Source organism: Armigeres subalbatus, chromosome 1 (genome assembly GCF_024139115.2).
Source record: "Armigeres subalbatus isolate Guangzhou_Male chromosome 1, GZ_Asu_2, whole genome shotgun sequence".
NCBI classification, from domain to species: domain Eukaryota; kingdom Metazoa; phylum Arthropoda; class Insecta; order Diptera; family Culicidae; genus Armigeres; species Armigeres subalbatus.
Window position 1 is genome coordinate 118,936,609 of NC_085139.1, and position 288,358 is coordinate 119,224,966.

At 40.2% G+C, this 288,358-nt stretch overlaps 6 protein-coding genes and 1 non-coding gene across 22 annotated transcripts in view; 5 read left to right on the plus strand and 2 right to left on the minus strand.

Annotated features, from left to right (window-relative positions):
- Window positions 1-1,939: 1,939 nt before the first annotated feature.
- On the plus strand, window positions 1,940-59,363 carry LOC134205047 (adenylosuccinate synthetase). 2 transcript variants are annotated; one of them, XM_062679927.1, is made up of 9 exons: window positions 1,940-2,658; window positions 26,546-26,648; window positions 41,589-41,868; window positions 42,724-42,798; window positions 43,216-43,346; window positions 43,536-43,690; window positions 43,750-43,934; window positions 57,532-57,806; window positions 58,880-59,363. In XM_062679927.1, the coding sequence occupies exons 1-8, from the start codon at window positions 2,461-2,463 to the stop codon at window positions 57,773-57,775; spliced, it is 1,371 nt and encodes a 456-aa protein (XP_062535911.1). In that variant the 5' UTR covers window positions 1,940-2,460; the 3' UTR covers window positions 57,776-57,806; window positions 58,880-59,363. The 2 variants fall into 2 exon arrangements, with proteins under 2 accessions (XP_062535911.1, XP_062535910.1); XM_062679926.1 differs by having other exon boundaries at window positions 57,532-59,363.
- LOC134205048 (homeobox protein MSX-1) lies at window positions 58,196-75,196 on the minus strand. Its single transcript, XM_062679928.1, has 2 exons — window positions 74,782-75,196; window positions 58,196-60,180 (listed from the first exon to the last, which is right to left on the minus strand). Exons 1-2 carry the CDS (start codon window positions 75,083-75,085, stop codon window positions 59,789-59,791), a joined length of 696 nt encoding a protein of 231 aa, XP_062535912.1. The 5' UTR covers window positions 75,086-75,196; the 3' UTR covers window positions 58,196-59,788.
- An 18,156-nt stretch (window positions 75,197-93,352) lies between these two features.
- On the plus strand, window positions 93,353-135,320 carry LOC134205051 (1,5-anhydro-D-fructose reductase). The gene is made up of 7 exons (XM_062679935.1): window positions 93,353-93,611; window positions 117,346-117,526; window positions 117,598-117,779; window positions 134,287-134,403; window positions 134,526-134,641; window positions 134,768-135,019; window positions 135,084-135,320. Exons 1-7 carry the CDS (start codon window positions 93,540-93,542, stop codon window positions 135,112-135,114), a joined length of 951 nt encoding a protein of 316 aa, XP_062535919.1. The 5' UTR covers window positions 93,353-93,539; the 3' UTR covers window positions 135,115-135,320.
- Window positions 135,321-144,899: 9,579 nt separating this feature from the next.
- Window positions 144,900-171,252, minus strand: LOC134205049 (transmembrane protein 245). 7 transcript variants are annotated; one of them, XM_062679930.1, is made up of 10 exons: window positions 170,514-171,252; window positions 168,991-169,894; window positions 168,678-168,929; window positions 168,348-168,526; window positions 167,884-168,284; window positions 167,656-167,817; window positions 167,479-167,526; window positions 145,899-145,935; window positions 145,114-145,341; window positions 144,900-145,026 (listed from the first exon to the last, which is right to left on the minus strand). In XM_062679930.1, the coding sequence occupies exons 1-9, from the start codon at window positions 171,036-171,038 to the stop codon at window positions 145,156-145,158; spliced, it is 2,694 nt and encodes an 897-aa protein (XP_062535914.1). In that variant the 5' UTR covers window positions 171,039-171,252; the 3' UTR covers window positions 144,900-145,026; window positions 145,114-145,155. The 7 variants fall into 7 exon arrangements, 6 of the variants coding, with proteins under 6 accessions (XP_062535914.1, XP_062535913.1, XP_062535915.1 ...); XR_009978047.1 differs by lacking the exon at window positions 145,899-145,935; XM_062679929.1 differs by having other exon boundaries at window positions 144,900-145,341.
- On the plus strand, window positions 170,137-170,208 carry Trnad-guc (transfer RNA aspartic acid (anticodon GUC)). The gene has a single exon. It is a non-coding gene; the product is annotated as a tRNA-Asp (tRNA).
- Window positions 171,253-182,503: 11,251 nt separating the features above from the next.
- Window positions 182,504-272,660, plus strand: LOC134205054 (serine/threonine-protein phosphatase 4 regulatory subunit 3). Of its 9 annotated transcripts, none has more exons than XM_062679941.1 (11): window positions 182,505-183,184; window positions 222,957-222,994; window positions 223,069-223,706; window positions 242,984-243,171; window positions 243,231-244,172; window positions 244,502-244,694; window positions 250,656-250,932; window positions 251,051-251,317; window positions 251,382-251,524; window positions 253,396-254,330; window positions 270,357-272,660. In XM_062679941.1, the coding sequence occupies exons 3-11, from the start codon at window positions 223,595-223,597 to the stop codon at window positions 270,444-270,446; spliced, it is 3,147 nt and encodes a 1,048-aa protein (XP_062535925.1). In that variant the 5' UTR covers window positions 182,505-183,184; window positions 222,957-222,994; window positions 223,069-223,594; the 3' UTR covers window positions 270,447-272,660. The 9 variants fall into 9 exon arrangements, with proteins under 9 accessions (XP_062535930.1, XP_062535925.1, XP_062535926.1 ...); XM_062679942.1 differs by having other exon boundaries at window positions 223,118-223,706; XM_062679943.1 differs by having other exon boundaries at window positions 223,121-223,706.
- A 5,540-nt stretch (window positions 272,661-278,200) lies between these two features.
- The window catches only part of LOC134205052 (cilia- and flagella-associated protein 36), a 17,998-nt gene continuing 7,840 nt past the window's right edge, over window positions 278,201-288,358 (plus strand). Inside the window, exons 1-3 of the mRNA XM_062679936.1 lie at window positions 278,201-278,522; window positions 278,608-279,073; window positions 279,418-279,571. Of these exons, the coding sequence (XP_062535920.1) occupies window positions 278,420-278,522; window positions 278,608-279,073; window positions 279,418-279,571 (723 nt within the window). The 5' untranslated portion in view covers window positions 278,201-278,419. The remainder of the gene's footprint in view (window positions 278,523-278,607; window positions 279,074-279,417; window positions 279,572-288,358) is intronic.

Genomic DNA, 288,358 nt, shown 5'->3' on the forward strand with positions numbered 1-288,358 from the left:
GCGTGGGAGGAAACCGGCAGCAGAAGAGCTGGTATGTGGATAGTGGCTGCTCGAGCCACATGACCAGCAACCTGGAATTTTTCAGCGAGATGGACGAAACCGTAAAGCTGGATGTGACCTTGGCGAATGGGTCCACCGTGCAATCCGCCGGAATAGAGAAAGGTCTGTTGAAGTGCATCGATGGTAACGGAAAAGTAAATGAAGTGATCGTGAAAGATGTGCTGTATGTTCCGGAACTGGACAGTGGGCTAATTTCGGTCCGGAAGCTAGCACAAAACGGACTAAATGTGAACTTTGTGAAGTCCAGATGCGAAATTGTAAGCAAGAAGAAAGTGGAAGCTGTTGCCCAACTTTGTGGTGGATTGTATGCTGTGAGAGCCGCAGGAAGCTCCAGAAATTCAGGAAGCGAGCGTTCTGTTGAGGAGGAGCGCAGAGAAGAAGAAAACTTTTACGACTGTGTGGACGAAAATCAATACCGATGCTAAGTGCCGGATGAATCAAGAAGACAACGAAGCGGTAAAGAAGACGAAGCAGGAGGAGATGGTGTAGGAGAAGTGCTGAAACGACTGTGTGCCCAAATAAAACTCTGTATTGACTTTGTGTATGTAAAACTATGTGGACTTTGTGTTAACTGTAAGTGATGATAAACCTCGAGGAGGAGTGTTGAATGTTGGGCCAGTCTAATTTATGTTTGCGATGTTTGTCATCCCTCACCAGCCCTGTGAATATGTTGTTGTCTATTGTATGTTGAATGTAAATAGAAGTAAATAAACGACCACCGCGGAGAGCGAATCGCTTGTGTTTTCTCGTCCACTTTACGCTTCCGAAATACCCCGCCGGGAGTTGTGTCGGTTCCGCTGTTTACCCGGATAAAACAGTACCATAGGCTCAATAGTGTAAACAATTGGATTACCATATGCTCTACGGTATACAATAGGATATATTGTGTTTTGATGGTTGCACATATTGTATCAACACCGTGGATATAATACGTCAACATAGTTCTCTAATGTAACAGTACTTGCAATTGTTTTTGGATCATTTCAGTACATAAGTTTTAATTATTGATAACCGATGAAAACTTTATTCAAAATGCTAAACAATATTTACGACATTGCGTAAAAAATGCATTATTTTCCTCAAAATTTCATTATTGAACGTTAAAGCCGTCATAATTAAGAAATCCAATATCGTATTGTTTTACTATAAAAATACAATTAAATCTAATGTAACTCGAACGGTTTTCTTCGGATATTTCAACAATATAATTACGATACACTCTATTGTTTGACAAAAAAAAGTGTATGAAAAAATCTCAGATTTTGTATAGTTACGATACTTAACAACCCGTACGTTCTAATGCGAAAACTTCATTTACAATTAATTGAATGGTTCATAACAATACATTCTAATGTATTTCTATTATTTCATCTACAGTATAATCCTCGGTATAATCTAAGGTCAATTTATAGAGCTTGCTGACGATTGATCACCTTTCTCTTGTACGCGCACAGAATGGATAGGATTTGTTTTCATCGGGAAACGCTTCGGAAGCGTTTCCCGATGAAAACAAATCCTATCCCCTCCATGCGTGTGCAAGAGCAAGATGATTAACGTCAGCAAGCCTTATTGTTTTTGATAGTAATGTTGCAATAAACTGTATTGTTTTTCTATAATATTTTTTATTCGGGTACCGTGGGAAGCCTCAGTGATAACTTCCCACAAATATATCCTTTACGTATACTTTGTATACGAGAAATGCAAAAAGATATTTAAGCTCGACAATAATATTTTGTGAACGACCGCAGAATTTAAATTTAATGTTTGGATATACTTTTAAATTGTTGTGTAAACTCCGACAGTTCGTAACTGTTTATTAATATAATTACCTGTATTTTAAAGATTTTGCTTACAACGAGATTATTTCCGCGTGTCTCTCTCACCACCGCGTTTTGACTCTTGTTTGCGCGTGTGATTTGCCGCCCCTTTTCGCGAAAAATTTCGATCCTCCCAGAACTCGCGGCTCGTGAAACAAGTAAACTGTCAGTCTATTTTACTCGCTTTTTGCGGTGTGGTGTGACTCGCGGTGTCGTGATTGCTGGTGGTGATCCGGACGAATTCCGGTCGTGCTTTCCCCTGTGCTTCGTTCTGGTGTAGTGATTTCCTGAAATTATTGTTCCCTTTCCGAACAATCTGGTGCAAAAATCGGGCTACATTTTCGTCGTCGTTTGCCATTTCGTAGTATCATTCAAACGTTTCGTAATAATTTCACGGTGGCTCAAATTATTACGTTTGTCTCATTCGCGTGACCTCTTCGTCGTGTGTGTGAAAGAACTGAAAAATTCGATTTATCGCTCGGTTTTGTAATCTCCGACTGACAAAAAAGGTGTTTCGAGTTAGTTCCATATCCGGTTTTATTTGCACATATCCCGCCTACTTGGTTTAAGCTAGAGGGTAACGATGTCCGAGGTGATGATGAACGGTAGCAACAACAATCATAGCACCTTGGCAAAAAATCACAAGGAAATGCACCAGCGTTGCCTGAATCCGTATCGCTCAAAGGTGACAGTGGTGCTCGGAGCCCAGTGGGGTGACGAGGGCAAGGGCAAAGTGGTGGACATGCTGGCCACCGAAGCGGACGTCGTCTGTCGTTGTCAGGTGAGTTTGTATAAGTCATGTGTTGTCTTCTAGGTGCTTCTATAACTCAGTCGCAACCGCAAGGGCCGCAGTAATAAAACTTTGTTTACTTATGATGCATGCATCAATAAAAAAACAGATTAATCTACCTGGCATTCATTATGCCTTTCTCGCGTGTTATGTGCATTGGCGTAGCCAGAAAATTGGGGTTGGGGGGGGGGGGGTGTTTTTGAACCTTTTTTTTCCGAAAAAAAAATTTCTCCTAAAAATTTTGTCGGGGGGGGGGGGGGGTATGTCCAAAACCACCCCGTGGCTACGCCACTGGTTATGTGAGATTATGGAAAGGCACTTGAGAAAGGACTAAATGATGATGGTCCCGCCAGATACTCCTACAAAGGTTTGAGCTAGACGATTTAACTTTAATTGAATTTAATTAAACAACAATTTAATCAGATTTGGAAAAACAACAAAAACGATCTGATTACCATCACAGATATAAATTTCATAACTTTCCATTACTACCCAGCAAAAATATGAAATGAAAAAAAAACTTGTTTATTTCATCTACAGATTCTCATAAGTATCAGTAGTGATGCTTCGAGTTCAGATTTAAAAAGTCCCACCAAGAATCGCGTATCATGTTATTACACGTTTCATGTTAACCAATCGAAAGCATCAATAATAATCTTATAAACTATGTCATGGTCAACAAAATCAAAACTTGTGTTACCGCTCCGTCGATATCAGAAATTTTGGTATCAACCGCGGAAACAGAACTACTACTAGAAAGCCCATTACTAATCCGCAGAATCATTAACAGCTGAAAAAGCGCAAGTCTGTACATTTACTTTACAAATTTAAAAATCATTCATATCTGCTTTACGCGCGCAAGACTTACTGTTGTAGAATACACCAGGTCCAATTACAATTACGTCAATAAATATAAAATCCATCATCATCATCATCGAGGTGAACAAGATAGTTTATTAGTGCCTCAGTAATTGAAAAATACGGTTCTATACTATTCCCCAGAAAACCGTTCCCCAGAAAACCATACCCCAGAATTCCATTCCCCAGAATGTACCATTCCCCAGAAAACCAATCTCCAGAATGTACCATTCCCCAGAAAACCAATCCCCAGAATGTACCGTTCCCCAGAAAACCGGATGTATAGATGAACATGGTTTCTTTTTCTTATTCTCTTATTAAACCTCATTGCAAGACCATACAATTATACACAAATGGAGCATACAATTGTACATAAAACCATTTGTTGAGGGAACAAATAGGGACCCACGTATTCGCCCGGAATAAGACAAATCATTCGATGATTCCTTCTTTAAAAAAAAGCGCATTTTCCCGGAATAAGACAAATGAGTCAATTTTTTGTGTGCTACGCATGCGTCATTTTCTTTTCACGGCATTTCCACCGAATAAGGCAACCAAGTATTCTTTTTTCCTTTTTTGAAGCACGCGAAAAATGAAAAATGAGTAAATGATTCCTTTTTGAAAAGCACGAATTTTCTCGAAATAAGGTTAACGAATAGATGATGCCTTCTTTCAAAATACGCATTTTCTGGGAAAAAAGCAAATGAGTGGCACAAATCACACGTTTGCCCGGAATATTGCAAAGTGAAAGATGCCTTCTTTTGAAGCATAAATATATCCACTAGGGTGGTTCAAAAAATCGATTTTGCTCCACAGTGCTCATCTGATTCTTTACCATCTTCTGAGTGTGCTCTGAAAATTTGAGCTCATTTGGATTAAAACTGATTTAGCACAAGCCGTTTCAAGTTTGCATGCAAATTAGTATTGGGAAATTTATTTTATCATTATACTGTTAATGACGTTCCCCCATTAAGCGCAGGTTAAAAGAAAACCTACATAGCTAAAGGGAATACTTAACAGCTTTCACCCAACGAAAATCGCATGTTTATTAATCACCCCAATAATTAGTAATCGATTTTAAGACAGGTTGCGAATCTTTAGTCATGATCGTTAAACTTCTTTGAGGGCATCACTGAAATGTGCAGTGCAACATAGTAGCCTGAATTTGTGTGTGCTATCTTTCGCGCCACGAGCAGCAATGTTGCCTGTTGATGAGTTATGCAATTAGCTCCAGAAAACTACGGTATATATTAAATTCGATTACTAATTATTGGGGCGATTAATCAACATGCGATTTCCGTTGGGTGAAAGCTGTTGAGTATTTCTTTTAGCTGTGTAGGTTTTCTTTTAACCTGCGCTTAATGGGGGGAACGTCATTAACAGTATAATGAAAAAATAAATGTCTCCATACTAATTTGTATGCAAACTTGAAACGGCTTGTGCTAAATCATTTTTAATCCAAATGAGCTCAAATTTTCAGAGGACATTCAGAACATGGCAAAGAATCAGATGAGCACTGTGGAGCAAAATCGATTTTTTGAACCACCCTAATATCCACACTAATAAAAATCCACATTTTTATTGGCAGAAATTTTAATTAATTTTCAAATACTGTCGTTATATGCATAACTGTCCATGTACATAGGGATCCCAGCAAACATGGGACAAATATGCGTATGATGGCAGCATAGTAGAGTCCATAATATAATAATATAAAGTTGCTTCAAGCTAAAAATGCATTCTGAAGAGAACTTGAGCCGAAAGTGTGTCTCGGTATTCTTGTAGTTTTGAACTTTGAACACTGTTCAGTGTACACTAGGTTGACACGCAAAACGAAACGATCATGGTAACTAAGGTTTCCTAGATTTAAAAAAATACAAAAATGTATAGCATGCTGTCGCTTGAATTTGTTTTCCTAGGATACGAGTTGCTTAGTTTGGTTGCCTGTTGGATACGAGTTGCTGCGTTGTGTGTTTCATTTCAGATTATATATTTGTTTCTTGGAAGTTCGCTTATGACAATTAGAAGCGACCATTCATGTCATTCGAAAACGGCGTGAATATAATAAGGTCCATTTTTCCAATGACTGATTTGGGCTTTTAGAAACAAAAGGTATGGAAAAAATTCTGGGATATGGTGCATTCTGGGGAATGGTTTTCGGGGGAATGGTTCATTCTGGGAAATGGTTTTCTGGGGAATGGTATATTCTGGGGAGTGGTTTTCTGGGGAACGGATTTCTGGGGAATGGTTTTCTGGGGCATGGTTTTCTGGGAAATGTTATAGAATCAGAAATACTATTGTCCAAACAAAATATCCGTAGGTCAAACTTCGTCAAGATATAATGATTTTAAGTCAACTAAGTAGCCGCTTAAAAGGCAGCTTTTACGTGTGAAACACAAAGTCTCTTGAATTGAAATCATTGATTCCTTTAAAAAACAAAAAAATAATTAATTTATTAATTAATTAAACAGGGAAATAGCACATTAAGGAGATAGGTTTCATTAGTTTCACTGATTTGCATTTTCTGCATTTATTTATAACTTACATAGGTACTGTAGTACCGAAGACTAGAGAAATCTGCATAGACAATTACTCGGCACTCTTAGGTATCGCAATGTACATTTATTGACACTTTCATAGCGAATCTGATTCATACTGATAACTCGGATAACTCTTGTCTCCTCCTAATTCATGGCTTACTCGATATTATTCCTTGTGTCTCCTTATCGGGTCCCAATGTTCGTGATTCAGCTGATATGTAGGTATTAGCAAATTCGAAGCTGCTGAAGGGTAATACACCGGTGGTACTTCTCCCAGCTCCCAATGAATGAATCTCATGCTCTGACCTTTGAATTATACTAATCTGTAATTGAAGTTTGTTTCTTATATTAGCCTTCCTGTAGGTAGTTGTCCTCTTCATGTAGGTAGTTGATTTAGTTTTGATTCTCTTTGACTGTTGATTCTACTGCTGTGACTTTTTTCTTCCAATTGTTGACCTTCAATTTCTTCAATCCCAGTCCATTTGCACGGCTTCACGGCAATGTTCAGAATTTGGTCCCGAGAATCTTTCCGAACACTACAACACGTAGGACTTTTCCTGTCGGAGAATGTGGAGAGGAATAAGACAAGTACGCAGATCACACTTCAATCGCTTCAGGATTGTACAATGAATCTGCTCTACTTATCCATTTGCCTGAGACCAATAGGGCGTAGTTTTCTTATTGTCAATACCAAATTCCCGGCAAACGCTTAGGAAGGCTACGCTTGTAAATTGGTGCACATTATCCAATCTCAACGCTGCTTCAACAAACATTAGTCAAACTTCTTTGGCTGAGACTATTTCTGATTTGAAACATTCTTACCCTTCATTTAGCCTATGGTTCACCTTCCTTAGTCGATTTAGCTATGTGGCTGGCCTACATTGCCCCCACTCGCATATCAGTCCCATACCGTTTTTTTCGCAAACTGAGATAATTTATTTATTTATTTATTACCAGACTAAGGAGTGGCCTGTGCTGCACATAAAACTCTTCTCCATTCAGCTCGGTCCATGGCTGCACTTCGCCAACCACGCAGTCTGCGGAGGGTCCGCAAATCGTCCTCCACCTGATCGATCCACCTTGCCCGCTGTGCACCTCGTCTTTTTGTTCCCGTCGGATCGTTGTCGAGAACTATTTTCATCGGATTACTGCCCGACATTCTGGCTACGTGCCCGTCCCACCGCAATCTTTCGATTTTCGCACCATCGTTGCCTTAATCAACCGTATCAGTTTATCCGGAAATCCGTTTTCGTGCATTAGCTGCCATAGCTAGTCCCGATCGATTGTATCATATGCGGCTTTGAAGTCGTGAATAGATTATGTGTGGGCACGTTGTATTCGCGGTATTTCTGCAATGTCTGTCGTACGGCGAACACCTGGTCTGTGGTAGAACGTTCGCCCATGAATCCCGTACTGGTATTGCCCCACGAACTCTCTTGCAATTGGTGTAGGAGGCGTTCAGCAATGTGATTGCGCGGTAGTTGCTTTGCGACACATTCCATTCCCTCCTTCGGCAGAACATCATCCTCCCAAACATGGTAACATGGTAATTACCCAGTGCAGCGCTCTTAGCCAGAACCTCCCCACCGTGTTTAAACAGCTTTCCTGGTAGTTGGTCAACTCTAGGGGCTTTGTTGTTTTTCAGCCGGCTGATCTCCTTCTGGATTTCCTGGAGATTCGGAGCCGGAAGTCGTATATCCTGCGCGCGTGCTCTTAGGTTCATTACCATACTGCCACCGTTGTCTGCCACATCGCCATTCAGGTGCTCTTCGTAGTGCTGCCGCCACCTTTGGATCACCTCACGCTCGTTCGTAAGAAGGTTCCCGTTTATGTCCTTACACATATCGGGCTGTGGCACGTGGCCCTTACTTGAACGGTTTAACTTCTTATAGAACTTTCGTGCGTTATTAGCGCGGTACAGTTGCTCCGTCTCTTCATGGTCTCGATCTTCCTGCTGGCGCGTTTTCCTCCGAAAAATCGAGTTTTGTCTGTTCCGCGCCTGTTTGTATCGTGCCTCGTTCGCCCTCGTGCGGTGTTGCAGCAATCTCGCCCATGCTGCATTCTTCTGCTTAACTAACTGCTCATATTCGCCGTCATATCAGTCGTTTCTCTGATCCGGGGCCACCGAGCCTGCAGCGGCTGCGGCGCTTCCAATGGCGGATTGAATATCTCTTCTGCCATCTGTAAGAGACGCTGCGCCTAGCTGCTCTTCCGTTGGGCTAGTCTATCGTCTTGTAGCTGCTCAATGTTTAGCCGCGGCGGACGACTACGACGCGTGTTGTACACCGTCGAGAGTTTTGAGCGCAGACATACTGCAACGAGGTAGTGGTCGGATTCAATTTTCGCACTGCGGTAAGTGCGTACGTTCGTGAACTCGGACAAGAATTTACCGTCGATTAGAACGTGGTCGATTTGGTTTTCCGTTTCTCGATTAGGTGATTTCCATGTGGCCTTGTGGATATTCTTGCGGGGGAAGAAAGTGCTTCGGACTACCATTCCGCGGGAGGCTGCAAAGTTTATGCATCGTTGGCCGTTGTCGTTCGATACGGTATGCAGACTATCCGGTCCGATGACCGGTCTATAAATTTCCTCCCTTCCTACCGGAGCGTTCAAGTCGCCGATGAAGATTTTGACGTCCCGCAGTGGGCGGGTCTCCCTTCGTGTAGACAGTGCACGTTGATGACGCTATAGGTGATCACGCGTTGGCGCATCTTGCCCAGCACTATGAAGCCGGTTCCCAGCTCGTTGGTGGTGCCACAGCTTTGGTAGAAGGTAGCCGCTCGATGCCCGCTTTTCCACACTTTCTGTTTGTTCAGCATATTTCCTGCAGCGCTACGACGTTGATGTACCGGGGATGTAGTTCATCATAGATTATCCTGTCGCAACCTGCGAAGCCTAGCGACTTGCAGTTCCACGTTCCAAGCTTCCAATCGTGATCCTTTATTCGTTGCCTAAGTCGTTGCCGATTGTATCGAGTCGTATTATCTACTATGTCGTTCGTAATGGTTGTTTTTAAAGGCGGCTTATTGGGTCTGCGCAAACCTCCTGTCTCGTCGGAGGGCCGTCGTGTCAGGGCTGTTTAGTGTCCCACCTAACACCAGGACTCGGGCTTGTGCGCTTTGAGCGGCACACGGTCGCTTTCGCGGAGCCTACTTGCGGATACATGCAGCTTTTTATAGAGATTTAACAGAGCCCACTGTCAAACCCCACCACATCGGAGGCAGGCACCACAACTAGCAGATGGCCTGGGGAGGGATCGTTAAGCCCTTGGACATAGTCCCTGCTGCCCGCAGATTAAACAGTTATAAACCACTTTTTCGTTGTTCTTTTACTTCTTCTTTGCAAATAGAAGCCGTTGGTGTAAAAAACTCAAAATAGACAAAAATGGTTTATGTACCACTTTCGCTGGCAACGGTTCATATCTCAAAATCGTCTTTAAAGTGTCAGAGTGGAGCATCATGGTCTTTTTTTCAAATCAATGGTTTTTCGAGACCATTCGGGGTCCCAAACAACTGTACATAATTTGGGCCCGATTGGTTACTTTGTATAGGATTTAGTATGCCAAAACGTACATTTTTCCATTTTTACTCCTAGAGGTTTCAGTTCATCGTAAACCAAGTGGCACATTGCGTTAAAGTATAACCCAAAGATTGCCGAATAACTTTGCTTAAGAAGGTATGTTGTTGGAACGTTCGTAAAAAAAAGTTATAACGTTTCGAAGTTGAACAATATGCAAAAAGTCGTTGATTCTGCCAGAACTGCCAAACTACGTGGAACAATAATTTAACTGAGTGTTATCTTAAAATTATCGATATTATAGGGCTGGGGATCTAATTGTAGTTATTCGGAATCATTTATCAATGTAAAAATCCGGACAAGAAGGTAGACGGGTTTTGCTCTCTAACAACCATATGCTGCCCTGTAGTGCTGGCAAAAACATTGATTTCTTGCATACGGTTTGAAAAATTCACCTTTGAAGCATTATAACATTTTTTGTATACGTGCCAGCAACGTACCTTCTTCAGCAAAGTCTTTCGGCATCCTACAGACTATATGCAAACGCAATGAGTGACGTGATTGGCGATAAATTGAAGCCGATAGGAGCAAACATGCAAAAAGGTACGTTTTCCCATAGTAATTTTCATATGAATTTCAAACGCGTGCGGTAAGCGGGCATGCTACCAATCGAGCCCATCTTTTGCATAGTTGATTGAGGTCCTAAAACGATTCAGAGAAACCTTGATCTCACCAGTGTTGGGAAAAACTCAAAATCTCAAAACTCACGAACGATTCAAATCAAACGTGAGTTAGAACGCACCCAACTCAGCACCTAAAAAATCATGGCTGAGTTGAATCATCCATTTTATTCATAGTAGGTTTTCTTTTGTTCTCCTTCGTAAATTAACGTTCAACACATAAAACAATGGATACTCTTGCGTCTGTGAACAATAAATTGAACCCAAATTGTTTTTAAACACTTTTTGGAGCGAAATGATTTTTTGGGAAATGAGTGAAATGATCCGTTTTAGCATGAAAAACTCAGACGTGATGCATTCCTTTAAAATCGCAAAATCGCGCGGGAGCGCTCAATAAATGATTTTACCAACACTGGATCTCACTTGATTGGATGAAGTTTGCGTTTTTTCATGCTGCGCCCCACTCTAATATAATGCTGGGTGCTGCGGATAGAGCCGATTTTCTGCTCTCAAGAGAGTAGAGGGATATTTTGAAATCAATCCCATAAGCAAAATTATTTTGCAGTTCCTTGGCTGTCAAACATTTCCCGCTCTTCGATATTCTCTTTCCATGCTTCATGAGGGCGCACAAATGCGCGAGACTCTGCATGACTTTACGATGGTTTACATACATTCCTGCTCCAATCAGCTGTTGAATCTCGTGAAATTTTGTAACGAGTGCTTTTTAACTGCATTCTTACTAATTTTCCATTCGAAATATAATATAAACATATTTGTTACAAATAATATAAAACTCAAACTAAATTTGTTTTTATTTTTTTTCCCGAATAATAACAATACTTCTCAATATAGGATCTGAAACGAACATAACCACAATCATCAATGTTTGGCTCCGGCACAATAGAAAAGTTTGGCTTCAGTTTGACAACCAAATCGATTCTATTCGCACCACCCAGATATAATGTAGCCTTTAATTTACACCTTGGTGTACGAGAAAGGCAAAAAGTGAAGCATATGAAATATGATCCCTTCCTCAAAAGAACGCATTTACACGGAATGAGGCGAAAAGTATATGATTCCTTTGTTAAAAGTACGCATTTGCTAGGAATAAGTCAAATCGTATCTGACTCATTGTCTAAAAGTACGTACGATCGGAAAAAGCCAAATGAGCAGATAATTCATTTCTGTTAATCACACAATTTCCCCTTATAACGCAAAAGATTAAATAACTCAATCTTCAAACGCACGCATTTACTTGGAATAATTCTAATTAGTAGATCATTCCTCCATTTGAAGCACGCATTGACCCGTGGAATGGCAAAAGTGTAAATGAAAAAAATACGCATTTGTCAGAAATAAGGCAAATGAACAAACATAATTTCTTCGTTAAAATCATGAAGCTGCCCGAAATTTGGCGAAAGAATAAATTACTCATGGATTGCTACAATTCAGTTCGTCGACCTTTTTGTGGGTGGGACACACGACACCTTCCATCCTTTCCTGCGGCATAATCGTCTTCTTCCAAATCTTGGCAGCGTGTTTTAGTAACTCTCCTGATTAAAATTTTAATTTGGTTTATAACTTTAGAATTGTTTTATTTTCAGATTGTCCTTTTATCTTGTAATCAACATTTCAGATACGATTTCTTTTTTCATACGTAAAGAAGTCGTATCGTATTAACAACTAAATGTTTAGCACAGGTTGAATGATAGACCACGCGACTCCTGCGATTGCGGTTTATTTCATTCATTGCAACGATAAATTGCCGACAAAGAAAACAAAGCGCAGTCACGTGGTACACAGTACACACCGTCATCCCCATAATAAACTTTGATTGTCAATCAAATTGAAGGCGTGCTGTTCACAATTTGTCAATCATACACCTTTTGTTGGTATTAGAAATCAAATAGCGCCGATTGATACGATGTGAATACTATTCTGATTTTAGCTGCACAGTAATGCACAGACGAGCTACTTCTCGACAAAACAATTAAAGCTGTCGTCGGGAGTAAGGCACGTGGCGTCAGCTGATCTCTCGATTTATTTTTTCCTCATGCACTGTGAGAACAGGAGCTCAAATAATTGATGGTAACTACGTTGTACGTTCTTCAAATGTATGCGACTCATTTAGGCAATTTGTGCCTACTTTTCTGAATATTCGCTCAAAATTGACGAATCGCCATCAACCTTCAATTTTAAACAGCAACAGGCGCCAACATTTTGAACCACAAAACAAAACAGTCGTTTATGTCAATCGCTCAAAATTTGATTGTTTTGCGCGTTTTTTCAAGAACGGCACACAAACATCACATCACACCAATTAACACAATCTCACCAGGTTTTGCGTCACCAAGCAAACAGTCACTTAGTCGACATGTCGGGGTGCAGACAGCGATGTCGTCGCCCAAAACGACCGCGTGATTCTGTTATCATGGGCAAATTCCTTGCTGCATCAAGAGAGATTCCTCACCGATGGTTTTACATTCGTCATGATACAGGGGTTTCCACATGATTCTGTGATTTTCCTTTCAAATGAACCTTGATTTATCATCCAATATGTTGTGTTGACAACTGAATTTTTAAGATTATATATAATTTTAATAAAGGAACTGTTCCGTTTTCCATCTCACTGAACATATATTCATCTCATCGCAAAACAAAGAAACCTAATACTATAACGCATGAAAAAAAACTTTATATTTTTTTTGTAAGACTTGTCGAAAAATATTTTCATTTATTTAGCTTGCAGATAACACTGAATCAACAATTTGACGCCACAATTTATTTATTTATCATCAGACTAAGGCCGGAGTGGCCTGTGCTGCACATAAAAGACTTCTCCATTCAGCTCGGTTCAAGGCTGCACTTCGCCAACCACGCAGTCTGCGGAGGGTCCGCAAGTCGTCCTCCACCTGATCGATCCACCTTGCCCGCTGTGCACCTCGCCTTCTTGTTCCCGTCGGATCGTTGTCGAGAACCATTTTCACCGGATTACTGTCCGACATTCTGGCTACGTGCCCGGCCCACCGCAGTCTTCCGATTTTTGCGGTGTGAACGATGGATGGTTCTCCCAACAGCTGATGCAACTCGTGGTTCATTCGCCTCCTCCACGTACCGTCCGCCATCTGCACCCCACCATAGATGGTACGCAACACTTTCCTTTCGAAAACTCCCAGTGCGCGTTGGTCCTCCACGAGCATCGTCCAGGTCTCGTGTCCGTAGAGAACTACCGGTTTTATAAGCGTTTTGTAGATAGTCAGTTTAGTACGGCGGCGAACTCTATTCGATCGGAGCGTCTTGCGGAGTCCAAAGTACGTACGATTTCCAGCCACTATGCGTCTCCGAATTTCTCTGCTGGTATCGTTATCGGCGGTCACCAGTGAGCCCAAGTACACGAATTCTTCAACCACCTCGATTTCGTCACCACCGATAGAAACTCGTGGTGGGTGGCTCACATTGACCTCTCTTGAGCCTCTTCCTATCATGTACTTCGTTTTCGACGTGTTGATGACTAGTCCAATCCGTTTAGCTTCGCTTTTCAGTCTGATGTAGGCTTCCTCCATCCTCTCAAAGTTACGTGCCATGATATCAATGTCGTCGGCGAAGCCAAATAACTGGACGGACTTCGTGAAAATCGTACCACTCGTGTCAATCCCTGCTCTTCGTATTACTCCTCCAAAGCGATGTTGAATAGCAGACACGAAAGACCATCACCTTGCCGTAACCCTCTACGGGTTTCGAAGGGACTCGAGAATGCCCCTGAAACTCGAACTACGCACATCACCCGATCCATCGTCGCCTTGATCAACCGTATCAGTTTATCCGGAAATCCGTTTTCGTGCATTAGCTGCCATAGCTGGTCCCGATCGATTGTATCATATGCGGCTTTGAAGTCGATAAATAGATGATGTGTGGGCACGTTGTATTCGCGGCATTTCTGCAATACCTGACGTATGGCGAACACCTGGTCTGTGGTAGAGCGTTCACCCATAAATCCCGCCTGGTACTGCCCCACGAACTCTCTTGCAATTGGTGTTAGTCGACGGCATAAAATTTGGGAGAGTACCTTGTAGGCGGCGTTCAGCAAAGTGATTGCGCGGTAGTTGCTACAATCCAGCTTATCGCCCTTTTTGTAGATGGGACACACGACACCTTCCATCCACTCCTGCGGCAGAACCTCATCCTCCCAAACCTTGGTAATCACCCAGTGCAGCGCTCTAGCCAGTGCATCACCACCGTGTTTAAACAGCTCTCCTGGTAGTTGGTCAACTCCTTTTGTTGTTTTTCAGCCGGCCGATCTCCTCCTGGATTTCCTGGAGATTCGGAGCCGGAAGTCGCATGTCCTGCGCGCGTGCTCCTAGGTTCATTACCATACCGCCACCGTTGTCTGCCATATCGCCATTCAGGTGCTCTTCGTAGTGCTGCCGCCACCTTTGGATCACCTCACGCTCGTTCGTAAGAAGGTTCCCGTTTATGTCCTTACACATATCGGGCTGTGGCACGTGGCCCTTACGTGAACGGTTCAACTTCTCATAAAACTTTCGTGCGTTATTAGCGCGGTACAGTTCCTCCGTCTCTTCACGGTCTCGATCTTCCTGCTGGCGCTTTTTCCTCCGGAAAATCGAGTTTTGTCTGTTCCGCGCCCGTTTATATCGTGCCTCGTTCGCCCTCGTGCGGTGTTGCAGCAATCTCGCCCATGCTGCATTCTTCTCCTCAACTAACTGCTCACATTCGCCGTCATACCAGTCGTTTCTCTGATCCGGAGCCACCGTGCCTAGTGCAGCGGTTGCGGTGCTTCCAATGGCGGATCGAATATCTCTCCAGCCATCTTCAAGAGATGCTGCGCCTAGCTGCTCTTCCGTTGGGAGTGCCACTTCCAGCTGCTGCGCGTAGTCTTGGGCTAGTCTACCGTCTTGTAGCCGCCCAATGTTTAGCCGCGGCGGACGACTCCGACGCGTGTTGATCACCGTCGAGAGTTTTGAGCGCAGACATACTGCGACGAGGTAGTGGTCGGATTCAATATTCGCACTGCGGTAAGTGCGTACGTTCGTGATGTCGGAGAAAAATTTACCGTCGATTAGAACGTGGTCGATTTGGTTTTTCGATTCTTGATTGGGTGATTTCCATGTGGCATTGTGGATATTCTTGCAGGGAAGAAAGTGCTTCGGACTACCATTCCGCGGGAGGCTGCAAAGTTTATGCATCGTTGGCCGTTGTCGTTCGATACGGTATGCAGACTATCCGGTCCGATGACCGGTCTATACATTTCCTCCCTTCCTACCTGAGCGTTCATGTCACCGATAACGATTTTGACGTCCCGCAGTGGGCATCCATCGTATGTCTGCTCCAGCTGCGCATAGAACGCTTCTTTCTCGTCGTCGGATCTCCCTTCGTGTGGGCAGTGCACGTTGATGATGCTATAGTTGAAGAAACGGCCTTTTATCCTCAGCTTGCACATCCTTGCGTTGATTGACTGCCACCCAATCACGCGTTGGCGCATCTTTCCCAGCACTATGAAGCCGGTTCCCAGCTCGTTGGTGGTGCCACAGCTTTGGTAGAAGGTAGCCGCTCGATGCCCGCTTTTCCACACTTTCTGTCCTGTCCAGCAGATTTCCTGCAGCGCTACGACATCGAAGTTGCGGGGATGTAATTCATCGTAGATTATCCTGTCGCAACCTGCGAAGCCTAGCGACTTGCAGTTCCATGTTCCAAGCTTCCAATCGTGATCCTTTATTCGTCGCCTAGGTCGTTGCCGATTGTATCGAGTCGTATTATCTTCTATGTTGTTCGTAATGGTTGTTTTTAAAGGCGGCTTATTGGGCCTGCGCAAACCTCCTGTCTCGTCGGAGGGCCGTCGTGTCAGGGCTGTTTAGCTTCCCACCTAACACCAGGACTTGGGCTTGTGCGCTTTGAGCGGCACACGGTCGCTTTGGCGGAGCCTACTTGCGGATTCATGCAGCTTTTTATAGAGGTTTAACAGAGCCCACTGTCAAACCCCACCACATCCTAGGCAGGCGCCACAACTCGCAGATGGCCTGGGGAGGGATCGTCAAACCCTTGGACATAGTCCCTGCTGCCCCCGTCGCCACAATACATCTCTCTATCCGCGGATGCGCCCCACGCTCGCCAAATCGTTCTGTATACATATGACGTTACTTCATAAAATTGCAAAATACCTGATTTTCCCAAACATTTTATCGATTTCCAACTACCATTCTTCCATGAGTTCATGGTGAAGATTGTGAAAATCTCAAAACATAGAGTAGCAGCCCGCATAATCATGGACCATACGTAGACAGCATCTCTTATAATTGAAGAGAATAAGTGTGATTGTAGCGATGGTCTCACTAATAGTAGTTAACTATAAATGGACAGCCTCATATACTATTTCAACAGTAGCTCATATGGTCCATATGAGTAATAGGCGGTTAAGTATAATTAACATTTCAATCCGGTCGTTTTTTCGAACAAAATTTTCGATGTACCATACATCTGTTGGTAGATGTACAATTGAAGAACTATATAATTACACATCGACAGCATGTTATGTATTAACAGTTAGTGTTGATGTAGGGCTGGTATGGTGAATCCAGCTTAAAATTGTATGCTAACAATGAAGTGAATAGTGATAATATATCTTATGACGCATATGTAATTTTGATTGCATGGTATGTCGTTTTTCATTATGCGGGTAGGTTTAACAACACAGATAGAAACGCCGGTATCGCCACTCAGTGACGAGTACCGTAAACATGGTGCACGGAAGGTTGTTGTCTACACTTTTTACGACTGCTGCACCCTAGAAGTAAATGTCATCGAAGTAAACAGTCAGTCCCTCATTCCCAACGATTAATCGACTCAATAATGGACAAGAATCGAGAGTAATCTATAAGATATCTATAAGATGTCGCAAATTAGTCGATTATTTCGATTAATGGATGATTCGTTGAGATAATTGTTCAAACATCATCTTTGCAGGGTTTCTGTTCGGCATTCTTGCAGCATGCCCTGCCCATCGTATCCTTCCGGCTTTAGCAAACTTCTGGATACAGGGTTCGCTGTTAAGCTGGGCGAGCTCGTGGTTCATCCTTCGCCACCACACACCGTCTTCTTGCACATCGCAAAAGATGGTCCTAAGCACCGTCTCTCGAATACTCCGAGTGCCTGCAATTCCTCCTAGCATGATCTAAATTTCATGTCCGTAGAGGACTACCGGTTTTATGAGCGTTTTGAACATGACACATTTGGTGCGGGTGTGAATCATTTTTGACCGCAGTTTCTTCAGGAGCCCGTAGGAGTCCCGACTTCCATGACGCGCCTTCGTATTTCACGACTATTATCAGCCGTTAACAAGGATCCAAGATAGACGAATTCATCGACCGGGCCCTGTCGCGCTCGGTTCCGTCCACTCGCATATACTTTGTCCAACTTTTGTTGCTTCACGTTTCAGACGGGTGTACAGTTCTGCTACCTTTGCAAATGTTCGGTTGACAATGTCCATGTTATTCGCGAAACAAATAAATTGACTGGTTCAATTGAAAATCGTACCCCGGTTATTACACCCGGCTCTCCGCATGACACCTTCTAGCGCAATGTTGAACAACAGGCACGAAAGTCCATTACTTTATCTTATTCCCCGGCGTGATCCGTCCAAAATTTTCCCACGGTTTTGCACACCATCCACCAACAGAGAAACAGACGTCTCACTCTTCACATGTGCAATCGTTCATATTTGTAACGATGGATTCAATTTTTTGTAGGTGGTTAATCAGCCACCGATAGCGCTTTCATCGGTTTTGTTTGTGTTTGACGTTTGCTCGCCACCTGGTTTCCGCTTGTCCACCTACAGTGCATTTAGCATTGGGCGAGAATGTATCTGTAACGATGATTTTGATTGCACTTTGTTCGAAGTGAGACGTCTGTTACTCTGGTAAGCTTCTCAGGAAACCTGGGACCTGGTATTCACGGCATTTTTGAAAGATTTGCCGCACAATAAAGATCTGATCCCTTGTCGAGCGGCCGTTAACGAAGCCGGCTTGACAACTTCCCACGACCTCGTTCACTATTGGTAACAGACGACGGAAGATGATCTGGGATATCACTTTGTAGGTGGCATTAAGGATGGTGATCGCTCGAAAGTTCTCACACTCCAGCTTGTCGTCTCTCTAGTAAATGGGACATATGCCCCCTCCTTCCACTCCTCCGGTAGCTGTTATGTTTCTTAAATTCTGACACTCAGTTTGTGCAGGCAAGTGGACAGCTTTTCCGAGCCCATCTTGATGAGCTCAGCTCATAAAACCATCCTTACCAGCTGCTTTATTGGTGTTTAGCTGTTGGATGGCATCTTTGACTTTCCTCAAGGTAGGCGCTGGTTGTGGTTGGCTTCCATCGTCCGCTGAACTGACGTTGTCATCTCCTCCTTGACTTTCACTGCCTGTACTTTCAGCGCCATTTAGGCGTTCCTCGTAGTGCTGCTTCCACCTTTCGATCACCACACGTTCCTTCGTCAAGATGCTTCCATCCTCGGCTCGCGGCACGAAGCCTTTGCAGGATGCGTTGAGCTTCTGATGAAACTCGCGTGTTTCTTGAGAACGGCACAACTGTTTCATCTTCTCGCATTCCGCTTCTTTCAGGCGGCGTTTCTTCCCCTGAAAAAGGCGGGTCCGATGTCTCCGCTTCCGTCTATAACCTTCCACGTTCTGCCGGGTCCCTTGCTGCAGTGCGACCGCCCGCGCTGCGTCTTTCTTTTCCAGAATCTGTCTGCACTCTTCGTCAAACCAATCGTTCCGTGGGCTTCGTAGCCGTGCGGTTACGAAATCAATCGTCTAGACGCATATGCTGTGGAGTGTAAGTTCGATTCCCGCCCCGGTAAGGAGAAAACTTTCCGTAAAACGAAAAGTTCCCCACTGGTCCACTGGAAGACAGTGATTCTGTCTTTAAATAAGTATGGAGAAGGTGGCAAAAGCTGGAAGGTAACGATGAACAGCAACCCTGCAAAGATGGTGTTTGCTTCCGATCTGGCCGAGTTAGATGGACGAACCAGGTTCAAAATGACTTGGCGAGGTTGGTGCGCAACCGAGGATGGAGAGATGTGGCCTCGAACCGTTTATTGTTGCGTCAAATTGTTAGTTCAATGTTAACTGTTTAAATGTAAGCTAAACAATTGAAATGAAAAGTCATAAAATTAGAATAAATTCTGCTAATTGGTAAAGATTGCGAAGGAAACTATTGAAAAACAAATACATCGTTACCGCCAAAATGTTTTTTTTTCTTTTCAAAAGAGGATTTCTAACGGAAGGGCCAATAATTAATATAGTAGGAGATCCCCCAGTGCTGGACACATAAACCACAACGAAAAAATCTCTAATTATGCGGATTATTGAATTATTGATTAGGGAACATTGATCACTTGGGTATTATTATTATTTATTCAGACTAAGGCCGAAGGCCTTAAGGTATATAAGAGTCTTCTCCATTCGGCTCGGTCCATGGCTACACGTTGCCAACCACGCAGTCTACGGAGGGTCCGCAAGTCATCTTCCACCTGATCGATCCACCTTGCCCGCTGCGCACCTCGCCTTCTTGTGCCCGTCGGATCGTTGTCGAGAACCATTTTCACCGGGTTACTGTCCGACATTCTGGCTACGTGCCCGGCCCACCGCAGTCGTCCGATTTTCGCGGTATGAACGATGGATGGTTCTCCCAGTAGCTCATACAACTCGTTGCGCGCGTTGGTTCTCTACGAGCATAGTCCCGGTCTCGTGTCCTTAGAGGACTACCGGTCTAATGAGCGTTTTGTAGATAGTCAGTTTGCTACGGCGGCGAACTCTATTCGATCGGAGCGTCTTGCGGAGTCCAAAGTACGTACGATTTCCAGCCACTATGCGTCTCCGAATTTCTTTGCTGGTATCATTTTCGGCAGTCACCAGTGAGCCTAAGTACACAAATTCTTCTACCACCTCAATTTCGTCACTACCGATGCAAACTCGCTCACATTGTATTCCCTTGAACCTCTTCCTATCATGCACTTCGTCGTCGATGTGTTGATGACTAGTCCGATCCGCTTGGTTTCCCTCTTCAGTCTGATGTAGGCTTCCTCCATCTTCTCAAAGTTACATGCCATGATATCTATGTCGTCGACGAAGCCAAATAGCTGGACGGACTTATTGAACATTGTACCACTCGTGTTAACCCCTACTCTTTGTATCACCCCTTCCAAAGCGATATTGAATAGCAGACACGAAAGACCATCACCTTGCCGTAATCCTCTGCGGGTTTCGAAGGGACTCGAGAATGCCCCTGAAACTCGAACTATGCACATCACCCGATCCATTGTCGCTTTGATCAACCGTATCAGTTTATCCGGAAATCCGTGTTCGTGCATTACCTGTCATAGCTGGTCCCGATCGATTGTATCATATGCGGCTTTGAAATCGATGAATAGATGATGTGTGGGCACGTTGTATTTGCGGCATTTCTGCAGTACTTGGCGAATGGCGATCACCGGGGTAACATTGATCAGTTTCACCATTTTCAAGAAATGAATAAAGTACTATTTCCTGTTATCACAATTACTAATTGTGAGCAGTGTTGAGAAAAACTCAAAATCTCAAAACTCATTAACGATTCAAATCATTCATGAGTTGAAACGCACTCAACTCAGCACCTAAAAATCATGGTTGAATCATTCATTTGAATCATCGTGGGTTTTATTTTGTTCTCCTTCGTAAAATAACAGTAAATTAACGTTCAACACATAGAACAATGCATACTCTTCCCGAGTGATGTTGTGAAATCGCCGAATATGATTACTTAATTTTATATCTTTTTGGTCGTTTTAACGGGTAAAATAATGTATGGCAGAAAAATCTGACTGTGACATCAAATCGAAAACTATTTCTGCTATAGATGAGAGCAAATCGAAAACTAAATTTTATATTGGTTCCGATAACAAAATAAGTGCACAGTTCGATGTCAGATCATACAATTTAGAAATCTACAGCAAAATGAGATCAAAATATATAATCAATCATGATGATTCATATTTGAAAACAAATTATGATTTCAATTTGATGTCAAAATCAAAATGTGTTTTCTATAGGCTCTTATTATGTTTTCAGACTTTGCACGGGTTGCGTGTGTAAACAATGAATTTCCCCCAAATTGATTATTGTCTATCCGGTATAAATTTATACCGCTTTTTATACCGAAGTTGGAATTTTCTCCAGATATAGGCAACTTTCCCAACTTCGGAAGTAGTGCGCTGGATTCGCCTAAAGATGCGCTAAACAACGCATCAACTAGTTTGGCAGATAAAACTTCGGAAGAAAGTTCGGTTCGGAAGTCCCGACTTCCGAATTCTAACTTGGTGCTACGCCGACAATATAAATACTTTTTCGAGCGAAATGATTTTTTTTTGGGAAATGAGTGAAATGATCCTTTTTAGCATGAAAAACTCAGATGTGATGCATTATTTCAAATTCGCAAACGAGTTAGTTCGCGCGGGAGCGCTCAATGATTGAGTTTTATGAATGATTTTACCAACACTGATTGTGAGTTAGGTATCTTAATATTGACTAAATTTGCTGCTGAATGATATAACCTTTGGATGAATTTGCATTTATTTTTCGCCAAAATTTGAACAATAAAATCAACATTAATTTTTGAGCCCACAGCAAGCTGCCAAAAAAGCACTCAAAACAAGTATAATAACAAAAAAAATTAAGCTCGTACCTATAGTTATGTGATAAGCAATCTTATTTTATTTGTTGATCCATAGTTTTTGCTTCGAAAGTTTGGTATATATTGTTGAAAAACCATCGCTTCAACGTAAGAGATTCCATCTATAACTGCCTACCTTAAGGCGTTTGCACACGCTTTCCCTATAGATAAATGATTGATCAAAGTTACCCTAAATTGAAAAATCAAAAAAACTCGATAAAAAAACATTTTTAAAACAAGTTCAAAATTATCAAATAATCAAGAACAACAGCCTTACACGTTCTACATGTGGCAGTACTCGTTTTAAAAATAATAAAAAAGCTATGATTTCACTTACGGGTAAAATATGTACAAACATAGCTTAAAGGCGCAAGGCTATTTTTTAGAAATCGCCGAAAACATTTTTAACGTAAATTCACACCGAACGTATTTTCGGTTTGTTGTCTTAAAAAAACATTGCGAATTTAAGGGTTAAAAAATGATCAATGTTCCCCCGGATTACGGTACTTCAATAAAAATAAGAATAGTAATATTTTTCACTTGCTTCAAGCTGTAGATATTAAATTGTGTTAGTAAAGCTTGCTTGACTCTCCAGCTAAATATCTTACACTCTTCTCCATATTCCAATTCTCCTTGTCCAATATCATCTTCAATTTCTGTTTCTGCTTATTTCTGTGGCTTTCTGATACCTTTGCAAGAAGAAACAACTGAATTGAAGTAAATTTAATAAAACCAGGTGTAGAGAATGGCTTACCCGTAATGCTGGGTAGACACCTTTACGTGGTGTGTTACGGGGTAAGATCTACCACGGTTACATTGCCAGCTACAGGCAAATCCTGACCCAACGAATACCTTCCTCATTATCCAACTCCGTGGTACTTATGAGGGTGTCGCTAAGTCGGTGGCCTCTCGTTAAGTAAGTACTACATCAACACTCAGTGGCGTCGCGTAACCTCACTTTTTACCTGTGCACTGACCCAAAAAATGAAAATTTTGATATTTTGACAGCTCAAATGGAAAATAAAATTATCAGAGTCGTTTTAAATAATCAACATCTAGTTATTCTATGCATTTCCGCAGACCAATTCCTTGAATTTAAGTCCAGTGCACAGGTAAATTGGGGCCCTCCTTAGACGTGCGGTAAGACGCGCCGCTACAAAGCAAGACCATGCTGAGGGTGGCTGGGTTCGATTCCCGGTGCCAGTCTAGGCAATTTTCGGATTGGAAATTGTCTTGACTTCCCTGGGCATAAAAGTATCATCGTACTAGCCTAATGATATACGAATGCAAAAATGGTAACCTGGCTAAGAAACCTCGCAGTTAAAAACTGTGGAAGTGCTTAATGAACACTAAGCTGCGAGGCGGCTCTGTCCCAGTGCGGGGAGGTAATGCCAAGAAGAAGAGAAGAAAAAGAAGAAGAAGCACAGGTAAATTGAGGTTAGGGAAACGCCACTGTCAACACTTCCTTCCTCTCCCTAGTTACGGTGAAGATGGGCGTGGCCAGGAGTAGTAATCCTCATGCTTTTGTTATTTTTGTTTAAGACTGGAATCAAGGACCACTCCCCTTCTTGATTTCTGATAGCATTCGAGGTAAGGATCTCAAAAGTAAAACATGAGTATCACTAGTGTCCAATCTACGAATTACACCGTAACAATGCTAATGCTAATGCAAATGCTAAAACAGTTGTAGAGGATGGCTATTCGGTCACAAGAAAAATCTCACTGGCTTATATTGACCATCTCCACAAATACAAGTCAAGTACTAGACACTGAAGACGGCCTTACTGTTGAGGTCGAAATACGTATCTGTCAAGATACAATTATGTGGTGGAATTCAATGGGATTGTACAAACTCGTCTTATGACAAGTGAAGACATTCCACTAAAAAGCTCAAAATTATTTTCTTAATAATAAAAAGCCATTACCGCTTTGGAATACTGATCCTAATATCCTTTCACCATGTTGTGTAAATATACCTTATGAATATAATGGAGGGATGACTACAGAATTTTAGAAATACTGATAAGAAATGAGTATGTATTGAATGATAACGTTCTTCAATAACGTAAGCGCCACTGGGTGAGCAGTAATCTCGTTAAATGTATAACGTCACTTTTCGCAAAGCCTTGGTTTATTTTAATATGATTCAACATGATCGTTACAACTTTATACATGTATTGAGCCACAGACGAACAGATATTACACTTGATAAAAATTATCGAATGTTATGATGCATATTATCGTCGAAAATCATTGTTGCTTAATATTTGAGTAACACCAGACACATGACAATAATAGTGAGCAAACGTCAATAAAACTCGCAAAAAAACGATACGAGTGCCGCCGTTGGCCGCTTGACCACCTAACGGATGAACGTTAGAAAGAAATTTCGTAGTTCAACTTCTGTTTGTCAGTGATTGAAAAGTTGTCGAACTTCAGACAAAATCACACGAAGCACGTCTCGGTTGCATGGCTGACGTAGTTCAACCGCCGTGCTATCAACATCGAGCCTCCCGCTTGGACAGATAAGACTACTTCCTGATTAGACTGTTGGTGTGGTATATAGAAATGTCTACCACATTCAAACAGATACCTAATATGGTTGCCCGTTTGAACATTTGCGTAGTCATTCAGCGATGTAATAAATTTTAATAATCATACTGATTAATTGTTTTCTTTTGTAATGCCCCAATTCATTCTTAGACAGGATATTCAATTAACGAAAAGTTGATACTTTATACTTTTATTATATTGTTTTATTTGATTTCTTGATTCTTTCTAATTTGCTTGATATCTGAGGTCTTGCCAAATCTTCATAATCTTTACAAATATGAAAGGGTGAATACATTGCAAATGTATATATACAATGTACATATGAATTTATTCTATTAATTTGTAAAACTTTTCATTATTTTCCTGGTTTTCTCAGTTTTGGGTATTCCAAATGGGATAATTTTGCATGGTCTTAAAAGCCTTTACCTTCTTTGCAAATGCCAACGGCGCCGCCCAATGATAGCCTTCCAGTACATCTTTGGTGTAAAAAAAGACAAAAAGAAGAGTTTTTCTGTTTCCCAGAAAATGTCAATAATTTTTGCCGCGAAATTAGGCTATTATAATAATAAAATGCAATTTTTAACCCTTTCTTTTCCAAGACTTTTTCCAAAGATTTCAATCAATAAGAATAAGAATCATTTTCGCTAGGCAGTGTTGAAATTTCATTATTTGTAGTAAATTGCCTATATTTCGGCTGTTAGCCATCCGGCGCGAACATGCACAACATATGGATGATCGAGTTCCGCATCCACGAACGCACTATACGTAATTCTACGTTAAATTCGCGGCCGTGGCTCTGATACAACCTTCAAGTTTTTGTTTTCTCAATGTTAGGTTGAGTTTTTCTCTTGTTTCCCAAATAAATTTACAGATCGTTCTAGAATGAACCTTATAAATCAGAATGTTGACTCGACGTTACTCGTTGCTTGTATTAATAATAAGTTACCTTAACCGACATCTGTTTGCTTTCGTATTCGTTAGCGTCTTTCACCCAGCTCGCGGATAAGAATAGAGCGATTTATTGGATATTTTGTTTCCACCCGAATTCTACAGTGACGAACAAATAATTGAAACCTGTTGATGATCTTTTCCCCAGTCTGTGAATCATGTTATGCTGAATGTGAAAATAAGACAAAAATAATGATTTTTGTTTACAGAATGTATATTTTTTGTCATGTCTCGTATTTGATAAGGGAGTGTAAAAAAAGAACATAAGCGTGTTCAAGTTCAATTTAAAACTTATTAATTTTCGCCTATCGACGATTTCGTTCAGCACCTTCAAATCATTCTGCATGTTCACCGAGCACGGTATGGTTGCGTCAAAGCATTGTAATTTGTCAGAAAATGGGCCTGGCGGTAGCCGTCGTGTCTACGTGAGCGCATTAGAAGATGGCACTGTTCCAAAAATATTCTCACAAAAAGTGTGGGTGGTCTTTCAGATGAGAACTACGTGTTTGAAACGATGATTGTTTGCATGCAGATTTAATTCTAGTTTCATGTAATCCCATTGGTAAGCTTTTTACTTTGCAACACTATTCGGTGTAAATCAAATACTAATTTTTTTTAACCTTTTCGTCGGATTAAGGAAAATCCGGAACAAATATGATTTCTACTTACCGGTTCAAAAATCCAAGCAAAATCGAACCCTGTTACATAGCTAATAATCGTGGCTTACAATTTTTACATATTGAACATTTCTCTAACTTTTTCCTTTTAAGAAAATCAGTGAAATCAAAGTTCTGAGCGGTTCTCCATTCGACTTTGGATGGATGAGTATTATGGGATTTTTTTTCCTAAAGCAATTTAATTGGAAACTCGTTATTATTGGCTAGAAGTTACTGTATAGTGCTCAAACTGAATAATAGAACTGTATTACTACGGTTATCAATCATCTATGATGATCAGTTATATATAAAACGGGACAGTTTCGATACTTTTCTTTTATCTAAAATTTTTATTGATTTGATTACAATGTTTTTTAACGATTTGTTTTTTCATTCATTCTTCCAGGGAGGAAACAATGCAGGACATACTGTCGTGGTCAATGGAAAGGATTTCGACTTCCACCTGCTACCCAGTGGCATCATTAACGAAAAATGCACATCAATTATTGGTGAGTCGTAGTATCAGTAAAATAGATTCAACTTATTCTTTAGCGTATCGACCAAATAGTTGCTGGATGAAAGAGTTGCGAAGCGAACTTTTGTCGTTTCACCAAATCAAGGCTGAATCTATTCGAATTAGCACGTCAAGGTCAAAGCCAACAAAGCTTCGGTATCTCCCAATGCTGCCCCATTGCTTCCATCGAGTATATTTTGTGCGCGCTGTATTTATTAAATATGGCTCTAAACATTATTGATCAAATTTTCCAAGTTTTGAAAGCAATAATCAAATTGCCTTCGGAAATACAAAAAGGGAAAAACATATACATGAATACCAGTGTTGCTTTGCTTTCGCCGTCACTATCCGTAAAGTTTGTTTGGTTATTGCACCTATTACATTATCTTCGTTCTATTTTGTAGCTTGTTTCTAAAAAGCAAAAGCTGGCAAAAAACAATAACAATCAGCTGTGGCCTTCAAAAGTTGTGCGCGGTCGTGACGATAAATAATTTTCACATCCATACAGATAAACGACGAAAAATGTGATAACGAACAAACAATGCTAGTTCAGGTTTTTTCCTCATCATTTGCGTTTGTAAGAAGCATTAGTTTTTTCAAAGTTATTATTTTTTTTATAGCTACCTAATAATAAAAAAATGCTTTTTATCTCATGCAATTATGAATCCGTATGTTTTGGTGTCATACTTTCTCCAACGAATACTACATTTTGTGGAAGTATGGTGCCTAAAGATGCAGGGTCATTAGGCCGAAGGCCATTAGGCCGAATGAGAACTGGGGAGTGAGAAGTGAGTAGTGCGCAATGAGGAAGAAGTAGAAAGGAAGAAGGAAAAGGAGAAAGAAGTAAGAAGGAAGAAGGAAGAAGGAAGAAGCATGAAGCAAGAAGGAAGAAGGAAGAAGGAAGAAGCAAGAAGGAAGAAGGAAGAAGGAAAAAGAAAGAAGGAGGAAGAAAGAAGGAAGAAGAGAGAAGGAAGAAGAGAGAATGCCTAATGTCCGTTCGGCCTAATGTCCATTCGGCCTAATGACCTTCGGCCAAATGGCCTTCGGCCTAATGGCCTGACACCGTGCCTAAATGAAAATGGTAAAATCGGTAATTCTTTTGAATGAGCAAACAAATGTGATAAATTGCATATCCGCAGACGGCAAATTCTACATTTCTGTTCTGGTTGGTCTATGATCGATTACTGACTTGTCATATCAGAAAAAGGGGTAACGGTGGTATTTTGACCATCTGAAGTTTTCTGGACTTTTGGCTATATTTTCTTCAATAAAAGAGACTAAATAGACACATGATTCCTATTAAAGAAAGTTAAGTAGAAAAATACGCAAAATATAGCCAAAAGTCCAAATTATATTCAGATATCCCAAATAGTGTGCAACTAGTGTGTGGAAATGGAATATACTAATAATAAGGCATTTTTCTTGTAGCCAGAATGTCGGATAATAAACCAGTGAAAATGCTTCTCATTAGTGAACCGAAGATCAATACTATTTATAGTCACTTCCCTATATCAGCGGTTCTCTACCGTTTTGTTAGGTGGTCTGGTACCCCTTTGGTATTTTAACTGGGAATGCAGACTGTAGTTTAAAAACGTTTCATTTTTTTTAAATTCTGTTTTGGGAAACTATAGGTCTTCACAAAACAAAAACATTTATTTTTCAATCTTCTAAATACGCGTAAATGTATCTGGAAGTGCAGTCTTTTAGAATGTATATAACATAATTCCAATAATTTTATTGGTCAAGTGCTCGGTCGGTTTATGTATGCAACAAAGCCACGTGTTTGTTCAGGTGGTTTTTCAGGAGCACGAGTTGAGAGAACTATAACTAGAATGGGAGGATTGAACACGCACCGAATCTGTACAATGGTAGATCATTTGCTTACCGATACTGAACAATCGACTTAAATTTCAACATTGTACGAAAACTATCACATCACATAATCACCTCAAGGTATGGCATGTCCGTAGTCGGTTATATAATTTTTCAATGTTCAATTTTACGCTGGTGTTTGAAGAAACTCAAATTTCGGTCTTCAACGTATACCGAACATCTGAGGCTTATTTTTGCAACTTCCAGAACTAGGGTAACGATGGTATTTTGGACATCTGAATATATTTTGGACATTTAGCTATATTTTGTTTATTTTGTTACATAAATATCAATATGGTTCGAAATGTGATAATGAACGAGGCAAAACAGAAACATGATTCGTATTTATTTAAAGAAAGCTAAGTAAAAAAATATAACCAAAAGTCCAAAAAATATTCAGATGTCCAAACTTCATCATTTACCCTATTGGTTAAATTTTCTATTAAAAAAATCTCTAAATTTAAAATTTGCCAAATTATAGGGGAACTGTTCCGTTTTCCATTTTACTAAACATATTATTTTATTTCATGCGAAACAAAGAAATGCTGCAACAATTTCGTCGCTTCTTTTCGCTAACATGCGTGCTGAAAAATCACAAAAATGAGGTACAAATCAAAACTTTTTCATTGCTTTGCTATCGTGGGATGAAGGAGCTATGAGATGAAGTCCAGGAGCAGTAACCATATTCAATTTACTGTTGCTGTATTTTAAATGTTTACTTCAACGTAAAAAATGTTCGTCATCGTGTTTACCATCACATTAAAAACTTAACGATAGATCTTTTGAGCAACATTGAAACTTATGTACTAATGCTTAATCTTTAGAATTGTTTTAGAATATTTTTCCTATAGATAATGAAAATGACATATTTAGCTGGTTCTGTTTTTCACTAGCAGCTTGTTTTTTTTAAATTTATTTGCATGAAAAAATCCAGAAAACGTAGGTTTCTATTGATTGTTTAGCTTCTGAAAAGCAAAAACGACAGTTAAAACTTTAAAACAGAGAGAAAAAATCTAAGGATTTACGCCTTTACTCCTACATGAGTTCGATTTATTCATCACCGACATCACCCATGGTCAGTTAGCTTTACAAGCAATAATCAGCTACGGCACCCCGCATGCGACAAGGCACCCAGTCAGCAGCTTTCTGTTCACGACTATAAATCTAAATTACGTTTAATTGCACGTTAAATTAAATAAGCATGCTTCAGCAGTGGCAACACAAATGAAGCCAAGTGCCAAACAGTTTTGTAAACTCGGTCTCGATCAACGGAATGAAGCATTATGGTCGGAACAGTAGCGTGATGGTTAGTTATGGGGTTATGGCTGTAGAGTATGGTTTCCATTATTGCATTGCTACAGGCTGAAAGGTAATAAGACACATTGATCGGGAAGGCCCACTAGAGCACCAATTTTTCAAACTCAATTTTTGACATTTTCTATATACTTTTTAATACCTATATCACCAATTTTGGGAATAACAATGGATTGACGAAAAGTTAGTTTTTGAAATGCCAAAAAATGTCTTTGATAATAATGAAGAGTTGAAGTACAGTTACGGTAAGATGCGCGGATACAAAACAACACCATGCTGTAATATTGGAAGGCTCAATTTTCCATCTGGTTTAAGAAATTTTCTCGACTTTCCAATACAAGTATCATCGTGTTAGCCTCATGATATACGAATGCAAAAATGGTAACTTGACTTAGAAACCACGTAGTTAAGAACTGCGGAAGTGCTTAATAACAACAATTTTCTGCAACCATGGAAACAAGTTTTTTTTAGTTTGTACAAATCAGATATTGGAAAGATTATAACTGATTATCTGAATTTTTATCAAAATCTGCATATTACCATCATTTGGAGCTGATTTAAAAAAATATGGTGTTCCACAAAGTTTTCATAAATTTAATACTGAAGAGATTAATTACAATAGATTGTAAATCGGATGAAAATGGTCAAAGTTATGATCATTTTTATGATGGTCAAAAAATCACCTTACCGACATTTGCCCGACCTCTAAACTTCAATATTTTGAAGTGTCTAAGGGTCTTTCCTTTCCCTTTCCCACTCAGCGTATTTCCTTTCCCTTCTATGGTAGAGCATGAGCATGAGCATGAGCATGATTGACCGCCCACGGTTGCTACTCCGTTATTGCAAGGCCAGCTGTAATTACACAGAGAACCAACAGATGATGTTTGGGACTAATATCATCCTCAATGTGTAAAAACTGGTGACCCAATATAAAGCAATACCAGCGCCGGCCGTGTCCGAATGCAGGTCAATTAAGGAATGGGTAGGAAAATGTTGACGTGATACTCGCTTTGACGGAAGCCGACGAGTCATCTGCACTTCCACGAGATATCACTGGGATGTTGGAAAATATGGGATAGGGCATGTAGCAGGGTTCGTCTTGGTTCGTCTTGGTAAACGGCATGCTGTGTATAACGTGTAGTTTGACTATCGCGCACTAATTAGTTCAATTACTGACCGCACTAAGTAGAACAAAAATTCCGTGATCTCGAAACCGTTCGAACACGTCCGATCGCGCACTTAATTATTTGAATAACTTACCGCACAAAGCAGAACAAAAATCTGTGGCCTCGAGACCGTTCTACTTTTCAAGTGAACACTATTTTAAAAACTCTTTTACCTTCATGGTATCGCGACAAAGAAAAACTAATACAATGCAGGCTCGGTGGCTTCTGCATAATAAGGATCGCGCTTATACGATCGAACCAACGCACACTCAAGAACTGTATCAACTTTCATTTATTACGTAGATTGTCCCGCAATTAAGAGAAAATTTCACACAATGTAAGCTTAGAAACTTGCATACCGAGAAACGCGTAATTTGAACCGAACCGACGCGCACTTTAACACGATCTTTCAAGCACTGGCGAAACTATGAACGCCACTTGTTTCGACAAATTATACAAAAGTCGGATGAAAGATTCGCTGATTTTATCCTACGTTAACGCACTCACGCGAAACGGTGCGAATTTGATCGATACGATATTCGCGAAGGCGATGATAGGATCATCGAACAAATTGTTGAGGGTTGCAAATCCTCTGATCTACGCCGTCAAATCTTAGCAAAGGATATGTCGTTGGAGGAAATTGTCATACTCGGATCTACATTAGCAGATGTAAAGCAGGTAAAGGAAATTGACCGGACTCCTGTTGCATCTGAATCGGTAGGGATGATAAGCTAGTTAGTTGATAATTTTACTCACGTCACGTTCAAGCAACAGCTTGGTGAACTTCAAGCCGAAGAGAGTTCGAATGATTGGAGAAGCAGAACAAACACCGGAAGAAATTTTGTATGCAATGGGTAAAAACATTTTTGAGTTTGTGGTAGGGGGAGTTAAAGTTTCCATGATTATTGATTCCGGGACGGATACAAATATCATCACGGAGGAAACATGGAAGAAGATCAATAACGCGGGCATTAAGGTGTTAGAATACAGTCAGACTGTGGACCGAAAATTAGTCACTTATGCCACCAGCATGCCGATGCAAATTTCGGGAATGTTTACAGCGATCATTGAGGTAGGTCAAAAGCGGGTAGATGCTAAGTTCTACATTGCTAATCAAGGACAGCGAAATCTACTAGGAAACAAGACAGCGAAACAACTAAAAGTGCTAAATGTTGGATCCGACATTAAGGTATCGTCGTTGAAATTTCTATCAACGAATCGATTCAACCGGTGCAACAAGGATACAGGCGTGCACCGATTGCACTAGAAGGGAACATTTATGACAAGCTGAAATCGTTATTGGACCTGGACATAATCGAGAAGGTACATGGTCCGTCGGCGTGGGTTTCTCCGATGGTACCAATATTGAAAAGTTCTGGGGAAGTGCGAATCTGTGTAGATATGAGACGTGCTAATCAGGCTATTCTCCGCGAGTCACATCCGTTGCCGTTAATTGATGAAATTTTAGGAGGTTTAGGCAATGTCAAGAAGTTCACCAAGTTGGACATTAAGGAAGCGTACCATCAACTTGAACTTTCAGAAAAGTCGAGAGAAATTACTACCTCCATTACCAAGTATGGTCTGTTCAGGTAACTGTAGATCAATTTGAAACAAAGTGAGATTAATAAATACAGTCCCTTCCCGATTTTGGCAACACGACCGGATTTTAATGTTTTTGTTTGCATGATTGAAGCGTCGGCCATGTCCTTACAAAAAAATGTAGTGATAAAAAAACTTTTATATAGTAATCCATTGAAGTGCTGACTTGAATCTGACATCTCATATAAATTTTAGTCCACCGAAATGCTTGTTTTTATCATAATTCACTATATAAATCAAATAGCCATTCGACGGATACAAGACGACTAAATGTGCTACAAATTTCGGATTCTTATAAAATGGATTTTGATGGAGGCTAACTTCTTGTGGTCGGTGTTAAAGTTCTGTGCACAATTTTTGCTGACATTATGGAAAAAATGAACGCAAGGCATAAGACATTCCATTGGTTTAGAAAATGTAACGGAAAACTGCATTCTGCACATTAGTGAGTGTGTGAGTATATGTTAACTACACTCGACTCACTAACACCAAACCTCTTTGCACTAGTCGGTCTCCTAGCACTCAACCCAGGAATATTTCAGGCGGCAATGATTGATCCATGAGCACTATGTGCACCTCGCACTACGAGTGATAGTGTTGCCAAGTGGAAGCTGGAGGACCATTTGCGGCATGCTACCTCTGACACTCTATAGTAGTCAACCTACTTGTACTACTTTCATTATTATAACTTGATGGAAGATGGATGAATCCTACATCAGACTAAAGAGGGAAGCAAAGTAGATCGGACTAGTGATTAAGACGTTGAAGACGAAATAGGCTCAAAAGAAGACATCGGCTATTCGACAAAATCAAGGTGATTGAAGAATTCGTGTACTTGGGCTCACTTAACCTCCGAAAACGATATCAGCAGACAAATTCGGAGACGCAACGTGGCAGGAAAGCGTATGTACTAGTTCTGGACTATGCTTGTGGAGGACTAACGCGCACTTGGAGTTAAAATGGTTCTCTACAACGATCCGACAGGCACAAGAAGGCGAGGTGTGCAGCGATCAAGGTGGATCGATCAGGTGGAAGACGATTTACGGACCCTCCGTAGACTGCGTGACTGGTAACATACAGCAGTGGACGGAGACGACTGTTATGTACCGTAGAGGCCACTCCGGCCTTAGGCTGAATAAATAATAATAAAACCACATGTGACGCATTACTCGTCTTTCGAAGCAGCTAGAATTACACCAGCGATCTCATGGGAACTTCACAGGAGCTACTTCTGATACTTCGCCATCACAAACAGAATACTCGAGAGCAGGCATTGGAAGTGTGAGTGAGCATTGTGAGCATTGATCTTTTTGCAATCTATGCTACATCCATAGCCAATGAGTGAACTGCCTCACTCAGATAGATGCCAAACAACGAGTAAGGGCGATCGTTGCTGTGATGAACAATTAGCAACACCGTCTAACATGCCAAGCCGTGGTGAGGTATCTATGTAAGCAACGATAAGATAGTCGAGAGAAAGTATCAACGCCTCCCATTCAGTGTACTAGAGTTACAGACTCATAGAGGTCTTCATTTTTAGAATGCTTGAATGGCTTCTGCTATCAGCGCACCGGAACGACGCTCATTGTTGTGTTACCAAGTGATTCGCTTCACTCACTCGGCTTCCATTCGTGAGCGTTGAAGATCATTAAACGGTGAATCATCGAACGTTCAATTTCAAAGATCTTAGGAAGCTCATAACTTGTCCCACGGCAGAGCATCAAGTAGGTTTAGATTAACCCGTTTTTTCTCATGATCCGACGTACGTCAATGCCTGCTCGAGAGCTTTACGGTTGGGTTGCATGTTACCAAACTCTTACCATTACTGTTGAACTGTTGGCAAACATGCTGGAATCAAAAGGCTCGTTATGCAATTGGCACATCAGGAAAATGGAAAAGCCAACAGTGTTCTGATATTAATCGCTAGACAAATTTTTAACAGTAAGATTCTTTGAAATAAAATTTTTGCTTATTTTCTTTATGGGAATTCACCAGAAAGACGGATAAAATGATAAAATGACAGTTTCTCGGCGTGAAATGAGCAAAACGACTTGATGACTAAACAGCGCATTTAGAAAATCGAATGTGACAATCACTAGCAATTAAACCTACTGGGATTGCTTGTTCCTGGATCACTCATGCAGTATCGGTTGTTTTGTGATGTAAACTGCGGGCTTCGCTTAATAGGTGTTCTACTATGTACAATGGTGTGAGTCAGCTTATCGACGACAAAATCAGTGAGATGCCAAAAAATACGACATTCTACGGTGGGCTGGTTAGATTAGGGTAGTGTGAACAGGGATATGGAAAACGTGAATAAAAAGAGCAGAAAAGTTTCAATAGACATTGTTTGCAATGAGTGGGAATACGAGTGGTAGTTCATTAATTCAGTGAAAGTGCCCAGTATTCGTACAGAGCCCATAATAGGGACACGGCAGGTATTTCCGTCGTAGGGGCTAAAACCAACGAAAGCAACGTACATTTGCTAGAACTCCATTATAGCAGAACGTTTCTCCTGAGCTTACGATTTGATACGTAAGAGTTTTACAAAAAAGCGTCTCTTTTGTTGATTTTCGAGACTATGACGAACAGACGAAAATACCTGCCGTGTCCCTACTCATATGAACCTTAATGACATTCACTTTTGGTTTTGTTTATCCTACTACATATTAATAAAAAGGTTTTAGCTCTAAAAAGTAATAAAACAATATTCTCGAGGTTGTTGCCAAAATCGGGAAGAAAATGTTGCCAAAAACGGGTGTTGCCAAAATCGGGGGTAGACAAAAACGGGTGTTGCTAAAATCGGGATGATACTGTAAATTACTTTTGAATTCCTTAAACTTTCTCACATACAAACGGGTTATGTTCGGAATTTGTTGTGCTCCGGAACTTTTTCAAAAAGTAATGGACACAATGATCGCCGGCTTGGAAGGTGTAGTTGTCTACCTAGATGATATTTTGATTTTTGGCTCGACGCAAGAAGAACACGATAAACGTCTAGAAGCATTAATGAATCGCTTGAGAGTATGGAGTTCTATTGAATCTGGAAAAATGTTTGTTCAATGCTAGCAAGCTCAATTTCCTTGGTCATGAGTTGTCACCTGAGGGAATTAAACCGATGAAGAGTCGCGTATTAGCAATCCAGCAATTCCGTGAGCCAGCAAATGCGGCGGAACTGAGAAGTTTTCTTGGGTTGGTAATGTACGTGTGAAGATTTATACCTCACTTAGCTACCAAATCTGAACCACTGCGCATTCTGTTGAGAAGTGGGAAGAAATTGGAGTGAAAAACAGAAATTCGCATTTGAGGAAATTAAGCGAGCAATTGTATGTATGTATGCATGTAGTTAGCCATTATCCTGGCCAGAGTTTTGCTCTGCATGTGGTTCCACTTGACAGTAAGGTCAAATTTCAATATGATTTTGAATTCAACATATTGCTGTATGAAGGGCCAAAAATGGGGGTGGTGGACCTGTAAGCAGAGACACTTACACGAAACCCACGGGAAGATGAGAATCTCCTTCCAGCAGAATGATCCAACAAAAAGAATAATGAAATTTGCAATACTTGTCAAGCTTTCCACGAGATGGTTTGTTTGAAGAAGGGCGCGTCAACTAGTTAACACCTGTTGAAGATAAAAGTAATAGCCGCGAACGACTAATACTTTCCTTCCTTGACTCCGATTGGCTACCACTTCATTGTCCAGTTGTAACTTCATTGATGCCCTGATGCACCCTCCCAACCCCATCATATGACATTTACATTTACAGTAAAATCAGTAATATTTTAAGTAATAGTCATTAGTACATAACATTAAGGAACATCCTCACCAAATGCAGGTATCATCTACAATTAAATCCGGCTAGATTTGTGTTGCTTCAGTTTAACTTCTGATTATCGCATGGTTGCATTTCAAACTCGTCAACTTTCCATTGTGCGGCCGTTTTTGTCCTAATAAATATGGTCTACTTAAGTTTTACTAATAAATATTGATTTTGTATCGTAAAATCATGAAAAACTTTACGAATGTACTGAACTACAAAAAAGACAAAATATTGAATTTTGTGTCGAAAAATAGCACGACAATACGTCTGAAGTGTTGTTATCATGAATTAAACGAAATAATAACAAAAACATTGTACGCGATATATTGTGTGTGTGCGTGTTTCCATTAACATTGTACGCGATATATTGCTTGAATAATGGGTAGACGAATAAGCCACCTCTGCAGTCCCCTGGTAGACCCGATATTGTCTGTACAGCTGGCCACGTCCTTACGAATGTTTTTATATCGTAATAGTCCTATCATATACTTAAGAAAGCGTTCTAAACCGAAACAGCTTTCATAGATGAAGGAGTTGAAAAAATGGCGAGTAAGTATGTACAAATAAAATGTAAAATAAACAAGAATAAAAATAAAATTGTAATAAATCGGAAAGAGCTCACCGGTGTCCCGTTAGATTCGTTAAAATATCCGTACGATTATTGAAGATCGAAATTGCGCGAAACTGGTTGATTGACATCTCTGCAGCCAGTTACTTCGCTCGGAAAATTGTACCGTACTTGAACTGCGTTGCCTTCACGGTACCATTTTCATGTTCCATTGGAGCCTATCAGCCGAAAATTTTGAAACGTCCGCATACCTTCAAAGACTACTACGATCTCCTCTTTCCTTTCCCTTCTATGGTAGATATCAAAAACTAAATTCATGAATGTTTTGAATGTATTGGAGTGTTTCCAATAGTATACTTGACAAATAAACATTGTTTGCATATATTTAGATCTGTTTAAATTTCAAAAAGTTTCTTTAAATCGACCGGTCAGTTGGTATTCACAATTCTGGTGAAAATTTCAGCTCAATTGGTTGAAATTTAGGTTGCTTCAAATTGATTTAGTGTTTTCGGCATGATTTTGTCCCTAAAAAATTGTAACTCTGAGTGGGATGAACAAAATTCATTGCAACAACAACTAAATGAAAGCCATACATATCCTCAAAAACTTTGTAGAACATTGTTTTACAATCGGAACAGATCTATGTATTTCAACAGATTTCGTCCTTCGAGATACTCAAAAATCAACATTTTTCATTGATAAAAGGCCTATGAAATCTACATCCAGATATTTTTTTGGATTGAATTTGTCGGGAAGTTGCAGCTACACATTCATTTTAGTATAGCCCGGTATTAAATCTTTAGCGGGTATTAAATAAAAATTGTAGAAAATTGAGAAGTGGATTCACATTTTAAATTGCTTATTTGATTGCCTTATTATAAAGACTTGCACCAAATATACTATATTAATATAACATATTTGCTTGCACGCTGGCAAGCATTTCCATTGCTTTTCAATGATCGTCATCAAATATTTTTGTCTGAGACCTGAGATACTAAGACAAAGTAATCATTGGTGACTTGGTAGGGCGTTCGGCTGATAATCACAGTGTCATGAATCGAATCGCACAGAAATTGAATGAAAATTTTTGTTTGCCAATTTTTAAAATTGGAACACATTTTTCATCGCGGGTATCAGACGGCTGACTCATGCTCGACCAAAATTTGTTGTTTCTATTTTATTTTTATTTTTTATCATCAAATGATTAGGAGCTTATTGGGGGGAAATGCTTATCTAATCTTCCGGTCAATGTCATCATATAGTGCATATACTCCTGTATATATACGATTGTGATGCATCACCAGTGCTACGATGTGCACGTATTACCTGGCAATCTAACTGCATTGATTGTCTGCCTTTTCAGAATTCCCAATAATATTCCGTTTAAATATCACAAATAATGGTTAATTGTTTGTGCTAAGGGAAAGAAAAGTGCAGTGGGTATCGGCCAAGTTCCCCCTGGCGGTGCTAAAATGATAAGCGGGAACAATACCTAATTCCATTTAAATCTTTTAGTATCATTAGTGATTAGCACGCGTTATTATTTTATGTGGGGGCACGCATGGAACATATTTTTCAACGCGGGTGTCAGGCGGCTGACCCATGCTCGACCAAAATAGTAAAATTTAGCTAGAATATTTAAATTTTGTTTGATTTTTTTATTTTATTTTTATTTTTGCCATCAAATGATTAGGAGCTTATTTTCAACATCACATAGCGCAAGAGAGGGTAAAACTCTGCGTTTCATAGAAAAGTGAGCAGGTCCCCGATTCGGTGCAATGTTGCACTGTCGTGTGGGGCATGGTTGTCCCGTGTCGTTTATGGCGATGTCGTTCCCGCATCTATGACTCCTTTGCTTGAACAAATCATTTTATGTAATGGCGGGACATGTTAATAATTCATTCTAGTTCTCAAATATTTTGGTAGATACTTCTGGAGGCTGTCAAGGCGGGAGGGACATTGCCTATGAGTGGCAGAGGCGGCTGTGCTCTGGGCGGCAGCATGGTGAAAGCAGTTTCGGGATAGTTAGGATTCAGTTTTCATACTTAAGAGAATATCTAGAATAATATTATATTTTGATGAGCCAACCTCCATTTTTTAATCACGAGCTTTATTTAGTAGCATAGGTTATCAGTACTTTACTTAATTATCAGTAATATACTTAATTCGGTGGGCACGCTTGGAACACATTTTTAACTCAAGTTCGACCAAAATTGTAAAATTTAATTGATTTATTTTAATTCAGTTTAATTATTTTAATCTTTCTGCGTCAAATGGTTAGGTATTTGTTCCCCCACCCCTTCTGCTCCCTCCTTTTCTATTTTATGTTTCCAAACTTAAACCAACGTGATCACACTAATCCCAAACTGCACGTACCTCTATCACGTACATACAAGAAGCGACAATCACCAGAAAACGGATTTGAATCATTTCCCTTTCACCATAAGTATAAATCATCTAAGCTATAATAAACTCCATCGTAGCGATCCCGAACTGTCTAAACATCTAAACACTGTCTATTATGAACATAAACACAACCGTTTCTATCTCTACAAACATTTCTCTAATAAAAAGGTTCCATAGCAGTCGCTAGAGCCGGAAGCGGTCAACAAGCCGCTCCATACTCTCCTCCTCTATCTTCTATTTTCTCACAATTTTACTACCCTGAAACTGAACTGTTTCGGACCCCTTATGGGTCTGAAGCAGAGGATGGGACACTCGAGCCTACCAGTCAGTGGATGGAAAGGTCCGTTGTGATAAAGGGTCTATCACAAGCCTCGGATAACCTGGAATAAGTTTTCCACGAGTCGAGTTCACATTGATTTCATGAGTTCTATAAATTAATCGTCACGTTGAAAATTTAAGCCAGCAGTGTAAACGTATTGCCTAATGTCATACAACGTAGATTGGCAACGGCCCGGGGATACGTTGAGTTTAACAAGAATACCAAGAATCAAATGATTAGGAGCTTATTTTCAGCGTCACATAACGCAAGAGAGGGTAAAAACTCTGCGTTGTATAGAACAGTTTAGGAGGTCCCCGATTCGGTGCATTGTTTCACTGCCGTGAGGAGCATAGTTGTCCCGTGTCGTTTATTGCGATGTCGTTCCCGCATCTATGACGCCTTGAACATGTTAATAATTCATTCTAGCTCTCAAATCTTTTGGTATATACTTTTGGAGGCAGGTAACTTTGCACCCCGATAACCGATTGAGCTGAAATTTTGGTAGTGAACTACAAATATGATGAAATTTACTCATACTCCGTGCCATTTTTTTGAATGACGCGTTCAAAAATTACGCACTAGGTCAAATTGTTCAAAAAATAGCATATTGGCCAATTCAAATGTCAAATTCAACAATTTATATTTTTTAAATTTGAAACTTAGTGTCTCGCAGCACCTGAATTCAAATTGATAACATTCCAATTAAATGTTTTCCTATGATATTTCCAAAACAAAAACTGCTATTATTTTGAACAATTTGACCTAGAGCGTAACTTTTGAACGCCTCATTCGAAAAAAATGATACTTAGTATGTGTAAAATTCATTATATTTGTAGTTCTCTGCCGAAATTTCCGCTCAATCGGTCATTGGGGTGCAAAGTTACAGCTTTTCAAAGTTGACCATTTTGTATGAAAAACGGCTTCCGCTGCTATTATTCTGACTGAACACAGGTGTATATATAACTAAGTAAGATTATGAGAGCCTTTTGAAAAATCTGGCAAACTTTTGAAAAGCTTTTAATTATCAATATAATAAAAAGAAGAAAAATCATCATAATAAAAAGTTTTGAAATATCAGTTATTTTTAAATTGAATTTACATATTCAAAGTTTTATCTTGGTTATTTGATATGGTTTGTTTTTTGAACTTCCGCTTCACAATTGCATAACTTTTATCATAAATTTGTGAAAGTTTGATACAAGTATTCATTTTACCTCCATACGTGCCTTGTGATAAATAACTCTTCCTCTAACTATGCAAACCAGATATTTTACTATTTAAACCCGCCAAAATATTTGAGAAGGTTGTCCTATTTGCCGCTATGGTTAGAACAGGTTTGAATCAATGTTATTATGAATTTATTAAGAATTAAAGCTTGCGGAAAAATGGTTAAAAATTACAATCAGACCCTATTTTTACGGCCTCGTTCGATATTTTGGATAGTAATAGTTATTCGTTCGGTCTCAAAACCAAAATATTAGCTAATGTACCTTATTTTATTTCGAAGAAAACGTGTGCATGATTAACATACGCCCAAATAGTGTTTTAATATAAATTTAGCCAACTGTTCATTTTACCACCTCTTCCCTCAAACGTCTCGTTGAAAATTTAAGCCAGCAGTGTAAACGTATTGCCTAGTGTCATACAACGTAGATTGGCCACGGTCCGGGGATGCGTTGAGTATAACAAGAATAACATGAGCACAATCCGTTAAATTGAAGATCTCATAATTGTTTTTTCTAGTTCAAGAATCACGACATTCATCGCGTGAACAAATAAAAAAAATCTACTGTGTTACAATACAGGATTGACGACATTCCACTAAAAGCACTAAATCATTTTCCATTCTTATTTACTTTGTATTTCAGGCAACGGCGTCGTTATACATCTGCCCGGATTGTTCGAAGAGTTAGCCAAAAACGAAGCCAAGGGACTGAAGGACTGGGAACCCCGACTGGTTATTTCGAATCGAGCCCATTTGGTGTTTGATCTGCATCAGCATGTCGACGGCTTGCAGGAAGCCGAGAAGGGAGGCAAATCACTGGGAACCACCAAGAAGGGTATCGGTCCATGCTATTCGAGCAAAGCTACGCGCAACGGCATTCGAGTGTCGGACCTGTTGGGCGATTTTAAGGTGTTCAGCGAAAAGTAAGTATAAGGATTAAATATGTTCTTTGTGTAGCAGAGTTAGTTAGTGGCATATAAAAAGTGATTTTTACTAGACTAATAATGAGGTTAATCGCTGTAATTCTCAAAATATATAAGCCCTTATGGCGCCCTCCTTAGCCTTGAGGTAAGATGCGCGGCTACAAAGCAAGACCATGCTGAGGGTGGCTGGGTTTGATTCCCGGTGCCAGTCTAGATAATTTTCGAATTGGACTTCCCTGGGCATACAAGTATCGTCGTGTTAGCTTCATGATATACGAATGCAGAAATGGTACTTGGCTTAGAAACCTCGCCTAACTGTGGAAGTGCTCTATGAACACTAAGCTGCGAGCCGGCAATGTCCCAGTGGGGGATGTAATGCCAATGCAGAAGAAGAAGAAGATAAGCCCTTGTAATGCAGTTGAACATATTTTTTATTTGAGATTGCCTCAAGACAACTGTTCTGTTCACTGTTCTACGCCCGAGACGAGATGATTTGTCGTTTTGGATTAGAAGTAACGATTCGGTTGAACGCTGCAAATGTAGAACAAATTATCATTGAAAACCTTTTAATTATAAAAAGCAATTTAACACTGTTATAAAAGTACTAGGGGAAGTGTACCGGTTTTGGCCACCGTAGTGCCTAATTTGGCCAACCCTGAAAAATGCATATTTTACAAAAACTATCGATTATTTTCCGCAGCGAAGAATAGTAAGGGATATATCTTCTGCTACAGCTAATAAAACCCTCGAAAATTGCTTCATTTTTGGAGATATGCGAGAAACTGGCCAAATTAGGAACATGGCCAAAACTGGTACAGTTCCCCTATCAATTTTTTATTCGAATTTTTTCCACAGGTTTGAATCACTAGTTAACATGTACAAGAGGCTATTCCCCAATTTTGAGGTCGATGTGGCATCCGAACTCGCAAGGTAAGCAGCATCTTATAATTTCCAGTATTCTTTATATAAAATTCCGCAGAGTTTTCATTTCTCTCCAATCCCAAAAAGTTAAGCTTCTTTCAAAACCGACAGTTGGTTTCTCTTTGTTTGATATTTGTATTTCTAGGTTCTAAAAAGCAATCGATTCGGTCCCGAGTTGACTGAATCTGAGGTAGCAATTAGTCAATATTCAAAAAGGAGCACCTGATTGTCGAGCGAAAAGAAAAAATAAGATCGCTTGATTACTAAATAAAAGAAAAAATCGACGGTGCTCCTGTGAGTTTCATTCTTCTCTCCAGTCAGTCTCAGACGACGACGACAGTCAGTCGTGTGACCATCATCAATCTCTGTGTGTGACCATCCCAGTGGCACGAACTAATTGGTCGTTCCGAAACGCTTCTTTCACAGATACCGCGACTATGCCGAACGGTTACGACCAATGGTACGCGATACCGTTTCGATGGTGCACGGATCGCTCAAAGAGGGCAAAAGTGTCCTAGTGGAGGGTGCCAATGCCGCTATGCTGGACATTGACTTTGGTAGTTTTACTTAGTTTTCACATTGCTGAAACGCAGTGATCTGAAATGGAAGGAACAGTATTGATTGAATACTTATGTCCGATTACGGTCGTATATGTGGACATACATTGCTCATCCTAAATCCATTTTGGATCACTGTGAACCGCTCGGAATTTTCTTATTTAACGATTTTCTACTTACTTTTATCAGGCACCTATCCATATGTAACAAGCAGCAATTGCAGTATCGGCGGAGTACTTACTGGGTTGGGTTTGCCTCCGCAAACCATTGGAGAAGTTATCGGTGTAGTTAAAGCCTATACTACGCGTGTCGGAGATGGACCGTTCCCGACAGAGCTACACGATGTGAGAGTCACATTTCATTATAATAAACGCATTCCATAGGTATTTATTTATTATTGTAGGAAATTGGATCGTTACTGCAGCAGCGTGGCGGCGAGATTGGAGTCACAACAAAGCGAGTACGTCGATGTGGCTGGTTAGATTTGGCACTGCTACGATATACGGGCATGGTGAATGGATACACCTCGATTTGTCTCACGAAACTGGACATTTTGGATACCCTTAAGGAAATTAAGGTGGCTGTGAGGTGAGTTTATGGGTTATACTGTAACAGTAAAGTTATACAATGGCATTTTGAGGTATATCATTTTGTGGTCTGTACTGTTTCGCGGTTGTTCTGAACTGTTATACCAGAGCCGCGTTTACCTTCCTCATCACATTCAATTGTATGTAAACAAGACGTCTTCAGTGTCTTGTACTTGAAGTGACGTAGTCGAGTCACTGAGACACTGAAGATGCCTTTACCCTTTACTGTTGAGGTCGAAATACATATCTGTCAAAGGTACAATAAAGTAGTGGAATTAAATGGAATGGTACAAACTCGTCTTATGACAAATAAAAATGGTAATGTTTTTTCTTCTTACTCGTATTATACGAGTATAATACGTTGGACGCATATATGTCATATGCTACATTTTAACATTTTTGAGGTTTTGATGTGGAAACAACATTTAGATTATTTGGAGTGTAGAAAACTCGAAAAAAAATGTGAAGTCAATTTGTCACATTCGAACAAATGGACGCATATTTGTCACACTAAAGAAAAGAGATATAAGTTATAACAATCACACAAAAAGACACATAGCACTACGGACTGTGTCCTGAGGACCGTTCATAAAATATATCATGTTTTTAGGATCATTTACAATCCACGTGGATAGTTTAGACGGGGGGCTGGTAAGTATGCAAGGTCTTTCCCTATTTTCAGAATTTATATGGACGGTTGTCTATGAAAGAAGAAGGGAGGTATTATCTTCTATATATATAAAACTCAATGTTTGTATGTTTGTAAGTATGTTTGTATGTATGTTCCAGCATAACTTCTGAACCCATTGACCGATTTCAACCAAATTTGGAACACACATTCTTTATCTTAAGGAGACGACGATAGGGGGGTTGAGGAAAAGGGGGAGGGTATGGAGGGAGGGGTATTGCTTAGTTATCGATCAACTCAGTGTATCTTTGGAACCCCTTGGCAGATTTCAACCTAATTTGGAACACACATTCTTCATCTTAAGGAGACGATGATAGGGGGGTTAGGTTAGGGATGCTTTTTGGAAAAAAGGGGAGGGTGTGGGGGGAGGGGTATTGCTTAGTTATCGTTCAACTCAGTGTACCTTCTAAACCCCTTGGCCGATTTCAACCAAATTTGGAACGCACATTCTTAATCTTTGGGAGATGACGTTAGGAGGATCAGGGATGCTCTTTTGGAAAGGGGGAGGGTATGGGGGGGAGGGGTATTGCTTAGTTATTGATCAACTCAGTGTACCTTTTGAACCCCTTGGCCGATTTCAACCAAATTTGGAACTTATATTTTTTATCTTAAGAAGACGATGATAGGGGGGTTAGAGATGTATGTTGGTGAAAGGGGGAGGGTAGGTGGGAGGGTATAGCTTAGTTATTGATCAACTCAGTGTACCTTTTAAATCCCTTGGCTGATTTCAACCAAATTTGAAACACACGTTCTTCATCTTAAGGAGGCGACGATAGGGGGGCTAGGGATGTTTTTTTGGAAAAGTGGGAGGGTATGGGGGGAGGGGTATTGCTTAGTTATTGATCAACTCAGTGTACCTTTCGAACCCCTTGGCCGATTTCAACCAAATTTGGAACACACATTCTTTATCTTAAGGAGACGATGATAGGGGGGTTAGAGATGCTTTTTGGAAAAAGGGGAGGGTGTGGGGAAAGGGGTATTTCTTAGTTATCGATCAACTCAGTATACCTCCTGAACCCCTTGGCCGATTTCAACCAAATTTGGAACACACTTTCTTTATCTTTAGGGGACGACTATAGAGTAGTTAAGCATACTCTTTGGACAAGTTGTGGTGGGGGAGGGGTATTGCATAGTTATTGATCAATTCAGTGTAGCTTTTGAACCCCTTGGCCATTTTCAACCAAGTTTGGAACACACAATCTTGATATTAGGGACACGACGATAGTTAGGTTAGGGATGCTCTTTGAAAAAGGGAGGGTATGGGGCTAGGTGCATTTTTCAGCAATCGATCAACTCAATGTAAGTCTTGAACCCAATGATTGATTTGAACCGTATCAAATATTGTCTGTCCTAAGGAAACAATTTTAGTGAATGTGGGTAGGTCATTTGAAAAGGGGGAGGGTGTGAGAGAGGGTATTGTTTAGTTATCGATCAATTCAGCATAACTTTTGAACCCATTTACCGATGTCCACCAAATTTGGAAACCGTATTCTCTGTTTAAGGAAGATCTATATCAGACTGGGTAGGAGTTTCATAGCTGAATGAGAGAGAGGATATTTATCAAACGAACAGTTTAGTATATCTTTTTATCGCATGGGTCAATTTAAACCAAATTTGTAAAAACGTATTCTCTACCCAAAGGAAACTATTATAGAGAGGCTGGGAGGGACTTTGGACTTTGTTTAGAAAACGACTTAAATAAAAATCCCTTTTTATTTAGTTCATTCGAGGTTTTTTTTAAATTGTACAATGCTCCGAAAACAAATTTCCCGAATTCCTCAAAAAAAGCAAATCCTTGACAATAACATTTTCCCGGTAATAACATTTCCCCAAAAATGATGAAAATGATATTTTCCAAAAGTGATTCTTACCGATACACATATCCCAGAATATGACATTTCCCTGAAAATGACAAATCTCTAAACGAAGCAGTCCAGTAACATAACACTATTTGGCCTAAGGTCATTCGACATGAATTATGAACAGCATCAAAAAAAATCTTGCATAGAAAGCATGCATTTGCTGGGTATAAAGCAAAGATTATTTTTACACTTCATCGGAATCATGGTTTGCCCATTGAAAAGCAATGATTAATGTTTTTCCTTCTGGATGGTGGATATGATTGCTTTTTAAAAGTAGGCATTTGCCCGGAATAAGGCAATGGTGGGTGTGATCCCTTCTTTAAAAATATAAATAATGAATGAATAAAGCATTTGTGGATGTTTTTCCTTCTTTAGCAATTGACGTTTGCCCGGAATAAGGCTATTCAAAACAACGATCCCTTCTTCAAGATCAGTCAATGTCTTATTTTAATCAAATCTTGAAGTATCAATAAGTGAAAACAATTACCCTGTTGACCAATTGGTTCTATCTTTTTCTGATTGTGAAAAAAACTGAAAACCAAACTGGCAATTCCGAGCAAGGCCGGGTACATAAAGCTAGTATTGTCTAAAACCTTTCCAAGTATCCTGTCGTGGTGGTATCACATGTTGACTATTTTTGTTCAATGCCTCGTCACAATTTGGCATTGACGCACTGATTTTACGGATGTGCATGTGAACCAACGGACATCGTATCTTGGAGCTTGGAATAGTAATGCATCTCACTGCCTGGACCTCAGTAATAATAAAGTGAGATCTCCTCCTTTTTTGTGAGTCGTAGCTACGCTTAAATCTAGCTAGATAGGTATATATAGTGTTATCGACATTAATAGGAAATTGACATTAGGGGTCATTCAACACATGTTTTGGGTCTAAGATTTTGTGACACTACATATAGGGGGGTCTAGAAATCTCAAAAAGTAGTGGACGTCATCCCCTTAATAGGATTCACTGAGTAGAAGTTTTTTCAAAACTAGGAGCGTGGCCCATCTCTTATTTTGGTATGTCTCAAATTAAAGAGTCATAATATAAAATACCAGACAAGACAACTATGGTATACAAACTATCTAATAATGGCTTCATTCTCGATAAATTTTATTAACAGAGAGGGAATAGGTGCGATGAAGCTTTATTTTGCCACCGAAAAGTGAATCCTATAGCTGACCACGACTTATAGAATGATAGTTATTTTACACTTGCTTGTAAGGATTTAAGACGATTAGAAACGGTAGGGACAATTGAAAAACGAGGTAAAAAATGGGTACTGACGAGTCGTCAGTGACGACTGTTTGATGCCGGTATCTGCATATTTTGAACAATGGATGCATGCTTCTATTGGTCAATTGATTATATTTCATCAAACCAATAACGATATTCAATTCCAAACATGAGCGAAATTAGGACCACTTTTGCGCGAAATAAGGAACCATCCTATTTTCATGCGCGAAATAAGAAACATACAATGGTCTCAGATTTGTTTTTATATAGCAGCAAAATTTGCAAGTAATTTTTTTTTTGAGAACTCAGAATTATTCTACTACGTGATGCAGTAGCAAAAACATTTTAATTTTGTCAGATCTTAAGTGCGCAAAATTAGGGTAGGGGAAAGTGGGATAAGATGCCCGGCTACAAAGCAAGACCATGCTGAGGGTGACTGGGTTCGATTCCCGGTGCCGGTCTAGACAATTTTCGGATTGGAAATTGTCTCGACTTCTCTGGGCATAAAAGTATCATCGTGTTAGCCTCATGATATACGAATGCAAAAATGGTACCATGGCTTAGAAACCTGGCAGTTAATAACTGTGGAAGTGCTTAATGAACACTAAGCTACGAGGCGGCAATGTCCCAGTGGGGGATGTAATGCAAATGAAGGAGAAGAAGGAAAGTGGGATTAGATCTCCATATGGGGCAAGACAGCCAACGTTGATTATGACTTAAGGACAATCATCACAGAATCCAAAACAAAATTCACTCGCGTTTTCAAAGACACACCACTCAATACGGAGGCAGCGGACAACCTTTGTTTTTTTTTTATTTCAGCTTTGCTGCATCGCAGCATGCGTGGAATAATGAAAATGACAGTTGTGTGATGCTTTCATATTGAGTGGTGTGCCCTTGAAAACGCGAGTGAATTTTGTTTTGGGTTCAAGATGCTTGTCCTTAGAGTGAAATCAGGAGTGATTCAATTTAATTCTAAATTTTCGACCACTATTCTAGTTTGAATCTGGAGCAAAATAGAACAAACTCGCTAGTTTTCCCAGCCAGTGTTGTAAAATGTCATTTGCATTCGTTTGAATAATTTTCCCAGAACTTTTTTCAGACGGTAGCTATCGATTCATGATGTATGACGAACTTATAGCGGATAAATGTGCCTACAACTTTGTCTAACAAGACATTGCTGTAAATATGTTATCTGGGGCGTGGGAGGCAAAATGTCATTCAAATGACATTATGTCAAATGACACGTGACATTTTGGAGAGTTTTCACTCTCCAGCCTCAGATGTTATATTTAGAGCAATGTACCCTTGGACAAAAAAATAGCCCTACTCGAGCGTTATGAGTACATCTAAAATTATGGAGTAAATTTTGCTTCGAAAGAAAGTTATGGACAAATTAGCCAAATGACATGCAGATGACATTTTACAAGCCTGTTCCCAGCAGTGTTCCATTCATGTTTTTCAAATTTTCAATTTAATGAAATCATTATGTTGCTGCTATGAAAGGCGCCGTAATTGCAAAGTGGATTGATCCGTTGATAAAATGACACGTTCATACACCAAAACAATTGAAAAATATTTGACTTTATTTGCTCTTTGTTATACGATATGTGGTTTACTGGGAGTGAAGTGCAGTTATAAGCCCACCAAATCGCGAACGGCTATTAAATTGGCACGAACATTCCTTTTTTTTTTGTCTTTATTATCGAGACTTTCAGCCCGAGGCTGGCTCGTCTCGTACGAACCTTCTGATTTATGCTATAATTCGTGCCGAAATGCATAGGATTCTTTGAAGAAACATGTTCATTATCACGGGAAGTAAATAAATATGCTGTGAGCAGGTTAGTAATTTGAATATCAAACTTTTGTTCAGTGCTGTTCGATGCATTCGAATGTTGTGGGAAAGGAGTGCAGGAGGTGCGGTATTGACCCGTGGAAGGTCCGGTGCCATATTGACTGCCATCGTGGTACTCTCCCAACTATGTCCTTAAAGTAAATAGGTCTAAGCTAAGCTAAGCTGAATTGGGTTCAGCCTTCTTAAAATGCACGCATTTGTCCGCTATTTTGAAAATTATGTGGATTGGCGTTCCTCACATGCGCGCGTCATCTCGGTATGAAGCAAAAACTGGGTTTTGCCATCTTCAGGCTATTAACATCCTATTGTTTAGCCAGGTTTAGCCCATCGCCAGGTCGTAGTCAGGATGTCCCGGGCTATTTTTTTTTCTTATAAAGCGTTTCAATGATGACAGCGGGCTATGTCTATTGATGATGATGACACCGCGCTTGTCACCTTCTTAGAATACACACATTTGTCGGCATAAGGCAAAAACTGGGATCTGTTCAGTAATATCGAGTCTCCTCATACACAAGACTTTTAAAGGCTTTGTGTTGGCTAGTACATTTTTGAACCCAGTACAAGAAAGATGATTTCATTAGATAGTATTCGCTCAATATTTTTTTCATATAAATAAGTTATTCTTTCAATTATTATTGAACGAGAATTAGTATTACACAATTTTGTACAAATACCGTGCACGCACCATACTTTGCGCAGTTAAGGAAATGCAAAATTGAATCAATTTGTACAACATACAGAAAGTAGCTATTTGCCTGAAATAGTTTTCATGCTGTAGTATTATTATCATATTATTGTTTGAGAACTAAATTTGGTACAAAAATTTAAAATAAATAGTAAATTGAACTTCAAAGCAGACCCCTTATTATATGCCTAACTTTGCGCACATAACTTAGAAAATTTCTAACACGAAGCAAGCGTCTATCATACAATTTTTCATCTAAATTTTATTTTTTCAGCTAATACAGCTATTACAATTCATGTTCATTCCATTTGTAGGCATATTTGAGCAAGTTTGAGAATATGAGGATGCCCAGCATTATTTTCTTATGATTCGACATACTTAGTATGTTTTCACGTCTGTTGGTGTATGTACAGCCTCATTTATGTACATTGGCCACAGCAAACAAAAGTTCTTTTTTGCGTAAACCCTATTCCGACGAGGTATATCATAAATGTTGAAAATATCGAAGAAATACGAGTTGTGCGCAAAATTAGGTACACTGTATTGAAAAATTGTTCCTAACATTGCGCATCATATATTTTAACAAAAAATTGTAAATAACAGACCACATTCTCATGAGATGGCTTCAACAATATTATAATTATTGGGTCCATGTGTAATCAGTTGTCAGCGAATGTAAAAATTTACAAAAAATACAGTTTTTCGGTTAGACCGTCACTTGTCATTCGTGCTAAGAACACGCCATTTTGGTCATTTTCACTGTTTTCAGTACAAGTTTCGAGTATTAAAATGAAAAATGTGTCATTTAACAGCGAAAAAATGCATGCACTGTTATGATAACATTAATATTGTGCTGACAAGTTATAATTATCTATCGAAATTCAATTTAAACGCATTCTATTACAAAAATAACCGCAAAATGCGCAAAGTTAGGAGCTGCGCAAAGTTGGGTGCGTGCACGGTATATCATATCTGAGCGATTCCAAGCAACAGCATCAAAATTTAAGAAAATTTTTAATTCATGATTTTCTATTGAGTTGAAACTTTGCACAGTTTTTCAATTTCATCTAAATCGTCATTTTTCGATATCAAATCTTCATATTGAGTCACGACTAACTTTTCAAAAGGGTGTATGTGAAAATGGTTCAAAAATATTTAAAAAGCTGCACAGCAAAAACGGAATGTTCGATTGTTATGATTTTTCAGCAAAGTTAGACAACTAAATGGTGATTCTTAAGAAAATGTGCACAGTAAAAAAAAATTTTTTGCCTTTAAAAATATCATTTTGTCACAAAAACTCAAATATCTCAAAACCCTATCTTTTTCGAACGTAATTTTTAGGGAAAACGGTCCATTATATTAGCTATCTACCATAAAAATTTGGTGATGGTAAACTAATAAACAAAAAGTTATGACATTTCAAACATTTCACAATTTTCACATATAGTAAACAAAAAAATTTCCGTGTATTTTTTTTTTTTCAAGAATCGCAGTTTGATGCTGATTTTATTGTTAAGGGCCTTGCGTGAGTTAAACAAGTTGTTTGTATGATATTCCATATTTATGTATTCATCGATATTATGTATATTATATGTATAAATATTATATGTATAAATAAATAAAAATGAATTAATATTATCCTAAGTATTAAATTAAATGTGGCAGTTACACAATGTTGTTATAGAAACAGAAACTCTAAGAGTTTTGGGTTTGAATTTTGGTATGGGTTATGATATCATGAAAACAGTTTATTAATACTTATTTTTTATTTGTTTTTATTCAATTTTTTTAAAATATCGAACACTTTTGAATTATTATCAGCACAGTTTGTGTATAGTTTTGCTTTAATTTTATTTTCCGACAATGGAATGAAACAGTGAAATTTTTGGGTTCCTTGGATCGTTTTCGCGTTATTAAATTGCTCGCTGAGCTCTGAAGCCTTTATTTCGTACTCTTCAGTAGTAGTAAAACAAAATGATAATTTGGTTAAATCTTTTTCTTTTCTACGATTTGCCCAATCAAAAGTTCTTTCGCAGTTTTAATTGGATGCTCACGTTCTTTGGCTAAACTTGCTCTTGTGGCCATGCGCTTTATTGTTCCTCCAATAGCATCACAAGGACCTTTGCCATGTGATGTAGCAAAAATGCCATTCTGCATCAATTCCGTACATTGATTTAAATTGACATAGGCTCGAAAAATTCTTACGATTTTTGTACTGCGACGCTGCTCCATCAGACATGAAATATATCTTTTGACTTCTTTATGCTTATCAACGCGTAAAAAGTTAATCATTTTTCAATGAACAAGTTTACGGATACTGAATCGTGTCTTAAATCTTCGGAAATTATAATAAAACTTAAGTGTTCAATTTGCGTACTTCCATTAAAATAAATAACGAATGGATGAATTGTAGCTTGTTGTACGTTCCAGTGATGGGACTGCACTTCATCTTGCAATACAAAGCTGTAATTTTCAGAAAAATCACAAATGACTAAAAATTCACCATTTTGTAATGTATTTTTCGTATTTTTTAAAAAGCTGGATTATTCTGTTTTAATGAAATCGTGAGGGATTAAACTTTCTAATTTCAAGCAAAATATGACACAAACTCATCTACAGGTTTTACAATAGTTTCTATGTCACACCTATCCGTGGTCACCCATTGCTCAAATGATAACTGATCAATATATTTTTCTTCAAACTCAGCGAATAAAGTATTTTCCAATGATGAAGAATCTGGACAATCCGAACAAGATCGTAGATAGCAATTTGATGTTGTATTTTCACACAAAAGACTACCAGTTAACATTTTAATATCCTTTGTTAAATTGATTCTTTTCAAACTATGTAAAATAAGATTAATATTCTCATGGGTTGTGCACACACACACATTATGTGTTCCTGAATTGGAAAGAAGCTTACATTGCCTTGGCCGAAGGCTTGCAAATGAGGAAAACCCTATTTTAATATTATCGTGAATTTCCTTGAAGCGTGTGTACGCTTCTTTCAAAGTCGTCATCATTAATCGTTTTGGATTGCTTGACGCTTTCCATCTTTTTTACTGATACATAATCTTTTGACCAGGCATAGCTCGACTTACTCCATCATCTTCAAAATATTGAACTACTATTTCTTTTGTCTCATCTGTTAATGCAGTACTAGACCTAGTATTTTTGGTTGAAAGACAGTTATTCTTCAATTGTTTTGCCTCTTTTACTGTATTTCTATTGGTTTTGAACTCATCAATGGCATCCTGAATAGACCACGAACTTGGCAGCATCGACAAAATCAATAATTTTTCTTTCCTTGTCGTGGCTGCATTCGAGAACCTTTCCTTCATATTTATAATTACCTCATCGTAGTCTGTATTTTCCACATCATCAGGTCCTAATTTGAAGAGGTTTCTTCGTACAGCTTCGTTTATTTCACGGTATTTTTCTCCGGGTAATAAACGTAGTCCATCTTACTCCATTTAATCGGAGTCACTTTTATCCCAGCTATGCCCTCGTTAAAGCGTTCGATGTTGACCTTTTGGATACACTCATCTTCCGATTGATTTGTTGAAACAGATTTCGCTGATGGTACGGTGGCAAGGCTCTCAGCACTTAATACTTCTGGTAATTCCTCAGTTGTTGTCGATACATCTGGCAATTCCTCAGTTGCTGTCGTTTTCGAACTTCCTGCGCTCTGCTCAACCGATGATATACAGATTGCTCTTTTGTCAACGTTTAGACGGCAGGACGTGCAAATGCGTAAATTTGTATTCAATGTGGACATTGGAGCATAACCAGTCGCTTTCAGTTTATCTATGGTGCTTTCGGTGAGATTTCGTAACTCTTTTGAACACTTTTTCCATCAAACGGCCTACAACAGTTGAGAAAGCGGCTACTCATGTTGTTCGTAATATTTCAATAAACAAAATCACTTTTAAGTTTTACTGACTAGTTTGGTGTCATTTGCTTGACTGAAGAAAAAATTACTATAAGATCTTTAACAACCTTAGTAGTAGTAATTTTTTGCTTTTTCGTGAGCATTGTCATGGTATGTACCTATCATGCATTTGTTGTTGTTGAAGATACCCGTTTCCTCCCGATCATAAAGTCTATTCTCTAAGAGGTATATTTTTTGCAGGTAAACTATAGACGTACACGTGTATATAAATCTTTGATTTTGCAGCTTTTGTCTTAAAAATAACATTTCTGATATGTTTCTATCAACGTTATTATCAACAGGTTTCAACACTATTAAAAGAATTTTTCGCCAGTCACGTGCAATGAAAATTATGACACTATCAATACTTTTGATCACAACACTGGATCGTGTCTAAGTTTCTTATAGATGCTATGAATAATTAAATCAAAATATCATGAAAACAACTTGTTTAAATCACGTCCCTTAACAATAAAATCTGCATCAAACTGCAATTCTCGAAATAACTTACACAGAAAAAAATTGTTTTTTACTAAATGTGAAAATTGTGAAATGTTTGAAATGTCATAACTTTTTTGTTTATTAGTTTACCATCACCAAATTTTTATGGTAGATAGCTAATATAATGGACCGTTTTCCCTAAAAAAATTACGTTCGAAAAAAGATAGGGTTTTGAGATATTTGAGTTTTGTGACAAAAATGATATTTTTAAAGGCAAAAAATTTTTTTTACTGTGCACATTTTCTTAAGAATCACCATTTAGTTGTCTAACTTTGCTGAAAAAATCATAACAATCTAACATTCCGTTTTTGCTGTGCAGCTTTTTAAATATTTTTGAACCATTTTCACATACACCCTTTTGAAAAGTTAGTCGTGACTCAATATGAAGATTTGATATCGAAAAATGACGATTTAGATGAAATTGAAAAACTGTGCAGAGTTTCAAATATTTTCGAAATGGTCGCTCAGGATCGACTGACATGCCCCCGTGGAATGCCTCACATGCTAATCTTCTATTTCAAACGAAACAATAATCTAAGATTTTCTTTTGCAATATATCAAAACGTTAAACATTCAAGAAAGGATATATTTCCTGCATGATGATGATTCTATGCTTATCGTTATCAGTATGCTAATAATAAACTTTCTTGATTATATATTCAAAATCATATCAAAATAATAGTGTATTTAATTTTTCTGCGAAATGGGTTATTCCAGGAAATGTCATTCCGCGAAATACACCAATCCGCGGAATGTCACACTCCGCGAAATGAGTTTCCGCATAGTGGGACTCCGCGAAATGATATTCCGTATGATATGATATCCGTATGATATTCCGTGATATTTGTCATACAATCATAATAAACTTTATAATGTTAATGACCCCATAACTGATTATCGGTCAATTCTAGGATGTTTTAGAGTTGGAAACTTTTTCGATACCCTGGGCATAGTGTAACCTTTGTACTTGCCCCACAAGATACATACTCATGCAATAGCGGGCATAGCAAAGTTTCTAATTAATAGTCGAGGAAATGCTAATAGGCTAATAGAATACTAAGTTGAAAAACAGACCAAGTGCCAGTTGGCATGTAGAGCCATTGAAGAAGAAGAAGACGAACTCGTCTTATGACAAGAGGCATGAAGCAACGTTTGTAATTTAAATTAAGTAACGCCCAAACCGCTTATTCTATTACGAATTTAATATCGTGCTTCTGAAAAAAGGTTTCGGGAAATTAGACAATTGAATGCCAATGACATTTCACAACACATTGAGACTCCATGGGAAATTATGGTTGGTTGCAAATCCGTTGATCCACTGCTCGCAATTGGGTTGTTTAGGGGTATGTATGTTTTTACATATTCTGAATCTGCATAAAAAACTGAGCCTAACCTCAATTTTTCAGAATTTTTGGAGCCCCGGAACTATTTTTAATTTGCATTTTAAATTTGTATGGGACTAAAAATTTGTTCTTATGCTGCATAGGCCAACTGTCATTCTATGAATGTTAGTGTCATTCTATCGATTGAAATGGCTTATTGTTTGCTGTATAAAAATGTAAATAAAAGGTTAATAAACAAAATAAAAATATGTTGGAGATCAGGAAAGCATGCTCTTTATGTTAAACTATAAAAAACCTCATATTTTTCTATGCTAAACAACCCAATTGATGTGTGGCCAATAGACGATGTAATTCCCCCGACTTGTATGTTTCTGAAGAGGAGAATCGCACAACTTCTGTATTACCCTCTGCAGTGATGATAACTATATTCTTCTCTTCGTGGACAGCACACCATATATTGGCCAAACAATCCGCAGACCTTACAATCATTTCTATTCGTCTCTGCATATATTTATCAGAGAGTTCTTCAAGTTTTGTTGGGTACGATTTTGGGACCTCTCTGGAGAATCAGTTTGGTAAAATCGAGTTCTTAATGATTCTGGTCCTCTGGGTTTCTAAACAGTTAACACATTTTAGGTTATTGCTCTGCAAGATTATCATTAATCAATTTGTAATTTACGTGTGACCCAACGCCATCTGAACAACTTACCCGGAACCTCGTTTCGATTTTAGTTCGTGTGTGTAGGATAAAAACTGTCGGCTTCCCACTTTGGTTCCACCATGAGTTCGCAGACGCCAACTGTTCTTATCGAAATAGATTTAAATTCATACAACTGCAGGCCTCGAAATCCTGTGAAATAGCCATCAAGTATTTTGGTTGAATTTGAAAGTCTGTTCTGCTTGAACGTATAGCCTATTCACGATTTTAATCCTTTGATAAGGGGCTGTCCATATACCACGTGGACAGTTTAGGGGGGAGCGGAAGTATGTCGATTGTCCACGGTCCATACAAATTTAAAAAAAATGTATATGAGGAAATGTCCACGGGGTATCTAAAACTGATCAAAACCTGTACACATGGTATATGTACAGCCCCTAAAATAATGTATCTTGATATGAAACATCATGTACTTTATTTTCAGGATGCTATCAATGTATCCTGACTATGGATATTAGTAATGCAATGATGCATTTATTTATAAACCATGGAATTATGTTTGCTTTAAGATTCAAATCATCATGCGGCAGAAATTATTCAATTATTTTTTCGCCTCGCTCTACCTACTACTGACTTCTTATACTATTTAATAACCATTCGGCATAATGACCGTTCGGCTCAATGACCCAGCGTCGTGCTGATTAAGGATGCTGTGCAATTAAAAGAAACAAGGAAACCGGGTGGACCTCATAGTACATAGTACAGACAGCAAAATGATATTAAGCACAAAGTTGTATCTCAAAATCGTTTACCGCAAACTAGTATACAATCGTTTTTCAGTTATAACTTGCGCGGTGAAAAAATTGACTACTTCCCGGGTTCCATCACCGACCTGGCCCAAGTTGAGGTCAATTACATCACCATGCCGGGCTGGCTCAAGTCAACGGAGACCGTACGCGACTTCAAGGAACTCCCACCGGAGGCGCAAGACTACATACGACTGATCGAGAATGATCTGGGCGTGCCGGTTAAATGGATCGGCGTCGGCAAGGGTCGTGAGTCGATCATCAACGTGGAAGATTAATGATGATTCTGTTGTTGAAAACCCTTTCGATGTAAGTCACGTACCCGTTGTGTGTTTGTATGTTCGTGTGTATGTGGTAAAATTGAAGAAAACAGTCGAACCCGATTCTGTTTTTTTACACGGGGATGCATGCCGTGTAGGAAATTTCGTTTTATTTCGTGAATCCATGTAGATATTACATATTTCGAATAAACAGATTTAATTAAAGAAAGTGAAATGTTCAATTGGGAGGAATGATCGGGAATCTTATCTACGGATTTCTTTCATGGCGCGGAAGAAACCTTCAATCTCAAAAGTTTCAAGATAGCATGATCTTATCGTTTCCAATTGTTTTGTCTGAATCTTCGCTTGTTCAAAAGTTATGATCATTTAGTTTTAATTATTAAGCCTTTTCTTCTTGCCTCCTTTGAAGGTCTTAAGCATGTAGTATCGTAACATTTATTTTCTACCGGTCTTTTCAATCCACGGCTTCTTAATCTTTATGATGTTTTACGATATAACCAATACAATACCAATATTTGCTTTTCAATATATAACATTATTATCTCAAGAAACTATAGACACCCGTGTAAAAATAGAATCGGGCGTATCCTAATCCGCTGCTTATATGGGAGCATAGCACTAGGTTTTAATATTAGTTTCTAGGATGCGTCAAAAATTGAAACACCAAAACTATTATCTCGCCATCATCAATGTTAAAATCTTTAAAAGCATGATATACCTACATATTTTGGAGAATTGAGTCGTGTTTAAAGGCAACCTCACACTTCGGGAATCTGGTTCACTTAATTTTGGTCGCATAAATTTCCTAAAGGCTTTTGACCCAGAATTTGAAGTAAATTGAGACCAATTTTTTTTCATGAATCCCACCTCTTTGGGAATACATGGAAACAAAATCCATGAGTGTGAGGCTGCCTTTAGGTTTACCTACGACCACCTGAAACTGAACAGTATAGCTAGAATAAAGTCTCAATCGACTAACAAATAACTGCTCATGGGTATTATGAAGTTGTACAGCAAAGGCCATGAACAGAGCAGGTGATCCTCGTTGGTCTTTGTGACGGAATTGCAGATACTTAACTAACTATTACATAATGCTACTAGTTTTAGTTCAGTTGACCGCACAAATGGATTCCAAATCTATTGGAAAATAAAAGCAAACAACGGCCATCTAAAATAAAGTTAACTGGAAGAAAAAATATTAGATAGCTTGTAACAGAAAAACACAGACAAAAAATCACCCAGATCATTAAAACAAATGGTTTGTTACATAGTAATTATTGCTCCCAACGTGCGGTTAGAAACAGCAGGGTGCAATTTTACCCAGTATCAGGAAAAGGATTGCAGCACACGGCTACATAAAAGCAAATAAAAAAACGTTCAACACGTTTTTTATAGAACAAAAAATAATGGCAGTGCATCAAAGAGAGTAATTGAAATATTTTATATTTTTCGTCGCTTACCAAAATATTCGTTTAATACAATAAACGACTTGAAATGATTGTAATTTTATTTTTCTGCGTTCTAACAGTAATGTACATGTTGAAGTTTTGTTAAGAACATTTGTAATATAGTTATTCTACCATTAGTTTACTTTGTTTTCATTAACTGTGAAATATCACATTGAATCAATGCAATGCCTAGATAATAATTAATTATACCATTACTATTACGTCAAACACGATAAACACATACGTAGGTACTTTTTCTACGTCTCGGGTTACTGAAGTAGTTACAATTCTAGACCAACAGGGAATCGAATTCAGACACCTGGTATTGATTTGAAGCCGTGCATCTTACCGTTTGTCTGAGAGAGGTTTAAAAATACTAGAATTGAAAAATCTTTTCTTATAAATATCTTCCAAAATATATTTCTTTGTATTGACTTAACCTACGCTATATTTACAAATATGCCTAACAGTACACATTATAGTAACACATATTTACAATTGAGCAATTTCATTTGAACTGAGCGGTCGTGTATATCACAAGTATTTCCCGAACACTACAATTTCACTTTGGACTCTTCCGATCGCTCCCGCTGGATCCGGTTGGCGATCCGGGTGTGAATTCGCACTGCCTGCTGAAGTACGCAAAATGTCCCACCGGCGCTAGCGCAACGGAGCTGGTAGCAGCCAGAGGTATTGAGCTGCCGCTGCCCATTGGCGGTGTGCCGATTGCGGCTTCACGCTTCTCGCGTCTATCGCGCGCCCGGCGGTTTTGGAACCAGATTTTTACCCGCGTGTTGGTCAGATCCAAATTGTACGCCAGCTGGTTCGCCTCTTCCGAGCTCAGGTAGGTGGAGACTTTATACGCATCCTCCAAGGCACTCAGTTGGCCGGGGGTGAATGGAACGCGTGGAAGTCGTCCGGGCGTTCGCTTTACGGGACCGATTTTTTGGGGACCTGCAGAAAAAAAGGGAAGAGCATTGAAAGATTTATTAATGTTCAAGAAATGGTTTCATTTCAATGGGCTCATTTTTAGTTTTATCTTCGTCATATAGGGGGTGATCCCCCAGCGCCGGGTATCTCCCAATACCGGACACTTCTAAAAACAACACTTGCAGTGATCCCTCCATCGTCTTATGTAGTACAAAAGAAAGCTATTAAAAAGTCCTTTACCTGTATGGAAATATGGAATATTAGATCCTCATCATATAAACTTTGTACAAAATTTGAAATTGAACAAAAATGTTAAGAATTTTCATGTTTCGCCTTATTTTAGAAGGTTTGAATCAACAATATTAAAATCATCGAATGCACTCTGATTATGTCAAGATGGTCAATTTTGGTCATATATCAAATTGTGATCATGATTTGTTAGATATAGGGTGGGTGTACCAATTGTCGCCATACATAAGAACAACTGTTAAATAAGTAAAAAGCATGCAGGTCGACTTTATATATCAAGCGAAAGGTTTTACTTCCTGCTTCTTATAACAGCTGTGAAAACCACAATAAGATTTGTTGTAATCCTCAAAATTGATTAATCCACAATAGGAACACATGCACCAGTTGTGGCACTATTCTTAATTTTGGTTCCTTATTTGGCAAATCCCATTGTTTTCTCATGGGATTGGCCAAATAGGGACCACTAGTGCAACAATTGGTGCAAAGGACGTCAAAAATTAAGCAAAATCAATTTTTACAATTATGCTTTGCTTGTTTTTGAGGAATTCAATCGTGTTATCCAGGCTTGTAAAACGTCATCTGCATGTCATTTGACTAATTTGTTCATAACTTTTTTCAGAAGTCAAATTTACTTCATATTTTTGGATGTACTCATAACGCTTGAGTAGGGCTTTATTTTTGTCCAAGGGTACATTGCTCTAAATATAACATCTGAGGCTGGAGAGTGAAAACTTTCCAAAATGTCACGTGTCATTTGACATAATGTCATTTGAATGAAATTTGAATGACATTTTGCCTCCCACGCCCCAGATTACATATTTATAGCAATGTCTTATTAGACAATGTTGTAGGCACATTAAAGGGTTATAAGCTGGGTGCTGCGGATAGAGCCGCTTTTCTGCGCTCAAGCGAGTGGAGGGGTATTTTGAAATCACTCCCATCAACAAAATTATTTTGCAGTTACTTGGCTGTCAAACATTTCCCGCTCTTCGAATTTCTCTTTCCACGCTGCATGAGGGCGCACAAATGCGCTAGACTCTACATGACTTTACGATTGTTTACATACATTTATGCTCAAATCAGCTGCTGAATCTCGTTAAATTTCGTAACGAGTGCTTTTTAGTTGCATTCCTACTAATTTTCCACTCGAAAACTAATGTGAGAATATTAGTTACAAAGAATACAAAACTTAAACAAAGTTTTTTTTATTTTTTTCCCCAAATAATAACAATACTTCTCAATATTAGATCAGAAACGAACATAACCACAATCTTCAATGTTTGGCTCCGGCACAATAGAAAATTTTGGCTTCAGTTTGACAACCAAATCGATTCTATCCGCACCACCCAGGTTATAAGTTACCTTTTACATGCCACATAGCAAATAACTTGCAGAACAATTCAACAAAAATAAATAAAATGGCGCTTTGTAAAATTAATTAACTTGTTATTTTATACCATACAAAGTTCTATTAGGGGTGATCGGGGCAATATGGGCCACCTAAGGAAATCGTTCCGAAAAGCGCTAAAAAGCTCGAAAAAATATCATTCAAATGTAGTTGACTTATACTAGGGAGTGTTACCTTTCATATTATGTCGATGAATGATGAAAAATGCGTTTGACAATTGTTGGAATGAACTTTTAGAAATGTATTGATTTTGTTGTGTGTTCCCGACTATATGGGGCACCATTTGGGGCAGTATGGGTCACTCATCCAAAACATTTTTTGGAAAAGAAAAGTGGGGTAATATGGAGGAATATGATATTCCTACAACAGTTTAAAGAATTCCATTCCAAATAAAATTATTAAACCGCACAACAGCCGACCGAACCGATTTGCCACTCTTCACCGTTTGAACAGTCACATTTCAATTGATCGATGGTCATTTTTTCTGTTCCGATCGCAGTAATGCGGTGTTCTCATTTTTCCGTCATGAATCTAACATAGATGATAATATTCTTGTATTTGGCAAATGAAATTTGAACTTGTTCGCATATTAAGGCCTGATATCTTGCTCCGTGCAGGTATGCCATATTGCCCCATAGATACATGGTTTTGGAAAAAAAAGTTTTGTGATAAATTCAGATTTGTATCAGTACAAACATGTGTGCACAATATTAAATTATAATAGATCTTTTGATTGTGATGCATTTTTGACCTGTATTTTTGAGTCATATGTGGATCATTCTTTTGAAGATCATATAATTTTCACATGATAAAACTTGTCAATAAGCTCAAAATAAGGGTGGCTCATATTGCCCCGTATGTTCATATTGCCCCTACTGCCTCTACACCGTCATTATATAATACACATCTATGGCGTTTAATTGATTGAGTCTTAACATAGTTTCAAAGTGCGTCAAATTAGGCACAACTTTGAGTCAATTAGGGACAATGTAAAATTAGTGCGTCAAGTTCGGAACCTCAAGTACCACATAAAAGCATATTAAAAAAACTAAGAAATAAACTTATATTTCCAAGTTTCATTATTTGTGCAGATTCTATAATAGTAGAAAGTTCGTTATGCAGAATATTGAGCGAATCTATTTTGCAATTATTTTTAAAATAATGATTCTTTTTAAAATTTTCTTAACTGCGTCAAATATGGTGCCTCCACGGTATGTGTAAAATTTTTGATTTCGTTCAGAATCACTCATTTGCTTTCTAAAATCGATCTGAAAACGTTCTTCACGCGATTTTATCAATTTAAAAAAAAAAACACAATCTAATCAATTAAAATTGCAAAAAATAATCAAAGTACCCCGTCTTAAGGCGGTCTTTGACATGAGAGAGTTAAGGAAAAGCTTCCCGGGATCCAAAACAAAAAGCACTCGCGTTCCCACTATTTTTCACCCACTCATTTTAAAATCTTCATTTCTTGAAAATTAGTTGTTAAAAATTAATTTTATTTTTTTCATAGAATTATTTAATAATTATTGAAAAAGTGAACTTACACTGTTTTCAACAACTGAGTAGATCTCGAGAAATAAAGTTTTTAAAATAGATGGGCGAATACTGGGGTGAGGACGGTGTATGGTGTCTTATCCTGTAGCATTAAAATAACCAGAATGTGATTTTTTGGATCGATTATTGTCGATGTCGAATGTTTCTTAAATCGCTTTCACACCCTCCCTTTTATTTATGATGGGTCTTGCATTTATGGCATCTTAATTCTTCCCTCAACACTCTAACGACTTCCTTTGAAACAAAACAGACTAAAGTATTGACATTGTCTATGGAACACAGACGTATCAGACCTCTGATTGTTATTTAGTTAGACGGTTAGTCTTACAAAACGCATGCCATTAGTCAAATTTCAATAAAATTAAATAATTTCACACTGCATTTCGTATCAATATTGGACAGTTATGCATGCGGCAGCAGTTAAGAAATGCTAAGTGAGTCATATATTTTTTTTTCTGTACTTCTCGGACTTTTTAATCAACCATCTATTCTTCGTTATTGAAAGGACCATCGAGTCATGGAAAAATCGAGTTGAAGAATAGAAAATCATTGAGAACCTATTTCATCAATGTTATTGTGTCGCAATTTGATTCGATGAGTCGGAATCGAGATGCCTCGGAATGATGGAATCGAGATGACTCGGAAGCCCGTGAATGCAGTCGATTATTATATTATGCGTCCCCATCTTTTAAGGAAAGAAATAAGGGCTACGAGGCTAACGATATAGTCCGCAAGAACGTCTCTGTGCTTGTGGAAATTTTATGTGCTGCCCCAGGAAGCCCCAGCTGAACAGGATCCAACAAATGTGCTGGCAAAACATCTTTTGCTGGCGAGGATAGGGCGCTAAATGCCAACGAAGGATAAATCAGTACGTTTTGTTTGACAGTAGTGTACCAAACATGTTTGGGAACGATAACAAAGGGAACCGCCGAGACAATCGTCCTCTTTTATCAGCTCTATTAATTAGTCAAATATGTAGTCGAAAATGCTGATGTTGGTGTTATAAGCCGATAAAAAAATGTCGACGCGAGAGGTCTGTTCAACATTTTATGTTTCGTAACTAGCTTTATGTACCCGGCCTTGCTCGGAATTGCCAGTTTGATTTTCAGTTTTTTTTTACAATCGGGAAATGATAAAACCAATTGGTCAACAGGGTAATTGTGTTTACTTATTCATACTTTATCATTTGATTAAAAGAAGACTTTTGGAAACATTGACTGATTTTGAAGAAGGGATCGTGGGTTTGAAAAGCCTAATTCCGGGCAAACGTCTTTTTCTAAAGAGGGAAAAACATCCATCGATGCCATATTCCGGGGCAAATGCAAATTTTTAAAGAAGGGATCCCACCACACCACACATTGCCTTATTCCGGGCAAATACCTACTTTTAAAGAAGCAATCACATCCACCATTCAGAAGGAAACACATTAATCATTGCTTTTCACTGGGCATACCATTATTCCGATGAAGGGTAACAATTATCACTGTTTCATACCCAGGAAATGCTTGCTTTCTATGCAAGATTTTTCTTATGCTGTTCTTAATTATCCCAAATGTCCTTCATGTCGAATGACCTTAGGCCAAATAGTGTTATGTTAATGGCCTGCTTCATTCAGGGATATGTCATTTTCAGGGAAATGTCATATTCTGGGATATGTATCATTTTTGGGTAATATCATTTTCGTTAAAGTCATTTTTGGGGAAATGTTATTACCGGGAAAATGTTATTGTCGAAGATTTGCTATTTTCAAGGAATTCGGACAATTTGTTTTCGAACCATTGTACAATGTCATAGAACCTCGGATGTACTAAATAAAAGGGATTTTAAATTAAGTCGTTTTCTAAACAATACCCAACCCCAATAACCCCCCCTCCTCCCATTCGAAAAGTCCCTTCCAGCCTCTCTATAATAGTTTCCTTTGGGTAGAGATTACGTGTTTACGTGTTTGGTTTTAATTGACCCATGCGATAAAAAGGTATACTAAACTGTTCGTTCAATAAATATACAATCCCTCTCATTCAGCTATGACACTTCTACCCAGTCTGATATAGTCTTCCTTAGACAGATAATATGGGTTCCAAATTTGGTGGACATCGATAAATGGGTTCAGAAGTCATGCTGAATTGATCGACAACTAAACAATACCCCTTACCCACACCCTCCCCTTTTAAAATGACTTACCCATATCCACTAAAATCGCTTCCTTAGGACAGACAATATTTGATACAAATTTGGTTCAAATCGGTCATGAGGCTCAAGATTTACATTGAGTTGATCGATTTCTAAACAATACCCCTCCCCCCATACCCTCCCTCTTTTGTATAGAGCATAACTAACCTCCTATAGTCGTCTCGTTATGATAAAGAATTTGTTCGAAATCGGCAAAGGGGTTCAGAAGTTACACTGAGTTGATCAATAAGTAAGGAATACCCCTCCCACCAACACCCTCTCTCTTTTCCAAAGAGCATCACTAACCCTCCTATCGTCGTCTCCTAAAGATAAATAATTTGTGTTCCAAATTTGGTTGAAATCGGCCAAGTGATTCAAAATTTACACTGAGTTGATCGATAACTAAGCAATACCCCTCCCATCACACCCTCCCTCTATTCAAAGAGCATGATTAACCCCCTATCGCTCCCTTCTTAAGATAAAGAAATCGTGTTCCAAATTTGATTAAAATCGGTCAAGGAATTCAGAATTTACACTGGGTTGATCGATAACCAAGCAATACCCCTTCCCCCACACCCTCCTCCTTTTCCAAAGAGCATGCTTAATCCCCCTATTGTCCCCTCTGTAAGATAAAGAATTTGTGTTCCAAATTTGGTTGAAATCGGCCAAGGGGTTCAGAATTTACACTGAGTTAATTGATAACTAAGCAATGTTATCGACCTTTGAAAGTGATACAATTCGATTTCGTACACGCTTTAGTTGTAGCCCTTTCATGCACAGGCAGAAAAAAATGCACAGATAGAAAAGTTGTTAAAATTTACCAGAAAAATAATGAACATAAAAGGAATACCATAAACAGCGTAAATTAAAACGATTGTAATTTCTATTGCATTCTGACACAGTTTGTTCCCGCTCGTGTTTTCTTCAGCACGCAGTACGATCAAAGCAATCAAAGAAATATTTGTTTTGCAATGTGTGGGTGAGTAAATTATTTGGCGAGAAAAGTTTTTGTTCGTATCCGATTGTGTTTGAGTGACTGTTTTGTCGTGTTTCTGCTCAGTAAGCAGATAGTTCGCGCGGCCGAGAGTTTTTTTTTGACGTCTGATTTGTTTGCCTCTGAAAATGTGTTTCTTAGTATCAATTCGAACTGGAAGATTTTTCATGGAGCCTATGTACTGAGAACCGCAAGCATCATTCGCAGAAGTTGAGGACAGCAGTGTATCTGGCGGTGCCGGATCGATCAGAGGAGTACAGCACTGCACGATACATACTTTACGGCGGGTCGGATTCGATCAACGGTGAGCTGATGGAATAGGCGAGCCCGATTTGTTAGATTGAGTGCCGTTCTTGACAGTCGATGGACGTGATGGATTCGGCATTCGGTCAGCGAGTGAGTACTTGAATGGCTGGGGCACTTAGTAACGGATGGTCAAACACATTTATTAGTCATTTCCAAAAAAGAGATAAATTACAAAATAATCATAGTTCAGGCACAAGTGCATTTTTGAATCACTATCTCCAATTCCCCGTATCCATCGAATCCTACTTTAGCAATATTTCACATCTTTTCTCTCTACCCAACTATGTGTATCGAAATTGAACAACAGTCGATCGCGTTTGAATCACAAACATGTGCTTCTGCCTGTCGTATTGAGGCGGGTTTGCTTCTGCTACGACAATAGAGGCTTGTTTGCAGCCGTTTGATCATTTATTCATCCACTTAGAATTAATTTGTTTATCAAAATCATTATCATATCAGGGGGGAAGGGGAATTTAATTTCTTTTTGCTCTTTTTTCGTTTCAGAGAGCGAGCAAAGGCGCTTAAACCTAGGCTATTAGCCAGGGCAAGGCTAATACCTTCGCCCCATCCGAGGAAAATCATCGGCAAGGTTAATGGAGTGACATAAATTTCTTAGCAAAGTCACTCCCAACGTATTTCCACAAATTTTCTATCATTTGCTTATAATGATACTCCTAAACCACATACCCTACCCACCATCCAATTCCTTGACATCTATGAGGGCGTCGGTGAGTCGCTGGCCTCTCGTTAAGTAGATGTCATATCATCATTTCCTTCCCTTTCCTAGTAACGGAGAAGATGGGCGTGGCCGGCAATGATAGCTTTCATGTTTTATCATTTTGGACCCCCAATTGGATTGCCATTGAATCCCAAATGGAAATCCATAAGCAATTGGGGTAAGAAAGGTAAAGAATATACATGACAATTATCAGTATGCAATCTACGAAATACTCCGTTACAACGCAACGCAACGCAAGTAAGCAGATAGTTCGCGCGGCCGAGTGAGTAAACAATTGGTGCGTGATCGGACGTGTTTCAGGTAGGATTTAGAACATTCGTAAAATCCGAGTTTTTGGTTCTGATTTTAATGTTCGGTGAATAAGTGTGCGGTTGAACGTGTTTTGTATATAATGCGAAACATTTGTAAAATCCAGGTTACTTTGTCTTCCTTTAGATGGTTCGTAAGTAAATTGATGATATATTTTAATTTTTTTTCAGCATATACTGCTATTGACAAACGCTCTATATTGTCGAATAGAGCTCCCTATTATTCACCTTACCTACTAACACAAATTTTCCTTCCCGAGACATCTATGAAGATAGTATGGGTTCCTTGTATCTTCACTTCACTAGTAGATGTTGAACTAACATTCCTTCCCTTCCTTCCGTGATTGTAAGGACGTGGCCAGGTATAAAACTCAGGGGCGTCTCGTGAACTTTTGGTACACCTGTTCTACCGGCCTGCTAAAAAAATATACATCAAGCTGAGGTTTCGAATGAAAGTTGTGTATTTGATCTAATATTATAAGCTTTTCTTGTACAACGTAACCAAACATTAGAAAAAAAAACAATTTAAACAGAAAGGATTTATAAAACAATAAACAGCTTCTTAATCTCCCTACTAAATTAATCTCTTTTGGTCTAAAAATGTTTCAAATTAAGATGCACTTAAAATTTAAAACTCTCATAAGTCGTCCGACATCTAACTTGGTAACAGTTGACGATAACTGGATATTGCTCAGAATAGAGATCTTTCAAATCGGCTCTTTCCACCATTCGGGTGCGCAGGACCCATCGCCCCTAGCATTTAAAAACTCTCACATATTTTGTTGTTATGAAGGAAATGTAATTAAGGCCCAAATTACCGTAATCCAGTCATTGACAAGAAAACAGCCACGTGCTTGTACCACCCCCAGGAAAAAATCCGCCCACTGAGGAGAAAATGCATTCCCCAGCTGAATCGGGGAAGCACTCTTGTTTTAAAACTACATCAACATATAGTGGTGACTTCAATACATCCGTGGAATGCTTCATTTGGATGAATTTCGTAATATTATTTGAAAAAACTGCCTTTTGCAGAAAATATTGCAAAGTTGAAAAAATATTTTTCCAGGAGGGGAAACCGTCGATTTACTCTCACGCTCTCTTATACTTTGCAGATACTCGAAAATCATCGTTCAGTGTTGCGTGTTGATTTGTTCTATATGTTATGCTTGTTTTCTTGAATATGTACGTAAACATCAAGCAATAATCTATGAAAATGATGCTTTTCATGCTAAATATTGACACTAAATATTAGATGTGAGCTAGAACTGTAAAAACGCAAGCATTCATAAGCAACGCAGGTTATTTATTTTTTCATAATTCAAGTGTTGATAATGTAATGTAATGCTAAAATAATAATGTAATGCTAAAACGGCATCACTTTTCATGTACACAGAGAGAAGACCGATCATATGGTCATGTAAACAATCCATTGAATCATAATCATAATTTTACATCATTTTACAGCATCATAATTTTACATTCATGTAAAATGCATGTAGGAAATTGTGTAATTAGGAGAAGGATGCACAACAAATCAATCTCAGATGCATGTTTGAGGTTGTTTATGCGTATCACTATGATCTGTGCGCTGTACAGGTATTGAAAAGGACGTTAATATTTTGTGGAAATATATAGAGTTTGATACCTTTGGAAATGTGTGTGTACTTTGTACAAAATCAGATCTGAGCGAATGAGTAGGCTCTCCGCAAAAAAAAAGAAGCGAACAGCAAGAAAATGAAGTCGATTTGATGTATGACATTTGAACCTTAACCATTATTAGTATCATCATTTGATGCGACCCTAGATTGAGTCCACTGAAATGTTTTAGAGTTATTTAGTTTTTCAAATTTAGTGAAAACTATGCCTTTTTTTATATTTTGATTGATTTTGATTATTTGAAAAAAAAAAAACATTGTTAAATAATTCAATTTTATAATATTTTATAATAATCAAATTTTAATGTCTCTTTTTAAAAACTCAAACATAAATTTAATATTGTTCTTGATGCTGAATTGTTTATGATGCATAATCATCTGGAGAAAAATACAAACCGTTCCCAATCTGGGAGCTGCGGATAGAGTCAAAACGAGTGTCGGAGAAACACATATTTAGCTGATCTTATGTCTGAGTTGATCTGTCTACGCAATATTTTGTTTCGTTAGATATTAAACCATCATTGGAAACATTACGTGAAACTTTGTATAAACATTCACTGAGTAATTATTTGCCCTAATAAATAATTGCAAAGAAATTAATTGTAAGGACATAAATTTTCCTACTTCTGAACTAAAAATGGTTACCTGTTCCATGAACAGGTAGAACATATGGACGAGTCGCCTCTGATAAAACTGCTACTGTATAGGAAAATGTACGAATCCCAAGTACCAATTTGCGACAATATACAGCAGATTGCTCAATTGAGCATTGTCTAGCCACCCACGATTTGTACAATCACATATGCTATGCTATGCTAGAAAAGTTTTTGTTCGTATCCGATTGTGTTTCGTTTGGCAGAACGATCGCGCTATGTGCAGTCGGTAAGTTAATTAATTATCATTAACCAAAACAAACACTGCTACCACTTCTAACCAACCCCATATACCCAACATCTCAGTGATTTCTTTTGGAAGTGCAGATTTATCGTCGGATTCAAAGGGAGTACAACATCAACATTTTTCTACCTATTTCTCAATTGACCTCTATTCGGACACAACCGGCGTTGGTATTGCTTAATTTTTGGTCATCCGTTCTTACACATTGAAGATGATGTTAGTTTCAAGCATCATCTATTCTATTATAGGTAGATCGGACCATGGAAACTTGGTGCTTTTGATTGTGCGGAGTTAAGCGGTTGTAGATGTCCTCTAGTTGCGGTCCCAATCTTGGGTCCACGACGTTAGGCATAAGTACGTTAGGGTTAGGCGAAACCAGGTCTTAGTATCTGTCAGTGGAAAGGTCGTAGCGGGGGTGCTTAAACAACTTACTCTGCAGTGTGGAGATGGCACTGGCCAAACCGATGAGAACTGCTTCAGCAACGAGTATGTAGCGATAATTAAACCACTTCGGCTTCGAGAAAAATATGTTGCACGGTTCCGGGAGACTGTCCGAAATAGTCAAGTTCTCGCCGTAGTTTTGAAATCCACGACTGGAACTGATCGATGCAAAAAGCTGTGCTCATCATGTAAAAAATGGAAATGGAACAACATAGCCCAACCAATGTCAGCACTTACGGAAAACTACTAAATATAGAATTAAATCGCTCACAAAGATGGACCTGGGCAGGTTGGCTTCTTGTCAGCACCCGGCACGTCTCGAGATTTACACAATTTCGGGATTCTCTGAATCTCGGGCTGCCATGGGACAAGCAACAAAAATTTCAAATCTTTAATGAAGTTTCATGAAAATGAATCATGTTCGCTTGAAATTTTCCTAAGGTTCTATTTTCGTGGTTGTTCCTTTTTCTCGAACTGATGTTTGTAAACCAATTACAAAGTGTTTAATAATGATCAAAACTTCCACAGAGTTGTAAGGTGAAACCCGACAAAAACTAATTCCAAATTTGCTTTACAATTACAAAAACCCATATTTTAATAAAGAAGAATCATACCATTTTCGCCTTTGCTATGTTCAGTTGTGTTGATCAGCTATTAATCATTTTTGATTGGGGTAATTGTACAATTAATCCTGTGATGAATTCCATATTCACCACATGTTTTTTCTACTCCTATTCCTAAAAGCCCAAATGAGAATAAGGCATTTTATGAGACAGATCGAAACAGCTGTTTTTCTCGTGTTTATCTACTTTGACAATTAGTGGGAGCCCGTTTGTTTGGTTGTTTCGCGCTGAACATTTCAATGGGTCTGATCATCAATTTAACCTATTTTACTTTTCGGTTTCTAGAGCTTGAGAACCAAGCTTTTCGTACCATTTCCAATACGTGTTGCTGGATAATTTATACCATAGCATTCTAAGCATAAAATGCTGAAGAAAACATGAATTAAAAGTAAAACGTTAGAAAATTTATTTTGTGTTTGGACCTAACGGAATGTTCACGCAGAATAATAGAGCTTGCTGACGTTTGATCATCTTTCTCTTGTACGCGCACAGAATGGATAGGATTTGTTTTCATCGGGAAACGCTTCGGAAGCGTTTCCCGATGAAAACAAATCCTATCCCGTCCGTGCGCATGCAAGAGAAAGATGATTAAACGTCAGCAAGCCTTATACCAAAACAAAACATTAAATGTAAATAATCGGGCCGCTGCGAAACGTCTCATAAAATACCTTATTGATGGTTTTCGTCTGAGAGAGAGAAGCCAGCTCACTGACAGATCGTTTATTTACTATGTCTTCTTCTTCTTTATTTGTTTCGAAAACGTGGAAACTCAACAAATCAAAGTAACATTTCATAACGTCGGAAGCAACATTTTTCACTTCAATAAAAACTTGTTCGAATTAGCTGATTTTAATGGTTATGAACTTCCTAACGTGGAACAAACCCGATTTCTCATAATACGGGATCATTCATTTGGATAATTACGGGTTAAATTCATTGTAGCAGATATAAGAAAAGTTGCGAACATAAATTGCCAAATAAATAATTCTGGTTACGGCCATTTGAAGTTGCATCGCAGTGTTTACTTTTGCGGTTCGCAGTGACTGGATCGCGGTGACATTAGGATGAACGTAAATAAAGCGAGCTGTCTTCTCTCTCTCAGGTTTTCGTATAGTAACGGGTGGCCACTAAATAGCGGGAATGAAAAGAATGGCCCCAGAAGAAAAGTACAAAGAAGTACAGTTCAATCTGATATACATTATATACAGAATTGGCCTTAATCTTTAAACTTAAATTAATGATAAATAGCAGATAGTCCGTGGTCTGCCGTGCGGCGTAGTTTAACCTTGCAGGTATCACATGACCGTTGGACGGCAGCTATCTCCGGATGATGCTTCTGATCCTATTGATGAGTTGCTTCGTGTCTTTGACCTTCCAATCTCCTTGGAATACAATGGAGCTCGGTCTACTTTAAATCCTTCAACAATTTTCGAAACATTTTCACGTTCAAAATTGTCTACCGTGCACTCCCACAATCTTTGTACGCTTGAAAAATCTTTTTGTTTTGATGGCATGTTTGAAACAACTGAACATGTTGGAGTAAAAGTGTGTGGGCGACAATTTTCTGAATATTCTAAGGATTCATTAGCATAAGGAAATATTTCTCTGAAAGCATCAATGTTCTCATAGAAAAGTATTGAAGTATTGAAATTCCTGTTTTTAGTGACCACCCGTTACTGAAAGGTAAATCAATTGTTCAGCATAAACAAGCGAAAGATTCACCATTTGTTTTACTAATATGCGCATTATGGTTCTCTCAGCTCGGGCTTTTGGAAAATTACTGGAAAAACACGTGATCATGGCTTTGTTTTATAATCACATTAAACAAGTGTGAAAAAGAGTTTTTGGAGAACTGGACTCTTTTATAACATTTTCCTTCAAACTGTGGCCTGGGCTCAATCAAGCAACGTTTTGATTTAATTTAGGAAGCATTTATCTTGTTGCTTCAATATGGTGGCCATATACAGTCAAACCTCCATGAGTCGATGTTCTATGACTCGATATCGACTCATGGAAGCAAATTATTCCATATCATAAAATATTTTCTGGGTTACTGTGATGGTCCCTCCAAAGAGCTTTCCAAACATTTCCTATTCCACATCTCGATATTTCCATGAGTCGATGGTCCCTTCAATATCGACTCATGGAGGTTTGACTGTAGTTTCCGCCGCTATTCCACTGGAAGCTAAAGATATTCTAAATAATACACAGTATCAGAAAATTATAAAAGTAAAATTTTAAAAATTTTACTCTAATCGTCGTTGTTGGATGCGCATTGAAGTCTATTTTATTCAACATTTTATTTGTTATTCTTTCGATTGAAAATAACCATCATCTCCCGAATGAAAGCGAGACTGAATAGTAAAGGGTTTGAATATGTTTACAAATGGCAGATTAAATGAAGCCTTGCACTACCACTTTCTTTCACCTTTCAAAAATGGTTGGAATCGTGCATGACCTTTTTTAACTGTACTTTAAAAATTAGTATCTACATATTCAAAAATGATGTTACAGCACCACAAAATTTGAATCAAAATGTTCGGGACTTGAAATGATAATTCAAAACGTTTTAAATTTGAGTTGGGCATTAATAGTAGTTTGTGCGACTAGTTGCAAAAAGATGATTTTTTCAGCACCAGTTGTACAATTTTATTTACTTAGCATGACCATTCTTACCAAAAACTCATGTTGCTGCAGAAAACAAACAGATTCCATGTTATCGTGCCCCATTATATGTTCGACAGACCATAAAGCGATAGATAAACCTGCCTTTGGAGAATTGGATGTCATGCCCATCAAATTATTCAATTTATTACGTGACACAAATAATACACTATTCGAACACTCATGCAAGCCAATTTAGCTAAATGTGATCATGTAACTATTGTTCTAATGCTGGTTTTCCATTATAGCACCAAAATTAGTGCTATAATGGATTTTATGCAACCCATATGAGTTGCATAATGTTCATTAAAGCACCCATGTCATTGGTATGGAAAAGTAGGCCGTTTTATTACTCAAACGCCAACTGTAAACCAGATATTATGATCAGGAATTGCAAAAATTAATATTTACTGCACGTAGTTTTGGTTCTGAAAGCGCTCGGAAAAAGTGAATACCCGTAAGATAAAAATCAAATGGCCAAACAGTTTTTGTTAGTTCCATAATGATATTCCGGCACATATTGTATAAGGATGTTCGTAAAAAATATTACAAAGTACTTGATTTCAAGAGAATTCAAACCCTTGTTATCGACCAAGTTCAAACTATGTAACTTACGTGGCAACTTCGGCGGCCGATAGCGCGTATAGTATAGCCAATCGAAGCTTGGCATACAGTTCTGCAGATATCCGGTAGTGTGATTGTTGTCACTTTTCTGCAAACTATCCACAACGATTTCTTCGTCCTCTTCGGAGCCCAACTGCTCATCACTGTCACTATGGCTGTGCGATGTGTTCGATGAGCACGAAAACGTATCCAATCGCCGCCGTTTTTCGTACTTTTCTCCGGCTTTGGTCAAGATGTGCTCTATACTGAAATCACTTTGCCGGGTTTGTGGCATGTTCCTAAAATTCGACGTCATGTCTCGTATCACAATTAGAACCGAATGCTATACTCTGCCGCACTGCGACGGATATTCACCGGACAAAATCTGTACGCGCACTAACCGGCACACGCATCCTCGTACATCTTTTTATCCTTCACTCATCTTTGATCCTTGCAGCTTCTACGTTTTAAAGCAACCAACCTATCAGTTGCATCCCTTCTCTACGGAGGGCTCGGTTTTCCGTCCCTATTCGTCCTGCTTCGTTTCATATCCTTTTGCCATGATTTGAGGGCTTCATTAGGGTGAGGAATATTTTAGTTTTTTTTGCGTGCATCAAACACTATAAAACGAACTTCTTTTGAGAAAGGGGCTGAAGATTCATGAGTTTCATTCCACTTCAGATTATAGATAGTAGAATCTATAGATGAGCGAAAGCATGACTGAGTCGATTTTTTGCCCGTGCACACGCACATATGACGTCACAGCCCTTAACGTTTCCATTGAAATCGTGACCTCATGCTCGTTTGGAGACAAGTTTGACAGTTCGTTTGGAGACAGAGGATTTATCTTCGCTCATCTATATATTCCACTATCTATACTTCAGATATTGATTGCTTTCTGATGCTTTGGTGACAAACAACAAAGCCAGCCATTCCGTAGCTGTAGGAATCCATTTGAATCATTTGTTTGAGAAACTGCACAAGTCTATTTTACACTATTTCGAGAAAACAACAAAAAACTGTTTTCGAACCAATTTGCACCGAATCTTTCGATTTCTTCGATACAGATCAATAGTTTTTGGCAAAACTCAATACCCTGGGGCACTTTCAGTGCAAAAAATGTATGCAGTACTCCACAATTTCTCTTCAAAGTACGTGAACATGATGTTATTTTACTTGAACATCTTTTATTTTATTAATATTGCCAAAAACATCTGATATTTTTTGGAAAAATCTTCTTATCTTCTTATCTTACACCATAACAAATGTAAATTTTCAATTTGATCTTTATAATATGTTTTCTTCAAAACAGTGAATAGCAACATTTAAACGATAGGAAATATTATAGAAATAACGACCAAATGATTATTACACATTCTCCAGAGAAATTGTAAACGAATTAAATTAACAACAATTCTGTTGTTCTGAGATCTGTAAAATTTTACTGGAAGTTGTGAAATAATCAAAATATAGAAAAGGAAAATAACTTGATGCGTGAAATAGAAAGAGATTTTAATATTGTTTTTTTTTTAAATAAATTTCGAATAATTCATAATTACAAAAGCCATGTATGTAATTTGAGATGTCTGAAACATTGGAAAGCCGCGCCCTAATGGTCTCGGGATGCGTTCCCCTGAGGGAACAGTAGCAAATCCAGGCGGCTTTACAGTCAAGAACCCTCCCTTTGCTTCGTCGTTTGTGTGTTGTCGGTCATATTGTTTGGAAATTAAATTTTAATTCAAATATTTACGGAAGCATCGCCACACCACGTGTGTGAGCGCACACCATGCTGCCGCAAAGGATCTGGGCAAGTATTTGATGAATGCGTATGGCGTTGTCATATGCGTATACAGCAATCGGTTGGGGGAAAACGAGGGAATAAGATGATGATCATAGCCGGAAAGGACAATAGCAAAACTGACGCTACCAAGCACGGCGAAGGTCATATGGAAAGATTGAAAAATGAGCGAGGGTAAGCTGGTGAAACTCCTCCTCCTTTTCCCTACGGTGAATCAAACAGGAAGAATACTTCATGATGAAGAACAAATTTAGAATTCAAGATGAAGTTGATAGCTCTGCTTCATGTACGGCACAAGAGGTGCATGAAGGATAATAATTACTGCTCAAGTGGAGGGTTTTAAACGCAAGTAGGATTATTGCGGAACAGGAAAATGTTGTCATCAAACAACGACGTACCCTGGTTGGACTTTGTGGCTGATACGATGCCGTTTCGAAGATGACCGCATAAAAAAACTGCAGCTGGTTTTTCAATTTGGGTCCGATGGGATGTCAAAGATAATTACTGGGTTTTCGAACCGGCGTAGTATATCGGTTCTGGGTTATACTTTAAAAACTAATGCAGAACGACAACTCCGATACAGCTCATAAATACTGAAGAATTATCAGTAACATGACATTGGCGAATCGCAGCAGTATTTACATATTACGATCTTAACTGTAAGGTTTTCTAAAACATGCTATATTTCATGCGTCTTTAAACTAAATATTCTATATTTCATAGCTCCCATTCATATTCTTCATATCTAAAACAAATAGAAGTAAAAACAATTTGGTTCGTTTATTATTTTGTATTTGTTTTCAGTAGTGGGCAGGCGTGTTAGCAAAAGAGAACCGATGAAATTGTTGCTTCATTTATTTGTCTTATCTTACGTACCGAGTGATGTTATAATCTAGTTATAACCCACATGTCAATGAGTACCGGTAACATTAATCGAATTAATTAAATTTTAATGCAGCTCACGAGCAGTACGTTCTTCAATCTGTTTGCGATTCCCACGGAATCATGCCATAACAAAGTTTTAATCGGAATGGAATCCAACCACAGATACGCTTTTTCAACGTCTTCCCTACGATCCCTACCTTAATTAAATTGAAACCCCTTGTCGTCGTTGCACTCGTTAATTAATATTTATTCAATTTCATCTGCTCGACAGCGGAATTAAATTTTGGTCTATCATGCATCCCTTCGCTGGAAGTGCACCGTCGTCCCTTTCTCCAAAGCTCGGTCTACCATTTCATCCAGGTGACGCTCGAAGGACGATTTGAAACATTCGAGCTGCTCTCTAACTCGTTTCCCCAGCACGTGTTCTCCCAGCACGTAGTACGGCGGTACCGTCGAGTTCCGGGGAACATTACTAGCTTCCAGAAAGAACGGCAGTTTATCGTCGTCGCTCATGGTGCGCCACTCGCGCGAACTTTCCCGAATGGCTGTGCGCATATTTGGGAAAGTTTTCCGCATGCGATTGTAGCGGACGTAGTTGAGGAATGGTGAACGGGAAATTTTGGATACACGTCTCTTTGCTTCCACTTGGAGTATGCAGGTACGGCTTTCATAGCTGGAGGTCATTGTTATTGAGTTGTTTGATGTGGGTTATTTGTGTCATAGAACAATTGTGGTTATGATTGGTAGTGGTTTGCTTCGATTTATCAAATGTTATTTATTATTGTTCAAAGCTGTTCAAAGGTGAAGTAGGTTTAAAGAAGAAAGTGTTAAATATGTTTGTTCAATGGAACTTTACGGGCTGAATATGGGCATACAAAACATATTTTAGTTACCAGATAAACATTGTGTCTGTCGTCGCTGTCCGGAACATCTTTTGCTGTCAATGAAGGAAAAATACATACGATTTGACAGTTAGGTACCACACATGTTTCGGACAGCAGAACAAAGGGAACCGAAGCGATAATCTTCATCTGGTAACTAAAATATCTTTTGGACATACATATTGATCGTGCGATCTCGTAGTTGGATAAATAGGGTAACCAACTTGATTTGGACCCCTACACATTTTGGACCCTCCTGGCGACATTTTCTTTATTTCTGAACTAAAACAATGCCGCTGATAATTTCCCCATTGGCTTCAGGAAAATAATATTGTTCAGCATCTGTTTCACTGGTTTCCCGTGCAGAGTTGTTACGGAGATCCTGAAATATTTTCTTAAATCAAACTTAAATCAAATCCGCGCCATTTCCGCGCGACATGAAATCCATTCCGCACCAAATCCGCGCGACTTAGAACTAAATTCTAAGCAAATAAACGAGAAATGTCAAATTTTTTTATCACAATTTCTGAATGTCATCTCTTCAAGTTCGTTTTTTAATAATATTCTTATTCTTTAATGGCAATACATTCCAACTGGAACAGCCAAAACTATTTCAATAAGCACCTCTTTTAAAATGAGATGATGGTTTTGGCATGTTTTGTTCCGTTATTGTCAATTGATTTTTTGTTGATCAAACTTTATGAAGTTCGGCACAAGATACATTGAATACAAAGAATAATCATAATTGCTTATAGATAAACTTGGCAAATAATAGAAAATCAGCCAAAAGCGGAACTTCTTCTGATGTTAAAAATTATGCAACTTTGTTGTAATTATTGATCACAAAACAAACTTGCGTAGAGATTAAGGAATTAGACAATGCAGCTCCGATTTTAATCAAAACTTTTGTAAAAAAAACTATTTGAATTCATGGATGTTCAAACTCCTTGAGGAATTTCCGGAAAAACTCCTGGAGGAACTTCCGGAGGAACTCCTGGGGGAACTTCCGGAGAAATTGCTGCAGGAATTTCCGGAGGAACTCCTCGAAGAACTTGCGAAGGAACGCCTAGACAAACATACGGAGGAACTCCTGAAATAACTTCCTAAGGGACTCCTGGTGGAACTTCCAGAGGAACTCCTAGAGGAATTTCTGGAGTAAATTCCGGAGCAACTCCTGGAGGAACCTCCGGAGGAACTCTTGGAGGAACTTTCTGAGAAACTCCTGGAGGAACTTCCGGAAAAACTCCTGGAAGAACTTTCGGCGGAACTTCCGGAGGAACTCCTGGAGGAATTTATGGAGGAACTTCCGAAGGAACTCCTGGAGGAACTTCCGGAGGAATGCCTGAAGGAACTTTCGGAGGAACGCCTGGAGGAAATTCCGGAAAAACTCCTGGAGGAACTTCTGGAGGAACTTCCGGAGGAGCTACTGGAGAAACATCCGGAGGAACTCCTGGAGGAACTCCTGAAGGAACTTCTGGAAGAACTTCCGGAGGAACTTCTGAAGGAACTTCTGGAAGAACTTCCGCAGGAACTCCTTGAGGAACTTCCAGAGGAACTCATGGAAGTATTTTCGTTGAAATTCCTGGTTGAAATTCCTACGGGAGGAATTCTTGGGGAACTACCGAAGAAATTGCTGGAGGAACTTCCAAATGAATGCCTGAAAGAACTTCCTAAGGAATTCCTGGAGGAATATTCAGAGCGATTTCAGCACAAACTTCAGAAGGAATTCCTCGAGGAACTTCCGAAGAAATTCCTGGAGTAACTTCCGAAGGAATTCCTGGAGAAATTTCCGAAGAAATTCCTGGAGAAACTTTCGAAGGAATTCCTTGAAGAACTTTCGAAAAAATTTCTGGAGGAACTTTTGAAGGAATTCCTGGAGGAACTTCCTAAGAGTTTTCTGGAAAAACCTCCGGAACAATCTGGATGAACCTTCGAAGGAATTCCTGGAGGATCCTCCAGAGGAATTCCTGGAGGAAGTTTCGAAGGAATCCCTGGAGGAACTTCCGACGGAAATCTTGGAGGAACTTTCGAAGGAATTCCTAGAGGAACTTCAGGAGAAATTCCAGGAGGAAATTCCAAAGGAATCCTGGAGGAACTTCCGAAAGAATTCTTAGAGGAGCTTCCGAAGAAATTTCTGGAGGAACTTCCGAAATAATCCGTGATTTTCATTTAACCATTCAGAGAAATTCCCTTTGCAGTTCCAGTAGGTTTTCTAGATCTTCTTCTTCTTCGTTGGCATTACATCCCCCACTGGGACATTGCCGCCTCGCAGCTTAGTGTTCATTAAGCACTTCCACAGTTATTAACCGCGAGGTTTCTAAGCCAAGTTACCATTTCTGCATTCGTACATCATGAGGCTAGCACGATGATACTTTTATGCCCAGGAAAGTCGAGACAATTTCCAAGCCGAAAATTATCTAGACCGGCACCGGGAATCGAACCCAGCCACCCTCAGCATGGTCTTGCTTTGTAGCCGCGCATCTTACCGCACGGTTTTCTAGATATTTGAGTTGTATTCTCTTGGTAGGTCGTTTGGAAATTCAAAGGAATTTTTCTTTAAAAATCAGAGGAATTCCCTTGCAAATTCAGAATAATTATCAAACAAAACTCAAGTTAATTATCATGGTAAATTTGTAGAAAATTTTCCATGGAATTTTTCTCGGCCATTCAAGGGATCTGGGAACTCAGTGTTCTTTTATTTTGGAAATTCAGATGAATTTCCCTTTCAAATTCTTGGAAACATGGTTTGGAAACTGGAAACCCTTGGACATTCAAGGAATTTCACTTTGATATTTTAATTTGGAACAATAGTGGATATTCTCTTGAAATTCGATTGAATTGTTGGACAAAGCCATCCTACTCGGTTTTATAATTAATGTAATTATTAATGTTTCTTCGAGGTTATCTCAATTTACATAAATAGTTTAATTCATTTCCAGCAACCCAGTTTAATCAAGTGGTCCTCCTTATGCTTTCTTTTTGCTTTCTCTGCAGTTCTCTGATATTAAAAATAATACAAATTTGAATAAAATCACTTCATGCTAATAGTAAACAAATCTCGCTTAAGGTCACTCCTGACGGAATCCAAGATTAAAAGTGCTCGCGTTTTTGGGGGCAAACCACTCGATTCAGAGGCGGCGCACAACTGTCATTTTTGTTGATTTAGCTTTGCTGCGTCGTAGCATGCGTGAAATAATAAAAATGACAGTTGTGCGTTGCTTCTGTATCGAGTGTTGTGCCCCCGAAAACGCGAGCACTTTTAATCTTGGATTCCGTCAGGAGTGACCTTAAGGAAGATGAATTATTCGACTTACTATCAGTTCATAATGTGCACACTGCCATTATAACTAAAACATATTTAAACCCTGTTCTTTTCATTAAGGCTCTATAAACCGTAATCAATCCGATAATGACGATGATTTTTTCGAATCCGCACTAATACTAATAAAGTTTTGAATTAAATTCAATATTTTGGGGCTATTTACGAACTTACCCTCCATCATGATATATTCACGGCATTTCCATATTAATTTTTCACTTATCAAAACTAGAAATTACTGAGAAATTGCTGGAAAAACGCTGAAAACTGCGTGTTTCCTGGGCCAATATTCGTATGTTCATCGAACGCATACTAACGTTCGAACGTTCGGATCAAACACATACACACTCACTTGATACTTCACTTGATCTTTTCCAATTGTTTTCTTGATTTTATCACTTCTAAAACATATTCACTAACTGAGTTTCACATTTTTCTTCAATCTTGACTACCAATTAATTCACTTCACGCCCAAAAACTGTCGAAAACTGCTTTCCAAAAATCGAAGTGAGAGACAAATTTGACAACCGTATTGTGAATGCAATAAAATGCGGAAGACTCAAATTCACTAGCGCAATAAGTGAAATGGTGAGTACAAAATCTACGCGATGCAACTTCATCCAACCCGAACAATACAACGTATACGCCAGCCAACACGCAAACAAAGATGTGCATACACAAGAAAATAATCATCTCTTCACCGTTGCCAGATTTATTTATTGAAAAAAAAAAAAACCTTTGCTGTTTGTCGGATTGAACAATAAAACCAAAAATGAATATTTAAACATGTTATGTAAGCTTCTATTTACGGGCAGCAGGGACTATGTCCAAGGGCTTGACGATCCCTCCCCAGGCCATCTGCGAGTTGTGGGGCTTGCCTAGGATGTGGTGGGGTTTGACAGTGGGCCCTGTTAAACCTCTATAAAAAGCTGCATGTATCCGCAAGTAGGCCCCACCAAAGCGACCGTGTGCCGCCCAAAGCGCACAAGCCCAAGTCCTGGTGTTAGGTGGGACGCTAAACAGCCCTGACACGACGGCCCTCCGACGAGACAGGAGGTTTGCGCTGGCCCAATAAGCCGCCTCGACAACCAACCCCCACGAACAATATAAGAGATAATGCGACTCGATATAATCGGCAAAGACCCAGGCGACGAATAAAGGATCACGATTGGAAGCTTGGAACATGGAATTGCAAGTCGCTAGGTTTCGCAGGTTGCGACAGGATGATCTACGATGAATTACATCCCCGCAACTTCGACGTCGTGGCGCTGCAGGAGATTTGCTGGACAGGACAGAAAGTGTGGAAAAGCGGGCATCGAGCGGCTACCTTCTACCAAAGCTGTGGCACCACCAACGAGCTGGGAACCGGCTTCATAGTGCTGGGTAAGATGCGCCAACGCGTGATTGGGTGGCAGCCAATCAACGCAAGGATGTGCAAGCTGAGGATTAAAGGCCGTTTCTTCAACTATAGCATCATCAACGTGCACTGCCCACACGAAGGGAGACCCGACGACGAGAAAGAAGCGTTCTACGCACAGCTGGAGCAGACATACGATGGATGCCCACTGCGGGACGTTAAAATCGTCATCGGTGACATGAACGCACAGGTAGGAAGGAGGAAATGTATAGACCGGTCATCGGACCGGATAGTCTGCACACCGTATCGAATGACAACGGCCAACGATGCATAAACTTCGCAGCCTCCCGCGGAATGGTAGTCCGAAGCACCTTCTTTCCCCGCAAAAATATCCACAAGGCCACATGGAGATCACCTAACCAAGAAACGGAAAACCAAATCGACCACGTTCTAATCGACGGTAAATTCTTCTCCGACATCACGAACGTCCGCACTTACCGCAGTGCGAATATTGAATCCGACCACTACCTCGTTGCAGTATGCCTGCGCTCAAAACTCTCGACGGTGTACAACACGCGTCGAAGTCGGACGCCGCGGCTTAACATTGGGCGGCTACAAGATGGTAGACTAGCCCAAGAATACGCGCAGCAGCTGGAAGTGGCACTTCCAACGGAAGAGCAGCCAGGCGCAGCGTCTCTTGAAGATGGCTGGAGAGATATTCGATCCGCCATTGGTAGCACCGCAACCGCTGCACTTGGAACGGTGCCCCCGGATCAGAGAAACGACTGGTATGAAGGCGAATGTGAGCAGTTAGTGGAAGAGAAGAATGCAGCATGGGCGAGATTGCTGCAACACCGCGTCGTGTGTCCCATCTACAAAAAGGGCGATAAGCTGGATTGTAGCAACTACCGCGCAATCACATTGCTGAACGCCGCCTACAAGGTACTCTCCCAAATTTTATGCCGTCGACTAGCACCAACTGCAAGGGAGTTCGTGGGGCAGTACCAGGCGGGTTTTATGGGCGAACGCTCCACCACGGACCAGGTGTTCGCCATTCGCCAAGTACTGCAGAAATGCCGCGAATACAACGTGCCCACACATCATCTATTCATCGACTTCAAAGCCGCATATGATACAATCGATCGGGACCAGCTATGGCAGCTAATGCACGAACACGGTTTTCCGGATAAACTGACACGGTTGATCAAAGCGACGATGGATCGGGTGATGTGCGTAGTTCGAGTTTCGGGGGCATTCTCGAGTCCCTTCGAAACGCGCAGAGGGTTACGGCAAGGTGATGGTCTTTCGTGTTTGCTATTCAACATCGCTTTGGAAGGGGTAGTACGAAAAGCAGGGACTAACACGAGTGGTACAATTTTCAATAAGTCCGTCCAGCTATTTGGTTTCGCCGACGACATAGATATTATGGCACGTAACTTTGAGAAGATGGAGGAAGCCTACATCAGACTGAAGAGGGAAGCTAAGCGGATCGGACTAGTCATCAACATGTCGAAGACGAAGTACATGATAGGAAGAGGTTCAAGAGAAGACAATGTGAGCCACCCACCGCGAGTTTGCATCGGTGGTGACGAAATCGAGGTGGTAGAAGAATTACTAGGGCTCACTGGTGACTGCCGAAAATGACACCAGCAGAGAAATTCGGAGACGCATAGTGGCTGGAAATCGTACGTACTTTGGACTCCGCAAGACGCTCCGATCGAATAGAGTTCGCCGCCGTACTAAACTGACAATCTACAAAACGCTAATTAGACCGGTAGTCCTCTACGGACACGAGACCTGGACGATGCTCGTGGAGGACCAACGCGCACTTGGAGTTTTCGAAAGGAAAGTGCTGCGTACCATCTATGGTGGGGTGCAGATGGCGGACGGTACGTGGAGGAGGCGAATGAACCACGAATTGCATCAGCTGTTGGGAGAACCATCCATCGTTCACACCGCGAAAATCGGACGACTGCGATGGGCCGGGCACGTAGCCAGAATGTCGGAGAGTAACCCGGTGAAAATGGTTCTCGACAACGATCCGACGGGCACAAGAAGGCGAGGTGCGCAGCGGGCAAGGTGGATCGATCAGGTGGAAGATGACTTGCGGACCCTCCGTAGACTGCGTGGTTGGCGACGTGTAGCCATGGACCGAGCCGAATGGAGAAGACTCTTATATACCGCACAGGCCACTTCGGCCTTAGTCTGATTAAATAATAATAATATGTAAGCTTCTATTACATTCCAAGTGGTGTATAATTTTTTTTAAACCGATAAATACCCATATATTTGATACACCATGAACATGTCTTATGATATGAAATAAACAATTCGTCAAGTCTGGCAACATTATGCATCAGCTGGCATATTTTTACCACCCCATTTCCACCCACCCCAGTTGTAAACAACATTTATTTATCGCTGCTGCACTTTTCCGTGCCAATTGCATCACTATTACAAACAAGTGATACAGTCATTAATTTTCAAAACATTGTGATGGAGTCTTGAGCCTTAAAAGAGATCCAAATTATTTTATTTGCCGAAATGATCGTCTTGACAGCGCCTGTGGTGGGGTCGCCATTGTCATTAATAAACGTATCAAACATAAATTATATTCTTCGTTTGAAACCAAAGTTTTCGAAACCTTGGGATTTTCTGTTGAAACAAATTTTGGACAATTCTCTTTTATTGCTGCCTACTTGCCTTTCCAGTGCTATGGGTAGCAAAGGAATTGGTTGAGAGCTGATCTTCAAATTCGAACTCGCAACAAATCCAAATTTTTCATAATTGGTGACTTCAATGACAAACACCATTCATGGAATAATGCTCAAAGCAATTCCAATGGTAAAATTTTATTTGAAGATTGTTCTGCGGGATATTATACTATTCAATTCCCAATGGGCCAATTTGTTTTTCTTCCAGTCGAAATCCTTCTACAATTGATTTAGTTTTAGCGGATTCTAGTCAGCTGCCAATTGGTAACTCATGCTGACTTTGAATCTGATCGCCTTCCAGTGATGTTTGAAATCTCACCATAAACCATTAACAAACCAATCAGCTCTGCTTTTAATTATCATAGAGCTGGTTGGGATTTATATAAAACGTATATCGAAAGGAATTTTGATGTTGATATTCCTCTCGATACCAAAAGTGATATTGATAATGCTCTCGTATCTTTGACAATCCAGAGGCATTGTAATTCCTAAATGTGAAATTAAATTCAACTCCGTTATTATTGACGACGTTCTTCAACTACTGATCCGTCTCAAAATGTGAGGCGAAGGCAATACCAAAGAACTCGCGATCCCGTGTTGAAAGTTATTTGGCGAGATTTGCAAAATGAAATTAAAGAAACGTTTCGCTATTCTGAGAAATACCAACTTTGAGAATAATGTCTCGAAGTTGGATCCCAGTTCGAAACCCTTTTGGAAATTAACGAAAATTCTTTTAAAAAAACCTCAAAAGCCAATTCCAGCGCTTAAAGAGGGAAATAAAATGTTATTGACAAATGGTGAAAAGGCTAAAAAACTTGCTCAGCAGTTCGAGAGTGCCCATAATTTTAGTCTAAGTCTCACTAGTTCAATTGAGGATCAGGTTACACGGAGCTTCGAAGACGTTCTCAATCAAGAGAATGTTTTTGATCCTTCGTTGGGAACTATTTTGGATGAAGTGAGATCTATTACCTTAAAAATTTAAAAATATGAAAGCCACGGGTGATGATGGTATTTTCTACATACTTATCATAAAACTTCCTGAGAGCTCTTCATCCTTTTTAGTTAATTTATTTAACAAATGTTTTCAATTGGCATACTTCCCAGATAAATGGAAAAACTCAAAGGTGCAGCCCAATCGGGTTGTACGCAAAGGTGACGTAGAACTAAGTAGCTGTAGGGGAACTGTACCGGCTTTGTCAATGTTCCTAATTTGGCCAATTTTGCGAATATCTCCAAAAATAAAGCAATTCGCAAGAGTTTTATTAGTTCCAATAAGAGATATATCCCTCACGCTTCAACTCTGCTTTCAACTGATCGATTATTTTGGAAACATATGTATTTTCAGGGTTGGCCAAATTAGGCACTAAGTTGGCCAAAACCGGTGCACTTCCCCTATATAATATACATGTTTTTGTTTTATACTTTTCTTTTCGATGAGACCAAAGCAAGCGTTTTTCAAACCCAGAGTGAATCGGTTTTCGTTGTTTATCCTGTGCTCCTGAGATTGAGTTAGCATTATGAACCTTAGTGATGTATATTATTTGAAAATGATGATGAAAATATTTTTTTCAAATAATCGAGGATGAACAACACTCTCAAGCGATAACATATCCAATTTATCAATTGTTAAAGTCTCGCTATATAGTAAGAATCGTTCGATAACTTTATCTCGATTCAAAGCATTGGTTAATGCTACTTTTGAACTTATTTTCCTACATAACACCAAAACACAATACCAAACATCCGATTGAACTTCTTTGTTGACATTAAATTGGTATTAGTTAGGTTTACATTAAAATTATTATTTTGTGTTATTATCAATAGACTGCAAGATTTGAAAAGTTATCGCCGATGAAAACTTGCCTACTTTTCACACCTGAGAAATTATCAAATGATAATTCCAATAATTATTGTATGAGAATGATTCAGCACAACCCTGGCTGATAGTGTACCGCTGCAGCCATCACCGACGCAAACTGGAACAGAGACTAACCACCCTCACTAGGTCATTCCAAACCCCTGGTGGTACATTACTAAAGAACCCATCCAGAAAGCTGGGCTGTCAACGGTGTTTGATGGTCATCCTATGGAGGAAGCCAGAGTAGACGCGATAAAGAAGTTTGAAAGTTTATTGATAAAAACCATTATTCCTTCGCGTGAGTTGCGTCGGACTTTGCATTTATTCCGGCAGACATCTATGAATCAGCCTAACCGAGCCGAATAAAGTTTACCAGAATGCATCCACTGCAGCAGCGAAGAAGATTCCGAGTCCCCCTTCTTCTCTTCTACTTTTTCTTCTTCTCTATTGGCATTACATCCCCACACTGGAACAGGGCCGCCTCGCCGCTTAGTGTTCATTAAGCATTTCCACAGTTGCTTTGTAGCCGCGCGTCTTACCGCACGGCTAAGGAGGGCCCTTCCGAGTTCCTTTACTGGCATCGACGCAATAAACGTAAGCGAAAAGCTGCCGTCAAACGCCCCCAAGCTTTCATTAGTTGGCAGAAACGAACTGCACCTTAGCTAAAAGCCCTGTAAGTTGCATTAATTTGACTTCTATGCTGGCTTGAGGCCTCGAGTTAGCCTTGTGAACAAAGGCTCAGAAACCGGAAATGACGAGATCGATTCTTGATCCGGTCTAGGATGTTTTTGGGTGGGTGGGTTTTTATAGTGTATCCATTGCATTTGCCACACAAGATACATACTAATGCAATGGCGGGCATAGAAAGCTTTCAATTAATAATTAAAGAATTGCTAATAGATTGCTAAGTTAAAAAGCAGGCAAAGTTCCAGTTGGAATGTAGTGCTATGGAAGAAGAAGCTTGCGATGCACTTATGAGATTGACTGATTCACCGAAAACCGATTGCTAAACTGTTAGCAAGTTTTCAATAGTAAATAATTCTTCTTCTTCTTCTTATTGGCATTACATCCCCACACTGGGACAGAGCCGCCTCGCAGCTTAGTGTTAATTAAGCACTTCCACAGTTGTTAACTGCGAGGTTTCTAAGCCAGGTTACCATTTTTGCATTCGTATATCATGAGGCTAACACGATGATACTTTTATGCCCAGGGAAGTCGAGATAATTTCCAATCCGAAAATTGCCTAGACCGGCACCGGGAATCGAACCCAGCCACCCTCAGCATGGTCTTGCTTTGTAGCCGCGCGTCTTACCGCACGGCTAAGGAGGGCCCAGTAAATAATTATCATACATAAATATTGTAACACACTGGAGTCGGTTTTCACGCGGAGGATATGGGCCGCGTAAATTAAAACAACGTAAAAACCGCGTAAATCTCGAAATATGTCTGAATGAACCGCGGAAATTTCGAAATTCGAGTAAAAAAAATCGCATAAAAAGCGAATCGTGTAAAAAGAACCACGTAAAAAACGACTTCAGTGTACATCGGGAATAATGCGTTGACTCATCCTTGATCGAATGGTCCAAGAAAATTGAAAATCCATCGAAAAACGGCTGAGATATTAACGATCAAAGTCTATCATATTTTCGTGACGTTTTTTGATTTTTGCAATCGTAAAGTGTACCCCAATATAGTAAAGACAGACGTAGTTCTACGTCAAAACGCCAAAGTTGTTCCAATTTTGAAGCCGGACAAAAATCCAGCTGAGGCTTCTAGTTATCGCCCAATCAGTTTGCTGTCTTCAACAAGCAAACTGTTTGAAAAGATTTTTTCTCAATAGAATGATCGTTCATATTAATGAAAATTCTATTTTTGCTGATGAGCAATTTGGTTTTCGCCATGAGCATTCAACCACCCATCAGTTATTAAGAGTTACGAATTTAATTCGGTTCAACAAATCTGAAGGATATTCAACTGGAGTTGCTCTTCTTGATATAAAGAAAGCATTTGACAGTGTTTGGCATGAAGGTTTGATTGTAAAATTGATAAATTTTAATTTTCCTCTGTACATTATTAAACTAATCCAAAATTATTTATCAGATCGCTCACTGCAGGTAAACTATCAGAATTCTAAATCTGATAGATTACCTGTAAGAGCTGGTGCTCCTTAAGGCAGCATACTTGGGCCCATATTGTATAACATTTTTACTTCTGACTTAGCTGATTTACCACCAGGGTGTCAAAAATCTTTGTTTGCAGATGACACGGGCCTTTCAGCCAAAGGGCGAAGCCTTCGTGTCATTTGTAGTAGATTGCAAAAAAGTTTGGATATTTTCTCCACTTACTTGCGAAAATGGAAAATTTCCCCGAATGCTTCCAAAACTCAGCTTATAACTTTCCCACATAAGCCGAAAGCTTCTTATTTGAAACCTTCTAGCAGACATATTGTCACTATGAATGGGGTTCCTATTAATTGGTCTAGCGAAGCTAAATATTTAGGACTTCTGCTGGATCAAAAATTAACTTTTCAAAATCACATTGAAAATGATTCTGAAGTTGCCTCCGTGGTATAGTACCAATGAACTTCATAGAATTTCTAATATTGAGACATTGTAACAAATGTCCAACAAAATAATTTCCAATTTTAAACAAAAATCGTTGCAATCTTCTATTGCCACGATTAGCTCCTTGTATAAATTAGGTTAAGTTTAGTTTAAGTTGAAAATATTGTAATTCCTACATGGTTCAATTCAACCAGAGGAAAAATCCTTTCTGCCAGAGGCAATTAAAATGTTTTAACAATAACTAAAAATGTAACATAGCAAATAAGGATAATAGTGTTAGGAAACACGGAACACCTAGTCGAAGAGATGAATGCATGTATTAGATAATTAGCAAATTTAATATAAAAAACACTGTATGTGATTCATTGTTAGAACATCTAACAATCACCGGTTATTGATTAAGTATTATACCCTTTATGTAGAATCTATTTGTGGAACCTCAAGATTCAAACTCAGTCTTTGATCTTGAAACATTCATTAAACTTTAACTTGATCGTGCAGTGTAAAGTTCTTTGAAAATAATACGGTGGGGCCTCAACGTGTGGGCTTTTGTATAAGCATGCATAAAGATCAATGTTCTATCATTGTTTTTTTTTTCTATTACAAGCCAAATAACTATAAACTGGTCCACTTTCCCACAAAAGCGGCTTTTCTTCTCGAGGATTATCCGGAAGCAGACCAAATGAACAAAACCCCGGCATATAAACAGAACACATTGCCGTGCGTATTAATATTTCACACAGAGATACCGCCGCCTCCCACTTCGGACTCACAAAGGTACAACAAATGATTAAATCCAAACGTTCAATTTAAGGATCATGGAAGATCACTAAGAAAAAGGCGCATCCTTGACCGACCAACACAAGCCATTTGCTACCGGCGACCGCACCGCACCGTGCGATAGATTAAATAAGTTTAATAACTTATCTCGGCAGGGAAGTTATGTTATTACTTGGTCGGACATCGTCCTACTGTTTCATCTTGATCCCTTCTTCGAAACTGTGGCGAGCATGCATCCTCGCTGTTCTTTACATAGATATAGACATCGAGTAGAGATATCGGCAAATCCTCAAGCGCACACTTGAAAAGGCCAATAAGAACAATTTCGGTTGGTTTACAAGATGCACCTTTTGCAATCTACTGTGCCGCAACATGCACGGGTCTCAGCTAGGACTCGATGCGTACAAAGGGATCAACCGGAATAATGGGCAAAGGAAGATAATCGTCAACTGCTTAGGGGCAAATATTTGCGGTATTAGTGATGTTTGTTTGGATGTCTTCCGCCTTTCAGGCAGCCAGCTAACGTTATGGAGGCTCAAATGTGTGCAATATCGATAATCGCAATGTTTTCAAGATTTTGCCACTGTCTTCTACATTGTGCCTTTGTCGATACCTCTCGAGAGGGGGACATTTGTTTGCGATTTTAAGAATGGTGACACAGGCGGCACAAAAAGGGTTCTCGCTTCGAGGCTTTCCGGCCGTGAAGAACTGTACTGTAGATCCGACAAGACTGTCGACTATACGTAGGATTTCCATTTTTTCTGTTTACCTCTATTTTGGTTTACTTTCACCGGCTTTGTCAAGTTCAATGGCACTTTGATTGTAAACAATTTTGCATCAACTAAGGATTGAGGACACCGGTCGGCTTGGAGGTATTTCAAGAGAGCTAATACCCTTCTAATGACTGTTTAGCCTTTGTTGTACCGTGCTTCCTGAAACAAAAATCTGAAGAACTTTTTACTACATTTTTTACAAAAGTTGCATGAGTCGTAAAGGAGACTATTTTGGTAAAGAGTATTGCGCTTCGGCACGCTTCGCTAAAACAACTATTCATCAGTAATTCAAATTTCATTTTCAATTCTCACAAATCGATTATCCTATCCACCTTTACGTGATCTTTCCGTTCCTACTAGCGCACAATTTGTCTATTCTGATTTAGCTTTGAGATTTAACAAATCATTGTTGTGTCCCTACGAAAAAAATCACAAAAATTAGATTTTTAAAAAGTTGTGGAAATTGAGGTAGACTGAGAAATTGTCAAAATCTATTCGCGTTAAAAGCATTGTCATAAAACAATCGAAATATCTCTTCAGGTTCATGATTAAAATTCTATTTTTTTAGAAGAAAAGAATCGATGCAAGCGACAATAATAAAAATGTTATGTCAGTTATACAGAATGCATGATTATCAAATTAATCCGCCTATTTGTTTAGTTGTGATCAGTGTTGTAAAATGTCATTTGCATTCGTTTGTATAATTTTCCCAGAACTTGTTTCAGAAGGTAGCTATCAATTCATGTTGTATGACGAACTTATAGCGGTTAAATGGGCCTACAACTTTGTCTAACGAGACTTTGCTGTAAATATGTAATCTGGGGCGTGGGAGGCAAAATGTCATTCAAATGACATTATGTCAAATGACACGTGACATTTTGGAGAGTTTTCACTCTCCAGCCTTTGATGTTATACTTAGAGCAATGTACCCTTGGACAAAAATATAACCCTACTCAAGCGTTATGAGTACATTCAAAATTTTGGAAGAAATTTTGCTTCTAAAGAAAGTTATGAGCAAATTAGTCAAATGACATGCAGATGACATTTTACAAGCCTGGTTGTGATCGTTTGCTGCATTCAAGCAAGTTTTGATTTTGACAAGAAAGACAGTACTACCGTTAGGTGAATCAACTAAGAATTAAAATAGTTATAATCAATACCATCGAACATAAACATCCTAAACCATATAACTTCAATACACCTGAATTGATATGCAATTTAAACCAGTTCTGACCCGACAGTGCAGACGCCATTAAACATGTGTAGAGCCTTTCTACTCTTCTATGCTAAGCAAGCTATAGAACGGGAATGGTGGACGAAACCCGGTGTAGGTATTTGGATGTTGGAATCGTCAATCACAGGAACGCTGTCGCTTAATGATAAGGAAGGGAGGTTCTCTAAGGTATCATTCTGAATTATAGAATTCAATTTAATTAACTATTTCGTCGGCAATGTAAATTTAAAATCAAGCACTGAACACGAAAACGATGCATCAGCTAATATGATGCCCACCCTAGGCTTTGAACCCACACTGCCCTGTCTACCTGCCGCCCGAATTCCCCACACAAGCAGGTAAATAATTCAACGTGCAACGCTAAAGCCGAGAGCTCCCGTCGTCGTCGCAATGATTTGGTGATCGCGCGAACTGTCCCGGTCCCGTTCCCCAGTCGCTTACAAATACGCGTCGCGATCGGTTCAACTTTCGGTGGAGCTCTCTATTCGTGGCATTACTGCGTCTACGCAATTAAGCATTTCATTCTAGAGTGAGATTTGCGTTATCTGTTCAGTGTTTGTCTGCAGAGATTTCGGTTTAATAAGTCTAGACTCCGTGAACGAGTGCAATGGCCTGTACATTAGACATCACTTTTGAGAATGGCACAAAAATGCCAGCCCTCGGATTCGGTACTTGGCGGGTAAGTTATGCCTGATATAAAGACATATCCCATGGAGAATTATAAATTGTTCATAAAGACTTACAAATTCTTAAAAATTGTGGAGCAAACATTGTTGTACCAACAATAAAAAAACAGATTAATCCACCTAGCGGTGATGATCCCTTTCTCGATTCATTCGTTTGGTTCCGCCTGGCAGTAAAATAAAATTTCCATGAAGAATTAGAAATTTTCCATAAAAAAATATAAAATTGTCAATAAAGAAATCAGCAATGAATAAATATAAAATTTCGACAAATAATGCAAAATTTCCATAAAAAATGAGAATTTTCCATAAAAAATTTAAACATTTTCACAAAATAATCAATAAAGAGCAATAAAAAATAAGGAAATTTCCATACAAAAAATACAGAAAAAGCAATAAATTGATAAAATAAAATATGAATCCATACCCGATCAGCATTGTATAACAAAATTATAACTCAATTCTATCAATGGTTGTTATTTAAAGCAACGTGTGTTATAATTAGATAATTCGATAAAAATGTGTCGGTGAGTTTTATTTCATATCAAAATTATAACAACATTAGTTATGTATATTTACACAAAATAATTGCCTACATTTTTTGTAGATATTGGAAAAAAGCGGAGGTAATCACCTCCAGTATAACTTGAATCTATGTTCGATATTAACAGCTAGTACAAAGTTAATTGACTACATTGTGGATGGAAATCCGTAGTTGTAGCGTACCAGATTCTAATACGTGATGTAGGCAATTACCTTAAAAGTAGGTTTTTTACAGGATAATTATGTCAACGTTTGTTATAATGTTGATATGAAGGTATCAACCACAGATTTAATTGTGTTACGGCTAGAGGAATTTTTGATATAATTTTTGTTATTTTAACAACTAACCAGCCAAATATATAACATATTTTGTTACAATATTTTTCTGAAATAAATTGTTATAATTTTGTTATGCATTGCTGATCGGGTACATCATTTTTTTTTGTAACTTCCGAACGCAATGAACAATCCTGTCTATTTTCAATAGTGATAAACTCTGCTTTTGTTTTTTGTTATTTACCAAGAAATCCTAAGTGAACTTTAGTATAATTTTGTAATAATCGAAGGAGAAAGGAATCAAAGAGAGACTCTCTTTTGCACATACGACCTATTCTCAAAGCAATCTAGTTTTTGCCTTTCTCGTACAACATAGTTGTACCGAAAGGCTATCATTTCACTACGAAAGCGAACTTTTTATAGAAGCCTCGGAGACCCATAGTGTTATATACCAATCGTCTCAGCTTGACGAGCTGAGCAAATGTCTGTCTGTCCGTGCGTATGTAAGTTTGTGCACAAAAGCTAAGAAAAACATTAGACAACTTTTTATATAGTAATCATCAACCGATTTTCTCGCAACAAGGTTCATTCGACAGGGGACAAAGCCTAGTTGATCACTATTGAATTTGATAACGACCGTTGTGTTTAAAAGTTATAAAGAAAATGGTACATCGAACCATATAAGCACCATATAAGGTTGGTGTCTTGGCTAATTGCGAGAAAGGCAGTATCACTACTCGGTGAATTAAGTTGGGATTTATACAATAAAGTCATGTCCATTTAGAATCCGGAATCATTTATTGTATTGCAGCGGCACGGAAAGTGACCGCTGCAAGAATTCTTTTACAGCGGTTTGTCTACCTAGGCGCCCACTTGCTGTGGTATAAATTTTACAAAGTTTCGTGCAGCGTGTCAAAAATTATTCCAGATGGAAGCCGAAAGGAGAGAAAAAAAGTCTGCACACCCACGTTGATAATCCTGTCATCGACGATGGAACCTACGTCAAAATGGATTTCGGACAGCTTCCTAGCCAAAAATTCTACATGGTGACGGCACGAGGAGTAGTTCCTGCGAAGTTTAAGTTTGATTTTTGAACAAACTTGCAAAAAAACGGATGATTTTGGCAAGGGATATGCAGCTGTGGGGCAAAGACCTAAGTGTTTGTGACGAATAAGACGATGGACTCGAAGTTGTACAAGGAGGAATGTCTCAAAAACCGCGGTCGATCTTCCATAAAGCCCATAAAGGTCCCGTGAAGTTTTGGCCAGATTTGGCGAGTTGCCACTAAAACCGGGAAGTCATCCAGTGGTACCGCTATAATAACGAAGATTTCATCGATAAAAACATAAACCCACGCAACTGCCCACAGCTCCGGCCCATCGAGACATTTTGGGCAGTAATGAAGCGGAAGCTTAAGAAAAGTGGAAAAAGTGGAAAAACAGCTCGGGACGCGACTCAGATGACCAAAATGTGGAACAAATGTGTCAAGGAAGTTGACTCCGGAGGTGTGCAACTTTTGATGAGAGGAATGAAGAAGAAGGTGCGAATTTTCACTAGAAACAAGAAGAAATTATTTGTATCAATAGTTTTTCCTTAAAGTACAGTGAATTACCCTTATTTTGATGTATAAACCTTACTTGTACGTCAATCCGTTACCGAGATACAGATAATTCTATTATTCCGGATTCTAAATGGACATAGCTTTAAATGCAAGCTTTTTATATAAATACTGTATTAAAATAATAATTATAAGACTTCAATACAAGGGATGTATTAAAATCTTCCGGAATTGTGTATGCAAAATTTCACTTCAAACTTAATTTAATTTAACCGGCCCGGTAAACGAATTATGAATTTCTAAACAGCTGAGCTCTCGGCAGTCTGCTCAGTAAAAAGTTTAACCGTTTACCGAGTCCTCGATTTGCACTTTCAATGATAAAATGTCAAAAAATACCGATCAGTAACATCAGTAACAACTACTGAGCACTTGGTAAAAAATGCGGATGAATTTGTAAAAAAAACACTGACCTCTGTTATGAATAGTAGCCGTAGCCGTAGAACTGCACCAATATGCTCAATTCGGAATGTCCTCTTTGGGTTCCCACCGGAACGGGCTCCAGGTTGGCCACCTAAAGGTTACCAAACTCCCCTGGAAGTACTCGGCATGAGTTCTAGTCGCTTATTTGAGGAAAATCCCGAATTTTAAGCCGTCGAACGGCACCAATATGATCAAATACGTAATTGTCCTCATTGGGTTCCCACCGGAACCGGCTCCAGGTTGGCCATCTGAGTGTGACCAAATTCACTTGGAAATATTCGGCATGAGTTCGAATCGCTTATTCGAGTAAAATCCCGAATTTTAAGCCGTCGAACGACACCAATATGATCAAATCCGTAAATGTCCTCATTGGGTTCCCACCGGAACCGGCTCCAGGTTGGCCACCTGAAGGTGGTCAAACACATTTTAAAGTATAATGCATGAGCTCCTTTTGCTTTTGTGAGTGAATTCAAGTCATTTGGGTATTCAAACGGTTCCAATATATCCATTTCGGAATGTCCACTTTAGGTCCCTACCGGAACCGATATCAAGCAGCCATGTACCCGGAACCAATTGCTGGGTCCTTGAAATCTCAAATATAACATATGGTTGAATTTAGATTCACCATACATAGATTTTTTATGAATAAAATCATTTTTTCGTGAGTTTCTTGGAAAAAATACATTTTGGGTTACCATAGGTACCCCACGGGGTTTTGGCCTCAATCCGGAACCATTACGAAAATTCACGTCCTCAAGCCATTTCCTGAAAATATATTAAATTTTCCATCCAACCATGCCTGTTTCGTTAAAATCGGGTGATCATTGACGAAATGAGAGCAAATTGAAAAATATTTTTTAGTCGTTTTCGTCTGCTGGTATCGTAAAGGTTAACTATTAAAATGTAATTATGCTTTCATTTTCCTTATTGGTGAGCAGAATAAAAGAAACAAATTTTTAATGGAATTATATTAATTTATTTTAGAAATAAATAGTAATTTTGCCAGCGTTTTTAAACCGCACCACCAAGTTGGTGAAGATTGTCCTTCAACGTAACCACACCTTGCGAACATTTTCCGCTGGTTTCTGCCCTATGTATTTTGAAAAGGATGAGATTTTAGATTCCCATAGTGTGGAAATCCGATGCGTACTGCGGTGCTCAGAATCCTTCAGGAGGAAGTTGATTTTCAGATGATCCTTAAACGGCGTTGTGGGCGACGTTTAGATTTGGACCCAGCAGAATGGTTTCCTTTGTGCGACATAAAGCTATGTCCATTTAGAATCCGGAATAATAAAATCATCTGTATCTCGGTAACGGATTGACGTACAAATAAGGTTAATACATCAAAACAAGGGTAATTCACTGTACTTTAAGGAAAAATTATTTATATAAATAATTTCTTCTTGTTTCTAGTGAAAATTCGCACCTTCTTCTTTATTCCTCTCATCAAAAGTTGCACACCTCCGGAGTCAACTTCCTTGGCACATTTGTTCCACATTTTGGTCATCTGAGTCGCGTCCCGAGCTGTTTTTCCACTTTTTCCACTTTTCTTAAGCTTCCGCTTCATTACTGCCCAAAATGTCTCGATAGGCCGGAGCTGTGGGCAGTTGCGTGGATTTATGTTTTTATCGATGAAATCTTCGTTATTATCGCGGTACCACTGGATGACTTCCCGGCTGTAGTGGCAACTCGCCAAATTTGGCCAAAACTTCACGGGACCTTTATGGGCTTTATGGAAGGTCGACCGCGGTTTTTTGAGACATTCCTCCTGGTACAGCTTCGAGGCCATCGTCTTATTCGTCACAAACACTTAGATCTATGCCCCACAGTTGCATATCCCTTGCCAAAATCATCCGTTTTTATTGCAAGTTTGTCCAAAAAGCAAACTTAAACTTCGCAGGAACTACTCCTCGTGCCGTCACCATGTAGAATTTTTGGCTAGGAAGCTGTCCGAAATCCATTTTGACGTAGGTTCCATCGTCGATGACAGGATTATCAACATGGGTGTGCAGACTTTTTTTTCTCCTTTCGGCTTCCATCTGGAATAATTTTTGACACGCTGCACGAAACTTCGTGAAATTTATACCACAGCAAGTGGGCGTCTAGGTAGACAAACCGCTGTAAAAGAATTCTTGCAGCGGCCACTTTCCGTGCCGCTGCAATATAATAAATGATTCCGGATTCTAAATGGACATAGCTTTATAGTCTCGGATTCAGTCAACTTCCTGAATAATCATCTAATTTATGTTTTGCTGGCTGCAAATTATTATTTTTGTTTTAAATAATATTTGAAATGGGTTAATTGATAGATTTGAAGGTGGGTGGTTTCGATTCCCGGTCCGGTCAAAAGTATCATCGTGCTGATATACGAATGAAAAAATGGTAACTTGGCCTAGAAAGCTCGCAACTAATAACTGTGGAAGTTCTAATTGAACACTAAGCTGCGAGGCAGTAATTTCCCAGTGGGGGATGTAAAGCCAATAAGATGAAGAAGAATTGATTGATCTACATTTTTCTTGAACCAATATATGTTCAACCAACGATTGCTCTAATGCCAGTGCAAGGGCACTATCCAAAACTGTTCATAGAATCGAATCCGGCACCCCCACTAGTCGCGTCAGCTTGTCCAGGAATTTGCATTTGCGCCTAATCTGCATAGCTGGTCACGATCGATTAGTCGTATACCATTTCGATGTACAAATGATTTGTGAACACAGTGTTTTATTTACAGCATGTCTGCAGCATAATGTGTAGGAAATATATGATTTATAATATAGTACTTCTGCACATGAAACTAGCCTCATTGCCTTTTTTTTTTTTAATGTGAGGCAAGAGAACGGGTCAGTTACTTGGGTGTCATATGGTTTTCGCTTCTGCTTCATACGCAGGAGGTCGTGGGTTCAATCCCAGGCCCGTACGTTGTATCTTTCCCTATGCTACTTCTCATGTTATAGCAATCGCTAGAACTGAAAATGGAGTGCATTCCGTTTCCATCTTCTACTATATATCTACAACTAACTATTCTAAAATTTGTTAGAATTGGAAATGAAAGAAAAGCTCATTTCCTATAAATAAAATCAATTCACATTGGCAACCAGTTAACCAAGACGAACGTCTGTTATAGAAACTTAACCCATAGATTCCAATAAAGTTCCGCATGAATTCATGGCAAGTGCAGAGGGATACTCGGCTTGCAGTGGGCGAGTAACTGCATTATCATTTCCTCTCATAGAACATGGCTGGTCTAAAAATTTGTTTGTAAATCAAAAATTTGTTCTTAAGACAAGGTTTTGATTTTCTGACTTAATATATTTGTTACATTTGGCTTGAAAGCGATTTTTAAAAGTTAATTTTTGATCTAGCAGAAGTCCTAAACATGTAGCTTCGCTAGACCAAGTAATTGGAAACCCATTCAAAGTGACGGCTTATGTAGGAAAATTATAAGCTGCGTTTTGGAAGCATGCGGGTGAATTTTCCATTCTTGTAAGTAAGTGGAGAAAATATCCAATTTTTTTGCAATCTACTACAAATGGCACGAAGGTTTCGCCCTTTGGCTGAAAGGCCCGTGTCATCTGCAAACAAGGATTGTTGACACCCTGGTGGTAAATCAGGTATAAGTCAGAAGTAAAAATGTTATACAATATGGACCCCAGTATGCTGCCTTGGGGAACACCAGATCTTACAGGTAATCTATTAGATTTCGAGTTATGATAGTTCACCTGCAGTGAACAATAAATAATTTTGGATCAGTTTAATAATGCACAGAGGAAATTTATCAATTTTACAATCAAACCTTCACGCCAAACATTGTCATATGCTTTCTCTATATACCAAGAAGAGCAACTCCAGCAACTAAGCAACTAAATTGGAAAGTATTTTATTATGGAAGTTTTCTAATTTTTTGTTTGCTGTTTATTGATTATTTTGAGGAAAATTTTCAATATTTTCTGGAAAAAAATATTAATTTTGTGGAAAATTTTTAAATTGTTTATTGCTAATATTAAGTTTATACAGTGGGTAACATTTGAAAATTGTTGTGTCAAACCTGGGCATAGTGTATCCTAACCCAAAAATTCCGTACGGACTCGTGGCAAGTGCAGAGGTATATTCGGCTTGCAGTGGACGAGTGATTGCATAATCATTTCCTCCCTCTTCCCTACATTGACTTGCATTCTGACGTGGCAGGCGCCAGTATGACCTAGCAAATGAGATCACCAGTACTTGTACATTAAAGATGAGTGCTAGTCTAAAGAAAACATCTGTTGGTTCTCTGTGCAAGAACAGCTGATCTGGTCATAATGGAGTAGCAACTACGGGCAGTCAATCAAACTCAAGCAAGCTCAAAACAAATAAAAGCTTTCCACGAAAAAATCAATATTGAGCAATAAAAAAATGGGAAAATTTCCATAAAAAAATACATGCCATTTTCTTTAAAAGCGTTTAAAGTTCATGGAAAGTTGTATCAACTTTATTGCTATTTTGATTTTTTTATGAAAATTTTCTTATTTTTTGATTGGGGCCAATGATGAGGGGCCCTCCTTAGCCGTGCGGTAAGACACGCGGCTACAAAGCAAGACCATGCTGAGGATGGCTGGGTTCGAGTCCCGGTGCCGGTCTAGGCAATTTTCGGATTGGATGGAAATTGTCTCGACTTCCCTGGGCATAAAAGTATCATCGTGTTAGCCTCATGATATACGAATGCAAAAATGGTAACTTGGATTAGAAACCTCGCAGTTAATAACTGTGGAAGTGCTTAATTAACACTAAGCTGCGAGGCGGCTCTGTCCAAGTGTGGGGATGTAATGCCAATAAGAAGAAGAAGGCCAATGAAATCATTCATTTTTATTTTCATTTATTTAGTTAACATCTAAACAGATAACACTGAATCAACAATTTGACGCCACAATGCACGGTTCGAGGCCGCATCTCTCCATCCTCGGATATGCCCCACGCTCCCCAAGTCGTTCTGCACCTGGTCTGCCCATCTCGCTCGCTGCGCTCCACGCCGTCTCGTACCTGCCGGATCGGAAGCGAACACCATCTTTGCAGGGTTGCTGTCCGGCATTCTTGCAACATGTCCTGCCCATCGTACCCTTCCGGCTTTAGCTACCTTCTGGATACTGGGTTCGCCGTAGAGTTGGGCGAGCTCATGGTTCATTCTTCGCCGCCACACACCGTCTTCTTGCACACCGCCAAAGATGGTCCTAAGCACCCGTCTCTCGAATACTAAGAGTGCTTGCAAGTCCTCCTCGAGCATTGTCCATGTTTCATGTCCGTAGAGGACTACCGGTCTTATTAACGTCTTGTACATGACACATTTGGTGCGGTGGCGAATCTTTTTCGACCGCAGTTTCTTCTGGAGCCCGTAGTAGGCCCGACTTCCACAGATGATGCGCCTTCGTATTTCATGACTAACGTTGTTGTCAGCCGTTAGCAAGGATCCGAGGTAGACGAATTCCTCGACCACCTCGAAGGTATCCCCGTCTATCGTAACACTGCTTCCCAGGCGGGCCCTGTCGCGCTCGGTTCCGCCCACAAGCATGTACTTTGTCTTTGACGCATTCACCACCAGTCCAACTTTTGTTGCTTCACGCTTCAGGCGGGTGTACAGTTCTGCCACCTTTGCAAATGTTCGGCCGACAATGTCCATGTCATCCGCGAAGCAAATAAATTGACTGGATCTGTTGAAAATCGTACCCCGGCTGTTACACCCGGCTCTCCGCATGACACCTTCTAGCGCAATGTTGAACAACAGGCACGAAAGTCCATCACCTTGTCTTAGTCCCCGGCGCGATTCGAACGAACTGGAGTGTTCGCCCGAAATCTTCACCCAGTTTTTCACACCATCCACCGTTGCTTTGATCAGTCTGGTAAGCTTCCCAGGAAGCTGTTCTCGTCCATAATTTTCCATAGCTCTACGCGGTCTATACTGTCGTATGCCGCCTTGAAATCAACGAACAGATGGTGCGTTGGGACCTGGTATTCACGGCATTTTGAAGGATTTGCCGTACAGTAAAGATCTGGTCCGTTGTCGAGCGGCCGTCAACGAAGCCGGCTTGATAACTTCCCACGAACTCGTTCACTAATGGTGACAGACGACGGAAGATGATCTGGGATATCACTTTGTAGGCGGCATTAAGGATGGTGATCGCTCTAAAGTTCTCACACTCCAGTTTGTCGCCTTTCTTGTAGATGGGGCATATAACCCCTTCCTTCCACTCCTCCGGTAGCTGTTCGGTTTCCCAGATTCTGACTATCAGTTTGTGCAGGCAAGTGGCCAGCTTTTCCGGGCCCATCTTGATGAGCTCAGCTCCGATACCATCCTTACCAGCTGCTTTATTGGTCTTTAGCTGTTGAATGGCATCTTTAACTTCCCTCGAGGTGGGGGCTGGTTGGCTTCCATCGTCCGCTGAACTGACGTAGTCATCTCCTCCGCTGCCTTGACTTTCACTGCCTGTACTCTCAGCGCCATTCAGATGTTCCTCGTAGTGCTGCTTCCACCTTTCGATCACCACACGTTCGTCCATCAAGATGCTCCCATCCTTATCCCGGCACATTTCGGCTCGCGGCACAAAGCCTTTGCGGGATGCGTTGAGCTTCTGGTAGAACTTGCGTGTTTCTTGAGAACGGCACAGCTGTTCCATCTCCTCGCACTCCGCTTCTTCCAGGCGGCGTTTCTTCTCCTGAAAAAGGCGGGTCTGCTGTCTCCGCTTCCGTCTAGAACGTTCCACGTTCTGCCGGGTACCTTGCTGCAGCGCGACCGCCCGCGCTGCGTCCTTCTCCTCCAGAATCTGTCTGCACTCTTCGTCGAACCAATCGTTCCGTCGACTTCGACCCATATACCCGACGTTGTTCTCCGCTGCGTCGTTAATGGCTGCTTTAACTGTACTCCAGCAGTTCTCAAGAGGGGCCCCATCGAGCTCACCCTCTTCCGGCAACGCTGCCTCGAGATGCTGCGCGTATGCAGTGGCGACATCAGGTTGCTTCAGTCGCTCTAGGTCGTACCGCGGCGGTCGTCGGTACCGAACATTGTTGATGACGGATAGTTTTGGGCGCAGTTTAACCATCACCAGATAGTGGTCAGAGTCGATGTTAGCGCCACGATATGTCCTGACGTCGATAATGTCGGAGAATATTTATTTTTATTTCGCGATATAATTTTCTCAAAGTTTAGCATGCATTCAATGTATTTGCTATTTTTATTAAAAATCAAGTAGGGAACAAGTTTATACAGTGGGTAACATTTGAAAATCGTTGTGTCAAACATTATAAAAAGGAAAAACGAACGATTGAAAAGAGCTAGTACAAGTTTAGGGCTGTCCATATACCACGTGGACAGTTTTGGGGGTTGGGGGTGTATGGCGAATGTCCACGGTACAAACAAATTTTTGAAAATTCATATGAGCAGTCGTCCACCCTGGAGAAGGGGGTATCTAAACCTGGCCAAAACCTGTTCACGTGGTATATGGACAGCCCCTTTGTTATTCGTGGGCTGTTTCCTTTGGCTAAGCAATAATGGCAGGGATTCCAGAGATACACAAGACATTTTGCTTTTATAACTTCACATATTTCAATTTCAACGCCAAAAAGAGATCCAAAGAAAGCCTATACTCTTCCAGGCCCAAATTTTTCGAAGTGCTGTTACCCAATAAATTTGATATGTTCCATTTCTTTTCGTGAATAATAATGGAGAACTGACAATACAAGTTTAAAAATATTTTTTCGGGATGTACTTGATCATCGATATAAGTGTCCTTGAATCCAGAACTTGCGATCTACAGTTACCATGTGAGCTTCCAGCTTGGATATGTATTCAACCATATCGATAACATATTCTTCAAGATCAAAAGAGATGGTCAGATGGTTTTGGGAAGTTCTGGGGCATCCAAACCGTCCTTGAATCCAGAACACGTGATCTACAACCACGACTCTAGCTTTTATCGTAATTCCAAGCATGCATATGTATTCTGATATGTTCATAACATATTCGTGAAGACCAAGATACATGGTAAGATGGTTTTGGGATATGATGGGTTATCCAAACTGTCCTTGAGTTTAGAACTTGTGATCTAAAGCCACAACTCTAGTTTTTTTTTACCAGTAGAAGCTTGGATATGTATTCAACCATGTCCAAAACATACTCCAGAAGACTGTAAGATATGATAACATGGTTTTTGGGATATCCCGGGTCATCCAAACCGTCCAATGTGTCGAGACATTGAGAGACAAGAATTGCTACTTTGAAAGCTTAAGATCCTAAATTCTATGCTAAAAGACAGTGACCTAGAATACCTCCTGGGAGGTGTAATGAATATAATTGAATTCATATTGAAGCTTGGTGTATCGGAAAGAGCTTCTAAGCAACTGTAGATCTCAAGTCCCGAACCCAAGGAAACTTCTGACTATCTTATTATTATTATTTATTCAGACTAAGGCCGAAGTGGCCTGTGCAGTATATAAGAGTCTTCTCCATTCGGCTCGGTCCATGGCTACACGTCGCCAACCACGCAGTCTACGGAGGGTCCGCAAGTCATCTTCCACCTGATCGATCCACCTTGCCCGCTGCGCACCTCGCCTTCTTGTGCCCGTCGGATCGTTGTCGAGAACCATTTTCACCAGGTTACTGTCCGACATTCTGGCTACGTGGCCGGCCCACCGCAGTGGTCCGATTTTCGCGGTGTGAACGATGTATGGTTCTCCTAGCAGCTCATGCAACTCGTGGTGCATTCGCCTCCTCTACGTACCGTCCGCCATCTGCACCCCACCATAGATGGTACGCAACACTTTCCTTTCGAAAACTCCAAGTGCGTGTTAGTCCTCCACGAGCATCGTCCAGGTCTCGTGTCCGTAGAGGACTACGGGTCTAATGAGCGTTTTGTAGATTGTCAGTTTGGTACGGCGGTGAACTCTATTCGATCGGAATGTCTTGCGGAGTCCAAAGTACGTACGATTTCCAGCCACTATGCGTCTCCGAATTTCTCTGCTGGTATCATTTTCGGCAGTCACCAGTGAGCCCAAGTACATAAATTCTTCTACCACCTCGATTTCGTCACCACCGATGCAAACTCGCGGTGGGTGGCTCACATTGTCTTCTATTGAACCTCTTCCTATCATGTACTTCGTCTTTGACGTGTTGATGACTAGTCCAATCCGCTTAGCTTCCCTCTTCAGTCTGATCTTTGTATCATATGCGGCTTTGAAGTCGATGAATAGATGATGTGTGGGCACGTTATATTAGCGGCATTTCTGCAGTACTTGGCGAATGGCGAACACCTAGTCAATGACAGAGCGTTCGCCCATAAAACCCGCCTGATACTGCCCCACTAACTCACTTGCAATTGGTGCTAGTCGACGACATAAAATTTGGGAGAGTACCTTGTAGGCGGCGTTCAGCAATGTGATTGCGCGGTAGTTGCTACAATCCAGCTTATCGCCCTTTTTGTAGATTGGACACACGACACCTTCCATCCACTCCTGCGGCAAAATATCCTCCTCCCAAATCTTGGTAATGACCCAGTGCAGCGCTCTAGCCAGTGCCTCAACACCGTGCTTAAATAGCTCTCCTGGTAGTTGGTCAACTCCAGGGGCTTTGTTGTTCTTCAGCCGGCCAATCTCCTCCTGAATTACCTGGAGATCCGGAGCCGGTAAAAGTATGTCCTGCGCGCGTTATCACAGGTCCATCACCATACCGCCATCTTCGTCTACCACATCGCCATTCAGGTGTTGTTCGTAGTGCTGCCGCCACCTTTGGATCACCTTACGGTCATTCGTAAGAAGGTTCCCGTTTATGTCCTTACACATATCAGGCTGTGGCACGTGGCCCTTACGTTCTCATAGAACTTTTGTGTGTTTTTAGCGCGGTACAGTTGCTCCGTCTCTTCACGGTCTCGATCTTCCTGCTGGCGCTTTTTCCTCCGGAAAATCGAGTTTTGTCTGTTCCGCGCCCGTTTATATCGTGCCTCGTTCTCCCTCGTGCGGTGTTGCAGCAATATGGCCCATGCTGCATTCTTCTTTTCCACTAACTGCTCACATTCGCCGTCATACACGGGTAAAAATCCATAACCGAATTCATGACTAATAAGTCATGATTTCATAAAACTGGTTGGTTCATGATATCATGACTATAATTCATGATATAATGACCCAAACGGCGATTAGCATTAGAACTTTTTCCTGAGCTAAGTTCATATGTGCCCGAAGCGTTATCAAAATGCTAGCCGCATTTTCATAAATAAAATTTAATGATATTGAGTCATGAAATCATGAAGTTGAGTCATGAAAACTGACGCTGAGTCGTGAAAACATGACTCAGAGTCATGGAATCATGACCTAGAGTCATGAAAACATGACTAAGAGTCATGAAAATATGTCAAAATATTCTAAATCAGCGTTACGCAACCTTGTCAAATTGTTTTTTTTTTATTTCATTTCTGTCAAGGCGTCCCTTGCAGATGTTATAATTTTATAATATGACAGTTCAATAATTATAAGATTTAGTCAACAAAAATATTTTGCTATGGACGAAAATATTAATAATTTTGCATCCGCGGTTTTCATCGGGGACAGTATGCAGAAAACAGTGCAAAAGTGCGTAGAACTATACTGTGGTTGGAGTCTTCTGGAAAACTCATCCTCATCAAATCTGGCAGCTGCGGACCAATTCCTGCGGTGTGCGCCGCCTGTGCGATTGGTACACGCTTTTCCACAATCCAACGCAGAACTACGACACTACGCTGAACGTACCCAGGAAGCTGTTCACCTTCTGCAAACGATGATCTTCGTGTTCTAATTTGTTTTGTCTTACGTCCGTGATGATCATCCGGCCGGTGCTAAACGCAAGATCTCTACCAGCTTGAGGAAAAATGGCAGTAGGTAAATATATCCATTGGATATTTTCCCAAAAGATGTTTTAGTTACAAGATAAAGATTGTCGTTTTGGTTCCCTTTGTGCTGCTGTCCGGAACGTGTTGGGCACGAAACTGTCAAATCGTATGGATGTTTCCTTCACTGACATTTAGCGCCGTATCCTCGCCAGCAAAAGATGTTCCGGACAGCGATGATAGCGACAATCTTTATCTTGTAACTAAAACATCTATTATTTTCGCCAATATTTTCTTGCTTCACTTTGTGGCTGGAGGATTGATTTATCATCAATTCCCTTACCTCATCATAATCTCTGTGATCTCAAATGCATGCACTCAATGTGCACTCAATTTTTAATTAAAACTGGATCAGACGATGGAGTCGCAGTCGTTACAGCAAAATGAGTCATGATTTCATGACCTTTTTTCATGGTGTATTTTCATAACATAAAAACACACATTTTTCTTGAAATCATGACTCATTTTGGCAATTTTTGGTTCCGGATTTTTTCCCGTGTACCAGTCGTTTCTCTGATCCGGGGGCACCGTGCCAAGTGCAGCGGTTGCGGTGCTACCAATGGCGGATCGAATATCTTTCCAGCCATCGTCAAGAGACACTGCGCCTAGCTGGTCTTTTGTTGGGAGTGTCACTTCTAGCTGCTGCGCGTATTCTTGGGCTAGTCTACCGAGTTGTAGCCGCCCAATGTTAAGCCGCGGCGTCCGACTTCGACGCGTGTTGTACACCGTCGAGAGTTTTGAGCGCAGGCATACTGCAACGAGGTAGTGGTCGGTTTCAATATTAGCACTGCGGTAAGTGCGGACGTTCGTGATGTCGGACAAGAATTTACCGTCGATTAGAACGTGGTCGATTTGGTTTTCCGTTTCTTGGTTAGGTGATCTCCATGTGGCCTTGTGGATATTTTTGCGGGGAAAGAAGGTGCTTCGGACTTCCATTCCGCGGGAGCCTGTGAAGTTTATGCATCGTTGGCCGTTGTCATTCGATACGGTGTGCAGACTATCCGGTCCGATGACCGGTCTATACATTTCTTCCCTTCCTTCCTGTGCGTTCATGTCACCGATGACGATTTTGACGTCCCGCAGTGGGCATCCTTCGTATGTCTGCTCCAGCTGTGCGTAGAACGCTTCTTTCTCGTCGTCGGGTCTCCCTTCGTGTGGGCAGCCCCGCTTTTCCACACTTTCTGTCCTCTCCAGCAAATCTCCTGCAAGGCCACGACGTCGAAGTTGCGGGGATGTAATTCATCGTAGATCAACCTGTAACAACCTGCGAAACCTAGCGACTTGCAGTTCCATGTTCCAAGCTTCCAATCGTGATCCTTTTTTCGTCGCCTAGGTCTTTACCGATTATATTGAGTCGCATTATCTCTTATATTGTTCGTAATTATTGGTTTTCCAGGATACATGCAGCTTTTTATAGGAATTTAACAGGGCCCACTGTCAAACCTCACCACATCCTAGGCAAGCATTTCGAGCAGGGCCATATTTAGAGGGGGGGGGGTGTGGGGGTGACTGGGCGTGGCTCCAGGCCCCCAAGAATCTTATGTACCAAAACCAACATTTTTTACACATTTTGGGTCCCCCACAAGCTGTCGGCCCCGGGGCCCCCTTCCGGCTAAATCCTACCTTCGAGTAACGAAAAAAGTCTTTTTGCAGCTGTAGATTTCCAAGTCCTGAACTCAAGGATAGTTTGGATGGCTTGAGACGTCCGAGGAAGTTAAATAGTAGTTTGTGCAACTAGTTGCAAAAAGATGACTTTTTTAGTACGAGTTGTACGTTAATATTACTAGTGCTGAAAAAATCGAGTTTTGCAACGAGTTGCACACGCTATTTTTTGCAATGATAAATCTCTACCATAATTGTACAGTCTAATTAAATCCACATGATCATTCTTGCCAATAAATTGTATCGCTGCATAGAACAATCAGATTCCATGTTATCGTGCCTAATTACATAGCTCGACAAGCCATTAAGCGATAAATGAAATTGCTTTTGGAGAATTTTGATGTCATGTTCATCAAACTATTACATCGCAGAGAATACACTATTTGAGCACTTACCCAAGCTGATTCAGCAAAATGTAATCATGTAACTACTGTTTTGATGTTAGGTTTTCATTATAGCACCCAAATAAGTGCTATAATGGTTTTATGCAACTCATTTGATTTGCATAATGTTCATTGAAGCGCCCATTTCGTTGATATGGAAAACTAGGCCGTTTTATCACTCAAAAACGAACTGTAAACCAGGTATTGTGATCAGGAATTGCAAAAAAATACTATTTTGCAATTCCTGATCATAATACTGGTTTTACATTTCGTGTTTGAGTCTACTTGAGGCCTACTTTTCCATACCAATTAAATGGATGCTTTAATGACCATTATGCAACACAAAAGGGTTGCATAAAATCCATTATAACACTCATGTGGATGCTATAATGGAAAACCAACATAAGAACAGTAGCTACATGACTATATTTTGCCTAATTAGCTTGGGTGAGTGTTCAAATAATGTATTATCTGCCTTGCAGATTAAATAAAATAGTTTGATTGACATGGCATCAAAATTCTCCAAAGGCAGGTTCATCTTCGCTTCATGGTTTGTCGAGCTATGAAATGTGGCACGATAATATGGAAGCTGATTGTTCTCTGCAGCAACATGATTTATAGGAAAGAATGATAATGTGAAATAAGTTAGACTGTACCTGTGGAGTTTAATCCGACTGTAGGCAAGCGGGAGCCACTTTGGGCACCTTATGCCATTTGATGGTTCACTGCATGTCTGTCGAAATATAGCCCGATTGCTTTGATTAATAATAATGCGACCATCGGTTGTGGTTCACATTGGGCCTACTTTGATGGTTTAGAAGCATTTGAATATTTGCTTTGTATAGTAAACGGCAAGTGCTGTTTCACTGCCACACATTTCCCCTCTTCTCAGGATTTTTTTCAAGCGTCGTTCGTTTTTTTACTTGAAAACTTTGCTGTTTTATAATGCTCTATTATGCCTATAAGAAACCAAAACATTTGTCCATTAATTATATTTGACACCACACCATACTCTCACTGTAGAGACAAAGTAGAATACAGCTTGTCAAATTATCAACCTCAGAACTTAACTCACATAATAATCAAAATATGATTTTGAAGGACTTTTCGAAATATATATATTTTTTTTACCATGATTATATTCCAAATACTTACCAATTAGCTACTAAATCGTGACTGAGATCTCCTTGCATCTCTATTCTCAACTTACCCTGTTTATTACAATTTGCATCAATACTGTTTTCTTCTAGAAGTTTGGAATAGGCACATTGCACCTTCGAGCATACTGATGTATATGTACAATCGTATTGATTCAAGCGCTTAGCGACACCACATGTCACTTGATATTGTACATATTGGAATTATAGTAAATAACCACTGTTTTTCAAGGGCCTCGATTGACATGTTACGCTCATTCAAAAATTTACAACTCTAGTTCGAAGCAAGCACTTGTTTTCGAAAATTATCAACCCTAAGTTTCACTTTTATGCAACACAACTCGTACTGAGCATTTTATGCGAGCACCACTTGCGCTCTTTACGAACATAAGCAACACTAAGCCGCATTCAGCACTATCTGCGAGCACCACTCGCGCTCATTCAAAAATTACAACAATAACTCGTACTGAGCACTTCATGCGAGCACCACTCGCGCTCATTAAAAAAAATTGCAACAATAACTCGTACTGAGCACTTAATGCGAGTACCACTTGCGCTCTTTACGAAGATTAGCAACACTAAGTCGCACCAAGCACCACTCACGCTCATTCTAAAATTTTGCAATAATTATTCTTACTGAACACTGCTAAGCATGTCTAAGTTGAATTAGCCAACGCATTTTATTAATTCTGGTATCAAGACTGATAGCACTATCAGAAAAGTTTCATTTGTTGACCATGAGACGCTTTACGCGTGCTTGGGACCAATTTTTTTTTAGATAAATCTTGAAGCGCAATATTGAGGATTTAGTCGAAGAATTCATAGTTTTCTATGCATGCGCCTCTCGACACATCGAGATGCTCAGTCAAAATAAGAACCCGAAGCACAATCACGCGAATAAGATGCAGAAATGAATCAAATCAAGCAGCAACACAGGTGGAGCACACTGCAAAGACCCTCCACATGCCAATGAAAAGTAAAATTGAAGAGAAAATGTTAAACTGTACATATTACTCTTTCATCGGATAACAGCCTGAACGGCTATCAAACTGATCAGTTTTTTTTTTAGGTCAACGTATATTACTTATTTATTTATTTATTTCAAATGCACTCACCCGTAGTCCAAATGTATCCATTTAATTGTTGTCACAAACTTTTTTTTTTCAGCGGATCACATCACTCTCACTAGCTTAACAAACAACTTAACTTTCCAATGTGTGCTCCCGCTTGCTTGATTCTAGTTTTTTTTACAATGTTCTAAACATCCAGCAGGATCGCCAAATGTGGAGTTAAATCCGACTGTAGGCAAGCGGGAGCCACTTTGGACACCTTATGCCATTTGATGGTTCACTGCATGTCTGTCGAAGTATAGCCAGATTGCTTTGATTAATAATAATGCGACCATCGGTTGTGGTTCACGTTAGGTCTACTTTGATGGTTTAGAAGCATTTGAATATATGCTTTGTATAGTAAACGGCAAGTGCTGTTTCACTGCCACACAGTACCATTTTGGTACAGATTTATCATATTAAAGCCTATTTTTCGTCATTGCAAAAAATAGCGTGTGCAACTTGTTGCAAAACTCGTTGGCATGGGTTTTAAGAACTTCTATGCTTAATTTCGACATTACCATTTTTATGTCAATTGAAAAACAAACTTGTCGAAACCGTCTCACGGTGTGCCTGTGACGGTTATTAACGAAAAAAAAATGTCCATCCATTCTGAACTCGCCTTTCGAAAGATATAATATCCAGGCGTCTGCTATGAAAATTTCAAAATACTTCATCTAGGGAATCGAAAGTTATAGCAGTTACAAATTTAATGATTTTTGCGTTCAATATTTCACTAATATGCAACCATATATACCGTGAATTTCCTCCTGATTACATCCAAATAAATTATCATCAAATATGCAATTTGCAACCTCAACCAACAATAACCTAAAACCTATTATTTGAATAATAGAAAAAAATAACAAAAGAATGTTAGAGATAATATTGTTCTAATGTCAATGACAAAATATCACCACAATGACCACAATACAGTATTCAAATTACAGAATTATTGCACTTCAATCTCCTAATCATACCAAAGTGTGAATATTGTCTATGACAGACAAGTAACTACACTCTGTATGATGATTCTGCGTTTATTAAATATGATAATAGTTGGTAACATAGAATACCGCGCTGAAACAATTTTGTCTTTCATGGGTACTGGGTAGTTAGTAAGACTAGTAACCAACATTTAAACAACAATGTGCATGATTTTTTGGCAGTTATACAACCATCATCCAGTTCGATTCAAGCAGTGGTACAAAAACGAGTTCCATTTGGAATAAAATGAGAAGGGCTAAATCACACGAGGAAAACCGCCTTTTCCGAGAACGGTAGACGGAAAGAGCATATATGCCCCACTTCGAAAAGTCTCAACAATTTAACGGACTTGTTGAGCTACGATGCATTTACTTCATAAATTAATGCATTTACTACATAAATTAACTGACACAGGGAATACTAGTATCCGACTTAGAACTAGAAGAGGGAAACCATCGCATTCCCATAAAGGCAGGTAATGAAATGAGAGATTTTAAAAGACTGAAACTATTTAAGAAATATTTCATTGTCATTTGTATTTGTATTTGTATTTGTTTTTTATTCATCGGACTGTGTTGTCTACATGAAATTCTTAAATCTAATGGTGGTCAAACAATAAAAACATTAAAGACGGCTCAGCAAGCGGCAGCGAAATCTGGATGTAGAGATGTTGAAATCAAATTCATCGGACACTTCGTTGAAGCGATGGATCATGGCGACAATGGAACTGTTTGCAGCATAGTTAGTAGCTTGTGGCTCCTCGTGTAGCAGCGCTCGCGCTCGAAGCGTCCGGACAGGTGCGTATAAACTGATCCTCGACAGCAACTCAGGAGCATCGTATTCAGATAATAAAAGCTTGGCAATGAAGACACACTGAGCCACATTCCTCCGCTTGGCTAGAGTATCCAACCCGAGTAGACGACAGCGATCAGCGTAAGCAGGCAAGTTCAACGGGTCATTCCATGGAAGGTGGCGCAAGGCATATCTGACAAATCTTCTTTGGACAGCTTCGAACCGGTCACTCCATACAGCCTGGTAGGGATTCCAAACAACAGATGCAAACTCTAGTATTGAGCGTACCAGAGAGCAGTACAGTGCTTTGAAACACAACGGATCTTGGAACTCATTGGAGATTTTAAACATGAACCCAAGCTGGCGATTGGCTCTATCGATGGTATTTGAGAAGTGGCGGCTATGGGTAAGCTTTTCATCCAAAACAACTCCTAGGTCTTTAACGTGATCAACCCGTTGAAGTTGAGAACCAGCAATACTGTAGTCAAACTGGATAAAATTAGTCGTTCGTCGGAAACTTATGACACAGCACTTCGGAATGCTCAGAACCATCATATTCCGAGTACACCAGTCATGGAAGATTTCGAGAAGGTTCTGTAGATGATAGCAGTCAGTGAGGTCTCGGACAATTACATACATTTTAAGGTCATCGGCAAACAACAGCAGCATACCTCCACGTTGCAGTATAAGGGTTACATCGTTTATAAAAAGCGAGAATAGCAATGGTCCAAGGGTGCTACCTTGTGGAACTCCAGAAAGGTTCGAGAAACAGTCGGACGAATTGTTTCCAATACTGACCGACATTTGGCGTCCAAGCAGATATGATCTGAGTAATTTGCATAAAACAAAGAACAGCCCAATTTTCTCTAGTTTTGCAAGCAGCAAGTCATGATTAACTTTGTCGAAGGCAGATTTGAGATCGGTGTAAACGGCATCTATTTGGAATTTTTACACATGTTCTCCATGCAAAACGAAGTAAAACTGGTAAGATTCGTTTCCACAGAGCGGCCGGGAAAGAAACCATGCTGATAGGGGCTGATGTAATTTTTGCAGGAAGCGAACATTCTATCGTTCATCAGCGACTCGAACACTTTCGACTCCACTCCGAGTGATGTAATGCCACGGTAGTTTTTCACATCACGTTTGTCGCCTTTCTTGAAAACTGGGAACATAGTAGAGCATTTCCACTGCACAGGAAATTTACTCTGCTGGAGTGATAGGTTGAATAGTAGACAAAGTGGAACAGCTAGAATATCAGAGCATTTCTTCAGCACGGCCGATGGAAGAACGCTAGGTCCAGGAGAAAATGATGATTTAATCTGACTTATCGCTGACAGAACCATTTGAACGTCTATATCAAAGACGTCCACATCCACTACATTACTAGGTACTCCACTCACAGCTCTATCAGTGTCATCCTGAGAAGGCGAATAGCTCGAGAATACACTTGAGAAGTGTTTAGCGAAAAGGCTGCATTTCTCCTCAGTATTCAGCGCAATGTCGTTATCGAGAAAAACACTTGATGGCAGTCCAGTTTCCTTCCTTTTAGAATTCACGAAAGACCAAAACTTCTTAGGGTGTCGTCGGAGATTTTGTTGCGTGAGATGAACATAATGTTTGTAACGAAGTTTATTATACTGCCGATAATCATTGCTGGCAATGTTGAAGTTCCGTTTAGTGAAGGCACACCGTCGATAAGTATAAGCGCGAAGAGCTCTAGCGCGCACTCTTTTCAGGTTGCGTAATAGAGCATTAGTCCACGGTGGTTTCCTCGGAGGCTTTCGCTTCGGTACAGTGGCTGAAACGGAGTCACGTAGCAAACAGTTGAAGCGGTCTACAGCTGATTCGATGTCCAGGCGGTCTAAAACATTCCAGTCAATACGGGACAAGCATTGTCGGAGCTGTTGAAAATCGGTTTTGCGAAAATTGAGTCGGTCGTCACTCACAGGTCCATCGAAACGTAGATTAAATCCGTTGTCAATAGATATATCCAACGCAGGATGATAGTTGTCAAGTGTCACAACGGCGTCCGGAGCCTCAAGGACAGTGCATTCATGCAGTGAATAATCATTGATAAACACCAAGTCGAGCATGTTTGATTGAAAGTTGGAAATCCTATTGATTTGGCTGAGTCCAAGAAAAGCAATTCCATCGACTAGTTGGCGACTAGCAGGTGTAGTTGTAGACGAAAGCGGATCAGGAAACGTATATCCATGGTGCGAGAGAGACCAGACAAGTCCGGGTTGATTGAAGTCTCCAAGCAGAAGAACCACATCCGATGATAAGGCCAAAGCAGAGGCAAATTCTGTAGACGTCAGATGTCATGAGACGAGTTTAGTACAATTCCATTCAATTCCACCAAATCGTATTACTTTTACATATACGTATTTCGACCTTAACTATACACACTTAGTTTTTATTTCTGCAGCTCGGCAAAAATCCGCACAGCCGTATGCCATCAAAATAAAAAGCTGATATTCCGGCAAAAATGATGTTTGTTAGCTGATTTTTGGCAAATAATTTGCTGATTTTCAGCACTTTTGACAAAAAACATGTTTGCTGGGGCACAGCTGTGCGAATCTTGGTAAAAGTTGACCATTTTGCTGAGATCCCGGTTTAAAAAATTAAGTGTGTAAGATCGTCTCGTACTTGACTCGACTCACGTCGAGACACTGACCTTACAAGTCAACAAACTTGAGTCGAGTCAAGTACGAGACACTGAAGACGACCTTACAGTTGAGGTCGAAAAACGTATATGCAAAGGAATACGATTTGGTGGAATTAAATGGAATTGTAGTAAACTCGTCTCATGACAGTGAAATATTTCTTAAATAGTTTCAGTCTTCTAAAATCTCTCATTTTCTTACCTGGCTTTATGGAAACGCGATGGTTTTTCTCTTCTAGTTCTAAGTCGGATACTAGTATTCCCTGTGTCAGTTAATTTATGTAGTAAATGCATTAATTTATGAAGTAAATGCATCGTAGCTCAACAAGTCAGTTAAATTGTTGAGACGTTCCGAAGTGGGGCATATATGCTCTTTCCGTCTACCGTTCTCGGAAAAGGCGGTTTTCCTCGTGTGATCTAGCCTTTCCCATTTTTTTTCCAAATGGAACTCGTTTTTGTACCACTGCTTGAATCGAATTGGATGATGGTTGTATAACTGACAACAAATCATGCACATTGTTGTTTAAATGTTGGTTACTAGTCTTTAACTACCCAGTACCCATGAAAGACAAAACTGTTTCAGCGCGGTATTCTATGTTACCAACTATTATCATATTTAATAAAAGCAGAATCATCTTACAGAGTGTAGTTACTTGTCTGTCATAGACAATATTCACACTTTGGTATGATTAGGAGATTGAAGTGCAATAATTCTGTAATTTGAATACTGTATTGTGGTCATTGTGGTGATATTTTGTCATTGACATTAGAACAATATTATCTCTAACATTCTTTTGTTATTTTTTTCTATTATTCAAATAATAGGTTTTAGGTTATAGTTGGTTGAGGTTGCAAATTGCATATTTGATGATAATTTATTTGGATGTAATCAGGAGGAAATTCACGGTATATATGGTTGCATATTAGTGAAATATCGAACGCAAAAATCATTAAATTTGTAACTGCTATAACTTTCGATTCCCTAGATGAAATATTTTGAAATTTTCATAGCAGACGCCTGGATATTATATCTTTCGAAAGGCGAGTTCAGAATGGATGGACATTTTTTTTCGTTAATAACCGTCACAGGCACACCGTGGTCTGTTAATGAAAGCAGTATAAAATTTATACGCGATTTTCGTACAGCTTCTTTGGAGTGACTAGTTAATTGCACCTTCGTTGCTGTCACGACTGTCATTTTAATAACTCTTCACCTTCTCACATTGTATTTCTGTTAGGCATCGGACGAAGAAGTGGAGAAAGCGCTCAACGAAGCCCTGGAAGCCGGTTACCGTCACATCGATACTGCACCGGTATATCTTAACGAGAAAACCATCGGCAAGGTGCTGAAACAGTGGATCGATGCAGGAAAGGTGACCCGAGATGAGCTCTTCATTGTGACCAAATTACCGCCGCATGGTAAGTGCTGACGGCATCGTGTCAGAAATAATTGAATGTCTTATTATATGTTTGGTATGGTCCCAACACAGGAATAAGAGCCAGCTCGGTGGAGAAATTTCTTAAAAAATCGTTGAATGATCTTCAGCTGGAGTACGTCGATTTGTACCATGTACATGTGCCCTTCACGCTACCGGAGGTTAACGGCCCGTTCCTGGTGGAAAATGGTTTGATTGTGCTGGAGACAACAACCGATCATGTGGCGCTTTGGAAGGCAAGTATTTAACAAAAATTAACATTGTTTATTTCACTTAGAAAATTTGATTTCCGTTTCATAAAATTATCAAGCACAGGTTGGATAAAATGCTAAACTTTGAAAAATAAAAGATATTAACGATCTCCTTAAGTTCTTAGCATAGGCGAAAGCTTAATATAAATTTTATAGGGGGAAATTGAAAAGAATTGACCGGAAAAGAAAAACAACTGAGAGTGTGGAAGGAAAGGGGCGTGGTCTATCAGTTTATTATCGACATTATTAGAAGGGTCATCTCGGTTGAATTGAATCGCTCGTTACCCTCAAAATGGTTTGAATTGAACAAAGAGACACTATGAATGCGATTGCAATACATACGGGCTTTACTAGAGATTCATGTGAAAGGTAATAGAACAAAGAGTAATTTAATTATTGAATGCCGCTGATTGTTGTTTTCCGTATTTCGTAAGAGAGTACAACTGACATACATTGCAAAAAAATTATTCCTGAAATTTGCGACACAATATTTAGAATTTTGTTCCTTACTACTATTTTTGACGATTTCCTATTCGAGGTTTCTGTTATAGAGTCTAGAGATTTTAGAACGATCATTCCAGATTAGTTCCAACATGTCGACAAGTTGTTGTTTCCTTAATAGTGGAGTAATAATGAATGTCTTTCAAGTCTTAAGTTTTAAGTTAGGTTTTTAATGTTTTTGCTAATAGTCTGTTTCACTATTGGTGAGCTGTCTTTTATTTGATATGTAGTTACCAGCCTACCAACAATATTCGTATAGTTCAAAATTTAAAAAAATCGCGCATTTCCATGCAATAGAACAAAATTTGTCCCAGAATCATCAGCCGGAATAAGTGAGCCGTAGCACATAACGTATGAAAATTTAAAAAACAAGTACAAAATCCACAGTTCTTGTGAACATTGACCTAGGCATGGAAATGTAACAGCCATTAAGGTGAACCAGGAATCATTATCATTCCAATATTTCGCCTCGCATTTTTTAAATTGAGTTTGAACTAGATTGACGTAGCTTTAAATGATTCAGCATTAGGCGTTCTGCAAGTAAGCATACTGGTTGATACAGTATTAAATTAATACCTGTTGTAGGAGCAATAATGATTTGCGAAAAAATATTGGCAGCCAAAGTTCTGATCCTATTATCACGTTAATGATAACCGCAAAATATAACCTATGAAGCATCTATAAGTTATGCAATACTGTCTTTGAAGAACACGGATGGAATACCACTCTTGGATGTTGACAATGACTGGAGGCTCAGAATGATAAGCGATGGGGAGCAAAGTCGATTTTCGAAACAACTCCAATGTTTACGGTGGCACAATCATGACAAGTGAAAAACCAGTCACGAATGTTTGGGTTTGGGTTCAGTGTTCCAGTTTCCGTATGCAAATGAATAGCAATCAGATTGAGACCATGTGGGGCATATACGCCCATAAGGCTTTCTTATTGATTATTCCGCTGCGCTATATTTCCTTTTGTATTCCGGGTTATATCGTGAAGTTGCGGAAACGAAAGTCGTTAGGCAGACTAGAGATTGGTTTAATAACCCACACAATCTGATTGGATGTAAATTCATGATTGCCATGTTTCCGGTGCATTATTACCTCACAAATGACGTCTTTCTTATAATTGATATTATTGTCGCGCTTATCTTTTTCTAGACTTTCGCGGCGGTCATACTCTCGCAGGCTCGACTGCGAAGGTAGACGTCAAGATAGCCGCCGGGTTAAAAGATAGGGAAAATTTTCCCTCTCAAAACAAAACCACGTGCTTTTCGCCAAATGACAGCAGTACTCGATTGTATTAGTGAGAGGCAATCGGAGTCACTGAGTACATGGAAAGAGTTTATCATGACAAGTGCATACGGTGGGTAAGATTTTTATTGACTCTGTCGTGTTTAGTGACTGATGCGATTACCTGAGAAGCAGCCAGCAGGACGCCGCAGTATTCTATATTTTCTCGAGATGCATAATATGTGGTTCAATACATCATTTTCGTCCAAACTTTTGAAAATCGAAATCAAAATCAAAAATCAAAAGCAATAGTGATCATCAACTAGGATGCAGATAAACGGGTCATTAGCTAGTTAAAGCATATCATGCTTTGAATGCCTATCATGATACTCACTGAGCACTTTTGCGGGCACTACTCGCGCTCAAAATATTTTAGCGATTTTTCGTAGTTTCATTGGGCTTATTTATTAGTTTTGATCGGTCCATCCTTTGCCGATGCGGAGTTTATTAATTTGAAAAAACAGTCAGGTTATCTGGTGAATCGAAAAATGAACATAAGGTCTAAAGGATGCCCGGCAAGGATCACCAAATTTGTGGCCTCGCACAATGGTCGGATTCGTCAAATTTCACGCCATAAATCGATAACTCGAAAACTATCGGTACTAGAGTTTTGACGTCTTCAGAAGAAATAATCTACAAGAAAAGGTCTATTTTTGGTGAAAGTTGGCATTAGGGTGGCCCTTTTGTGATTTTTTTTTTGGAAATCAATTTTTTAACCTTCTGAGTTAGGAGATCATATTATTCTACAACGTTATAGAGAATTTAATTCTAAGCATTTTTGCTTAATAAACATTTATTTTATCTCATATAGGTAATGTTTTATGACAAAATTACTAAATATAGGTGGGGTGGCTCCGAAAAAAAAATAGTTTTTAGCTTCCACTTTCACCAATTCAAAATATTTTCAAAAACTATCCAAGCATCGCTTCACGGTCTTTAGAAAGCGGATCTTTTGGTTACATAAGATGGTTGGTAGCTTCATTTTCAAGCATATTATAAGCGTTTTTTCATGAAAAAGTGATATTTTTCTGAGCATTCTACTGCAGCTAATAGCAAATATTAGCAAAAATTTCAATCGTATTCTGAAAGTATACATGCAGGCCCATCAAATCCATGGTATTTAATTTGTCCATCTTTGTCCACTTTTGTTTCGAAAATTATATTGATTTTTGTATGAAAAATAAGTTATTCCATGGAAAACACATATACCATATCTCTCTTTTACGCAATATTTAGTAGAAACTTTCTTTTTCGAAAATGAATAAACTCACTTTTTTTGTTTTGTCCGATACACTAATCTCGATCCAGAGTGGTCGAAAAAATCAACATTTTTGAAAAAATATTTTTTCAAAACCTAATTTTTGAACTACTAGACCGATTATCAATGTTCATGGAATCACTTGTAGTCATTGGAGACCCTCACTTAGAAACTGCGTAAATGGAATTGTTCTGCGAGTCAACTTGAATTTTATGGTTTCGGTTTTTGCCACAAAAGTAGCGCTCTTAAGCATTTATTTTATGTACCTTATATACCTTGAAAATCGGTCCAGTGGTTAAAATGTAAAAATGATTTTTTCACTTACTTTTCCACACGAGTTGATTCAAATATTTAAGATAAAGAACGATTATTTGTGGGCTTTGTGGCCGTGCGGTTAGCAACGTCAATCGTCTAGACGCATGTGATATGGAGCGTGTGTTTGATTTCCGCCCCGGTAGAAGGGAACTATTCCTGATCGAAAAATTCTTCACCGATTCACTGAGTATTATGTGTCCTGACCGTTGTCTAGGTGTTCAGTCTATACGAAGACTGTGTTTCTGTCTTTTATCCTACCGAATATTGGGAAAATCCTAAAGATGGTATAAGTGTTCACATGAAATTCCTTATTTTTCATACAAAACTAATATTATCATCAAACAAAAGTGGACAAAGATGGACAAATGAAATATCATGGATTCGATGGGTCTAAATGTATACTTTCAGAATACGATTGAAATTTTTGCTAATATTTGCTACTAGCTGCAGTAGAATTCTCAGAAAAATATCACTTTTTCATGAAAAAACTAATATAATCTGCTTGAAAATGAAGCTATCAACCATCTTTTGTAACCAAAAGATGCGCTTTCCAAAGACCGTGAAGCGATGCTTAGACAGTTTTTGAAAATATTTTGAATTGGTGAAAGTGGAAGCTAAAAACATTTTTTTTTCGGAGCCACCCTATCTAAATTTAGTAATTTTGTCATAAAACATTACCTCTATGAGATAAAATAGATGTTTATTAAGCAAAAATGCTTAGAATTAAATTCTCCATAAATTTTGTAGAATAATATGATCTCCTCAGAAGGTTAAAAAAATAAATTTACAAAAAAATTCACAAAAGGGCCACCCTAATGGCAACTTACATTAAAAATAAATCTTTTCTTGTAGATCGTTTCTTCTGAAGACGTCAAAACTCTAGCAACGATAGTTATTGAGTTATCGATTTATGTCGTGAAATTTGACCAATCCGACCATTGTGCCTCGTAGTAACTAGTTGATACGGTTGATCGACATATTCACTAACCGACTTTCACATTTTTCTTCTATCTTGACTACCAATCAATTCACTTAACGTCCAAAAACTGTCGAAAACTGCTTTCCAAAAATCGAAGTGAGAGACAAATTTGAAGACCGTATTGTGAATGCAATAAAATGCGGAAGACTCAAATTTACTAGCGCAATATGTGAAATACTGAGTTCAAAATCTACGCGGTGCAACTTCATTCAATCCAAACAATACAACGTATACGCCAGTCAACACGCAAACAAAGGTGTGCATACACAAGAAAATAATCATCTCTTCGCCGTTGCCAGATTTATTTTTTGGAAAAAATCATGACTTTTTGTCGGATTGAACAAATAAACCAGAAATAAATTTTTAAACATGTTATGTAAGCTTCTGTTACATTCCAAGTGGTGTATACAAAATTTTAAACCGATAAATACCCATACATTTGATACACCGTGAACATGTGTTATGATATCAAATAAACATTTCGTCAAGTCTGGCAACATTATGCATCAGCTGGCATATTTTTAACACCCCATTTCCACCCACCCCAGTTGTAAACAAAATTTGTTTATCGCTGCTGCCCTTTTCCGTACCAATGAATCGCCTGCTTTGAGCGTAATTACAGCGGCACACTAGGAGTTAACTTTCTGAAATCAGTATGGCGAAAGGCATCTAAGGTTCGATTTCTCAAAATTAAGCACTTTAATCGAAAAAATATTTGGTAGGCGTAGTAGCGGACACCATCCCTCATAACCGGTACCAAATAGTTTTTTATTAAAAGTTCCTAATTTTGAGAAAACCAGCGTTAGATGTCTTTCGCCATACAAATTTCTGGCGGTTAACTCTTGCTGGCTATTTTGTGCATATACTATAGCGCCTGGATGTGGCTGCGGCGAGTAGAAAATCAGCCACTGCCAATAATTCATTGGATCACTATTACAAACAAGCTATGCAGTCATTAATTTTCAAAACATTGTGATGGAGTCTTGAGCCTTAAGGATTACTGTATAAAAAGTTGGCTAATGTTTTTCGGATTTCGTGCTCACACACACATAAACACGGACTGACAGACATTTATTCAGCTCGACGAGCTGAGTCGATTGGTATATAACATCATGGGTCCCAGAGCCTTCTATAAAAAGTTTGATTTTGGAGTGAAATGATAGCCTTTCGGCAACTTTGTTGTACGAGAAAGGCAAAAAAAGACAATAAAGAGAAAAACAAAAAGCGATCCATAGAGCCATTGTAGTCAAAATTGGAATGGGCCGAGGCTTGGATTTTAGAATTTTGGTCAATTTTCAGAACAGCTTAGCACAGTCTGGGCGAGAGCGGAACTTATTGGAAAAATCTAATGTGAACGTGTACTACACATGTGGAAGTGTTGGATTGGATTGCGACTTTGAGAGCTTCGACTTTGCGTCCGATTTGGGAATCTCGGGCTCATTCAGTAGCCGCTGAATTGCGAAGGCCGACGGAGGTCCTTCGTAGCTTAGTTGGTTAAAATCACCAAGCTAGCGTACTGAGGGTTCGAGTCCCATTGAAGGAAAGTGATGACCTCCAATACATTTCTCAAATCAAAATCTTCCACATAATGTACATATTCACATCTGAGTTTTTAGAACATTGTAAATTAATGTCCAAGTCGGGTGGCAACCCTATAACCAGATACCGGCGGAGTGAAAAATTGTCGAAATGCAATCGTATGAAAAATCGTGAAAATAATACTGGCACCACTTGCACTTTTTGCTTGTTTCTTATGGATGAAAAAGTAAACAACGCAATTTGAAACCACTTTTAACCGCTCGATTGGAAACAAGATGGCGTCTAAGCCGGTTTCTTATTCTAGTAATTCTAATGGTTAAGGTGCTGCTTACCTGTCGAGCCATTGGTACATGTTGTACATGGGCCTGGCAAAGCACCTCTTGGATGGCGTGAAGCTGCTCGTCAACTTCTTCAAGTGTGGGTGGATGTCACTGATAATCGATGTTGTCACCTTTGGAACCGGCCCCAGTCGACTAGATGATAGTTTTGCCGGGACTGCTTATGCTGATTTACCGAGAAGCCGACTTCCACCAACACTGGATAGTGGATACTTATCCGAGCTGAGCTCCTGGTAGGCGACCGGCTGTGAGATGTTGTCGTTCATGTTTGTGTGCATCATAATTTGATTGTTGTTTGCACTCCGGACCGACTCAGCCGAGCCTAGTAAGAGAATCCGGACTCACGATCGTGTAGGGGCCTTCAGTGATGACTACATCACCGATGGCCTCAATGACAATGATTGGGATGGCCGGATAGTTTACTTCGTTGGTCGTTGTTACTCGATTGTTTTCGGGATGGTCCATATTACCACATTGGTCAGTAGCGTGCGGATCACCACAACTGTTGTAGTTCTTTCTTTGCGACAGTTCCGGGTGTCGTGCTCAAAATTGAAGCACTTTGTACCCTGCGTGACGTTTCGGTGCACTGTGCCATAATGCAATGTACACACCAGTCAAGCAGTTTGACGAACATTGACTCCGCCCCCAAGAAAACGCTTCGGTTGCTGCTTTGTTTGAACGTGTGTGAAGTTGTTCGAACAACCGTTTGACAGTTTGCGGCTCGGTTGGAAAAAAATTAAAACGGTTTGATTTTGGTTTGAGTTGTCGGGGGTGGAGTCAAGGTTCGCCGAACATATTTGAGCATTTGTAGTGAAGTTGCACAAACCCCATATATTTTTGATGGTTGGTGCTCAAGTTGTCGCTTCGGTCGTTCGTGTGTGATATTGTTGGTCGAATAAATTGATTGTTCGTGCCGCTGTTGGTAAAACTTGATGGATGTTTGAATAAACGAGAGGTGGAGTCAATGTTGGTCAAACTGCTTGACCGTGTGTACGTTCCATAATGCAACGTACACAAGCAGTTTGACGAACATTGACTCCGCCCCCAAGAAAACGCTTCGGTTGCTGCTTTGTTTGAACGTGTGTGAAGTTGTTCGAACAACCGTTTGACAGTTTGCGGCTCGGTTGGAAAAAAATAAAACGGTTTGATTTTGGTGAGTTGTCGGTGTGGAGTCAAGGTTCGCAAAGCATGTTTGAGCATTTGTAGTGAAGTTGCACAAACCCCCATATATTTTTTGATGGTTGGTGCTCAAGTTGGCGCTTCGGTCGTTCGTGTGTGATATTGTTGGTCGAATAAATTGATTGTTCGTGCCGCTGTTAGTAAAACTTGATAGATGTTTGAATAAACGAGAGGTGGAGTCAATGTTGGTCAAACTGCTTGACCGTGTGTACGTTCCATAACGCTCCCAGTCAACAACAGTATAGTTGTTAACGCACCAATCAGCTTCAGATTCTTAATGGTGGTGAAGCAGTGCTCCAGATGGATCAGATAAACCTGGTCGCAATACTTTTTTGTCCTGTCGTGACGAGTGAATTTGTGCAATGTGATTGAGTGGCTTCGTTCTGGGGAGGTCATCAGTAAAATACTCGTATTATGGTCAAGGAACTCCATAACTTATTTGTGATGGTCCGTGTTTGCAGGAATTACAGTACGGCCCTTAAAAAAATGCGAAAACATTTTTTAACTTATGTTTGTGTACATTGAAGGGTTATTTCTACTATGATACCTATATGTGTGTAAGCGAACGTATCATGAAAAAAAAAACATTTGTACATATCTACTTGGTCTTGGTACGTGGAGGAGGCGAATGAACCACGAATTGCATCAGCTGTTGGGAGAACCATCCATCGTTCACACCGCGAAAATCGGACGACTGCGATGGGCCGGGCACGTAGCCAGAATGTCGGACAGTAACCCGGTGAAAATGGTTCTCGACAACGATCCGACGGGCACAAGAAGGCGAGGTGCGCAGCGGGCAAGGTGGATCGATCAGGTGGAAGATGACTTGCGGACCCTCCGTAGACTACGTGGTTGGCGACGTGTAGCCATGGACCGAGCCGAATGGAGAAGACTCTTATATACCGCACAGGCCACTTCGGCCTTAGTCTGATTAATTGTGTCAGCTACAACTGCTGCTTCTTTCGTTTTTATGCTTCTGCTCCTAGCTCCCCAAATTTTAAAATTGCATGTGCTGTCGAATTCAATAACGAAAATCGTTTATTATACGCACAGCAATTCGACAATACCGCGTATTTTGAAGGGAAAATATTTAAAAAATCTAAAGGCGCCTTTCTAATTTTATCAAAGTAAGTTCTTGGAGAGGGATCAATTTCCCCCGAATATTTTCAAAGTCCATTTTTGACAGCACTCCAAAAACTCAAAGGTGCAGCCCAATCTGGTTGTACGCAAAGGTGATGTAGGACTACGTAGCTTTACGAAATGGATGGTATTTGCCATAATAATTTGTGTCCCTTTATTAACATTGAGCAAACTGCTCGGTGGTCAACTGAATCAAGATGGCAAATAGTTGCTCCCAGTTTGATGAACTTTGAGTCTCTAACCATGGAATTAACATGACTCATCGGCTGCATCGCCGCTGAAGCCACTCGACTGGCTTTCAGTGGAATATATTACAATCCTAGAAGACACCATCCTCAAAAATGTCCGAAATAAAGGAGAAATAAGCAGAATCAGAAGTGGCATGAAACCAAACGCAAATATATTTATTTGGAATAAATTTTCAGCATTGCCACTGCTACCCACGACTTCGTGCTGCTTTGTCCGCTCCGCTGCATTCAATTTTGTCGAACCGCTCTTTACAGAATCGCGATCAAAATGCCTCGCGCGCGCCGGAAAGCAGCTTTCTTGTATTCAATAAACTAAGCTCGTTAGCCCCGCCCCTTCGTGATATGATATGGGTGTAAATATAATGTGTACTCATATCGATTAATAAAGGGGCAGGGCTAATGGAACTACTTCATTAGATATAAGTAAGTCGCTTTCGTGGCCGCTTTCCACCGCGCGCGAGCTATTTTGATTGGGATTCCGCAGACAACGGGCCCGTTCGGAGAATGTAATTTGTCACTGCCTGCAGGAGCGGGAGAAAAGGCAACAACGAAAATAAACAAAAGATTTCAAAAAAAAAGTTTTACGTTATACAAATCAAAACAAGGCACGTTACGTTACGTTTTTTTTTTGTTTTGCACTTTTTTTCAAAAGCAATTTTGCAAAAAAATCTTAAAACCAAATATACAAGAAAGGCAAAGCATTCTTCAACGCCAATCACGCCATAATCTAACACATGAGATTCAAAATAATTATTATCAGTGGGAAAAGCAAGGCATTTCAATTTTTATGGCTCAAATTCATATGGGGGGGGGTAGGTTACTAGGTAGCAAATATAGCCACTACATGGGAACTAATAAGTAGAGCTCTATTAATAAACCGAAAAACATATAATTTGTTAGTAGCAATATAGTTGCCACTGCCTTATAAATGGTTGAACCGCTCTTTGCGGAATGCCGATCAAAACGGATCGCGAGTCGGAAAGCAGCTTTCTTGTATTCAATAAATTAAGCCCGTAAATTTAAATGGATGGAATAACTAACAGAAACCAAGCTTCCACGCCAAACGCCGATGCCACCGAAACAGTCCATTTTCGCAATTAAACATTTCTTTTCAGAAAATGCTGGTCCTGAGAAGAACCAATTTTCTTTCCCCAATGCACCTTTCCAACAACTAACTGACACCACAATTTGTAATAAATTTTTAGCATCGCCACTGGCGGCGCGGGATCGCCATTTTTATACTCAACCCTTTCTTCATTTGAAATGCTGGTTCGTTGAGGTTGAATGATCTGCAGCAACACACCAAGGACCACCACCAATGCGATGGATATCCGTTGGAAATGTTACTAGCGCCTCTGTGATGCTGTGTCCGCTCAGCTGCGATCGCTTTGATGCGTCCGCTCTGCGTGAAATCTTGTTCAAACTGAGGATTAGATCCAAACCCGCAAGTGATTGATTTTTTATGTCTGTGCTAGTGATGCATGTACGTGATTGGTTGGTTTACCTATTTCTAAACTTTTTATCAATTATCGACACTAAATAGTTTAAAACCAGTATTTTCATAAAAAAGACAAAGAAGCGACTCATCCTTGATCGAATGGTCCAAAAAAATTGAAAATCCATCGAGAAACAGCTGAGATATTGTAGTTTAAAGTCTATCATATTTTCGTAACGGTCCTCGATTTTCGCAATCGTAAAGTGTACCCCAATATAGACAGACGTAGTCCTACGTCAAAAATCGATTGTACATCAATAACAACAATAATTTAAGGACTGTCATACATCAGTAAAGGTAAATACTATATTTCTTAGAGAGTCTGTGTGGAAATCGGGTATGTTTATTTATTTTTGGCTGTGATACATCGGAAATAAGAAAAGGGGATCAAGTCTCCCCAGTCTCCCCTAGAGTTCTAGCAAACAGACGTTGCTTTCGTTGGTTTTAGCCTCTACGACGATAATACCTGCCATGTCCCTACCATGAGAATTGTTTTTACAAGTTGTTACGATAACTAACTGACTCGGGGGGCTAAACTCCATGGTCAATTCTTTTAAAAAATTGAATTATTACAACTTGTTCAACACAACTGTGCGATAAAAATATGGTCCCCAACGGAAAATGAACGTGAACGAAACGTTTTATCAGTTTCGCCGTGGGGCTGCCTATCCGATTCTGTTTTCTCATACTTGTATTCAAGTTCAGGGATTGAATCTTAAAGAGAAAGAGCAAGTCTCTCACTTATCATCTCTGTATACATACACGCAGGGAATCAATATTCGAGCAACGTCTAACAATATACCCTTTGTCGTCAACAGAGTTTGTTTCTGACAAACGCACCTAGCGACAAATCCTTATCAGAACCCGAACACAATATAACAAGAATCATTTGCCTTGCATGCTCTGATATTTCCGAGAATACGATGCTAATATTGTAATCATTGTTGGATTCTCGAATATTTCCATAAAAGCAGAAACTATGATAGCATAAAACCGAAATTTGCTCTAAAAATAATGCAAAATAACGGGATGAAAAGTTAGCAACAAGATTGTCTTCTTTTTTGTTGCTGACAAAATTTTTCGGATCTTTGTCATTATTATCTCCGACAAAAACAAAGCTTTGTCGTTGGTTCTCTTTTGTCGCTTGTTTCGCAAGCGCATTTCAGAAAAATTGATTCCCTGCATACACGATATGTAGCATACCGCGAGAAACTTTTTTCGCAAGCTGTCATGATAGAGAACTGATTCAGGATGTTATACCCTATGATAAATTTCTTTCAGAAAGCTCCAAATGTGGGGAGCACTGGCTCTGATGATGCCATTCAACTTCTACACAGCTGTGCAGTAACGAACACGGAAGGAGCGAAAACAAAGCGAGAATCACCATTTTTATGTTGGGGCTGCCTATCCGATTCTGTTTTTTCGCACTTGAATATAAGTTTGATAAATTTGTTATCATGGCTTGTTATGATTCGGAACAGTTTTATCGTTGTTCGTAATCTATTGAGAGCGATTCCTGCAAACCCTGAGTATGATACATTTGTTTTTATGGCTTTTAATGGTTCGAACCGTCTTGCCTCTCTTTTAACGTTCATTGTTCATTTAGAGCGATTTCTGCAAACCCTGTCCAGCCTAACAGAATCTTAATTGAGACCTAATTGGCCATTTGGCCTCAATACGCTTTTTAGCGCTCCTGACGTAGAACATTTAGCCGCTATTCAACCCCTCAGCGTGGGCTGACTACCGTTACTAGTGGGTACAAGAAGAAGGCAAACAACGCCTATATGTTGCTGTTATTGTTTGACCTGAACTGAAAGTAAAATTTTGTACACCGTTGAGAGCGGTTAGTGCGGACGTTCGTAATGTCGAAGGAAAGCGGAGCGTTTTCGAATTAATATTTGTTTCAAGATTTACTTTAGGTAAATCATATATCAACACTGAACACTGAATCAACAATTTGACGCCACAATACACGGTTCGAGACCGCATCATCGGATGCGCCCCACGCTCGCTTAGTCATTCTGTAACTCGCATTCCGTATTCTCACAGGGTTGCTGTCCGGCATTCTTGTAACATGCCCAGCCCATCGTACCCTTCCGGCTTAAGCCCAGAGTGTAAAATAATCGAAATTTTTTAGTGAAGTCCATTTTTCTTCATTTGTCAGTTCACTTCCGACACATTCATAGTCGTCTTCAGTTGAATATTAGTGATTGAATATTTATGCACATTTTACAAATTGATAAATTATCTGAAATCTGAACACGTTTCAAATAAGTAAAGTGATTTATCACACATGACTGAATCCGGTTTTCATCCGCGAGGCACTTTCAGTGGTAAACATCAACATAAACAATGCTAATTAAGTTTTTTCTGCACATAGTAAACACATTCAGTGACAGTCGAATGAATTAGTTCGTGGAGTAGTCGTCTGACTATGTCATTCTATGTTTTGAATATTCATGCGATGTTTGTCAAAATTCGGATCGAAGTTGCTTCTAATCTAATTGTACATCGCCATAGGGAGTGAGTGCATGTAATGGACCCCGTGCGTATAATGGACCCTCTGAACAAAAACGAAAAGTTAACGCTGCAATCAACGATTTCCTGCAAATTTCCATTGGATAAAGTTGCTTCGCATATCAGGGTAGCTGTTGCGTGCAATTGTTTTGGCTTGTGATACTAAAATTAAGTTATATTAACTAATTTGTAAAAGTAAATACGTTAGAGCAGTGGCGTAGCCAGGGGGGTGGTTTTGGGCATAAACCCCCCCCCCCCCAGAGACATCATTTTTAGAAGAAATTTTTTTTTTCGAAAAAAAAAATGTTCAGAAAACCCCCCCCAGACCAATTTTCTGGCTACGCCACTGCGTTAGAGAGTCCATTACTAGCACACAAGGGGGGTCCATAATAGGCAACAGGAACATGTGGAAATGGAACATGTAGATCAAATGAGGGGGGGACCATAATACGTATGTAAACAAACTCTATGATGCGTATTATGGTCCCGGGGGTGGCCATAACAGGCAATCTGGCTACATTATTTTAAAATACTTATTTTAGCAGTAAAAATGAATGTTTTAGCATGTTTTATGTACGAAACGCATTGCTGATAACTGTTACTTGTCATCTGGTGCTACAGAATGGTAATATGTCATGAGTCTGACTCTGACTCGCGAGGGGTTGAAGTAAATTTCCGTCCTTAAGGGGTCCATTACTAGCACTCACTCCCTAGATGGTCCTAAGCACCTGTTCCTCGAATACTCCGAGTGCTTGCAAGTCCACCTCGATCATGGTCCATGTTTCATGTCCGTCTTATAGAGGACTACCGGTCTTACAAGCGTTTTGTATATGTGTATATACGTGTGAATCTTTTTCGACCGCAGTTTCTACAATGAGGTAATATTGAACCTTATTGCAGCAATAATGGATCCATTATCTCAAATCCACATTAAAAAAAAAACTGACTGTTGGAGAAAGTAAATTTGAAGCTGCCTTCTGGGTTGGGGTTGAGGTATTTTTAAAATTCAAAATCAATATCTTCACGCGATTTGAATCATTTATGATAGTTCTAATTATTGTGGATTTACTTGACCAATGGATTCGAAGGTCGGTTCACTTGCCTATTTCAAACGTTCCCTTTTCCAGCAAGGTTTGCCAAACTCAATAAATGTTTGGTAGATTACCTTGTTTTTTGCTCCTTGTCTATCGAAACAGATGTCAAAACATCGGAAAAAGAAAGAAAAGTCCGAGGGAAACAGCAAAAAGCACGTGGCAGACTTGTCAGTTTTGACAGATTTTACTATGAAGACGGGTGAGAAGGTTAAAACGGCGATTTCAACTACCGTTCAAGGAGCGACTATTTCGAACGGTCGGGTCTAATAGGGAAATCCACGTACAATACCATAAATTGTAAATTTGGTTCAATCAAAGGTAATTGCTTATTTCCGGGGATTAAACCACCCGACTTGGACGTTAATTTACAATGTTATGAAAACTCATATGTGAATATGTACGTTATGTGGACTAAGCTACGAAGGACCTCCGTCGGCCTTCGCAACCTAGCGGCTACTGAACGAGTTCGAGATTCCCAAATTGGACGCATAGTCAAATCACTCGCAATCCATTTCTCAAGCCAATGTAGGGTCATGGGTTCGAGTCCCATCGAAGGGAAAGTGGTTACCTCCAATACATTTTCCAAATCAATATCTTCCACATAACGTACATATTCACATATGAGTTTTCATAAAATTGTAAATTTATTAAATAGCTTGTTGGGCCGACACACGATGTGCTGCATAGTAGACGAGAATGCGTGTTGAAAACTGCCTATGCAAAATGCACATACAAACCATAATTTTGGTTTTTCTCAAATTTAGTCACGATTTACAATTTTGATGGTGATTTTCATATGAGAAAACATTCTTCCAACTAGTCGGAGACATTTTTTTAGATTTTTGTACCCAACTTTTAATTCAACTTTTACTTATTTAGGATAAAGTGCCAACTAGTGGACCCCCAAACAATAATAGTGGACCCTCCAGCAATTTTTGCATTATTACAGTACAATGTAAACATTTTGCTATGAAATTCCATCGGGAGAACCTACATTATCGGTTACCTACATTACGGCCATTACCGCTCGCGGAAACCTGGATAGGAATATTTTGGGGTGTCCATAATAGGCAAGAAGAACGTCTCGAAACGGAACATAAAAATCAATTGAAGTATCAACTATAGGGAAACAATTTCCTATTATGTACATCCAGACAGACTTTAAAATGTTAATCTCAACGAAAAACGTCGTGTATTTGAGTGTTTTATGTATGTATCGTGAAGATGAAATGCAGAACTTGGTATTAGATATCAAGCAGAACTAATATGTTGAAAATTTCTACTCCTTATGACAGGAAGAGCAAAATTCCGCCACTAGGAGGTTCACTATTGTGCATTTTACCCTACTAACAACTAAGAGCTGCCTTTTACATGCCAAATGCAAACTCGGAGTACAGTTTTAAAACATCTACCGGAATTTCACTGTACCATTCAAAGTCTGACATATACAAATGATTTTACGCCATGTGAGCAAAATGAGGCATTTGCTTCGATCTCGAAAATGTTGCAGAACACAAGTACTGACTGGAACAATAGTTTTTTACCTTAAATTTTCAAATTTGCAGACCATGGCTGGCTTATCCCTCAAACAACAATAAGCAAAAAATATTTTTCTAGCTCAAGTTGTACGTATCCAATGAGGCTAGCCGTGTTTGATAAACACTACGAGTGCTGAAAAATCGAATTTTGCAACGAGTTACACCGTTTTGGCTTAAATTTGATTAGGGAGACGGCAGGTATTTTCGTCTGTTCGTCATAGTCTCGAAAACCAATAAAAGAGACGCTTTTTTGTAAAACTCATACGTACCAAATCGTAAACTCAGGAGAAACGTTCTGCTATAGTGGAGTTCTAGCAAATGTACGTTGCTTTCGTTGGTTTTAGCACCTATGACGATGGACGGAAATACCTGCCGTGTCCCCACTGTACCAAAATGCTTCTAATTTATTTGTCCATGAGCGATTGATTTAGCCAAAAATAATCAAATCCGTGCGTTGAACCAAGTTTATGAATTATGGATTGGCATCGAATCACATTCTGAATAATTTTACACCCAAGTATTTACCCAAACCAGATTTATTCTTGTTTCATAACACGGCTTATTTATTTCAAGGCAAACGATTGAATGATTTTCTATTAACTAAAATATGTTTTTCCAAACATCAACTTCCTCAAAAAACTTTGAAATTCTTGCTTCTCTAAAAACTGCAAACATGATCTAATTTTCTTTATCTTTCCGTCTGTCCCACATAACCAATTTCCGGGGTATTCATTAAATCTATCTTGATCGAGCCGTAAACTAGTAGCTACACACCAAAGTCAAACGACGGTTACCCACGAGGGCGTTCGTCGTCCTCCTCTTTTCAATTCCACAAACCATTAAAATCCTATTCGTCTTAATGACTGACATCGGCCTATCAGTTACAGCCGGCACCCTCTTGAGCAAACTGTTTCAAGCTTTTAAAAGGAAATCAATCGTACATCCATGCTTCCTTGCTACTATATTTCACGTGTTTATTTGTTTTGCCCAGCTTTCCCACTTCTTCAAAAAACACATTTTTCTCAACCATCGGATCTGTTACCCATCCTCTACCCGCAGGCCATGGAAGCAGTCTACGAGGCCGGTCTCGCACGCAACATAGGCCTATCGAATTTCAACCAACGGCAGATACAAAGGATCCTCGATAATTGCCAAATCAAACCGGCTAATCTGCAGGTAAGGTGATCCGTTCCCCGGCGCGCACACCTCTCCCTCAGGAGCATCAGGGGGAAACGGTGTTTGCCTTTCCTGTGACGCTGCTCATTGTATTGAACACTCCCTTATTTTATCGCACGTAGATCGAGAACCACATCTATCTGCAGCAACCGGAACTGGTGAAGTTTGCCAAGGCCAACGGCATTACCGTCACCGCGTACTCTCCGCTAGGGTCCAAGGGAATCGAGAAACTTTTGGGGTAAGTATCCGGTTACTGTGAAAGCAATTAATTTTGTAACAAATGTATCAATGTATCATATGGCCCGAAAGTTTGGAAGTTGTTGAAACTGAATTTCATGAAATAATAAAAGTGATAAAATTCCAGCCGCGAGGTACCGGATCTGCTGGACAATCCGGTGGTGAAGGAAATTGCCGAAAAGTTGGGAAAAACGCCCGCCCAGGTACTGCTGCGCCACTTGCTGCAGCGCGGGATTTCAACGATCCCGAAAAGCACGAACCCCAAACGGCTGCGGGACAACATCGATCTGTTCACGTTCGATATCGAAGATTCCGACATGGTGCGTTTGAATGAGCTGGATCAGAACATTCGCATTTGCGATTTCGGATTTTTCCCCGGGTACGTATACATGGTGGTAAAAGTTATTTAATTTAGACAATGGAAAATTATGTCTTTTTCACAGAGTCACCAAGCACCCGGAATTCCCTTTCTAAGAATGAAGAATAGTCAAAATCGAAAATATGATATCGAATTTAATTTCTCATTATTTTCTACTAAGAAAACAAATGGATATACAATAACTTTTTTTTTATTAGAAAGTAGGATTTTTACCGTAAGCCCCTAATGGGGTTGCCATTTTAAATGATTTAGATTCAAAAATTTGTTATCCGTGCAACAATATAGTTTGGTAAATTGATAATTGTAATCGCTGCTTCATTGTTTGATGATATATCACATTCCTTCTCTTAAATTATCTCAGAATCATTATTCAAGTTTGTATGTTGTTTTATCTATCAACAAAATATTAGCCTAAAATTGTTAAAGCTGTTGTGATGCAACATAGAATTAAGCGTTAACGGTAACGACCAACGTTTGTACATAATCATTACACTAACACAAGGTTATTCATTAAATGTACTATACAGGTTGTGCACTGCTCGCTCATACCAATATATTTGTTCCATATATAAACTAACGCATTCAATTTATTCTCAGTATTCAAACATTTTTACTGAACTTTCAAAAACTTTTTACTTTAATTAACTTTTAAATTTCCAAAACTTTGTTACCGATTTACATATGTAGCCTCCTGGTAAATTGCAATATTCTTTGGCCACTGATGTCAGCTTTTATTTGCTCTTATTGAAAATAGCGAGATCGGTTAAAGAGGAAGTAAAATTGGCAATCAACCATCACATTAATCCACATTTTTAGAATGGCTGTTTTTGGTATTGCTCGTTATCATATTTTTTCGAAGGACGGATAGAGACAGACGACACACATTCAAAAAGCTCTTTACATCGTCCAATTTTTCTCGCACCTTAACGTTACCGAAAAATATGAAATAATAATCGAATGAGATGAGATTTTTAGCCATGAAAGTTTGATAACGATAAAAATATAAAAGATGTTCTAAACTTGCAAAGCGCACTCTGCGTTGTCCGGGTTTTAATTTTTATTTTTGTATACTTTTATCATTTCTTGACAAATCGGGTAGCATGGTGCATCTTTGTCAAAATCGTTAAAAAAAGTCCGTTAAGAATACATCAAATGTTGATATTAAGCCAATATCGATTACAAAATTCATATGGAACAAATATGAAAGGACGTACACTATAAAGTTTCATTCACCCAAGACGAGGAACAGATCAAAGCAATCCGCGTTTAATCGCTTCTACGATCGCCATGAGGATAAAGAGAGATTGAAAATAGTGGATTCTTACACCCAAAAAAATCTGCACGTTGTTTCCACCTGAAAAAGTACGTAGATTTTTTCCACCTGAAATTCACGTAACTTTTACCTGATTTTTTGATAAAATTTTCATTCTACGTGAAAATCAGGTAAGTTCTACCTGAGTTTTGGATAGAATTCACCGGACACGTAAGTTTCACCTGAATTTTTCTGAAGCATTTGCAGCTACGTGTGCACGTAAAATGTACCTGAAAATTCAGGTGGAAACAACGTTTAGATTATTTGGAGTGTAGTTCAGTATTGGATGCTGAAACGTTAATTGAACCGTTTGTTTGACTGCATACGTGACGGCCAAAATGAGATTTTTATATATTCTAAATCATTGTCCAAAATACGTATTCTGGCAAAAAAAAAAAAAAAAAACAAAAACAAAATTCGGAAATGTATACGCGCTTTGAAGAGCAATTCAAGACAAAATTTTAAAAACGACTTATCTGCTTTTGTAAACAAAGATTCAAACGTCGATTTGACGAATCTGATAGTACTTCGACGCAAACCAACGCCATCAACAGGTAGCTGAAACCTTCACCTACCTATAGACGAATCCAAGTAAAAATAAGAAGAAGACACACGACGGTGTTAACTTTGACAGATCCTACAGCTCAGCATAGGGAGATCATTTTAAAATGCTTCTAATAAATTCTAGACAAAATGTAATTAAAATCTGATTGATGTATGATACGGAAAAAGTTCCGAACTGTATGATAGATACGTTTTTGGAAAAAAATCAAAAAATTGAGATAAGCTTCCAGATATGTAATTCGGAACTTTTTCCGTACCGTACATCAATCAGATTTTAATTACAATTTGTCTAGAATTTATTATAAGCATTTTAAAATGATCTCCCTATGCTGAGCTGTAGGATCTGTCAAAGTTAACACCGTCGTGTGTCTTCTTCTTATTTTTACTTGGATTCGTCTATTGATAGTGTTGGTTTGCGTTCGAGTTTTTGTTTACAAAAGCAGATAAGTCGTTTTGTAAATTTTAGAGGCTTCAAAAAATATGGGTTCGTTGGGAAAGTTGACCTTAAATAAACCAAAGAAACGATTGAGCGAATAAAAATGTTTGACGGGAAAGGTCAATTGCAGCACGTAATTTGGAAAGGAAACCCCACCCAATATACGTTTTTAATTCCGACTTCTAGTAGCTCTATAAGTAAAAACGGAAAAAACGATAGGAAATAAGACAAAAATCTGGTGATTTAAATGCGACGTTCACTACTTTTTGAGATTTTTTCACCGAGGATATGCACTGTCACATTAGCTGCTTTACCTAGGGTATGCACTGTCACACAATCTTGAACAGCCTCCCCCCCACCCCATCGAACAAAGGAACCCTTGTTGAACCCCCTCCTATCAAACATAGAAAAATGTCTAAAACTGAGAAAAAGTTTTCGTCAAGTAATATAATAACTATAATCCATATCTACTTGGACTGTACTACCATTTCTGTCCCAAACAACAGGTATTTCTGGCAGGCTTTGTGATATATAAGGTGAGCAAAATATATAATTTAATAAATCGTTCTTCACAATATCAAACCTGGCAGACGTGTTCACTTAATTTAATATGCTGCCATGCTGACACTCGTAGCAGAATATGCTGCCATGCTGACACTCGTAAAGCAGAATATCAGCAAGAAGATCCGAGGATAGACGAATTCCTCGACCACCTCGAAGGTATCTCCGCCTATCGTAACACTGCTTCCCAGGCGGGCCCTGTCGCGCTCGGTTCCGCCCACAAGCATGTACTTCAAGGCAAAATTTTCAAAACGACTTATCTGCTTTTGTAAACAAATATTCAAACGACGATTTGACGAATCTGATAGCTCTCCCACGCAAACTAACACCATCAATAGGTAGATGAAGGTTTCCGCTACCTGTTGATGGTGTTGATTTGCGTGGGAGAGCTATCAAATTTTGTCTTGACTTTGTCTTTGACGCATTCACCACCAGTCCAACTTTTGTTGCTTCACGTTTCAGGCTGGTGTACAGTTCTGCCACCTTTGCAAATATTCGGCCGACAATGTCCATGTCATCCGCGAAACAAATAAATTGACTGGATCTGTTGAAAATCGTACCCCGGCTGTTACACCCGGCTATCCGCATGACACCTTCTAGCGCAATGTTGAACAACAGGCACGAAAGTCCATCACCTTGTCTTAGTCCCCGGCGCGATTCGAACGAATTGGAGTGTTCGCCCGAAATCTTCACACAGTTTTGCACACCATCCACCGATGCATTGATCAGTCTGGTAAGCTTCCCAGGGAAGCTGTTCTCGTCCATAATTTTCCATAGCTCTATACTGTCGTATGCCGCCTTGAAATCAACGAACAGATGGTGCGTTGGGTGGTATTCACGGCATTTTTGAAGGATTTGCCGTACAGTAAAGATCTGGTCCGTTGTCGAGCGGCCGTCACGAAATGGTGAGTTTATATCCGGGAAGGAGCGCCTAACATAGCTCTCTGGTCCTCACAAGTTCCAATACTCACGCTTCCACGGGTCTTCCGATGGCAATTGACCGCCAGCTAAGGGTTGCGTACTTAGCTGGTAGTGGACACTGTTGTCCTACTGGCATCAGCTGGAGTGAGAGGGAGCGTCATGTGGGACCTACATAGAACGTGGTGTTTGACAGTGGGCTCTGTTGAATTTCTATAAAAAGCTGCATGTGTCCGCAAGCAGGACCTATCCGTGTATCGCTCAAAGCGCACTAGCCTAGTCCTGGTGTTGAGTGGGGCTTTGAACAAATTTGACCCGACTGATCGAGCGTCTGTTCACCAACGAGGTGCGGCTCCAATAGCGTCTGTTCTGGCATCCAGCGGCTGAGTATGAAATGCTATTCCCCGGAAGCTATACCTAAGATGGCAGCCCCATCCCGGTGGATAGGGAATCTTGGGCCAACAACCTACTGCTCCCGAAACAACAATTTGTTAGAGAATCCGATAATGAAAGAATACGGACTGATTTTGCGGCAACGACTCTTAGCGCGAAACAACGGACACGAATAGGAACATGCAACGTTTTAACCCTAGCCCAGCAGGGTAAATTGGCACAACTTGCCAATGGAGCACGCCGCATGAAGCTTGAGATCCTGGGACTGAGTGAAGTCCGTTGTTCAAACTTTGGAGAACATAAAATGCCGTCGGGACAAGTTCTGATATAGGTGCTCTGGTTTACGAGATGAACACGGTCCTCGGCATCGCGGAGTTGGCTTCCTACTAAGCGCCCAGGCACACTCTGCCTTTATGAAGTGGGAACCTATGGGTGAAAGGATAATCGTTGCCAGATTTAGAACACGGGTCCGAAACCTTACTATAATCCAATGTTATGCGCCAACCGATGCTGCCGAACTGCAAGACAAAGAGAACTTCTACAGCCAACTCAATGCCGTCGTAAATAGAATTCCGAAGGGTGATATCAAGATCTGTATGGACGACTTCAATGTGAAGATCAGATCCGACAACTCGAACCATGAGCACATTGAGTAATTCTCGCTGAAACCGGACACTATTTACACGAGGTTCTTAAAAATGCCTAAATTTATATTCTTTCGAAAGCTTTCGGCAAGTATATTAAGGATCCGAGTAAAATTCTTCAAAAAGATGAACCCCTCGTTAGTTATTCACGAAATCATTTTAATGGACCCCTCGATTTTTGTCAATTCTTGACTCACCAAAACTATCATAACTCCAACATTTCTCAACCGATCGTAGAGATCAGCATATTGTTGGAAAGAGGAAGAGTGTATACTCAATTTGCGATAGTAAAAATAGAAACAGCCATATTGAATTTGGCCGCCATCTTGGATTTCTTTTTGAAAACTATTTTTTCGCCAGGTTCGCAACCATTGATTTTGAATATTTATACATCGATGGAAAACTTAGCTTTTATTGTGCATTGTGTCAAAAAATCTTCAGGTGTATATTTTTTCTATCAAAAGTTCTGTGGTAATAACGACATGATGATCGGGGGATCACTCTTCCCCCATAGACCGGTTCACAAGGTGGGTCTCCCGTAACGACTTTACAGAAAATCAAATCGACCACATCTGCATCAGCCGAAAATGGAAACGGAGCCTTTTTGATGTACGCGTCTGATCATCACTCCCTCATCGGCGAAATACGCCTGCGCATTGCGCGGATTCGTCGGCAGGAGGAGAGAGTTGGACGACGGTTCAACACACGCCGACTGGAAGATGCCACGGTGAAACGGTCCTTCGCTAAAAAACTGGAGACGCGTGCTATAGATATTCCGGATGGTGGCAGCGTGGAAGACCACTGGACCGCCATCAAGAATGCTTTCACCACTACAGCGAGAACAATCTGGGCGAACTGCGCACCCAGAGAAAACAATGGATCACCGATGAGACCTGGAGGAGTCAAAGTCTAAGCCCGTCAACGATACTCGGCTGTGAAGAAGGAAGTGAAACGCTCATGTCGACGGAACAAGCGAGCGTGGGTGGACTCTCTGGCCGTCGAAGGAGAGAGAGCCGCTGCAACTGGGGACATTCGCCTCCTCTACGATATCTCACGACGCTTAAGCGGGGTGAAGATGAAAGCAACGATGCCTGTGAAAGACGCGAATGATCAGTTATTGACCGACCCAACTGACCAGCTGAAACGCTGGTTCGAGCACTTCGAACAACTTTTTCAAGTGCACGCCAGGCCACCACCACCTCGGCATGATCTGCCTAGGATCCGCCGTATAACATGCGTCTATATCGAAACTCCATCACTGTTAGAGATTCAAACAGTCATCCAAAGCATGAAATCGAATAAAGTCCCAGGGGTCGATCGCATATCAGCCGAGATGCTCAAAGCTGACCCCATGACATCCGCTCTACTACTGTCGACTGGATGCAAGGTATCTTAGTGAAGGTGCCCAAAAAGGGTGACCTGACTGTATGCGATAACTGGCGAGGCATTATGTTGCTGTGTACCGTTCTCAAAGTTCTGTGCAAAATTATCCTAGCCCGGATTCAGGAGAAGATCGATGCGACTCTCCGGCGGTAGCAAGCCGGATTTCGTGCCGGAAGATCCTGTGTGGACCATATTGTCACGCTCCGCATCATTCTGGAGCAGGTCAACGAATTCCAAGAGTCCCTTTACTTGGTATTCATTGACTACGAAAAAGCTTTCGCCCGTCTCAATCACGAGAATATGTGGGGAGCCCTGAGACGCAAGGGAGTTCCTGAGAAAATCATCGGCCTCATCGAGGCACAGTACGAGGCCTTCTCGTGTAGAGTGCTGCACAATGGGGTCTTGTCCGACCCTATCCGGGTCGTAGCTGGTGTGAGGGAAGCATGTATTCTATCACCGTTACTGTTCCTCATCGTAATCGACGAGATTCTGGTAGATGCGATTGACCGTGAACCAAACCGCGGGCTGTTATGGCAGCCTATAACCATGGAGCACCTAAATGACTTCGAATTGGCGGATGATGTTGCACTCCTCGCGCAACGGCGCTCTGATATGCAGAGTAAGCTCGACGACTTTGCCGAGCGCTCCTCTTCGGCAGGTTTAGTCATCAACGTCAACAAAATCAAATCGTTGGATGTAAACACGGTGACTCCTTCCAGTTTCACAGTAGCCGGGCAACCAGTGGAGAATGTTGAAAGCTTCCAATATCTTGGTAGCCAAATGGCGTCAGACGGAGGTACCAAGATCGACATAGGCGCACGGATAAAGAAAGCAAGGGCTGCCTTTGCGAGTTTAAGAAATATCTGGAAAAACAGGCAGATAAGTGAACGCACCAAAATACGAATTTTCAACTCTAACGTGAAATCTGTGCTGTTATACGCTAGCGAAACATGGCGTGTATCAGTGGAGAACACTCAACGGCTGCAGGTGTTCATCAACAGATGTCTGCGGTATATAATTCGGGCATGGTGCCATCACAACTGGATCTCAAACAACGAGCTCCATCGTCGTTGTCACTAGGGGCCGATAGCAACAGAAATTCGGGATCGGATGTGGGGATGGGTCGGCCACACTCTACGTAGGGGCGGAAATGAAATCTGTAAACAAGCATTAGACTGGAACCCAGCGGGACATCGCAGCAGAGGCAGACCCAGAAGCTCATGGCGGCGAAGCCTCAATAAATAAAAAAAAATAAGTCGACCGAAGTCTAACCTGGCAACAGGTTAAAGCGATAGCTGGACATCGCTCAGAATGGCGATCTTTCAAGTCGGCCCTTTGTATCACCAGATGTGTACAGGACCCATTGGTAAGTAACTCAATTCCCGAAAAGATTCTAACTGTGTACGTATCATAGTTGACCAATAAACAATAAATATGCACAGCTCACCAAACGAACAGTTTTCTTGAAACTAGAAAGCTATTCGCACTAGACATTCTTTGGAGGTTCTGTAACTCAACGATGCAAGAAACGTCCTCATCCAGTTTAGGATTAGGGGAAGGAAATAAGTTCAACACTCATTGCTACAAAAGCCCATCAGCGTCACTGAAAAAGAATATTTGGTTAGTTGGGAAGGTATTCTATTGAAAAAAAAAAAAAAAACATTGGGGAGCGACAAAATATTGGTTTTGACTAACGTTGAAAAAGCATGCTTCAACTCAATCTATAGCGCAATCTGAACGTATTTTTATTGTATCTTCAGAGCAAACTAATTCAAACAACTTGTTTGTTCAACGTGTGATTAATAACTAAAGAATTTTATTCAAACAAAGTGATGGCTTTCTAAGATCCTAACAATGTTATCCGCCACGGTAATACGAATCATTTGCGCTCTAACTTATTCAATCGCTCTGCTCTGCATAACAGAACTGTTTCCGTTTTAGATCTCGTCTAACTCGGTCGCAAGTCTAAGAAGTCTAAGCGATAACCGGATCGGTCGCGTTTTTAAATTTATTTTATCACTCCGCTTTGCAGAGCAGAACGTTTTTTTTTCACATCGCGATTTTCTCGATCGTGGGCCGCGGTGGTCAAAAAGATAACACGATCTGTCGCGCAGTAATTTAGATATTCAACCTTAACGATAACACGCTTGATCACGCCCTCAAGGATTCTTTCACAAATTACGTAACGCTAAAATTGATGATTTTAGACTCCCACCCTCCCTTCGTAACACTTTTTGTAAGGAAGCTTTATTTTTGTGTATGGATCGTAACGCTCGGCCTGATCCCCTCCTTCACCTTACAGCGTTACGTAATTTGTCAAATGCCTCTTATCTGAAACAGTGAAACATTTCGCTATCATTATGTGAATAAACTACTTTCTCGGCAGTCGTTCAAATCAAAGATATTACAATTGTCGAACAATGTAATAACGTTGAAATTTTGCATCATAGTGCATTTTAGGTGATGTTGGGAATTTTAATCAAATTGTTCAGAATTTGAAACAATTTTTGCCAAGTGTGTTTGATACTTGAGACAAAGTTTAATAGCAGAATGAAATCAACATTAATACAATAATTATTAATTAATAATGTAATTACAATCAATAAAAACTGATTATCAAGCGCTTATATTCTTTCGCTTACATTTGGCAATAATTGATTTGTTGATATAGGGGAACTGTTCCGTTTTCCTTCTCACTGAACATATATTCATCTCATCGCAAAACAAATAAATACAGCACCAATCTCGTCGCTTCTTTTTGCTAACACGCGTGCTTAATGGTGCAAAAAATCACAAAAATAAGAAACAAATCAAATTCATTTTCATTGCTTTGTTTTTGATGGGCTGGAAATAGGAGCTATGGGCTGAAGTGCCGAACCGTTCCCCTAATTATTCGAATTCGTAAGTGTACGTAATTTGAACCAATTTGAGCCAACCACTATATAGATCAAAGTTCGGAACACGTGTCGAGACTTTTGCATTCTTCTAAATAAAACGCTTGTAGGAGTTTTGATATCAAACTCAAACATATTTAGAGAAAAACACTTCGGTAGACATAATCACTGATTGATATGATTTTGATTCCAAAACAAGCTTGTAATCACAATTAAAGAAGATTCAGCAATTTTTTTTTATTATATTTTAGCTAGGAACTGCAGCAGGTAAATCAATTGTTTATGAAAAATGAACTAGTTAAATGTTGACGAACAAGACATTCCTGCACGTTAGTGGTTATTAACCCTTAAATGCGCAATGTTGCTTTAAAACAACAAACCGAAAATACGTTTAATGTTAATGATTTCAATAGTTATTTACGTTAAAAATATTCCCGACGATTTCTAAAAAAAAGTAGCCATGCGCCTTTAAGGGTTAAATGAAACCATCATGAAATTGAAAAGATAGCTTAGAATGCGCATATTGAACGTATTTTTTGTGATTTTTAAGCCATATTAAACATGATGCATGTAAAAAGATTTTAATTTATAGTCATAAATGGTTTTGCTGCGGATTCTTCCAATACAAAAATTAGAACCACTTGACTTAGGTTTCCTATGGTGGACTTGGCGAATTCAACAACTTGAAGTAGGTAAAACAATTCTTTGATTTTACTTGTCTCATAGAGTAATTATATATTGTATCGATCTGCCTCATGCAAAATTATCCTAAATTTGAGGAGTTTAAAGTTTTTATTTATTTTAAAACAAAATTGTATCACATTCATTTTTGTAGATCAAGCATGTGAACTCTTATTAAAGAAGCATCTTCGCCGTCTAATGATTCATAAAAATATATCCATCTATCAAAAACATAAACATTCAAGAATTTAAAATCTTCATACGCTTTGGCTCGTATCGGAAATATTAGACCTAATTAAAATAATCACCTTCGAATCAGGCACGTATCTTCTCTTCTAGTAAGCAGGAAATTATATAATGAAACTATCCTCCGGTCCATGTGAACCCTCTAAGTAGGACGAGGTGCTGCTCCCGGAGCAGGCGACGCCGCCGCCGTTGTCGTCGTCGTCGGTTGGGGTCCCGTCGACTGATACTCCGTCATCAGCGTTAATCCGGGTGCTTCCACCATTTCGGGGTATCCGAAACGATAGTTGGTGCTTTTGTACGTATTTTTTACGGAAACATAGCGATACAGTGAGCGGAGTGTGCGAGTTGCGCAGTAAAATGGAACAGAAATAATTGCAAGATTAGTAATTTTGAGTACTCAACTCTTTGAACAATTTGTGCGTAAATGGACCCAATTGAAGGGTAATCAATCAAGAAACATTCAATTCAATGCAAAATGCTCGCTCATTAGTTGAGAGTTAGGACGGATGATCATGTGCGAAACGAACAGGTGGATCAATTCAGTTTGCCGTCGGTATGGTTCAAAGCTAACGGTGAGGTGATATAGTTAGCGTCCTTGGTCCTTTGAGTTAGATAATTGGCAGGCGTTTTTCTATATGATAATTGTAAGCAGACATGATATTTGTTATAATATTTGACAAACTGAAACATGACTATAAACCAAACAAATTATATTCACTAGAGCACTACTTCAACTGTTTTATACCTAAACTACCATTCGGATCACAGATAATATGTAATTCGGAATCATTTCTAATAGAATACGAAGGAATGTCGACAAGGGGGAAGAAACCACACCATTACTTACTTCCCCACGGACAAATGCTTGCCACTCTTTTGATAAACTGAATTGTTTGTGATTTATTGACGAAAGGATAACAAACGAAAATATTTAATTAAACTTTTCTGATATACAAAAAACTTAATATTAGGAAATTGACATTTTTCGAGAACAATAAAATACTTTAAATTTATACAAATGAAAAATATGATCTAATACAATATGTAGGAAAGAAACAATATCTAAGTAAATAAAATAGTTTCGACGATAAATATTATTGATAATAAAGTGGTCAAACAAATAAATGCATGACCAAACCTATAACAGAAGAAAAGACAAATCATTTGAAATACTTCATACATATATGTTTCACAGTAATATAAATAATAAGCATTAAAACTGAAATTAGTATTCCTTTGTGTAGTACATATATAGTTGACAGTGGCTGATATATCTGAAAAAAGTTGTCAAAACCAGATAACTAATCTCTAAAAATTCGGAGTAAACTCCTACTTTGAGAGCAGTGTAGTGGCCAGCTCTTTAAATCGTTGATGCCGGAACAAAACTGGACGAATGTTGTATTGAACCAACCTCGCGCAACTTTCTGTAATGGTAGCTCCCCCTCTGAAGAAGCGGATGAGCAGTCTCTCGGTATTTTGAACAGCTCCATGTGCAAGATACAAGCATGTGGAAGCTTTGATCACCGACTATGAAGATTATGATGGGAACACCGAGTCTTTTAAGTACAATTTTTATTAATTTCTAATGCCTAGTACTGTGTATTTTTTTTAAATGCCGAGATTTTAGACCCCACTGACTGATTTGTCCTGTACATATTCAAAAACGTAGGGGACCAGGGGGCATTATGAACACCCGGGGCAGATTGGACACCCCCAATATTCTTGTTAATTTCATCATTTTTCTACTTTCAATGCAGCGAACTCTTTAATCCTTTCATAAACAACTAATTTATAGCGTAGAAGCCATTGTTTTATTTTCTTAGCGCATAAATTTGACAAAAAAGTTACAATGTCTTCCAAATGGTTAAAAATTATAAGTTTCACCTCCCATAAAATAAGCTTTACTTTACCACAGAAGATGATTTCTCAATAATTGGTCATCGCATAGCAAAATTCTGTTATCCCGTTTCGGTCTGACCTAGAAATCAAAATTGAAATAACCCGTGTAGGCTCATTTTTCGTCCGATTGCCATGAAATTTTCAGGGAAGAAGCGTCATCATGTCTATTTTTTGGTACATGACTTGATTTGACCATGGTGCCAACCCGGCCGGATTTATTAAGGGGGGGTCCTGGGTCAGATGCAGTCAAAAACGGGTCATTTTTTTAAAACCATTGATAAATTAACGAAAGTGACCAGAATGCTGATGCAAACGTGGTCAATCATCATTGACCAGCATCAGAAGTTAGTTTTGATACATTTGAATCACCAGGACATGGTTCCGGATGAAGTGGACACAACCCAGTCTTGCAACATATCAAACTTCATGGTTTTGCAAAAGAATCCTAATAGATGAGTTTTGGGAGGCTTTGGACACATTGGCCACGTTCGGAAGTGTTCCCGGGAACCTGGTTCCCTCAAGAAAGTGGACAAATTTTGATTAGCACCGAAACCCATCTTGTGACATATCAAACTTCATGATTTTGAAATACAAGGTCAATAGATGAGTTTTTGCGAGATTTTGGACACATTGGCCACTTCGGAAGTGTTCCCGGGAGCCTGGTTCCCTTAGGGAAGCGGACAAATTTCGATTAGCACCGAACCCCTCTTGCGACACATGAAACTCCATGATTTTGAAAGACAAGTTCAATAGATGAGTTTTTGAGAGATTTTGGACCCGTTGGCCACGTTCGGAAGTGTTCCCGGGAGCCTGGTTCCCTCAGGGAAGCGGACAAATTTCGATAAGCACCGAAACCCATCTTGCGACACATCAAACTCCATGGTTTTGAAAGACAAGCTCAATTAATGGGTTTTTGAGAGATTTTGGACACATTGGCCACGTCCGGAAGTGTTCCCGGGAACCTGGTTCCCTCAAGGAAGTGGACAAATTTCGATTAGCACCGAAACCCATCTTGCGACACACCAAACTCCATGATTTTGAGAGACAAGCTCAACAGATGGGTTTTTTTAGAGATCTCGGGCACATTGGCCACATCCGGAAATGTTCCCGGGAACCTGATTCCCTCAAGGAAGTGGAAAAATTTCGATAAGCACCAAAACCCATCTTGCGACACATCAAACTTCATGATTTTGAAAGACAAGCTCAATAGATGAGTTTTTGAGAGATTTTGGACACATTGGCCACATCCGGAAGTGTTCCCGGGAGCCTGGTTCCCTTAGGGAAGCGGACAAATTTCGATAAGCACCGAAACCCATCTTGCTACTCATCAAACTCCATGGTTTTAAAAGACAAACTCAATAGATGGGTTTTTGAGAGATTTTGGACACATTGGCCAAATCCGAAAATGTTCCCAGGAGCCAGGTTCCCTCAAGAAATTGGACAAATTTGTCCGCCTAGCACCAAAACTCATCTTGCGACATGTCAAACTCCATAAATTTGGAAGACAAGCTCAATAGATGAATTTTTGAGAGATTTTGGACACATTGGCCACATCTGGAAGTGTTCCTGGGAGCCTGGTTCCCTCAGGGAAGCGAACAAATTTCGATTAGCGCCGGAACCCATCTTCCGGTATGCCAAACTTCATGATTTTGAAAGACAAGCTCAATAAATGAGTTTCTGAGAGGCTTTGGACACATTGGCCACATCCGGAAGTGTTCCCGGGAGCCTGGTTCCCTCAGAGAAGTGGACAAATTTTGATTAGCACCGAAACCCATCTTGCGACATATCAAACTCCATGATTTTGAATTAGAAATTGAACACATGAATTTTTTTTTAGATTTTTGACACATTGGCAACGACCGGAAGTGTTCCCGGGAACCTGGTTCCCTCAATGAAGTAAACAAATTTAGATTAGTACCGAAACTCATCTTGTGACGTAACAAACTTCATGATTTTGAAAGTCAAGCAAAATAATGAAGTTTGATATGTCGCAAGATGGGTTTTGGAGCCAATCAAAATTTGACCGCTTCGCTGAGATAACCAGACTCCCGGGAACACTCCCGGACGTGGCCAGTGTGTCCAAAATCTCTCAAAAATTTATGTATTGTGCTTGTTTTTCAAAATCATGGAGTTTGATATATCGCAAGATGGGTTTTGGTGCTAGGCAAGATTTGTCCGCTTTCTTGGGGGAACCAATTTCCCGGAAACACTTGCGGACGTGACCAATGTGTCCAAAATCTCTAAAAAAAGAAACATCTATTGGGCTTGTCTTTCAAAATCATGGAGCTTGGTGTGTCGCAAGATGGGTTTCGGTGCTAAACGAAATTTGTCCACTTCCTTGAGGGAACCAGGTTCCCGGGAACACTTGCGAATGTGGCCAATGTGTCCAAAATCTCTCAAAAGCTCATATATTGAGCTTGTCTTTCAAAGCCATGGAGTTTGATGTGTCGCAAGATGGGTTTCGGTGCTTATCGAAATTTGTCCGCTTCCCTGAGGGAACCAGGCTCCCGGGAACACTTCCGAACGTGGCCAATGTGTCCAAAATCTCTCAAAAACTCATCTATTGAGCTTGTCTTTCAAAATCATGGAGTTTGATATGTCGCAAGATGGGTTTTGGTGCTAGGCAAGATTTGTCCACTTTCTTGAGGGAACCAGGTTCCCGGGAACATTTCCGGATGTGGCCAATGTGTCCAAAATCTAAAAAAAAAAAAACCGTCTATTGAGCTTGTCTTTCACAATCATGGAGTTTGGTGTGTCGCAAGATGGCTTTCGGTGCTAATCGAAATTTGTCCACTTCCTTGAGGGAACCGGGCTCCCGGGAACACTTCCGGATGTGGCCAATGTGTCCAAAACCTCCCAAAAACTCATCTATTAGGATTCTTTTGCAAAACCATGAAGTTTGATATGTCGCAAGACTGGGTTGTGTCCACTTGAAGAGTGTCCACCACCCCAGGGATACCCCAGGGAACCAGGTTCCCGGAACATCCGGAACCATGTCCTGGTGATTCAAATGTATCAAAACTAACTTCTGATGCTGGTCAATAATGATTGACCACGTTTGCATCAGCATTCTGGTCACTTTCGTTAATTTATCAATGGTTTTAAAAAAAATGACCCGTTTTTGACTGCATCTGCCCCTGGACCCTTCCTTAATATATCCGGCCAGAATGGCACCATGATCAAATCAAGTCATGTACCAAAAAATAGACATGATGACGCTTCTTCCCTGAAAATTTCATGGCAATCGGACGAAAAATGAGCCTACACGGGTTACTTCAATTTTGATTTATAGGTCAGACCGAAACGGGTTATTTACAGTGCTCTGGCATGCATTTGTGACAAGTTTCCTTGATTTTTACAAAATTTCCAACAGTTTTTAAATTTGTTCACCTGTTGGGGCAAACTGAACACTCTATATGGGGGTAGAACTGACACCTTAAAAATTAAAAACATAACCTCAAACTCATCGAACTTGGCTTTCATATCGTGTTATTATGGTGCGGAATTATAAATCGCTATAAAAGTTCCAGTACATGACATATATACTATAGAAGCATATATATACAATAAAGATCGCTGAAAGTGCGACAAAAAAAGAAAGTGTTTTGTATAGAATTGGCAATCTCGTTGGCAAGTTGGTCGGTACAACCCATTGGAAGGATTGGCGATGCCAGTAGACTGAATAAAAGTATGCATAGATTATGCAATGCTTAGAGTAGAGACGATTGATAAGGGGTCTTGCAATAAGTGTGAGGATCCATATAAAAACAATCATATGCTTCATACAAAAAGTTCGACATACGTGGCATATGTTTACGTTACGTAATCAATCTTCTTCTATACGTCATGGAATTAATATAGAAAACGACCATATATGACCTCGCTTAAGAAGAGGGAAATAGATTTTCGGATGTTGATGATCCAAACACAATTTTAGGTGTCTCATACAAAATCATGACAGGAAGATGAACAATTGGGTAATATTTATGTTGGATGATCCATAAAATAGGTTACAATGGCATATACTCACAAGTAAGATAATTTTCTTCATATTTTATTAGGGTGTCCATACTGCCCCATGGGGGTGTCCAATCTACCCCGCTACCTTCCCGAGAGTAGTGAAAAATTATCTATTGCAAAATCGTCCTATTTGATTGAAATTGCCTTATTTTAAATACGATTCAAAACAGAACTGGTAGTTAACTAGTAATAGTATCATGTAATTGCTAGAAATCCGAATTATATTCTATTTAAATCACCTAAAATTGATTAAAACCTTAGGGTGTCCATATTGCCCCTTGTCCCCCTATAGTTGTTCCTGCTCTCTGCATATCACGTTGCGGTTCAGTATTTATTGAAGTTTGTCGAATAATTGTACCCAGAATGTGCTAAACGTAAACTTAACAGTTAATGCACAGAGAAACAGACGTCTCACTCAACACATGTTCCATCGTTCACCTTTTTAACGGTGGATTCAAATTTTTGTAGGTGGTCAATCGGCCACCGATGGCGCTTCCATCGGATTTACTTGTGTTTGACGTTTGCACACTACCGCCATCTGGTTGCCGTTTGACCACACACACTGCATTTAGCACTGGGCGATAATGCTTCCGTGACGATGATTTTGATTGCATTTTGTTCTAAGTGAGACGTCTGTTTATCTGTGGTTAATGGTTTATATTTAGGCTTCGGTCCGATTCGCGAATTGAAGTCAAATTGGACTTTAGAGTCACAGTTCGAAAATTAGGGGAGAAGGTTCGGTTGTGGGCACCCTTTTGAATGTTGTCCATAGCTTTGGTTCTAGTTGGTATTATGTCTACATTTTTATACCAATGGAAAGCCAGACGTAAAACCCTATTACTAGAGAAAAAATTGGTTTGATTTTACCGATTTGAAACATTTTACTGTCAATATCGCAAATTTGGAATTTTTGGACATTTCAGTTTTGTGGTTCGGTTAAGAGACGAGCTCGGTAGTCTAGTGGCTACCGCTTCTGCCTTATAAGCAGGAGGTCGTGGGTTCAATTCCAGGCTCGTCCCTTTCCTACTTTGTATTTCTATCTTAGTTCTTTCTGTGTTTCACGTTCTACCAAAAGGATTCCTACTGTTATAACCTTCCACACAATCCCAAAACCTCCCGTGACACCTATGAAAGGTCGTAGAGCTCTCTGCATCTTTCCTATGGTAGGTGTCCAACTAACCATCCTTCCCCTTCCTCAGCATTCGCAAGGACGTGGCCTGGCCAGGACAGATCTCGACTATTGGAGAGTCGTGGCCAGGCCAGGGCAGATCTAGACTATTGGAGAGTGCAATGCTTCCACCTAAGAGATAGTGATTAGTCCCAAATCAATATCTGAGGTAACAAAAGATATTTTAGTTACTAGATGAAGATTGTCGCTGTCCGGAACATCTTTTGCTGGCGAGGATAGGGGAGCTAAATGTCAAATAAGGAAAATCCATACGATTTGACAGCTTGGTACCCAACATGTTCCGGACAGCAGAACAAAGGGAACCGAAGCGACAATCTTTACCTAGTAACTAAAATATCTTTTGAGGTAACGGATGAAAGTTATGCTACTCTCATACAATAGTCTTGGATTGTACCATCTACGAATTTGTGCGAATTGCTCAATGCTAATGCTAATTTCAGTTTTGTGGTTCGGTTGTGGGCATTCTTGAAAATCCGGCTAATAATAAAGAATAACAAATGAAAGCCAGCCAGTTTCAAAGGAAAAGAGTATTTTATTAGTTTTAATTGTCATTAAACAATAAAAAACCTAGATTAATCTGCCTAGCAGTGATGATGCCTTTCTCATGCATTGAAAAAGGTTACAAAAACAATCACTTAAGAAAGGTCAAAAATAATACTTTAGGAAGTTGGATTTAACTTTTTCCATCAATTTACATATATTGCAATCATTTATATATACATCGCAGGCTAGAAAATATATTTTAACCCTTATGCGGCCAACAAAAAAAACACACGTGGATGGCCGACGTGTTCCCATAAATTGATATTCTCATAACTTATACTGGTTATACAAGAAATCTTTGAAGTAAGGCTTACGAGTCTACACGCGTAACCAAAGGCCATTCAACCAGTTTCAAATATGCTACAAGCTCTTTGCACTTCTTAGAATTGAAGTTGTTCACAGTATATGCTTTGGGTAATGCAAAAAATCCCTGAAGTGAAGTCTTAGTCATTCGAGAAATCTCTGGAGTAAAGCCTGAGGATCTACTCGCGTAACCAAAGGCCTATTGTCCAAATTCAAATACGATACAGGCTCTTTGTGGTACTTAGCATAGAATGCGTGCACCGTATATGTTCCGAGTCATTCAAGAAATCTCTAGAGAAAGGCCTCAAGGTCTACACTCGTAACCATGGGTCTATGGACTTGTCTCAAAAGTGGTGCAGATCCTTGATGACGCACAGTAAGACGTTCATCATCATTTTCAAGTATTTAAAGTTTTTCGAGATCCTCCTGGAGCTTGGACGTATGTGTTTTGTGATACATATAATAGAGCGCCTTCACTGCATGTGTTCATGGTCATCCAAGAAAACCCTGGAAAAGGCCTTCAGGTCTACACGCGTAACCAGAGATCGTTTAGATTGTTTCAAAAGTGGTGCATGCCCTTTGTGGTACATAGTATAGAGCGCCTTCATTGTATATGTATATGGTCATCCAAGAAAACCCTGGAAAAGGCCTTAAGATCTACACGCGTAACTAGTGATCTTTCGGCCTGTTTCAAAAGTGGTATATGTCCTTTGTGGTACATAGAATAGAGCGCTTTCATTACATATGCCCATGGTCATCCAAGAAAACCCTGGAAAAGGCCTTAAGATCTACACGCGTGATCAGAGATCTTTTAGATTGTTTCAAAAGTGGTACATGCCCTTTGTGGTACATAGAATAGAATACGTCCATTGCATATGTTCATGGTCTTCCAAGAAAATGCTAGAATCGGCCTCAGGATCTTCACACGTAACCAGATACATTTCGGATTGTTTCAAAAGTGGCATATGCCTTTTGTAGTACATAGAATATACCGCTTTCATTGCATATGTTCATTGTTATCCAAGAAAACCCTTGAACAATCCTCAAGAACTTCACGCGTAACCAGAGTTCTTTCGGCCTATTTGAATAGTTATACATGCCCTTTAAGGTACGTAGAATAGAATGCACCCATTTTAAATGCTGGAACCAACAACAACAAGACAACAATAACTACTTAAAATGCAAATATATCAAGATGAGGTTTCACAACTTGACCTATTTGAAATTCCAACCTATACCAATAGCCTTCCGCTCGTGGGTTTGTCTGCAGATCATTCCTGTATGGAATTTATAGACTAGGAAATAGAATAGACCATGGGAAAAACAAAAACTACTTTGAATGCATACATCCACTCAGATGAGGTTGCGCAACTTGTTATTTTTTTCAATTATTGGATGATTTCATTTATAGGTTGATCAGCAGGTCTTGGCTCTTATGAAGTTCGTTGGCTACATGGCAACAATAAGAACTACTCATGCAATCATATAGCAAGAAGCAGTCACACAACTTGCCTATTCCTCAACAAGTGCCTCAACTACTGTTGATCTTCAGACCTTAACTTTACGGAGTTCGTAGACAACTTCGAACCCATGGCAATAAAAATCACTACATGAAATGCGAACATATACAGTATTGATCCGATTTTGTCACTCCTCGATTTTGTCTACCCCTGATTTTGTCTACTCCCGATTTTATCACGTTTTCGACCCAATGATTTTCTTGAAAAAACTTTCACCCCTGTAACTTATTATGAATCATTTATGAGTACCTGTAAAGACTTGTGAGTCTCTTCGACAATAAATTACGGGTTCTATTCACGTATTTTGCCTTTCTAAGACATAAACTGATGCATATTTGCGAAACAAATAAATTTGAAATAAAAACTGTTCCGATTTTGTCACATTTTCTACTTTATCACCCCAAAATTCACCAAGGGGGTGATAAAATCGGGATATTACTGTACCAAGAAGGGGTCACACAAAGTGTGTAATGTTCAATAACTGCCTTCATTACGGAGCCCACGACAACGAAAATAACTACCGTCGTTCGGGGTGACATTGGGCCTAGGGGGTAAGATTGGGCCAAAAACGAAAAATGTTTCAACTCCTAATATCTCAGAAACTGTTACGAATTTTGATGAAAACTTCAAACGGTTCGAACATATATTAAAAATCACGTCTAGGAAATCACAAAACAAATTCCAAGGATTAATTGTGCTCGTACCATAATGCTTGGAATTTGAATGTAAAACTATTGATCGAATGAACCCGTATTAAAATAGTGTCAGTAATGCCCAACAAATCTATTACATGACTAAATTTTAGATCGATGGATACCTGGTGATCATGTTACGATAATCTGTTTGTTGTTTTATCGAATTTTATGAATATTTATTTAGCGGTCTTGCTTTTTCGTAGCAACGAGCAATGCATGCTAAAAAGGGGTGAGATTGGGCCAAGCCTTTGGTTGATTTTCCATACATAGTTGGTAAAAGCCGTAATGTAGGCAATTATTTTTTTGAACGATTGAATCGTTGCATCGTCACCGCTGAACTTTATTGTATGTGGCCCAATGTCACCCCCTGTGAGGGGTGAGAATGGGCCAATTTTAAACAACATATAACTTTGAAGAATTTCTCTCACTTATTATTTTTTCCTCACACAGTGGTAAATTTATTGTTCAAGCTTGTACCTAACTAATTACAACTTGATTCCAATATTAACTACTAGAGCTTTGTAACATTTACTTGGAGCATACCACATTTTGGCCCAATGACACCCCCTTAGACGGTACTTAAAATACAAGCATATACCAAGAAGGGTTCTCACAACTTGTTTATTTTCAAATAACTGTGTCCATTGAGGAGGTTGACCGACCTTGACTGTATGGAGTTCATAGACTTCCTGAATCCCAAGACAACAACAAGAACTACTTGGAATTCAAACATATACCAAAATTCATCGATAACTGCCTCCATTACGGAGATTGGTCCACAGACCTTGACTATATGGAGTTTGTAGACTACCTGGAACCAATGACAACAACAAGAACTACTTGGAATACAAAAACATACCAAGAAGGCGTCACACAACTTATTTATTCTTCAATAATTACCTACATTACTGAGGCTGATCCACTATATGACTATATGGAGTTCGTAGACTACCTGGAGTTTGGGGCAGCAGGGACTTTGTCCAAGGGCTTGAAGACCCCTCCTCATGGAAAATGGAAAAAAAAGAAAACCTCATGGAAAATGGAAAAGAAAAAATGGAAAACCAAGTCAATTCTTCAATTAGTGGTAGTAGTGCAGGCGACAACCCCTTCGCAAGAGGCCAGAGGCAATAGTCGGCAGCTCAGTGCGCAGCGCCAGCGTGGGTCATTTAACCTTCCGCTCGGCTAAAAAAAACGCCGGTAGAGGTTATTGACGGCCCATGGCTTGTGGAGGGAAAGGTCGGGAAAGGTCGAATCGACCGAGGGCATGTCAGCGAAGACGGTGGTACCAAAGTCTACCCAGACTGAGGCTCAAGTATTTGCGGGTACGTGGGGGGTGACTGCTCCAACGGAGCAGACACAAAAACGAGGGAGACAGTATCCAGGGTATGAGCTCCCTGGAGCCGCTCCAAAACGCGGAGGGTTACTAACCCGAACAAGGGTAGTGGGGCTGGGAAGCTGAACCCCGGCCAGGTACCTCCAAAACCGGGGGAGGAAGGACCTGGAAAGGTCCGTCCACTCAGGAAAGGTGGTAAGGGGTTACGGCAGGCTGAAAGTTCTCAGCCGCACCAGACCAGGGAAATAGAGGGGGATGACGCCTCCTGGACCCTGGTCAAGAACAAGAGGAAACCGAAGACGTCAAGGGCCGAAAAGAAGGCCCAGGCGAATGAAGGTAGCAAGAAGTCTAGGGTAGGCGCCAATCGATCCAGGGGCGATGCCCTAGTCGGACGGACATGGCGGACGAGGCTAAGTACTCGGACGTTTTGAAGGCGATGAGGAGTGACGTCAAGCTCGGTGAACTCGGCGCCGAATAAGACGTATAAGACGTACCCGGATGGGCGAGATGATCCTCGAGCTGAAGCAGGGCGTCTCGCAAAAGGGCGCCGCCTACAAGAAGTTGGCGGAGGAAGTTCTAGGCGAGACGGTCAAGGTGAGGGCACTCACTACGGAGGTGAATCTAAGGGTTAAAGACCTGGACGAGATCACCGAAGTCGAAGAGCTCGTCACGGCACTGCGGCGACAGTGTGAAGTGGAGACGCCCACCGCAGCCGTTCGGCTACGGAAAGGTCCGGCAGGGACGCAGGTAGCATTGGTTCGGCTATCTGCAGCGGACGCCTCCAAGGTAGTCAAATTAGGTAGCGTCAAGGTGGGATGGTCGGTATGCCCTGTGGGCATATACGAGCAACCCGAAGTTTGCTTCAAGTGCCTGGAACCGGGGCACAAGCAATGGGACTGCAAAGGCCCTGACAGAAGCAATCTCTGCCGACGCTGCGAATTGGAGGGACATAAGGCACAATGCTGCACGAACCCTCCCAATTGTTTGATTTATTCCAGCAAAGCTGTGAACAGCAAGCACCTCATGGGGTGTTCGATGTGCCCGGCGTTTAAGCGTGCTGCAAAATCACAGTGCAGGTAACGCAGCTGGCTTGCTCGGCCTCGCCCGAGTGTTTGGGGTGCGCAGGTTTAGAGGAAACGGCGGAACACGTGTTGTTCGTGTGCTCACGTTTTCGCGCAATGCGTGACCACATGCTTGCCACATGTAGTCTGGACACTACCCCGGACAACCTAGTTCGGAGGATGTGTAAAGATGAAGTTGGCTGGAACGCCGTGTTATCGGCTATCGCCCAAATCGTCTCGGAGCTACACATAAGATGGCGCGTGGACTCAAGGATGGCTAGTTCAGGCGCAAATAAGAGGTGGTCCAAGGGATCGGAGTCGGCTTCATGGGTCATACCGGTGGTCATGCTCTGGGATCGAACTCGATCCTTTTATCGAACAACTGGCCGCGCGAAGAACAACATGGTATCGTCGCTTTCGCGGCGTTGGTCAACCGGGCGGGTTCCGAGCCCGAGGACGGAAAGGGGTCCTCGTCAAGGCTGGGGCAGGCGTAGGCACCGCGTCGGCAAGTCCCTCTGTGTGCTGGCGAATAGGCCCTATCGCAGAAAGGTCAATTTGGGGTGCACGCGGCATCATCATTCTTGATACCAGTCGTGCAGAGGGAAGCAGGCGCGAAGTCGACTCTTCCCACCTTCCGAGGACATAGGGCGTGGTAAGGCCACCTGGAAAGCCGGCAACGCGCTGGCACGATACCATGGTGTTCTTCTAAAAAAGCGAGTTACGATGTTCGGTGCTGCAAAGACACGCAGCTAACCTCGAGGGTGCGTTGTGCACTGGCCCCCCTTTGAAGCATTACTTTCTGGTTGTACCGAAGGGACTATGGGCTTGGCGGCAATGGAAACGGTTTAGCGGGTGGGGGATGTAGTCCTGCCTCCCTCGGTGATCCTTAACCCGCACTTCCTGGTCAACCCAGAATGTCTGTTGAGCAGATTCCCCCTCCATTGCTTAGGAAGAAAAAAAAAACACTAAGCTGTGTGGGGATGTAATGCCAATAAGAAGAAGAAGAAGCCAATGAATACAATTCATCGACTAAATTCATTGTTTTAAGCTAAATTTCTCATCATGTCCGTTTTACCCACACACTGTGTCCATTTCACCCGCATGCTTTTGAATCGAGATTTTTTCATACTGATTTTCATTGTCAAAAAAATCACAAAATCCGATTGTTTTCTACTAAATTGACTTCAAGCCATCATAGTCCTTCTATTTGAGATTCGCGTAAGTGGTTTAGGTCCCCAATATTACGACGTTTTCCTTGTGAAAATGACGCGATTCCTTAGCATGTCCATATTACCCCCAGTCCCTATAATACGTAGGCAGGGATTGACACGCGTACTACTATTTTCACGAAGTTATGTTATGGATCCTATACACCTGCGGTGGTGCAAAGGCCCGACTTTGGGGGCAGCAGGGACAGCATGGACCATGTCCAAGGGCTTGACGACCCCTCCCCAGCTGTCTGTGAGTCAGGGAGAACTGCCTAGGGCGTGGTGGGATTTACCAGTGGGCTCTGCTAAAATCCCTCCCAAAAAACCACAAGTGCCCGTAATCAGACTCTATCAAAGCGACTGTGTGCCGCTTCAAAAGCACAAGCCCAGGGAGTGCCACTGGCACATCAGGGTTGATATCAGTAAGACCCTGATTATGGCATACTGGTTGCGTGTACTGGTTTTGTATTTGGATATTGTTATATTGTGAAGTGAGGGCTGGCAGTCTGACATTCTACTCTCTTAGTAGGGCCGGGTGACACCGACTCGAAACGGCGAGTGGGCTAATGGCTAGGCTGTCTTCCGTCCCATAAAACCGTGGCGGGCCTTGTAGCACGCTGCCCAATCCTGCCATCCAGTTTTGCCTACTGGGTGGGAGTAGGGAGTCAGATGCCCTTTCCTGACTTGCGCTGGAATTCGATACTGTGCGTTGGTGACACTGGACGTGAAGAACGCATTCAACAGCGCAAGCTGGGATGCCATCGCGCTCTTGTTACACCGGCTTAGCCTGCCGGTGGGACTGTACCGGATCGTGGAAAACTACTTCCAGAACCGTGTGCTGCTATACGAGACCGATGCCGGTCAGAAAAGTGTTCCTATTACCGCAGGAGTCCCACAAGGGTCAATCCTGGGCCCGGTACTATGGAACCTGATGTATGACGGGGTTCTGAAGCTAAAGTTCCCTCTTGGTGTGAAGATCGTCGGCTTTGCTGATGATGTAACCCTAGAGGTCTACGGGGAGTCAATCCCCGAAGTAGAGCTAACCGCAGAACACGCGATCAGCACTGTGGCGGACTGGATGAGTGCGAGAGGTTTTGAGCTCGCTCAACATAAGACGGAGGTGGTTATCGTCAGCAACCGTAAGTCGGCACAACATGCAGTTGTACACGTGGGAGACGTCGCGATCACTTCAAAGCGGAGTCTGAAGATTCTTGGGGTCATCATAGACAACAAGCTTACCTTCGGTAGCCATGTCGAATATGCGTGCAAGAAGGCTTCGACTGCTGTGGCGGCATTATCGAGGATGATGTCCAACAGCTCCAAGGTGTGCGCCAGTAGACGTAGGCTACTGGCAGGCGTTGCCGCATCTATTCTTAGGTACGGCGGCCCGTCCTGAGCAAAAGCACTGGGGGTAACCAGTTACCTGCAGAAACTGGAGAGCACCTACCGCTTGATGTGTCTCAGGGTGATATCGGCCTACCGCACGGTATCGCGCGACGCATCCTGCGTGATAGCGAGTATGATGCCAGTCGGGCTGGTCATCCGGGAGGACGAGGAGTGTTTTGACCTACGTGGCACCAGAGGAGCCCGCGAGCGTACCAGGGTGACTTCGGTTGCCAGATGGCAGCGCGAGTGGGATAACTCCTCGAAAGGTAGGTGGACCCACCGGCTGATTCCTAACATATCAAGCTGGGTGGGGAGACCCCATGGGGAGGTTCACTTCCATCTGACACAATTCCTGTCAGGCCATGGCTGTTTCCGACAGTACCACCACAGGTTTGGGCACGCGGAGGTCCCCGTCTGCCCTGACTGCCCAGGTGTTGACGAAACTGCAGAGCACATACTGTTCGTATGTCCTCGTTTCGACGTCGAAAGAAGAGCAATGCTAGACGTTTGCGGCCGGGACACAACTCCGGATAATCTTATCCAGAGGATGTGCCAAGCGGTGGAGAATTGGAACGCAGTCTCGACTGCAACCACTCAGATTGCCTGCAGCTTGCAGAGAATCTGGCGCGCCGAGCAACAATCGACAAGCATGACTAACTTGTGATTGGTAAGTTAGAGCGAAAGTGCCGAACGCGAAGAAGTGTGTGAATGGTCTGCCCATGCAGAGGTAATGGCGCAGCGAGTGGCAACCGAGATCGTCACCTCGAAGCATGGCAGAAGGGTGAATGAATAGGTGTATGTATGGACTGCACACGCCGCGCTGGGAGTAGCGCAGGAATGTTGGTTCCTACGACTACTGATACCCCGCGGCGTGGCAGAGGAGTGTGGGTGAGCATCCAAGTCAGTCTCACATGGTACGAAAGGAATGAGTTGAGTCGTGTTGAGCTAGTCTCATATGGCATGAACGAGGTGAGTCAGACTCACATGGTATGTCAGAAGTGGGAACCTAAGCGAAACGTCCCACAAGGGATGCCAGAGGGAGTGTTAGGTCGAATGACTCGAGTAGTATGTGTCAGCGCGAACTGAATGAAAGAGGTGAGCAGTCTCACATGGTACGATAAAGGTGGGCATACAAGTTAGTCCCACACGGCATGAGGGGCAGGGGCAGCAGGGACAGCAGGGACAGCATGATGTCCAAGGGCTTGACGACCCCTCCCCAGCTGTCTGCAAGTCAGGGAGAACTGCCTAGGGCGTGGTGGGATTTAGCAGTGGGCTCTGCTAAAATCCCTCCCAAAAAACCACAAGTGCCCGTAAGCGGACTCTATCAAAGCGACTGTGTGCCGCTTCAAAAGCACAAGCCCAGGGAGTGCCAATTGGCATGTGGAGTGTCCCTACTTCGGTAGGGTAGTGCGTGAGCTGCTTCGGCAGGGAGTGAGTGATCTGTTTGTGCTGAGGCAGGAGTGTCATAGCGCGTCACCGCTATTGTCACCTCGAAGCGCAGCAGAAGTCTGAGTATGGACTGCACATGCTAAGGTAAGAGTGTCGTAGCGTATTATCGTTGATTGGTCCCTACATACCGCTATCGACACCTCGAGGCATGGCAGTGGAGTGTTAGAGTGAGTTGTGGAGTGTACCTACTTCGGTAGGGTAGCGCGTGAGCTGCTTCGGCAGGGAGTGAGTGATCTGGTTGTGCTGAGGCAGGAGTGTCATAGCGTGTCGCCGCCGCTATTGTCACCTCGAAGCGCAGCAGAAGTCTGAGTATGGACTGCACATGCTGAGGTAGGAGTCGAGGTATCCCATCGACACCTCGAGGCATTGCAGTGGAGTGTTAGAGTGAGCACCCGAAAAGGGTCACATGGAGCGAATGGTCTTTGGAGAAGCTGCTTCGGCGGCAGGGTAGCAGTGGGTTGTACCCACACACCTACAGTTGTGCACATGTGGTGCATGGGGAGTGTCCCTGCTTCGGCAGGGTAGCGTGTGGTCTGCTTCGGCAGTGGTGTGATTGATCTGCTCGTGCTGAGGCAGGAGTGTCGTAGCGTAATATCTGTAGGCCCAGGCAGTTACCGCTATCGACACCTCGAAGCGCAGCAGAAGTCTGAGTATGGACTGCACATGCTGAGGTAGGAGTCGAGGTACCTTCTCGACACCTCGAGGCATGGCAGTGGAGTGTTAGAGTGAGCACCCGAAAACGCGTCACACGGAGCGAATGGTCTTTGGAGAAGCTGCTTCGGCGGCAGGGTAGCAGTGGGTTGTACCCACACACCTACAGTTGTGCACATGTGGTGCATGGGGAGTGTCCCTGCTTCGGCAGGGTAGCGTGTGGTCTGCTTCGGCAGTGGTGTGATTGATCTGCTCGTGCTGAGGCAGGAGTGTCGTAGCGCAATATCTGTAGGCCCAGGCAGTTACCGCTATTGACACCTCGAGGCATGGCAGCGGAGCGTCCGGGAGAGCATCCAAGTAAGACTCAAATGGAGTGAATGGTGTGCGAGCACCCAAGTCAGTCTCGCGTGGGACGAGTGCCTGTGTGAGCGATAATGAGCGAGTACGCTTAGTACTGCCGTCCCCCCAGAAGTAGTACTGCGAGGTAGTTCCTGGGGGAAACGATGGTGGAGCCCAAGGGAGTTTAGTCGGTATTACCGGTATGGTCGAGTCCGACACTCCAGTACACTTCCGTGTGGTAGTTTGGCAACTACAATGCACGTGTACTGGGTTAGTGTGTAAATGCATTCTCCCTTGTAAAAAAAAAAAAAAAAAAAAAAAACACGGCATGAGAAGGATGGGCACAAAAGTTAGTCCCGCACGGCATGAGAAGGGTGGGCACACAAGTCAGACCCATAGGAGCGTTAGCGTGTGTGCAAGCATGGAGTGTATGAGCATGAATCAAGGGTTTGGGTGGGCATACAAGTTAGACCCACATGGCATGAGAAGGGTGGGCACACAAGTTAGATCCGCACGGCATGACAGAGGTGCAACAGAGTATGTAGGGTGTGTTTGAGGGTGCGATAGAGCGAGCACCCAAGTCAGTCTCGCACGGGACGGGTGCCTGTGTGAGCGAGAACGAGCGAGTACGTTTAGTACTGCCATCCCCCAGAAGTAGTACTGGGAGGTAGTTCCTGGGGGAAACGATGGTGGAGCCCAAGGGAGTTTAGTCGGTATTACCGGTATGGTCGAGTCCGACACTCCAGTACACTTCCGTGTGGTAGTTTGGCAACTACAATGCACGTGTACTGGGTTAGTGTGTAAATGCATTCTCCCTTGTAAAAAATTGTGTCAGATCCAGTTGTGAGGCCACTAGGCCCGAATTAAATACACATACAGCCGTTGAGTGTTCTCCACTGATACACACCATGTTTGGCTAGCGTATAACAGCACAGATTTCACGTTACAGTTTAAAATTCGTATTTTGGTGCGTTCACTTATCTGCCAGTTTTTCTCGATATTTCTTAAACTCGCAAAGGCAGCCCTTGCTTTCTTGATCCGTGCGCCTATGTAGGTCTGGTACCGCCGTCTGACGCCATTTAGCTACCAAGATATTGCAAGCCTTCAACATTCTTCACTGATTGCCTGATTACTGTGAAACTGGAAGGGGTTGCCGTGTTTTCATCCAACGATTTGTTTTTTTTTTTGTTATTAATAATGGAACAACTACCCTATATGTCTAAGACACCCACACTAAAAATCGATGAGGTTTGAATTCAGAAAGAAGGAAACTTCCTATCAAATTGAGTAAAATTCAAATCTTTAATGCACCTCCAAGTGTTTACAAAAGAACCAGAATAGTTTCGGATTAAATTAGAGTTGATTCAGGGCAACGAAAATGAGTTTGACGGTAAAAATTAGTTTCAGTCAAAATTATGACCAGTGACCAAAAAATCAACATTTGAAACAATTTTTGATGCTACCTCATTTGTGCATAATTCTTAAAGTGAAAAAAGCTAATATTTTATTAAGTTTTTCGTCTTGTCCCGAGGAGGTGGCGAATTTGCCCCATACAGTAAATAATCGCAAAAAAACATGTTGTTCATAATCAATTAATAAGATGCTTTAACTTAACTGTAATATTGAATATTTTTAATGCTAATATCATAATCAGGACTATATTGTGTCCTGACGGCTAAGTTGGTTGCCCGGTGTGGCAAATATATGCTCTATCGTATCTTGGACGATTACAAAAGAAAATAACCTTCTAAAAACATTGCTAGACCTCAATCCCTGGATTTCTACTGTAGATCTCCACCAAATAGCGGAAGTGCAAACAATTCACGATGTCTCTATGGGGAAACATACTTTACTTGATGGGCTACAGCTCTTCGATGAACCTACGCCGAACGGAGTATCCTTCTCCACTGGACTCGATCCTGGGCCAATCGCTTCCAGTCACCCTGAACATTGAGCGCCCTCAGGTCCTCTTCAACTGCAAAAAGCCATCGTGTACGCGGCCTTCCACGAAGCCTGCGGCCTCTTTCGGGTTCTCTACTAAATATTATCTTCGCTTGATGTTCTTCCGGCATACGAACAACGTACAATTCGTGATTCATGCGACGCCGCCAGATACCGTTCTCCTGTTTACCGCCGAGTATTGTCGTTTGCAGACTACGGGACTTAAGCTGGTTACGAAGTCCGTAATAAGCCCTATTTGCAGCTGCAATACGCCTTTTAACCTCGCGGGTAACATCATTATTAGACTGGCCCAGATTACTATGGGGAGAAAAATGTTAGTTGATTTCACGGCACTTCAATTTTAGGTGAGAACAATCTTCGAAATTTTGTTGATTTCATTTCAGCTTGTTGTTTTCAGATTGAACATTGCATGATGATTAAATGAACTTTTATATCATTTTCGGCTGATTTGTGTATTTTTGGGTTTTTTGATCGAATCGCATCAGCCGAAACCTATATAAAAGTTCATTTAATCATCATACAATGTTCTGTGAAATTGTTCTGTAGCATACCAACTGTCGTTTTTGCAATTCTGAGGTCAATCGAGCAATCAGAACCAATTTCCCGATCGAATAAGTGATGGAGGTGTATTTTCCTATACATTTTGGCAGAAATCCCCATACAAACTTCAAACCAAATGCGCCAGCTTATGCAACAAGCGATTGAACTGAAATTTTCAGAGATTGATTTTCTCACCCAAAGACACAATCCTGGGGGGTGCCCCGTGGAATTAGACAACTTTTTGTTTCCTGGGCCAGTCTAATCATTATCGCACGTCACTAATGTTCCAAGATACACAAATTCTTCCACCACTTCAAATTTTTCACCATCCAGCACCATTTCACTATCACCACCACTAATGAACCCACGTTGATTGCCAGCGACCATGCACTTCGTTTTGCTGGTTTTGATCGTGAGTCCAATCCTCGCTGTCTCCTTCTTAAAAGGCACAAAAGCCTCTTCCACGGCACGGCGATCAATTCCGATAATATCGATATCGTCCGCAAATCCCAGGAGCATATGCGATTTTGTGATAATGGTACCGCTTCTTTGCACACCAGCTCTCCTAATCGCTCCCTCGAGCGCTATATTGAACAGTAGATTCGAGAGTGCATCACCCTGCTTTAATCCATCTAAGGTAACAAATGACGTCGATATTTCATCCGCAACCCTTACACTTGATTTCGATCCGTCCAACGTTATACGAATCAGCCGTATCAGTTTCGCCGGAAAACCATGTTCAAGTATAATTTGCCATAATTCATTCCGTTTCACTGAATCGTAAGCCGCCTTGAAATCAATAAACAGATGATGTGTCTGCAAGTTGTAGTCCCGGAATTTATCAAGGATTTGCCTCAGGGTAAACATTAGATCCGTCGTTGATCGGCCCTCACGAAAACCTGCTTGGTATTCACCGACGAAGGACTCTTCAAGCAGTCTCAATCTGTTGAACAGTATACGGGACATAATTTTGTACGCCGAATTAAGGAGGGTTATTTCTCGATAATTGGCGCACTCCAGTCTGTGCCCTTTCTTAAATAGAGGGCAAATGAGGCCGTCCAACCAGCTAGGAGGCATTTCCTCGTCTTCCCATATTTTCGACATAATATGGTGCAGAACTTCATAAAGCTGCTCACTGCCTCTCAAATACCACGAAAAATGGGGAAACATTATTTTTTTAAAAATCAGTATCTCTGAAACACCCACCACGTAAAAGTAGATGCTCTCCTCTTTCATATAGTGGGTAAACTAAAATGTTCTATCAGGGGATCTAGAACAATTTTTATTTTTTTTCACTATTTTTGGTGCGCATTCCATAGAAATCTCAAATGATAGCCAATTTACCCCCCCCCCCCAAATTTATGGAAAAATGACCCCCGATAGAACATTTTAAAAATGCACCTACGTGAAAGAGGAAAACCTATACTTTCGTGTAGTGAGTGTTTTAGAGATACTGATTTTTTGAAAATAAGCCTCTTCGGCCAAACACACCGTGAATTAGTTGTTTTGTATATAAAGTTTCAGCAAGATTTAGAATCAACAGCCAATAAATAAATAAACAAAATAAAATAAAATCCTCTAGTTTGAGACGTCGCAAGCCAGGCTTCAGAACCGACCTAAAAATGATCGCTTCCCACTGGGCTGTTCCGGAATATGACCAAATGGACCAAAAACCTTAACATATCCTATGAACTGGTTTTACAAAATCATGAAATTTGAGACGCAACAAATCATGTTTCTGGATCGACATGCAAGTATCAATTTATCCGGGACTACACCAGTACTCCTATCAATCAATATCTCCGGAATCGGAATCATAAACGGTTGCAAAACGATGCCTCAAAAACAATGCATAAATTGTAACTTGGTTTAGAAACCTCGCAGTTAATTACTTAGAAAGTGTGATTCCGGTTTCTCCTGAATGCCTATTTTAGCAGACGCATTGACTCCAAAAATACAAATGAACTATTCAGTTCAGAACTAAAACTATATGTACTGCCGTTATACGCATAACTGCCCCATGCACATAGGAAATCTCAGCAAACATGGGACAAATATGCATATGACGGCAGTGTAGGGTAGGTATTTATGAGTTTTCTATAGTTCGAAATGATTTGTCTGATCTTTTAAAATTTATGTTCTCATTGATTAGTATTAGTACATTGAAGAATAGCTTTTGGTACATCTTGCGAGTAATATGCTTAATATACATATGTCGTATACAATTCAATGTCAAATTCATGCAATACGTTTCAATTTTAAGATAGCTACGGCTAGTCTACGAACTACTCTAAGTGTCATCCGAAGGTTAAAAGTACAAAACACTTACGTCGTTGCAGGCGAGTAAAGCTCATTATTCGTATCTAAACTGGATTTCCTGTGATAAATGAAATGGAATGATCGATGCATGAAACGGACACAAGAATGAGTATTACGAATCTTTGACGATGGTGTTTGAAACTGTTAACTATATACAAATAGAAAAAAAAACTTAAAGGGACCTTACCTTGTTTGAGGAGTAACTGGTGAATCCCGGATTGCACTCATGGTAACTTTAAACAGCACAACCATTAGACAGAGTAACAGGGGACCAAGCAAAGCACCCTCTAATCCGAACAGGTACATTCCACCGGCAATCGACAGTCCCGTCAAATACGGGTGGCCGCCTCTGAATAAATATGAACACCATTCATCAGTCGTATCATATAGAAGCTCATAACAGACGGAAAATTACCCCTTGATTTCCGAGTGTATGATGGGATTGAAATTCGACGGAACGATGAAGTGCACCAGCACGAGAAGCCCACCCAGCCAGAAGCGATCCTGTGATAGCCACAGGTCCAGAAATGCCGGCACACTGCACCAGTAGCTTTCCAGAAACGGTGCCGCGGCTAGAATCGAAGCCAGCACTGCCGGCAGGTAGACGATGTGGGCGCCGACGATCGTGTGCGTGAGCCACGTGAAGAGACCGTGGAATAGGGCCAGCTTTAAGGTCGCGACTACGACACTGGAAATGGAATCTTCTAGCGCTTGTATGATTCGTGGGCCCCACGAGTTGTTGATGGTGATTGCCGTGGGTGCGTACCGTTCCTGGCTGCTCTGCAGCAAATAGTAGAGTGTGGTAAAGAAAATTATCTGGAAGGAGGCGAAGCTTAGGTTCAGGAATTTGTGGTTTGGTAGAAATTAGATCAGACTTACTGTATGGAATAAAAATTTTAGGACGGCATGACCTCCGCCCAGAATCACTGAGACGAGCGTACCGATTGCGGAGACTAAGAGGGTGAGATTCGTACGCAGCAGGATCCACAACGAATCGGCAACCTCCAGCAACATACCGATGTTGCTTTTGACAAATCCAATGATGCCTGCCTTGGTGACTGAAAATTAAGTTGGAAAATGGAATTAGTTCTTTTAGATATATATCTCTTTCGGCTTCAATTTGTTAATGAACAAAACTTATTAATAATTTGAATAAACAAAACAAAAATATATTGACACTTTGTGCAGAACATTTTTTAATGTACTTACTTGGATTTATGAAGATTTCGTCGATGGTCATCCGAATTGATTGGCTACTGACTCGGGGTCCGACCAAACCATCGCCATTGTTGCGGTCCATCCAGCTCTGTATCAACCGATCCCATACACTCAAAATTTGGCACTTGAGCTTTTTGGCCTGCGTTGGATCCGTATCGTTGAAGATATCGTCCACATACTGTTCAATGTGGGAACGACCATACTTGTAAGCGTTGTCGATAATATTGTCCATTGATTGCATGTCTAGGGAGGAAGTATCATCATAGATGAGAAAGTAAAAGAATAAAATAAATCAGATAGTTACCAATGGGAAGCATTTCGATCAACTCCGGTCGGTGAGTGAGCGTTCGGTTGACCAAGTTACTTCCGAGCTGCGCAACGGCGATTGTCTCCGAATAGATTTGCGCAAAGGCGAACACACTAACCAGCATGACCAGCACGCTGAGGAACCCAATCATAACGATCGAGCTTATGTCGTCGATGTAGGACCGAATTTTGGCGCAAGCGTATCGATGGACGTTAGTGTTGAGCCTCAGAATCCCGGGCAGGCACAATGGCAACAACGCCGAATGGCGGGGAAAAAGCCAGAGCTTCAACAATTCCCAGTAGTCGTTCAGTTTTTGCGTAACGCAGTGCACCACGCCCAAGTACTCGGCTATGCGCTTGACAACGTGGAGGAATATCGGAATAACGCCCAGGAATAAAATCCACGTGTGCATCCAAATGAGAGCTGCTCCGCAAGCATAAAAGAGTATTCTAAAGTACAAGTCACTTTCCAGAGATTCGTGAGTTCGATCCATCGTACTGTTGATAGTGGCATTTCGGGTGTCATTTAAGGTACTGGACAGCTGAGGGGTAGAACTAACATCCAGCTGCATTTTCGATTTAATCTCTTCGATTCTTGAGCCATCCGGGGCATGTTCGATTTTGCTGTCATCCAAACGATAGCTAGTTACATCCAGCAGACTGTGCCACTTGTCAATAAATCGAGTATTTTTCTCGTCCTTCCGTAAATTGTAAACGAGACCGATTGCTCCGTAAGTCAGTATTGCTAAGAATACGGGTACTTGTAAGGCACCCAAAAAGCTACATCCATATCCAACGATCAGTACCCATAAGAGCTGACCGATAATGAGGAACGGCGTTGATAGCTCCGGTTTCCAAAGCATATAGACGCTAGCCACATATAGGACGATGATGATCATCAACTGAAATAAGAATAACTGATTACTTACTTTACGCACACTCACTAAAACTTGTATTTATCAAATAATGAATTGGGATTGATGTACATATATTTTGTTCAAGTTTTTGAAATAATCTTGACAGCAAATGTAAGGGATAGTTTTATCACACAAGGTGGATTAATCTGAGTTGAATGCTATACAAAATAATGGGCTACAACCCTGTAGAGGAGTGCGTTTGGTACGAAGCCAACGCCACTCACCAATCCTCGATAGTATAGTGGTCAGTATCCCCGCCTGTCACGCGGGAGACCGGGGTTCAATTCCCCGTCGGGGAGAATAAATCTTTTTTTGTTAATTAGTTTTGAAATTAACGATAGGTTTTTTTATTCAGTAAATTCTATTTTTTTTTACTTCTGAATGTTTTTTTTACATCGTAAACAAATGCTTGCATGTACTGTACGTCATACATTAAATGAAGTTTTGATTATTTTGTTATTATTAAGAATAGCTGCAGGATTAAGTAAATTATTTATTTTAACATTAATTAAAATCTACAAAACTTACTGAGCAAAACAATTTAAAAATTTATCATTATTCTTTTCAGGGCCTTTAATTTTCTTCTAATTTCAAACTTACTTACCATCTGCAGTGTCAGCGAGCTGAGCATCGTCCGAAACAAGGAATGTTTCCAAACCAGAAAATTCCATAGCGATAGGAACACTTCGGTTGGGGCCACCCAGACCAGCAACCGCAGCGAAATCAGCCCACCGAATCCGATTCCGATGATCTTGAGGTGGCCCAGCAGCCACTCGGTCAGAAACTCGCCTAACGAATCGATCCCCTGTACGGGGGCCCCGAGCACCCCTAGAACCAGATACCTTTCGTCTTTTTCGATCCGTTCGATCCAGCCATTGAGGGCTTCGGATAAACGCTTTTTGGCCGGGAACAGAACGGCTCCGAACAGGAACGCCCAGAGCAGCGGTTTGAAGAACGGGGCTAGCACGAGGGTTACTCCGATGACCACCCCCACGACGGCAACCATCATCACGTTGTAGAGAGCATTTCGAAGGGGCTTTTCGTGGCCTTGGTTCCGGAGGACTAGCCACGCATTAAAAAGGCCGTCGATTGAGCGCTTGAACGGGGCAGGGCTTGGTCGTGTGCTCATACTTTCGTCCGGTGTACTGGGCGCTGACCAATTCGTATTATAAACAAGGAACTTACCCTTAGTTCGACGCGAAGAATTTCACTTAGGTTCAAATTGCACGAATTTTATTAGTTATAGAATTTGATTAAGTTTTATAACTTTTAGACATTTTTATTTTCCTGTTTTTTACAAGTTTTACAACGATCTATTTTTAGCGATGAAATCATAACAACAAGCTGTCATCGTTAAATATTGGATGACAACAAAATTGGGCACTTTGCCTTTTAAACGTCATTGTACACATTGCGTGGAAACGAATCATTATTCAGTATTGACTGTTTCCTTGGTAACAAAACGCGCCGACCATGGCAGCCTTTCCCAAATATTCGGCAAATAAAATTTAAAAAATCTGATACTGCGCGCAACGCAGATGTTTTGTTTTTATTTATTTTTGCCGCGGTTGCAACACAGACACTGCACAAAATACATGTAAGTTTTTGTTCGCGATTTGACAGATTCATATTTTTTACACTAAAAGAAATAACTTTTAAATTTACACTATAAATGGATAAAAACAACTTTCGAATTAAAAACATCACTTTTACAGTGACGGAAAAACTTTTAATTTTACGAAAAACAAACAATTTTTAAATGTAAAGCTCAAACCATTTATTTACATCATGTTTGTTCTTTGTGTGTACCGCTTTGAGTGAAAAGTACCTAATATTTCAAACAAAAAAAATCGTTCGCAGAAAAAAATCCGTGGTAAAAACTACACTGCCAAAAATAACTATATAAGATATATGTGTCGCCATTATAAATTTTTGCAATAGCTCCACCCTAATATATTCGATATAGAACCACACATAAATTAAATAATTGCTAATTCGAGACCACACATAAAGTTTATTATGATATATTGTTTGTTTCCTTGGTAACAAAACGCGCCGACCATTTTTTAGGCACTATCAAAATCGTCGCCAACATCTTTATTCTAAGATTATGTTAGTTTTATAAGAAAATAATGTCAATCTGCATTAAAAACAAGGCTCAATTTTGGGAAATAATGTGATTATTGAGTATATAAAATTTTGTTCACAGTTGATTTGACAGATCTTATGGCCATTTATGCTGGCGGCGATTTTGGCGTCAATTTGTTTTGCGACGATTTCAAATCGTCGCGGTCGATAAGGTGGGAAATTGATATTGTCGGGCCGCCACCAAACCGGACCGCGCGATTGAGCACTCGCGCTGCGACGCGTGTCGCGACAATTTGAAATATTTCATTAGTAGTGCGCATCATGCACGCATGGATGTACTATCATGCGCACTAATCAGAAATGAGTTGCGACGTCTGATAACTGCAGATATTTCATTTTATTGAAAACAAATTTTCGATTTTCTACCATACACGGAATAATATATTTTATTAGTAGTTCGCGTGGAGAATGGTTATGTGTGCGCTGATATGCATCATAAGTTAAATCTATGGAGTTTTGCCAATAAATATGTGTGGATTCTTAATAGTGTACCATTTCATAGACTACGCATTGTTTTTAAAACTACCATAAATTTTCAGTTAAATTAACCATAGTTTCAGAGAAATTCACCACTGATTCAGTTCATGTAACAACATTCCACAGGGACCACAGTAGATTTCTTACTGCGCGCATGGTAAAATCAAACGAGTTTGTTATCTGCTGAAAATTGTCGGTGCATATTCTTAAAATAACCCTCGGAATGGTAGTTTCGACTGCAATAGTTTTTGAGTGTTGGTGAAATTGAAAGAAACGTTGGTAAAATTAAGAAAATCAGTTATTTATAGTACCCGGATAAAAAATACAATTGAGTTGCAATACAATCCCGCTCGGAAAGATGTTCTAGAAATCTACCGTGATATCTCTGAGACAAAAAGATGAGTCTCCTAGATATTTGTCTTCGATGTCTAGAACCTGTCAGACCTCAAATCCGCCTCAAATGCAACAACCGTTTAAACCGGTGTCTACCTCAAATTTTAGACGAGTAGACCGTTTGAACCGGAAGGGATTTGACAGTTATGGTCTCTTAGAAAACTCATCCCGCTCGGAAAGATGTTCTAGAAATCTACCGTGATATCTCTGAGACAAAAAGATGAGTCTCCTAGATATTTGTCTTCGATGTCTAGAACCTGTCAGACCTCAAATCCGCCTCAAATGCAACAACCGTTTAAACCGGTGTCTACCTCAAATTTTAGACGAGTAGACCGTTTGAACCGGAAGGGATTTGACAGTTATGGTCTCTTAGAAAACTCATAGATAGCTCCTAGATATGGATACCAAAATTCTACTAGATTTTTCTTAGACATGGTGGAGACAAGGGTACCTAATGTAATTCTTCTTCTTATTAATTTTGTTTACATTGTGTGACTTCTAATGGATTTTATGGCGCGTAAAAAATATAAAAAAAATGCTTTATTTCTTATATAGTACATGAAAACATTATGATTATATGCAAATCTGTAAATAAATAATATAATTTAAATCATGACCATATCCGTGGTCCGCCACCACCACGCCATTCACGCGACGATACTTCCCGGAAGGCCCTTGACTTGAGTAAAAAAACGTTGAATGCACTTCACGTAGCAAGGTCTTGGTGGCGTCGATGAATAAGAGACGCGTTTCGATCCATTTGTAGCGGCCATATCTAGAAGGAAATAAAAAAGACAAATATAACTGCCAATTTTCTCGTAAGAAATTCTTAGATCTTACTTAAATCTTTCTACTAATCGTTGAATTGATAGAAAAACTTAAAAATAACTTACCCGAAGAGGTAAGTTGTTCCTAAGTCGGAAAATTCAGCTACCGGTCCCTTGTATCTCTTTTAATAATTACTGCATATCCGATCCGTGACATTCACTAGATATCTCCATTATTCCATCGGAATTACAGCTGGATATTCGTCCGAATCACGTTTCTGCACGCAAACTGCAATTGCAAACGGAAAAGATGGCGTCGAGATCCAATGCAAAAGCACAAGTTAAAAATTCTCCCGGATCAAACGAAATCAATTTAAAATTTGCCGGATAAAATGTTAAAACAATTTTCGTTGACCGAATCACCAGAACCACCTTCGAACTGCAGAACTGTGGACACTCGACTTGGTGAAAAAATATGGCGACGAAAAAAGCGCGAGGTTTTGACAGTTGAACCGCTTGATTGTTTGGCAGTATTAGTGTACCGGTAGCACACACACATGCACGATCATGCTTGGTTCAAGGGCAAGATGAAATTGAAGCTTGGCTAAGGTGGTTTGCGTCCTATTCAGGTAGATTCCTGTTCGCTTTTAGACATTCTTCCGTGCGGGAATACATTTTATTGATGAACACTAAATTCTATTGCTTTTATATCATACCGATTAAAGTTTCATATTGTTGTCCAATAGACGTACAATAAATTCTATTGCCAGTAATATGTTGGCAATAGAATTAAGGCTCCGTCAGACGTTGCAAGCAAATCACTCGTGCGAGCGAATGATTTCTGAGAGCACTCGCAATTGCAGTCACACGTAGCAGTTTTTTACTTTAAGCAAATGACAGATTTACTCCCATGCAAATATAAACAAAAACGAAAAACTTGTTTTTCGGCCACAAAATCTAATTTCATTCCTATTTTTGCAGTGCAACACTGCCACCTGAAAACGTTTTCACTTTTGCGAGCGAAAAATTTGCTAGTGCTGCACTAGCAAGCGCAATTTCATTTCTGCGAGTTGAAAAATTTTAACGCTTAGCAGTCACACATTGCAAGCGAGCGTTTGCTTACGAGTTATCATTTGTTTGCATGCAAACACTTTCAGTGTAGTCAGACAGGCAAATTTTTGACAGTTGTCACTTTCTGCGAGCAAAATGCTCGTTGCGAGTGATTTGCTTGCAACGTTTGAGGGCACCTTTACAATAAATTTAATTGTAATGGCAAAAATTTGTTCGAGAAAAAATCGATTTTTTTTTATTGTTAAGATAGGGGGAAAGACGGCTTTGGCAGGTTTTGTTCTATTATTGGCAGGGGGGTTTTTGTCGACCAAATTTTATGAAATTTGGCCACAATATTCTTTGATATGCAAAGAATGTTTAGGCCAAATTTTAGCCTAGTCAGTCATAAAAATCCCCCTGCCAATAATAGAACAAAACCTGCCAAAGCCGTCATTTCCCCTACATAACAACCCAAGGGGAGGGACGCTGAGCACAATGTTCCGAGCAAACTTTTGACGTAAACTACGTCTAAGGGGAAGACTCTGATACAGGGTGTCAAATGAGAATTTCAAAACTGGAGACCGTCACGAAATCATGTAAGATTTGTAACATTAATAGGTCCTTTATCTTTCAATGGATTTTAATGATTTATATATCAATCGATTCGTAAACTTTCCACCAATTTGCCAGTAGTATTGAAACTATTGATTATCAACGCTAAACTATTGAAAATTTTAGTTCTTTCATGCATCGTGCATCCCCTATACAGCGCGTTCCAATCCTTGGTAATTGCCTACTTTTAGGGTATTATCTATTATTGAACTGGGTTGTATGAATGGGGTGGCCCAGCCGCTAGACAGTGGAGTCCCTACTCCTTCATAGAGTGGGAGATGCTGCTAAAGCTGGGAAGTATTGTCGTGGGATGGTTCCTTCTCTTCTATATAAAGCGGAATAGTTGGTTCAGTGTACTATATTTGGTTTTACGTAGTTTACGTCGAGCGGTCGTGTCTTGTATACAACCCCAAATTTTTTTGCAATGCGTAGGAACACTGTTCACCAACAAGGAACAATTAATTCACAAATTGTGGCACAGCGTGGCACACTTTCGAAATTGACTTTGGCTGAATGTCAGAAATCGGCAACCTTGCCACTTGTCATTATTCTCCCGCCATTTCCAAACATGTAAACACGCAGAAAAAAAGTTTGTTCTCTTAACAAAAATTTGGGTCAAACTCGGCAAACATGTTTGTTATCTGAGGGCTTACAAACATTTTTGTTTAATTCAACCCGAATTTATTGTTAACTCAACAATCCTGATATTTATCGCCAGAAATCGAAATGACAGCCCATTCAACAATCAATTTTGTTACATCAACAATCCGGTTTGTTGATTCAACAATATGTTTATTTATGTTGACATTTGTCCTCCAGATGATTTGTTTTCATTTCTTGTGAATAAAAAATGCAGTTTTCATACCTGTTTTAATCAATATATTTTTTAACATTTTTGTACAAATCGGTCACTAATTTATGTATACATAAAATGATATTTTTCTCCATTTTTTTGTTCCACGAATAACGCCCGCAGCGGTGCGTAATCCGTGGCTTGTTCTCCACTAGAATACAAATGTTTTTTTTTAATGTTAATGTCACTCGTAAATAATTATTTAAAGTACTTACTGCTTTTTTGTTGTAGTTTACGAACAACCTAGAATAATGAGCTTGAATAAAACTTACTATTCAGCACAATAATTCCACAGGATTCTTCTTTTAGTTTGATGAAACATCCAAGGATGAAACTAATTTCTCTAACACTACACTGTGATTTTATTTTACAAGTTTCAAAAAACTTCTTCATTTTCAACAAACTAGATTGTTGACTCGACCTTAAATATAGTAGATCAAACAATACGTATTTATTGATATGACAAAAATTGTTTGTTGGTTTGACAAAAATAGTTAGTTGCATATGACAAACTTTTTTATTAAAACAACCAATCACAAATTATATGCGTGAAGTAAACATCCCATTGTATAAATATTCCATACATTCTTGTTTCTTTATAGACATAAACAGCTGTGTTTTTCAGAGCGAATCGTTTGTTTTTATGCGAACAGGAATGCAAGCGTCAAGTTATTGAGACTGATGGCACGTGAATTATGATCTGATATCAAAGCAATCGACCTTATAAAAATCATCTCATAATCTATCTGTTGGTGGTGTGAGTTTGCGTGAGCGGAAGGATTCGACTGGTTAGCGAGCGAGAATCTTTAATCATAGAAAAGAAATGATTGTTTTAGGGATTTGTGTTGTGTTTCTTGAGTGTTTGAAAAGCGGTGGAAAGCCATTTGCATATTTATCTTCTCTTTTCTCTGTAATCTCATCCGTCATATTTTACTTAGGTATATGCGAGGGTATATGTATTTATTTCAAGATTTATTTCCAAAGCAGGTTCAGATCGGAAAATCTAAAATCCTTGAAAAACTTCCGTTCGTTTTATGAAAATGAACGAGCGTGAAGTTCCCTGATAAATAAGTTAGTCCATTTGATGAGTTTCACACGCGAAGGAAGTGGAAATAGTTGCAAATACAAAGGATTATGCCGGCCGTTGCTGAATAAAATTATCACCATCAGTCAGGAAGATGTTCTGTCTTAAATTTGGTCCATTAATATGGTGCGAGGAGGCGCTAGCTCAACCACTTGCAATATTACAGTTCATGATGAATTTATTTCCGCTGATTCCCAAAAGACATTAATATAATTTTGAAGCGTCTTTCGAACGATAAGAATATTTGCCTCTTCCACTACGGTTAATCGGTGAAAGCTGAAATTTCCTCTATTTCTTCAGTTTGACAGAAGTCTAATGTTTATGTTTGAACAGTGCTGCCGAACTTTGTCGTTTTATCAGTACTTTTGTCAATCACGAAATGTGGCACACTGTGGCACAAAAATTTAAATTTACACAATTTGAATTGGGCTCAGCGACCCACCCCTTGTAACAACCCCTATTTTCTATTGTAAATTTGCTACAGTAGCCGTTCGATAACTGCAAAATGTTTACTTTTCAGTTAACGAATGCCATTCGATAACTGCAATGCATTCTAGACGTCAAACGGTTGTCAATCGACGTCAGATGCAATAAAAGTGCATCTTAATGTGCAGCGCAATGCAGCTGTCATTGAGTTTGACATCAGCTTGAAGTTTAGCGGTCCGCTAACTGCAAAACTGTTGCAACTATCGAATTGCAGTTAAAAAGCATTGCAGTTATTGTCTATGCGAGTCATCGCTGGAACGTCGCTGAACCGTCGCGTCGCTCAACCAGCGAGCGCTTTCCAGTTTGGTGCTGCGGCGACGCATTAAATTTGCCTGCGTCGCTGGAGCACTTACTGGAAAGGGTCACCAGCGACCAGCGACGTACCAGTCGAGCGACGTAGTTGAGACAAGTTCATTGATTTCATCTGCATCGACAATAAATGACTTGCAGTTATCGAACGTCTACTGTATTTAAAATAGGCTTTATGGTGAAAAACAATATTTTTTAATGTTGCTCTTTTGTGAGCCACAATAGAGTTTACCGTAATTACAATTAATTTCAGCGTACTGTTAGAAAAGTTTCTATTATAATTCTTTTGGGATTTTTTATTAGGGTATTTACTATAGATAGTGGAATATATAGATGAGCGAAGATAAATCCACTGTCTCCAAACGAACTGTCAAACGTGTCTCCAAACGAGCATGACATCACGATTTCAATGGAAACGTTAAGGGCTGTGACGTCATATGCGCGTGTGCACGGGCAAAAAAATCGACTCAGCCATGCATTCGCTCATCTACACTGAGCTTAATTACCATCTAGATTTTATGTGCAGCGCACATATATTTTTGCAATCAAGCTTTGCAAATGATTTTTATTGGTCATGCACATAAAACTTGAAAATTTGGTGGCTCTTAAATTTTATGTGCAACGCACTCATAAAAGTAATGCACATCAAATACAATTTATTTAGCTTTTCTAATGTTTTTTAAATGCAGCCGCAAGTATTATTCGTGTGCCAGCTTTATAAGCCAAATGAATTCTGTTTAGCTTATTTCTTGATTATAAAAAAATACAAAAACAAAATGTATTCAAATAAGTCTTTTTTATTTTCCACTAGAAGAATAAATCGGTGATACCGATAGGTACTTACAATGTAACACTAACAACAGAACAAGAAAAAAATTGCTTGCTGTTGTGGAAGCTTCGAAGCATCCCTGTTTGAATGTGGATGTGGGTACTGTTGTAGTGTTACCAGATCCGGTTTGACTAAAAAGAGTACATTTACAGAAAGTGAAAATAGAGTACAAAAGAGTACAACCCATGATTATTTTTTTAGTTTACAATTCAAATTTGATATTGTACTGTTTTGACTTAAATCCCGAACAAGACTACTATTTCAAACAACTGTCCATTTCATCATTATTCGCGTGGTTCTTTCCACGAAAAACACATGGAATTTTGAATTCTAGAACGCTAAAAAGCCAGTGCTTGAAATATGAGTCATGTTCGGGATTTGAGTCGAAATTAATTATTTTCAACATATTTTTGCTTAGCTTAGCTTAGCTTAGCTTAGACTGACTGTACATATCAATGGTTGCTACTCCGTGATTGATCAGAACTGGTGCAAATTGCACTACGATCCAAGTGAACAGTGGTTGGGATTTACCATCTATTCTCGAAGTGCACGTTTCAGCAGCTCGCAAATGTTGATCAATAACGGCGCCGGCCAAGTCCTTACAGTCAGTTGGGGAAGGGAGGGAATGTTAGTGTGTGGTTATTGTTGCTACTAGAGACCGAGAATACCTCTGCATCTCCACAATTACCACGGGAAGGAATTAGTGTTAGTTGGGTGGGGTTATCAGTAACATAGATCGGGATTCACCATGGAACGTGATGTGATCTATGCAACTTCTACACAACAGTATAAGCATTTCCTAAATTTGTTCAATCATTCATTCTTCGCGAGAATAAACAATCAATCGCTCAAAGTGAGCGATTGTTCATTTGAAATTCCGAATTAGGCGCCCGCGTCATCATTTCTTTAACGTAAGGAAAGTAAGAAAAAACGGGATTGAAATTGAAAATAAAGTAATATTCACGGCTGTTCAACCACATTGATAGTAATCGGAAAGCCAATGTCATTCAGCAACACTTATTTTATCTCTATCTGAGGCTAAATAAGAATGTTAATTTACGTTTATTTTACATGTCGTTTATTTTGCATTACTTCCGCGCGCGTGTGTGTGTCGCTGGCCGTGACCAGTATACCGTAATCAGGATCTCACTGGTATTAATCCTGATGTGCCGGTTGGCACTCGTGTTGGGCTTGTGCGCTTTGAGCGGCACACGTTCGCTTCCCAGTCAACATAAAATCGTACATGATGCAATACAAGATGCTAAATTGGAGACGATATACATACATATTGTATGGAGGAGTACCTCAATCGCCTCCACTTCAGCATCCTCCACGACACCATATACGTTCATATGTGGACTGGGTTTGATAGGGCCTGCTTATAGACACATGCAGCTTTTTGTAGAGGTTCAACAGAGCCCACTGTCAAACCCCACCACATCCTAGGCAGGCCCCCTAACTCGCAGTGGCCATGGGGAGGGGTCGTCAAGCCCTTGGACATAGTCCCTGCTGCCCCTAATTATTAATTAAAATTAATTATTTTCAACATATTTTTGTTATGAAAATTTGAATAATAATCACAGAATATTTGAAACAAATTTCTCCTAAATGAGAATGAAGGAGTAAAACGACAATTTATAGAATAAAAACTAATGAACCTATCTAATATTTTCAAATGTATTGGGCAAATTGAATCTTCATAGGAAACAGGGAGTTTGAAACCGTCTGATATCTGAGGAATAGCTTTAAAAACTTGAATGGACGCAGTCTGTGGTATACGAACGAACGATTAAATGTTCGAAATTCCCGACCTATCTTAAATTTCGGCGTGTCCAGAAACAGTTGAATAAATTAAATGTCATGAAAATAATAAATTCGTTCAATTCAAATAGTGACATACACACTCTTAGCGTACTTTATTTGTTCAAACTAAGGAAAATTGATTCACTTTGCAATTTTAAGTTTGAAAATCAAATTGGTACTTTAATACAATATTTAAAAAGAGTACATATATCCTTTCTATCCGAAAAAGAAGAGTACGTAATTTTTCTCCCTCAAAAAGAGTACATGTACCCTTAAAAGAGTACGTCTGGTAACACTATACTGTTGCCATGGCTGAATGGGAATCGGTGGAAAACCGTTGTTTTCTACGGGGGATTGTGGATATTCGGTCTTTCCCGAATTCAATGTAATGTTGACGACGATTCGCTAGGTGGCAACTTCGGCAGGCTGTCTGAAAGTGACTCGGCGTTTGGTTGTTGGTATAGTTCCAGCAGCTGATTACAGATATTCTCCGGAATTGCCATGATCACGTCCTTAACGGACATATCCAACCACTTTAAATAACCAGACTGCTTCATGATCTGATCCGAAACCGTGAATTTGCGAGGTAGATGACCAAGGTAGGACGATAATTTCTGGTTCTCACAGCAGCAAAAATAAAAATCGTTCACAAAGTTCCACATAGATCATGCAATTTTGATGATGTCCTTGTACTTCTTCGAAATCTCCTCCACCTTACCGGTCAGAAACAGGAAACAACACGCTATCGGACAAATAAACGACGCTGGTAATTTCCACCGGTTAATAAGCACGAAACGCAACGCGGCAATGGGACAGATAAAACTATAAATTCATGCTGCGCACACGTATACAAGGCAGGAATTGGAATAAAACTGAAAAATGAAAACTCATTAGTAATTATTATAGATATTAAACAGAATTTGCTTACATTTTGTCGCCAGAAGAAAATTTTATCCACCGACCAACATTTCACCAGAAAAATATCTATTTTGGTTGCCATTGAATTTTATGTGCAGGTATTGATAATTATCAACTATCGATCCTTGCACATAAAAATCATTGGCAGGTCCAATGGCATATAAATAGATCACCTTTATATTCCATATATTTGGATTTTAAATATCCTTGTTGGTAGAAAGATTTCAAATGCTGCACATGAAGTCGTGGTAACTCCAGTCGAATCTGTTTTATATGATTCGTGCACATAAAATATAATGGTGATTTGATCTCAGTGTATAGATTCTACTATTAACGCATTTGCCCAAAAGTACACGCGGCGCTCCTCACACGAAACGACGCACCGCGCTTTTTGCTGCCCGTATACTCGATTCTTATGGGGAGATAACATTGCGGCGTTTCCTAAGGTGCGGTTGTTCCTTTCGAATGTGGAACGCCGCGTGGAATCTTGTGCAAATGCGCTTTTGGAAACATTACAACAGCCGCGCGGTGTATCGGATTGACAGCACCCTACAATATCTATAGTATTTACCATTCATCAAACCGTTCAAATTCCGCAAAAAAGTAAAATCAAGCACTTTTTTCTAACAGTGCACCGCTGTCAAGCTTCGTCAAAACAAAAACTTTTCAACGACTCTCGGCAAAAGCTTTCCAACGAAACTCGTGCTGCGTTGTTCGTTGTTTTTATTGCTACTTCACTCTTCCGTCCAGGCAGCTTACTGCGAGGAAACGAAAGGACACCACAAGTACCGTTGTGTGCGTGTGCAGCAGCCGTTTTTTGAAATCAAAAAATTTCTCCACCGCGCAAAGCTTCACGAATTTTCGACCTCTCGTCGACACGGCAGACAGACTAGAATCCAAGATGGCGATGTATGTTGTGATCCGAAGAGTTTCGCGAGCACGTCAGTGAGCGAATTTTAGCAGTGAAAATCTACTGGAAGTGTGGAAAATATTCAGGAATACGTGTTTCGTAGTGGCAAAACTGTGCTGAAGTGATCGGAAGTGGCGTAACAGTCCCAGGTGTTCGATAGAAAGTGGTTGGTGGATTTTTCCATTCCGCTTGGTCTCGGTGACTGGAGAAAAAAAGTTTTACCTTCCCCGTCAGCACCGAGCTGCTGCGGTTCGAATTGCAGTTCGGGTACGTGATTAGAGGGCAAATAGGATTCCATTCGGTTTGGTGTATCTGGTAGCGTTCCGGTTGGGTTCCGAACCGCCTCCGATCTGCCGCGGAGTGACCGACATACGAAATTTCCATAGGGGAAAAGTCGCCGTTTCCTTGGGGTGTGTTCTAATTCGCCGGCGTATAGAGTCCGTAAAAGTATTTCGAAGGTTTACGTTTCTGAAATCTGGTCGGAAGCGAAGAAAAAGGAAATCGTGGCGCTGTAAAATTCTTTCGATAAAGTGCTTTGAACCGGATTGATATTTTTACCCGAAGAGAAAAAGACGTCACCGTGGTTTGAACGTAAACGAGAAACAGATTTGCGAGGATTAAATTTTTGATTTTCAGGTGAGTACAATGGTTGCGGTTATTTTTATGATGTGTAATAATTTATTGAAAAATAATATCGTGTGTGTAGTTAATAGAAAAATAATACCGTTGCTAGCAAAATTAAATAAACTTTAGAAAAATGCTTTTTCTCACAGAATCCTTGCACTCCGGTTCATCTTACAGAAGTTTTGCTGTTATTATTTTTTTCATTCAGCATATTCATTCTCTATCTTGTTCTTGTCACTGGTCTTTACGGTGTTTCAAAGTTCGCACTATTGTTCTTCTTTTTCTTCTGATCGTTGGACCATGCTTTCACTAATACCAATTTCAGATTACCAACACCTGCGATACACTAACAAGCGATGCTGGTGTGTGAGGATATTAGGGTAGCTGCATAGAAAATGTCGTTTTCGATTATTCAGCGTTCATGGCCCGTTTACATAATTCTATGCGACAATACTAGCGCTAGCGCGATGTTAGCACAGTGTAAAAGTAATTGTCTTTGCTAATATTGTTTACTAAAGTGTTAACATTACTGAAGTGTTTACATTATGCTAATTTTGCGCTGGTATTGTTGGATAGCGCATTGTCCGCTAGAACTAGCGAATATGTATTGTTGGCCATTTACATATCTCGCGTACCATATGATTTCGGCTTAGAAATCAAAACAATGATTTTTAATTTTATAGCATAAACGGTTTCCTTGTAAATGACTCTTCATGCTAGGTGAAACTCCGTTCTTGATATTTCTTAAGAAACATATTTATTGCTATTTTGATTGAACATTGGCTTTACGACACTGGGATTGGTTTCCTTCAATTTAGTGGGGTCGAATTTATACACACTCACTCATACTTGTGTTCTGAGCACCTTAAGGAGTACACAGGACCAACGTGAAAGATCTCCATCCTGGACTTGGATCCAAGTCTGATTCCTATCGATTTTGTTCATTTCTCTGTTAGGGTTTTGTTGCCAGGAGATCCTAGGACTGCCTCTCCTGCGATGTTCTGCTAGATTCCAGTCTAGCGCTTGCTTGCAGATTTCGTCCCCGCTCTTACGTGGCCGGTCTACGTCCATTCACACTGTCGAGCCAGCGTTTCAGCTGATCAGTTGGATGGGTGAGTGACTGACATGTCGCGTTTTCTCTCTGGCATCTACGAATTTGTCCTTGCTCCAAACAGGCATCGTTAAATATCGTAGAGGAAGCAATTATCATCCGTTGTTGCGGCTTCCCTCCCATCATCTGCCAAGGAATCTACCCGGGCCTGCTTCTGTATGTAGCCTTCGCTAGAGCCGCGTTTAGTTGGCAGGACTAGTATTTGGCTCGTCTGGAAATGGATCAGCTAAAAATGAAGACGCTGCCTTCTTGAGTTCGTAAACAACGGGGTTCTGAGATCGCTTTTGACTGGCGAGATCCGATCCGATCAGGGCTGACCCTGTGCGAATGTTGTAGCAACTGTTATCCAATATTTTGCCCCACTCCGCATCATTCTGGAGATTAACAAGTGTGTCCCTTTATTTGCTATTCATTGATTACGGAAGAGATTTCTGTTGTCGATATCAGCTTTGCTTTGCCTAACCCCATACGGATAGTCGGATGTGAGGCAAGAATGGATTTCATCTTCACTGTAATTTCTCATCGTAATCGATAAGATCTAGGTGGGTGCGACTGACCGTGTACCATACCTTGAGCTGTGTTGGGGTAGTTTTGTGACCAGTTTAAAGCTAAAATGCAGTTTTTTTTTTATTTTGGAAAGATAAAGTAACATATGGGGCCTTTCACAAATTAAGTAACGCCGAACGGGGAGGGAGGGGGTCCAGCCAAGCGTTACGATTCATACAAACAAATTAAACCTTCCATACAAAAAATGTTACGAGGGGGAGGGTGGGGGTTCAAAATCACCAAATTTAGTGTTACGATGTGAAAAATTCTTTGAATCTTCGACGCAGCGACTGACGAGGCAGGTTGAAGTCGAATATTGTAGAAACCCTGTTGAATATACGCTGTAATCCTTCAATACTACCGTTCATACTATAGTTAGTCCGACGAAATGGCATTCTTAACATAGCGTTATTGCGAAGTGTTCTCGGCTGTACGTTAATATTAATCTGTTCCAAAATGTCACTACAATCTATTCGGCCTTGCAAAACGTCTGCAACAAGTACAGCTCGAGCGGTGTTACGGCGTTCTTTTAGCGGCTCCAGATCGATAAGCCGACAGCGGCTTTCATAACTGCAGGCGTAATGGATCTCTCCACGGTAGTCTACGCAGAGCAAATCGTAGGAAGCGTCGTTGCACGGACTCAATTCGTTCGGCACTGTTCGTATAATTGGGATTCGAAACGGCGGAGCAATACTCCAGTATCGACCGCACCAGTGAGCAATACAAAGACTTTAGACAGTAAATGTCAGAAAATTCTTTACCCATACGAAAGATGAAGCCCAGGGTTTTGGAAGCCTTACCTACAACGTATGAAATATGCATTTTGTACGTCAGCTGGGAATCCAAAATTACGCTCAAGTCTTTGACATGACTCAGACGTTCTATGCTGGTATTCAAAAGCGTGTAGTGGAATCCAACGGGATTTTTAATCGGAGAAAAAGTGATCATCGAGCATTTTTCCGGATTGACTATCATACGGTTGACGTTGCACCAATTGGCAAAGGATTCTAACTGACGTTGAAAGAAAATAGCAATCGTCGATGGATTGGATTTGCAAGAACATGTTCAGGTCACATACATACGATAGGCGGGGAACTTCAAGTACAAAATTCACGTCATTGAAATATAGTAGGAAGACTAACGGACCCAAATGACATCCTTGGGGTATTCCCGATGTAGCCACGAAGGAATCAGATCTGCAGTCGCCGATAGCAACCATTAGTTGGCGGCCGGATAGATATGATCGGAACCATTCCAATAGAGTGCCATTACTCCTAACTTGTCTAATTTGGCGATAGCGATGCAGTGGTTTAACTTATCAAAAGCAGCTGACAGATCTGTGTAGATGTCATCTGTTTGAGCTCTTTTCGTCATGCTGTTCGTGATGAAAGATGTAAGGCACAATAAATTAGTACTAGTGGAGCGACCGGCTATGAATCCATGCTGAGTTTCAGACAGATACTGCTTGCTGTGGGAGAGCAGAGGATCCATCACAACGAGTTCGAACAGTTTTGATATTGCACTCAGCGAAGTTATTCCTCGATAATTGTCCACGTCACGTTTGTTCCCTTTCTTGTGCACAGGAAACATTTGTGCAGTCTTCCAACATGAAGGAAAGATGCCACTGGATAAGGAAAGCCGAAACAGGAGGAGCAACGGATACTGCAAACTGGAAATGTGTCTTTTCAGGAAATTGGATGGAGTACCATCGGGACCAGGTTTGATCGATGACTTTAGTTTTGATGCAGCAGAGGAGATCATTTCTTCGCTGATGTCGATAACACCTAGTACATGGCCATATAGGGGAACATTGTCTGCTGCGTGATGTACTTCGTTGTCGGTAAGCTGTTCATCGGTAAAAACGTCAGCAAACTTTAGCGAAAACAGTCTGCAGATCTCCTGCAGTGATGATACAGTTTCGCCCTGAAATGTCATAGAGGAAGGTAGGCCAGATTCCCCGCGTTGCTTGTTGACATGATTCCAAAACAGTTTAGGATGCGTTTTGAGATTGGTTTGGATCTTACTTCAGGGCTGGTAGCGATAAATGCCGTTCAAAATAGTGACTTAGTGACCAACGATGACGAAAAAAGTGACCAAATAGTGACTTTCAGAAGCAAAAAAAGTGACCAAATAGTGACTTTTGTATGAAGTACTAACCAGGTAGTGAGCTGAGTTGCATTCGTATTGTTTTCAAATCCTTATTAGTTTTTTCAAATCCTTATTAGAATGCTATCAGAAATCAAGAGAAGACAAAAATTACAATATCATGAGGTTTACTACTGCTGGCCAGTACTGGAAAAGGTCGTGATCGTCATAAGACAGAGAGAAAAGCGCCTTTTTCTATTTCAGGCGATCAAATGAAAGAATCGTGGGTTCTTTGATCAATTTCGCATGAAAGGCAGTCATGAAAGGATGTTTTGCTTTAAAATAAAATTAAAATTTCTAAAGTACCTATTTTAATAAATACATGCGAAGAATAGTGACTAGCCGATAAATTAATCATATTCCTTTAATTCGCCGAGTTGAAAGTGGTAATAAACACAAAAATAAAGCCGATATTGAACACTTTCATGCCCTGTCACGGAACAAATATTTTTTGTAGCATGCCATTCATCCTTCGCGTTTCTATAGATATTGAAAGGGGCAGATATGTAAACATCGCGTGACATCTCTCGTTGAAAATGAGAAATTCCAGTACTGCTGCTGGCCGTGTGCATCGCAATCGTAACTAGGGAGAGGATGGATCTTAGCAGGGGACAACCGACTTGGCGACACCATCATAAATACCACAGAGTTGGATATTGAGCAAGGTATTCGTTGGGACATCCAGAGGCATATTGCTAGCCTCCATGGTAAACCTTATTCCGTAACACTCAGAAGCAGGTAACGAGTTACAAGTTGTTACACTAAACCATGCTTATAATTTGAACAACGATTTTGAAGCAAGTTCTACAGCATTGTGGTAATAAAGTTTAACATAAGCTCGAAGTTTTTCGTGAAACTGCAGTTCGTGTATGAAAAAGGCAGAATGAAGTATAACAAATTTTGCGCTGTCTATCGATCGATCAAAAAATATTGTCTCGTCCAAATATATTCCTAAAAGTTTTACTATGTTTTTGTTTATGTTTTTTTTATGATTCAGCTGCAAGACAGTATGAAAAAGTGCTAGAACGCTTTTCACTAATTTTTATGTAGTTAGACGTGTGAACATTCGTTTTGGCACGTTGAAAAATTAACACGGTTTTTCGGCAAAAAAAGAAATAAAATGATCTAATCAATTACTAGACAGAGAATTATTTGGAATCACAAAGCTTATGAATCTTTAAAAATTGTTTAAAAAAAAACTAAAAGTATCCAAAATTATGATGACATGTTTAAAATACGATTTTTAATAATGAAAAATAACATTTTTAATTGAAACAAATTTAAATATATATATAGAGTCCATTTGCCATTTGTTTTTTCGAGACCCTGATCTCGGTTTCATTAAAAACATTAACTCATATATAACATGAATTTTACCGAACCTAAGTTTCCTAAGTTTCAAGTTTCGTAAAATGTGATCCAAAATCTTGAATTTGATGCAGAAATTGCTTTGGAAAACTCTGAAATTTTTTAAGAAATTTCAGCGGATGTTGATTTTCTGTGGAAAACCTTGTGAAAATTTCTAGGATTTTTTTTCAGAAATTGTGCAGAAAATACTTCAATCCTTATGAAATCTTTCTCCAGGAGTTCAAACGGAAATTCCAACAGAAATGAAATCCGATGGCGAATGTCAGCACAAAAACTTCCGGAAATTCTTTCATACCATAAATTCAAGGTAGAATATTTTGTAGACATTCCTGCTGTCTTTCAGGAAATTCCGCGGAAACTGCACGTCAATTACTATATAAACTTCTCCGCGAATCCCTGAAAAAAAATCTCCTTCAAATACAAGCGGATTTTTTCATGAATTCCGGTAGAAATCTTTTTGAGAATTCCTTCAGATATTGTTTGGTGAATTCCTAAGAAAAACCTTTCGAAAATTATTTCCCAAATTCAAGGCGGAATTTTTACGGAATTTTACATAAAGATTTATGCGGTCATCGCTACAGAACTTACAGTGAAAGTTCTTCTAAGAGAAACAAAGTTAGGAAGCTTTTTATAACGAAGGTGGATTTTTCTCTAGGTACAGGCAACTTACCCAACTTAGGAAGTAGTGCGCTGGATTCGCCTAAAGATGCGCTAAACAATGCATCAATTAGTTTGACAGATAAAACTTCGGAAGAAAGTTCGGTTCGGAAGTCCCGATGTCCGAATTCTAATGTGATGCTACGCCGACAATATCATGCTGTGTGATTCGTCGTAGAGGGGTTAATCAATCAGAAACTAAGAAATATCTCGGAATTATGTCAAAACTGACGTGACAAAAAATGGATATTCAGAAACGATAAAAATGACAACAAGTGAAGTTCTTACCCTTAAAATGCTTGTTAAACGAGTGCTCAAGAGTATAATGCATTCAATAATAGCAAAAACTGCGAAAATCGCGAAATCCTGGTAGTCGTAACAATCCTGCGCTTTATATACGGCGCTGCCTAAATGTATGCCCGAGCTTCGCTGAGTGGTCGCACAGACATGTGTGTCTTTCGATCCCGAAGTCCATTGTTCGAACCCACTCTGCCTTTCATAAGACGGCCTTGGAGCAATTTTTCAAACTTTATATATTTTGCTAACAGATTTACATTTGATTTGGTTGATGATAATGGTAGATACAAATGATTTTTATTTTGAACTTTTTTTACAAACGGTGGTGCGAAAATAGTGACTTTAGTGACCATTTTCCGAAAAATAGTGACTTTAGTGACTTTTGGATGCAAATAGTGACTTTTTAGTGACTAGGCTCAAAATAGTGACCAAGTCACTAAAAAGTGACTTGCTACCAGCCCTGTTACTTTGATATCGGGAATAGCATATACGACTGACCCGTTTATAGGCGTTGTTGAGTCTGACGTAGTGATTCTTTAAGGAAAACGTGCAGTATTTAGTGTATTTCCTTAAGGCGGCTCTCTTGGCAGTTTTAAGTTCTCTTAATTCCCGAGTGTACCAGGACGGATGAGAGCTATTCTTGTGTACTTTTTTTGGGAACATGTCGGTCAATAACGTATCATGCCAAGATATGCGAGAAAGTCGACGCAGCATTTTCGACATTATCGGCAAGTATAGCGTTCCAAGGCATACCAGATAGTACGTTGACAATGCTTTGATGATCGGCCTTCTGAAAGTTGTATGATACGGAAGCGGGAAATACATTGAACTCGTTGGCCAGGCTCACCGGAATTCGGACAACTAAAGGAAGGTGATGAGGGACGAGCTTAACCATGGGAGCTGGAGCTGCGGCGATGAACGGGGCGACATCTTGCTTGCTCACAAAACATAAGTCCAAGCTACGTTGATTCTCATTCGCTACGCTACATGATTGATTTGAGATAGCATCGCCGTGCTGTAGTCATCGAGAAGATGCAAAGCACCCGAGTGAAATACTGACCGATGTCCATCGGGATAGAGGAAACCATTGTGAGACGGTCTCCACGAAACACCGGAAAGATTAAAGTCGCCAATGACAAAAAGCTCATCCGCCGCTGCCATATCCTCGACTACGGTGAAGACGGAACGGCAGTGGGTATCTAAGTAGTCAACGTCACGTGTTCTATCTGGAGGTATGTACACGGCACAAAGGAAAATGGCACTCTTCTTCAATTGGATGGATATCCAGACTTGCTCCAAACATTGCCACGTGGAATTTCCAATTAGCCTTGCCTTCAAACCAAGCCACCGCCACCAGTAGAATTCCTACTATTTTCAGGATTTCGGTCACACCGATACGCTTCGTATTCAGTACCAAACACTTGACTCGAGAGTGTGCGATCATCAAGCCAAGTTTCGATCAGGACAATAACATCGTAGCACTGAGCTGATGTTGCTAGACGATAGTTGTCTACTTCTGAGTTGATACCGCCTACGTTTTGGTAGTAAATCAAGAGATCATCGGTGTCGCGATCGATCGACCTGGTTGATGATACTACCGGAGAACTGCTGGAAGTTAGATCCGAATCAGGCAGCGAATGTTCATTGTTGCATAGGTACTTGCCTGGACTAACGTGCTGGGAGATTTCCAATCCACATCTACACTCAGGGCCAGGAGGACTTGGATGAACGCTGGCAGCAGATGGCGCGACTGAGATAGAGGGACTGGAAGAATCTCCCGAGAAGCTTACTGCGGTGCGTCCTGGACACTCTGCAGAGGCCACTGACCAGCAAGCGACGATGGGCGAGTAGGAGGGCGTGGAGATATGCGAGATACATTGTTCACTAGAATACAGTGCAGCTTTAGGTACAGACCCATTTGAATGTTGTTCATACTTGCCGAACACAGGAGTTCGGAAGACCCCATTTCTAGCCCCAAACGCAGGACCAGGACGACTGATGAACGCTGGCGGGAACGGCAATATATTCAAAATGTAATCCTATTCAATCCGTATTTATCACCGTCTCTATTTTGGTCTAATTCATCTCATCAATCGCACGTCATCTCGTTTGAAACCTTGTCGTTGTTAGGAAAAGATATTTTAGTTACTAGATAAAGATTGTCGCTGTCGTCGCTGTGCGGAATGTCAATGAAGGAAAAATACATACGATTTGACAGTTTAGTACCACACGCGTTTTGAACTCCAAAACAAAGGGAACCGAAGATACAATCTTTATGTAGTAAACTAAAATGTCTTTTTTGCTAGGCGATTCGATGTCTTCAGTGATGCCAGCGATGACTAAATAATAATAAAGGGATGTTCACTATAAAGGCTGTTGCGGCGAACATTCTCCCCCGTGTCGCCTTAACTTCCTCTTTAGCGTCACCAGACCTCTACACGTCCAGCACAGCCAACCTAGTAGCAGGTCTCTTCATAGTGCCACCTGATGTCTGCACCTCTGCACGTCGTGTTACTTTCCCGTGTCCTTTCCCGGAAACACTTGGATAACTCGTCCACTCGTCGTCGGTTCCTCACATTTTCATCCACAACAAGCACGAGATCTCCTACTTTGATCGGCTGTACATCTCGAAACCATTTTGTACGCCGAATGATTGTAGGTAGGTAGATGACGAGCTCGGTGGTTTAGTGGCTACCGCTTCTGCCTTATAAGCAGGCTCGTCCCTTTCCTATTGTATTTCTATCTTAGTTCTGTGTTTCACGTTATACCAAAACGATTCCTACTGTTATAACCTTCCACACAATTCCAAAACCTCCCGTGGCACCAATGAGAGGTCGTAGAGTTGTATCTTTCTTAAGTAGGTGTCCAACAAACCATCCTTCCCCTTCCTCAGCATTCGCAAGGACGTGGCCAGGACAGATCTGGACTATTTGAGAGTATATTGCTTCCATCGAAGAGTTAGTGATTAGTCCCAAATCAATATCTGTGGTAACGGATGAAAGTGATGGTACTCTCATACAATAGTCTTGGTGTGTACCACCTACGAATTTGTGCGAACTGCTAAATGCTAATGCTAATGCGAATGATTGTAGGTAGGTAGATTGTCTAACGTATGCTTAATCATGTTCCAACTATTTCTCAACGCTGTCGTCACATCCGTTGGAAACTTCTCCGGTTATTTAGCGCCATTCGGACGCAGCAACAAAAAGCGATTGGGTGCCAATGATTATTGATCCGCAGTTTCCAAAGGGATGAATGTTAACGGCCTGGAGTTGATCATAATTTTTGCTTCCGCTAATACTGTTGCGAACGACTCTTCGTCCAGTTTCCTCACTTCTGGAACGCATCCTAGTGCAGACTTCACGGCACGAACCATTCTTTCCCAACAACTTCCCATATGGGGGGCTGCAGGAAGATTGAACCGCCACTGAGTTCGAGCATTGGTTATTGGTAAAGATACTGCCCAGCTCAGAGTGGATTCTGTTGATTTCGTCTCGCAGCTCCCGACTTGCTTCTATAAAATTTGTCCCATTATCAGAGTAAATTACCTAAGGGGAACCTCTTCGAGCATTGAACCGTCTGATCGCCTTCTTACACGTGCATCGGTAGACAAATTGGCAACCACTTCAAGGTGTACAGTCCTGACCGTAAGACAGGTGAAGAGGCAGACCCACTGTTTCACCGCGCTTCAACCGATTTTCACCGGATGCGGTTCAAACAGATCTACGCCCACGTAGGTGAACGGGGTTACGTACGGCTCCGATCTCACCGCGGGTAGCGGCCCCATTTTCGGAACAACTGGCGTGGATTTGTACACGCAGCACCACATGCAGCGTTTCCTTGCCAGGCGAACTTCCACTCGTAGCCTCGGAATGTAGAACTTTTAGGATAGGGTTTCGTCATTTGCATGACCGTACTTCCGATGGTAAAAATCCAAAAGCAGCTCCGTGATCCGATGATTTCTAGGCATAATTATGGGGAATTTCGCATCGTAAGCCATCATCTCAGCTTCCGCTGCCCTACTACCTACCCGCAATACTCCGCTTTCGTCCGCAAATGGCGACTGCTTCACCAGGCAGCTGGACGCTACTATTTGCTCTGGTTTACAACTCCGCTCCGAATTCTGATTCAGGATCGCTACTTCCTCTGTAAACGCTTCAGACTGCGCAGTCAACCATAGCGTCCGTTCAGCCTTCTGGATTTCCGATGTATTGGCCGAGCCATTGCTTCCCGCGGTTCGCAGACGATCTACGAAGTGGTGAACGTATGCCACTGCCCGTAACATCCTCTCGAACCGTGAAAACCTTGCTGTCTCCACCACTAGTTGCCCGATCAAATGACTGCAGACGTACGCCTCCCGCAATTCCAAATCGTTTCACCACGACGATTGTAGAGAAATTCAGGTCCCTGAAACTATCGACTGTTAACGTTACAGGTGGGACCATTTCCTCACTTGGTGGCTTCGTCAGTCACGTTGATCTTCGTTGAAATCCACTGCCATTCGTTGATCTTTGTATGGCACAGTATTTCGTCAACTCTGAAGGCGACAAACTGCCGATATCGACGGGTATCTGACGTTATCCAAGAACATACTGTTGATGAATTGCTCCAAAAGTACGTCTTCTGAATCCTCAAGGTGTGATTTTCCTCTATCGTTCTCCGCAAACGAGCCCCTAGCAATGCCGCCATTAGTTTTAATCGTGGAATAGAGACGATGCGAAGTGGTGCCACCTTCGTTTTCGACAATGTGGATCATAACGCGGAAAATAGCACCGAGGTATATACAATTCACTCAACTTCTTGAAAACTATTATCAACGCTTGCCAATGTCCTCTGGATTCTCGTTGTCCTATTCAATCTTACTACTCCACACATCTTGTATGAGGACTTTGCCATGGATTACAATCGCCGCTATCAAACCTAGAGGGTCGTAAATGCTCACGATCAACCGAAGCATTTCCCTTTTCGTAGGAACCGCTGAAACGTTTAGCTGATTACGCACTTTCTCGTCGGACTGCAGGGAAAACGCGAACTCATCCTCCTTTTGAATCCACGCCATCCCCAACACTCGGTTGAATCAAATCTCCTTCTCTGACAGCATGGCTCTATTCGACTTTGGATTTACTTCACGTAGATTTTCTAGGACTTTTCCGTCATTCGACATCCAGTTGCGAATATGGGCAGGATCGTCGGTGTACCACGATTACCGTCTTCGCTACTTCAACCGCTTCCTTTACCGTATCGAAACTGTTTACGTAGTCGTCCACATAGTGCCTCTTTCTGACTGCTTCAGCTCCGCGTGGAAGCTCTGCTTCCTGTTCAGCTGCATTCAAATTCTTGATGTACTGAGAGCGCTGGAAAGCAGGCCGCTCCAAATATTGCGACGTCGGAGACCATAATACTCATTGGATGCTCCGGAGAATCTCTATAGGGAAATAATAGTGCGCTGCGATCTTCTTGACGAATCGAAATTTGCAGAAACATTTGCTTCCAGAACAGGCCCGTCTCGAACTTCTCACAGTTCACCCGACGTGTGCTTGTTTTCAGGCTATTGATGGCCCGTTGTTCTTCCACACCTTTCATACAGCGACACCCAGACTCTCGATATCGAAAAAGCGACGACCGTACTCATGGAGGTCAACTTCAGGCGACACGGCACACATATGGAGTTGCTTATGCATCGTGTTCGCTTTTGTTTTCCGTAGGCTTCCACACACTGCCCATCCGATTCTGGTCTTCGTTGCTATAGGGTCGGTCAGCTTCCCCTCGCGCAGTTTCAATGTGGCTAGTAAATGGCTATTGCTCTGCCCGATCAGAATTCCTGGTAAGATCTGTCGTCGAGGAATGCGTAAGTTTTCATCTGTCCCTTTGCCCCGTACAAAGTAACCGGGAGAATGCGGAAGAGTGTAGACGATGACAACTGACGATGAACAGAACAGGCAGAACAGGCACTGGTAGTCTTGGAGGTATTCGGTGGCTCAAAGTGGAGTAAACGGTGGTGTCGCTTGGGACAGTTGTTGATTCCACAAACCTCCCCTTTGCAAGGCCATCGTGCATGTAACGTTCGTTTTCGGTTTGTCCGCAGTCACGTGCGTGTTCACAAATGACCTCTCTTTCTGTCGGCTTCTCTCTTCTTTCACTGCTTCCTGTGGGATACTTGTAAGCTGCGTTACGACACTTGCTGCTGAAGAAATCTTAGCCATGTAGTCGCCCCACCTCCGCAACTTGTTCCTGGTAGAGAGCCCAACTAAACTTCACGGTCGCTGGCAGCTTATCCACCAGCTCTTGGAGCAAAATCAGATTGGCGAGGTGTCTTTCCAATCCAACTGCTTTCAGGTGTCCGCAAAGATTCTGCACAAGCAGACCGTAGCTAACAAGAGTCTCCAATCGATCAGGCTTCGGAGGAGGAGTAGCCCGAACCTTCGCAATCATGTTGTTGACTATCTGCTCCGGACGGCCATAGAGTTGCTGCAGAGTAGACAACACTTGTGGTACGGTAGACGGGTGGAGTAAGAAGCTGCTTACGGAATCCTTCGCGCTGCCTTTGAGATTTTGCTGCGGACGTAGAAGATTCTCCGAATCGGTGTACCCGCAAGTTGCCGTCGAATGCTGATAACTACTTATAAATAAGGGTCAATCGATCGGATCCCTGCAGAAAAACGGAAGTTCTCTAGTCACTACTTGTCTAGCAGCTATATGTTGCTGTGTCGGCCCACTCATCTGCACGGGTGCTGGAGCCTGGAAACCCAACTGCGGATAGGTTCTTGACATAAAAGGAGACGCATTGAAAGCGAGGGGATGCGGAATAGGCAGATTTGTTGTTCCTCCCGCTGCTACTCCGAATGGAGCAACAATTTCTTGCTGATTTTCCACAAAACAAGGATCTATTGAAGGGGGAGGTGGAGGAAGAAAGTTTGGTTAAAACCAAGATGCCGGCGGAGGGGGTAACGGAGGAGAACACTCATCGTCTGCTGGCCAGTTTTCATTACGTTTGATTGTTGCACTTCGTCGTGCAAATCTCAATAATAAGACACGGCTTCATTCCGCAGACGAGTTGCATCGTATTCCAGCTGCCCGCTTGCCTCTAGCTGGGTTTGTATTAACTGCTCTTCCATCCCTCGCAGACACTGAATTTCATTCTCAAGCTCTGCCAGTTGCAATTGAAGCGTTTCGCAATCCTTGTTCCGTCGGCTAAATTGGTCACGCAAATCTGCTTCCAAAGCACGCCGCTGCTCCTTCTCTTCGATGAGTAGTTGTTCCAGGGCTAAAACCCGCGTTTGCAGTTTTACTCGTTCACACTCTTGTTGCTTCAATTGAGCTCTCAAACCTGTTTCCGGTTCCCGGGCTAGCTCTAGCTCGTGGGCGTGCTGCATCTTCAAACTTTTAATCTGGTGCGCCAAATCCACTTCACGTTGTCGTCTTGTGTCGACATCCAACTTGTGCTTCGCCCCAAGTTTCTGGATGACCCGGTGCACTAAGGAGTATTTCACCCCAAATCCTGGCCAAAAGTCAAAAACAATATTTTTAGATATCTCCATATTATTTTTCGTTTTTGTACTCTCAAATAGTAATACTAACTTGCCCTGGGATTTTTGGATCAATATTGATTACTTGTGAGCAATGCTGGCTGCCAAAACTTCACCATTAATTGCTAGCTTTTTATACCTTTTTTACAATAATATGATTTACAAAATTAAACTTTTGATTAGGTTCCAAACCCGATCAAGCAACAAAATTGTCAGCGTTGGAAAGATTGAAGCTTCCTCAATAAGCTCCACGAAAAACATTTCACGCATCCTCACGCAATTGTGAGTTGTTTTTAATTGATTATAGTGAAGTTTTCTAAGAAAAGCTAGGCGCTTTCAAAGAAGAGCTGGGCTTTGATGAAAGGCATACGAATTTTTCGGATGTAAAAGTTGTTAAGAAATAAAGCGGTTGAAGTGCAACGAATTTATCTGATCTGCTCCATTGATTGTAATATCAATACATTATCCAGGGACTTTAACATTATCCTATGACAAATTGATATAGTTGAAGTGAACAAACGAAGCACATTTTCAGCAATCTTAGTAAGTAATAATTAAAGAATGAAAATTAACATAAAAACCATGCTCATTGACAGAGTCAGAGGAGGACACCACATGTCGCAAGCACGCTGTAGTTCCCAAAGGCAGCGTTCTTACGCCAAGTGGTGCTCTACCTAATAATAACAACTGACGCCGCCGGTGGTCATACTTCACTACTAGTGTAATACAAAGAGCACAAAAACAATAAAATACGCTTTACTGTTAATTGAATGCATTTACAGCCGACAAAATGATTGGCATAGTTTTGGCCACGCTTTTATACTGCGTACTCCTATGTGCGGTGTTCCGCTTCTGTTTGTTGCTGAACCTGCAAAACATTCTGCTTCCGAAGATCACCAGTTTCGACACTCCATCGTTTGTAACAGTGCGCACCAAAGCGACTGATGGAAGCCTATACCTACATGTATACCTGGTTGGCTACAGCGTCGATACACCTATGCCTGGCGTATTGTAGAGCTCCATAATCGTCGGTCTTGGGCGATGTTCCTCCAGTTTTCCCGAACGTTCAGGGTCCCCAGGTCCGATTCCACCGCGTGCACCCAGCGTGTGCCGGCACCTATCTGGTTCTCTGTAGAATATTGTTTTCGCTATTCTTTCTTCGGACATTCGCACCAAGTGACCAGCTCACTGGAGTCTGCCGTATTTTATACGATTCACAATATTTTCTTCTTTGTATACTTGATACAGCTCATAATTCATACGTCTGCGCCACGCACCATTTTCTAGTTTCCCTCCGAGTAGTGTACGCAGCACTTTTCGCTCGAAAACCCCGAAAGCTCTGGTCCGTCCCTTTTAATGTACATGCTTCATGTCCATAAAGGGCCACTGGTAGAATCAGAGATTTGTATAGGGCAAATTTCGTTTCCGTCTGCATGTTGCGGGACCTAAGCTGGTTACGTAATCCGTAAAAAGCCCTATTCGCAGCAGCAATACGTCTTTTCACTTCACGGGAAACATCATTGCCACATGTCACAAGCGTTCCAAGGTAAACAAATTCTTCAACAACACATCCCCATCAAGCACTACCTTTGCACCAACACCACTAGGTCTTTCCCTATCTCTACCTGCCACCATGGCAGAGTTAATGGTTAAGCCTTTCCTCGCCGTCTCCCTCATCAGTGGGACAAAAGCCTCCACTACTGCTCTGCGATCAATTCCAATAAGTCGATGTTGTCCGCAAAACCCAGGAGCATATGCGACCGTGTGATGATAGTGCCGTTCCTCTGTCCCAGCCCCCTCCACCAAACCCTCGCCAGTCGCCGGATCCGCAGCCCATACGGTGGCGTTTGGGGTAAGCGCATTACCGTCACGGATGCCTAATGGCGACTGACAACTTGTTCTTCTTGGAAGCATTCCTGTAACGTTACCCGGATAAATGGCAACCGAACAATGCAACGAGCATTAGATGCACGACATGGACAAACGGACACAATGGACTCACGATGAGATGGACTGGTATCGACAACCAATAATGAGTAATGGAAATCTAAAAATAGATTCTGTGTGGATTCTGTACAGCAGAATACCACAGTAGATCCCGGTACAATAGCGGTTAAGAAACACAGAGTGCCTACCAAATAAAAGAAAGGAATAAGAAAAAAGTACCGTTCCTCTGCACGCCAGATCTCCTAATAGCGCCTTCGAGTGGAATGTTGAACAATAGATTCGAAAGTGCATCATCCTGCTTCCATCCGCCTAAGGTCACAAACGAGGTTGACACTTCGTCTGCAATTCGAGCCATCCAGCGTTGCACGTATCAGTCTAATCAGTTTCGCCGGAAAACCATGTTCGGACATTATCTGCCACAGCTCATTTCTCTTCACTGAATCGTACGCTGCTTTGAAATCAATGAACAGATTGTGAGTCTACTCCCGGAATTTATCAAGGTTCATCCGCAGGCTAAACATATGATCCGTCATTGATCGGCCCTCACGAAAACCTGCCTGTATTCGCCGACGAAGGACTCCTCAAGCTGTCTCAGTCTGTTGAACAGGATACGCGACAGGATTTTGTACGCCGAGGATTTTGATCCCTCTGTAATTGGTACACTCTAGTCTGTGCCCTTTCTTATAGATTGAGCATATGAGGCCATCCAACCAGCCGGCAGGCAGTTCTTCATCCTCCCATATTTTCTGGATAATGTGGTGGATTGATTGATGCAGCTGCTCACTTCCGTGTTTGAGAAGCTCGACCGGGATCTCGGATCTTCTTAACCTCGTCCAGCGTTGGTGATTCCCCCGTCGCCGATTATGTCCATCCTGCTCCTTAATACACCTTCATTTTCACTATTAAACAAATCTTCGAAGTGCTCTTTCCACCTGGCTGCCTCCTTAGTCTTGTCTGTCAGCAAATTCCTCTCTCGGTCGTTGTACATGGCGGGCACTGGCGCAGTCTTATGCCGCGCGCCATTGACAGTTGCGTAAAACCTCCGCATATCGTTTCTATCCACGTTCTCCAGCGCTTCACCTATCACACTCTCTTCGTGTTGCCTTTTTTTCTGCGGTGGATTCGTTTCTCTTCTGCCCTTGCTACACTGTAACGCTCTTTGTTGGAATGGGTACGAGCCACTAGCATTCGACTCCTAGCAACATTTTTCTCGTCCGTCACTCGCTGGCACTCCTGATCAAACCATCCATTTGGTTGGCGTCGCTGTGCAGTAGACTGGCCCAGGAAACAAAAAGTTGGCTAATTCCACGGGGCACCCCCCAGGATTGTGTCTTTGGGTGAGAAAATCAATCTCTGAAAATTTCAGCTCAATCGCTTGTTGCATAAGCTGGCGCATTTGATTTGAAGTTTGTATGGGGATTTCAGCCAAAATGTATAGGAAAATACACCTCCGTCACTCATTCGATCTGGGAATTGGTTTTGATTGCTCGATTGACCTCAGAATTGCAAAAACGGCAGTTGGTATGCTACAGAACAATTTCACAGAACATTGTATGATGATTAAATGAACTTTTATATAGGTTCCGGCTGATGCGATTCGATCAAAAAAACCAAAAATACACAAATCAGCTCCTAATAAACCAGCCGAAAATTATATAAAAGTCCTGTCTGCCTGTCCGGAAAGGAAGCGACAAAACAACCTAAAAATCATCCTATCAAAAACCAACCTGACGATGCAGGAAGCCAGAGAAATGTACCCAATCTACACAGAGAACCAATACGACGTGCTGGAGAACATTGAAGATTACCCCACTCTACCGGAGACGTACGCCGAAGTAAGTCTGAGCAAAACAAGAACTAAACCGCAAACAAACAGAGCAAGAACATCCCATACCACGAAACGAACATCAGAGGAAGTCAACATTGGAGAAATGATACCTATCTACAACGAAAACAAGAAACGGAAAAACCAGCAAGAGGACGGAGTGGCGCTTTTCAACCGCTACCGAGTAAACGAGTTGGAGAAACTACAATGGAAGATCAACCAGATGCAGCAACAAACGGAACAACCAGCACAAACGCTGCAAGGAAGCGAAAACGCAGAGATGGATCTGAACAACGATTGCTCGCAGGTAAGCCAGTCAGTTGTCACAAAAACACTAATACGGAAAAGCTATGATAAGAGTCTGAAAATAAATAATTAGCCTATGGAATCAGTTAAACTTTTTCAATGTAACATACAAAGTATATCGAAAAACAAAAATGAACTAACGCGAGTGTTAATACAAGAACAATATAAAATAGCATTAATTTCGGAGTGCTGGACAAAGAAGGAGTTAGAAAATGACAAATACAAGATACCAAACTACAACAACTACTACAGCTCACGAGACGACGGATACGGAGGAGCCATGATGATTCTACACAGGTCGCTGAGAAGCAAACACATCGAGTTGAAGAATACGAAGAATATACAAGCAGTAGGAAGATTGGTGACGGGCCTGGATTTGGCAGTAATATCGATCTACGCATCTACGGGAGCCACCATCGCTGAATTCAAGAACGGAATGCAGGATATTATTCGAAAGGTCAGTGTCTTCAAAAACTTCGTGATTGGCGGAGACATGAACGCACATAGTAAGCTTTGGGATGAACATCACGCGGATAACAAAGGTGAAGCGTTGCACGAGATCATTACAAATGAAAATGTGATTCTTCTCAACGATAAGAAACCCACTTTTTTCCCTGCGGAACTAAACAAGCGACCGTCAACCATAGATCTGGTTTTGTGTTCCCCAGCGATCTACCAACAAACAACAATACTGGTTTTGGACTATGGGATCGGTAGCAGACACATGGCGATAAAAACAACTATAGACACGAATGCAAGAATCACCGAGGGCAAAATCATCAACAAAAAGAAACTACTGCAAGAGATTCGCACACTGGATACAACAAAAGCAACCAACTTGAAGGAACTACAGGACGTGACAAAGAAGATCATTAGGACCTGCAAACAGAAAAACAGATACCAACCCAAATACTGGTGGAGCGCTCAGGTAGAGGAGGCATGGAAGAACAAGAACGAAGCCAGGAAGAAGTTCAACCATACAGGAGCATTGCAAGACCTTGTTGATATGAAGAAAAAAGAATGCATATTCAACAACAAAAAAAACGAGCTAATGAAGAGTAAATTCCAGGAATTTGCGGCAAGTATAGATCCTAGCACTAGTTCTAAACTCTTGTGGCGAAAAATCGGATCACTTACAGGAAAAACAAGGAAATTCAGCAACACAACTGCGCCATTGGATCGGGCATCAGCAGAAGAGTTCCTAGATAAGCACTTCCGAGAGGAGAACTACCCAGCACAACAACTAATACCAATAACAGAGAACATCCTGGACACAGAAAACTGGAACCGAATACTGGATCGGAGGAAAAAACCATCAGCACCCGGCACGGATGGAATAACATACGAAATGCTCAGAAACGTCAAAACGGATGTACGTGATATGATTATAACGGAGTTGAATGATATGTGGAAGAAAGGGAAAATAAATGATTCGCTGAAACTGATCAAGATAGTACCGGTACCCAAACCCGGACGCGACCCAGACGTCATCGATAATCTGAGGCCAATCGCAATGCTCAACTGTATACTCAAAGTGATCAACACAGCGGTACTAGGAGAAATTGAAACATTCCTTAGTAACAACGAAATCTTGCCCCAAAACTCTTTCGGATTCCGGAAACATCGATCTACAGCTACAGCTGTAAGCTACATAACGAACAAAATAGCTAACATCAAACGTAGCAGAATCGCTGCGATCATTTTTCTAGATCTGAGTAACGAATACAACTCAGTTATAACTAGCACACTAGAAAGAATCCCACACAGCATCGGTATGCCAGCAAGCATATGTGCCTGGAATATACATTCCTTATCGACAGATAAGTACAGCTGCAGTCAACAACAGGAACTGTAACACGCACGGTAAATGATGGACTACCCTAGGGGGATGTGTTATCACCCACGTTGTTCAACGTGTATACAATGGCATTACATGATATAGACGTAGAGGGAACTGAATTGGTTCAATTTGCAGATGATTTTCGGCTGTCATCGAAGGAGATTCTCTAGAAATGGTCAACCAAAGAGCACAGAAGTACGTGAATGAACTAGCTGCAAAGGCCAATGAACTCAATCTGAGCATCAACTCTGAAAAACAAAAACACTTTTATTCCAAATGAACAAAAAACTCTAGACATAAAATCAATGGATTGAACATCGAAGCCGTGAACGCGCATAAGTACCTTGGTCTAAAATTCGATAGAGGATTCAACTTCGGTGCTCACGTCAGAGAAGTCAAAAGAAAAATGACCGACCGCATGAATATGCTAAAAGTAATCAGCAGCAATAGGACAGGCGGTCACCCCCAAACGATGGGGACAATCTACAACGGTTTAATACGAGGCTATTTAGATTATGGATCGACGGTATATGCTAATGCCAGAAAGACAAACCTTCAAGCGATTACAGTTGCCAGCAACGCAGGATTAAGAAAGGTAACAGGTTGCTCTAAAACCACACCAATCAACACGCTCTACGCGATCGCTAGCCAAACACCTCTGGAACATAGGAGAGAACTAGTAGCAGCTAAAGAAATCATCCGACATGTGCAGTTTGATAGCCCGGTCTGGTCGCAGCTAAAAGCCATGAGCAGCGAAGACCTACAGGATAAAACTCTCTCTTACCTGGAATCTACATTTGTGAAGTACAAGAAATTACTTTTTCTAATTTCCAAAACTGTCCGAGTAAAGAAAAAAAAGTCATCGAAGTAGAGACCGAACTGGAAAACACCGTATGGAGGAAAAACATACATCGGATAGAGTATTGAAGCAAGCTACACTGGGATTGCTGATGGGGAAATATCGGAAATGCACCAAAATCTACACCGACGCCTCCAAGGCGGAAGACAGATGTGGGATAGGCATTTTCGACGAAACCAACAAATATCGACTGAATTTGAAACTACAAAACACAGTATGCAGTATGTCGGCAGAGCTGGAGGCCATATACGTGGCATTACAATATATTGAAAAAAATAAATCTACAAGGCAGTTATTCTGACGGATTCAAAATCAGGATGTGAACTGATTAAACATCAAATGGACAATAACGAGCAGGATGAAATTATCCATGCGATAATAAGTAAGGCTGCGATGATGAAGTCAAAGATCCAGTGGATTCCCGGACACGTAAACGTGCAAGGAAATGAGACGGCAGACGCGTTAGCAAAATTAGGACTGAATCAAACTAACGAAGCATCTAACAAGATATTTCCACACGACGCTATAAACAAGTGCAAGGAAATGGTAACGGAAGAAGTCCAAGAGTGGTACGTGAATTACACCCAAGAGGAAGGAAAAGGACGGAAGTTTTTCCAGTTTCAGACTGGAATCAACCCTAAACCATGGCATCAAAATCTATCACTAACCAACTCCGAAGTTAGAACACTAAATAGATTGATTGCGGGTCATGACTACTCACCATACTGGCTAAGCATCATGCACATCAAAGATGAGATGTACTGCGAGCTGTGCCAAACCCCGAACACCTCAGAGCACATTATACTAAATTGTATTAAACACTTGCATCTCCGAGACAAACACAAACTGGATTCTTTCTTTAAAATACAAGATGTATTTGAGACCAAAGATGTTGCAAATTTAAAAAGGCTAATTAATTTTCTTAAAGAACTAAAACTACAAGTATAAAGACTTTAACCTAAATCATAGACAACAACCGTACCATAATGTGACATAAAAACTGACTGGCGTTATAGCTACCTAGCTGTGCCATAAACAGATGTGACAGCCGTCACATCGAATGAGAAGGAAGAAGAAGAAGAAAGAGAACAATTTCATTGGAGGTGCGCCTTTCTTGAGAAATCAGAACAGTAATACTGTTATTTGGCCATGCATCGGAGCCCTAGCCACATCCTTGCCTTGCTTCTAGAAAATCGCCAGTAAAGCTACAAACCCGGGATTTCTATCATCAAAAGCATTTCTAGCTAAAGAATTTGTTCAGTAACAAGAATTGTTAACAGTTCATGAAAAGTTAGTACGTATTCGAGTCACTATCTGCAGGGTAAATAATTTAGTTATAATTCAGAGACTGCAATTGGTAGCGAGGACTAAATACAATGAATCCTTATTACCACAACTACCAATTACCAATACGATGAATCCTTATCACCACAACAGCTTGCAAAATGGCAAGGTAGGGCTCGATTTGGTAGATCTTACTCCGTAACACACTACATAAAAGTGATCTACCAGCGTTACGGGTATATAGCGCTTGTCATATGTCAAAATGTCCATATCTGTTATTTGTCAAAAGTTACGTCGGGGTACCGACACCGGCAACCGGTCACCTTGCCCTACATTAAATTTCGTTTTAGCTGGACATTGAGTGGAAGACATTGTATCTGTTAGTAACAATCGAGCAGTGCAGAGGTAGGAAAATGAAAATAATTGTTTTTCATAAGGCCATTACAAATGTATTGAATTTATGTCCTACTGGTCTCCAAAAGGTTAAGATTAAACAGAATTTCAAATTATATTGTAAGATATTGTAATAAAATTGATTCTAATTTGGTTTATTGTGATTGATATACCGGCTGTTATAAATATGGGAGCATTTACCCTATTTTTCAATTGTTTTGGTGTATGAATGCGTCCACGGATTAAATCCCTTTGCAGTACGGCACTTTTCTTGGCAGCAACATAATTATTTTATTGGACAAATTTCAAACATAAATAGAACACTGCTGGAGAATTCAACGACCTTGTTCTATTTTGCCCCAGATTCAAACTAGAATAGTGTTCGAAAATTTGAAAGGAAACTGAATCACTACTGATTTTACTCTTAGTTCAGCTGGTGCAAGCCGTGGTTTTGCTATAATCTGTACTACTTCCTCCAATTAAATATAACAGTTAAAAATAAAAAAATAAAAACTGAAGAATTGCAAACATACATCAGATGGATTTACCCTATCATTAGTTGGCCATCATCAGCAACACTGGGCTACTAATAGTGCGGAGTCCAGTGAAAAATATCTTCGTTACAGTTGCGACTGGCAATGCACCATACTCGCCCGTATACGATTTCGATATTGTCTGCGTAGACATCGCACTATACGACGACAGCAGAGGAACAATTCAACCATGGAACGGACCGACAGCGCATCAATCTATTGCAATGGTTTATAATGCGAATAGTCAGAGCACAGAAAGAAGCTCGGATGATAAATCGGTTCTGCCTAGTAGGAACGTATGTCGGAAGGTATGACCTCAAGGAAGACTGGTCGTCGTCGTCGCTGCCGCCACCGGTCGCTGCCATCCGTGTATTCGTAGCTCCAGTCCTTTGCGATCGATTACGTTCTGTGTTGCCGATAGGCAAGTGCTGCCATTGTCGGATGAGCATCAGAATCCCGCGGAAGTATATTGTTACTAAACACGACAAATTTGTGCGTGGCTTGAAATTAATAAACTCTACTTTGCCTAGTCTAGGGTATTAAGTAAACCTTTGTCGATTAAAAGTAAATCTTTGCTCATGATAATGGCATTTTTATCACAATTTATGACTGGTCAGTTTTGTCTGGGTACACTGACAAATCGTTTTACACCACCTTCTTACCACTACCGTTAAGTTTTGGAAACTCGTTCCCCATGGATCGCGTGCAGTGCACCGCTGGCTGAAATTGTGTCGTGCGGGGGTTTGACGGTGTTGGTGCTGGTTGGCCAGGCCGATTTCCTTCATTCCATTCCGAATGTGTTGTGTTGGACTGTGACGTTCCGTAGGCGCTGCTGCAAAATCACTGGTGTTGGAATGATTGTGGACTTCGTTTGCGTATGTTTCGAGGTCGGAGTGTGATGCGAGTAAAAAAATATACCCTCGAGACGCAGTTGTAGTCGTTGTCGCGGAGTGAAACGTTCGATCCAAAACATTGTCTGCAAGTTTTACGCGTTTCTAGCGACATTGCCGATGACATTTAAGGTAAATAAGTGTGTATTTGGGGAATTAAGTGCATTGTTTACTCGAATTTGGTGGAATAGTGAATCGACAAGTGAATTACACAGTGCTTTTAGTTGCATAAAATTTTGCGATAGACGCGAAAATTTTGCAAGGTTTTCGTAGCTGAGGAGTAGTAGTTGCATGGAGTACGACACTAATACAACGCCATGGTGCCTACTTCACGGACTGTGGATAACTTGCCACTAATAGCTTTGCCATCAGACTTGTGTGGATCTGTGCTCGCCAATATTTACCGCAGTCGTAGTTGTTGTGCTGCACGACGGGAAAATTACGGCGAACGGAGTCGCCTGCTTGCTGAGTACTGCTGCTGCCGTGAATAATCTCAAAACCGAAAATAGCCCGTGTTTTTCGCGGTCGGCGGCATCGCAACGGTGGCGTTGATGTAGGTGTACACACCTTTTGGTTTTGGTACGTGATGACCATGGTCACAAATGTTTGCAAATTTAAAGTCGGTCCGTTTTGTAAACGCTTCAGATGTGTACAAAAACAGCAAGGCTTTGGTTGTAAACAGAAAGCACGTGCCCACTGAGCAGCAAACGTTTTGTGAGTGAATTGCAAACAATTTGCATGCTGTGCAATTATTAGTCAAATAATGAGGGCCGTGAAGACCAGTGAAGTAGCTAGTGTAAAAAAGTTTCTTCTCATGATGTCGCACTCTTTGATTACAAAAAAACTTCGCTTAACGTTATGAGAGGTCCCTTGAAGTCAATCGTGCATTTCAGGGTTCATGTTTTTGGACAGCGCTTTTGTAGATCCATTTTTCATGATCAGGTTGATTCAATTAAAAGTGTAATGTCACAACTGGTCTCGTGCTAACCTGACTCCTGGTCTTTAACTAATTACTGACTGTAATGAAACAAAATACCTACGTGAAAACGAAAAATGAAAAACTTTGTTGTACTAGAAAGGTAAAAAATGGCACGATGTATGCAATTATCGCTCAACGTTCTTCCCTACTACATACTGTTACCAAGCGGAGCTCTATCAGTGCTCAATGGTAGTTAGAAGTATGCCGCCCGCATTTTTGTAAAATTTGCAGAAAAAGCAAATGTTTACGTTTGCGACAAGAAAAATACAAAAGCGTATCTACGGAAAAATGTATCCATGGCTGCTTGAAAGACAATGAAAACAATTTTATATGAGAAGGCTGTCGTAGAATAAAGTCCTGGTTCGTAGCTTGCTCATGAAGCTCTTGCCAAATTAGTTGGAAATACAGAGCTCTGTTTCAATGGTATTCCAAAAAGGGCTGCCAAAAAAAACCCTTACCGGTGGGCGGTGGTTCAAGATTATCGTAGGAAATAAAGTTGTGTCAATTGCCCAGGATCTTCATGCTCAGGTGAACATCGTTGCAGATTTTGGAGCAGTTTCTTTATTACCGAATAGCAATCGTACTTAAAGATTAGCACCACGATGGATCGTATTGCAACCTGATGTGATGTTCTTCAATAGGAAATGACAATGTGAATAATTGAACTGTTTGTTTGAGAAACTGCATATGTGACATTTTTGGCAAACATTTTGACGTAGGACTTACGTCTCTCTTTATTATACCGGGTGTCATTTCAAAATATTCAAATCGACCGCGTTACGCTGTGTTGAAAGATTTTAAACGTTAATAGCGTTCGTCTCAGTGAACGAATTTCTGCGGTAAGCCCCTCAATCGACAGATTTCAAATATGCCTTCCATGTCCATGCTTGATAGGACCCGAAAAACTTGTGTCAATAGGCATGAAACTGTTTTCAATGAAAAACATTGAGATCAAGGGAACCTATAAATATGGGTACCGCATAATTCTTGCATCATTCCATTACCACGTTCTGATTGGTGCAGACACCAGCGAATGAGCAGCCGCTGGGTCTGCCGGGAAGCCATAAAATAGCGCAACGCGATTTTTTCCTTTCATTCTGACCGGGACAAGCGAAGCAACCGCATCATCGATTGAACATCACACACACCTTTTAGCAGGGAATGAAGTCATCGAAGCCACCATCATCAGCCGAAACCTAGCCAGTACATCAGCAGTCCACCCACCCGACAAAGTAGCAATGCTAATGGCCCGTTTACATATAGGCTAGTTCTAGCGGACAATGCACTGTCCGACAATACTAGCACGATATTAGCATAATGTAAACACTACTAGCACATGACAATTCCTGTTTACATTATGCTAATTTCGTACTAGTATTGTCGGACAGTGCATTGTTCGCTAGAACTAGCTCATATGTAAACGGGCCATAAGCAGATACCGGCAGCAGCAGCAGAGTCGAGCCGAGACAGGCTGAAGAAAAGCCACATGATGCAGCATGTATGTCCAAAAAACAAACGGTTCTTCAGAGAACCAATAATAGAGATCAATATCAATGCTTTCAATACCCTTCGGGATAAAAATTGTACTTGGGGGCCAAATCCAATATTCTAGAACTAAAATTTTATGCGTGATTTTCATAAATAGCGTCAAAACTAACAGTGGATAATTTTTCTGATTTAACCGCGAAGTGGACGAAGGACTTCGCTTGACCATGCCTTTAAAGATTCATAAGATGTCTAAATCTCTCACATAATCTTATTTGGATAAAAAAACACTGATAACAGCTCAAACATTAATAAACTATCAATCGATTTTTCATCAAATGTTGGATTTTTTGGCATTGATAAAAAAATAAGTAGATAAACATTGTTTGATACTGACCGCACACAAAGCGAACGTGACTGAATGATCGTCCCATGTTACCAATTCTAAATCTTATCAACCGAAATCCCATGTCCGGGTGTTTTCTTCCTTCTACTACTAACAATGTAGTCTCAGAAAAGAACACCCTACTTCCCACCTGAACTGCAATTCTAAGCTCGCTTGCCCGGCTTATTGGCCTGTATCAAGCGAAAAGTCCCGTTAGGAAATAGACGCCAGCAGCGAGCAACAAGCGTAAAAAACAAGAAGCCCTTCTCGAACGCGTTGATGATAATGACGCTTTGGCTGACAAAGAAGCGGGATACAAGATACTAGCTGATTGGCCCACCAATTGGGAAGCAGAGAAGATTCAAAATTAAGTAGTATAAAAGAAAAGTGCATTCGCTCGCAGAGCATTCAGTCTTTTTTATACCACCACGAAATTCGCGGTTATTTGAAAAGATCGTTTTCTTACTTTTTGCACTTAGCCGAAGCAAACAGTCTTTTTCAAGGCTCTAAGAGTTAAAAATAATGTTCTCCTTCAGTCGCTATCGCACGGATTAGAAGGCCCTTCAGTGGAAGGGCTGAGATACAGTCTACATCCCCTGCTGAGCCAACTTGTGGTTTATTTCAGGCAGTCCTTCAGCAGGAAGGTTGCCACTGTCGAGGCTAATATTTCGTGACCGGACAGATACTTCCTGAATTTTTTTTTGATGATTGTTGTTCGATGTAGATTTGATTTCTGTGTCGGTTTGATGAGAAGATTTTGCCAAGGAATGGTATGCAACGCCGATTATTTATCCAAAATAGTTGATGTAAGAAATTTGGACATATTATGTATCTTAAAGGCATGGTCAAGTCAAGTCCTACGTCCACTTAGCGGTTATGTCACAGACATTACCCACTGTACATTGGAAATATGGAAAAGTCATTTTTATGAGAAACTTCATATGTATACGCACTTTGAAGAGCAATTATGGGTGCAGTTATCGAACTAGAAGTATCTAGATCTATATCGAAGAAATCAAAATGGATATAATGCAGTTTCTCAAACAAATGATTCAATTGGGCTCACGTACTGCTAAAGTGGATCATCTCATAAAGCACAGGGATGAAAAGCAATTTTTTTTCAGCAGTGAGCACGCATGTTTACAAAAATATCTGACGGATTTGTTATTTAATTTCGTCATGGGATGAATTTGTTTTTGTTAACGCTTTGTGTGTTACAGTGAGATGAAAAATGGAACATCAATACAACACCACTCCGGAAATCCTAATCTTTGTTGAAGTCGAATCCATAGAATGTTTGGCTCCAAACAGCTAATCAAATGTTGTTGCGGTTATTGGTTTAAATTATATAGAATGGAATTGAGTGGTATACGACGATTTCTGTAATTTGCATGGCCGACGAAGTGGAAATTTTGATTCGACTTGTAGACCTCTTTGAAAAAGACTTCGAGAGTAAATCAATTTTAATTTTCCGGAGCACAGTATAAACTTCTTTTTGATAAAAATCCTGGATTCGGTCCCTCCATATAATAATATCAATACTTTTTTCCGATAATACTCCAGGTCCTTCAGCCAAAGTACAAAGTATGTATTAAGAATCTGTTTTGTACTTTTACGTAAAGAACGCATTCAAAATAAACTCGCATGCATTATCATTGCGCATTGTAAAACATCAGTCGCCGTTCTTTCTTCCTCGACCGCCGAGGATGCCCACGAAAATGATACACGACATGCATCACTCAATGCCGTCACTACGTAATGAAAAGATTTTCTTTTTCTTTCACTCACTCCTCCTCTGTAGGCCTAGTCAAGTAGTCAAGATCATTCATTCTGTTTGTCATCTTTCGGATTTTCGCGAGGCTCAATCGGTTTGTACACACTTAAAATAAATCGCAGATTTCTGTGAAATTTCACCGAAATCTCAACAGCAGAACTGTTCGGTAAAAATTTTACAGATTTTTCGGTGGTTTTGACAGTTGAACAAAGGAAAATACCGCAGAAAATCGGTGAAATAATTACCGAACAAATCTGCTGTTGAGATTTCGGTGAATTGAAGCAAAATTCACCGAAATCTGTGAAATAATTTAAGTGTGTACGGTAGCTTCATATCACATTGTGGCTTCAATCCACCGAACATGCTTCTACATGATGTTGGGTCGATTTCTTTCTCAAATACGTGACTCATTTTTCACTACAGTGCCACACTGTAGAAGTGCGGTGAAACATCCAAACCTGACCGACTCGTAGTTACCACCAGACCAGTTACTGATATGTGTATGTGCCTCAGCAACTTTGAAGTACAACGCACACACAGTTTCCATCAACCATGGCACCAATACCACACTTCCTACTGTCTCTTTTGTTACACGGCTTTACCGCTACGTCACGTAGTTTTCAAAGTCGCCTCCGTCGCCGCCGTCACTACTGGCCTTTGAGATTTATTGTGAGGGGGTGGGTCTGTGGAGGACAACAGGTACGGGGGAAGCTTTGAGAGAAAGCCGTACGTACGACTTTTCTTCTGGTTTATGGGGACACGATCGAACAATCCAATGGCACAGGTCTCAGTGGCTTCAATCAGTAGTTTGGCGAACGAAAGCTAATTCATGCTTGAACACGAAAACGTATTTAGCATACAAAACACGTGATTGTGCTGCCGCCTCATAGAGTAATTCAATGCACCCTGGTTCTCATCGGCGCTAGTAAACATGATTGTTTATTTATTGTTTTGGGTTTATGCGTTGTGCTTTGCTATTTGGGCGAACGCTTTTTTCCGCCTCTCTTCTTCAAAGATTGGCCCTCCTATGAAGAGAACATTGGCAACGGATGGTAGCAACGACGAGTTGTTTACTTTTGATATCAAGGATTGTTTTTTGCGTGATTCATTCAAGAATTGCAATGCTACACTTGACTTTCGCCGCTCGATCATCGCTTGAGATACGAAGTCGCGTTTTGTTAGTATTGTCGCACCACCCGCCATCATCTTGATAAAAAAAGTTTGTGTTTATTTCCGGCACAAAGTACAGCAGATTAGAATGTCAAATCATGACTACCATTAAAAAACCCAGATTAATCCACCTAGCGTTGGTGGTGCCTTTCTCGCATTTAGTTAAGACGTCAACCTTAAATGGGGTTTATATGGTCCGATGTCCGATAAAACTTGTTGCGAGAAAATCGGTTAAGGATTACTATACGAAAAGTTGACTAATGTTTTTTATATATTTTGTGCACACACATACACACACATACACACATACATACACACGGACAGACAGACATGTGCTCAGTTTGTCGAGCTGAGTCGATTGGTATATAACACTATGGGTCTCAGAGGCTTCTATAAAAAGTTCGTTTTCGGAGTGAAATGATAGCCTTTCGGTACAACTGTGTTGTACGAGAAAGGCAAAAAGTTCTCAAACTAATGTCGTTTTCGTTTTTGAGGTGTAGCTACACGGTTTAGTGCACCACTTTACACGGCAAAAATGAACGTTTTTAGTGTAGTTGGGTTAGTTTGTTATAGATACGTCAAGGATACCATAAAAAGAAAACTATAACAACGGCAGAAATTTTACAACATATAACTCCACCGTCACACTGATTTTTTCTGGTGCTACACTGCTTGTTTCGGTGCAAGAAAAATGTTACACTGGTGTAGGGTATCCAATCATGGTTTGAACTAGTAAAAAGCGTATCATGGTTTGAACCATTTTGAAATCAGTAGAAATTACCATCTCATTGGCAGGAAATGAACCTAAAAAAACAGTATGAATGGAATATTTAGGTATACTGGAAGTGATAGAGTTTAACGGGCTTGGTGGTCATATGGCCACCGCTTCTGCCTCATACGCAGAATGTCGTGGGTTCAATCCCAGTCCTGTTCCATTCCTCCTACTTTGTATCTTTCATATATCGACACGGTTGTTTCATAAGGGCCAATGTCGCAAACGTAAACAATGCCTTTTACTGCAAATTCCTTAACAACTAGGACCGCTCCCAGCTAACAACCACTTGGAACTGGTGGCGCTCCGCGCCTTCTATCGAGCGGAAGTGGAAAAGACCGCCAGAAGTCTCTAATCTTCCTGAAATCAGCAGAAGAAGTCAATGTTTACGTTTGAGACTTTCGCCCTTTTGTAACAACAATGTCGATATCTCTCGTGTTCTAGCAATCGCTAGAACTGGAAATGGGCTTTCATACCGTTTCCATCTTCTATTCCTATACCTACAGCTTGATTAGTTCTAGCAGGTTACTGTTAGAATTCGAAATGAGCGAAAAAGCTCGTTTCGGCATCCAATTAGAATACCACTCTTTCATTACTATCACATTTGCAACCCGTTAACCAAGACGTACCTCTGCCATAAAACCTAACCCATATTTCAATAAAATTCCGCAGGCACTCGTGGCGAGTACAGAGGTGTTCTCGGCTTGCAGTGGGCGAGTGACTGCATCATCAATTGCTTCCCATTTCCGATAACCGTAAGGACGTGGCCAGCGCCGTTATCGACCATCCAAAATACTAGAGCTCTCGGACTGTGCACATTGAGGTTGGAGAGCAAATCCCATGCTTCCATCCATTGGTTCCCTGTGCAATTGCGATTGGTTCTGGTCGATCACGGAGTAGCAACTACGAAATGCACGGCCATCATGCAACAAAAAAAAAAACCTGGAAGTGTTTACATTCGTAATCATTCGCGCCAAATCCCCCCAACCAGTGGCATAATTTCAAAAAGCTCGTAAAGGACGCATTTTATGACACAGGAGTGAGATCAATATATCAAAAGAACGCTGTTTTCATCTGTAATCGATTGACGTCATCATACAATTGAGAAACAGTTTGAAATAGTTAAAATAGTAAAATTTATACAAGGTAAAAACTGATCATGGTTTGAACTAAATTCGTACCATGATTTGAACTTGTAAATGCAGTCATGTTCTGCTGGTGTCTGCTAGGAGCGCTACATGCGCATAGCTGGAGCATTTTGTTTACATTTCCAATATGAAAAATTCGCAATTTTCATATCGATAATTTAGACGATTTTCACACGTTTCGAGTTACTAATCTTATGCGAGAAGATGAATAGTAAAACAAATTTGCTTTTCTGCAGATTTCCTCAGCGTTTCATGCATGTGATTAGTATTATATCTAGGAGCTGCTGGCTGCTGCAGTAGTTCAAACCATGGTACGAATTATGTTATGTAGTTATGTAGTTATTAAATTTTTTCAATGAAACTAAGCATTAATATGTGCACCCAGGATGTTTTTAGAAAGATAATAAACTAAGCTTCCATACAAACTAGAAATCTTAGTTCTAACATGTCCCTTTAATGAAATAAATCAACTTTATTTTGATGGCTCATCTGAAACCCGCCATTTGGTTCAAACCATGATTGGATACCCTAGCACAAAAATCAAAAACGAACATTTTTGGTGCAAACGTGTAGCGCGAGCGCAGCTACACCAAAAAAACGAAAACGAGTAACGCTTTAGTGATGGGAAAAGGTTTATAAGTTTTGTTACGGGACACCCAATTCTAGTAGAGACGGGATTTCGGGTCGAATATGACATCTCACCCCTTAATGTTTTGGTTACACTCGTGACGACATGTCTGTGTGGAGATACGTTTGACAGTTCTTTTGGAGACAAGTATATTATTCTACTAACTATAGGGATTACCATCTCGAAGCACTGTACGAAGCTTTTACGTACTGAGTCTTGCAAAACCGCATCCGGGTAGTCACTGGAGTAAGGCATGGACGTATTCTATCTCCGCTACTGTTCCTCGTCGTAATCGACGAAATCACGGTTGGTGCGTGAACCAAGCATAGCAAATGACTGAATTGATTTCTTTGAGATCCTGTGTCCTAGGTTGGCTTGATCTGAGTCGAAATCTTGGGATAATTCTAGGCGACCAGCAAGCAGAGGTTGAGAAAAGATGAATCTGAAATTTGAATCGATGTCTGGCAACGAATGTTGGTGATGACTGATGAAGATATAAATTGCGGCATTTTTCGACCCAAAATGAACTAAATCTCATTTTTTTTTATCTGCAATAATGGCTCTACATTTCAACTTGTTTGTGAGCTATAAAACTTTCAAGCGATGTAATGGAATGGACCTATGTTGGTTGTACATGTCGGTAACAAGAAATCGGACGAGAAGGGCTCGACTGCGATAAGTGATTCAGGACTCAGAAGTCGAGTCAAGTACGGCAAGACAAGTTCGGCAAGTCGAGTCAAGTACGAGACACTGAAGACGACCACACAGTTGTGGTCGAAATACGTATCTGCAAAGACATCGAAAATTACTTGGTGGAATTAAATGGAGAGTACTTAATTCGTCTTAGACGGTTGAATACATTCCACTAATAGAGCTAAATATATTTTTCTGAAGTATTTCAGATTAGAAAGCAGGCAAACATGTGCAACGTTTTTTTCTCGAATGGATCTCTGTTGTATTATTGTTTGTTAAAATAGAATTTCTTTAATATAGTTATTCATGTAATTTTTTTCAAAAAGGAGTACACTAGCGCAAAAGGCAGCAGGGGCTATGTCCAAGGGCTTGACGATCCCTCCCCAGGCCATCTGCGAGTTGTGGGGCTTGCCTAGGATGTGGTGGGGTTTGACAGTGGGCCCTATTAAATTCCTATAAAAAGCTGCATGTATCCGCAAGTAGGCCCCACCAAAGCGACCGTGTGCCGCTCAAAGCGCACAAGCCCAAGTCCTGGTGTTAGGTGGGACGCTAAACAGCCCTGACATGACGGCCCTCCGACGAGACAGGAGGTTTACGCAAACCCAATAAGCCGCCTAGAAAACCAATAATTAAGAACAATATAAGAGATAATGCGACTCGATATAATCGGCAAAGACCTAGGCGACGAATAAAGCATTGGCGTAACTAATGAAAAAGTCTAGGGGGGGCTAACTTTTTTTAAAACTTTTCCTTTTTAACACTCATAACACAGAAAGTTTACCATTTTCGCTCGATTCAACTGATGTATATTGTTGGTCTACCAGATATCAATGGAAGACTTAAATATTTCAAATGATGTTCATCAACGCTCAGCCCTGTTACAAAAATCTAGAAATTTCGTAGGATTCCCAAAATTCTTGGTAGGTTCGCTCGCCTTAAATAGAATGTGAAGCATTAGCATTAGTTGGTTAAACTTTTTGCGCCAGCTTTCAATCTAGTGGCCTGACAATTCCTACGAGCTTTCAAACGGCGATCTGACCACAACAAACTAACCTCTCTTTTCTGTTAGAAACTTCTAGGATGATTTAAAAAAATCAGTTTTACATCCTAATACTTGGTCGTTAATTTTCAATTTAGTTAAAAAAAATTGCAACAAATTAACTTATAGAAGCATTTGTTTACACATAGGAACATTTAACACATCTTTTCTCTCAGTACGTCTGTTCCACGCCTACTGAGACATTCTCACTGGTTTCATTGCTGCAGCGACAATAGAGAAGTAAATAGTATGGGGAGTTTTTAAAATCTTTCCGAAAGAATACAAAATTCTTTCTTATTAAACTTTTAGTTACCTCTACTTGAAATCTAAAAGTTTTACCGAACCTTTCTTAAGAAGCCTACAGTGATAATTAAAATGCGCTGCAGCTTTTAGGATTAGTATTAGTTAGGAAGGTTAAGATCATACGCTCGATTTAGATAACAATTACTCACAAAACCTGGAAAAACTTGAAAATCTATAATATATTTTTTTATTTACTTGATGATGAGGTATTTCCTTTGGTATTTCATAAGTTATAACGTGTTTTGAGGGGTCCAGATTTTGTCGTGAGCAAGCCTTATAACAATTGCTCGAAGTTCAAAAACTTGAGCGAATAGATTCAACTTGCTGTAGTGTTTTGAAGAGAGGGATTGGATAATGAAGACAATCCTTTCACTGCATTTACCGCCGTATATAATCAGTGGACTAGATATGTGCAATACTTATACAAAGTAACAAATTTTCTAGGGGGGGCTAGCCAGATCCTAGGTGGGGCTATAGCCCCCCCTAGCCCCCCTGTAGTTACGCCAAAAGGATCACGATTGGAAGCTTGGAACATGGAACTGCAAGTCGCTAGGATTCGCAGGTTGCGATAGGATGATCTACGATGAATTACATCCCCGCAACTTCGACGTCGTGGCGCTGTAGGAGATTTTGCTGGACAGGACAGAAAGTGTGGAAAAGCGGGCATCGAGCGGCTACCTTATACCAAAGCTGTGGTACCACCAACAAGTTGGGAACCGGCTTCATAGTGCTGGGTAAGATGCGCCAACGCGTGATTGGGTGGCAGCCAATCAACGCAAGGATGTGCAAGCTGAGGATTAAAGGCCGTTTCTTCAACTATAGCATCATCAACGTGCACTGCCCACACGAAGGGAGACCCGACGACGAGAAAGAAGCGTTCTACGCACAGCTGGAGTAGACATACGATGAATGCCCACTGCGGGACGTCAAAGTCGCCATCGGTGACATGAACGCACAGGTAGGAAGGGAGGAAATGTATAGACCGGTCATCGGACCGGATAGTCTGCATACCGTATCGAATGACAACGGCCAACGATGCATAAACTTCGCAGTCTCCCGCGGAATGGTAGTCCGAAGCACCTTCTTTTCCCGCAAAAATATCCACAAGGCCACATGAAGATCATCTAGCCAAGAAACGGAAAACAAATCGACCACGTTCTAATCGACGGTAAAGTCTTCTCCGACATCACGAACGTCCGCACTCACTGCAGTGCGAATATTCAATCCGACCACTACCTCGTTGCAGTATGCCTGCGCTCAAAACTCGAACGGCTTAACATTGCGCGGCTACAAGACGGTAGACTAGCCCAAGACTACGCGCAGCAGCTGGAAGTGGCACTCTCAATGAAAGAGCAGCTAGGCGCAGCGTCTCTTTAAGATGGCTGGAGAGATATTCGATCCGCAATTGGAAGCACCGCAACCGCTGCACTAGGCACGGTGGCTCCGGATCAGAAGAAACGACTGGTATGACGGCGAATGTGAGCAGTTATTAGAAGAGAAGAATGCAGCATGAGCGAGATTGCTGCAACACCGCACGAGGGCGAACGAGGCACGATATAAACAGGCGCGGAACAGACAAAAATCGATTTTCCGGAGGAAGAAGCGTCAGCAGGAAGATCGAGACCGTGAAGAGACGGAGCCACTGTACCGCGCTAATAACACACGAAAGTTCTATGAGAAGTTGAACCGTTCACGTAAGTGCCACGTGGCACAGCCTGATATGTGTAAGGACATACACGGGAACCTTCTTACGAACGAGCGTGAGGTGATCCAAAGGTGGCGGCAGCACTACGAAGAGCACCTGAATGGCGATGTGGCAGACGAAGATGGCGGTATGGTGATGGACCTGGGGGAACGCGCGCAGGACGTAATTCTACCGGCTCCGGATTTCCAAGAAATCCAGGAGGAGATTGGCCGGCTGAAGAACAACAAAGCCCCTGAGGTCGACCAACTACCAGGAGAGTTATTTAAATACGGTGGTGATGCACTGGCTAGAGCGCTGCACTGGGTGATTACCAAGATTTGGGAGGAGGATGTTTTGCCGCATGAAAGGTGTCGTGTGTCCCATCTACAAAAAGGGCGATAAGCTGGATTGAAGCAACTATCGCGCAATCACATTGCTGAACGCCGCCTACAAGGTACTCTCCCAAATTTTATGCCGTCGACTAGCACCAATTGCAAGGGAGGTCGTGGGGTCGTACCAGGCGGGTTTTACGGGCGAACGCTCCACCACGGACTAGGTGTGCGCCATGCGCCAAGTACTGTAGACATGACGCGAATACCACGTGCCCACACATCATCTATTCATCGACTTCAAAGCCGCATATGATACAATCGATCGGGACCAGCAGCTAATGCACGAACACGGATTTCCGAATAAACTGACACTGTTGATCAAAGCTATGATGGATCGGGTGATGTGCGTAGTTCGAGTTTCAGGGGCATTCTCGAGTCCCTTCGAAACCCGCAGAGGGTTACGGCAAGGTGATGGTCTTTCGTGTCTGCTATTCAACATCGCTTTGGAAGGGGTAATACGAAGAGCAGGGATTAACACGAGTGGTACAATTTTCAATAAGTCCAGCCAGCTATTTGGCTTCGCCGACGACATAGATATTATGGCACGTAACTTTGAGAAGATGGAGGAAGCCTACATCAGACTGAAGAGGGAAGCCAAGCGGATCGGACTAGTCATCAACACGTCGAAGACGAAGTACATGATAGGAAGACGTTCAAAAGAAGACAATGTGAGCCACCCACCGCGAGTTTGTATCGGTGGTGACGAAATCGAGGTGGTAGAAGAATTTGTGTATTTGGGCTCACTGGTGACTGCCGAAAATGATACCAGCAGAGAAATTCGGAGACGCATAGTGGCTGGAAATCGTACGTACTTTGGACTCCGCGAGACGCTCCGATCGAATAGAGTTCGCCGTCGTACCAAACTGACAATCTACAAAACGCTCATTAGACCGGTAGTCCTCTACGGACACGAGATCTGGACGATGCTCTTGGAGGACCAACGCGCACTTGGAGTTTTCGAGAGGAAAGTGCTGCGTACCATCTATGGTGGGGTGCAGATGGCGGACGGTACGTGGAGGAGGCGAATGAACCACGAGCTGCATCAGCTGTTGGGAAAACCATCCATCGTTTACACCGCGAAAATCGGACGACTGCAGTGGGCTGGGCACGTAGCCAGAATGTCGGACAATAACCCGGTGAAATTAGTTTTCGACAACGATCCGACGGGCACAAGAAGGCGAGATGTGCAGCGGGCAAGGTGGATCGATCAAGTGGAAGATGACTTGCGGACCCTCCGTAGACTGCGTGGTTGGCGACGTGTAGCCATGGACCGAGCCGAATAGAGAAGACTCTTATATACCGCACAGGCCACTTCGGCCTTAGTCTGAATAAATAAATAAAATAAATAAATCCTCAAGTGATAAAATATGAGTAATAAAATAACCACGTTGACCGTCACCAATGCCTGGTCAACTATTCGTGGCGTTTCATCGGAGTTCAAAGTTCGGTCTTCGACTTGCAATAAAGTCCTATTATTTAAAAATAATAAGCACGGTCAAAAAGTATCAATAAAGGTAATCAAATGGTCACTGATTAGTGGATTACGGATTTTCTCAACCCACGATCATTGTTTTGCTCCAATACCAATAACTTCTTTGTTCTATGGAAACAATCATCGGACGGTTAGGTAACAACCCCCCACTAAAAAAAACGCGAGACGCTAAAAAAGAAAGTTGAACCTGCGGGAGATTTACGATCGCGCGAGTATTCTTAATTTAATGTCCATCATCATGTTGCGCTACTACTACCAACGCGTGCTGCTAGCCTGTGATCGCATATCAGCCCCATAGTTGCTGGGTTTTCCCCGTTCACATGGGACTGCAATGCGATTCCTCCGCTGTAGGAATCCGCTCCGGATGCGGCAGAACGACGCGAGCGGAACGGTGCAGCACGCTCCCCGATACCGGTGTGACAGGTTCCTTGTTCCGTAGTGTCTGTCAAGTCTGCAATAAACCATTTTGCGGATTTCATTTACGTCGTCATCGCGTTGATTCAGTGTTTTCAAATGAAAAACGACAGAAAAGAGAAGAAAAAAACGCTGACACGGACTGTTCTTGAGATGGTATTTCCTCAATACGTTCCAATACACACGTAAGGAAGTCTTGAATCGGAAAATAGTAGCTTTATGGTGTGTATCCAGTTTGAACCAAGTTGCTCCATTGCCATCTAACATTTTCATTTGTAGTTGTTTTGACCGATCTAGTAAATCAAGGGTTGATCGTGATGCTTTGGAACGTAAAGTTAAACCCGGTCATTGTTGTATACAAGTTTTCGTGGAGGTGTTTGTTTATTTTCTTTCCCTGGCTTTCGTTGTGAATGGATGCTCGTTTGAGCGAGACGTTGCTGCGAGTAGGATTATTCGATGCGAATTTTAGATTTTGTGTTGTGTATTTGGATGGGGTTCGATGCCAATAACAAAATTTTGCCGATCTTCTATTTTGGAACACATTTGATAAACACGATACCGATTTACGCACGCAAAACTGGCGCCACAATCGCTGACGTGATTGAAAAAATAGACAACATTAGATGTGGTATTTAATCGTCAGCAAGTTGTCACTTTCAATCTACTTCAGTAGTTTTAAGTCCAACTTTTTGCCTTTCTCGTATACTAAGTTTATGTGTTTGTACAATTTTGTAGACACACTTTTTGGAAATTAGCATAACTCACAAAAAGTTTCATTCGACGAGGGATCCTGTCCTATTGTTTGCTATTGAAAATTGGCCAGATTGGACAATGGGATCAGCAGTTATGGCCAAAATACTATTATTTTCTATGCGCAAAACACGCTAAAAACACTCACTCATATTTTTTAGTATTTTATTTTGCACGAGAAAGGCACCAACACCGCTAGGTGGATGATTTCATATTTTAAGCAGTGTTTATTAACATTATTGAATCCCATTACTTCGAATGGACGAACTTATTCTTGACTTTCAAATTCAAGGCGCGATTTCACTATTTCTTATTTTGTTGGATTGTCCTGCTAGCTCATCAGTTGAACAAATTGGATTAAGAAAGGACATGAAGAAACATCAATTTTATTCACCTAGTAGTAGTGCTACACTGCCTTTCTCACATTTAGTCAAGACACCAACCGTGTATGGTTCTATACATCATACACTTTATAACTTCCAAATGCAATGGTCGATCGTTACCAAATTCAATAGTGATTTACAAGGCTCGTACTGAGTCGATTGGTATATAGTACTATGGGTCTCCGAGTCTTCTATAAAATGTTCGTTTTCGGAGTAAAATGATAGCCTTTCGGTACAACTTGTTTTCTACGAGAAAAACAAATTAACTTACCAAGTACAGTGAACGTTCGCTAATTGGGGTTTTTCTAGTTGGGGCGCTTTTTAGTTGGGGGTTCGCTAATTGGGGCGAAACCCAATTAAAAAGCAGCTAAACGTCAGAATGTGATGTCAAAAACGCGTTGACGTTTTGTTTCCGTGTTTGGCGGGATCGATATTTTCTGGCGCGTAAAATTTTCTTTTGTTCAATACAAAAAGTAAACAACATTGACGCTTGTCAAACCGCCCCAATTAGCGAACGGCATTCGCTAGTTGGGGTGAGGTCGTGCCCCAATTAGCGAACGATCACTGTAGTAAATTCATCAACCATCAACCTTTATTGCTCGTCAATCCATTAATAGGCGATTCTTATGCGCATAAAGTATTCATTCATAAAATCATGTACACTAGAAACGTAAAATAAATCCAATATGAAATTCGTATTCGATCTGATACGAAGCGATTCATACAACCATATTAATTCAAATTTGATTTCTTATTCTATTCACAGATCTGACCAACTTCGTTCATAGCCCGATCTCATTGAGTGTAAATAAAAAAGTTGAATATCATGACCACACTATTCAAGGAAATTTTATCGTTAACATAACATCCCCGGAAAGTATTGTCTCCGCATCTATAGGTAATATCTAATGTTATTCAAATTGCCAGCAGTGAATATAGTGAATTGATACGAAGTGATTGGAAGAAACTGGCACAAGAATTATAAGTGAGTGATTTGTTGAAGCGAAATTGGGGTTGCCAGTGTGTACCCAAAGGTGTATGAAATAATCCAGTGAGTCGTGATAGTGAGAACTGCTTCGGCAGATTGCGCGATACTTTTACGGTCGCCGGCTTTCTGTTCAGTGATCAAAAATTGAGCAAAGCATAGGCAAGGTTCGGTACAAAATTCTGAAAAAGAGGAAGAAAAGGAATTCCTCCAGCCATCATCACCACCACCACCACCATCACCATCGTCATCATCCGACGTCAGCGGCGGCGACGACGACGACGGCGACGGCAAATACCGGCAGCAGTAGTGACCAGCAGCAACCGGACGATTCGCCGCAACCATCCACTAGCGGCGGAATCACCAGCGGCGGCGGCAGCAGCAACACCAACAGTAGCGGCGGCCTCAGCAGACGCAACATGACAACCGATACGAGGCGACGAGTTAAATTGTACGCACTGAACGCAGACCGACAGTGGGACGATCGGGGTACCGGGCACGTCACATCAAACTACGTCGATCGAGTAAAAGGTAAGTCTATTGTTTAGTAACAGTTTATTTAGGAACGCCAAATGGAAATATTTTAGGCTATAGATTATTGAGCTATCAGAACTCAAATCCGAGTAATTGCAAGAAGTTGCGAATCAATTAACATGGACACCAGAAATCCACTCAAACTTCTAACTTTCAACAATTAATTCAAAAATTCTTCAGGGGTTCAAACCAGAAATTTATTCTGGAATTTCCTCAACAACAAAATCGGGTCAACACTGGGATGGATTTGTGGGATTTCTGGAAGGATTCTTGAAGTATTAAGAATTCTAGAAAGAATCCCTGGAGGAAATTCTGGTGGAGATCGTGGAAGAAAAAGCGGGAGGATTTCTGAATGAATTTTCGGGGTAATCTTTTTAAAGTGCTCCGGGACAAATACTGAAAGAATTTTCCGGAAGTAAACCTGAATTTTCGAGGGATTCTTGGAGGAATTTCTTAAGGAGGTCTTGGTGAAATTTTTATGAAGAATTCCTTGATAAATTTCTTTCAGATGAATTTTTTGAAGATTTTCGTGGGAAGTTCCTAACGAAACTTCCAAAGAATTCCTGAACAATTTTCCGAGGGAATTCACGGAGGAATTCCCGGATTAAGATTTTTTTGGGGAAATTCGCAATTTCTGATGGTGGGTAGGAGCTGGTGAATCTGGAGGAATTTCCAGGTGAATTTCTGGATACATTCATGGGGAAATTTCTGAAGTAATTCCAAATGGAATTTCTGGATTCCACAGGAGTTAAATTACCGATGAAACTTCCGGAAAAAAAATCATGGAGGCACTGCTGGAGAAACCTCCAAAGGAATTGGAGGATGAACTTCCTAATGAATGCCCGGAGGAAACTCTCAAGGATTTTCTGAAAGATTTTCCCGAGGAATTCCTGGAGCAACTCCCGGATAAACTTCTGGTAGAAACTCCTAAAGCATTTAGGAGTTAAATTACCGATGAAACTTCCGGAAAAAAAATCATGGAGGCTGGAGAAACTTCCAAAGGAATTGGAGGATGAACTTCCTAATGAATGCCCGGAGGAAACTCTCAAGGATTTTCTGAAAGAATTTCCCGAGGAATTCCTGGAGCAACTCCCGGATAAACTTCTGGTAGGAATTCCTAAAGCATTTTCCGGAGGAATTCTTCCGGATGATTACCTAGAGAAATCGCCGGACGATCTTCGGGAAGAATTGCTGGAAAAACTTCGGGTAGAATTACCGGAGGAATTTCCTTAAGGATTTCTGGAGGTTTGCGAAGAATTCCTTTAGAAAGCTCCGGAAGGAATTTCTCAAGGAACTGAAAGAACTTCGGAAGGAATTCCTGGAGGAACTCCCAAAATAAACTTTCGGAGGAATTTCTAGAATGTTCGGAAGAATTTCTAGACGAATTTCGGGAAGCACTTCCTGAGGAATCCCTGGAGGAATTTTCGGAAGAATTCTCGGAGCAGCTCCCTGGAGAATTTCTGGATGAACTTCCGGAGGAATTCCTGGAGCATTGTTTTGCTGGAACGTATCCAAGCCCAGGTGTTACTGCTGTACCTTTTCATGTACACAAACTCTTCTCTTTATAAGTCACGATGGTTTGCTGGAAGCACCATTTCTATTGCTGCCTGCTGACGTTTTCACAGTGGTCGCAGTAGTTGAAGGTGGTGCGTACGAAACTGCCTGCCGAACATGGTGTCTACTGGCGAAGTATAATTCGGCGTAGATCATTGAGGTGCACATTTATAGGTCAGTAAAAATAATTTAATGCTTTTCGCATCGTACCTTCCTCTTCATGATTTTTTCCGTTGATCGTTTCTAGATGTCGACAAACCGCTCAACTTGCCCGTTGAATTAAGGGTGAAACGATGCAGTCGTAATAAAGGTGGACGCCATTCGAATTACCAAACTCAGCAGTGTCTCTGGCATCCCTAGCCTAGAGAGGTCACGACGAATTCTTATCGTTGCTGTGGTAGTAATCCGACTGATTTGGATTACCTTTTCCGCAGATGCTTCGAAATGGTGAAAAGGATTGGGTTGCACTGTTTGTTGGGAAATCGCTACGGTTATAAAACTGCTTCCTGCTTCACTGTGACCACAGGGGGGGTTTGACCAATAATGCTGAACAAAATTTAGCACCTTGTCAACAAAATTTAGCCCAACATTTACAAGGGTTTCTTGCTGAACGTCGTTGAAGTTTGGCCTATTTGACGGACCCTACAAAATATTCGAAATAAACGGATGCTATGACGTAGTCTTCGTCTGGTTTGGTATGATTCATGAGCAAGCGATTAGCTGTACACTATGGGGATCCCCTTCTTGGCTTCGAATTCTGTAATTCCGCTTAGCAGGTGCGTGTATGCGCCCTAGATGCATACTGTATTACCATTATCGAACCAACTGGAAAACGTTGACTTATCGTTGTGCCTAGGCCAATTGACGACGCATCAGCTCAGCTGCGACGGTAAACTCCAAATCAGAGTTGTAATGCGTCAATTACATCGTAATGCGTCATTACCAAATGCAACTTGGCACTCAGAGCAGTGGCGTCGCGTAACCTTACTTTTTACCTGTGCACTTACCCAAAAAGTGAAATTTTTGATATTTTGACAGCCTAAATGGAAAAGAAAATTATCAGAGTCGTTTATACTAATCAAAATCTAGTTATTCTAGGCATTTCCGCACACCAATTCCTTAAATTTAAACTCAGTGCACAGGTAGATTGAGGTATGACAACTTTAATAGATATTCCCATTATCTCATTCTTAATTATATAGATTGATGTGTACGATGTCATTTTTGTCTTTATTTATGGTCAGAAGCTGGGAGCTGCGGATAGAGTCGAAACGATTGTCAAAAAATCTCCAAAGCAAGCTGTCAAAAAGTATCCATCGTATCGAGAGAGTTTGTGAGCATTCTGAGCGCAGCCGAAGGAGTACACGTGTAAATCAACTCATACTAATTATAGTTCATTTCTAACAAAACTCAATTATTTGGTGCCATTTTAAACCTATCGAGGAATTTTAATAAGTGAACAGCATGGTTTAATTTTACGATAGGCACAATAATTTATGCAATGCAGTAAATCGTCGAAATCTTTAAAATTATTTTTTAAAAGATAAACATAACGATAATTCGATGTGAGAAAATCGTAGCGTGTACATTGAACACTGAGAGGAAATTTTCGGGTTTCAAGCAAAATATCTTGAAAATTAGAATCGATCGAGTCCGCAGCTCCCAGGTCAGAAGGTATTAAGTATGCGTTCCTCGAATTACTTTGTTTACCTAAGTTATTGGTTCTTCATGGTTTTCGTTCTGTGTTAATACTATCAAACACAATGCAAGTTATGTCTTGTAAACGGTGGAAACTGTTCGTGCATTTAGTCTATTTTATTGTTATTCCTTTGTCAAGGTAGTCTAAGACTATTATTATGTTCTAAGAAGTAGCTTAATCGTTTCTAAACTGTCAATATCTATAATGTACTAATGATCAGCTATGAGTCAGCTATAGGATTCACTTTTCGGTGGCAAAGTAAAGCTTTATCACGCCTATTCCTTACTATTAGTAAAAATTATCGAGAATGAAGCCGTCATAAGATTGTTCATATACCATCATTATAATGTGTGGTATTTTTTATTATGGTTCTTCGAAGTGAGACATAACAAAATAAGACTGGCACCATGTTCCTAGTTTAAAAAAAAATCTACTCAGTGAATCCAGTAGTCACTTCCCTACGAATGTCTTGAATACATTGTGTATCAATAAATGCCTAGCTAGCTAAGTATAAGCGTGGCTACGACTCATCGTCACAGGGAACGCATTTGAAAAGTATTGCCGAAAAGAAGAGAACTCACATCATTATCACTGATGAAAAAGGCCTCTGCCTGACTGCACTACCATTCAAGGCTCCAAGACACGAAGTCCGTTGGATTACATGCATATGTCGTAAATTAGTGCGTCAATGCCAGATATGTAACGCGGCACTAAACAAAAATAGTCAACATGTGATACCACCACGATAGGATATGTCTTTGGTTTCCATATCAGTGCTAATGGCGTAAGCCGACCCTCCGCGGCAAGGTAACATATCCGAGGGGAAGGGTTTCAAAAACCATACATTTTATTTCATAATTCAAGAGATTTATTCATAGATTAATAAGTAACACGCTTGCGTAACGCATACAAAGTGAAATTATAGACACTTCCGAAGGGTCAAACGTTTTGACTTAGGGGTCTTAGCACTTATGGGGGCAGGGGAGTCTGTCGTTTTCTTACGCACCATATTTATATTTAAAATCATTTGTATGGAAAAAATATTACGATTATGAGGTTCGAAAATACAACAAAAATTGCTTACATAATAAGTGTACGACCCCTTAGGTTGGAACTTTTTTTAAACGAATTCGTTGGTTGGATCTTTTCTAAACTTTCGGGACTCGCATGGTTCTGTATCACTCACGCAGCCCCGCCGCTCTTTTGAACGACAAGCGTGCTTTTTTCAAAGGTGTTGTACTTTTTACAACGATGTGAGTCCCGGAAGGTTAAAACTAAATTCGAATTTTAAAAGGAATTAGACAATGCAGCTCCGTTTTTAAACAGAACTTCTATAAAACAATAATTTTCGTATTAAGAAACAAATAATACTTAATCTTACATGGTTGCTCAAGCTCCGTCGATTTGCCAGTCAGAATCCTGAGTTTCAAGCGTAAATTCCTTCGGAAATTTTTCGGCATATTTTCAGAAATTTCAGCAGACATTTCTTTGGTAATTTGGCACAATAATTTGCACAAAATTTAGCAAAAAAAAGTCCGTTAATTATGCGTTATTTTTTCTTCTTAAGAGTTAACGCGGAAATTCTTATACACTCAGTTCAGCTTGGCATTTTTTGATTCTTTTGCCGAGATCCACACAGCCGATCGCTCGGTTGCTGACTTTTTGCTGATATCTCAGCTGAAAAAGTAATTTGTTTACTTCCGGGTAGAAGAAAACAGCAAAATAATATCAAATTTTACTATTAATATATGAATAACTGAATAGCAAAATCTGCTATTAGTTTGTTTGATATAGTTGCTAAAATAGCAAAAATAATAACAGACATTGTTCTAGCAAATAACTCATAAATAACTTATTTTGCTATTATAATAACAAACCAATAGCAAAATATTCGAAGAAAAGGAAATATCAAAATCAGTTATTATTGGTATGTTGAAAATGCAAATGATAAATGTATAACAAACTTTGCTATGATTGCAAAATGTGTTCTTCATTTGTTGTTCTGCTCCTTCTTACAATAACATATAAATAACTTATTTTACTATTATAACAAAATTTGTTGTTGGAATGTTATTTTATGTTATTTATTGATGACATAAGAATAACTAAATCTGATATCATAGCAAAATTTGTTATTATTATGTTATTTGTTTGTTATTCACCTCTACCCGGGCTGCGGCACTCGAAGAAGCCGCCGTAATCATACGTCCATTCAGCTGATATTTCAGCAAACGAACTTAAACCGAGAATCGCACAGTCGAGATCGGTGAAAAAATTTAAGTGTGTACATTTTTAGTGGAAATTGATTTGCATTTTTTGACCGTTTTGACGTAAACTACGTCTAAGGGGAAGACTCGGATACAGGGTGACAAATGAAAATTTCCAAATTCGAGACCGTCACGAAATCATGTAAGATTTTGAACTTTAATAGCGCCTTTATCTTCCGATGGATTTTTGAGATTTATATATCAATCGACTCGGAAATTCTCTACCAATTTGTCAATTACATTGAAACTTTGGGTCATGAACGTTAAAATAGGGTAACGGATCATTTTGGCAGCACCCTCTTTTCTTGTCCGCAAGAATTTCGTTTCGGTCGTCGCCGTTCAGTGCGGTTGGCCTTTGGACTCTGCTTTTTGTGCGGTGTTTCGCACAAAAGGTAGAACAATGGAGCCGGACCAGTGACCGCGGTCGAAACAAATGTAACAAAAATGCGTAATGTAGTGCATGGTGTATAAAAAGTGATGCAGATAGGGGCATGTTTGTGCAGGCATGAGACGATCAATTGTTATCAATGCCAATACCCTTGCTAGTAATGCAATCATCGCAATGTAATTGCACAAACATGTTTATATTAAAAACGACTTTGGAAAAATGTTGAGCATTTTTTTTGCAAACTGAAAACTAATAAGGCCGTTACACATATTTATTAAAAATTATGGTCCACGCAAGGTCAAGATCTACTGGTCTCCGCAAAGTCAAGAGGGAGGGGGTATTCTTCTTCTTCTTCTACTGAATCGAGCGGCGTGAAAATTCGAATGCAGAGGTTTTTGGGGCCGGGGAAGGTTCTTAAGATGGTTCGAGACCCCTCTCCTCTTTGAAACTTGGCTCCTATACAAATGAAACACCAATTTCATCATAACTCGAGATCAAGCAAATGGAAACAAATCTGGCGTGTGGAGGTTTTGGAAGAGAAGATATGTTTCTGTAGTGGTTTGTAACGCCTCCCCCTTCTAGAAAGGGGGGCTCCCATACATATGAACCAAAAATGTCTGCATAACTCGAGAACTAATCAGAGAATAAATCAATTTTAGGCGAAACAAAGTTCGTCGGGTCTGCTAGTAAAAAATAAATATGTAAAATTGTTAAAGAATGTTTTGAAAGTTCTCAAAATTTACCGGATTTTTTTTTGTTGCCCCTCAAATTGTTATTTTTGAGCAAAACAATCCGAAGGGAGGAGGGGCAAATTTTTAAAAAAATATTTATATCGGCCTAATAATATTTTGTCCAATCAAATGCGCGCCTGAATCAGAAGGATTTAACTTTGATTCAGGAAGTGTGAATGTACTTAAGATATTTTTATAATACGTGGGTGCAAACATGCTTTACTTATTGTACACGACAAAAGCTTCGGAACGCATACGTTCTTGAAACGGGCTACACAGACAAACAGACATAACACTCGTCAAATTTCCATCGTTCACTGATTTACAGGTCAATTCAAATAATCATTAGTTGGCCAATCGATCACTAGTGGCGCGCGCATCGGATTTGCTCTAGTTTGACGTTTGCTCACTACCGCCACCTGGTTCGTGATTTGCCCAACTAACTGAAATCAACAGATGCCGTTAGTGTTGAAACGACGATGAATTTGATGAGTGAATGTTCAATGTGTTATGTCTGTTTGTCTGTGCGGGCTATATGAGTTACAATTGAGCTATCACCTTCTTGCTCCCTGATTCAAAAGTCTTGCAATGATATTAATAAAATGGTTGCACGAATATTTTATCCATAGTGACATTCAGTGTTGGTAGAATCATACTCAAATCTGAATCATCGAGGTTTCATGCACGAGCTAACTCGCCTGCGATTCTGTAGGGGAAGCATCGCGCTTGAGTTTCTCGGCCAGAATCGCATCGCTTCGCTCACTCACCGAAATATGATTTCGTTCTAAAAAGCGTCAAAACGCAATCGAGGCTTATGTTTTGTTTATATATGCAATTATTAGTCATTGTTTTAGACAAAAAACAGTTAATTCATTGCATTCAACCATGAAGAACACGCAAATATCATGCAATGATGAAAATTGCGATTCGAATCATGAGCAAATCTCTGGGCCATGATTCTGATGGGATTTGACTCACGCGTGGTTTGAATCGCCGATGAGATTTTGAGATTTTACCAACACTGGTGACACTGCCAGACAGTGGGAGTTAGATTGTAATTACACACACACCCTCTTTTCCCGTCCGCAACGTTTACTACTCGCGCGCATCACAACCAAATTAATTGGGTTTTGGTACATGATTGACATTTTATAATTTCTAGTGATGCACGAAAAACAAGATATGCCTATGATCTGGGACGGGACTTGCAAAGAGGAAAAAATATAACTTCAGCTGCGGCCAGTCAACTGCTGTCACGAACTGTCAGGTGCAACCAGCAGCTTTTTGTGTGAAAGTATTGGTATCCCAAATAAAATATTCCGCATGAATTTTGTTTTACGAAGACTTTTTCACTTAAACGAGTATTCCAAATCATCCGTTTAACTTATTAATAATCAGTTATAAACGTGTATTTTGTTCCCGGTATGAAAATCCTTATGAAAATGATTTTACTAATTCGTGAATTTGTTACACTTTTATTGTGCTCAGAAGAGTCCACCCGGGGCTTAGGTGAAACAGTCAAGGAAACAGTTGAAACTCGATGGTCAACTGTGATGAAAAGAAGAACAAGTGTCAAAACAAGGAAAAAGAAGCTGTCTTTGCCGGTCTCGTCTCAGCCTATGATTGGAATGTTTCTGAATAACAAATGTTGTAAACGGAAAAGAGGATGCTCCCCTAGGGCTTCTTCTATTGAAATATTTCATCAAATGCTTCAAAACCCAAATGTCGCCAATTCGGATCCAAGGAAGGCATCATTACCACTGAGGAATAAATTTGTGTTTTCATAGTAAATTTTTTTAACAATTGTCGTATCCAACAATTTTAATATCTTAAGATACGCTAGTTTTGTTCGACACCAGTGACATAAGTAATCAAATGAATTTTCTAAAAATATTCATGCATGATGGCACTACAACCCTTAATGAACAAAACTGCCTTACGTAGTTTACGTTGGGCGGTTGTGTCTTGTACATAACCCTTCTGATTTTTTTTTGGATTTTAAATGCTGCAAAATTCCTCTTTAGGCTGTGGAAATTTATTTACAAGAAATTTATTTACAATGTACCATAGAATCCTCGTGTCTCGTGAGAAATTTCTTTAGGAGGTTTCTTCGTTTTCTGTTCATAATCCTATAAAAATACCATAGGAGTTATCCGAAACATTGCAGGAGATCCTCCAGAAATAACTTTTGAGAATCATCTTCTAATTTTTGAACGACTTTCAGCGGAAGCACTTATAAAAATGAGGCATCTGCATCAAATAAAAGATCATTTTTGTGTTTTCAATTATTGTATAAACCCTTATTCGTTTTAGATTAATGTTATGAAAGCAATATAAAATATTCAAACACTATGAAAGAAGAACTGTCGAAAAAACGTTTGAAAAATTATGTGTTATATCATGCTAAGTGGTTCATCTTAAAAGAAGTAATCAATCAGAAACTGACTAATATCTCGGAATTAATAAGAGATTGACAAGATGAAAATGGGTGTTTATGTCCTTCAATAGACATGTGTTGTGTGTGTGTGTGTACCATGTTTCAGAATGGATTAAAAATGACAACCAGTGGCGTCCTTCTTATCATTACATTTGTTTAAAGAATGCTTAAGAATAAAATACATGCCATTCAATAAGGGCTTGGACATATCCGAAAAATAATGTAAATAGCCTTCAAGCGTAAGTTTTGTTCTCAACATTTGCCAATTAAAATTAAGTCCATGCACATAATGCTAATTTTTAAATAAAGGTCATTAGATCTAGCATTTTATTTATTAAAATTTCACCTAAAACTAAATCCGCGTCAGATCCGCGCGAAACCCTAAAATCGTTAGTCAGTCGTAACAACCCTGATAATAAAACAATTTATTCTTTTTTTATAAATTGAATTTGTGTTTATTTGTTTCCAACGCGTTAATCGCGATTTTGTTTACGTTCTCGCGGTTAAAAAGTAAACGGAAAAATCGTGCAGTCCAAGCGGAAAAGATGCATGATAAAATTGGAGGAGAGTCCACAGTCTTTGCCAGTAATCTAGAGTCGGAAACAGCAACAGCAGATACGCGCGAACGCATTGATACTGCAAGTCCTCCAAAAATTACAGTAGCAGCAGTATCAACAAACATTTAAGAATTTTTTTTTCCAAATATGCGTGTAATGTCTTTTGAGCCAGTTCAACAGTGTCTTAATGGGCGACATGATCCTTGTACGGCTGGAAAACTGCTTCAAAAGTTTTTAGCTTGTCATTTTTTATAATTCGGGGATTGAACACTTTCTTATAGGGGAACAGACGGCTTTGGCAGGTTTTGTTCTATTGGCAAGGGGGTTTTTGTCGACCGAATTTTATGAAATTTGGCCACAATATTCTTTGATATGCAAAGAATGTTTAGGCCAAATTTGAGCAAAATCTGTCATAAAAAAACCCCCTGCCAATAATAGAACAAAACCTGCCAAAGCCGTCATTCCCCCTATTTGATAAAAAAAAACTTCCGGCTCAGTTTCTACGATGAAGCATTGGGCAACATGTTCCATGTGAGTCGGATAAACTGCTTCGGTCGATTTTGAGCGCGGACAATGACAATAGACGTCTAAATAGCATAAAAACTGGCTTGACTCTGACAAGAAAATGACAAAAATTACTTTATATTAATACGATGTTAGTTAGCATGAGACCTCTCTGACTATTTATGAACGTAATTCTCTCTGATTCAGTTGCAATAGCGTCTTCTTGGACGACATGTTCCGAGTACGGCTGGCAAACTGCTTCGGAAGAAATTATCCTACGGTATCATCAAAGGCCTGGTGCAGAGGTTTCTACTCTATTCAGAGTCCCGCCAGTAACCTTAAAAAAATGTATGGTATTTGAAACAAGTACACTCATTGAAAATATAATTATAAAAAATGATATGGTATGGATTCTGATTTGTTTCGGCGAAACAATTGATATTGATTGAGACGTATAGAAGCATGTACCAAAAAATCTTCTCAAAAATGCAAAAAAGTGAAAATTTCAAGGGATTTCAAAAATTTCTTCAATACAAGTTAGATAGCAAATGTAAGCATGTATGTGTGCAAATTCTTAAATACACCCGATTCTGTTTCTACACGAATTTTTTTACACGGCCGTGTGAAAAAATTCCATACAAAATTTTTGCAAAGTTGCTCCATTTTGCGTGGTTCGTCGAGAAATCATAAAATTTTTTACATGAATTTTCAAATTTTGAACTGAAAACTTTTTTTACACGGAACGCATCCCCCGTGTAAAAAAAAAAGAATCGGGTGTATGATACTATATAAATCTCACTCATTTTTAAGGTATTAAACAAGATTAGTTTTAAAAAATTAAGATTAATAAGACGAAATATTTTTTATTATTGAATGCTATTGAGTTTCATTCAGATCAATGACTGATTTAGTTAGTTCTTGATTAATTAATATCGAGGTCTCTGGCAATAACGAGTATACTACCAGCGTTTCGATAGTTACTAACCATGCTACAATAACTATTCAATCCGCCTGATAGATTCAGCGCCTGCTAAATAGGCAGCTTGACGTACAGTGCGTTATCATTCGTTTTGTTGTCACTCAACCAATGAAATCCGCCTTTCGGTAGGCAATTAATTTTTCACTTTGAACGTTCAATCGCCGTGGGAAGTTGAGTAGTTTTATCATGTTTAAAATACTGGTAGTCTGAAAATATTTCCTTATGATTAAGGAAGGGTCAAAATCTCACTGTAGGTGGTGACGAGTCGTAGCTAAGCTTAAAACTAGCTAGATAGGTTGATTGAGAATGTGTTCAAAATTACCGACATTCGTAGGGAATGAACTGTTGGATTCACTGAGAAGAAGTTTTATCAAAACTCAGAACTTGGCGCTAGTCTTATTTTGTTATGTTGCAATTTTAGGAAACATAATAAAAAATACCATATATTATAATGGTGGTAAACGAACAATCTTATGACGGCTGTTCACTTACTTGTTTATTTATAGATAGGGAATAGGTGTGATGAAGCTTTATTTTGCCACCGAAAAATGAATCGTATAACTAATCGTTTGTACATAATAGATAATAACAGCATAACAGTTAGTTTGGAAACGACTAAGCTACTTGTTAGAAAATAATAATACTCTTAGATTAAAGAAAAACAATAGAATAGACTATACTTTCTGACCATAAGGACAAGAATGACATCGTACGGATCAATCTATATGATTAGGAATTAAAAGGGGGGGGGGGGTATATCTATCAAAATTATTTAAATTGCATTGGTGTATTCTAAGCCATGGACGACATGATCCCTGTACGGCTGGAGAACTGCTTCAAAAGTTATTAACTTGTCATTTTTATAAACCGGGGTTTGAGTACTTTCTTAGATTTGATTAAAAAAAAACTTCCGATTCAGTTTCTACGATGAAGCATTGGGCAACATGTTCCATGTGAGTCGAAGAAACTGCTTTGGTTGATTTTGAGTGCTCATAATCTAGACATCTAAGATCTATATAACATAAAAACTGACAATCTGATTTGAATTTGACAGTAAAATGTCAGAAATTACTTTGAAATATTACGAAGTAAGTTTAGCACTAGACCTCTCTGACTATTTATGAAGTACAAAAGGTACAACAGGAAGTACGATACTACCATAGAATGCCTTAACTTTTGAAATCATGAAGTTTGATATGCCGCATTATGGGGTTTGCTTAATTCCCAAAACAAACCCTTGAACCGGCACTCGGTACATCCGTTTAGCAGTTCAAATCGGTCCAAATATGCCCTAGGAAGTACAAAAGGACCATAGATTGCCATAACTTATGTAATCATGAAGTTTGATGTATCGTATTATGGTACCGCCATCGGGGGTGACAATAGGTCTGGGGGTAAGAATGGGTCATCGCTCTCACCTAGGCAACCTAGAGGTCGGATAGCAAAATCGTTCAAAAAGGTATCTTATATTTCAATCTTCTTGCCCTCAGATACATTTAATCTATTCTACAATAATTCTAAGTACTTGAAACAGTGACATAGCTAATGCGTCATTTTCAATCAAAATATCTAGATTAACTCCGGAACCAAGTGACCAATCCTAAAAATCCCTAAAACTCCTAAAACAAAAAAGTTACAGCCAAAAAGATTGTTATTTTCGTTTGGGGCTGGACAACTCTAGACCAACATTTGAAAAGAACGTAACAGCCAAAATTTATTCCTTCTGACTCTCCGTCCACATATATAGCTATGTTATGTATGTAGACGAATATTTTTTTGCTGTAACGCCTTTTCAAATGTTGGTCAAGAACTGTTCAAATAAATTTTCAAAAATAATGTGTATGAACCGTATGAACCGTGGACATTCGCCATACACTCCCTCCCCCTAAACTGTCCACTTGGTATATGGACAGTATCTTTTCAAAAGGGAGGTTGGTAACGGAAGGGTTAAAATAGAATGTGATCACTACATATGTTCACGCGTAGTCAACCTTATTTTTCACAGCTTTTCAAATACCACCTGAATTTTCTTTGATTTTTTGTAAAATTTTTCACACAAATCACACATGAAGAAAGAATTAAATCAGTACAAAGCGTTTTGAATGAAAATTTTATGGAAATTTAAATAGGAAATCGTCCGTTTTTGCATTTCTACTCGAAGTGGCTTTAATTTATTGTAAATCACGTGATAGGGTAAATCACTACTTGGGCCTATGGACCCGGTTCCCGGCTCACAGCACAGAAAATTAATGATTTGTACTGTTTGGAAGCCGTAGGTTTACGATTGAAAATTTTTAAAAGTCTCCCATTTATGTTTCACAATACTTAATATTTTTCAACCACTTGTTTTACTAATAAAGGGAATGACGGCTTTGGCAGGTTTTGTTCTATTATTGGCAGGGGTTTTTTTTATGACTGACTAGGCTCAAATTTGGCCTAAACATTCTTTGCATATCAAAGAATATTGTTACCAAATTTCATAAAATTTGGTAGACAAAAACCCCCCTGCCAATAATAGAACAAAACTTGCCAAAGCCGTCTTTCCCCCTCATTGATCCAATTGTAGAAAATAAAAATGTAGATTTCAAAATTTCGCTCTCCGATGCCACACCGCTGAGCCGGAGTGATTCTTTCCACTTTTACAAAACGGTATCATCAAATAAACACCTACCTGGAAGTCGTCACAGTGCTCGATACAATCATTGCTTCAACTTTTTAATCAGAACACAATAATGCTAAACACACGCGCTTCAATTTTACCACTAGAACGTATCACTAGAACTTATATAAACATATTAGAATACATTTGAAAATGTATTCTCAAACCGAACAAAAAATCACCTCGGCCCAAGAACTTCTAGCCGCACCGTGCTGCCAAAAGGCCAGGAGTATGAAAATGATCCTTCATCGTTAATAGGAAAACTGTCTAATACATTGACCATGATAGCGATAATTCTCTCGATTTCAAAAGGTGAAAAAATATTGTTTTTAAGTATTTGGAAGAAATTTGGATGAGTAAATATATCTTCTCAACCAAATAAAAATGATTATGAATAATACCATCTGGCATCTTGTTGTCGTGGAACGTGCATATTTTTGTTTACGTCGCATTTTCTACCGTCCCGAGAGAGAATGAGAGTAAAATGTTGAGATATTGAGTGAAATTTTGCTTAGGCCGGGAACTGGTAATCGCTATGACTGAATGTATGCCGGAATGGCAATCGCTATGACTGAAATGAGTGCTGCACCTCGTTAATTTAAATCAAATGAAAGCTTTTTTGAACGATATTTAGCACGGATAGCTATTTTTTAAGCAGAAGTGAACCCCAATGCAGTATTATACAGCCCACAAAACTCAGGAAAAGTTACTTCCTGTCATAAATATCAAATCAATAATGCAGTCGTACGCATGTTAGGCCGGGAATGGGGTAAAAAACCCTAGTTTGACAAACGCCGAAATACTATACTGAAGAAGGTTCGTTGCTGGAACGTCTACGAAAATGTTATAACGCTTTGAAAATTGATAGTTTAAACCATATGAAAGAAATCAATGTTTCTGCCAGCACTACTGGACAACCTATGGTTGTTTGTGGGCAAAATCCTTCTTCCTTCTTGTTCTGATTCTTACGTTGAGAAATAGTTCCGAATCCCTCGGGTTATACTTTAACACAATGTGCCAATTGATTTACGATGAACTGAAACCTGTAGAAGTAAAAATGCAAAAATATACGTTTTCCCAGACGCGATGCGCAGTGGCGGTTCCCTAACCTCAATCTACCTGTGCACTAGACTTAAATTTAAGGAATTTTCGTGCAAAAATGTACAGAATAACTAGATTTCGATTAGTTTAAACGACTCTGATAATTTTATTTTCCATTTGGGCTGTAGAAATATCCAAATTTTCATTTTTTGTATCAGTGCACAGGTAAAAAGTGAGGTTACGCGACGCCACTGGCGATGCGAAAAGCGAGGATGCAACCAATCGGGCCCTTACTCCAAAGATTTCGTGAAAAGCGCAGAACATATGTTGTGGTCTGATTCTGTCCTAAGAATCAACAGAGAATGCACCACTTGTGAAACTAGTCGATAGACCTTAAAGCATTACTGCAGAGATTTGTTAGATAATGCAGAACATATGTTGTGATTACATTTCATGCTGAGCACCACGAAGAGCAGGTATCACTTTTGAAACTAGTCCATACATCTTCTACGTTACGGACGCTTAAGCCTTTTTCCCCGGGTTTTCTTGTAGTACTGAAGCCTAACTACATATATTACTGGGGTAACGCAGAACATGTGTTTGGATCACATTCTATTCTAAGGAAACCATGTTAAACTTTTGAAACTTGTCGATAGACCGTTGGTTACGCGTGTAAACCTTAAGGCCTTACTCCAGAGATTTCTCGAATGACCCAGAATATATTCTGTGAACGCATTCTGTTCTAAGTACGTAATAATGTAATGTAATAATGTTTGTACAGTGCTGTACAGTGCTAAAGGCGATTGCTCAGCACAGGTGAGCAAATGATCTTCCACTGTTCTGCACCTATGCGCTTCATGGTTATCTTAGCTCATGCTATTGAAAAATTACTGTAAAAAGCACGTGATTTCCAAGATACCCGATTTGTGGCTTTGTTGTATAACCACCTTAACAATGTACAAAAAGCATATAAGTTCCTGTTTCCAAAACGGTCAAAATTTTCATTATTGTTATCTTTCAATTCGGTTGAAGGCTTAGGATGCCAAGAATAGTTCTTCTATGGCTGTACATTCCAACTGGAACTTGCCCTGCTTTTCAATTTAGAGGCGTCGCGTAACCTCACTTTTTACCTGTACACTGACCCAAAAAAATGAAAATTTTGATATTTTGACAGCCCAAATGGAAAATTAAATTATCAGAGTCGTTTAAACTAATCAAAATCTAGTTATTATATGCATTTCTGCACACCAAATCCTTAAATTTAAATCCAGTGCACAGGTATATTGAGGTTAGGGAAACGCCACTTTAGTATTATAGAACGTACACACGGTCAAGCAGTTTGACTAACATTGACTCCACCTCTCATTTATTCAAACATCCATCATGTTTTACCAACAGCAACACGAACAATTAATTTATTCGACTAACAATATCACACACGAACGACCGAAGCACCAACTCGAGCACCAACCATCAAAAAATATATGGGGGTTTGTGCAACTTCACTACAAATGCTCAAACATGTTCGGCGAACCTTGACTCCACCCCCGACAACTCAAACCAAAATCAAACCGTTTTAATTTTTTCCAACCGAGCCGCCAACTGTCAAATGGTTGTTCGAACAATTTCACACACGTTCAAACAAAGCAGCAACCGAAGCGTTTTCTTGAGGGCGGAGTCAATGTTCGTCAAACTGCTTGACTGGTGTGTACGTTGCATTATATTAGCATTTCCTCAGTTATAATTATTGAAAGCATTTCTATGCCCGCCATTGTATGATTATGTATCTTGTGTGGCAAGTGTGGAATATCAGGATTACCTGGCCTGTTGTTTCGTCAATCTTGGTAAGAGAGCGTCTTGCATCTCCTGGATCATGTTGGCAAACATCGGTAAATAGGACCGTACCGAATTACCATTCTTCAGCTTTATACTATCGACAGACATATGATTTCCGCACAATGATTTTCGTATCATGCTGTACGCGTACAGTGACAAGATGACACACATTTTTTCTTTCCACCGTTGTATCTATTTGTCAGCTTGTTTTGAAACTGATTCTACAGCTTTCCAAAACTATATTTTTCATCAAAATAGGGGAAAAGACGGCTTTGGCAGGTTTTCTTCTATTATTGGCAGGGGGGTTTTTGATGACCAAATTTTATGAAGTTTGGCCACAATATTCTTTGATATGCAAAGAATATTTAGACCAAATTTGAGCATAATCAGTCATAAAAAAAAAACCCCTGACAATAATAGAACAAAACCTGCTAAAGCCGTCATTCCCCCTATATAGAAATCATAAACTGTTACTATAGTTTTTATGAGTATTGCACAATATTTATCCATATTTTTTGAATAAATTGTGAATACGCGTCAGCAGTTCATTCATCGATGTGAACACGTCATTATTTTCCAATTCTTTGTATAGGTATTTTAGCAGAAATATGCGAGTTCCTGCAAATATTCCGCAAGGCAATTATTTCTGCGGACGTTATTCATTCTATTCTATGGTTTGGGGTGACTTCAGTGCAAACGGCACTGATCGTTTAATTCTTTTGAGCATTTTGAAGGATAAAGCCAGCATTGTTCAATAGGCGAATTTGAGTAAAGCTCATCGATCATTTCGACATCTGGTGGTCGTCACAAGAACCACGAAAAAAGTGTCGTTGGCCAAAAAAGTGCATTGGCAGCATACGGAGGGAGTACGGTTTTCGCGTTTTCTGATTAATCCAATCATTTATGAAAGCTGAAATAGTCGCAAATTGGAAGAAAATTTTGTTTTCTTTGGGATGAGCTTCCATCCGGTGTGTGTTTGCATATGATTTTTCCGATTAAACAGCACATCTCTTGCAATGCCTGCGCCGCACAATCTTGGTTATGAATTCCCGGATTTTTAATTCGCGGCTTACTTGGGTGGGATTTGTTTTCAACAGCTGCTTAAAGACTGGAAGAAGCCATTGCCAGTGGAAAACATGAGACAATATACCAAAAAGTGAAGTAAATTTTATGGAAAAAAATTGATTTTGAATGTAAATAATCGCTTCTAACGACTTTTCTCGCAAACTCTCGCAGCGCACTCTAACACTGGATCCTTTTCGAATTCGCCTATTGTGTCATAGATCCTGTAAGGGACCGTATAATAATCACGTAAGCATTTTTTCTGGGTTTTACAACCTCCCTACCCCCATGTAAGATTTTTCCCATACAAATAACTTTTTATTTATGTGGAACGTAAGAAAATGGTAGACCCCCCTCCCCCCCCCCCCCCCCCAAAGTGCTTACGTAATTAGTATACGACCCCTAACAGGTTTATTCGGACACGGAATTCCGGGTTTTTCAAACAGTTATTTACTTCGCGCTGACTACCGTTTATTTCTGCACTCCACTTTTACCACCATGAGATCCTCCTCTCCTCTCCTCTCTCCCTCTCCAAACACTACAGATCCAATTTTGAATTTGTCCAAAACAACGGTTCAAAACATTCTTTCCATCTAAAAAAGTAGATTCTGACTAATGGCAAATCAAAGAGCCCGCATCCTTTCCAATCCTTAGACATCATTCCAATTAAAACCCATGGGATCCTTGAACAAAATGTCCGAAATCACACGATACAGAACTCAAACCATTGAATATCATGCAAAAGTGACGGTAGATCTTTCCCGGAAACAACCCAAGAACTGGCAAAATCAATAGGAAGACATCTTCAGCGCGTAATTGTAGCGGCCGATACAAATATTTAAAAACAATTATGTCTCCCCCCTTCGGTTTTTTTGACCAAAAATCGTATTTTGAGGGGGCAACAAATTAAAATTCCATAAATTTTGAGGATTTTCAAAACATTCTTTAACAAATCCAAGGAGTTTTTTGATTTTTTTGCATTTTAATGTTTATTTTTTATTTTCCCCCTCTTGACTATTCGGAGACCAGTAGGACATAATTTCAATAAAATATTTATAACGGCCTAATGGGCTTACGAATAATTATTTTGACGATGTTGTGAAAAATATCATCCGAATTGCAGAAAAACGAATTTTACTCAATCAGCTTGCAAATGTTTGTTTTTATTTCATATGTCAAACGGCGTATTTGACATTTCAAAACAACAAATTATGTTCTGTTTCGTACAATACAACGGTCGCAGGGCAGGGTACGGAAATCATCGTGCTATCGTGATACCAGCGTGATTCTGGGTGACAGACATATGATTTTATGCGGTACAGTGATATTGGTATCATATATGTGTCACAAGTATTAGTGTGTTCAGAATGCTTCCGTACCGCAAAGCATCCTTATTACGCTTATGGGATAACAATCCTAACTTCATTCGTCAATATTCTGGTCCAATCCATAGAAATTCGGATTTGTTTAGCGCGCTATAAAATAAATAGAAAGTTGAAAATGTCCATAAGGAAGTTGCTTGAGCTAACGCGAATTTGTTTTTTCTGTTTTTCTCAACAGGTGTCTCCCTGCTAGTTCACGCAGAAAACGATGGCTCAATGCTGCTGGAAAGCAAAATCCATTCAGACACAATTTATCACAAACAACAAGACACACTGATAGTGTGGAGCGAAGGAGACAACTTCGACCTTGCGCTTAGTTTTCAGGAGAAGGCAGGCTGTGATGAAATATGGGAGAAAATTTGTCAGGTAAGTTGTGTTATCTTTAAGCATCTGCTGATTCAACTGAAACTTAAGTATCTTAACAGGTACAAGGCAAAGATCCCTCCGTAGAAATAACACAAGATGTGGTGGAAGAATCGGAAGACGAACGGTTCGAGGACATGTCAGACTCGGCACCGCCTATCGAATTGCCTCAGTGTGAGTTGTCTCGATTAGAGGACATCTCTGAAGTGATCGCTAATGGACTGACCTCACAGATACGAAAGGACAAACTAGCCCAAGCAATTGAAAGTGAAAACTATATCAAGAAGCTGCTTAACCTGTTCCACATCTGTGAGGACCTTGAAAATCACGAAGGACTGCATTACTTGTACGAGATTTTCAAGAACATTTTCCTGCTAAACAAAAACGCTCTTTTTGAGATTATGTTTGCCGAAGATACGATATTCGACGTGGTGGGATGTTTGGAGTACGACCCTACGGGGAATCCTCCGAAGCAGCACCGACAGTATCTTAAACAGTTAGCCAAATTTCGGGAAGCAATTCCGATTCGCAATTCGGATCTGCTAGCGAAAATACACCAAACCTATCGAGTGCAATACATTCAGGATATTGTTTTACCGACGCCGTCTGTGTTCGAGGACAATATGCTGAATACACTGTCCTCGTTCATTTTCTTTAATAAGGTTGAAATAGTCACCCTGATCCAAGAAGACGAAAAATTCCTTGACGATTTGTTTACGCTACTAACGGACCCAAACACTTCGGATGCGAAAAGGCGGGATATTATTCTGTTTCTGAAGGAGTTTTGCAACTTTGCGCAATATTTACAACCCCAGAGCAAAGAAACGTTCTACAAAACGTTGATCAGTCTTGGAATACTGCCGGCGCTGGAAATTACGCTGGCCATCAACGATAAGAAGACGAAGGCTGCCTCGATCGACATTTTGACGACGATCGTGGAATATTCCCCCTCGATTGTGCGCGATTATACGCTTCAGCAGTACAACAACTCGGACACGGATGAGGTAAGTACGAACCGTGGTGATGGGGAGAAGGGGTATCATGTTCTTATCGCCTTACGTCACCAGCTGATAAACGTTCACGTTGTGCTTGACAAGTTACTCGCATTACAAACAGGTACACACAGTTCGTACAGTTGGAACTTATCAGCCCGGGAAAGCCCTTGTCTCTGGAAGGTCACACACGGCATCAATTGCTTTGCGATTACGTTTCACGAGTTTGTTTTCGCCATGTGCTTCCTTTCCCGGAATAGGTGCTGTGACTAATTTTGGCATTTTCGTCTATCAATGAATTCCACGAAAACGGTAACGATTTTTTTGTGTGTTTATTATAGGATCAAACGCTTATCAATATCGCTATCGAGCAGATGTTATCGGACTCGGAACCAGAACTGGGCGGAGCAGTCCAGCTGATGGGTGTGCTACGGATACTGTTGGATCCGGAGAATATGCTGAGTTCGGTGAACAAGTCGGAGAAGTCAGACTTTCTGAATTTTTTCTACAAGCACAGTATACAAACGCTAATAGGTACGATTAATTGATTACTACGCAGTAGCATAAACAAAAATCTCTGTAGAATATTTTTGGAACTATTTTTCATTCAATTATATTAAAGAGATCAGCTTTTTAACAATTGGTTGTCTAATCTGTTTTTCAAATATTCAATTTTAGTCATTTAAATGGAACAATTCTCATAATTTACTGTCGACCAATTTTGTAAGCCAATCAGAATTAGTAATGCAGTTCCTAGATATACATTCCGAAAACTTTGTTAAGCTTTGAACTTGGCTTTTTTTTCAAAATTCCACACTTTTAATAATCAATAATTTTAAAATTATGATCAGGGTTTGAATCCAAAAGAAAATTACAAAGTCTCTCACTTATCGTTTCTGTATACATATACGATATATGTAGCATACCGCGAGAGAATTTTTGCACAAGACTGCCATCACAAAACAGATAGACATCATAGAACAAACAGCAAAATTCAAAGTGAACTCTTTGTGTATCAACAATTGACGAACGGCCCTCCCGTGTATCCAAGGCGATAGAGAGAAACAGAAAAGCATGCGCTGCTGCTCTGTCTTATGCTCATTGTTGAGTAAAGCTTGACTTCCACCGCTAGGTTCGCTAGCGTTTCAAAATCAGGGAAGGACCACATTCTACGGCAAAGATGCCTATATGTTATGTGCTGCCATGATAAAGAACGGATTCGGAAAGTTAAACCTCATGATAAATTTCTTTTCAAAAGCTCCAAACGCGGGGAGCACTGGTTCTGATGATGCATTTCAACTTGTTCTACACAGCTGTGCGGTCCGCAACACAAAATGAGCGAAAACAAAGCGAAAATCAACACTTTTGTGTGGGGCTTGCCTATCCGATTTTGTTTTCTCGCACTTGTATACAAGTTTGATAAATTTGTTATCATGGCTTGTTATGATTCGGAACAGTTTTTGCCTTTCTTGTATCGCTGTTCGTTATATATTGAGAGCGTTTTCTGCAAATCCTGATTATGATACTTACAAGGCCACAAATAACCATCCTCAATGCGAAGTACAACTAAAATATATAGTCAAATGAAGTTATTTGTGGTCTCAAAAAACAATATGTAATTAAATTTTTGTGTGGATTCATATCGAATAGATTTGGGTTTGCAAATTTCAAAAAAATATTTGTGCGACAGAATAGGTATTTTACACTGGCCGGCATAATGAAGAGCAGATTTACCGGAGCTCAATTGCCCGTGAACCGATTTTGCACAAAATTTTACCTTACCTAAGTTTCAATCATATTGGTTCACAGCGTAGAAAAATATTATGAACAACGTGTCCAGCCCACAGTGGTCCGCCGTGTTGTATAAGCTTCACAATACCCAGTCCTTTACGCATTGGTTATAGCTCGTGATTTAAGCGACGTCGCCAGATGCTATTCTCCTATTAGTTTACCGCCGAGTATCTTAAGCTCAAATACTTCGAAATCTCTCCGATCAGTCTCCTTTAACGTCCATGTTTCATGGCAGTATGAAACCACCGGAAGAATCAGAGTAGTATACTGCACCATTTCTATCTTCGTTCGCAGACTGCGGGTCTTCAGTTGGTTACGAAATCCGTAATACGCCCTATTCAATACGCCTTTGAACCTAGCGGGTAACATCATTATCGCACGCCACTAAAGTTCCAAGATACCCAACTATTCTACAACTTCAAGTTTTCACCATCCACGTCGATTGCCAGCGACCATGTACTTCGTTTTGTTGATCGTGAGTCCTATGCTCGATGTCTCTCTTTTTAAATGCCACAAAAGCCTCTATCTTTCACAGCACGGCGATCAATCGCGATAAAATCGATTGAGCTCAGAAGCATATGTGATCTTGCGAAAATAATAATTCTTTGCACGCCAGCTATCCTTATCGCTCCCTTGAAATCTACATCGAATTAAGGAGGGTTATTCTACAACCTAGGCCGTACAGGCAATTTCTCGTATTCCCATATTTTCGACATAATATGGAGAAGAACTTCATGAAGCTGTTCAATGCCATGTTTGACAAGTTCGGCTGGAAGCTGATCCTTATCTGCAGCCAGGGCCGGATTTAGCCGGAAGGGGCCCCGGGGCCGACAGCTTGTAGGGGCCTCGAAATGTACAAAAAGGGTTGGTTTTGGAACATAAGATTTGTGGAGGCCCGAGGCCACGCCCCGCTCCAGGTACTCGACATCAATCTCTTGCTTCTAGCAACGTTCTTCTTGTCTATAAATCTGTCTATCTTCATCTGTCTGTCAATCTCTGGCTCTCGTCCAACCCCTCCAGAGTCCCACATGTGCAGTACATATCACTTTCCGTGCGGTTGTGCTTGCCGCTCTATGGATCGACTTGATGTCGCTAAGGTTGATTGCACTTATTCGTTCATCCAGTTTCTGGCGGTACTCAGCCGATACTCCTTTCGCCGACAATCGCTGGATATTGTAACGCATCGTTCGCAGTGATTTTTCATTCGATACAGTTGACAAACCGTGTTCGAATTTTACCGGATTTAGTTTAGCGTTCCATAGATGTTGATTAGTCTGTAAGTCAAGAATTCTCTCCGTGTACTCAACACACAGATTCGATCGCTAATGGGTTTTCACTTCATTACTCTCTTCATCTGCTTTCCCATCACTAAGAAACCAACTCCATGCTCTGCTTTTGAATCGCCTTTGTAGTAGATGTTATATTTGAAGGGAGTGTTGTTCGAGGAATCCACGACTCTGAATTCACGCTATCCAAATTTGGCCACCAGTAAACTTTTTGGATAGCCACCTTCACTCGGTCACAACCTACTGCAGTACACGAGCTCGAAGGTTCACTCGTCCAGGTTTGTTTAGGGTCCTGACATTGCAGGTAACGAGTTTCCATTCCATAACTCTTTTTTTTCTTTCTCCATCTTTCGTGGTGTTCAGAAGGTTTCAGTAAGCTACCTTATCAGGACGCGTTACCTATATCACGCTAGTGAGGTTGCCTTCATAGGTATAGCTGGCGCGATACAGAGTTTCGGTAATTAGCCGCTGGATACCAGGCAGACGCTGTTTTAACCGCACCTCCTGGTGGACAAAGTTAATTGCTTATGTTCACACAACTCTACTTCATCGAGCGCCGTTGCTAATGAAGCAAGTATGTAGGAGCCAGACAATACTAAATACTCATCTTACATGGTTGGCGTTTGTACAAAAATACATGTGAGAGAGTTAGTTCTGAAAATGTATTGCGAGAGTTCGGCTACGTGCCTGGTGCTGGGAATTTGGTTTCATCAGTAGGGGAAGGTGGGTAGACTTGATCCCCGGGGAGACTTGATCACCCCCTGTTTTATCGAGAACTAAAGTAGTTATGTTCTAGCATATTTTTTTTGTATAGATCCTCTAGACAAATGACCTTTATGTGGTGAGTAATTTTTTTAATTGACAACCTTATTTATTCTGCAGGGCGGTTTGTATGTTTTAACCTTCCCAAAGATTTTGGGAAGGCTACGCGAAATTTGAACAACTTTTCATAACAATGACCAAATGCTTTCGTTTTTTCACAGCACGAATCCATAAATATACTTAATGATCTGTACTAATGAAAATGTCAACACTCCATCAAAGTTTTAGGATATTTGGATTTGAAGTTATTACCTTAATATGGGGACACTTGATCCCCCATTAGTCACCCATACAAAAATTTGGCGAACAAATTCAAAAAAATATAAATCTGTTCTCAGGCTTCTAATTTTTTGTAAATTTGACAGATTTGATGGAAGGATGGCAGGAAACATTATTTATTGCGTAGATGTCATAGAAAGGGGATCAAGTCTCCCCAAATTTTTAAATTGCATGTGATGTCGAATTTAATAACAAAAATCGTTCATGAATATGCACAGCAATTCGAAAATTCTACGTATTTTGAAGGAAAAATATTTTAAAAAATCTGAGGGCACCTTTCTAATTTTATTAAAGCAAATATTTGGAGACGGATCAATTTCCCCCGAATATTTTAAAAGTCGATTTTTGACAGTGCTCCAAAAAATCGATTGGGTATCAATAACAACAATAATTTAAGGACTGTCATACATCAGTAAAGTTAAATACTATATTTCTCAGAGAGTCTGTGTGGTAATCGCGTATGTTTATTTACTTTTGGCTGTGATACATCGGAAATCAGAAAAGGGGATCAAGTCTACCCAGTCTCCCCTACCCACTAAGCTGCGGAGGACGACGGAGGTTCTTCGTAGCTTAGTAGGGAAAGCACTTGTTTAGCGTACTGGTTTCGTGGGAGCAAACCCCACCGACGGGAGCGGTTACCCTCCAATACCTCTTCCGAACTAAATCTATCACATGTTGTACAAATGCATAATCGACTTTCAGACATAGTAATTAATTTCCACTCCGGGTGGCTTAATACCCGGAATATAGGCAATTAACTTTAAATGTACCATACGAAATTGTTAGAGACTCATTGGAAATTATTAGAGATTGATGCCCAATGACGACCATTTGGCCGAAACCATTTGTTAAAAAGCCATTTAGCCTAATATGTCGATTGACCAAGTGTCGTTTAGCCAAATAGTCTAAAAAAATCCTTCGGTTGCCAGTAATGAGAAATGCGAAGTGTGAAGCGGGAAGTTAAGAATAAAACATTTCACACTTCACTTAAGAAATAGCCTGTGAGAAGTTGATAGTGTATCAAGGAGTGAGAAGTAAAAAGTTAAATATGCGAAGTGAGAAATATGAAGTGTGAGAGAGAAGAGACAAATGAAAAAAGGGAAAGTTGCAATGTGAGAAGTGAAATATGAAAAGTGAGAAATAAGAAATGAAGAGTGAGAAGTAGGATGTAAAATGCGAGGAAATTTAAATGAATGCTTATTTTTTCTTCCTTTCCACTTCCTCCATTCTTCTTTTTTTCTCTTCACTCTTTCTTCCATTTTCCATATCTTTTCTTCTTTTTTCTTTCTTCATTTTCCACATTTCTTTCTTTTTATTTTTATTCTTATTTTTTCTTCTTCTTTCTTTCTTTTTCCTTCTTCATTTTTCCTCTTTTCTTTCTTGAATTTAAACCTTTCTACTTTTTTTTCCTTTTTTCATTTTCTTTCTTCCCTTTTCCTTCCCATGATTTTCTCACTACACACATTTTCTTACTTCCTACGTATCACATCTCACTCATCACTATTTACAACTTTCTTCTCATTTCTGAACACTCATTTCGCACTTGTTACTTCTCACATTTTATTGCTCAGTACCTACTTCTCATTTCTCACTTTTCATTATTAATTTCGAACATCTCACTTTACACATTACATAAGGTAACATATTTCAACTGTTCGACCAAACGACACTAAGACAAAATAGCGTTCGGCTAAATGACCTTTTCGGTCAAAGTCAAATCAATCCTAAGCCTTCTATGATTAATGGCGTACATGAGATTTGAAAATCGCCTTTTTTATGTGACGTACTTTTTTTTATATAAAATCGTCAACTGCGACTTTTTTTGGGGTCATATGGCAACACCAGAATTACACAAAGTCAAAATGCGCTCGGGCACTTATCCTAAACAATGGAAGGCATGTAATTTTTTAGATAAAAATGAAATAATAAACATTGTTATGGTGATTATTGATATTTTACAAACGAATTGAATAATAAATCTTATGATTCAGATAATGAGAAACTCTACTTGCTTATGAATTATTGCTCATCAAATATCTAGACTTCATTTGTAGATTGCGATTTGAGAATCGCCATTCTGTTTCAACTTTATTTGCAAATGCAATTGGAGGCTCACATATATCAAAATTGAAAAGATTTAGGGATGTTGCAAAAAAATATCAAAAATTCTTACACGGTTTACATTATTTAAGTCTGTTATACACATTTATTCTATTTCTTTCTAGTATTTAAACATATATGATAATATTGGACTTCATAGCTCCAAAAATATTAAACAAAAAAATTCCCGCTTCTGAACGCGTATTTGTAATAACAGGTTCTTTGGACCGGTTTGCAGCTCCTCTCCTGCTGAACACCCTCACCGAAAAACCCGCCAACGAAGAGTATCACACGGTACAGCTGCTCGGGCTAGTGCTGGAGCTCCTGTCGTTCTGCGTCGAGCACCACACCTACCACATCAAGAACTGCATCATCAACAAGGACCTGCTGAGGCGAATACTGGTACTGATGAAGAGCACACACACGTTCCTAGTGCTGGGTGCCCTCCGGTTTCTGCGGAAGATCATCGCACTGAAAGACGAGTTCTATAATAGGCGAGTAGTAGTATAGTTCATGAAGTGCTTACTGGTGGTGGTGGTGGTGCACTCCCTCGTTCAATAACAATCTAATACCCGATGTGTAACTGAAATCAATTATTTCGTTCATTCACAGGCATATAGTGAAGGGTAATCTATTTGCCCCAGTGGTGGACGCCTTCGTGCGGAACAATGGCCGATATAATCTGCTAGAGTCCGCAATTCTGGAGTTGTTCGAGTTCATCAAGATCGAGGACATCAAATCGTTATATACGTACTTTGTAGAGAATTTTGGAAAAATCTTCGATGATGTCCAGTATGTCCAAACGTTCAAAACGTTGAAGAACAAATATGACCAACAACAGGACCGACTGAAGGAGAAGGAGAAGGGAAACCTTGATAGGTATGTTTGGTCGCCGAATTCATCTGGAACTCATATTGAAATGTTTATTTTGTCTTTCCAACAGTGTACCATCGATTCTGAGGAATAGCAATCGCTTCCGGAGGGATCAGAGGCAACTTGATGAGGAGGAGGAGATTTGGTTCAACGAGGAAGAAGACTTCGCAGAAACGAATAAGGCCGGATCGCCGGAATTGGATACTAGCCTAGGTGAGCGACTAAGTAGAAAAAAATTGAAGTTTTAGGCTCCGCTGCTTCAAGACGTGATGTGCAAAGACTCTGATAAGGAGATGTATTTTCTTTTGATCAAATCAAAGGTAGATTCTAGCATTTCGAAACACAACGATAGAACGTATCAATAAATTGATTAATTGTTTTGAATTTGACTCCTTTTTCTTTTGCAATATACTCATTCCGGAGACGTTTCTATCGATTGTTATTGATTTTCAAAACTGAAAGAGGTTTTTACATATGGGAAGGAATAAACCGTGCAGTCAAATCTCAATCCTCGTTAGAGCTTATTCGTCGTATTTTTTTTCTGAATTGCCCTTTTTAGGTTAAATTTGATTTTAATTAAAGAATTATGCAGAAAGAGCTTTGCGGATTTGACAGTGGTTAGGTTTGCGTCTAAAAAAAGTATGGAAGAATGGGGAGAATCCTGAGAAGTTGGTTTTATCACGCCTCCATGGGTCTACCGATGACAATCGACCCACAGCCTATCACTTTTTTAGCAGCGCAAATGGAAAGATTTTTTTTTTCAAGTGTCGTCTGCTGAGTTGAGTAAATGTGACTCGGACAACTGTTCCCACAGGCAGCGCAATTTGAAATGCAACCGATGATTAGTATCCGGCAGCTGAATGGAATGATAAAAAAGTACAAAAAATGCTGCAGTGCCTACGGAGGAAATGGAGACAAATGGTCAGTTCCAGCAGCAATATGATAGTGAATCCAGAGCAGGTGAGCCGCTTACAGAAAAAATAATAATGAAATGGAAACTTGCAATTGCAATTTCAGAAAGCAGTACCACCATCACTGAATTCCAACTTGCGATTATTATCATGTTCATTAAAACGTATTAGTTGAAGTTATGGCTCGATTAAATACTATTAAAATCTCTGTCTTGTTTCTCAATTTTATGGCCAAATTAAATAACTTTATGAACATATTTAAAATCATTGTTTAGGCTAATAACCCCTGGAATAACTCCAGAAGCTAATGCTAACATTCGAGCGAGATCCGTCAAGTATACATGGTACCTTCAAGACCGTAAATGAGTCCTCTATATTCTGAATATTTTAGCAATAGATAAAGAAATAAGCAATTGAGTTAAACCACAGACATAACACATTGAACATTTACTCATCAAATTCATCATCGTTCAAACACTAACTACATCTGTTGATTTCAGTTAGTTGGGCAAATCACGAACCAGATGGCGGTAGTGAGCAAACGTCAAACTCGAGCAAAAACGATGCGCGCGCCACGAGTGATCGATTGGCTAACTAACGATTATTTGAATTGACCAGTAAATCGGTGATCGATGGAAATTTGACGAGTGTTATGTCTGTTTGTCTGTGGTTAAACTCTTTAAAGGATCGACTGTTGATCATTTCTACAACATGTTATCTATTTTTACTTGAATTAAACAAAAAAACTAATTAAAATCATTATCATCATAAATATAATAGCCCTGTTTGTCTGTCCGGTGACTAGCCAACCAGACGCAGCACGCGGGGAAATTATGACAAAAAAAAATTGACTCTTTAATTCTTGTTTACTATCAACTGCAAAAAAACAAAACCAGTGACAACCTTAGACAACCAGACACAACAATTGATGAAAAAAAAAATCACAGACAACAGAGGTTGAATTTTTTTATTTTTTGAAAAAAAATTGAAAAAAAAAAAACACATGCCACGGGCGCTATTGCGTCCACAAATAAACTAGTAAAAGATAAAAAACAATAAAATTCTTAGCACTGATTGATTCAACTAGGACACATCTTACTGAAGCATGCCGCAGCATTATTTCGCAAACATATAAACAAAAACAAGTTTCAACATGTTTTCTATTTTCCTTAGGTAAAATCTTTGACAAAAAATCATCCCCCGAATCGTCTCCATCAGCCACCTCCGTGAACGGCCCCAAGTACAGTAGTAGTAATAGTAGTAGCAATACGACCACATCGCAACAACTATCCGCGTTACAGACGAATTCCACACCCCTGAACAACAACACTGACATCAATAGTAATAGTACGACGACATCCGCGGCAGCCGCTGCTGAGGAAGAGGACTCGACCGTTCACCACCATCAGCAGCAGTCACTATTAGGTATAACTTTGGTCAATTCAACGACGGCGACGTCGTCTTCCAGTAGTTCGTCGTCGGATTCCCCTTCCAGTGGCACAATAGCAGAGGAAACTCCCATCGTCGACTCGACGGGTGGACTGTACTCCGCCGGTAATGCCGTTGGCCTTGTTACTCATGAAGCACCTGCCACCTCTGCATCCACGACGAACGTCGATGAGCCGTCACCCGCAGCACCGGACCCCACAGTGGACGAAGGTCCCAGTTGTGGAGATACGCCACCGCAGCACCTCCCTCAGAATTCCTCAGACAGTGATAGCAACCAACGAGTTGCCAACAGTTGCATCAGCACATCGTCACCTCCTGCTACGGCGGAAACCGTTGAATCTCTCGACGACAATAACCTGGAAGCGTCGAAGCGGCTAGCAGACGAGACCAGTCGAATAGACGGAGAAAATGAACCATCGTCGTCGTCTTCATCGTCATCAGCGTCTGAGTCGAGTGAAGATGTGCGGCAAACGCAACCGAACTGTACCGAAAGTAGTGCTGCCTTGGAGGATGACAGTTCTTCGGTGAGCTGCAGTAATGGTGATATCAGTGGATCGACAGCAACGATACCAGCCGCAGTTTTAGATTCCGCTCCGGCCGTGGAGGCACCGACGGATGAGGCGTCCAGTACTACCGCGGTGGTGAGCAGTCTGAAGAAGGTGAGTTTAGATGAAGTATTTTGAAAATAAATATTAGACATGGTCGGGTTATTGATATAAGTCTGGTAGGTACCTAGATAGGAAAACTGTCCCCACTCCATTCCACTGTAACACATTCATCTTATAGGCCCAACTACACTTGCGGTGTTATCATCAATCCATGGAAACACTGACAGTATTCCCAATCGTGTTATGTCGACTGGATATTACTGACATTAATCTTTCCATATTTTCCCCTTTTGTGCATTGCATTGAAGCAAAATCCTCATTACAATTCCGCCTCCAAAACCAAAACCAGATCCATCCGACAAGAATATCATCAATGATGATTTTTTTGTTCAATCTTTCGTTTATTTGGAAGGCTTAGTTTTGGGGAACCGAAAGTCTCGCGGTTTGGACGAGGTTAGGAAATACAATGAAACAGTAGGAAAGGAAAGGATTTTTGGGTACTTAAGTTATTACGATGCGGTTGTTCATAAAGTTGGCATTCTTCGCGATGTTTCACAACTTTTTTTTTGAGAAAACAACGAGAGTAGGACATACAGAAGGGATTAACGACAGACATTGAAATGGACAACAAGAGGAAGACATTCGTAATGGGGCACGACAAGGGGATGAGCAGACCATGATTACAGTCTTACATCAGCAACTTTAAAAATGTGTGGATCAGGGACATGTACTCGAGATCAAGGCCACGATGCTCCTCGCACGTCCACACGACATGATCCTAGATCCTGATGTCCTGATAATCCTAGCCGCAAACACATAGATTTTCATCCAAGAGCCCCACTCGGAAAAGATGTGTATTTAAAGTGTAGTGATTGGACATTAGACGACACATAGTTAGAATGAAGTCCCATATTCAATTTTTTAAACCATGGACGCTTCGACACCTTCGGGCCAATTGAATACAGCCATCTACCCAACTCCCCATTTGTCTATTTTTTGTTTCCATCTGTTCAAGGTTTCCTGACGAACTAATGTGAAAAATTTACCTTAGCCAAAGAGTCCGCTTTCTCATTTCCCGGGATCGATTTCCCGATATACGCTGAGTGCTGCACACCGGTTTCATTGACCGAACAGCCTCCAATGAACTTAGACTGTCGGTGAAGATGAAACAGTGGTCAGGAGGTAGGGATGCGATTTTGCTCGAGTGAATAGTGTATAGCTGCTAGCTTAGCAAACGAAAAACGTTAAAGCCCCGAAACCCGCTTGTGAAAAAAATTCTCTCCTAGCTAGCGTGCCCATATTTGCTTGCAAATAATGAAGGTATGATCTCCGCACGAAGGAAATCTGGTATTCTATGAACCTCCTACTTCATGGACAGATCAAAAGCTACAGAGGAACCTCCAGCGTCATATACCAGTGGTAAATACTCATGAATCGAGATTGAGGTGTTTTTTTTCGGGAAGCTTCTCGATGTTGTCAATGACCAATGGATTGAGAACCTCACAACGGATGAGGAACCGAAGCGAAAATTCAGCGAAACGATCTGTCAAATGCAGTACTCCCGCGAGTACTTCCAGGCTTATCGTATGAGTCGAATTCATACAACCTAACGCGATACTGAGACAGGAAGCTTCAGCATGTGTGTTTTAGCTGCGGACTGGAAGCAGAAACTACCGTATTCGAGGACCAACAAAATGGTTGTTCGATACAACGTTATAAGATCTTCGGGATGAGCTCCGCACCATGTTCATGTTATTGATAGCATGACGTTGATCAGTTTCTGGCTTTTTTGTTTCCGATACACAATGTGCTTCCCGAAGGTGCATTTATAGTCGAACCAGACCCCCTCTAGGTATTTAGAAGGCATGCTATGAGTGATTGTCCTACCCATCAGTAGGAGCGGGAACTCAGTTTTCTCCGGAGAGAATTCGATACCCTGCTCCGTAGCCCAAGTAGCCAAATTGTCCAGAGCATCTTGCAATGGTCCTTGCAGATCAGCTGGGGTTGGCCCCGAAACGGATACAACGCAATCATCCGCAAGCTGTCTTATCGAGCAATTCGGCATGAGACATTCATCGATGTCTGTGACGTAAAAATTGTAAAAGGGGCTCAAACATGAGTCCTGGGGGAGATCCATGTAGCTAATTCCTGAAGTTGCCGAGTAACCATTGCAAAAAGTCATTCGCTTCTCTGATAACAAATTGTAGGGGTGATCGGAGCAATATGGGCCACCTAAGGAAATCGTTCCGAAAAGAGCTGAAAAGCTAAAAAAAACACCGTTCAAATGTAGTAGATACTAGAGAATTTTACCTTTCATATTACGTCGATGAATGACGAAAATGCGTTTGGAAATTGTTGGAATGCACTTTTGAAAATGTATTGATTTCAATGTATGTTCCCGACTATACGGGGCAATATGAGCCACCATTTGGGGCAGTATGGGCCACACTTCCAAAACCTTTATTTAAGGTACACCGTGGCAAGTTGAAACGGGTTTTTCAAAGTTAAACTTTGTAGTGCTGTAAAAAAATCACCCTTTGATAAATTTTGAATCCGTTTGCGGTGCTTGCTAGTTCGGGCCATAGATTATACATAAAAATAAGCAACCTTACCAAACTTTTTTATGAATATTTTGAATACTGAAATTATTTTTTTATATGAATCGTTTCAACTTGCCCCGCGTATCGGGGCAAGTTGAAACACTGTGCTATATACATAAGCAAATTTTGCGGTATGAAAAACAAAATATATGTACTCAGTAAGACTCAAGATGCACGAGATTGTGTAAAGGGTACTGTACTGCCAAGATTCGCATAAGTGTCTTATGTAAATTTTTGACGATTCTGATTTTCTTTCAGAAATCGGCTTAAAATTGTCTCCTCGTATGAAAAACAAAATATATGTACTCAGTAAGACTCAAGATGCACGAGATTGTGTAAAGGGTACTGTACTGCCAGGATTCGCATAAGTGTCCCATGTAAATTTTTGACGATTCTGATTTTCTTTCAGAAATCGGCTTAAAATTGTCTCCTCGGCTTAAAATTCATCAGATTGATTATCTCCTACTGGTGACCACTCGGACTGCTTTTCAGAATGGTTCAATATTTGGTTCACTTGAATTGTGCGCTTGATTAATTCAGCTGTGGCTTCCTCATAACATATTAATTAACCAGCGTATCTTTCATAAACTCGTTGATTGGAGGTACAGGGGGCTGGGAGATGTACGGTGGAGTTAACGAAATGTTTACATGCTCTATGTTTTTTTTTAAAAAGTGCTCACTACAAGGAAAATAAAATTAAGAATCTCAAAATCAGACCATGCATATTAAACATGACCCTTTTTCATTATATTTTTTTACTGGAGATTGTAGGAGGGTTGCATTCGTGACGGGACTGGCGGACATTTATTAAATTTATTTTCAGAAGTTTTTATAAATTCATGTTTTCCGAATGTATTTACCGATCATGTTGAATTTCGGAAAAAAAAATATATTTAATTGCGATGGTGACGTTTTGAATCGTTGTTTCAACTTGCCCCGCACCACGCATTTCTATTTGCCCCGATGGATTGAAAATGCGGAGCAATTTCAAACGGCCAAAATACAAAAAATTAAACGGGCCTTCCATTGATTTTTCATAATCATTATGCGTATTCAACATTGAATGATTATCTACTTTGAAAATTTGATGAAAAAACATCATTTTGAGATCTGTTTCATTGACACGCCAAAAATTTGGTTTGAATTTTGCAAAGGGTGAAAAATAAACAATAACAGGGATTGCTTTCAGTGGCTGCAATCTTCCGGGAATGGCAGTCAGAAGGTGTGTTTAGGGGAGTAGTTTGTTGAAAAAAATAATCGGGGCACTCGGCCATTTCTGATCTTAATTACAGCTTCCGTTTCAACTTACCCCACATTTCTACTTGCCCGGTGTACCTTAGGCGAAAAAAGTATAGTAATATGGAAGAATATGATATTCCTACAACAGATGGAAGAATATGATATTCCTACAACAGTTGTGAGTATTCCATACCAAATAAAATAAAAAAACTGCACAACAGCGGACTGGATTTGCCACTCTTCTCCGTTTGAACAGCCACATTTCAATTGGTCAATGGTCATTTTTTCTGTTTCTATCACAGTAATGCGCTGTTGTAATTTTTCCATAATGAATTTTACATATATGATAATATTCTTGTATTTGACTACTGAAATTTGAACTTGTTCGCATTTTAAGGCCAGATATCTTGTTCTATGCAGGTATGCCCATATTTCCCCATTGAGACTGGTTTTGGGAAAAAAAATGATAAATTATGATAATTATGATATTTATGATAAATTCAGATTTGTATTTATGATAAATTCAGATTTGTATCAATATAAACATGTGTGCACAATATTCCATTTTAATATATCTTTTGATTGTGGTGTATTTTTGACCTGTATTTTAATCAGTTTTGTGTCAAAACCTTATTTATAAACTTGAAATCTTGTAATAATTTTGCCTATGCAGCGAAAATTTACATTTTCAAATGTATTTTCATGTTTGAATTGAATTTTAATGCGGTTTTCACGTTGATGCATATGTGGAGCATCCTCTTAAAGATCATATAACTTTTACATGATAAAACTTGTCAATAAGCTCTAAATGAGGGTGGCTCATATTGCCCCGTATGTTTATATTACCCCTACTGCCCCTATAAATAATTGTTAAAAAATTGTCCACAGGAGTGATGTTTGTCGGATAAGACATCGACGCAAACTGTCCCCTTATGTTCAAAAACAATGAGCTCTTTTGCTCTTTTTTTAGCGAAAGTAAGCCTAATTTCTGCGAAGAAAGCAACGCAAGACAGTCGTTAATTCCCTTGCCCCTGTGGAAACCAAATTGTTATCTGACAAAAACTATCCGATTCAACCCATTTGTCTAGCCGGAAGAGAATCATCTTCTCCGACAGCTTCCGAAGACAGGACAGCATCGCGATGGGGCGATACGAACTACAATCCGACGCAGGTTTTCCGGGCTTCTGGATGGCTATCCCCCTCACTTGCCTCCAATCATCCGGAACAATGTAACTCCAGTAACTCCAGCAACAAGCTCAATAAGCACCTCTTCGTGACGTTTGGAAGCCCGAGCAAAGCTTGAGAGCAAATCGATAACTTGTTTTGATGTTGTGAAATCGCCGAATATGATTACTTAATTTGATATCGTTTTGGGGGAAGCCCATATGGCATAATGCCGCTTGGCATAAGGCCGTTTGACATAATGTCATTTGGCATAACGATTTAAATGTCTAAAGGCCATTTGGCATAAATACCATTTGGCATAAATACCATTTGGCATAAATACCATTTGGCATAATTTGTTGGGTACCTCGAGGCCATTTGGCATAACGACCGTTTGGCATAATGACCATTTGGCATAATCCTCGAAAACTATATTAAATACAACGGGCCGTTTAGCAAAACTACCATTTGGCACAAAAAAGGGTAATCATAGGAATATATCGACATTGTTGTTTCATAAGGGCGAAAGTCGCAAACGTAAACATTGACTTCTTCTGCTGATTCCAGGAAGATTAAAGACTTTTGGCAATATTTTCCACTTCCGTTTGATAGCGGTCTTGTTGTAGAGAATTTTGCTGGAAAAAGCATTCTTTACGTTTGCGAGTATGCATTTGCCCGGGATTAAGCTAAAAAGAAGATGACTCCTTCTTTAAAAGTACGCATTTGACCGGAATAATGCAAAAGAGTACTGCCGTGAATCGCATATTTGTCCCATATGAATAGGAAACCCAGCAAAGATGGGACAGATATGCGATTCACAGCAGAGTAGGAGTATGCATTTGCCCGGGATGAAGCAAAACAGAAGATAACTCCTTTAAAAGTACGCATTTGCCCGGAATAAGGCAAAAGAGTAAATGACTCATTTTTTAAAAGTATGCATTTGCCCGGAATAATGCAAAAGAGAAGATGACTCCTTCTTTAAAAGTACGCATTTGCCCGGGATGAAGCCAAAAGAGTAGATGATTCCTTCTTTCAAAGTTCGCATTTGCCCGGGATGAAGCAAAAGTGTAGATGTCTCCTTCTTTTAAAGTACGCATTTGCTCGGGATGAAGCAAAAGAGCAGATGACTCTTTTGAAAGTACGCATTTGCCCGGAATAATGCAAAAGAGGAGATGACTCCTTCTTCAAAAGTACGCATTTACCCGGAATAAGGCAAAAGAAATATGACTTTAAGAATTGTCACACACACACTTTCACTCCAACATTGCTCACAACATGTCGTAGAAACAAAAAATACTGCGGCGCGCTTTGTAAATTTTTCAAACGAACAAAGATCATGCGAAAATACACGGTCGAACATTTTAAACAAGAAAATGTTATGAAAACTGCCAAAGCATTGTTTGGTCTACTCAGCTCTATTTTATACAAAGGTGATTATGAGGCCAAAGCCACGAAGCAACTCATAAGCAGGATCAGAAGCAGTACGGCGAACCAAGGAACATACGCCAATATTCATTAGTCTAAGTTTAAAGACTAAAGGACCAAACACAATGGACACGTTTGCGTGCGTTTTGACAGTTTTCCCATGGAGAAACTGTCTAAACGCACGCAAACGTATCCATTGTGTTTGGCCCATAAGGACAACTCTTTGTATAACATATATCAGATTGAACTGTACTTCTTTGTATTTTTTATCCCGAGCCATTTTTTAAATCCCATTTTTTGGTTGCCACACGTTAGGAGAAAAAGTAAATCACTCCTTAAAATACGCATATGCCCAGAATAAGGCAATAATACAGATGTAAATTGAGCTGCTTCCTAGAGTTTTTATAATTCTTTTAATGTTTATACCAAATGGTCATTATGTCAAATGTTCGTTATGCCAAATTACCCTAAAATCATTATGACTATTTTTCTTTATTATGGCAAACGGTCGTTATGCCAAATGGTCTTTATGCCAAATGGCCCCTGGCTATTCAACTCGTTATGCCAAATGGACTTATGCCAAACGGCATTATGCCAAATGGAATTATGCCATTTGTGGTAGCCCCATCGTTTTGGTCTTTTTAACGGTTAAAATAACAAAACGTATAGCAGAAAAATCTTACTGTGACATCAAATTGAAAACTAATCCTGCTATCGATGAGAGCAAATCGAAAACTAATTTTGTTATTGGTTCCGATAACAAAATAAGTACACAATTTGATGTCAGATCATACAATTTAGAAATCAACAGCAAATTGAGATCAAAATATGTAATCAGTCATGATGATTCATATTTGAAAACAAATTATGTTCTTTATGTTCTTTATTGTTTGATTCATCAACAGACAACTTAGGTCCTAATGATGCTTATCCTAATTAATACTAATAAAAGTAATTATAATAAAATCATCGTTAATTATGAAACATGGCAGAATAAGCCCTTGTAAAATTACGACGAATCGTCTGTCTGGATAGATTAAAATCAAAACATGTGGCAACCTCGTTGAATGCCCGCTGTAGACCCACCATCGCTCCACGTTGTCCGTAATTCGTTCTTCGAAAAGGTATCCTCAGCATTCCGTTATTTCGCAGTGCCCTAGGTCGAACGTTCAAGTTTACTGATTCCAGAATTTCAGGGCAGTCGATTCTGCCTTGGAGCGTATCAGCAACGACCATGGCCCGTGCAATGTGCCTCCGCAATTGTAGGCTTTCAAGATTAATCAATTGACAACGGCTGCTATAACTTGGTAACCGGAATGGGTTTCGCCATGGAAGCAACCGAAGAGCAAAACGAATGAAGCGGCGTTGAACAGATTCAATTCTTACTGATCCGTTCTGGTAATTAGGATGCCATACAGCGGAACAATATTCCAGCGTAGATCGAACCAGCGAACAGTACAGTGATTTCAAGCAATAAACATCGGTGAAACCCTTGGCGACGCGAAAGATGAATCCTAATGTTCTAGAAGCCTTCTCGATCACGTAAGAGACATGATGCTTGAATGTTAGCTGCGTATCTAGAATAACACCAAGATCCTTTATACAGTTCACACGTTGCATCACGATTCCATTGAGCTCATAGTTGTAAATTATTGGCTGATGTACACGAGTGAAAGAGATCACGGAACATTTGCTAGGATTGACAACCATCCGGTTCAATGTGCACCAAGCCGCAAATGAATTAATATCTTGTTGTAGGTCCATTCCGTCAGGGATAGACCGAATTAGTGCATAGAGCTTCATATCATCCGCATACGACAGTCGCGGTCCTCGAAGCACATTGTTTACATCGTTGAAATACAAGAGGAATATCAAAGGGCCAAGATGGCTTCCCTGAGGAATGCCTGAGGTTGCCAAAATTCAGTGGACTGAGAATTGCCTACCGTAACAGACAGTCTCCGTCCGGTGAGATATGAATGGAACCAGCGCAAAGATAACCAGCAATGCCAAATCTTTCCAATTTTGCAACCGTGATAGCGTGGTTAATTTTATCGAAAGCTGCAGATAGGTCCGTATATACAACGTCCGTTTGTGCTTTCTGCACAAAGCTGTCGGTAATGCTCGAAGTTAGGCACAAAAGATTAGTGGTCGTAGATCTGCCTGAGATGAACCCATGTTGATCGGCACTCAGATGTTGCTTACAGTGAGATATGAGTGGTTCTGTTATAACTAGCTCGAATAATTTGGATGCAGCGCACAAGGATGAGATGCCGCGATAATTGTTGACATCTTTTCGATCACCCTTCTTGTACACGGGAAACATTGTAGCGGTTTTCCACACGGACGAAAAAAGTCCACTGGATAGCGATTTGTTGAAAATCAATTGAAAGGGAGCGAGCAGAAGTTCGATGTGCCTTTTCAAGAACGCAGACGGAATGCCATCCGGACCTGGACTCATGGATGATTTTAACTGCGAGTTAGCTCTACGGATCATTTCTACATCTACGAAAAACGTGGCCCAAGTGATCCCGACTGCAGGAACGTTGTTAGCAGCCTCAGCGATTGTGACATCAGAGATGACTTCGTTACAATAGGTGCTCACAAACTTGTCGGCAAATAGCTGACAGATGGATTGGGGTGTAGAGGCCACTTCCTCGTCCAGAGTCATTGTTGTAGGGAGCCCAGCTTGTTTCCTTTGTTCATTTATGTACTTCCAGAACGTTTTAGGCCTGGTCCTCAAGTTTTGCTGTATATTTTGCTGATATTGAGAAAAACAGAGTCGGCTAACAATCTTGTACGCAGAGTTTAATTTTTGTAGTGCTCACGCAACGATAAGGAACCGTGTTTGGAATAGCGCTTGAGAGCAGCTCTTTTAGCAGTTTTCATTCTACGAAGCTGACGGGTCTGCCAAGGACAACTATAAGGAGCGACGATTTTCTTAGGAACATGTCTTTCAATCACGTGTCCAATAATATGCGATAAAGTCAATGCCGCATTCTCTGCATCACAACCGCCAAGAATGTCAACCCAGTCCAATGTAGCAAAGAACTCAGCAATGCTATGATGATCGGCGTTATGGAAATTGTAGATTATGGGCTCGATCGATGCAACAACATTGGCTCGCGTGTTGTTCAGCTTGAGTATCAACGAAGGATGATGGTTAACTACTTTAACTAACGGTGATGGAGCATGCAAAATTAGCGGAGCAGCGTCCTGAGCGCTAACAAAACACAGATCCAAGCTGCGATTATTTTCGTTGGTAACGTGATTGATTTGACGTAACGTGGCTGTGCTGTAGTAATCGAGGAGTTTGGAGGCGTGACTGTGTAATGAAGATCGTTCCATATCTATGTGAAGGAATCCGTTGCAGGAGGAACTCCACGAAATTCCTGGCAGATTGAAATCACCGATAATGATGATTTCGTCCGAAGCATTAGTCATTTCTATCACTGACAAGACTGATTGTGTGTGAGCTTCGATCAGTGTATCATCGCGAACACGATCAGGAGGTATGTATAGTGCACACAGGAACACCGAACGATGGGAAAGCTGGAGGCGCACCCATACTTGCTCGACACATCCCCATAAGTCGTTGTAAATAACTCTTGCTTTCCGTTTTTATTCACTGCGATCAGGACGCCTCCTCCAGTTGATTTGCGACTGTTCATGGGGCCACGGTCGCAGCGAAAACTTCGTATTCAGGCCCAAAGACCTGACTAGATAGGGTACGGAGTCGAGCCAGGTTTCAGCCAACACAATCACATCGTAGCAATCATCGGACGTGGCAAGAAGATATTGTTCGACATCACAGTTCATCCCACCGGCGTTCTGATAATATATCAGCACTTCGTCAACGCAAACGAGGTTGGAATCCACAAACGGGGCTCTAGAAGTTTGAACGGCATCAGGCGGTGAAGGTTCAGGGATGTAAGAGTACTTGCCTGCAATAGCAGGTTGGGAGCTCCCCGATCCACATCTAAGTTCAGGGCCAGGACGACTTCGAAGAACGTTGGCTGCAACAGGCGCGACTGAACTAGAGCAACCGGGAAATTCTCCCAAAATGCTTTTCATGGGGCGTCCTGGAGATCCAATGGAAGCTTGTTGACTTGCGTTGTGGACCAGCAGAGAGGAATGCGAATCTCGATGGAAATCACCACCGGGTGAGGTGCTGGAGTTTTGAGCAGCATGATTTCAATTTGATATCAATATAAAAATATGTTTTCTATATGCTCTCATTATGTTTTCAGACTTTGCTCGGGAGGTTTTTAAGGTTAATTGATCCCAATTTAATCCATCCCTGGAGCGGAATTGTTACATGCACAGCTGACAATAGTCGTTCTCGTCGTAGCAATGAAGAGACTACAACTCGTCGAATGAAGATACTACAACTCGTCGCTACTGTGGCATTTCGTGCTGCGACGATGACTATTGTCAGCCCTGGTTACATGAAGGGGGAACAAGCGAGATTTCAATCATCGAAAAGGGGAACCGAATCCGGACAAACTTTCTTTGCGAAGTCGAGTCCCAACTAACAATTTTGGTGCTAAAAGCTTCAACTTCTAGCCTTTGGCTGTATAATATTTGAATAAAAGCAGCCAATGCTGAATAAAAGAAAAGCCTCTGCAAATAATCCCTTAAACTTCAACTTGACTATTACCCAACTATCTATCAGCTAGTCAGTGTGCCGAATATATTTAATCTTTTATCGTTTATGCAGCTTTCATATAGCCGGAGACGAGCCAGCCTCGGGCTGAAAGTCTCCTTAATAAAGTCAATAAAAAAAAAAAAAAAAAAAAAAAAAAAAGCTTTCATATAGTCATAAAACAGCTCTGTCTGAATTAGCAACAAAGCTTATCGGTTAAGAGCTCATGTATGTAACTGAGTTGCTTGTTAGCAACTTCTCATATTACGGTGAGTAGCATTCACAATGAAAATGTTTTCGCTGTTGTTATAGAACTAACAACATAGCGTAATGGCGCTATAAATGAACTAACGAAGCTTTTAGGCAACTTCTGTATCTTTGAAGATTACACAACGTTTACGTAAACCTTATACTGCTTCTTTTAATAGCTTATCAGTATGGAACGTCAAAACCGCAATGTTTACATTTGATTTTTGGTGCCGGAGCTGTGTATGAGCTATTGATTTCTGTAATGCAGCTACAAAGGTATTCACCTGCTCTTATAGCAACTGACAAAGCGCTGTCATTAATGCTAGCAGTAGCATAAGAAAACAAGCCATTTAGAAGCGATATTTCTGTTGACGGCTACTGTTAAACGATTAGCAGCAGAGTAGCATCTATACAGATCGAGAAAATGTTGCCTAAAAACAATTTCAGCGATTGATGATGCATTAAAGTTAGCCAACAGAACATGCTGATAGATGTTTGAATAATGGTTGAAATAATGCTAAAAGCATAATTTTTAAGCTTATGTGCTGAAAGCAGCATGTAGGCCTCTTTCTAACGTTTATACAGCATGAATCTGAAAATATCTGAAAAATCGTTAGTAAAACAACCTATAGGGTATGCGAAGAAGCACATCCATAATTTTCTTTGTTATTTACATATGTCAAAGTAACGGTGATGACAGAGCAGCGGCCATTGAATCAGGAGATCAGGAGTTCGAATCTAGGTAGCAACAAAATTGATATTTGAGTTTTCACAAAAAAAAAACATTGATAAACTCCGAAATTTACTCTCCTCTCAAATAATATTTAATCAAATTGAATTCAGTGGCTGTATAAAACTTATTTAACAGATTCAAAAAATCTGAATAAGCGCCATTGAAGCGAATTATATTACTAAATGGTTTAGTAAGAATTGAGAAAAAATTGTGTAACATATGCTGTAAAGTAGTTGTGCAGACACGTCAAAAACAGCTGAATAGATTCGCCAGATTTGCTGGTAAAAGCATTGAATAGAAGTTCTTGATCATATGTATAGCACTAATATTCAGCTTGAAGCCGTATAGACGAGTTGAAATAACATTTACATTGACATTAAATGTTAGTTGGGGTATCCACCGGTCTCGCGCGATAAACCTTCAACAAAAGTGCGTCAATATTCGAGTTTCTTCATTTTGACCAGTTTCTTGAACTGGATCTTGAGCGCGATTTACCGCTTGTAAAGTACGATCGAACCGTGTATCCCAAATTCTTTAAACGCGGCGGTTTTCTTGCGATAAACTTGGGTAAACTCGACATCCCACCACGGACTGTGTGGTTTCCTACAAACCGAACTTCCTGGCACTGACCGCCGTTGTGCCTGAAGAGCGCTAACATAAAAATAAGCTAATTTCTCTTGTTTAGATCCGCTTTTATGATATTTTAGTACCATTCCCTCCAATCGGGAAAAATCCGGGAAACTGTAAATCGATTTTGAATGGACACCCTGAAACTGCATAGAACAGGGGGGACTCATTGTCTAAAAGTTCGAAGGGGCGATATGTCAACAAATTTTTGTTTTCTCAAGCAACAAATTTCAACATTTAAAGCATTGGAAGTTTTGTTCAGAATCTTTACATTGATTGCAATTATTGTCGCGCTCTTCTCAAACGCTCAGCTTTTCGTGGTGGTAATTGGTGGTAACGCGCAAACAAAAATTCTGCAGCAGCGCGCCCATAAGCTTTTACACAGGGTGCGAGTCTGCGCTGTTAAAGTTGATCAGACGCCGAATGGGGTTGCCCATAGCTAAATAGACTCGTGAATAACCGCCGTGTGTAAAGTAAATGAGCGCGCTCCGCTGCAATTCGGAGGCTGATAGATATGATCACGATCTAATTGTTTATCCTGGCAGTGGCGCCGGGAGTGGGTGGGACAAGTAGGACATGTCCTACGCATGAAAATACCTGGGTAGGACAGTCGAAGCATTGTCCTACCCATAATTACGATAAAAACATACCATATGGATAACTAAATGAAACAATAAAAATATAATTAAAACGTTTCAAAGTTAATCAGAGGTTTGAAAGTTTATCAGAGGTTAAACTGGCAATCGTGGAGGTTATCAGTGATTGTGAAGGAGAAATCTATTCCGAAAGGCTTCTAAGAGTCTTTGATTTATTCTGTTCATCCCAAAAAGTGCTTAATGATGTATTGAGATTTTCCAAGAAGTCTTGAAGTTTCTAATAGTATCTGCTCTTCCATAAAATTATTGAAAACTTCTGGAAGTACATAATTATTTCTGCTGGTACAGGGAGGCTCAGAAAATTTCTGAAATTTCATAAGAATTGACAGCTTGACTGTGAAAATATTCATTAAGACTAATTGATGTCAGATGAATTGAACAAATAAACAAAAAAAATTAAGTGTGTACGTTTGCAAGAAATTTAAGAAGTTAGAAAGGAAATGGTCTGAAATTCGGAGTAACATTGTTCTTGAGATTTCAGAAAACTCGTAAATAGTACTGAATACCCTAAAGACGATCATAAGCTTTACTAGTAGATCGTAGTGAAATTTCTGAAGATGTCTAAAGGTTCGAATTCCCAGAAGTTATAGTGATAATTACTTGAAATACAGGAATCCATAATCACTTCTGGAAATTCGTAAAAATGTTTGAAGACATGCTTTTTAGAAATGTTTTATAAACACTGGAAATGTAATTATTGTCCTAGTATTTAGTCACAGAGCGTTTTATAACTTATCTGAAGATGTTCGAAAAAATCTCTTGAAATCTGTGAGGGTTTCCGGAAAATCGCTAATATTCCATAAAAGTATTCTATGGATTTGATAATCCAGTTTTGTCCTACCCACGTCTCAGAACGTGACCGCGCCTCTGTATCCTGGGATGGGTGTTTATCCATATGACGCCCTATTCGTTGTTTGGTGACAACAAATGACGAAACCATGTTTTTTGGTTTCTACGGAGGCAAATTTTGGCGGCGGTGTAGGATGACCCATTGTTTGTTTTGAAGCGTCATCTGCGATTTGCAAGTAGGAACAAAGCCAAATGTCAAGTTGTTGGGGGGTTGCAGGCAAAATTCATTTTTGCAATTCCTGATCATAATAGGGTATGATGGGGCAAGATGGGTCGCTTAAGGCGAATCCTGAATATCTCAAAACAGAAACATTTTAGTTCAACTTTTCAACATGGATCTATAAAAATAGCTCATAATCTGTAAGCCAGGGCTATGAAATAACAAAAACATTTTATTCCATTTCGAGTCATTAAAGTAAAAGTCTATTTTTCTGTCAATCAAAAAATGGCGGGGTAAGATGGGTCAAACAGCGGGGCAAGATGGGTCACCTTTGAATACTGCAATTAATTTAATTTTTATTCCCAATATTGGATTACAATAGATAGCTTTATTGCCAATGATTATATTGAATAAAAAATAATGTTTAAGCTTTGGATGAAGAAATGGGTCTACATTTAAAAATGTCTGAAATGAAATGAAATGAAAACAAGCCGTCTTAAAGTCTTTGTTTCTTAAAGACAAAAAATAGACATTTTCAATAAACAAATTAACAACATTATGTCAAAAGTAACCTTAAAATGATTAAACCAGCAATGGAAAATATGTTTTGAATACGAACTATGCCCTTCAGTATGTGCTGACCCATCTTGCCCCATTTGTAAGTTCATGTTAGAATGTCTAATTTTCGACCAAATTTATTTATTTCAACGCAGTTAGTATAACTTCACCTACATTACTTATAATACGTTCACTATGTTACTAAAAATGTTTAAATTTTACATTGCTCGACGAGATTACACGTTTTATAGAAAGTGTGTTTCGCATAAGAAACAATGCTGAAAAATATTTTACCTTGCCATACTCTACCAAAATAAAATTTTATCATCAAATCGAGAGATAATAAAGTAGAACCAAATTATTCCTCCTACAAAGTCATAATCTCCACATTACCATGTACACGATGCTCAAAAACGGCCCTGACCCATCTTACCCCGTGACCCATCTTGCCCGCCTAATCCTACCTGGTTTAAAGTTCTTCTTCGAGTGATAAAACGGCCTACTTTTCCATACCAACAAAGCGGGTGCTTGAATGAACATTATAGCACCATTTGGGTGTTATAATGAAAAACCAACATCGGAACAGTAGTTACATGACTACATTTTGCTGAATTAGCTTGGGATAGTGTTCAGATAATGTATTCTCTGCGTCGCGTAATAAATGAAATAGTTTGATGGACATAACATAAGAATTTTCCAAAGGCGAGTTCATCTATCGCTTCAAGGCTTGTAGAGCTATGCGATGTGGCACGATAACATAGAATCTGGTTGTTCTCTGCAGCAACATTATTTATCGGCAAGCGTGTGCAACTCGTTGCAAAACTCGATTTTTTCAGCACTCGTAGTATTTAACGTACAACTCGATCTGAAAAAATCATCTTTTTGTAACTAGATGCGCAAACTACTTTTTCAATAGATTAGCGCTTTGAATCCATTATTTTTGTTTATTTTTTTGTGTTGGCAAATTTTGAAGAGTTCGTCGATCGATTGATACCCAAACCTCCATAATCGGTTGGAAGACGGCTGGGATACTCTTTGACCACTTTTCGTGATGGTCTCAAGTTTGAATCTGCAGAATGACCCTCCTATCTTCCCGAGAAACGTAATCCTATGTCAAAAGATTATTAAAAATAATTTATATTCGATTAACACAACTTTATTAAACTCGTTTACAGCGACTGGTGGACTACGAGGGTGATTCAGATGAGGAGGAAGAAGACGACAACAGTGATAGTCCGGCTGTGAAAAAGGCCAAGATGGTATAGCGTCATAACCACCACCACCATCGTCGTCGACCCCATTGCCATCATTATCATCAACAACATCAAGAGGAACCTCTTCTGCTGTCCGCCAATAGTCATCCCTATCAGTACCATCACCACCATAATCATCATCTATGTTATCATCATCACGACGAATCTCGTTGCGAAGGCGCCACCGATGTTGACCCCAGCGGCAGCACTGATGACGGCCACAGCGACGAGCGCCAGGAGATGTCAACGATGTTATCAGTCTCGCTAGCTGCTACTGCTACTACTACACAACCACAACCAGCAACTGGAACAACAAATTATACATAATTCTTTCAAATTACATGTGTAACTAGAAGTAATAATTTGATAATTTAACGATAACAGAGGAGAGGGGAGATAGTTACAAAAAAAAAAAGAAAATCAACAAAAAGGTATCCCAAAAATCAAGCTCTTTGTTCAGAAAGAGGAAGAATAAATAGATGTTTCCGGGGAAAGTGGATAGGAACGATAACCATTTTAATTATTATATTTTATAATAATTGAAGCTGTAATTTAATGAGAAAAAAATAAAAGAAAAACTGAATAAAGATAAGTCTTATCGCTATTACTAATCAAGAAAAAAAATCATATTACACTACAAATGCTATTAGGAGACGAAATAACTTCTCCAAAAAATATGCAGATAGAAACACAAATAGGAACAGTTTCAGTGTGTTACTCTACTGTATGTGGAAAAATGGAAGACGCTAATTTGAAAGTATAGAATTTGTAACACAATACCACTGTTTTGAAATGTAAAGCGAAAAAGCAACCCAGCAAACAGGAAGAGATTTGTTTTTAATATAAAAAACAAAAATCAACTTTAAAAATCTAACGGATGAACAGTGTTCACAAGGAAAGCTGATAAAATAAACATAGGGCATCGGTTTTCGGACACTTGTCAACTTAGTATTTTGTGTGAATAAATACACAAAGTAAAACAAAATTCTTGAAACGATGAATAAAAAGAACCTGCACATCGCGCTTTGTTAAACAAATTCAGAGCGAGAGCTGCGGAGTGAACGCGTTTCGATAACTAAAATTGGACATATTTAAATAATCTAAAAAAATCAACAAAAAAGTGTAATTGAAAGTGGCGTTAAGAAAAGGATAAAAAAGAAAACATGTTATAAATTTACTGAAAAAAATAATAAAAACGAAACAAAACAAATTACGAATATTGAAATTTGGAACTAGATTGTAAGACAATGGAGAGCGTAAGTGAGAACGTGGGTCAGCTGGAATGGTCTGTTTTCCCTATCTGCTTTAAGAATCAGTCCTCTTTTTACCGCTGGCACCAATTGATATCATCAGAAGCTTTTTTTTTATCCGTAGTGCGATTGTTACATAAACTTTTTTTTTGTTCTAATCTGAGAATAACGGACCTAATCTTGGAAGTCTTCTATTTTATTTGGATATGCTCGCAAAGAGGAAAACAGAAAAGACATATTTGTATATTTTTTCCTGTCATCCCCTTTGATATTATTCCACACAATCGAACGATCAAATAACTGATGTCCTCTTAGAAAGTTTCTCTTTTACATTTCGAAGGGTAGCCTTACAAGACGACTATCGGAACCGGAAATCTTGTGTTTAATTGTAAATAGTAGTTACTTAACTGTAATTAGTGTAAGTAAAATTTTCGTATAGAAAAATGAACAACTGTACAGTCCAAATAGGCTGATAATAAATGTATACATGTTATCGAATATTTACAAAACTGGAACATGCTTTCATCGCAACACGACCGATCAATCTCTACGTTGAAACTTGTCGATCCTGCATTGTCGAACCGTCCGATGAGTTTTGGAAATCCTCAAATTTTATTTCAGCTTTTTAGTTTTAATATAGAAATAGTAAAGTAGAAGACTTCCGCGATGGTTCGATTTCCGCGTCAAGTAAATTTCCAACAAATATTGTTTTCCTCCACCCACTTGTTTAATTAGACAAAATTCTCCCAACGTCATGTACAAGGATCATTAGAACGCTGGATAGCCAACACACGCAGATTCCGCATGAAGCCGTCACGGCAGAACGCGGTTTACTTTATTACCACTACTAGAAACAAGCCATGAGCGGAGGAAGAGGATAAGAGGGATTTAGGGAAATGATACAACTTTTTACACACAACAGATGATGAAAAAAGTGTACGAAGAAAAATAATATACAAAAGTCAAAAAAATTAAATCGCTGTTTGTCCTAACTTTGTTCAGATTCCGAAAGATTCCAATCATTATTATTGCTGCCTATAATAGGTATTTCTGTTTGTACCACCATGCTTTGAAGGATGGATTCACATAATTTACTTGTTATGCTACCTGAGGCAATACCAACAAAAAAGCCATATCCATATCCTGATGAATGGGATACTTTAAAGATTTGACATGGCAGTTCACTGCATTTGCTTCTCGATGGCAATGGAACAGATGCTGTGTTTTACGTTATTTATTATTTATTCAGACTAAGGCCGAAGTGGCCTGTGCGGTATATAAGAGTCTTCTCCATTCGGCTCGGTCCATGGCTACACGTTGCCAACCACGCAGTCTACAGAGGGTCCGCAAGTCATCTTCCACCTGATCGATCCACCTTGCACGCTGCGCACCTCGCCTTCTTGTGCCCGTCGGATCGTTTTCGAGAACCATTTTAATCGGGTTATTGTCCGACATTCTGGCTACGTGCCCGGCCCATCGTAGTCGTCCGATTTTCGCGGTGTGAACGATGGTTCTCCCAGCAGCTCATGCAACTCGTTATTCATTCGCCTCCTCCACGTATCGTCCGCCATCTGCACCCCACCATAGATGGTACGCAGCACTTTCCTTTCAAAAACTCCAAGTGCTCGCTGGTCCTCCACGAGCATCGTCTAGGTCTCGTGTCGGTAGAGGACTACAGGTCTAATGAGTGTTTTGTAGATTGTCAGTTTGGTACGGTGGCGAAGTTACTCTATTCGATCGAAGCGTCTTGCGGAGTCCAAAGTACGTACGATTTCCAGCCACTAATGCGTCTCCGAATTTCTCTGCTGGTATCATTTTCGACAGTCACCAGTGAGTCCAAGTACACAAATTCTTCTACCACCTCGATTTTGTCACCACCGATGCAAACTCGCGGTGGGTGGCTCACATTGTTTTCTCTTGAACCTCTTCCTATCATGTACTCCGTCTTCGAAGAACACCTGAATGGTCACATCGTCATTTAGGTGTTCTTCGTAGTGCTTCCGCCACCTTTGGATCACCTCACGCTTGTTCGTAAGAAGGTTTCCGTTTATGTCCTTACACATATCAGGCTGTGGCACGTGGCCCTTACGTGAACGGTTCATCTTCTCATATAACTTTCGTGTGTTATAAGCGCAGTTACTCCGTCTCTTCACGGTCTCGATCTTCCTGCTGGCGTTTTTAGTTTTTCGGCGTTTTTCGAAAATTTTCGAGGCGCGTTCCCCAAAACGCCACCGTACGGACTGCGCTTCTGGCGACTGACAAGGGTTTGGTGGAGGGGCTGGGAATCGAACCCATGACCATTAGTCGTATTATCTTCTATGTCGTTCGTAATGGTTGTTTTTAAATGCGGCTTATTGGGCCTGCGCAAACCTCCTGTCTCGTCAGAGGGAACCGATCATCTTTCGCTTTGAATTGAATTGAATTTTGCCATTGATAACTTCTTTCGGTGTACGATATTGGTGTGTTAATTTGTTCAATCGACTGGTGTGAAGCCAGTGGGCAGGTGATTTCATTCTTGGTCGTTCCTATTAATTGAGAATCCGAGCGTACTTGAGTTATAGTGAGCGCAAGCCAATAAGCGACCCTTAGACTAATAAACCCTTAGCCAGCTGGCGAGTAATAGGATGGCCATCAGTAGCACCTATTTTGCACGAAAGAACATCCGAAAGCACACCTGGAGACACCCAAATGATGAAACTTGCAACCAGATAGACCTTGTAGTGATGTGCGGACATTCAGAAGTCCGAACATTGACTCTGATCACTACCTCTTTGTCAGTAAAATTCGATCACGGTTGTCAACTGTATCGAACGAAAGATCACAGCGAACGATGCGTTACAATATCCAGCGATTGTCGGCGGAAGGAGTATTGGCTGAATACCGCCAGAAGCTCGACGAACGGATTAGTGCAATCAACGTTAGCGACAACATCAACGATCTATGGGAGTCGATCCATGAAGCAGTGAGCACAACAGCACGAGAAGTGGTAGGCACTGCACAGAGGCGACACAGGACGGGTTGGTTCGATGTGGAGTGTCAGAGAGTAACAGATGAGAAGAACGTTGCCAGAAGTCGGATGTTGGTGTCAGGTACCCGATCGAATAGAGATCGGTACAAAGAAGCAAGAGCAGTCGAAAAACGAACCCACCGCAGGAAGAAAAAATAGTACGAAGAGCAAGTTATTAGTGAGGCGCAGGAAAGAATGTAGCAGAATGATATACGGAAGTTTTGTGAGACTGTCAATGGCGTGGGGAGAAAGACAGCGTCATCTCCCGTCATGTGCAACGACCCAGAAGGAAATTCGCTGGCAGATAAAACCGAAGTGGCTGCCAGGTGAAAGCAACACTTCGAGACTTTGTTGAATAGTGGAAGTGACGGTGCATCGATGAACAGAATAAATATTAGCGATGATGGACAAGCTGTGGAGCCGCCTACACTGGATGAGGTTAGAAAGCTATTAAAGAGCTGAAAAACCATAAGGCTGCGGGGAAGGACCAGCTCCCGACTGAACGTCTAAAACATGGCAGTGAGCAGCTTTATGAAGTTCTGCACCATATTATGTCGAAAATATGGGAAGACGAAGGCACAGACTGAAGTGCGCAAATTACCGAGGAATAACTCTCCTTAATTCGGCGTACAAAATTATGTCCCGTATTCTGTTCAACAGATTGAGACCGCTTGAAGAGTCCTTCGTCGGTGAATACCAGGCAGGTTTTCGTGAGGGCCGATCAACGACGGATCAATTGTTTACCCTGAGACAAATCCTTTATAAATTCCGGGAGTACAACTTGCAGACACATCATCTGTTTATTGATTTCAAGGCGGCGTACGATTCAGTGAAACGGAATGAATTATGGCAAATTATGCTAGAATATGGTTTTCCGGCGAAACTAATACGGCTGATTCGTATAACGTTGGACGGATCGGAATCAAGTGTAAGGGTTGCGGATAAAATATCGACGTCATTTGTTACCTTAGATGGATTAAAGCAGGGTGATGCACTCTCGAATCTACTGTTCAATATAGCGCTCGAGGGAGCGATTAGGAGAGCTGGTGTGCAAAAAAGCGGTACCACTATCACAAGATCGTATATGTCGGGATTGATCGCCGTGCCGTGGAAGAGGCTTTTGCGCCTTTTAAGATGGAGACAGCGAGGATTGGACTCACGATCAATACCAGCAAAATGAAGTACATGGTCGCTGGCAATCAACGTGGGTTTAGTAGTGGTGGTGGTAGTGAAATGGTGCTGGATGGTGAAAAATTTGAAGTGGTGAAAGAATTTGTTTATCTTGGAACATTAGTGACGTGCTATAATGATGTTAGCCGCGAGGTGAAAAGGCGTATTGCAGCGGCAAATAGGGCTTATTACGGACTTCGTAACCAGCTTAAGTCCCGTAGTCTGCAAACGAAGACAAAATTCGCGCTGTATACTACTCTGATTCTTCCGGTTGCTTTATACGGCCATGAAACATGGACGTTAGAGGAGGCTGATCGGAGAGCTTTCAGAGTGTTTGAGCGTGTTGTTCGTATGCCGAAAGAACGTCAAGCGAAGATAATATTTAGTAGAGAACCCGGAAGAGGCCGCAGGCTTCGTGGAAGGCGGCGCACACGATGGCTTTTTTTTGCAGTTGAAGAGGACCTGAGGGCGCTCAATGTTCAGGGCGACTGGAAGCGATTGGCCCAGGATCGAGTCCAGTGGAGAAGGATACCATTCGGCGTAGGTTCATCGAAGAGCTGTAGTCCATCAAGTATCAAGTAAGTTAGCACGCCGTGCTTGTTTTGCGAATGTTATTGATATAGGAGCATGTTATTAGTAATGGAACAGATACCATATTTTGATTTTAAAGATTTGTTTTGGATTACATTTTCAACCGTTATTACAGTCAAACTTCCATGAGTCGATGTTCTATGACTCGATATCAACTTATGGAAGCCAATTATGCTGTGTAAAAAAAATATTTTCTGGGTTACTGTGATGGTCCTTTCAAACAGCTTCTCAAGGATAAAATCGACACATGGAGGTTTGACTGTATAAAACTATTTTTGCCTTTCTCGTACCAGAGACAAACAAATCTAATGCATTTCTGGTCGAAATTCAAAAATAAAAATCAGCGGAAATTCCATTAAGTGTTCCATGTGGCATTGCCGTTGAACATCCCTTGGAAATTGAGGTTTTTTTTCGAAAGTTTAGAAGTGTTAGCCTTGAAAATGTTGAAGAACCTTTCATGGAAATTATAAAGAATTTCTGGTGAAGATTCGGAAGAATTCGCCGCAGAAATTCGAAAGAAGCTTCAGAAAAAAAAATTTGACGCCGGAAATTGTTAGTATTTTTAACGGAATTTCTTTGATATAATTCTCAAACAGAATTCCCATTGAAATTTCTCCGGAGTTCTAAAGAAAAACTCCAGTTAAAAAGGAGGTTGTTTCGTTCGTAGTAATTTCCAAGCTATTTTTTTTAGAGATTCAACGAAAGATTCTTTCTAATTTCTAATTTTCACGAGAGTTGTTTTAAAATCATTCGAAATTCCAGCACTTCATCAGGATTGTATGAAGTAATTACAAAGTTCTTACAGAAAATTTCGTTACGGGTTTTTTCCTGAAGACCCATAAGAAATTCTTTTGAAGTTTCTTCTTTAGATTTTTACTGAATTGTTGTAAAATCTAAACTTTTACAAAATTGGAACATCCTATATGTACAACTGTAAATTACATGATTGTTCTTCTTCGTACAATACTTTTACAAGAAACTTAGTGAGAATTAACTCCCTTCATAACAAATTAAGATATTTTTATCTAACCAAATTGTTTCTAGAATGTAATTAAGTACTTTTTCTTGATAGACGTAACATAAGACGTAACATAGACCTCCCTCTCTCCCTGTGACAAACTGTCACAAATTTTAGAACCCCCTCCCCCCTCAAACCTTAGACGTAATTTTTGAACGATCCCTGATACCAAGCCAAAAACCATCGGTGATGTGGGCGTGACACGACGGAATTTTTTTTATATCATTTGTTACGTATTGCATTCCATTTTTTTTGTGGAAATTATGAATAAGGTCGTAATCGTTTATCTTTTTTTGGATAGAAATAGGATCTAGAGATTCGCTTTGCGTTCATTGATTTATTGATGTGTACTTTTTACACCGCTATTGTAATTCACCAAGTTTTTGCGTAAAAAAATAAAATTAAATAACCACGTGATTCGGGAGCTAAACCTCCCTTCTCCCCACATGTGGCTTATCGCGGTCATTTTTCAAACCCCCCTCCCCTATATAACTACGTAGTTTCTGGGCGGCCCCATACATGTTCTACGAGAAACAATATTTTATAAAAACGAATTGCTCCCCAATAGCACAGCTCTCTACCTTAAATACGCACAGTGTTTGACGCACATTGACGTCGCCCCCAGGGAAACATTCTAAAAGGAGAATAACATGTTGCAAGCACATAATTACAGCATAGTATTCACGTTGACACTATGCAAACTATCGCCCATGAATCACTCTGATCCAAACTTATGAATGGTGGTCAATTCCGTTGCCTTGGAAACCACGTGCAACAAACACATTTCCCGCATTGGCGCTCTTCGATTCATTCAATCGAAAAGCATTTGCTGCACATTCTTCGAATAGTGCAGCTTTTGGGTAGTGCAGATAAAGGTAGTAGGTAGTCGTAAAATCTTGAAAAACTCGCGATTTCTTGGCCATATTGCAATCCGAAATACCGCATATTGATGGCTGAAGACAACTCCTGGGTGTTCGATTCGCTGGTATGCTTCCTGCATGGTCCTGTATGGAATGCACCACTCCAAACATTCATCGAGGATAAATCGATAAGTAAGGATAACGATCTCTTTCCACCCTTTTCAAGCACGCTCTGTCGATACATGTGAATAATTAATAATTTTCGTCTACAATAAAGTTTTCGATCCGAACGTGAAACCCGACGAGAGCAATCCAGAGTTCCGGAAGGTTCACGATGAGTACAAAAATCTGGTCGACTACATGCTCGGTTCGTTCATGGAGGAAATGCAAATCACGCCGGAACAGTTTGAGTTCGCCTGTTTGGAGGGTCGCAATTCGGCGGTCATGGCCCAGTCCCCGGCGCACAAGAATGGTGGTGAGAAGGGAAACTCGACGACGGCATCGTCATTCTCCTTCCATCAGGGATTGTTTCAACAGATTTGGGCGGCCAATGATATTAGGATTTTCATCCGCATGATGACGCAACGAAACGTGGAGATACAATTACAGGCACTGGATTTGATCGAACGAAGACAGGCCTCTCAATCGTCGGTTGAAAAGGAGGAGACAGCAGGGTCGCATCAACTGACCGCCGAGGAAGGGGAGGGACGTAAGGAGCCCATTGGACTGGCCGAGGACATTGGGTAGGCAGAATGATACGTTGAAAAGTTTGCAACTGCAACGTCATTATGAACGTGATTTTCAATTTGATATTTTAAGCTTTTGCTTGTAGCAATAATAACAATATGTGTGTTAGAGACAGTTTGCTCAAGGATTTTTCCTTGAAAAAAAAAAAGTTCAAAGCGGTGCAGTTGTTTGCGTTTTGTAATACCAGAACGTAAGTTTTCATTATTCAAAAAATAACACAGTAGAATGCAAACTAATCATTTTGTTTTGATTTCAATAATGATAGCTTTCTTTTGCGACCAACAACCTTATTATTGTTTTTCTTATGCAATGTCATATCTGTTTGTTATTCATTCTGCAGTGATCCGGTTACTGAACAGGAAATTGAGCAGAATATCATCAAATCTGTCGACGATGAAGTGAAAGAAACGCTCATCATTGACGGTCCCGTGGATGATGTACAGGAGACCAATGATAAATTTCAACGCTTAAATTTATTTTTCGATCAGGAAAGGGTAAGTTTGGATACTACATTTTTAAAATCTCAAGAAAGATATAGTTAGAGAAAAAGGTTGAGATAAACTTTTTTGTTGAGACTCAAATTTGCTTAACATTGCTTGAAATAGTCCGATTTTGATAAAACAGGAACATGAATGCAGACATTTCTAGACCAACATTTGAAAAGGGCGTAACAGCTAAAAATTATTCCTCGTGATTCATCGTCTACATATTGCTTAATTTTTGACGTCCTTTGCACCAGTTGTCGCACTAGTGGTTTCAATTTGGCCAATCCCAAACCAAAATTAAAAATAGTGCCACAACTGGTGCATGCGTTCCTATTATGAATTAATCAATTTTGAGGATAATAACAAATTTTATTGTGGTTTTCACAGCTGTTCTACGAAGCAGGAAGTAAAACCTTTCGCTTGATATATAAAGTCCACCCACATGCCTTTTACTTATAAAAAAAAAAGGTGTTCTTATGTATGGCGACAATTAGTACACCCACCCATTGGTATTCAGTCGATTTTTCCCAGATAAGATTTGATAGATTCGGCTGTATATAGCTGTATATTATAGAAGCTTCTGGGAGCAAAACATTTTACTTTCTATGCTGCCTGTAACCGCATATCAATCCCATATGATTTATTTATTTATTATCAGACTAAGGCCGGTGTGGGCTGTGCAATACATAAAAGTTTTCTCCACTCAGCTCGGTCCATGGTTGCACTTCGCCAACTACGCCGTCTGCGGAGGGTCCGTAAATCGTCCTGCACCTCACCTTCTTGTTCCCGTCGGATCGTTGTTGAGAATCATTTTCAACGGATTACTGTCCGACATTCTGGCTACGTGCCCGGCCCACCACAGTCTACCAACTTTTTGACATAATGAAGAATATGAATTGCTCTTTCAAATGCCGTGTAAAGATATTTTTTTGGTCTGCCCCAACCGGAGATATAAATTTAAAAAAAATGTAATTTTGACTGAAAAACGATTATAACTTTTGATTGGAAAAAGATATTGAGCATATTCACCCATCAAAAGTTAAATTTTTTTTAGCTCTAAAAGTCAACCATAGACGACTTTTTCGAGAAGCCTAAAACGAAAAAAAAATAGATCAAAAATATCGTTTTTTGAGGTACACCCTAGTCCAATTATGCAAAATTGCTCTAAATCAGCCAAGTTCAGAGCTACAGAAAAAGCTTATTTAGCAAAATTTATTGGAATAAGCTGCGCTACAACTTTGTAGAACATGACATGTCAGTATTCCGAGAAATAAAAAAATATTTTCTATTTTTTTATATGATGGGCCACCCTATTTTTTGATATCTAACAGTAACAGTAACAGCCGGGGTACGATTTTCAACAGATCCAGTCAATTTATTTGTTTCGCGGATGACATGGACATTGTAGGTACAACATTTGTAAAGGTGGCAGAACTGTACACGCACAAAAACGCCACGGGTGGGCTTCGGTGACCTCCGTATGCAGATATAGAGGTATCCTACGGGAGTTTATGATACAAACCGATAGGTTACTCTCATAGCTTGCGATCGAAGGGTGGTGAGGTTACCACCCTTGAAGTCGATGTGTGTTATCACGTCGAGTGCGTTAGCATAGGCGTGAGCGTTCTCAATAGACCTCCCCTGATGTATTGCTAAATTACGAGCCGGGGGCTACGGACTGGCGAAAGGGTTTTGGTTTTAGTGGGTCGGGTGAGCTCATCCCCATCGTAAGAGGAATAATCAATCAGAAACTAACAAATATCTCTTAATTACGACGAATTTTCCGAGATGAAAAATGGGTGTTTATGTCCTTCAACATACATGTTCTGTATTCACCATGTCTCAGAATGATTTAAAATGACAACAAGTGGCGCCCCTCTCCTCATAACATTTGTTTAATAAATGCTCAAGAGTGTTATCATGACATTCAATAAGGGCTTGTTAATATCCGAAAAATTATGTGAGTAATTGACTTCAAACGTAAATTTTGTGCTCAACAACATTTGTGAACGAAAAAAAAGTGACCAGCTGGATACACAATGTGTATTGTACATAGAACTAATTTTCACCTAAAACTGAATTCGTGTCAAATCCGTGTGAAGCCCTAAAATCGCAATAAAAATTCGCGTAAATTTAGCAAAACCGCGAAATTTACGAAAATTGCGAAATCCACGTAGTCGTAACAACCCTGAAAGTCAAGTAATTAGGATTGGACGCATCTGTGTAAAAACGTTGAAAATTAGATTAAGGGTAATATATTCTCACTATTTGGACAAGTTTTAGAATGTTTGCAATGCGATGTTTCAAAGTTACTATTGGCTAGCTAATAAGATACCTATGCAATTAAGTCTTTTGATAGATTATTGTAACTAGTGATATGTTCTGATTCCGTGCTCATGATTTGACAAGGCGAATATATTAGTAATGAATTAGGAGAACGAATATTGTATTCAAACCACCAGAACACGCATATGTAACACCGGCGTAAGGCCATTTTTACACCGGCGGCGGCGTCACGCCGTAAGTAATGTTCGGCGGCGGCGGCGGAGGCGTGAATCGGCGTGAAGAATTTAGAGCTGAGAAAAAAATCTTCCTTTTTATGAATTTTACGGGTTTTTGTACAAATGCTTTTTCTCCTTTATTTATGTGAATTTTCAAATTTTTAGTTCTTCACTTGTCGAGAGTACCAAGGCACTTGGCAGGGGGAGGGGGCAGGATGGTCACTCTCAGGTCCAACCGTGAGATCTTCCAATGGCAAATTTTAATTATAATGAACTTAATATTAACATTTTTAAACTTAATACTAACACTTTAAAATTTGAGTAGAAGTGGTTAATGACTAAAAGTGGTCGATAAGAGGAAACTATGACGTAACATAACAGACAATAAAGTTAAAATAATACAACTACAGGAAGGAGAAGGTAACAGAATCCAGGTAAACCTTGCTAGTAATAAAAAAGGGTCCAGGTGACGTTGAGTACGCTTCTCTCCGGAGATAATTGAAATGGCTTGAGGCAGGAGACTCGCCCCTAATGTCGCGGTCAAGTCTCTTATCCCCTCTGGCCAGTGGTCATCCGAATTCGAAATGGAAGTGAAATTCCAAAAATGTTCCAATATCTCCAACCGTAATAACAAGTATACAGATTGCCGGAGAATGAATTAAACAATATCAGAACGCTGAATAACAGCTCTAGATCACTGAAATTGTTGAAATCAGTATATTCGATCTTGCATTGCTGCAGTAAACAGAACAGGGAATTAATGGCTATGCGAGTGAGGCGACAGTAATAGAATTGGGGGAGTGCGATACCCCCTGCTGAAATTGTTGGAATCGGAGGTTAATGTTGCGAGGGACTCAGAATCCGGGTTGGGGTTCCCGGGCTACTCCTAGTTTTGGGGTAACCATGGAATGCCCGAAAGCCTCGAGTTGTGGGAACTTGCTCCCAAGATTGATCTCGGTGTCCCAGTGAAGCCGTTAAATTAGTTTGTATAGGCCCCCATCTTTTAAGAAAGAGATGAGGGCGGCGGTGCTAGCAGCGTTGTCGGATAGTGCATCCCTAATGCTAGCAGATATCCCGTAGGTACCCCGAGAGCCTGATATTCGGGGCATCGACAGACATAATGTTCCACGGTGTTGCGAACATCACAGACGTCGCAGGTTGTATGAAAAGGGCTCCCGTCGAAGTTATGCGAGAGCCGTGTGTGTCCGGTTCGGAGCCGGGAGATGATTTACTGTTCTTTGAGGTTGGATAGGTCTGTAATGCCGATTTGGTCCCCTTCATTTTCCGAAGGTATCCGGAAGTTGTGACAATCCAGGAAATTTCCCAGTTTTCTCGTACAGCTTTCCTTATCCAGGTTTCTACGTCACCAAATGGGACGAATGGCCTAAAACGCTGGCCCTGAGATCCGTATCCGGCAAGGAGATCTGCCGTGATGTTTCCAGACACTCCGTAGTGCCCCGGAATCTAAACGAGGGTCGTGTTCGGGAGCATATTCGCTAAGGTGCTTTGGATCCAGGAGTGCTTAGGCTCGTCGCTCTGGAGTGCGGAAATGACGCTGGCAAAGTCGGACAGGACGAGCATGGGTTTCCTTGATGGATAGTTACGATAGGATTGCTAGCTGCAGTCAGACTTTTGGGGGCAACATCCTAATAGCTTAAGCTTGTATCTCAACAGCAAAACTGTACATTACATCACCCACTAGGACATTTCCGCATCACAGCACATGAGTTCATTGAATAGTACTTCGGATATAAATTCAGAAATTCGTGGGGAAATTCCTCAAGATATTCCTCAGAAAATTCGAGAAAGGAATTCTAAAAGTTAATTTAAAATTTCCTTAATGAATTCCGTCAGAACTTCTACCAAGAATTCCCTTGAAAATTCTTTCCGAAATTTCTTCAAAAGTTCCTTTATGAATTTCCTTCTACTTTAGGGATTGCTTCGGAAATTCCTTTACGGAGTCTTTTGGGAAGTAATTCATTCGAAACCATTTTTAAGGATTCTTTTGAAAATTTCTTTAAGAATTCCTTAGAAAATCCTTCAAGAAGCTCCATAAGAATACCTACGGACACTGTTTTAGGAGAACATTCGAAACTCCATTTAGGAGAAAACCTTCGGAATTTGATTTAGGTTTTTTTTTAGAAAGTTCTTCAGGAATTTCTAATAGAAAATCTTCCAGTTTTCTTCCAAAATCTTCCAGAATTCGAGGAATTCTTCGGAAACTCTAGGAAGTTTTTTTGGTATTCTTTCGAAATTTCCCTCTTGAATTTATTTAGAACTTTCTTCAGAACTTTCCAGAAATTCCTGTAGACCTTCGAAAATTTCCCTTTTTATTACTTTGAGAATTATTTTGGGAATCTCTTCAGAAGTTCAATTGGAAAATCTTCGAAAATTTTGTTCAAGTTTTTTTTTTTTAATTAAAATAAGTTTAATACTCGAATAAGGTAGAGAACTATTTGTGCAGTACCCCCTATTCCCGTCAGCAACATTCATTACTCGAGCGGATTACTTGTTACCAAATTACTTGTTTTTTTTAGTACATAGCTAGTTCCTGTCGATATCTAGTAATGTACAAACAATCAAGCCATTTGGTTGGAACGCGGTCGAGTTATTAATGTTGTGGATGGAAATAAAGGGTGCTGCCCAAATGGTCCCGCTCTCTACCTTTAGAAATTTCTTCGAAAATTCCATTAGAAATTTCTCCAAATTCGAGTTCTTTCCGGAACTATTCCTGCAGTAATTTTGTATGGGTAACTGAAGGAATTTTCTAGAGACTCCCTAGAGGAAGTTCCAGAATAATTTCTGAAAATATTGCAAATGCCTGTTCGGAGGAATTTCTGAAGAAATCCCTGGATGAATGTCCAAATTAATTCCTGGTGGCTTTTATAAAGAGATTTTCTAAGAAATTCCTGGAGAACTTTCTAAAAAAAATCAATTGTTGACGGAATAACCGAAAAAGAACCTGAAAAGATTTTCGACCAGGATTTTTAAAAGAGTTTCTGAAGGAATTTTCGAAGGAATTCTTAAAGTAATTTACGAAGGAATTTTAAAAGAATTTTTCAAACAGCTATTGGAATTTACATAGAAATTTTTATTTTCTCCAGGAATTTCTTGAAAAAATCCGGACAGTAGTAAAATAAACTCAGTTTTGACTCTAGAAGCAAAACTACATGCCAAGAAAAACTCCCAAAATATCGTGATTGCGGATATTCGAATATTCTCATGAATTCTTTGGGAACTTACTGCAGGAGTTCCTTCGAAAATTTCTACAGATTTTTTTTTCTAAAAACCTTAAATATTTCTTTTAAAAAAACAGGTATTTATTCGGTAAGTAATCAAGAAACTGTTGAAAGGAGATTCTCTCTATTCCGCGGGCTTCGCGCATGTGTCTTTGCTTACGGGCCTACCATCTCCGTTTTTTGCCCTTCACACAGCAGTGCATTGAAAGCAGATTGGTAAATAAATTTTCGCTTAACTTTTCAAAAGGACCTAAGTAACATTTTTTTCATGAATTAATTTGAATACTGCAATCAATAGCTTTCATGTTGTTCCATTGATTACGCTATTCAAATTAATTCATTCAGGACCTTTTCAAAAGTTAAGCGAGAATTCGACTGTAATATTGGATGGAGCCGTATGCAGAGCAAGACACAAGTCAGGATGGTGGATAACTACATACATACATACATACCAACTTTTAAAAACTTAGAACATTATTTTAACAATTCCACTGGAATTTTTCAAGGTAGGACATTCCATTCCCTCGGAAATTCATCTAGTAGCTCTTTAAGAATTTCCTCCTTCCAAAATTCTAGGACGAATTTTCAGATATCTCAGACTGTCAGACTATTTTCAGACTGATATAAATTCAGAAATTCTTCAAGACTCTAAGAATTTTCTTCAGGTATTCCTTCAGAACTTCCTCCAGGACTTCCTTGGGACATTATTTCAGGAAAACCAAGAAATTTCTTTGGGAATTGTTTATCAAAATAAATCGAAACCGTTATTTTCAGAACAATTCTGGCTATTTAGGTACAAGTAGAGTAAAGAAAATGTTCATTTGGTGGGTCACGTACCCCATCGTGCTTCAGCTTAAGAAGCCAAGTTACCATTATTGCATTCTGTACCCAAGAAGATCTTGGATGATCTAACATTTAACAAGCCAATGCGGGTAAAAGTGACAGAAATAAAAGCAAACAAATCTGCTTAAGGTATAATATCTAGCTATTTAATAAATGCCTGATAGGTTGCCTTGGTTTGGCAGATGCAAACGCACTGCATACTGTGATTTTTGTGTTGGCCAATCATCGGCGTTAGGTACGAAATTCGGCGGCGTGGAACCACCCGGCATATGGCGTGCCGCCGACACCTTCACCGCCGTCGGCGTATGTTAATAAGTATCGGCGGCGGCGGCGGCGTGGCAGGCGGCGCACAGGTCTAGCCCCCGTATGAAAATCGGTGCTTACTCTTAAATCTGGATACTCTATCAGCACGACGTAGAAAATCTGAAGATATTTTCGCTGCAAAGGTTATACTGGGAGAAATTGATGCACCTAGTATTTTAAGCAATATTAGTTTTGTCGGCTCCTTCTCGTTCCCTCCGCTCTTTCAACACTCTTGCATTGCCTTTTAGTAAGGGTATGCGATAACACACTTTTTTCCTAACGAAACGAAACGAAACGAAATTTAAAATGTCTATGTTGATTCGGATCGAAACGAAACGAAATAAAGATTTCTTTCGATACATCGAAACGATACGAAATCAAGGTTCATTTAATTCAAAATTTTTCGAAACGAAACGAAATTTTAATTTTTTTTCCGCGGAATTTTTATTAAATTGTTTTTACATTATGTACGCAATTCTGATTTCACTTTTTCGAAGTCGAATAACTGTTTTGCGACCAAAAGAGTTACAATAACAGAAAAGGCAATCTGTGATAAATCGCCACATTCTCGCCGCATATACCATTGGCAATAAGACAATACCCCAGTATTTGTTCCGCTTTCAAAGAAATTCATTGTGGACCGTGTGCTCCCGAATCTGATCAATTTTATATCAGTTTTATATCAGTAAGTATATAAAAATAAAGAAATTGTGAGATTTTTCATATACCTACGGATTCAAATTTTGTTTAAAACCTTAGTTCACTTAAGAATTATGTAATTATGCTAAAGCATACTTCATATTTTCTATTCAGCGTGGACTAAGTACTGACTTAGTCAAAATTAGAAAATGAATGCTTGGATTTATTTTTTATTTAGTGGGATAGTCAATTATGTATCCACATCTGCCAGACGTATACACAGAGAGAGAATTAATATTACTAGACCAACATTTGAAATAGCGTATCAGCCAAAATGTATTCCTTCTTATTCTTCGTCTACATATATAGCATACATTTGCTCACTAGAAGAATCCTGTACACCTTCCTAAAATGTACGAAGATATGTATTTCCGATTGAATTCATAGTCTTATATACAATCCATAGACCCATAGTCTTATATACAATCAGCTCGACAAACTGAGCTATTGTCTGTGTTCTTTTCTTTTAAATCTTTATTAACGTGATTTCTATTTTCTGTGTGTCCTTGACATATGAGAACAGATTTTATGGTCAGTATAGGCTAAAAGCAATCTTAAGTAAAGAACTTCCAGCAATGTTAATGATCTTTCAACCCGTTCTGGATTTTATTTTTGCAAATTCCATGCGAAGATCTAGAAATGCCCACAAATCTGCAATGTTCCTTACATACAGCGCCGTAGCGTGCGGTTGGCCAGGTTAAAATTTTAGCTATTACATATTAGGGCCACCGAGGGATTTCCGGAGCCATAATGTTTGATAGCAGTGACTATTCGCGAAATGTAGAACTTATTGAAGCAGTGCAGCATACATTCAAGCGTTTTTTGTATAGAAAATTCTATTACACTTATGAACCATATCAGAGAAGAATAAGTCGCATGTAGATCATATCATTAACTGATCGTCGGCGCGTCCTTGATATGTCTACGCTTCATCGACTTGTACATGGTTCTATTCACTGCAGCATTACTAGTGAATTCCAGTTTTGGTTTCCCACACATGGTCTACGTCAGTTGGATCCATTCTACATCCCTAGATCAAGCACAAACCTGGGAAAAGCTGCACCTCTTTCTCGTTTATGCCAGACTTACAACGAGGGCTACAACGAAGTGGACATTTTTATGGAGCTTTCGCAATTCAAAAGGATTATCCGAAACTAGCAGCTTTGCTAAGCTTTAAAACTTTATTGTATTGTGGTCCGATTATTGGGTAA

Excerpts from the sequence above, each read along its gene's own strand:
- LOC134205051 (XM_062679935.1), top strand. The coding sequence starts at position 93,540 with ATGGCCTGTACATTAGACATCACTTTTGAGAATGGCACAAAAATGCCA. Across the intron at positions 134,642-134,767 it reads GGAATCGAGAAACTTTTGGG|CCGCGAGGTACCGGATCTGC; the intron begins GTAAGTATCCGG and ends ATAAAATTCCAG. Across the intron at positions 135,020-135,083 it reads GATTTCGGATTTTTCCCCGG|AGTCACCAAGCACCCGGAAT; the intron begins GTACGTATACAT and ends TCTTTTTCACAG.
- LOC134205049 (XM_062679930.1), bottom strand. The coding sequence starts at position 171,038 with ATGAGCACACGACCAAGCCCTGCCCCGTTCAAGCGCTCAATCGACGGC. Across the intron at positions 168,527-168,677 it reads CGAAATCTTCATAAATCCAA|TCACCAAGGCAGGCATCATT; the intron begins GTAAGTACATTA and ends CTTAATTTTCAG. Across the intron at positions 145,936-167,478 it reads CTTTACTCGCCTGCAACGAC|TTTATCAAAAGAGTGGCAAG; the intron begins GTAAGTGTTTTG and ends CAAACAATTCAG.
- LOC134205054 (XM_062679941.1), top strand. The coding sequence starts at position 223,595 with ATGACAACCGATACGAGGCGACGAGTTAAATTGTACGCACTGAACGCA. Across the intron at positions 244,173-244,501 it reads ACAACTCGGACACGGATGAG|GATCAAACGCTTATCAATAT; the intron begins GTAAGTACGAAC and ends TGTTTATTATAG. Across the intron at positions 251,525-253,395 it reads GGAATTGGATACTAGCCTAG|GTAAAATCTTTGACAAAAAA; the intron begins GTGAGCGACTAA and ends TATTTTCCTTAG.
- LOC134205048 (XM_062679928.1), bottom strand. The coding sequence starts at position 75,085 with ATGACGTCGAATTTTAGGAACATGCCACAAACCCGGCAAAGTGATTTC. Across the intron at positions 60,181-74,781 it reads TCGGCCGCCGAAGTTGCCAC|GTCCCCAAAAAATCGGTCCC; the intron begins GTAAGTTACATA and ends TTTTTTCTGCAG.
- LOC134205047 (XM_062679926.1), top strand. The coding sequence starts at position 2,461 with ATGTCCGAGGTGATGATGAACGGTAGCAACAACAATCATAGCACCTTG. Across the intron at positions 43,691-43,749 it reads TCCCGACAGAGCTACACGAT|GAAATTGGATCGTTACTGCA; the intron begins GTGAGAGTCACA and ends TTATTATTGTAG. Across the intron at positions 43,935-57,531 it reads GAAATTAAGGTGGCTGTGAG|TTATAACTTGCGCGGTGAAA; the intron begins GTGAGTTTATGG and ends ATCGTTTTTCAG.